At 48.7% G+C, this 284,647-nt stretch overlaps 6 protein-coding genes across 24 annotated transcripts in view; 3 read left to right on the plus strand and 3 right to left on the minus strand.

Moving 5' to 3' along the window:
• Positions 1 to 74,112: 74,112 nt before the first annotated feature.
• ISG20 (interferon stimulated exonuclease gene 20) lies at positions 74,113 to 90,446 on the minus strand. 4 transcript variants are annotated; one of them, XR_006218376.1, is made up of 5 exons: positions 90,188 to 90,446; positions 89,650 to 89,901; positions 81,212 to 81,412; positions 80,916 to 81,061; positions 79,437 to 79,503 (listed from the first exon to the last, which is right to left on the minus strand). XR_006218376.1 is itself a non-coding variant. In XM_042988092.1 (4 exons), exons 2-4 carry the CDS (start codon positions 89,875 to 89,877, stop codon positions 74,152 to 74,154), a joined length of 513 nt encoding a protein of 170 aa, XP_042844026.1. In that variant the 5' UTR covers positions 89,878 to 89,901; positions 90,188 to 90,446; the 3' UTR covers positions 74,113 to 74,151. The 4 variants fall into 4 exon arrangements, 3 of the variants coding, with proteins under 3 accessions (XP_042844026.1, XP_042844025.1, XP_042844027.1); XM_042988092.1 differs by lacking the exons at positions 79,437 to 79,503; positions 80,916 to 81,061 and adding an exon at positions 74,113 to 74,235; XM_042988091.1 differs by lacking the exon at positions 80,916 to 81,061 and having other exon boundaries at positions 79,212 to 79,503.
• A 5,099-nt stretch (positions 90,447 to 95,545) lies between these two features.
• On the minus strand, positions 95,546 to 104,073 carry AEN (apoptosis enhancing nuclease). 2 transcript variants are annotated; one of them, XM_042988094.1, is made up of 4 exons: positions 103,991 to 104,073; positions 98,776 to 99,379; positions 98,130 to 98,330; positions 95,546 to 97,578 (listed from the first exon to the last, which is right to left on the minus strand). In XM_042988094.1, the coding sequence occupies exons 2-4, from the start codon at positions 99,313 to 99,315 to the stop codon at positions 97,342 to 97,344; spliced, it is 978 nt and encodes a 325-aa protein (XP_042844028.1). In that variant the 5' UTR covers positions 99,316 to 99,379; positions 103,991 to 104,073; the 3' UTR covers positions 95,546 to 97,341. The 2 variants fall into 2 exon arrangements, with proteins under 2 accessions (XP_042844028.1, XP_042844029.1); XM_042988095.1 differs by lacking the exon at positions 103,991 to 104,073 and adding an exon at positions 103,244 to 103,415.
• Positions 104,074 to 119,993: 15,920 nt separating this feature from the next.
• Positions 119,994 to 213,663, plus strand: DET1 (DET1 partner of COP1 E3 ubiquitin ligase). 15 transcript variants are annotated; one of them, XR_006218381.1, is made up of 14 exons: positions 119,994 to 120,111; positions 120,863 to 120,991; positions 143,803 to 143,933; positions 144,778 to 144,836; positions 150,330 to 150,477; positions 155,264 to 155,303; positions 161,470 to 162,562; positions 165,612 to 165,799; positions 174,676 to 174,867; positions 196,157 to 196,295; positions 201,081 to 201,299; positions 206,915 to 207,056; positions 212,778 to 212,848; positions 213,203 to 213,663. XR_006218381.1 is itself a non-coding variant. In XM_042988102.1 (12 exons), the coding sequence occupies exons 5-12, from the start codon at positions 150,473 to 150,475 to the stop codon at positions 198,062 to 198,064; spliced, it is 1,632 nt and encodes a 543-aa protein (XP_042844036.1). In that variant the 5' UTR covers positions 119,994 to 120,111; positions 120,863 to 120,991; positions 143,803 to 143,933; positions 144,778 to 144,836; positions 150,330 to 150,472; the 3' UTR covers positions 198,065 to 198,782. The 15 variants fall into 15 exon arrangements, 8 of the variants coding, with proteins under 8 accessions (XP_042844036.1, XP_042844032.1, XP_042844034.1 ...); XR_006218382.1 differs by having other exon boundaries at positions 213,250 to 213,663; XR_006218377.1 differs by lacking the exons at positions 212,778 to 212,848; positions 213,203 to 213,663 and adding exons at positions 209,967 to 210,322; positions 210,730 to 211,131.
• On the minus strand, positions 212,214 to 223,187 carry MRPS11 (mitochondrial ribosomal protein S11). The gene is made up of 6 exons (XM_007078239.3): positions 222,873 to 223,187; positions 222,624 to 222,746; positions 217,245 to 217,343; positions 214,352 to 214,481; positions 213,290 to 213,355; positions 212,214 to 212,596 (listed from the first exon to the last, which is right to left on the minus strand). Exons 1-6 carry the CDS (start codon positions 222,935 to 222,937, stop codon positions 212,489 to 212,491), a joined length of 591 nt encoding a protein of 196 aa, XP_007078301.1. The 5' UTR covers positions 222,938 to 223,187; the 3' UTR covers positions 212,214 to 212,488.
• A 65-nt stretch (positions 223,188 to 223,252) lies between these two features.
• Positions 223,253 to 233,080, plus strand: MRPL46 (mitochondrial ribosomal protein L46). Its single transcript, XM_007099283.3, has 4 exons — positions 223,253 to 223,555; positions 224,850 to 225,039; positions 225,812 to 225,985; positions 232,702 to 233,080. Exons 1-4 carry the CDS (start codon positions 223,328 to 223,330, stop codon positions 232,953 to 232,955), a joined length of 846 nt encoding a protein of 281 aa, XP_007099345.2. The 5' UTR covers positions 223,253 to 223,327; the 3' UTR covers positions 232,956 to 233,080.
• A 30,545-nt stretch (positions 233,081 to 263,625) lies between these two features.
• NTRK3 (neurotrophic receptor tyrosine kinase 3) overlaps positions 263,626 to 284,647 on the plus strand; it is a 538,866-nt gene continuing 517,844 nt past the window's right edge. The window contains exon 1 of the mRNA XM_042988103.1: positions 263,626 to 263,761. The gene's annotated coding sequence lies outside the window, so the exon portion shown is untranslated. The remainder of the gene's footprint in view (positions 263,762 to 284,647) is intronic.

The following is a 284,647-nucleotide window of genomic DNA, read 5'->3' on the forward strand; positions in this document are numbered from 1 at the left end:
TCACACACCGTGAGATCATGACCTGAACCGAGATCGACTGGTTTTACTCTTCTCCCAGGCACAACGTAGGAGTGTCAAGCGTGCTGCAGGTGGTACCTTGGCCAAAGTAGAACAATTCAGGAGTGAAAGCCTGTGATAACGCCTGGTTATTCCAGACTTCCTTGTTTTTACCTTCTGCCTTGATGAAAACAATAGCAATTTGTACCTGTCTCAGAAAAAGAGAAATGAAGAAAACCATGAATTACGTTTGGCATCCGTTGATATTGATGGGGACTGGTAGGCTTCTGGGAATGATTCCAAACCACATCCACACTTGGGGGTTCAAACACACAGGAATGGGGTGGAGAAGCCAACAGACACCTAATGGCGAGGGAGATGAATGTTTGAAAACCTGGAAGAAAATCCGTGACGGAGAAAAGAGGACCAGCCATGGTGAGTCGGACTCGGCAACGGGCTGGAGTTTTGAAGGGGACCGGCATTTCATCAGTCACACTGTGTGGCTGTGAGATGAACCTGCCAGAGCCCAGCCCCGCTGAAGTGTACAAGCGGCTTGAGGAAGAAGGGGCTGTGCGTGTCTAACTCCCGGGGACCCAGACAGTTGGAATAGAGCATACCCCTGGGCGGGAGACAGGAGAGCTGTGGCACCTTGGAGGGGCAGTAGAGAGCACTGGGCTGTGGTCAGCAGCCCTTGGGACTGAAGATGAGTGGTGGGGAGTGGGGTATGAAGCACAGGATGGTAGGCATTGTGTTGAGCTCCCGGGGCAGGGAGCTAAGCTGTAAGCACTGACTTTTAATTTGCATCCCCCCAGCCCCAGAGCGGTAGAGCATCTTCTCAACCTTGGTAGTCGTTCCACCTTCCTTTTCTAAAAGTGGATCTTCATATCCTTTTACTATGGAGCGTGGTTTTTTGTGGATATTTAAGAATTCTTTTATAAATTCCGGAGACCAATCCATTGTCAGCTTGATCTGCTGTAAATATCTTCTCCCAGCCTGTGGCTTGTCTTTCTCTTTTGTCTATAATGTCTTGTCATGCAGGAAGCTTTAGTGTGAAGATTGTCAAATTTATCAGTCTTTCATATTTTATTTGTATGTCTTTCTATGTCTTATGTAAGACATTCTTCCCAGCCCTGAGGGCATAAATACATTAGCCTGTTTTCCTGAAATATTTTCAGAAACATGAATTCTTCTGTCACCAGTTATTGCTGACCATCGTGATTTTTTGCCTCTGTGGTGAGAAGTGTAGCTGTGTTTCATTCGTGTTGATCTATGGTATTATGTTGTAAGAATAGATCACCATTTTTAATTGATTTGATTTGATTTTTAATTTTTTTAACACTTATTCATTTTTGAGAGACAGAGACAGAGTGTGAGCAGGGGAGGGGCAGAGAGAGAGGGAGACACAGAATCCGAAGCAGGCTCCAAGCTCTGAGCTGTCAGCACAGAGCCCAACACAGGGCTTGAACTCACCAACTATAGGACCTTGACCTGAGCTGAAGTCAAACGCTTCACTGACTGAGCCACCCAGGCACCCCAGATCATGATTTAAAAAAAATTTTTTTTTACATTTATTTATTTTTGAGAGACAGAGACAGAGCACAAGTGGGGGAGGGGTAGAAAGAGAAGGAGACAGAGAATCCAAAGCAGGCTCCAGGCTCTGAGCTGTCAGCTCACAACAGCTCACAAGCCATGAAATCATGACCTGAGCCAAAGATGGGCGTTTCACCGATTGAGCCACCCAGGAGCCCCAAGATCACAATTTTAAAAATCCATTCTGTCGGCACTTCATTTGCTATTACGAACAACACCGCGAACAGCATTCTTGTACTGTCTTTTGGGGCATATGAAGAAGTTTCTAAGGGTCAGAGGTTATGTGCACCTAACGCTTTACTAAAGGAAAATTGCTTTTTAAATTGGTTGTATCGAGTTACATTCTGTCCATAAGTGTGGAAGCACTGACGTGACCCTATAACATTGCCAACGTTTATCTCTATTATTTCCTTCCTTCTGCTTTCTTTAGATTTACTCCGGTTTTCTTTCTCAAATGTCTTGGTAGTTTTGTTGATTGAGTTTCAATCTTCTTTTCTCATGTAAGTAGTTAGACTATAAAATGTCCCTTTACTGCTCTAGCTGCATGATGCAAGGTTTTTAAATAATTTTTTTTTTTTACATAGTCTCCAACTTACAGAAAAGGGTCAAGTAAAGTACCAAAAAATTCAGTCCTTTCAGGTAAAGTCCAAAAAAAAAAAATAGCATTTTTTCAAGTAACGTATGGAAAAGTGTCAGAGACCAAGCCAGGTAGGAAGGTCTGTCCCTTGGAAGGGGGTGGTGGTGGAGAGGGGAAGGCAGCAGTGGTGGAGACTATTTTCAAGGGAGATGGACAGAACGTGCCACTATATTAGGGAGGACGGGAGCCAGCCAGGTTTCTCACTGTTGGAGAAGGGAGTTGTACCTATGGAGAGGAGAAAACTGAATGAATCCTTGATGTTGGATTGGAACTGGAGGCATTAGTGTGAGGTCTGTGGGTGTCCTTCTCAAGCAGCTTGGACTCCGGCACCTCCCATCAGGCACCCCCCATAGGCTGGTGGATGCTGTCCTCACCAGGTTTGGGCTTTAGCACCTCACACCGGGCTGCTTCCGTACACAGATGCCCTCCTGTCCCCGCTCAGGCTCTGACTCCCCATGCCAAGCCTCCCCACTGCACGGACGTGCTCCTCACTCTTCTCGGGCTGCGACACCCGTTCCAGGTCACCTCTTGATGGGCATCTATCGGTTACCTTGCTCTGTCCACCTAAGTGGCTTAGGGCTGAAGGGGTCAGGAAGGGAAAGGAAGGAGAAGGGCATCCCAGAAGTTTTGATACATAATATTGTCAATGTCATTCAGTTCTAAATAACTTCTAACTTCCAAGTTTGGTTTTTCTGTAACGCGTGAGTTATCTAGAAGTGTGTTTTAAATTTTCCAAAAATGTACAGGATCATACCTGTTTTCTTTTGGTTCTTGATTTCTGTCTTAACTGCCCTGCATACAGAGCATGTGGTTTATATGGTACCGATTCTAGTTTTTATTATGATTTTCTCTGTGCCTAGTAAGTAATTAATTTTCACAAATATGTTCTGTGTTCTTGGAAAGTATTTTTAAGTGTTGGGTACACGTAGAAGTGAATGGTTCTATAGATGTTCGTAGATTAAATATTAATTGTATTATGCAAATACTCTGTCCTTCCAAAATTTTTGTCTGCTTGGTGTATCAGAGAAGCATAATAAAATCTCCCATTATAATTGAGGATTTACACATTTTCCTTTGTAGCTCTATCACTTTTTGTTTTATAGATTTGGATGCTAAATGTATTATGTTATTACAATTGTTATAGCCTCCTGGTGAATTACGCCTTTTATAATCATGCGGTTATTGAGATTCTCAACAATAGCTTTTCCCTTCAAGTTTAACATGGCCACAGCAGCTTTGTATGTGGGGCAGGAAGGGTTTGTTCCTTGGTATATTGTTTTCAGCCTTAGTTTAGCCTTTCTCTTTCATGTTTTGATTGTTTCTCTTGTAAATATTAGAGGATTGTGGATTTATAAATTTCTCCTTGTAATTCTATTACTTTTTGATTTGCGTGTATTTTTAACCGAGTCAGCAAACCTTTAAATGTTTAAACTTTTACCGTCTGTAATGATTAGTTATTTTTGCCATCTTACTGTATGTTTTCTATTTATCTTGCATTTCCTATGCATCTTTTACCCCTTTTCTGCTTTTCTAGTGTCTTCATCTAATTTTTTAAAATTTCCCTGTACCTCATAAACACTTAGTGAATGCTGGCTAGTCGTATTTTATTTGGTCGTCTAGAAATCCCTGCATAATATGTTGTTAGGCATGGGTGTGTATTTGGAAATCCTGGTTTCTTTTTATTTTAGTGTTCAGCTTCTGCACACGCAGAACATTGGCTTCCTCAGGACCTACCAGAGCTCTTACAACTGAAAACATATGGCTCTGTGGCTTACATTTTCCCCACCAAATGTATGCCATGACAGTTTTCTCATGTCCATGCCTTGCAATGTGTATATAATAGTTAATCGTTGGCCATAAATTTGTTTCCAGTTGCTTTGGTATTATGAGTAATGCCACAGTGAACATCTTTGTGCACATTTATAATTCCTCCCTTAGGATCACTTCCTTGAAACTGCTGATCACAAGGAAGAACCATTTTAAAGGCCTTGCCGGATGTTGCCAAGTTGCCTCCCAAAATGTCACACTCCTTTGTGTGGACATTTTCTAGCAGTGTAGGAAGTCCCAGAGAACATTCCAACAATTCCCTTCCCGAGGTCACATGGACCCCAGTCGGGTCGGGGAGAGAGCCGGGGGATCAGGTAGGCTGTGGCCACGGCTCTGGGAGCACCTGGTGGGTGTGGCTTGGGTGAGAGACCTCGCTCGGGCTCCCACCTGCTCCTCCTGGTCGGTCGTGGGCTCAGCACAGACTCCCCGGGCGGCAGGACCAGGCTCCACTCACTCAGGTGTCTCAGGTGTGCACGCCCCTCACTCCTGAGGACCATGGGAGGCCGGGCGCGGGGGGTCAGGAGGGAGGGCTCCCTAGCACCCCAAACCCCCGCGGGAGGGTAGTACGTTGGGGCCCGTCAGGTGGGCAAGAGGCGCCCCAGGTGGGCCCCGGGTTGGCCTTGGCGCCGGCTCGCGGAGCGCGGAGAGCAAGCCCGTGCGGAGGTCGCCCGCCGCAGTCTGTTGACTCGGTGGACGATGTGTCTCCGTCGGAGCTCCGGGCGCCTCTCTCGGCTCCGGAGCTGCTGTCCCGGAGAGAGGGGGAGCGCCAGGGCTCGGGGCCCAGCCCGCCGCCCGCCGCGCCGCGCCGCCAAGCCCCGGCGGCCGCAGGAATCCGCGGGCAGCGGCCGGGACGGGGCCGGGCGGGGCGCGGGGACTGGCCGTCCTGCCTCCCGCCCGCTGCACAAAGCCCGCCCTTGTTCGTCGGCCTCGGACGCGTGCCCTGCGCCCAGACCTCCCGGGGTCCTCTCCGTCCCGCGCGCGCGCAGCCCGGCGTCCCGACAGCGCCGGGAAGGGGACGTGCCGCCTGACGCGAACGCCTGCTGGGGGGCGCTCTGCCAGGGCTCCTGGGGGCCTGCCCGGGGCTCCCCGCGGCCCTGCAAGGCCGGGCCCGCAGACCCCGCCTGCTTGGCCCCCTGCCGGTGGGTCACGGGCACCCGCCGCCGGCGGAGGCCAGCGAGGGTGCCCTCCTCGTGATCACCCCCGCGGTGGGCGTGGATGCGGGTGCTGGCTGAGGGTGGGGCCGACGAGGACGTGGGCGCCGAGCTGTTTGGACATAGCATTTCTCCCTGCGCATTCCCTGGCCAGACTCCTCCGAAGAGGTGGCTCTGCCAACACGCCCCTGCCCACCTGCCCTCTCCTCCAGCACGGGCTCACGACCCACCCCCCACCGCACACCTCGAGGAGCGGCTGCCCTTTCCCAACGCCTGGCGAACGGCAGCAAGGCTCCTGTGAGCTGGATGTCCCCAGACCCTGCACAGTATTCCTTACACTTGCACAGCAAGTGGGCGGCATCCCTCACTCACTGCTCTGCTTAGTATCCATTTATTGAGCGCCTGCTGTGTGCCAGGCACTGTTCCAAGTGCCGGGAATACATCAGAGAACAAGGCAGACCCAGTGTCTGCCCTCAGGGGTCCTGTGGCCTGACTCCAAAGGCTGTTCCTTCGCTGTGATTACATTGGCTTTGGCAGATGGCTCCCCGCTGGCCCTAGCTCTCCCTACCTACAGATTCAACATGACGGGTACATGGGACAGACCGCCAGGCCTGGGCAGTTATTTGCTAAGGATCGCCTTATCGGAGGTTGGCAGAGAACTGCAGAGCCGGGGCGGGGGAAGAAATCCCAGGGAAGTGAGAAGAAACATGTGTGAAAATGAGGCGCTCACCCTGGATCAGCATGAAATAAACCAGGGCCGGGTTAGAGAGGCGTGCGGAGCTGCTCTTTCTCACTGAGTTCTGTTATTCGAGCAGGATTTCACGTTCACGTCCAGGGGCAGGAGAGAAGACAGCCAGGATCTTCAATAGCAAGGCTGCCTCTGTTTGCTGAGTTGGCTGAGGGTGGGGAGTGGGGTTGGCCTGATCTGAACACACAGGCATTGGTGACAAGGCCACAGGCTGAATCCTCCTCTGTCGGTAAACTCTCCGTTCTCACCGTGTTCCCTGGCCCCAGCCCTGCTCTCATCTCTCTCCTGCTCACAAACCTTCGATGGCTCCCCATGTCTACTGAATGAAGTATAAAATTCCTACCCGCCACAGCCGTAGCATGGCCTCCAATCTGTCTTTTGTGCCATTTCACATGACATTTCACACCTGCCCCCAGCTCCAGGCAATTATGACAACCTCTTGCTGGCTGTGCACCCTTCTGTTTTTGCATTTGATAATCATGGTAGCTCATGCATGCTCAGCACTCACGCTGTGTTAGGTTCTGTGCTTTCCATATCCCAGTTCTACAAGGTAGGAAGTATTAGCCTCTGTCTCTTGACAGATGAGGAAACTGACACTTAGAATAGTTCCTGACTTGCCCAAGGTCACCTGGTAAATGGGAATTTGAACTCGGGCCTCCGAATCCCCAGAACCTAAACCCTTGACTAGTACCTAGACCTGTGGTAGGATCATGGTGCTCCGTCCTGTATGGTCTCTAGTAAATGACCTTATGAAGATGCTAGAAGGTTGGGGAGAGATATCAAAAGCAAGAGATGACACCAGTTGACTTGGATCTCTCGGGACACCCCCGAGTGTCTCCTGTTAGAGCTCTCTTCCTTCTCCAAATACACACGCCCCACATCCTCCCACCTGGCTCCATTATGTCCCACCTTCTCCGCTAGCCACCCCCAGACCTACTCAAGGGGGCACAGGTTTCCAGGCCAGTGACCAGCAGTACCTGCCCTTCCCAAGCATGCCAGTCTGCAAGGGGAGGTATGCTGTAATTGCCTGGGCTGTCTGGAATCCTCATACTGGTTAGTCGGTACTTTTGTTTCAATTTAAGATACCTGAGCACCATGATTCCCTCCCACGGCGGAGGGAGACAGGGAAAGGGAGAACATGGAGGTTCTGTGGCCACAGGAAGGAGCCTCCTAACTTTTGGTGCAGAACAACGCCCACCCCAGTGGGAAGGAAGGGAATGTTGTGGTCTTCTGTGCTTTCCAAGGTCCCAGAAAGCCCAGAGAGTGCCGGATGGGAAGTCCAAAAGAGCAGAGTAAGTCGTGGACTGGTGGAAGGCCATTCGTTACAGGCCTTTCCTGGGCTTTGCCCACTGCCCGTTAGGCCCGAAGGTCAAGCGAGGCAGTTGAGAAGAAAATGCTCACTGTGAAGTGTCTGAGGCCCTTCTGAGATGAGAGAATGGCCCCCTTTCAGCAGCCCTGCTTGCAGCCAGGACAGTATTCCCAGAGGGAGCAGGCCAGTGAATGGTCATCTGTCTGCCCAGATGGACCAAGGCCTGGCCTGTAAGGGAGGAGGCTCTGATTCTGGTTTCTGTTTGCAAATTCGGGGGCTCTGGAGTACTTCAATAAATAAACACCTATTTATTGAGCTCCTACTGTGTGCACAGCGCTGCGAGGGACACAAAGAAGCACTGATTTGAAAAACCACAGATCAGAATTTACCCATGCAAATGAGTTCGCTCCCCTGGGAGGCTGGATTCTCACATGTCCAGTGAGGCTGCCACTGTTTGAGGAACGACTCCCAGCCCCTTCTCTAAACGATCTTGAATTTTCTCAGCGGAGATGGTTGATGTTTTAAAATTAAAAATAGCTAATGGCCATTTGGACCTCACTCGTCTGTGGTCTGCTATGAGCCCGGCATTGTTCTGGGTGCATGGGGAAAAGAATATCCTGAGGGTGCTCATCGTTTGCTAAGGGTGATTAGCAGGTTGGCGGTCATCATGCTAAGAACCCCCCTGGCCCACCGGGTCTGGGAATGACCCCAGCCCGCAGAGAACAGAACTTACTATGCCTGGTATAAGGTGGCAGCCAAGACAATACCCAAGGGTTAAATGACAATGACAGGCAGCCTGGGGTGCAGACGAGGGAGCCCTAAGCACACATGGAAGGGATGGGGAATCTTCCAGGGCTTTCCTGGGAAGGATAGTAATTACCAGTGTTTACCGAACACCCTTTATGCACTAGGTGTGGTGCTAAGCACTTTACAAGCATTGATTATCTTGCTTTGTCCTCACAGCCCTTCCAGGGAGACCCAGTAGGATTCCCTTGTCCGCGGTTTACATATGAGGACGCAGAGAGGTTAAGTAACTTGTCCAGGGTCAAACAGCAGGGAAGCAGATTCAAACCCACTGGTCTGATACCTGAGTCTGCCAGTTTAACTTCCACACTGTGCTGCTTCCAAGGAGAAGAGGAGAAAGCAAAAGGCTAACCAATAAAGAACAACCAAATTTCAATGAGCCTAGTTGTTTTAGCAATGAAGACAGTTCTTAAGGAAGGTGTGTGACCCATGACAGTGTCACTGGACACGGTGCTTGGCCTCCTGATGAGGAATGTGTAGACTCTTGGAGGAACTCAGGCTTTGGGAGGCAGATGGCCTTGGGTTTGGATGGCGGCTGTCCCGCTTTTCACCGAGCGACCTTAGACGTTAACCTCTGGGCGTTGTTTTCCTCATCTATAAAGTGGAGTTCCTGACACTGCTGTGGCAGTGGTCTTATGAGGACTAAAAAGGATCATTTATATAAAGCGTTCAGCAGGGTAGCCACTCCGTGAATGCCAACGCTCCTTTTGCTTCCTAAAAAGACATCGTTTAGAAGGACAACACTCACACGAGCAGGCTGGCGTCATCAAAGCTCTCATAGCCATCACGGGCCTGTTAGAAGATGCAGAAGACAAATGGCCAGGTCAGAAGTCAGAGAAACTGGCCTAGAGAAAGGACAGAAGGGGAGAGGGCCATTATTTTAATTTTTGCTACTGTTCTGGGGTGTGTCCCTGGCTTCCACAGAATCACTTTGGTGTCTTCACTCTGGCACAGTTGACAGGTGATACGACACATCCTTCGTGTCGACCCCTTTGCCGGGCAGGGCATGTTCATTGCCTCTGAGAAATCATGATCTCGCACCATTCGTTCTTTGCCGTGAGAGATGGTAGCCCCCCCTTTCCAGCAGGGAAACTGAGACCTGGAGGGAGTGCCGTGTAACTAATAAGTAGAGTCCAAACCGGAAGCCAAGTGTCCACGAGACAAGTCATTGGAAGCAGGTGGCTTATTTGATAGGTCATCCTAGCAAGGGAGTGGGCAAAGTGAGACAGGAAAGAGAGGAAAACCCATATAGACTATGTTTTTAAAATTTTTTTTAATGTTTATTTACCTTTGAGACAGAGACAGCGTGCAAGCAGGGGAGGGGCAGAGAGAGAGGGAGACACAGAATCCAAAGCAGCCTCCAGGCTCTGAGCTATCAGTACAGAACCCAATGTGGGGCTCGAACTCTCGAGCTGTGAGATCATGACCTGAGCTGAAGTCGGCCGCCCAACCGACTGAGCCACCCAGGTGCCCCCCATACAGACTATGTTAATGGGCTGGGGACAGATTGAGCAACTGAGGCTCCGTGTCACTTGAGACTGAGGTCTGAGAAATCATGTAGAACGTGGCTCAGACTTGTGTCCTCCTCGACTGCCCAGGGCAGGGGGTTGGAGCACAAACCCACGAGCTCCTGTCCCCACTGGCTGAGGCTTGCCCTTGGCAGTGAACGAGCCCTGGTCTGGGAAAAGTCTTGCAGACAGACAGGAAGAGAGAAGAGGCAGGTGCTGAGGGTGGGTCTTCCCTCTCTGGGCCTCGATTCTTCAGGTGAGACCCTTACCTTGTAGAGGTGTGCGAATCTAATGACACGATACATAGAAAATACCTAGGACATCCTGCTACGTTTCAGATCTGGCCTTACGGAACTGCCAGGACTCAAGCCGTCTGGGCCCACGGGGGTGGAAATTTCATCTCATTCAAACTGGACTGTGTGAGTGTTGAGAGATATTAACACTTAGTATTATCAGTTATAATTTTAGTCGTTGTATTTCGTGCACCCAGAGGGAGGCAGCTGGGAATGAGCACTGTGCCCCCAGTCCTAGAATCGGCATCGCTGGTGTTTTTCTGTCCTTCCAGGTGTGGGAAGGGCCCACAGCCTGGGTGAGTCAGCAAGGGTCCCACTCAGAAGGACTGACTCAGGGTCCTGCCCCTCCCCTCTCATGACTGGCCTCCTTCATGCCTCAGTCTGGGTGGGGTGTGGAATGCTTTGCTCACCAGAGTCCAAAAGCCACGTCCTGTCGAGCTCAGGAGGAATTTCACAGCCTCTGGACAGACCCAGCCCGTGGAGGGACTGACCCCGGCCTCTCCCTTAGGGCTGGTCCCCCACCGCCTGCTGGCCCCCCCTAAGCTCTTGGAGGGGAGGAGGTGTGGTGGTCATCACCATGCTCACGCTCGTCTCCATGGCTCGGTGTCTCACCAGCTCCTGCGTGTTTGCACATCTGATTCCAGGTAGTTTTCATGGCCTGGGAAGGGCAATAGTGGCCTGAGATCCTGAGGACACGGCTGAGGAAGTGCTGGTTGATTTTGCCTCTTGCTTTCCCCCTTCCCCTAAAAACAAAATCTCTCCAAAAGCACCATAAACCAAGTCAAAAGACAAAATGACACCCTTGGGGAGGTGGAGGCGGATATTTGCGGTCTGTATCACAGGTAAAGCATTGGCGTGTAAATCGCACCTTGAAACTGAGAAGAAAAGGAGCAAAAACGTAATAGGGGCGCCTGGGTGGCTCAGTCGGTTGAGCGTCCGACTTCAGCTCAGGTCATGATCTCGCGGTTTGTGAGTTTGAGCCCCGCGTCGGGCTGTGTGCTGACAGCTCAGAGCCTGGAGCCTCTTTGGATTCTGTGTCTCGCTCTCTCTCTGCTCCTCCCCTGCTCACGCTCTGTCTCTCTCTGTCTCAAAAATAAATAAAGCATTTAAAAAAATAAAAAAAAAACATAATAGAAAAATGGGTGTATGACGCCAGCAGACCATTCACAGAAAAAGGGAAGGTAAATATCTCAAACGTGTTCAGTCTCGCAAGCAATGAGAGAAATGCATGTTGAGACTTTATTAAACCATCATTTCTCCCTTATCAAGTCGGCAGAAATCCCAAAGCTTGGCAATTCTCTCTGAGGCCGCGCCGTGGGAGTGCAAAATGGCGGGGAGCTTGATGTCTAAGCCAGTGGCGTAGGCGGGTAGGCTTGGACCAACCATCTAATTCCAGGGATCTAACGCTGAAAATACAAGTCGGTAAACAAGTATGTGGTTACTCACTTCAGCATTGTGGGTAAAACAAAAGATAGGAAGCAGCCAAACACCTATCGGTAGGGGACTGGTTGAATATGCTGTGGTGGGTCCACCTCGTGAGCAGCAGGCAGGCCTAAAACAGGATGAGGAAAGCCCCTGTGAACACACGTAGGGCGATTTCTAGAATATATTGTTCAGTGGAAAAAAACAAGATGCCTAAAAGAGTACATAGTGTTACCTTCTGTGTAAGGAGAAAGTGAAAATAGTAACTAGGTATTGACATAGTTTGCGGAATGAGCTGAAGATAAAGATGATGGGTAGACATTTCTGAGTACATCCTTTTATATCATTTTAACTTTTGAACTGTGCAAACGCTTTACATATTTGAAAATAAAACGAAATAAAACCCTAAAACTGAATACAAGCAGAAGCGAATGAACCCAGCTCCCTGTTGAATTGATATTACTTTCAGGAGAGAATAATTATTTCAAACAACTTTAAAAAAAAAACCAAAAACTTGGCATCGGGGCGCCTGAGCGGCTGGCTAAGCATCCAACTTCGGCTCAGGTCATGATCTCGCAGTTATCGAGTTCGAGCCCCATGTCGGGCTCTGTGCTGACAGCTCAGAGTCTGGAGCCTGCTTCAGATTCTGTGTCTCCCTCTCACTCTGCCCCTCCCCCACTTGTGTTCTTGTTCTCTCTCTCTCTCTCTCTCTCTCTCTCTCTCAAAAGTAATTAAAAACATCAAAAAAATACATGGCATGGGCATATCATTCGATTGATTGATTGATTGATTGCAGGGGAGAGAGCCAGATGGAAAGAAAGAGAGAATCCTAAGCAGTCCATGACCCTGGGATCATGACCGGAGCTGAAGTCAGGAGTCAGACACTCAACTGACTGAGTCACCCAGGCACCCCGTGTGCAATGCCATTTTATTTTTTATTTTTTTATTAAAAAGAAATTTTTTAATGTTTATTTTTGAGAGAGAGAGAGGACAGAGCATGAGCAAGGGAGGGGCAGAGAAAGAGAGAGGCATAGAATCCGAAGCAGGCTCCAGGCTCTGAGCTGTCAGCACAGGGCCCGACGTGGGGCTCGAACTCACGAACTGCGAGATCATGACCTGAGCCGAAGTCGGACGCTTAACGGACTGAGCCACCCAGGCTTTACAAGTGGCCCTCAGTTTACACTCAGTTTACAAGTGGCCCAATGCCACTTGTAAACACAAACATAAAAGCATTTAGCTCATATGTGGAATCACCAAAATTACACATTTCATGTCTCATACTTTGTACATGCATATGTGTTTGGTTCTTACCAGAACCATGGAAATGTTGCACAAAACTAACACAGCTGCTTTTGTATCACTTCCTGATATACTCTGCCAACCCTCTCTACCATCCATGCATTTATAAATAAGGAGGTCTTGGAAGGAAAATATTGCTCTATCATTTCCTTCCCTTGAATGTCCTCACCCCTTTGTGGGGTAAGTTACAAGGAAGCCAGTCCCTGGGAAGTCAGGTGAGTAGGGATGGGTGTGACAGAGCTCCTTGGCCATGTGTGTTTCTTAGAACCCTCTTGCCTTCTTTCTGCATTTGAAGCTAGTTCTGGTTTGAATAGAAAGCCCCTGTTTTGAACAAAGGTGCCCTGTTTACTCTGTTGTAGGTGTAATATACATCCTGGGTCCTGTGGAACGGTGTGCTCACGGGGTACTGGGGACACTGTGCACAGACGGGTGGCTGGGAATGGCCACTCGTGCATACTGTGTACGTCTCCTCTGCTCATGCACATTATCCACGGTCTGTTCATCAGACTTCACTTAGAAGTTAAAGATCAAATTTCAGGGGGAAAAAAAATTTCAAGGAGAAACATCATACCAAGCACTGGGTCCTTCTGAGCACCCAGGGCCCTGTTCAAATGCACAGGTCACACATCCATGGTCACGGGGCAGAAAATGAGGACAAAGGGCTCTAAATCAGAGGTTAGCAACCTACAGCTCAAAAGGCAGATTTAGCTCATTGCTTTTTTGTTGTTGTTGTTCAGCTGTAAGCTAAGAAAGCCTTTCACATTTTAATTTTTTTAAATTTTCATTTATTTTTAAGAGAGAGAAAGGGAGAGGCAGAGAGAGGGAGAGAGAATTCCAAGCAGGCTCTGCACTGTTAGCACGGATGCAGGGCTCCACCTCATTAACCATGAGATCATGACCCGAGCTGAAATCAAAGAGTCGGATGCTTAACCGACCGAGCCACCCAGGTGCCCCGGCCTGAAATGGTTGTTAATCTGAGTACCGACCTTGATTTTGCTTCTTGGTTTGCAAAACATAAAATGTTTACTATCTGGCCCTTTGCAGAAAAATTCAGACCCTTGCTCTAAATGAAAAGAGACTAAAGAAGAAGAAACACAGAGTTAAGGAGGAAAAGAACTAAATGCACTGGGGAACTTTAATTGGATCCTTGTTTGGGAGAGAAAACAGAAAAAGCCATTCTCTAGACAATGGGCAAAAATTTGATTATGCATTTGGAAAGTGTATGCATGCTCATTGTGTGCTCCTTCAACTTCCGTGCACATTTTGAATTTTATTATAATAAGAAGCTGGGGAAAATATCCAGGCCTGCCTGATGAGTTTCCTTGCCTATCGGGGGTTCGAAATTACTGTAACACGAGTTCGGTTTGAAACATCACAAATGACATTAGAATGCAGGGATGTGCTGTGTGCCCAGGCCTGGCATGGGGAGTATCCTCGCTCTTGTTGGGGTTCCCGGAGAGCGGTCAGCGGGGTGGTGGTAAATGCTTAACAATCGGACGGATCTCCAGGAACAGAAAAGCCAACTTAGAGCATTTGCCAGTGTCTGTGGTATAAAATGCTCCCACAGCTGATATCAAGCTACCAACGCTTATGTCACCGAACTTGAATTTGAGAAGACATTTGCACAATCAGCTGTCACAGGCCCATTCGAGTTGGCTACAGCACGCTACCGCCATCCAGCCCGACAAAGGGTCAGATGTGACGAAATGCATCCTGATTCTCGGGTGTCACTGAATTAGAGTTAAGGTATGGGAGTGGTTCGAATCTGGACTTCAGGAAAGAAGGAGAAAATAAACTCAGACTTGGGGTTCAGCGAGCCTCCAGCCGGAGCCAGCCCCTTCCCTGGCAGGAACCTGGCGCTCGTTGCTGCAGTCCGGAGGGTTCGGCGTCTCTGAGCCCAAAGCCGCACCTCCCGGCAGCCGGCTCACCGTTTCCAGACCACCCACAGCACACCTTCTTCTCTAACAGCCCTGCCTTGCTCCAGGCTTCCAGGGCTCTCCTTTCACCACCCAGAATCTGAACGCCTCTGTCTGGCTTTACTCTCCTCGTTGCACTCCATTCCCCATGCCAGGCCAGCGTTCGGGTGCCCCGCTCCTGGACGCTGTCTTCCCTGCCCCCCAGATACAACCCACTTATTCTGTCCCCTCAGATTCGCACTAACATTTCCCTGGCTTGGGATGTCCTTCTCTGTCTTCTCTAGGTAAACTCTACGAGTGTGTAAATGCTGGCTCAAGACCCACACACTCCGGGAATCCCTGACGGTCTCCATTTATCCTCATCCCCGTCATCACCTCCAGTGCCTTCACGCCCCCATCGTTTCTGCCTTCACTAACACCACGGATTTGTCTTTATCTCCACTGGCTTCGTCTCCTACAACACCTCCACTCTGCCTTCTCCACCTTTCCTTCCAGGGCTCAATCTCATCCGTCAGCCTCACCATTATGACTGCTCCTGCTTATAGCGGTATTGCTGTCTCCATTTTTCTGTCCCCTATTCTCGGCATCTCCTCCTCCTTATGATTATCGGACTGTTTTCTTTACTGTCTCCGTGTCCCTACCCCTGACGCCGAACGGAGAAACCTCACATCTGGCCCTCATGGCACCCGTAAGTGATATCCATGTGAAAATAGGCCTTTTCCTGTTGCGATAAAGAGACCCCTACGAAGAAAGCAAGCTCAGATGCTGCTCAAAGCCCATGGACGGGGCGTCCATCCATAGCCCTTCTCAGGAACTGGAGGTTGGCACCATCTGTGTGCAACTAGGGAAGAGAATAGGGTGGGTTATGTAGGGTGAGTTCACAGGCTCGACCCCTCCCTCTCTGAGTCCTGCTTCCCCATCATTATCAGAACCAGGGTCAGCCGGGCTTGTGGTCAGTGATGCAGGAAGTAGTGGCCGTGCCAGCTGGGTTGGGTGAGTGGTCAGTCTGACCCAGCCCTTGGTCTGCCCCGTCTGCAAAGCTTGCTGGGAAAGCATGCTGGTGCTCCAAGACTCCAACCTCAAGCGGTTGGGCCTAAGTCCCAAACATCCCCAGCTTCCCTTAATAATCACTGTGCCCTCCCACCCCTGAAATCATCAAAACCCTCCTTGAACCGATTTCTGTTTGCCTCCCTACCATCCCTAGGGTGGATTAATTCCAGATGTTTGCAGCTTCCTGCGTAAAGTACTGCTCGCTGTCATTCCTCCCCAAACACCCCTTTCTAAGCTTCTTGGGGGTACCCCCCCACTGCCACCATTTGGAAGTGCCGAGCCTTCTCCGTGTGCCTCTTGACGTGAACACTTTGTCTCTTCTCGATTCTCTTGAGACCGAACGAGACAAATACTTACATCTATTTGCAGACTAGGTTCTCTGTGCCCTGATAGGTGTAATTGCTCTTTTCCGAACCTCCCTTCCTGTAGCAGTGCCTTTATCCCTGGGGGAGGGGAGTCGGACGCGGCCCCACAGCATGAGACCCATGCTGCCTGTTAACTCCTTATACCCCCGTGTGTGCCTTCGGGGTAAATTGAAAAGAGGGGTGAGGCATAAATGTCTCCTTCAGGCCTGGCCTTCTCTCCTCCCGTCCGGCTTCTCTCCCTCAGGCCTTCTGCCACCTGCTAAGCAGTCACAGCTCTGTGCTCTTGCACGTGGGGCTTCTGCCCCTGGAAGGTCCTTCCTTCTTTTCTTCTGGCTCAAGACCCAGCTCAAGCACTGGGTCACTGGAAGGCCTCCCTGCTACCCCCGGAGGGGCTGGGTGTCCTCCTCTGGGCTCCCAAAGTCCCCTGCACTCCCTCACTCAGAGCATTTAACCCACTCAGTGTAGCTTGTGTTATTGGTTTGAGATGTCTCATGTAAGAAGTTCCTTGAATCACACTTTTGACCCAGAAACCTTATCAAGACAGCCCATAAAAGAAAGGCTTATGGGGGCACCTGGGTGGCTCAGTTGGTTAAGCGTCCGACTTTGGCTCAGGTCATGATCTCGCGGTCTGTGAGTTTGAGTCCCATGTCGGTCTCTGTACCGACAGTGCACATGGAGCCTGCTTCAGATCCTCTGTCCGCCCCCCTTTCTCTGCTCCTCCACTCGCTCTCTCTCTCTCTCTCAAAAGTAAATAAACATTAAAAAAAGAAGAAGAAGAAAGGCTTATGGGAGAGAGAACTCGGTGCTTCTGTAAGAAGAAGTTCGAATGCACAGAGAAGGACAGTGCAGGGCCTTAAACAGATCAGGAAGCGGTACAGTTGTGACCAGGCAGGGGCAGGCTCAGCGCCCTGGCTGGGCAGACCAGTTGCCTCCCTGCGGGGACTTCTGCGTTCTAGTGTTTCCTTAGACTCACTTCCCATTTTTTAAAATGAAAAAAATTATAGAGCACAAACGGGGAGGGAGAGGCAGAGGGAGAGGGAGAGAATCTTAAGCAGGCTCCACACTCAGCACAGAGCCCGACGCAGGGCTCAATCTCACGACCCTGGGATCGTGACCTGAGCTGAAACCAAGAGTCAGACACTTAACCGACTGAGCCCCCCAGGCACCCCTCCCTTCCCATTTTTGAAATGACATGTTTCCTCTACTAATGACCTGGGCCATTTCACCAGCCCAGCAAAACAGGTTCATTTTTTAGCAGCTACTTCTTTGGAGCCCCAGCTCAAGTCTCTCCTGGACTTTCAATATGAGATTTTAAAATAGTCCTGTGGCTTCCTGTGGGCTATTTGCTTTGAAAGCAGGTGAAATTTCTATTTATTTCTATTTTTTCCTAACAATATTTTTCAAGAGTTCCTCTTACTAAAAATGACACATTTCTTTGGTTCTCCCCTATCACCAGGAGGTGAAGTTTAAGCAAGTGTGGGTGTTGAGGTGGGAGGTTTACCCAAATATTTCCTGTGTAAGATCCAGGTCCCTTAGGACCAAGCCCCACGTGTGTTCTTTGCCTGCGGGCTCTGAAGCCATGGTGTCTGCTCTAGGAAATGCTTATGTGTCTCCTTGTCAAATGTGCCTTCCGTTCTGTGTCTGGATGAGGTTATTTCTGTTCTCAGGAAAGATGTCATGTTGGGCACACAAGCCAACGTGGGTAGATACAGGGCCCCTGGTCCAGGGGTTTCCCGGATCCGCATTGGCACAGCCCTTCCCCGGCAGTGGCAGTGGCATTGGGAGGAGAAGAGCTGGTAGATATGCCTGGGCAAGCAGAGCGGCTGAAGGTCCGGCTCTCTGGAAGCAGGACCAGTTCCACCTGCGGCTTGGCTCAGGTGACCTGGGTCCCAGTGTTCACGGGTCTCACCGGACAGTGGGTGCCCACTCATGACGTGAAAAATGGAGAAGTTCCCCCTCAAAGACCTCACTCCCCCTGGCTTCTCGCTCCCCATCCCAAGCTCAAGGCTGGCTCCACGGGGCCCCCTTAGCTAGCTGAGATCACAGTCACCCCCATCTGCAGGTTCTTCATGATCTTCTAGGGACCACCTGTTTCCCTTCCCGCTTTGTTATCAGTCTCCTTCCTGAGCCGAGCCTCGAAGCTTTCCGCATAGTCCTTTCTGACCCTGTGTCCTCTCAAACCTAGGACCAAAGGCATCCTAGAAGTGACATTTCTATTTTATCTGGATTAAAGTACGCTGGGCATTATGGGGAAAGCTGCTGTCGTCATTCTTGTTCGTGAATACTCACGCTTCCTGTTGGTTATATACCTAGAAGTGGAGTTGCTGGGACACAGGGTGCTATTCACCTTTCGTAGGCCCTACCAAATGCTTTACCAAAGTGGCTGAACCAACTCACCCTCCCGCCTGCCGCTTACGGCGGTTCCAGGTCCTCCACATCCTCCCCAACACTTGGTGTCCTCAGTGTCTTTAACGTCAGTCTTTCTGACGTGTATGCAGTAGGGTCTCATTGTGGTTTTAAGTTACATGCTCTGGTGAATATTGATGTTGGGCATCTTTTCCTAGGCTTACCAGCCATCCTGCGTATCCTTCGAAGAGTTTCTGTTCAAATAGTTCACATATTTTTTAAAGAATTTTTAAAATTTTATTGTATTTATTTTGAGAGAGAGAGAGCAAGAGCATGCACAAACAGAGTAGGGATAGAGAGAGAGGGGGAGAGACGATCCCAAGCAGGCTCCACACTTTTAACACAGAGCCCAACACAGGGCTCAACCCATGAACTGTGAGCTCAAGACCTGGGCAGAAACCAAGAGTTGGACATTTAACCGACTGAGCCACCCAGGCACCGCTACATACTTTTTTAACTGAGTTATTTCTTTCCTTACTTATATTTGACTTGTGGCGTTTTAAAAGTAAACATTATGAATAGCACTGCTTTCTCAGATGTATATATATGTATACACACACACACACACACACACACACACACACACACACACACACACATATGTATATAGCAAACATCTCCGAGTCTTTGGTTTATCTATTCAGATACTTGATAAAATCATTTTTTTTAATATTTTTTTTAACGTTTATTTTTATTTTTGAGACAGAGAGAGACAGAGCATGAACGGGGGAGGGTCAGAGAGAGGGAGACACAGAATCTGAAACAGGCTCCAGGCTCTGAGCGGTCAGCACAGAGCCCGACGCGGGGCTCGAACTCACGGACCGTGAGATCATGACCTGAGCCGAAGTCAACCGCTTAACCAACTGAGCCACCCAGGCGCCCCCCCCTTTTTTTTTTAATATTTTTTTAACGTTTATTTTTATTTTTGAGGATGAAATCTTTTTTTTATAAATTTTTTAAAGTTTATTTTAAGAGAGACAGCACAAGTGGGAGAGGGGCAGAGAGAGAGGGAGAGAGAATCCCAAGCAGACTCCACGCTGTCAGCTTGGAGCCTGATGTGGAGCTCAGACTCATGAAACTGTGCGATCATGACCTGAGCTGAGACCAAGAGCCGGACGCTCAACTGACTGAGCCACTCAGGTGCCCCAAGTCTTTTTTTTTCCCCTCTTTTTGAGAGAGACAGAGACTGCAAGTGTGGGAGGGGCAGAGAGAGAGAGGGAGAGAGAGAAAGAATCTTAAGCAAGCTCTGCACTGTCATCTCGGAGCCCGATGCAGGGCTTGATCTCACAAATCATGAGATCATGACCTGAGCCAAAATCAAGAGTCAGATGTTTAACCGACTGAGCCACCCACGTGCCCCCTTAATGATGTCTTTTGATGAAAAGGTTATTAATTTTAATGAAGCCCACTTTCTTTTTATTTTTTCTTTAATGGGTAATGCCTTTTATGTCCTGTTTAAAACATGCTTGCTCTTCCCAAGGTCATGAAAATACTCTCCTATGTTTTCTCGTAGAAAAGTGTTTTAGCTCCCTACTTTAGCCCTGTGATCCACCTTGTGTCAATTTTTGTGTGATGTGTAAACTAGACGTAAAGGTTACTTTTCTCCCAAATACATATCCAGCTGCTCCAGTATCCTTCCTTTATTTCAAGACAGTTTTCTGCCACGGAACACCAATGGGGCTTTTGTTGTAAAGCGTAGCAGCTTTATTCGTAATAGCCCCTAACGGAAAACAACCCAAATGGCCATGAATGGATAAACAAATTGTGGTATATCCGCACGACGGACTACTTCTCAGCAATAAGAAGAATGAACTGTGGATAGGCACGACAACATAGATGAATCTCAGAAACACGTTGAGGAAAGGAAGACAGAGACAAAAGACTCTGTACCGTTTGGTTCCATTTACATGAGGCAAAATGAATGCGTGGTGATCATGTCAGAAAAGTGGGTCACCACATTCACAGAAGGGTGGGAGTGTGTTGACTGGGTGGGCTGGTTGCAAGGCACTGCTTTTATTCTTTGCACAGTTACCCTGGCTGCAAAGGCCAAGGGAGGACATAAGCCACCAGAGTAATGTTACCGGTTTGTGTCTCAGCTGGGCTTTTCCCATTCCTGTTCCGAGCAGGACCGTATCAGGGCAACGGCTATTTTCCGTGGAGTCCTAGAATGCGACAAGTCCCAGCGTCCTAAGACTTGGGCTCTTGCAGCAATCTTGGGACTCGTTTGGCCAAGCCATCTCATTTCGTAGATGACACAACCACAAGACAGGGGCTGCAGATGTGGAAGCTCGGAGTAACGTATGCCTTCGCTCCCAAGAGCTAAGAGAACTCCGGCATCACCCTTATCATCTGTGTCATTGTGGCTGCAGAGGTTTTGCGGATTTTCTACATGCCAAGCACTGGGCAAAACATCATCTAACTAATCCAACGGGCCTGGGGTGAGAGGTGCTGGTGTTAGCCCATGGTACGGATGAAGAGTTTGGAGCTTGGATAGGCCCAGGCCGGACAGCCGTGTCTGCCTGACTCGGGGCTGCCCGAGTCTTTATCCCCTGCCACTCTGCGCCCCATCCAGGGCTTCCATTTCTCAAACATTTGCTTGTTATAGACCTTAGCATTCACGCGGTCTTCGAATAGTAGGGCCTTCCTGTTCTGGGAGGGTCTGGACCACACAGCATCCCTGTGAGTTCTCCTTGCCTTCTCTGGCCACATTCATATGGGAGCCTACTTCTATGGGCGCAGGTGTGGAGGGCGCTCTCTCAGAGCTCGCTATGGTGCTCCTCTCCTCTCTTCTCTATCTTTTAGGGTTTCTGTGCTCTGTGTTGTACGGGGCCAGTCCCCTCGGGGCTCCCCTTATAGAGCCCGGCCTCGAAGGGTGGTGTGAGGCTACATTTTGTACGGACATATAGAAGGCTCGTGAGCAAGTGTGAAAGATGACTCACCTTCACACACGCCCACAGTTCCCGTCACCCTCCGAGGCCCAGGATTCATGTCCCAGATTTGCTCAATCTTTCCCCATTGGGCGGAGACTTTATAGATAGAACTGACACATTGAGAAGACATTCTACACCAACTTGAGATTTCTTTTCCGCCCTGTGGACCACGAGGCCGGGTTTGTACGTGTGTGTGCGCGTGTGTACGTACACATTCACGGGGTCCGGGCCGCGGGGCTTCTGGGCAAATCTGTGCTGTGGGATTCGAGGGCGGTGGGGCTGGGAATTTATTTTCTTCTCTACTCGCTTGGCCCAACTCCCTTTCCTGGGGAGTTGTTGCTTTGTGTTGGTGACAGACCTTCTGTTGGAGGGCTGGTCTTTCTCTGGATCTGAACCCAGCTGCCTGCAGCTTTGTGAAGACTCCAAGAGACACAGTCCCAGGGGGTCTCCAGCCTAGTGCAGGGGAATGTTATGCCCACTGGGACACCCATCATGGGCGAAGAAGAACTGGCCAACACAGCCCAGAGTCAGGGACTTCCTCTACCCTACTTCCAAAAACCCTAGACCAGAGGCAACCCTCAGCAGCCACCTGGCTACCAGCTTTCCCGGTGGAGAGAAAGGCAAGGAGAAACCGGGAGAGGAAAGAAAGGAATAAGGAGGAGGAAGAAAGACGGAAGAAGAGTTCCCTTTCATTGTCTAGGCTGTATGCCCTTCTGGACCCTTGCCTGAGGAAAATGTCCAGATGGGAGCCTGGGGGACACCTCATCCCTGAAGAAGCACTTGCAATTTTAGGGGCTGCGTCCAGAAAGGGTCTCGAGGTCTCTATCTTTAAGTATGATCATGGAGTTGTCTCGACATATTTTTTAAAGAGTATTGGGGCCAAAAGTTGGGTCCAATGGGCACAGTCATAAATATGGGATGTTGATTTATGTATTTATTTGTCATTGCAGCAAATTGATGGATCCCCTGCTGTGCTAGACCCTGACTTGCCAGGGAGCAGGACAATCGTGATCCCTGCCCTTGGGTCCCAGGCATTTTTAGGGTAGGATTTCCAGGGGAGCTAGGTGCAAATGGATGATAATCAGGGAGTGGAGAGTGAGGAGCCCGGGGGAAAGAGCTGTGGTAAGGAGTCAGGACTCTTCTAGACCTGGGGTCGGTGGACAGACTACCACCCACCACCTGATTGGATTAACAGCTCATTCACCTACATATCATCTGTGGCAGCTTTGGGGCTATCATGGCGGAGTTAGGTAGTTGTAGCAGAGACCATACAGCCTGCTTTTCGACCCTTTACACAAAAAGTACGCCAGCCCTTGACCTAGACTCCCGTCCATTTTCTGGAGCCCCAAAGTCCTTACCACCGTGCCTGGTATATGTACTTGATGCTCAATAAATATTTGCTCTGTGAACAAGTAAGGAAGTGTCTATGCAGGGGCAGAGTGGACAAAGGTGGGACATGGCAGAGAAGATCCAGAAGGATTTGGTGAAGGAAAGGAGGAAGGATGGGGAGAGCAAGAGGCAGGCAGTCAATCCTCGTCGATCACGTCTTTGTGATTTTGCCTACTTGCTAAGATTTATTTGCAATCCAAAACCCACTGACTGTGGCACAGTCATTTGTAGACGTGCACAGATCAGTGACAACTTTGAATTGCCCCCCTGGCTTGCGAGAGGCAACGTGCTGCCTGCTTCTTTCTGCTTCCACACCGTCAACAAGTGTCCTTTCCGTGGTCTATTTAGTGTCACTTTTTTTTTTTTTTTTACAAGTTTGTGCTTTTTGTGGATGATTTCACTGGGTTTTTTTTTTTTTAATGTTTATTTATTTTTGAGAGAGAGTGATTACACGCTGGGGAGGGGAAGAGAGAGAGGGAGACACAGAATCAAAAGCAGGCTCTGGGCTCTGAGCTGTCAGCACAGAGCCCCACACTGGGCTTGAGCCCACGAACCATGAGATCATGACCTGAGCCAGAGTCGGATGCTTAGTCCACTGAGCCACCCACGTACCCCTGATTTCACTGTTTGAAATGGCCCGCGAGCGAAGTCCTGAAGTGCTGGCTGGTGTGATGGGCCTCGTGGAAGAAATACAGGTCAGATAAGCTTGGTTCAGGTGGGAGTCGAGGTTCCGTGTTGATGAACCAATGGCATCTGTTAAATAAGACGTCCTTAAACGGACCCGCGTGTAAGACAAAGTTGCGTACTGATGGGTTGATGATGATGTTGTGACCAGAGAACCTGGCGGGAACTGACCCTGTTCTCTCCTAAGAATGACAGTTCTGTGTTTGCCAATTCACAGTTCAAGGCGACTTTATAGAACATTACTGAGAATGACGAGAATTGCCTACAGATCAAGTAAGCGGCAAGGAACAAAGTCCGTTAGAACTGACCGAGTGGAGAGGGGCACGGTGTGGGATGAAGGTGTGGGGTGCAGACTGGGCGGTGGCAAGGAGCCGGGATTCTTTGGGGTGTGCCAGGGCCGGCAGCCATGAGGCTGTGGGGACAACCACTGGGATGTCAACACTTTGAGCCAGAGGCCACAGCGAGGACCAGGGACCTGCACAGAGAAGGACCCGCAGAGATACAATTGGAGATAAGAGAGGGTGACCCCCTGGTCCCATGGGGATGTGGTGTGGGCAAACGCCTCCGGGAGAGGATTCTGGGACCAGGAGAGCACCCCAAGGTGTGTGGGGGGAGGGTGGGCCTCGAGGCTGAGAGGCTGTCTGTCCATCCTTCCGTGGCATGGGAGACAGAGCAGACAGGAACTTTCAGCCAGCACCAGGCTTCCCGAACCAGGCACGGGCACCCGTGAAGGTGCATGCGTGCAGCCCATGCCCCGAGTTGCCCTCGGAGCAGAGGAGCCCTGCACTGGGTGCCAAGCCTGCTCTGCAGGCCAGCTGGCCATGGGCAAGGTCAGGGGCAGGGGGGCCTTAGCAGAGCAGGGAGTCAGGGGCGGGGGTGGGGTGGGGGGAGACACTGGGCCAAGGCTGGGGGCTTCAAGGGGAAAGTCTGCCCCAGGAGGGGCCGTGGAGAGGGAACCATAAAGGCCCCTCTATTCAGAAATCACCCCCCTGAGGAGGACTGGCTGTGATTTAGAACGGATTTCATCCCTACCACCGGATCTGGACGTCACGGGGCAGAAAACTCCTCCCCTCCCCCACCTGAGGCCCGTCTTGTTATGTCAACGTTCTGTTTGCACACAAATAACCTTTTATTGGCATTAAAAAAAAAAAAACAACCCAACTATTAAGTCATAGGTTTTCAAACTGGAAAGTACCTCAAGAAGTCCAGTTCCTTACCTTAGAGCAAGTAAAATATTATCATTTCTACGTTACAGAATAGGAGCAGGGGGCAGGGGCCCCAAACTGACAGATAATAAGGGGCAGGTGGGGACTCCAATGCAGGTCCCCCTCTTCCTAGGGTCCCCCCCTAGACCGGCTCAGGCTCTCCCTTCTCCTTCTCTCCACCTGGTTTTGGGACTCTCTCCGTCCGATCCCTGATCTTCTCCAGCAAGTCTCTGTAAGGCTGCCTTGTGCCAGCTGTGGGTTGGTCTCTCTCCTCCCACCCCTGCTAACGCGGGCCTCCCCGTGCCCCCCTTCCCAGCGCTCTGATCCCAGGCCCTGCCTCTGCCACTCTGTCCAGGGCTGCTCTCCGCAGCCCTCGAGGGAACTGGCAGCTGGGGGCTCAGACACGGGTGGGCTGCTGCTCAGAGTGGGGTTCTGTGGCCCCTCGAAAACAAGCCTCGCTCTGTGCACCGTGAGGCCAGCTGCCGGGGCGGGGGTGGGGGGGGGGGCAGCAAAGGAAAGAAAATCTGTTGTAAAAAGCCCAGGTGAAGGCGGCCAAGACAAATATACCCAGTCAAGGGAACAGGAGGGCTGGAAGATTCCAGATGCAGAGGCCTCCCTCCGCTGCCAGGCTCCGTCCAAGGAGCTGGGTGAGGGATGGAGGGAAGGAAAGTGCCAGGGCCTGGTATTCTTAACCTGCTGCCTTCTGAGCCCAAGCAGGAACCGTTTCCCTGAGGATGGGCCCTTATGGTGGGGGTAGGGGGGTGAGGAGGACTCACCCCAACAACTCGGGCTTAGGTTGGAAGCCTTCCGCAGCCCCGCAGGGGGCAGCTGGGGAAGGGGCGTGTGGACAATGCCAGGCTTTGTCCCAGGTGATGGGCAGCCGCGGCCCCTGCCCTCCTGCTCCTGGTCCCCCTCCCGCTCTGTCCAGGCCCCTGCGTTACTCACTCCCGTGTCATGTGGTCCTTCTGTCAACACCGGCTGAGCGAGGGGGGCTGGGGGAAAGTGTGGGTCCTTCCTCTACTGCTGTTCTGGGAACCAAACCTGGGCCTCATGGAAATGTACGCCCTGAAAGGACAGCGCAGCACGGGACGTTTACCCAGGGCGGACCCCTGGTGAGTCAGGGGGCCACGCGTCCTGGGAGAGATTCACGCCTGCGGGTCGCAGGCACGAACAGTAGGGCATTTTGCTACCTCCTCGCTACTGTCTCTCCAGCTCCGTGAAAGAGAGGACAGAAGTCTCGACAGACAAAGTCGGCACAAGGGTGGAGGACCCCACAGGGCCGGAGCAAGTCTGTGGACCTGGTTGGGCAGAAGCCCTGAGGGCTGGTCACTAGGCAGAGGCTCTGGGGTCTGCACCCACTGTCTCCCCACCCTGCCACCCCTGCTGAGTGCTAGAATCAGGCACAGACTGGCCTGATGCCAGGGCAGTGGGACAAGAGCCTCAGTGGGCAGCCTCCCTGTGTGTCGGAGGCCTCCTGGCTGAGACTCGGGGGTCTCTTCCGAATTTCCAGAGGGCTGGCCTCTGAAAGAGAGAGGTGCCACTGCATATGCCCCCCAGAGGGAACTGGGGTGATAGGGACAGAGTTACACTCAAAAGAAGGAAGAACTTGCTGGTAATTGTGAAGTTTCTCTGAGGACAGATGATGTGCTTTGGAACACGAGGCATCATCTCCTTTTAAACGCACTCAAACAAAAGCTACGGCAATCGCTTTGGACAGATGTCTGGAGAGGAGTCACCAACTGGCTGGCTGGCTCACACAGATAGTCTTTAAGTCCCCGTCCTCGAAGCTTTTGAGTCCTAGTAGCTTTGACAGTGACGTGCACCTTGACAAGGGTCTTAATAGCACCGAGCCTCAGTTTCCCGATCCGAAAAACAACTTGTCTAGGCCGCATCGTGGTGGGGACTCAACGTGCTTTGACAGCCCCAAGGCTCTACTGACACAGAAGGTTCTCACGAACAGAGGGTCTCAGTGAATATGTGTGACTGTGGAATGACCAAGGTCAGTGGTTGATGATACCGACGGCAAGACCCCAACATCTACTGAAGGTTCGTGAGCCTCTAGTGTCAAGCGTTGCCTCATTGTCCCCTCTATCAACCCTCAGACTCAACACACACACACATACTTTGCAGGCTCACGCACGTAAGTGCACACACACATACCCCTCCTCCTGTCCCAGAAGTCTTTCAGTTTAGGTGGGGGAGCAAATCTTCCTCCATTTGGCTTTTACCTTTTTAAATTATTTATTTATTTTAAATGTTTATTCATTTATTTTGAGAGAGAGAGAGAGAGAGGGAGAGCAGGAGAGGGGCAGAGACAGGAGAGAGGGAATCCCAAGCAGGCTCTGTGCTGTCAGCAAAGAGCCTGACGCGGGGCTCAATCTCACCGACCATGAGATCGTGACCAGAGCTGAAATCAAGAGTCAGAGGCTTAACTGACTGAGCCACCCAGGCGCCCCTGTCTTTTACCTTTTTCTTGAAAGACTGACCTCAAAGATCTCTTCTAAGTTCTTTATAACCTACTGGCTCTCTTTGGGCTAGACTTAGGGGCCCCTTCTCACCTGGGCCGGTATTCCCTAAAGCTTTTCTGTAACGGTCTGTTTTCTCGCTTCCCTTGCCCACCAGGCTGAGCTCCTGGAGGGCAGGGTCTGTGCCTCCTGCATCGGCAAAGTGGGAGCGCTTGGCGGTGAAGGTCATGTGCCTCAGAATCGAGCACACCTGGGTCAGAGCCCCAGCCTGCCCTTGACCGACGGCAGGAACTTGGCCTCCCTGAGTGTGTTTGCTCATCTCTGCAATGGGGATAATAAAGTGAGGCTAATCCCACTCAGAGCTGTGGGGATTGAAGAAAGAACACACGTGGGGTGCTTAGCGCGTGGCTGGGTAGGCGGTACACGTCCCATAGATGGAGCCACCATGACTGTGACTATAGAAACAACGCCTCACACACCGTGAGTGACTGAACGGATGGGACAGGGCTGAACAAATAGACACCTCCCTGTCCCCTGCCTGGCAGGGCCGGACTCGTCACAGCCTTCTACAGGGACCCCATGTCCCCACAGCAGAAAGTGCACTGTGTTAGGGGTCAAGGAACAAGGTGAGCCTCTGAAGGGCAGGGCACTCAGGGACCAAGGGGGCCAGGCTTTTCCTTGGGTCCTCCTCCTGCCCCCCCTCCCCCCGTCCCCTGCAGCTGCTCTGGTACCCTTCAGAGGGCCCAGAGGGAAGTCCTTGCCAGGGAGCCTCGAAAGGTCCCTTGTGCCACGGCCACCTCTCCGTGCGCTCTTACGCAAGCCTCGCTCCCAGGCTGACCGTTGCTTCTTGAGTTTGTTTAAGGAAAGTGGGCAGAAGGAGCATGAGAATTGGAGCCACTCATTGTCTGGCTGTGGCTGCAGCAGACACAGGACAAAGCAGCCCATTGAAGGCCGGAACTACCCAGTCCCATAAACAGCCTGCCGAAGGGACACCTCGTCCCACATTGACAAAAATGCCCCCGGGGCTCTATTTAAAGACCCGCACACTGGAATAAGCACAGGTAGGTCTATTTCTGATTGTCCACGTGGCCCTCTGGGATCCTCTCTGAAGAGTGACTCCGCTTCCCTAGTGACCCAAAGTAACCCCCCACGCCCACCCATCCCCAGACATTTTAGTCTCTTCTGGGTCTTTTTGTTAAAACAAATAGCCTAGTCTATTAGGTCTTTTGTTGCTGTTTCTTTCTGAAACACGGTTTCTCTGAGAGGTCTGCGTTCCGACCAAATATGGATGTTTAAAATTTATTTTTTTTAATGTTTTTTTATTTGTTTTTGAGAGAGAGAGAGAGACAGACAGAGAGTGCAAGCTGGGGAGGAGCACAGAAAGGGAGACACAGAATCCGAAGCAGGCTCATAGGCTCTGAGCTGTCAGCCCCAGAGCCCAACACGGGGCTCGAACTCACGAACTGCGAGATCGTGACCTGAGCCGAAGTCGGACGCTTCACCGACTGAGCCACCCAGGCGCCCCTAAAATTTAATTGTTTTGATGACACCAAGTAGCAGAGACCAGGATTGTTTTTGGGGGAGTGGCATGCAGGGTGGGCACAGGGTGTGAAATACAGGCCACCTGCAGACTTGGAGCCCAAGATGATCACTCTCCACCTGGCGGAAAGAACTGAAAGTGCAAATGAGGGGCGCGTGGGTGGCTCAGTCGGTGAAGCATCCGACTTCGGCTCAGGTCATGATCTCATGGTTCGTGGGTTCGAGCCCCGCGACGGGCTCTGTGCTGACAGCTCAGAGCCTGCTTCCGATTCTGTGTCTCCCTCTCTCTCTGCTCTCCCCCGCTCGCATTCTGTCTCTCTCTCAAAAATAAATAAACATTAACAAAATTAAAAATTAAAAAATAAAGTGCAGATGACAACAAAATGGCCCAGGGCCCAAACTACCCACCTTCCCTCCGGCCACGCATGGGGACGGAACTGGTGATGGCAGGGACAGTGCCAGTTGAGACGCTGAGCCTGGCATGTGTCTTATGCACCCATCCTGGGTGGCATTAATAGCCAGGGATGGGTGTAAGCTCTGGGGTCAGGCAGATAGGTGTTTAAATCCTGGCTACACCAGACCAGGCAAGCTTCTTACCTGTCTGTGCCTCAGTTTTTTCACCCGTATGAGAGAATAACGAAAGAACCAACTCAGAAGGTCGTGACAAGGATGGAATGAGGTGATGTTTGCAGAGAAGTTAGAACAGTGCCTGGGGCTTGGCAAACAATCAATTATTACTCCCACCTTAGAGAAGAGGGACCAAGGCTTGCGGAGGTCCTGGGACCTGCCCAAGGTCCCACAGCCAGGCCACGGTAGAGACGCGATTCAATCCCAGACCAGCTTGGTCCAGAGCTGGTGGGCTTGTCCCACTCTGCACAGCCAAGAGGAAGGGGGTTCCAACTGGATCCTGAGCTGAAGTTGCTGAGGGCCACCTTGCCTACCCTTTCCCATGCCCACCACCTAAGGGGGCCCAGGGAAATAAGGCGAGTCCCAGGATTGTCGGTTGTAACACTGACATTTAGCTGGTGCTTCTGGTTGCTTCTGTCCGATGCTCATACAGCCTTCACAATGTGTTAGTACTGTGCCAAGCACTTGATGTGTATTACCTCAGTTTTTGTAATAATCCCCTGATGGTAGCTGCTATCGTTATCACCCCCATTTTGCAGATGAGGAAACCGAGGCACAGAGAGGTTAAGTGACTTACCCACTGTCTCACACCTAGCACATGCTAGGATTTAAACCCAAGTCTGGACTAGGCACCTGGGTGGCTCAGTCGTTTGAGCGTCCGACTTCGGCTCAGGTCATGATCTCACGGTTCGTGAATTCAAGTCCCGCGTCGGGCTCTGTGCTGACAGCTCGGAGCCTGGAACCTGCTTCGGGTTCTGTGTCTCCCTGTCTCTCTGCCCCTCCCCTGCTCATGCTCTGTCTCTCTCTGTCTCTCAAAAATGAATAAGTGGTAAAAAAAATTTAAACCCAACTCTGGCTCTAGAATCCGTTCTCTTAACCATCACGTCAGATGCTTTATATGCAAAAACATCTCATGCTCCGCCTTGCCCTCGTCCCTGCCCCCGCCCTCAGCACCCCATCCCCTTTATCCTTTGCCACTGTTTTTTATCTCTATGGTACTCGTCTTGCCCTAACTTAACCATATACTTTATTTATTGATTATGTCTGTTGTTTGTTGTCTCCGCTCTATCCTTAATGTGAGCACCACCAGGAGTTCGCACACAGTAAGCACTCAGTAGTACGAACCGAACGAATGAATGAACCACTAGATGAAGAAGTGAAGGGCTCATAGGAGTTGCACTGTATTAAGTCTATTAAGTACCGAGACTTGTTCAAGCACTCATTTGGTTGAGCGGTGAGCCAGGACTCAAACCCAGGTCTCACGGCAAAATGCTCTTTTTTTTTTTTTTAAACATTTATTTATTTTGAGAGAGAGCTCGAGAGTGAGTGAGGGAGGGGGAGAGAGAGAGAGGGAGGGAGAATACCAAGCAGGCTCCGTGCTGCCAGCGCAGTGCCCAACATGGGGCTCGATCTCACCAACTGTGAGATCAGATCGTGACCTGAGCCAGAATCGAGTCGGATGCTTAACCCACTGAGCCACCCAGGGGCCTCCCGCCCCCCAAAATCTTGTCTGTGTGCCTCTGCTGTGCTGATGTGCCAAGAGGCCGAGCCAGTACGGGGATGACAGAGCCTCTGCCCTCAGGGGACTCAGCACCCCGTGGACCGTGGGGCATGCTGTGTAGAAGCTTAACGATGAAGGTGCTTTGGGGACACAGTGCTTCGTGAGCTTCCACAAAGCTCTGGGAAGTCACCCAGAAGAGGGAGGGGACATTTCAGCCAGATCCTCCCATCATCCAGATCCCCCCGAGGTTTGAGGTTCCTCCACTTGGTTCTCCTCCATGGGGGTCCCGTAGGAGCACCTGGCCTGGGATGATGGGGTGATGCTGCCTGGTCTGACACAGTTCCTGTGGTCACAGAGCCCAGGAACCCCCTGGGAAACCGGAGCCCCCTCCAGGCAGCGTTTCCTGCACTCTCCCTCCCGCCTCCCCCCTTCCAGCAGCTGTCCTTCCATTAGGCATGCTTTACTCTGAACCCCTAGGGGCAGGGCTCTTTCCTCACCCACTCCTGTAGTGCCCTGCCTCGCCCCACTACTGGGGCCCCACATGCCGCCTGCAGACGGAAATGCCCCAGAGCTGTCCTTGTTCAGCTGCTCAAACATCGGTTAGTTTCCTGACAGCTAACATTGATCGAGCACTTGACGTGCTCCCGTGTTCACTTGGCTGCTTTATCTCAACCCTCACTTCCGCCACCCTCACCCCTTCATGGAGATGCTGCTGTTATTTCCATTTCACAGATGAAGTCACAGAGGCAGAGAGAGAAGGCAGCCGCTGCTTGCATCGCACAGATTAAAGGGGCGGTGCTGAGCCTGATGGCAGGTGGTTGACTCGGTCATCAGACTTTCTTTACTGCCTCCCACGGGTGCAGGGGAGTGGCCCGGGGGCCTGGGGGCGGACTCAGGAGGGACAGATGTGAGGACATTCTGGACATAGCTCCGCCTCCTGCACTTATGCTCACTCTGGAGCCAGAGTGTAGGCACATCCCCATGAGGTCCTTCTGCTCCCATCCTTGGGTGGGGGTCCAGGCAGACCCCTTACACCCATCTCGTGGTACCCGAGAGCTGACGTCCCCAGGTTTGCCCTCCTGTGAAGGTTCTGTGCTCCAGACCTTTCCTGACCCATCCTCCACCCCTGCCAGAGCTTCTCTGGCTTCCCAAGGTGCTCTCCGCACAGGGATGTATTAAAGACGTCTGTCTGTCCTTCTTCCCCATGTGGGGCATCGTGGACACATGGCATTAAGACTGAGATGAGAATTTTAATGATGACTTTTTTGGTGCAACTGGACTTTTAGTAGGGCCTTGTATCAACCACCCTAAAGCTGACTCAAGCCTTCTAACTAGAGCTCTTTCCTCCAGGGCTCTGGAAGCTTCTGAGCTTCTGCTGCCCATCCTCTCCCCACCTCTCCTCCTGGCAAAGTGCATGCCCAGGCGGCAGCCCAGCCCCAGCACGGGGGCTGAGCCCCTGTCCCTGCCAGGCCCCCTGGGGAGCTGCCGGTTTGAGCCGGTTCCACCTTGGGAGCAACTCCTACTCTGCCTCAGATGTGTCAGGCGTCCAGGGACCACGGGACAGAACTTAAGCTCTTCCTTCTTCAAAACTGGGAGATTTCTGGCAACCTCAGGGAAGGATTTGATATTTTGTCTCCTGCTTTTCTTTAATAGCAAACGGATGGAAAATGCAGAAAACCCTGTGCTCAGCAAAACCTCCCTCTATAGGAAATAGCTGGAAACCGCGGTCCAAGATGAACACCAGGCCAGCTTAGGTGTTTCTTGGAGCCTCTGGCTTGGTTACATAATGCCCGATGGCCCAGCCCAGGCGAGCTGGTAGCCCTGGAGCTTGGCAAGCCCCCTTTACTCTGGGAGCCCCCTGCCCGGGGCTGGTCAGGCCCCTGGGAAGACACAGGCTTTCTCTGTGATTAACAGTGGGTCTGTTCAATACTGACTCCTCCCCCTTGCCCCTTCTCCCCTACCCCCAGGCTCCTTTTTCATGGAAAAACAACAGTTTCCATGATGAGCTCAGTGTAGAGGCAGGAACTGAACCTGTCTGGGCCTTCATTTCCCCGTTGGAGGGGTGCGGATGAAGTGACCTGTGGTTTTTGCTTGTAGCCAACATTCCATGATTCTATGGTTTTTCTCATGGAGGAAAGCTTCTCCCTGGTCTTGAGTCTGCAGACCGTGACTGAGAGGGAAGGTTTCCAGGCAGAGCCATCGAGCCCCCTCCTGGTTGGGCTGTGACTAATCCTGTCCTCTTCCCCACCTAGCAACAATGCACACATACACACAGGGTATCAAACAAGCATGCCTCACGTGGGTTTCTTTCATTCATTCATCCATGCATCCGTCCACCCACCCGTTCACTCACTCATTCGTTTGTTCCGTGACTGCTCATTGAGCCCCCACTGGGTCCCATAGACACGAAGGAGATGGGATCCCCTCCCTGCCCTTGAACTCCTAGTCTGCGAGGAGAGGGGTGGCACGTAGGTCAGATAGGACAAGGCCGAGTGACAGGTCTCAGGTAGAGGTCTGGCAGGGAGTTGTGAAGACAAGAAGCGTCCACAGCATCCTGGACGTGTCTCCACCTTCAATCTGTGCTTGTTCACACTAGACCCAGAGTGTAGACAAGCCTGTGAGGTGCTCTCAACACTTTGGAGATGACGTCTCTAATCCTGTGCCCACGACCTAGGAATGTTATCAAGTTGCTGATTCTTTTCTTGAGCCCAGCACACAAAGTCAAGGCTCGGGACTCTAAGATGAGACAGGGGAAGACGAGCACCCGGGCCTCCTTGTAGAATTCCAGAGCCGATATTGTCATTTCCTTCAACCTCCTCTTGAAGGCAAGGAAACTGAGGCATGGATCGGTCAAGTCACCTGCTCCGTGTTCCCCAGCTGGGAAGAGGCTGAGCTGCAGGAGCGTGGCCAGGCCTGCTGACTCCGGGCTGCTCTCTGGCAGGCTCCAGTTCAGGCACACTGCTGTAACTGCTTATACCCCTCCACCCCTTCCTAGAACTTTCCCTGGGAGATCCTGAATCAGACTGCCTGGCCACAGCAAATGCTGCTGTGCTAGCAGACGGGGGTGAGCTCATCCCCCGAGGTGGTGTGGCAGGATCGCGGTGGCAGCCTGGGCTTCTGCTCCCGTCTGAAATCATGGATGAAAATAGCTTGCCTGCGGTCTATTGATACTCAATACTCTATCATCAGATTGAGGAAGTCAATTAAAAGTGTCCCGTTCCTCCCACCCCCACGCCAGGGGCCTGGGAACTGCACAGAAGCCAGAGACCAGTGACCAACAGGCCCTGAGTTCCCCTTCACAACTCCATCAAAGCCAGGGGCTGCAGGCCGGACCTAGGCATTCTCCAGACCACATGAGGCGGCTCCCGGGGACTGGCGACAGGAACCCAGCTCTCCAGTCTGGAGAATGGGCTCAGGCTCAGGTTGCAGGAACATCTGGTCCTCCTGGAAAATGCACCGGAAACAGCTCAGGATGGGAGGGCCCTGGGATTGCCCTGAGACTTCCTGTGGGCAATGGGGCAGAGGCCAGGAGACCAGGCTGGTAGGAGTTGGGAGTGACTGTGACCGGTTCCAAATAGGACCTCAGAGACACTGGTTAATGTTCAGACCAGGCCAGAGATACGAGTGTCCAGGGGAATGCAACTCCTTTCCTTCCACGTGTGAAATGTGAAGAAGTGGGCCCCCTTCTCTCCAACTCCATTGCTGACCCGGGCTAACGGACAGGGCTCTTCGAGCCCCACCCCCACTGAAATCTCACTGGGCCCCTTCTGTGACACAGCCCGGCCCTCTGGGGGCTTTGTCTTAATGCACCTCCACGTTAGGGTTCAGCCCTCTCCCCTCCACCTCTGCCTCCACAGCCCTTCCCCTTTCTAGGCCCGGGGGTTCCAGCTTCCCTCCTCTGGCTGGTGATGGCTGGGACAGCACAGGGATAAAATGCTAGCCCAGCACTTTTTTCCCACTTGAGCATCCCAACGTCAGCATCACCTGCAGGGATTGTTAAAACCGAGTGCTGGGCCCTACCTCCAGAGTTTCTGACTCAGTAGATCAGAACATGCATTTTGAACAAGTTCCCAAGTGACACTAATGCTGCTGGTCCAGGACCCCACTTTGAGGGCCACTGTGCCAGGCAGTGACTACATGAGAAGCGGAGCAGCTTTAGCTGATGGGACCAGGGAAGCCCCCCCCCTCGGCCCCCACCAGGAGGTGACATTGAGCTGGGGCATGAATGACAAGGAAGGGCCAGTCATGCCAAGCTCTAGGGGTTCCTAAACTCTCCTGTGCCACAGGCACCGGGGCAGTTTAGTGAAGCCTATGGAGCCCTTCCCAAAGTGACGTTTTTAAACGCATAGCATAATACACACAGGGTTACACAGGGAAATGATTAAATAGAAAGCCAGCTCAACCCATAGACCCCCTGATTAAGAGCCCCTAGGGAAGGAGTGCTTGGGGGAGAGGGAACAATCGATACAAAGGCCTTGGGGTGAATTTGACAGGTTGGAGGACAAGACAGGGTCCTGGGTTCAGTGGGTGGAGGGGGGGCAAATGCAGGGGCCGGTGGCCGAGTGGCTGGCTTTACAGGCTGTACTGGGGCTTTTAAACAGGGTGTATGGAGATCAGATCTCTGTTGTATTTTTTTAACGTTTATTTATTTATTTTGAGAGAATGAGAGCATGCTCAGGGGAGTGGCAGAGAGAGCGGGAGAGAGAGAATCCCAAGCGCGCTGTCAGCACAGAGCCTGACGTGGGGCTCGGCCCCACCAACTGAGAGATGATGACCCGAGCAAAATCAGAGTCTGTCGTTCAACCTAGTGAGCCACCCAGGCGCCCCTGACGGGATCTCTTATCTTAAAAGACAGCTTTGGCCGCTGGTTGGAGAATGAGATGTTAGAGCCAGACACAGGCAGAGGACCCTCGAGGGGCTGTGGCCAGCCTCCCGGTGATACACAGGAGCGAGTCCCCGACTCCAGCAGAAGGACTAGAGTCTGCAGAGTCAAGCGGGGTCTGGGAAGCACAGCTGAGTGAATTGTCTGCGCGCTGGACAGGGAGCAGAGACAAGGGAGGCCACGGATTTGGAGTTAGAGCCCAGAGCTGACTCTGTTCTTAATTCATCCTGTGACCTTGGGCCAACTGCTTCCCCGCCTTGGTCCCCAGGCTCCGGCGGGTGGAGGGAGGGGTGGACCGACTCTAATTGCGAGGCTGTAAAGTGTTTGGTGCGGGACTGGCGACCCCTCTGGCTGAGAAGTGCCGTTTGCCAGGGGAGGGTGATGCCCAAGGCGGCGGGCGCCCCTGGGGCTGCCCAGCCGGGACTGCGGACCGCTCCGAGGGCGGCGGCGGCGGCGGGGAAGGCGGGGAAGGCGGCCCCGGGGGCCGCCAGGTGGCGAGGCGGCGGGGCGGCGAGGCGCCTCCGCTCTGCTGCCGGCGGCGCCCGCCCGGGGCAGTGGGAACCCGGGGGAGGCGCCGGCGGGCGTGGGGGCGGGACTAGAGTCAGTCACCGCCTCCTCCTCCCCCTCCTCCCTCTCCTCCCCCCTCCTCCCTCTCCTCCCTCTCCTCCCTGTCCTCCTCCCAGCACCTCCTCCCCGCCTCCCTCCTCCTTACCCCCTCCCCATATCCTCCTCCTCCCCTCCTCCCCCTGCCCTCCCCACCCCCCAATCTCCCGTTCCCCCTCTACTCTTCCCTATCTCCCTTCCCTCAGAGCAGCTGGAAAACAGGGACAGCACAGAGGCAGGCCAGTGCTCAAGAGAAAGACCTGCTGCTTCTCACTGCCTGCCCCTCCCACTCACCCCTGCCCCCGCTCTCTGGGTCCAGGACTAGATGCCTGGAGGAGGGGCCTTCCCCTACCCACTGGACACCTGTTGGCCTCCTGCAGAGAAATGCTTCCCCCCCATCCCACTTCGTTGGCACAGCCCCTCATTCCCGCACTCAGATCCTAGGAGGCTCTGGCCTTTATTCAGTCAACAAACTTTACTGAAAAACTCCTTGCTGGCTCTGGGCCAGGCCCTAACACAAATTAAAATCCAGCCCTTGCCATGGAAGAGCACCCCTCTGGTGGTGGAGACAGAAATGCATAGTAGCATGAATTCAGCACCCGTTGTTTGCCAGGTCTGTTAAGATCAGGAGGAGACAGATACCATACAGGGTAGACAAAGAGAATAGATGAGTGAAATTTACATTTGCATTTATATAAAACCCTAACGAGGTAAATCTCTTAGAATACACAGATCGCTTACAAAACCTACCAGCACGGCTACAATTTCAAAAACTGAAAATCTCAAGTATTGGCAGAGACGAGCAACTGGAATTCTCATACGCTGCTGGTACAACACGCTGCAAACACTTTAGAAAAATGTTTGGCCCGTGCTCGTTAGAGCTAAGCCTGCAAAATCCCCATGATGCAACAGCTCCACTCCCAACTGCACTGAGGGCTTCCATCCACCGAAAGACATGTTCAGTCATGTTCATGGTCATAGAAGCTTTATCCATGTATCCTAGCCCCAAACTCAGACAACCCAAATGTTCATCAACGAAGAAATACATAAATGGGGGTGTAGGCACATAGTAGAGTATTGTGCATCAATGAAAAAGAATGCCCTAGTGTTGCAAACACAGCCTAGGTGGACCTCACAGATAATATGGAGTGAAAAAAGCCAGACACAAAAGGGAACATACTGTATGACCCCATCCATATGAAGTTTTAGGACAGGAAAGCTGATCTAAAGGGACAGAGATCAGAATAGTGGTTACGTTAAGAAGTTACTGACTGGGGCGCCTGGGTAGCTCAGTTGGTTGGGTGGCCACCTATGGCTCAGGTCATGATCTCGTGGTCTGTGAGTTCGAACCCCGAATCGGGCTCTGTGCTGACAGCTCAGAGCCTGGAGCCTACTTTGTATTTTGTGCCTCCCTCTCTCTCTGCCCCTTCCCTGCTTGGTCGGTCTCTCTCTCTCTCTCTCTCTCAAAAATAATAATCTTCGAAAAAAAATTTTTTTAATAATAAAAAAAGAAGTTACTGACTGTGGGAACACAGAGAGCCTTTGTGGGGGCTAGAAATGCTCTAAATCTTGATCTGAGCAGGGGTTACACTAGTGTAAGCATGTGTAAAACAGAGCAAACCCCACACTGAAGATCTCTCGCTTCAATTTATGTAAGTTATATCTCAATTCAAACAAAACAAAGAGCTCCTGCCAACCCACAAGGGAAAGTTAGGAAGTACAAATGTTTTATGGCCAAAGAGTGTAAATTGGTCATTCACAGAAAGAGAAGTCCTAAGCGCTAGCAAATATTTGAAAAGACGCCCAATCTCATTAGTAGTTAGAGAAATATATACCGAAACACCCTATCAGGCGACACCCATTAGAATGACAAAGATTAGCAAAGTGGACAGTACCAAGTGCCAGCCAGGATGTGGGGTGGCTGGGGGTTGGCGCGTGACTGGAGGGCGTGTAATTAGCTGGCTCAGGCAAAGGGGGAGCGGTCAAGTCGGCCGCCCTTGGTGATACCATGTAAGTTGCACACCTTGGGACTCAGAGAGCCACTCTTCGTGTTTGTGCAGGTTGGCAAGGGGGTCAGAGGGACAACATGGTCACTGGGGCGTTATTTATGGGAATGCTGCTCTGAACTCAACCTTGGTGTTCATCAAAGGGAGGGCTCTGTCAGGTGATGGGACACACAGCAGGTGTGGGATGCTGAACAGCAGTTAGAAGCAACGAACTTCTGACTGCAGAATGTGCATACGTAGATCTCAAAAAATAGAATCAACTGAAACAAGAAACAGAACTAGATTTCCAGCATAGTACTGTGCATGTAAGTTAACACCCCCCACACAAACACACACAATAACTCTGCATATTTTATGAGAATATGTGCATACTTAAGGGCATATGGCAAACATCCGAGTGGATGCTTAAAGGAGTGTGAGAGTAAAGATTGGGAATGAAGGAGAAAGATAAAACACGACCCAACCATCCTACTTCAAGAAATAAAAGCATATGTCTACACCAAGATTTCAATATGCATGTTCCTGGAGGTTTGTTTGTAATAGCTCCAAACTGGAAACAACCCAAATATCCATCAATAGATAAATGGATGAACAGATTATGCTCTAACCAGACAATGGAATACGACTCTACAATTAAAGAGGGAAAAAACACCGATATACACAACAATGCACTTGTATAAACTCCTAGAAAATGCAAACTAGTCTATAATGACAGAAAGCAGATGAGTGGTTGCATCCAGAAAGCAGAGGGTAGGGAGAGGGGAGAGGTGGTAGGCAGGGACTACCAAAGGGCTCAAGGAAATTTTGGGGAGGTGACAGACTTGTGCATTATCTTGATTAAGGGGATGGTTTCTCAGATGTGTACACCTGCGAAAGCTCATCAGATTGCACACTTTATGTGCAATTGTTTCATGTCGATAGATTGAGCACTTTGCATTAACTGATGATGATAATATACCTTCAACTAAAGGGTGTGATTAACCCAGCTTGTTGCCATTGAAATCAATAGCTAACAAAAAAACAGGGGCGCCTGGGTGGCTCAGTCGGTTGAGCATCCGACTCTTGATTTCAGCTCAGGCCTTGATCACAGGGTCGTGGATGGAGCCCTGAGTCAGGCTCGGTGCCGGGCATGGATCTTGCTTCAGATTCTCTCTCCCTCTCCCTCCACCCCTCCCCCTCTTGCTCACTCTCTCTCAAAAAAAATTAAATTAATATAATTAAAAAAATAAAAGCTAACGAAAGCCAAAAACAAAGCAAAAAATAAAGCTTAGATGGTTAAATGACATGCCCAGGCCTCACAGCTGGGATGCGGACTCCTAGATGGTCACGATGACACTGAGTCAGAACTTGCACCAGTTCAAGGTGTTCTGCAGGCACCTGTACTTGGTGGAAGCGTTCACCCAAGCCCTAGGGTCATCTCTAGGAAAGGCGCTGGGCACTCAGAGGTGGGGGGTGGGGCAAGGCCGTAACCTCTAGGCCCTCCCACCCAGATGGGGAGAGGCCCTTGGACAGATGGTCGCAAAGCTAGGTGAAGTCAGGGAAGGCTTCCTGTTAAGAGGTGATGCTTGAGTTCAGAGGTGTTTGGGCCAGAGTAAACACTTTCTGGGTATTATCTGTTTATTATCATGGCTTCCCATGATCTTAGAGAAAGGAAAGTAGAAAGAAAAGAGGGAGTTCCAGAAAGAGGGGCTTGGCGGGTGGGTGTGTCAGAGAGCGGAGGTAGGCGTGTTGATTTGGTTTGGCTGTGGCCAGGGAATAGGGCAGATTACAGGGGAAGTCTTCCCAGGGCTGATTGACATCCCCCTGAAAGTAAGCCTCCCTAAAGACATGGGGACACAGGACAGTTCTGGGCTTGGTGTGATAAAGGGCCCCCCTTCACCATGGTTGGAGCTTTGCATGGCCCACCGAGAGTCTCAAGAGTAACCCTAAGTAAGTGCCCACGTCTTCAGTCCTGAGGAACGTAATCTGCTGGTGCTTTAATCCATCAAGAAAGAGTGTCCTCGCTGCGTCTCTGTGACACACAGTAGGAAATCAGTAAATGTTAGGTTTCTCTCTTGCCTCCGTCCTTTCTGCAGACACTTATGGGCTCTGCTCGACACCTACCCACAGGGCCACTGTCCAAACCGGGCCGTGACCAGGGCAGGTGGCCCCTGAGTCTCGGGAAGGGTTGGGCAAGGGCTCAGGAGGACAGCCCTCAGCCATGTGGAGGGGAGGGGGCTGTTCTTGGTTCTCTGCCATGAAAAAGCCCCATTGTGGGGTCTTTGAGGGAGAATATATTTATTTTGTTTCCTGAGCTGTGTGAACGGTGCACTGTGCCACCAGGATTGAGAAGGCTCTGTGTGGCTGGGAAGGGATTACGTCCCCCTCCTGGGTGGTGTGACAGAAAAAAGGCCCCATTCAGTCAGGACTGACTGCCCACGGCAGCCCTCCACTCCTGCGTTGTCCCTGGGGGCTGCCCGCTTTCCCTCTCTCTGTCTGAGGTAGGGGCTCGGGGCTGGGTGTGTACGTGGGGGCTGGGAGGCACCCCTCTTCGCCTGGAGGTGGAACCCCCCCCCCCAGGGCTGTGCTTCTCAGAGGCGGAGCCGACCGAGGGGGCGGCGCTGGGACTCCAGAGAGCTGTTTGGTCCCTGTCCCACATTCTGGAAGGACTTCACGTTTCTACCTGAGATGTTACCTTGGAGGGAGGTTTCACACCCAGCCCCAGAGATTGGCTGAAGGAGACCTTCACCGTGCAGCTTCAAATGCATGTTCCGAATTTGCGTATAACTCACTTCTGTGATGATTTTGTGAATAGCACAGCCATGTTGCATTATATTTGGGGAGTGTGCGTGTGTGTAGAGTGTTAATTTGTTCACAGGAAATGTTTTGAACACACCTCGATTTTTGTAACCCTGTTCTGGCATTTCTCTGTTTTTTAGTACACTGGGAGCCTCAGTCCCTGAACACGGACCTAGATTTTCTGGACCTGAGGGCCCTTGGCAGAGGGAGCCCGCATCTTGAGCACGTCTGGACACGAGGGGTGAGGTGAGCGGGCAGGGTGCCTGTGTCTCCGGCAGTGGTGGGAACATTGGGCGGTAGGAGCTGCGTCCTGGCCAGGCATCCTGCCACTAGGCAGAGAGGCCAGGAAGGGGGTCCTTCCTCCAAATTGGCTGGCTCCCCAGATGATCGGGCCCTTGGTAGGGAACACGAAGTTCAAGTCCTTGCTGGGCTGTTCCTGGCCTCTCCCGTTGTGCCGGGCTCTCAGGTCAAGCATGGGCTGCCTGTCACTGGACACGCTCCCCACCTCTGCTCAGGGCCCCCACCCGGTTCTCTACTATTCTGTATTCACACTGTCTGCCTGGCTCCACTAGCCAAACCTGTGTGACCCCAAATTTGAGGGGCAGAAACTAGAGCCCCCAGCTACCATGGGTAGCTCATTGTCACCATCCCGCCCACTGGGCCGGCCCTCTGCCATCTAGTTCCAGTCCTGTCCCTGCCTCACTAAGTGACCTCGGGAATTCACCAAGCTGTGGTTTTCTCATCTGCACAGCAGAGGATTACATCGGTTGGTGTCCGAGGGCCCTCTCAGCTCCGATTTTCTGTAAGCCTTGGAATCTGGATGCACATGTAACTGGGATCAGATGGAAAATCTTTACGTGAGCGCGGGGAGGGTCACGAGCAGCTGGGAGCACATGACAGCTCCATGTGCCCCAACACGGCTTGAAAGGGGTTTTCCCCTGGCCATTTGCATCCATGCTCCTGGGGAGGTTAAGGATGTTTGGCTAATATACAGCCCTCCTCATCCCTTCTCCTCTTGGAAAAGAGCCATAGAGGAGGGCTCAATGCTGGCATTTGGAGCAGAGGTGGGTAGTGGAGAGAGGAAGCAGAGGAGGGAAGGCATTGGGGCTGGGCTGCATTGGAAGGGGCCCTGCTCAGCCCTGGGGAGCCTTTTGCTCCCAACTGCCTATCCTATAGTAAGGTCTGATTTCAGGTTATGGCCCAATCTCAGGAGAGAGAGGCCTCCCTCACAGAGGAGCAAGAGGGCCATTTGCTGTCGAGCAAATCACCTCTGTGGGTAGGGTGGCCTGGCACATGCTCTTGGGCTTGATCTTGTACTCAAGAGTGAAAGGAAGGTGAGGGCCTTTGAGAGGCCAGGATCACCCAGGTTGGGCCGAGCCTAGACGCCTGGTGGATGAGTATGCCAGCAGTCGTAGCGAGATGTGACATCACCCCGGGCTTGGGGAACAGGGCTCTGGCTTCCCCAGAACTTGACCTAGTCATCCCAGAGTAGGCTGGAGTGTTCTTGAAGGATGAAGGATGGATTCATGGATAGATGGATGGATAAAATTAAACAAGTGTAAGGAAGGAATCCCTAATGATGTTCTGTAGATGTCTAAGATCTACAATGAGAGGGGAAAGCAAAACTTTATCTCAATGTTTTGAGCCGCATGGACTTAGAGAATGGATTCTGGTTGGGGTTGTGGAAAGGACACACAGGTTTGGCGTGGAGGAGAGTAGGGTCTGGAAAGGGTGACATGATTTGAGACCTACTGAGTTTGGAGCAAGGGAAGCAGAGCCAAGTGGAATAAGGGGCCCTTGTCGATTTGGAAATTTCGGACATAGAGGTGACAGCAGAGGTTCTGTGAATGGGTGGGTCCTCAAGGGGAGACACTGAGGTGAGAAGACCATGAAAGAAGCTCGAATTCATACCCTCTGGTTTACAGATGGGCAAACTGAGCTGCGGAACTTGTCTTTCATCCACCTAGCCACCCATCCACTCATCCACTCAACTAGTTATTTTATTTATTTATTTATTTATTTATTTATTTATTTATTTATTTATTCATTCATTCATTCATTCATTCATTCTTTTTAAATGCTTATTTATTTATTTTTGAGAGAGAGAGAGAGAGAGAGTGCGCACGTGCACACACAAGCAGGGGAGGGGCAGAGAGTCAGAGAGGGAGACACAGAATCCAAAGCAGGCTCCAGGCTGTCAGTGCAGAGCCCGATACAGGGCCTGAACCCACGAACCGTGAGATCATGACCTGAGCTGAAGTCCTCAGCTGACCTGATCGAGACCTGAGCTTAACCACCTGAGCCCCCCAGACACGCCCAGCAAGTTATTTATTGAGCAGCCACAGTGTGTAAGGTGATATTCCTGAAGATGTTCATGGTTGAGGGACCAATAAGCAACAGTCGGCAAGGGGGTGGCGGAGAGAGATGCACCCCGGGAACCAAGGAAGGAGAACGTTTTAAGAAAATCAATAACATCCAATCTCGTGGAGCTCAAAGAGCAGGAAAGCAAGTTGGATTTTCTCTTTGGTGGCTCCTGGGAGAAAATTTTAGTAGACCTTTGGCAAGAGCTAAGGACGGATTGTCTGTGCTCCTGGAAGACAGACAGGAATGCCTCTGGCTTCTGCATCGTGCTTTGCAGAGGTGAAACATTATTTCTGTACAGCCGGCACATTCACCAGTTACAGAAATACTGCCTGCGATGTCCACATAGGATTCCATCAGGACAGAGTTCCCCCAAATAGAGCACGTGCTCTGTCATGTACCATCTAGTCATTAACGAGCCGTATCACGGTGCGTTGGGAAAAGCCCAGTGCCAGGTGTCAGAAGATCTGCTTTCTGATCCTGCCTCTGATCCAACCAAGTGGATTTTCTCAGATCTTTCAGCTGGAGCTCGTATCCCATGACCAGCGATGTCACTTACCACGTCTTATCTGCTATTGCCATTTGCACTGGACTCCCCGCAAACATGTTACCTTGCATATGGTGGCCGTTCAGTAAATACCTCTGTTGAGTGAATGGGTGGGTGGATGGCGAGGTGGATGAACAGGTTCTGAGGCTCAGTTTGTACATCTCCAAACAGAGGATATGAATCCAAGCTTCCTGAGGCTCCTTCCATGTCCAATCATCTATGACTATACATATATATTTTTTGTCACAAACAGTGTTCTTCCAAAAGTTGCTTAGAGCTGGCCCATCTGGGCCAATTAGGCTTTTGTAGATTATTTAATCTCCTTGAGGGTAGAGACTGTGCCATTTATTGTCACAGCTCCAAAGCCTCATTTCCATGACCAGTAATATAAGCTCTTAGCAGATAAACGCTAAGTATTCACTGAATGAAAAAGCCAGTCACTTCCAGCCATACTCTGATCCTCCAGAGACACATTCAAGGCTACGTGGCACGTAGTTCTCATGGTAGACAACGTGCCATCGTGTTGCCGGCCGATCGAGGATTATCCTGATGACAGGACAGGATGTGTCCCGTGGCCAGTTTCTGGTGTGATGTCTGCATGTGGCCTTGTAACTTCAAGCCTGGGCTTGTCCCTACATCCATCAGCCGTCAACACAGAATCAGGAAGCACCACGTCCAGGCCCCAGCCCCAGTGCAGAGGGGATGCTGACAACTTGGAAAGCATCCAGAGGCAAGTGGCCAGGATGGTGAAGTGTCTGGAAATGACCATGAAGTGAAGAGTCATTAAAAGAACTGGAGGAACAAGCCAGAAGGGAGGGAAACATCATAGCTGCTGAGAATACTTGAAGGGTTGTTACTAAGGGTATTGTCCAAGCCAACTTGGACGAGAGTTTGTAGTTTTTCCCCTGCAGGGGCCTCCTGAAAACAGACCTGCCCCTGGGATGCAAAGTTGGTTACAGGGAGGCCGTTTTCGGCTCCATGTAAGAACTTCAGAAGATTTTTCTCATCCGAAGTAGACGAACACAGAATTGACTGCCCAGTAAGGTGGAGAATGGATGCCATCAGCCCAGGATGAAGGAAAGCAGATTGCCTGCCATAGATCGGGTGGTTGTACTAGGTGGCTCGTGAGGTCTCTTTCAGTGTGGAGATCCCAGGATTCTAGAGAATTTAGCACCGGAGTACAGAGAAAGCTCCTTGCTTTGTCAGTTTAGAAACTGCCCTCTGGTCCTGGTTGTGGTTCATCTCATTCCTGGCTGGTGTCCTCGAAACACATTTCTGTATTCGGCGGTTTTGGCCTTCCAGCTGAAATGACTATAAACTGCTCTCCTCTCTGTCTTTACAAAAAAAAAAAAAAAAAAAAAAAGACTTTTTCTTTTCCAAATAAATAGCTTAGGAGGTCTCAGGAAGACTGTACCCAAATGGAAAAATTCCATGAAAAATCATTAAATAATTAAACAAACAAACAAATAAGCAATAAACCTCCAAGCCAAAATTATATGGCCAAATTCAATTTGCCCAGCTGTCCAGAAAACAGAGCTTTTGTCCGTCTGTCTTCAAGATCTCTTCAAGGATGATGGATTTGCCTGACCCAAGATTGGAGCCATTAAATTCAAGTCTGGGGATGGGTAGGTGGGAAACCCTCTGATGATCTGACTTCCCGAAGGTGGATGGAGGGGGAGAAACGTGGTCTGCCTGGCAACTCCATCGGGTAACCAAAACAGCCTCTTTTCACCCGGAGCCAAGTCTTCGAACAGCCCCTCAGCCTGAGGTTTGAACATCGGGGCCTCCTATCTGGTGGTTGGTGATGTCACTGGAGCCTCTGATGGAGTGAGTTTCTTGGAATTATGCAGAGTGTGGCCCATAAAAAAGAAATTAATCTATCAGCTGCAAGGCCTAAAATAAAAACTGATTCACAACCACTTTGTTTGTGACAATCCCACGCCGACCAGAAGTCGCCCCGGCTCCCCCGCCCAGGGCTCTGTTGGGTTTTCTTTTCATAGTAGGCATAAACTGTCAGAGTCAGAATGGCTCCCTGGGATCGTCCAACCCCCTCATTTTACAGATGAGGTTTCGTTTGAAGCTTAGTTCCAAGAGGGCTTGGCATCCAACAGGAAAGCGTTAACATTTTCCAGAAGCAGCCCTGGCCTCCCCACTGAAGGCTACTTTAACGTGTAAGCCCACGTCTTGTTTCAGTTAGCTCTGGTGCTCTGGGCACACTTACTGGAAAATGGGTGAGTGAGGGTTGAGGAAGTGATGTCACCGGAGACCCCAAGTACAATCCGGGCGGCGACGTGACGACGAGCCCTCGCTTGTCTGGTTGGCGACGGAGGGGCATGCAGGGTGCTTCTCCTGGAGCAGCTGGCTCTAAGTGGCAGCTACTCACTGGTCATCAGGGGCCACTATGGGAGAGGCATGTCAGTGGCAAGGCTCAGGTAGAGGTGGGAGCCTCTGTCTCCGCCAAACTGGGTACCAGACACAAGGGCGCCGCCTACTGGCTGCAGAGATCAAGGGGCTCCTGGTTTGGATCCACTGTGGGCAAAGCGACTGTGGCTAACCTTGCTGGGCCACTTCTCCAGGGGTTCGAGCTGTTTGAAGAGGAGCCTTTTCACCAGCCCTATCCCCAACACCACCCTTCACCAACTGTGACTCACGCACCTGCTGAGTCTTGCGGTGGGGGGGTGGGGAGGGGACTGGGTTCTCGTACACCGACTAGATGTCACAGAGGAAGGGCTCAGATTCCCTGGGATCGTGGGCTGTCTGTAAATCCACAGAGGACCCTGCCTGCATGGGTTTCTCGTGTGTGTGTGTGTGTGTGTGTGTGTGTGTGTGTGTGTGTGTGTGTGTATGTGGTGTTTTGGGAGAAGGGAGGGGAGAAGGAGGGAGGTTCAACTGTTGTGCTGACAATTGCAAGTCTGTTCTGAAGCCCAGAGGAAAAAATTAGTACAGACTAAAAGAAAGAAAATTTTAGGGTTTCCAAGAATACGTAAATAATTGCTGTTATTCCGGCCCTCAGATTGGAGGTTTGTTGGCTCAATGGCCTGGCATGAGTCCTTCACACCACACTTTGTCCTGGAGGCCAGGCTGGCTCTGTCATGCCCGCGAGGGATAGCCCAAGGGCATGGGGGTGTTCTGGGGGCCCTTCACAGTGAGGCAAAGGATTGAAACTTGGGGCTATCGGTGAGGTGGTGGGGGTGGCATCTCACTGTCAAAGGACGTGTCCATGGGCGTGTGGCACGTCAGACACGCCACGGCTTTCCAAGGGGACCTTCCCTCGGGTGTGAATTCTCTACCATGCACGTGCCGGACCTTATTACCCAGTAAGATGTCCATGCACCTCTAAGGAGGCTGCGAATGCCCTTGTCACTTGGGGACCACCTCATCTTGCATCACGTTGCCCTGGGTTGAGCTGGATGCCTGGTGCTTCCCGGATCCCCGAGGGTCTCCTCTGCCCATTGTACCCGCAGAGGGGTTGAGGGTGCTTTGTCTGTGCACCTGTGGTTGGGACGTGATGGCTTTTTTTAGTCCAGATTTGTGCAGGGACCCCTTCCCGACACGTGCCAGGACGTCAGCTCCCTGGGAGAGTGGAAAGTGGAAAGTCTTTTCCGGAGATCCTAGAGGTGCCAAAGCGGAAGGATCAGTGGGGCTGGATGCTGGAGGCCCTGGTTCCGGGTCCCAACTCTGCTATTAGATGGTTGTGTCCTCCTGAGTGGATTGTTGCATCCGTCCCAAAAGGACGGGGGCAGGACACAGCCCGTATCTTCGAACGCTGAAGGTTGTGACCCGTGAGCCGGGGTTCATGAAATCGATTTGGGCAGAATAAAGACAAGCAGCCCTTCTCTGGGTGGGGCTGACTGTGCGCTCTGGGAATTGACGCTTCCCTCTCGTGGGGACTCCTGCACCGGGGCTCCACAACCTTTCCTTTCTGAGTTTTTGAAACGCCGCCTTTCCAGGAAGTAGGGCTCTCGAGCCACTGCCAGCCCCCCGAGTAACCTGAGTGCTTCCGGGGGACCCAACATGCCTCCTGTATACACTGCATCACAGATGATCTCCCACGGGTGGCCGAGGTAACCCGAGGTAACTTCCCCTGTTGCTAGGACACACACACACACACACACACACAGGCTAAATCTCTCTCAGAACACCCTCATCTCCCCTACGTCACAGTCACTGTAAAGTTGAAATGGGTGACTCTCGTCTGTCACATTGTACTTACTGATAACAGATACGCGATGTGGCCGCCGTAGATGAGTGTTTAGTGTTTGAGCTCAGGATCCCCCTCTTGCTTTTTGGAACACCCCTCATTGGATATCTGCCAATGAGGGGATAAAATCCCCAAGGCTTCTCTGTCAGTGAGCGTTGCTGCCCTGATTACAACTCAACAGTGGCTCCTACCAAGTCCCAAATGCTTAATGTAGCCCACAGGCTGTGAATGGCCTGTCCTTGCCAGATTCTGCACCTTGATCTCTCCCTCTCTCTCTCTCTCTCTCTCTTGCTCAGTTCTCCCTGGCCCTTTCCTTCTCCTGGTGGCCCCAGCAGAGCCCTGGTTTAGAAAGTAACCCCCCCGTTTCCTCAGGATGCATACGGCAGACCACAGCCACCTCTCTGGGAAGTGTTTTAATCCAAATGTTGAAGAATAGAACTGCAATCCGCCTTCCCCAAAGGTTCCAGTAGTTACTTTCTGGAGGGTCGCACGATGGGGTTCCCAAAACCACCTGAGTCACGTAAAGAAGGCGGGACCATGATGATGGTTGTGAGGCGTCATCAATAGGACTCAGACTCCTTGCCCGTCCTCATGAGGACTCTCCTGCCTGCTTGGAGGCCTCTGGCACTGGGGTGGGCGGGGGGGGGGGTGCACCACAAGGGGGAGCCCTGAGTGTGAGCCCAGGACTCTGTTTACCCACACCGGAGGGGAAGGTAGTACAGGTAGTTCGCGGACCAGCTGACTTATTCCTCCAAGGCAAGCTTCCTAGGGCCCCTTGAAAGTCCTGGGGTGGATTATAGGAGGTCTATAAAGTCCCTGAGACTGAATGCAATATTTTTGGGGGGGGTGTGCATGCATATTTCTGAAATGAGCGTTCACAGTCATATTCTCAAAGAGATTTTGAGAACAACAAAAGGTGAGGAGCTTCCAAGGGACCCTCTCAGAACTCCCAAACGAGCAGAGTTTCCTAATGTTGCCGAACCAGACAGAGTAGGTCAAGGAGCATGGATTTAAGCTTCTGTCTGGGCTGGCCATCCCTTAGTGCCAGGAGAAGTGTTTGGGGAAATATTTGGTAGCCTCTCTGAGCATTTCTTCTCCCCAGATTGTCTCCTTCCTGGACTGCAGCCTCAGAGCATCCCTGGGCTGCGGGACCTCTCAAGCTTCAGTTCGTTTCTCTACCTTACACCCTACCGTGGGTCTCCCGTCACGTACTTCCCCGGGTGGGCTCTGTGCAACGTCAGTCCAAGTGGGGCTTGCAGATTCGTGCTGGTGGCAGACTGTTCCTGGTCCACAGTGAGATGAGGACAGAGAATGAGAGTAGACATTTAGAAACTTTTATAGCGACTGGACATTGTCACAAGGTCCAAGAGAATGACCAGAGTCAGCAAATGCGGCTTGGAGTTGTGTTTTGTGTGGGAGCGTGTTTGATGGAACAGCTGCCGGGATAGGAAAAGTAATTATCCCGATTAAGGAGACCGAGCCAGAATGTGAATCAATGCACTGCTTCCCTTCGTGGAGAACATCTTGCCAAAAAAAAAAAAAAAAAAAAAATGGCAACACTAGACAGGCTTAGTGAAGAGAGAGAAAAGTATGAATTACAGAAAGGCCAACACATGAAGCTGAAAATTCTTGTCTTTATTATGTGATAGGAAGGGGGGTAGGTATAGACAACTACTATCACATACAGAGCAAAACGGTTACTAGGCAGAAGGTCCTGCGGAAATATTCAAACGACTGAGATTTCTGCAAGATACGTTTTCCCCAACTTTTTAAATCTGTCAATTAGACAAGCAGATTTGCGTATTTCTCCAATATGTTCGGTATTTCGAGGACCTGAGGACTTCGTGTCAGAAAAGTATGTGTGTGCCATTGCTTTTTATTAAAATGTTTTTCATGTTAAATCATTTTTACTACATTAGGCATGCTGTGCACATATGTCACATGAATCTTCCTGAAACTTTATTTATTTTTTTTTTTAATATATGAAATTTACTGTCAAATTGGTTTCCATACAACACCCAGTGCTCATCCCAAAAGTTGCCCTCCTCAATACCCATCACCCACCCTGCCCTCCTTCCCACCCTGCCCTCCCTCCCACCCCCCATCAACCCTCAGTTTGTTCTCAGTTTTTAACAGTCTCTAATGCTTTGGCTCTCTCCCACTCTAACCTCTTTTTTTTTTTTTTTTCCTTCCCCTCCCCCATGGGTTTCTGTTATGTTTCTCAGGATCCACATAAGAGTGAAACCATATGGTATCTGTCTTTCTCTGTATGGCTTATTTCACTTAGCATCACACTCTCCAGTTCCATCCATGTTGCTACAAAAGGCCATATTTCATTTTTTCTCATTGCCACGTAGTATTCCATTGTGTATATAAACCACAATTTCTTTATCCATTCATCAGTTGATGGACATTTCGGCTCTTTCCATAATTTGGCTATTGTTGAGAGTGCCGCTATAAACATTGGGGTACAGGTGCCCCTATGCATCAGTACTCCTGTATCCCTTGGATAAATTCCTAGCAGTGCTATTGCTGGATCATAGGGTAGGTCTATTTTTAATTTTTTGAGGAACCTCCACACTGCTTTCCAGAGCGGCTGCACCAATTTGCATTCCCACCAACAGTGCAAGAGGGTTCCTGTTTCTCCACATCCTCTCCAGCATCTATAGTCTCCTGATTTCTTCATTTTGGCCACTCTGACTGGCGTGAGGTGGTATCTGAGTGTGGTTTTGATTTGTATTTCCCTGATAAGGAGCGACGTTGAACATCTTTTCATGTGCCTGTTGGCCATCCGGATGTCTTCTTTAGAGAAGTGTCTATTCATGTTTTCTGCCCATTTCTTCACTGGGTTATTTGTTTTTCGGGTGTGGAGTTTGATGAGCTCTTTATAGATTTTGGATACTAGCCCTTTGTCCGATGTGTCATTTGCAAATATCTTTTCCCATTCCGTTGGTTGCCTTTTAGTTTTGTTGGTTGTTTCCTTTGCTGTGCAGAAGCTTTTTATCTTCATAAGGTCCCAGTAATTCACTTTTGCTTTTAATTCCCTTGCCTTTGGGGATGTGCCGAGTAAGAGATTGCTACGGCTGAGGTCAGAGAGGTCTTTTCCTGCTTTCTCCTCCAAAGTTTTGATGGTTTCCTGTCTCACATTCAGGTCCTTTATCCATTTTGAGTTTATTTTTGTGAATGGTGTGAGAAAGTGGTCTAGTTTCAACCTTCTGCATGTTGCTGTCCAGTTCTCCCAGCACCATTTGTTAAAGAGACTGTCTTTTTTCCATTGGATGTTCTTTCCTGCTTTGTCAAAGATGAGTTGGCCATACGTTTGTGGGTCTAGTTCTGGGGTGAAACTTTATTTTTTAAACCATGTCATTAACCTTCTCAGAAATCTCAAACATTTGCTAAAAAGATAACATTCAAGTTTTTCCATGTGACAGTTAAGATCCCCTATAATTTGGGACTAACTCACTTTTCCAGGCTTAGTACTCACTGCTTTTTTAAAAAAGAAATAAAGGGGCACCTGGGTGGCTCAATCAGTTGTGCGTCCGACTTTGGCTCAGATCGTGATGTCACGGTCTGTGAGTTCGAGCCCTGAGTCAGGCTCTGTGCTGACGGCTCAGAGCCTGGAGCCTGCTTCGGATTCTCCCTCTCTCTCTGCCCTCCCCACTCATGCACTGTCTCTGTGGCTCTCTCAAAAATAAACATTAAAAAAATAATAAATAAAAATTGTATATATTTAAGGGGTACAACATGATCACCTGCCATATAAATATGTAGTGACATGATTACTATGATCAAGCTACTATATCATGTCCCAGTTACTTGTGTGTGTATGTGTGTGTGTGTGTGTGTGTGCATGTGTGTGGTGAGAGCACCTGAAATCTACTCTTAGCAAATTTCCAGGATTCAATTCAGTCTTAAGTTAGTCATCATGTTGTACATTAGATCTGTAGAACTATTCATTCTGCATAACTGCAGTGTTATACCCTTTGACCAACATCTCCCCACTACCCTCATCACCTGCCCCTGGTAACCACTGTGCTACCTTCTGCTTCTATGAATTTGATTTTTTTTTAAATTTTTTAAATGTTTATTTATTTTTGAGAGAGACAGAGCATGAGCGGGGTAGGGTCAGAGAGAGGGAGTCACAAAATCTGAAGCAGGCTCCACGCTCTGAGCTGTGAGCACAGAGCCCGATGCAGGGCTCAGTCATGAACCATGAGATCATGACCTGAGCCAAAGCTGGACACTTAACTGACTGAGCCACCCAGGTGCCCTGAATTTTATTTTTTTAATGTTTTTTTATTTATTTTTGAAAGAGAAAAGAGAGCAGGGGCAGGGCAGAGAGAAGGGGAAAATCCCAAGCAGGCACCACACTGTCAGCACAGAGCCCATCGCGGGGCTTGAACCCACAAACCATGAGATCTTGACCCGAGCCAAAGCGAAGAGTCAGACGCTCAACTGACTGAGCCACCCAGGCACCCCTATGAATTTGATTTTTTTAAGATTGCACATATTAGTGACATCATGCAGATTTTTTTTTCTGTGTCTGGCTTACTGCATTTCGCATACTGTCCTCCAAGTTCATCCATGTTGTTGCAAATGGCAGGGTCTCCTTTCTTTTGGGGAGCCGAGTCATATCCCCGTGTGTGTGTGTGGATGTATATGTATGTGTATAAATGTCTTTATCCATTCATCCATTAGTGGACACTAAGGTTGTTTCTATATCACCATGCTTTCTAATATCAAATAAGATCAAAAGACAAAAACAAAAAATTAGAAATTTGGAAAAAATAGAATTTCTGCAGATGGTTATAACGCGTTCCATAATTTGGGGCACCTGACCAGCTCAGTTGGTAGGACACACAACTCGTGATCTCAGGGCTGCAGTCTTCGAGCTCCACGTTGGGTGTAGAGATTAAAGGTAACATCTTTAAAAAAACATATGTTCCATAATTTAAAACAGTTACCAACAAGGTAGTATATGTCTATCTTAATGCTGCACATTTGTAAAAAGTTATCAGTTTACAGAAAGATGAAACACTTTGAATTTTGAATAAATTTGAATGGAATGGAATCTTGAATTTGAATGGAATTTATTTTCCATCCAAAAAAAAACTCCATGCACAAAAAAATCATGGGTCCAGAGTCCATTTTTTTTTCACTGAAAGATTATTTAACTAGAATTTGTCAGGATGGTTGTTGAAAATGGTGACGGGGGGCGCCTGGGTGGCTCAGTCGGTTAAGCGGCCGACTTCGGCTCAGGTCATGATCTCACGGTCCGTGAGTTCGAGCCCCGCGTCGGGCTCTGTGCTGACAGCTCGGAGCCTGGAGCCTGTTTCGGATTCTGTGTCTCCCTCTCTCTGACCCTCCCCTGTTCATGCTCTGTCTCTCCCTGTCTCAAAAATAAATAAAACATTAAAAAAAAAAAAAAAGAAAATGGTGACGGAATTAGCCCTGAAGATGATTTTTTTTTAACTTCATCATTTACCTCGCTTTGGATAAAAGTTAAAAAAATAAATATCCTGAGCTTGATGAAATTTTTACATTTCTTGGCCCATCCCTACCGTACTTCTTTGAGACTGGCTTCTGTACGATGGACTTTGTTAAAACAAAACACAGAAAGAGTTTAGAGATACACTGTCTCTTATTGTCATCAGTCCAACCCAGATACATAAGATTTTTGTTCAGAATGTGTGTATTGGGGGTTAATACGGGGAGTGAAATTTTTCTAACTCGAAAAAATTATACATGAACACCCATCCACCCACCACCCAGACTCTTCAGTTAACATGCGTATCGCCATCACGTGTCTTTTTTTATGTACTTGAAACATCAGTGCACTCCAGCCCTTAAAGCCTTCAGCATTCCAGAGCTCAGTGTTTGTTTCTGGTTCTTTTCTATTCTCTGAGGTAAATTTTAATTTTTTTTTAATTTTTAAGCTTTATTTATTTTTGAGAGAGAGCAAGCACGTGTGAGCGTGAGTGGGGGAGAGGCAGAGAGAGAGAGAGGGAGACACAGAATCCGAAGCAGGCTCCAGACTCCGAGCTGTCAGCATGGAGCCTGATGTGGGGCTTGAACCGACGAGCCATGAGATCATGACCTAAACCAAAGTCAGATGCTCAGCCCGCTGAGCCACCCAGGTGTCCCCAAATTTAATTTTTTTAAGTTTATTTATTTTGAAAGACAGAGAGAGTGCAGGTGCACACAAGTGGGGGAGGGGCAGAGAGAGAGAGAGAGAGAGGGGATCCCAAGCAGGCTCTGCAGTGTCAATGCAGAGCCCGATGCAAGGCTCGAACTCCCAAACCGTGAGATCGTGACCTGAGCTGAAGTCAAGAGTCAGACGCTTAACCAACTGAGCCACCCAGGTGTCCCTGAGGTAAAATTTATATACAGTGACAGGCACAAGTCTGGAGAGTACCCATCAGTGAGTTTTGGGAGATGTGAAACCTATGTGTTGCCAACCTCCGTGACAATTTGGAGGGATAGCATCGCCCCAGAAAGCTTCCTCATGCCTTTGCTGAGTCAGTCCATGCCCCCTCCCCAAGAGGGGACGCTGTTCTGATTTTCCCCCCAGATTAGCCTCGCCTGCTCTGGAATCCTACAGTGTATACTCTTGGGTGTTGGCTTGCACTCAGCGTAAGTTTTTGAGATGCATGCGGGTTGTGTGCGTGTGTGTGTGTGCACTCACTTGATTCTCTTGTATCGTTGAGTCATAGTCTATGTCCGAGCCTGCCACCATCTGGTTAGCTGGCTTCCTGTTGATGGCTGTATTGGCTGGCTTCAGCATTTGATCCTCATGAAAAATGGGGGTGCTGTAGCGGTGCCTGGATGGCTCGGTTGGTTACCCGGCCAACTCAGCTCATGATCTCCCTGGTGAGTGAGTTTGAGCCCTGCGTCAGGCTCTGCGCTGACAGCACGGACCCTGCTCGGGATTCCCTCTCTCTCTCCCTCTCTCTCTCTCTCTCTCAAAAATAAATAAACTTTAAAATAAATAAATGACTTAACTTTTTTTAAAAAAGCTGCTGTGAGGGGCACCTGGGTGGCTCAGTCGGTTAAGCGTCCGACTTCGGCTCAGGTCATGATCTTGCAGTCCGTGGGTTTGAGCCCCACATTAGGCTCTGTGCTGACAGCTCAGAGCCTGGAGCCTGTTTCAGATTCTGTGTCTCCCTCTTTCTCTGACCCTCCCCTGTTCATGCTCTCTGTCTCAAAAATAAATAAATGTTAAAAAAAAAATTTAAAAAGCTGCTGTGAACCTTCTTGCATAAGTCTTGTAGAGTATGCCCTCATATCTGTTGAGAGAAGACCTAGGAGTGGAATTGCTGGCTGGTAGGGTGGCTGGTAGGTAGGGTGGCTGCACGGTCACCGCCTTCGCTGGTGACCATCCAGCCACACACTGGCTCCCGTACTTCCTGTGACCTGCCATCTCAAGTGCTCGCTGTCCCCAGGACACTCTTACCCTCCCGGATCCTACGACCCTGAAGCACACAATCTCCTCATGACCACCTTGTCCCCCCCTCAAGGTCTTTTGTGCTTCTTCCCTCTGTCTGGGGCATGGCCATCTCTTGTCCCTCAGTTCTCAAGTGACATGTCACTTGAGTAGAAGGATCTTCTTAAAAGTAGTATCCGGCGCTCCATCCTGCGGCCCTGTTTTATCTTCTTCATTGTGTTCTTTGCTGCTCAAAGTTACCTCGTTAGAGTATTGAACGAGTTTATGGGCTTGCTGTCTGGCTCCCTGGCTTGAGGGGAGCTCCGTGAGAACAAGGGTCTTGCCTCTGCACTCACCACTGGGTTTCTGGGCCTCAAACAGTCCCTGACATGATGTGGACACCATAGATTTTGGTTGAATGAACAACTTAAAATCAGCAGTCATGGGGTTGGGGAGAGTTTTCTTGCCACGCACGTGCACACACACACACACACACACACACACACACACACACACACACGCAGTAATAATAGTTATAATAAGGGGGGTGGGAAGAAACTTTTGGAGGTGATATATATGTACATGGCCTTGATGGTGATGATGACTTCATGGCATATATTTGCCCCCAGTTTGAGTTGTATACATTAAATATTTACAGCTTTTTACATGTCAATGACACCTTGATAACAGGGTTTTAAAAACAAAGGGGCATCTGGGTGGCTCAGTGGGTTATTGGCTCAGGTCATGATCTTGTGGTTTGTGGGTTCAAGCCCTGCATCAGGCTCTATGCTGACAGCTCAGAGCCTAGAGCCTGCTTCAGATTCTGTGTCTCCTTCTCTCTCTCTCTCTGCCCCTCCCCCTCTCATGCTCTGTCTCTCAAAAATGAATAGACGTTTAAAAAAGAATTAAAAACAAAATAAAAAGGTAATTATTAACCCTACCATGGTAACATGGAAAAGTGAGTCTAAACATTTAAAAAGACAAAATCACATATTACAATTATAATAATGTAAAAATAAGTTCTTGTGTAGACCCAAATTACCAAGAAATACATGACTGGATTACTAAAAATCAATCAATCCATCAATCAACCTATCATCGTGGGGGTCTTGTCATCCAAGACAACATAGGCTCTCCTTGCACCACCATCATAAATGCACGGGTCACTGTGCAGTCAGACTCCCAGGGGCTTCGAGTCACTGACCTTCTAACACAAGCTGATTCATCAAGAGCTGCCTCTGGTCGCCTGGCCAGCTCGGTGCAGTCGGGGCCTGTGAAAGGGGCCCTTGTCACGTTTTACTGTGTGGTCATTCACTGGAATTGGCTTGCCTGGCTGAGAATTTTAATTTTTTTTAAAAAAATTCAAACCATCCTGAGACACACAAGCCAAGTGTCCAGGAGCAGGTAGGAAAAGGGTGAATACGTTTATTAGGGAGGTTCCTCAGAGAGACTGCAGAAGGCAGGAGCCCTGTCTGCGTCTCTGAGACCCTTTCAGACTTCCTACCCAAAGCACCCCCTGTATCAGTGCTGGGTGGGGGCGGGCAGGGTGGGAGCAACCAGGAGGGGGTCCGAGGTGGTTAAGGGAGTGGGAGAGAGAGGGGAGGCCATGGCTGCCCCTAGGAGCTCAGACGTCTGGCACTTTGGCCCCTCCATATCATCGGCACTTGTTGAATGTTTGCTCCCCAAATATTCATCCATCTGTCCCCACCCTCCACCCCTGAACAGCCTTTGCTCAAGGGCCGTCACCACTCACCTGGACTGTGGAATTGGAGGGCCTCCAAACCGGCCACCTGACTTCTTGGCCAGTCTGCATTCGATTCTATGCCTAGTGGCCAGAGCGACTGTTCTAGAGTGGGCATCAGATTGAGTGCCCCCCGCTAGAAAACGTCATCACTTACAGCTACAATCCAACTTCCTTCCTGGGGCTCGGTCATCCACACCTGCTGCTCCTGTACCACCTCCCTCGTCCCCACCCTCTCTCTCACCTTAACACCCACCTGTCATGTTCAGGAGACCCAGGAACCTGCAGTGGCCTGCCCATGCCACGTTGCTTCACAGTAAGGCAAAGGCTCAGAAGTGTCAATCTGGGAGCAATGGCAGATGGAACCGGTAGAATCCAGGAAGGCTTCCTGGAGGAGGTGATTTGGAGCGAAGTCTTAAAGGGAAAGTCAGAATTAACAAAGCAAAGAAGACGGGAAGGGTTTTTAGGATTAAATCCTTTGCTCAAGGATCTCGTGGATCTTAAGTGACGGAGTTGATGTTTCTGCTGCCTGGGTGGGGTTGGAGGGGGTTGTGGAGAAGTGGAAGGGAGAATAGAACATGGCACTCGGGAGGCCAGGCTTTAGTCCACTAGGGTCAGGAATTGAGGCTTTGGAATGGCACAAGGGAAGGAGTTGGAGCCAAGACACTGGTAGACAAGGAAAGACCACGCCCACCAGCAAGAGGAAAGCACAAGGCTGCATGCATGAGTTTTGGATTTAAATTTAAAAAGTCTCCGCAGGAGAAATGAAAATGTCAAGTCTGCTCTGCTTGTGGATTTAGGCCCAAAGATATGTGATCTCTGAGGGACAGCTGCTCCCCACCTAAGAAATCAGCGAAATTAGTGCCCAAAGTCGACTGGCCTGGAGGGCCCAGCAGCAGGGAGCAGGTACAGCTTTTCTGGATGAATGCTCCCAAAAACCCAGGCAGCAAGGAATCTTCACAGGAGTCCTGCCCAAACGGAGCTTAAAGAATGTTAAAAGGTGATAAAACACACAAGGAAACAGTTCACCATGAATGAAGGTCAAGGGACTGGGCCGCAAGAACTCCAATGGACAGACGCCAACCTGAAAGAGACAGCAAGCAAATACACTTAGATTACACACACCGGGAAAAGATACCATTAAAAAAAAAAAAAAAAAGATTTTAAAGAGAACCACTGTGAGTTGAAAAGTGTCCAGGCAAGGGCCGCCTGGGTGGCTCAGTTGGTTGAGCATCCAACTTCAGCTCAGGCCGTGATTTCGTGGTTTGTGGGCTCAAGCCCCACGTCAGGCTCTGTGCTGACAGCTGGGAGCTTGGAGCCTGCTTCGGATTCTGTGTCTTCCTCTTTCTCTGCCCTTCCCCTGCTCACATTCTGTCTCTGTCTCTCTCTCAAAAATAAATAAACATTAAAAAAATTAAAAAAAAAATAGAAGTGTACCCCCCAAATTCATGCCTATGCTGACTCTCACAAAATGACCTTATTTGGAAAGACGGCCTTTGCAGATGTAATTAGCTAAGGATCTCGATATGGAAACATCCTGGGTTGAGGGTGGGCCCTAAATCCAACAGCTGCAGAAAGGAGAAATTTGGACACACAGATGGAGGCGGAGATTGGGGTTAAGCAGCCACAAACCAAGGGCAAGGAAGGACCGCCCACCCCCACCCCCTACAGCCTGCAGAGAGAGCCCAGCCCTGCTGATTCTTCGATTCTGCAAGGGAATACATTCTGGTTGTCTTAAGCCACCAAGGTGATGGTGATTTATTGCTCTAAAAAGCCAAAATGAATACCCAGAAATGAAAAGTATGGTCTTTATCATATTTTGTAAAGTCTATAAAAAATTCGCAGACCCCTGCTCTCATGTACAGTGCTCACCTGGATCCAAGGGCCCCTTGTCACAACCCGTGGTCCCCAGTGTGTGTGACCGCAGGGTGGGAAGCACTGATCTAGAGAAGGGGCAGTCAGTGCAGAGGCCTCCAGGAGCCCCTGAGTCAGTGCAGAGGCCTCCAGGAGGCTTCCAGGAGCCCTCCAGGAACGAAAGTGGTAAAGGGGTCTGAGGGACCGAGGCCAACCTGGGGCGGGGGGTGGGGCGGGCAAGCTGCCTCTCTGGCCGACTGTCGACAAGATGCAGAAGTGCTTCCCTAACATAACCTCATATTTGTGAGACGGGGGGGGAAAATCTCCAGACAGCCCCTGCAAACGTGTGTACCTATGCACACGTATGTCAGGATACGACTTCAGAGCATGTGAAATAGGGTGAAGGCTGTGGAGGAGGCGGGTGGCATGGGTATCGCCTGGATGGAGGGGGGGCGGGCGGGAAGACGAGCCAGCCGGCAGGGAAACCGAGCACGTGCGACACGATCGTATTCCTGTTTTGTGTCAAACTGCGTACGGGAAAAGGAAAATAGAGAAAAATAAGCTCAGATGAAGGTTGCAAACAACATCGAGTAAAGGCGCACGGGAGCTGCTCGGCTCCCGCCAGCCACCACCGTCCTAAGGGAAGGCAGGCACAGCGTCCCCAAATCTCCAGATGCTTCCGAAGAAGCAGGAAACCTGGATGTGCATGTGAAATTGAAACACGGCGCAGCTACCGAACGCTTAAGGAAGAAACTACATCAGCTCTTCTGGAAAACGCTGTGAAGGGAAAGCAGACCCACCTGGGGCGGCTTCCAGCACCCACACAGGTTTGCAGCCCCTGAGCTGGTGCAGATCGAGGCCTGCACGTGCTTATGACCAGAGTAGGGCGAGGGGAGAGGGAGGGACAGGTGCCGAGCCTGCCATGTGCCAGGCCTTCTGAGAAATCCTTTATATGCTTTTGATTGAATCGACACGGAGTAGGTATTAAGCCTATTGCCTAGATGAGGAAACTGAGGCTCTGTGGAGTAGCTTGCCCCTGATCATCCAGCTAGCGTCTCCTCTATGCCCCTCGGCCCCCTTGTAACTCTGAGTGTTCCTCCTCACCTTCTCCCTCTCTGCCCTCCTTCCTTTCCCTGCCCCCGCCCTTCCGTCCCCGCTCACGTCCTCCGGGTCCAACGTGCACAGCACCTGGGAGGCAGGGCTTGGCCAAATCTAGGACGTGCTTTGATGGGGGCACCATTTACCTACTCCTAGATGAGCGTGGACAGGAGCCCCTCTAGAAACTCAGGCTGGGAGAATTAAAGCCCAGAGGGGGCGCGTGCCTTGCCCAGGGTCACACAGCTGGAAATCCCATGCCTCTCCTTCCCCAAGCCCTCCCTCTGGGGCATTAAATGGCTCCAGAGTCTGTAAGTCTCAGCTGGAAGTCACAGGGTGGGTTCAAGGAGGTTGGCAGGGAAGGGGGGGGGTGTTGGACAGACAGTGTGACACCCCCCCCCCACAGCCTCCCTGACGGCGCCCCTGCCCCCCACCCCTGGCACAGCCCACCAGAAGGCCAGGCGGCCCCAGCGGCTCCGCTGGTAATTGGGGGCTGTGAAGGAACTCTGTGAATCCCGGGCAGATTCTCAGGCTTTGCTCTGTGTTTCTCTTTCCAGCCGCAGCTTCTCCCCAGGGTTTATTATTAGCAAAAATGACAAAGCCTCTAATGGCTGGAGGCTGGCTGCTGGCTCGCAGTACGGGCCCTTAAGCCCTGCAGGCGCCTCTCAGCAAATAGTTCCTTGGACCAGGGCAGCTCTTCCTGCGGAGGGAGCAGGGCTGGGGGAGGTACCGGTGTCCCCCACCCCTCGGAGGAGGCCACTGTGTGAGGCACGACTGCACCCCAGGCTGGTGGACTCTCCCAGGCAAGTGGCCTTGGGTGATGCCATGGCCTCCAAAGGAATGGTCCCTGCCGCTCTTGCCATGGTGTCCCCTGTCATGACTTGGAAACCCCCGTCAGGCCCTCGGTGCCGTCTCCCTCGGTTACATTCCAGGCCCCCTCCCAGCATCGGGAAAGTTGGCTACGTTCCTGCAGCAGAAGGATGCACCGTCCCTCCCGGATTAGAAGACATCTGCTGGGCTGCCTCAGGGCCACTCAGACCCCAGAATCCCACTCGGTCGCCTCCACCCCACCGCCTCCTCCCAGCCCAGTCCTGGCTGCGTCCTCAGGGCTGTCACCTCCCGGAGGTCCAGGCCCAGGTGTCCTTCTCTTACAGGCCCTGCCCTTAAAGGGGCGGGGGGCCTATGGTCCCTCCGTGCCCTCCTCCCCCGGGATGCCACGAACGGCCTCCCACATCAGCGTCCGGGTACCACTGCGTTGTTCATTTCCAACTCCCTCCTTCTCCCTGGATTGAAAGCTACTAATCGGTCTCCTGGGCCGGAAAAGTCCTCACCTGGTGGTAAGAGGTGCTTAAGTACCACTCTTAGACCTTTCCAGACCAGCACCTGGATGACAGCTTTGAAACGTAAAATCAAGCCTTGTGTCCTGTTCTGTGGTTCCTCCATGACCTCCGCCTTAGGGTAATGCTGGGTCTGTGTCTCCCTTCCCAGAGGGCAAAAGGTCCTATGTTAAGGCAAAACTGGGGGGGTGGGGGGAGATGATTCCAAACAGTCACTCTATCACATAGCGTGTTCTTACCACTGCGACGCTCGTACCGCATGGCGCATGCCTGCTCACCTCCGAGGCTGCCCTCTTCCAGGTGGGGCTGTACCGCCTCAGATGGCGGTTTTTTCTGGTGTTGGCGGCGGGGAGGAAAGGGCGAGGCGCATGTCTCATCAGAGTCCTGTGGAAGGAGGCCGTGGGCTGGCGGCAGTGGGCTCTGTGGCATGTCCTGGGTTCCCATAGCCCCCAGCTTTGGTCCCGGGCTCCCACCTACCAGGCCTGCTGGAACGCTGAGCTAAAGAGCGAAGGGTTTAGAGCCATGGCTTTGGCGTTTTTATCTGGTGTTCCCACTTCCTAGCCGTGCAATCTCGGGGAAGGCATTTAAATTCCCTGAGCCTTCGTTTTCTCATCTGTAAAATGGGATTTGCAGCATATAACCTGCAATCCCTTTTCTGAAACCCTTGGGGTCAGATATGTTTCCGAAATCAGAATTTCTCAGCTTCACACAGGTAACATGGCATATGTCTTCTGTATTATGTTAACACCCCAAGGGGGTCCAAAAGCACGTTTGTCATCAAATACATTGGTATTTCTGCAGCTAAACTTTTGAACATAAGTGAAATCGATGAAGACTGTAATTGCCCCATGTCTGTTCAGGTCAAATTTTGGTACCAAATGAATGTTTCGAAAATGCTTTTTCAGTTTTCAGAGCCTTGGAGGTTTGGGGTTGTAGATGAGGACAATACCACCCTGTTGTTCCGTGGGTAGTGGCACACGGCTGAAAGAGATAAAACGTGTTCATGGCTCTGAGGCCAGACCAAACCCAGCTGCGAGGCTTGGGATAAAACAAGTCTCTTGACAAGGCCAAGGGTGGTGAGTGGGGAGAATGATTCTGGAAAGGCTGTGCCATTAGCATTCAAGAATCAATGGCTCCTGATGGAAATTTGCCTCGAGCGCAGAAACTGTCAAGCAGGTGTCTAGGCATTTCTGTCCTCACCCACACCAGCATCTCAGTGAGCCCCTCCCTCCACCCCACCTGCCCCGCCAGCCGCACCCTACACGCAACACCCCACCCTCCGACTCCAAAAGGGACCCCGTCAGCACCCTCGTGCCTCTCTTTAAAGGCGTGTGCCTGCATGCATGTACAGTGTGTGTGTGTGTGTGTGTGTGTGTGTGTGTGTGTGTGTACATGCAGTGAGACCAAAGGCCCTTTTCCTGGTAGCCAGGAAAGAACCACAAGCCTCTTCCTCTCTAACTCCCAGCCACAAAGCCTCAGAGCACAGCGTCCAGGGTCACCAGGGCCAGAAGGCACGGCACACAGAGCCGTGGGCTAGGGACAGGGGATGCACCCACCCGGCTGCCACTCATCTCCATGTGGGCGTGAGGTATGCGTTCTTCACGGAGGGGCAGGCTGGGTGGATAGAGAGGGTTTAAAGGTAGTGCCCCCATGGTGGGCAAACCTTAAGCGAGATTTTTCTGGCTTTTTACCACACATTTCACTCCACAAGTCTGGGTGCAAGGAATCTGACGTTCATTACGTCTTCCTAAATCAAACTGAGGGTGCCTGAGTGGCTCAGTCGGTGAGGCATCTGACTCTTGATTTCAGCTCAGGTCTTGATGTCAGGGTTGTGCGCTCAAGCCCCACTTGGGGCTCCATGCTGGGCGTGGAGTCTACTTAAAAAACAACAACAACAACAACAAACTAAACTAAATGAAATTGAATGCAACCCTGGGTCTTGCTTCCCAGGATGATGAGGGATTCCATCTCGGGCCATCCTGAGGTTTAGCAAGAGAAGCATGGAGGGATGGCCTCACGTGAGTCGCTCATGTCCAAGCACTCATGCTTCCTGCCGGCGGCTCCCCCCCGCCCCCCCCCCCCCCCCGCATCCCCGGCTGATGGGGATTAAGGGCCATTTGTCACAACTTCAAGATGGGGTTCAGCCCCCCCCCACTTTGGAGCTCAAAAGAAAGTTTGAAAGCCGCCCCCATTCAGTCTAACCCTCTGGTCTTAAAGGAGGTACAACTGGACCCCCGGGAGGGGGCGTGGCTTGTCTAGAGTCACTCAGCGTGTGGTAGGGTCTAAGATAGGACCCAGGTGTCCCGGCTCCCAGGCTGGCTCTGTTTCTGCCGCTGCACCCTGCTTACTACAAGTGTGGCAGCAATGTCCTCGGGGCTCGCATTGTGCCCACAAACCTGCCACATGACCCAGAGGAGGTCACCTTACTGCTGGGTGAGTCTACTTCCTTGTCTCCAGGATGAGGGGAGGTGGTGCCACAGACCCCCAATCCCCCCCTAAACCCTGCCTCTTCCCTGTGTCTCCGAGATTTGGCCTTTCGGAGGTGAACTGGCCTCCCTCTGCTTCCGTCCACCCTCTCTGCTTGTTTTCCTGTTGGCTTGCTGGGATCCCGTTGGGTGGTTAAGTCCTTCCTGATTCGACAGACCCTCCCTCCCCTCAACTTTTGCTTGGCGGTAAATATATTTCTCTTTCATAAAATGTACTCCCTCCATCACTTACCAGTAGTAACACTCTCCAGTGATTCTTTTCAAAAACAAACTGCTTACACCTGCCTCGGAAGGCCGGGGGCGGGGGGCTCCCAGACTTCCTTGCTCCTGCACGTCACTGACCCTCCACTACTTAAGGGACTGGCTCAGCAGCCTGACTTCCCTCGTCCTGCTTGGGTGGCTCATCGTTAGTGCACCCAAAGACCCCCTCTGCTGGGAGTGTGAAGGAGCTGACCCCAAGCGGTGGGAGGGAAAATGGAAGCCGAGAGTAAGAGAGACGAGGCCTGGCGTCCACGGCTGGGTTCACGGTGACGTCTGCCTCCCACTCTGGTTATGTGGCCCCAGAGCCCTGGTCGGATACCCCTGGGGAATGACACATGGCTGGTGTGGAGGGCAGAGCCCAAGAGACCTGGCTTCTAATTCCAGTCCTGCCACCGGAGAACTTGTGACCGTGGGTCAGTCTTGTCCTTGTTCTGCATCTGTTTCCCATTTATAAAATAAGCAGATTGGGGTTCTTAAGTGATGTTCCCTGGAGTGCTGAGGTTCTTCTAAGGCCTGGCGGGGGGCTGCCGGGAGGGTGTTAGCCTCACCCACCACGCCTCTAACCAGAGCAGCCTGGCATGAATCAAGCTGCCGCCCAAGATCTCACTTGAAAATAAGGTTGGAAAGACTGGGAATAACCCCTGTGCTCGTGTTTAAGATGCTGGCTAATAAACTATAGCATAGCCACGAGATGGGGGCACCGACCATGGAGCCTGCTCAAGATTCCCTCTCTCCTTCTGTCCCTCTCCCCTGCTTTCTCTCTCTCTCTCTCTTTCTCTCTCTCAAATAATAAGAATAGGCATGAGATGGAATACTATACAACTGGAAAAATGAGGATATTGTCAAAAATAACGAAATGTCTCCAGGATATATTAAGTAAAAACAGTAAGATACGGAATGATGTATAATCTGTTTTAATACAACGAAAGGGGAAGGAAACAAATTATCTGCACGTGCTGGCTTTGCATAAGGAAGCTCCAGAAAGGCACACCCGGACCTAATGGAGTAGTTACCCGGTATTGAGGAAGAAGGGGAGGGGGAGGGGGAGGGGGAGTGGCTGCAGCCACAGGTAGCGACGATATACTTAAAGTGCGATCCTCTCCCCTGCTGCTGGGCAGACGGAGTCATGGCAGCTCCCCGCCAGCCATGCATCCACGAGGGTGAACCACTGAGACGTGGCCAGCCATTCTGTGCCCATACAGGCGTTCTGCATTTCACTCTCAGGACACTGTTCGATAAAGTGCACGAGATAGTCCACACTTTCTTACAAAATAGCCTTCGTGTTAGACGAGCTGGCCCAGCGGTAGGCTCATGTAAGTGTCCTGAGCACGTGCAAGGGAGGCGAGGCTCAGCTATGAGGTTTAGTAGGTGGGGTGTATTAAGTGCATTTTCATTAGATGGTACTTTTCATTTACGATGGGTTTATCAGGACGTAACTCCAGTGGAAGTCGGGGCAGATCTGTATGGCTTTATATAGCACCTTGACTTTGAACCGTGCCAAGATATTCTATTTTCAAGAAAGTGAAGTTAAAGTTAAAAAACATACCAAGTGTGAAAAGAGAGGAAGACGCAGTTGGCCAGATGACCTCTATCTTCCTTTGCAGCCTTGATGAGGAGGCTGATTAGAAGAGCTAAGAGACGCTCGCAGATCCCTGTCTCGAGAGGCAGAGGCGGAAGGGAGGTGCCTTGGGTCTAGAGGTCTGGGGAGTTGGAGCCAGGGCCCGAGGTCCACCTGCTGGGATGCCGTGGCCTCCACAGCCCTTTTGCACAAACACTCAATGGCGAAGGCCCCCGGTGCCCAAGCCTCCCGCCCTATCCTTGCTCCCCGGGCCTGGGCTCCCCGTCTCCTGGGGTGGAGGCCAGCGGCTGCCCTCATCAGCTGGCCAGCCAGACCGGCCCCACCCGCCAGCCAGCAAGCCAGAACCTCCTCCACGCAGGGCTGTCTCCAGCTGACGCCAGCCCCAGACTGTGGCCTGAGCGGCATCCAGAACAGAGCTCAGGGCACAGATGTTCCCATTCTCTGGCTCTGGACAAGCTTCTTGGAAAAATCACGGAGCCAGCCTTCTTCAATCCGCCTTTGAGTGCAGAGAAGAGGGGCCCTTCTCTCCTGCGGCTGCGGGCACCTGGCTTCCCGCCCCGGGGGCCAGCCGCCGGCTGCTGATCCATGCGGCCCTTGTCTGTGAGGCTGGCTCCTTGTCCGAAGGTCCCTGTAAGGGAGGCGGGTGGGCTGACAGGGTGCTGCGGAGGCTCCAGGCAGCCCCTGTCTAAGGTCTGCGTTCATTCTGGCTTTTTCTGGCTGGCTCACCAACAGGAAGTGGTCTGGCTGAGATGGGGACGCTGTGCAGGACCTCTGGGTGGGACTCTGCAGCCAGACTAGGACAGACATGAGTCCAGGACAGACTCCTGGACTCAGAGAAGAGGGGAGGGACTCTGCATTTATTGAGGTGCTATTATGTGCTGAGCTTTGTGATGAGACAGACTTGTATTGAAATCCATAACTTGTCATGGAATCACTACGTGACCTTGTGCAAGTTCCGTGATGTACTCTCTGAGCCTCAGCCTCATCATCTGGAAAACGGGCCTGATGACGATAACGTCCCTGACAATGAAATGAAGGGGGTAGTACATCACTAGTCAGACAGTTGGTGCTGAAAAAATATTGGCTGCCCTCTCTGTCTTGAGTATGAAGTACAAGGCCAATGCCAGGCAGGGTTTAAGATCCTGAACTCAACTGCCTGGCTTCGAATCCCAACTCTGCCCGCTTACTAGCTCTGTGATCTCGGCCCAGTTACTTAACCTCTCTGTGCCTGTGGAAGTGGACACGGGGAGGAGCCGTGAATTCAGAGCGGTGCCTGGCATGCAGTGAGCACTATACGTGTTGACCTCTCGTAACTGTTCGCACACAACTCTCACAACTGCCTCGCTGCAGCAAGTCCTTGGGACCCTTGTTTAGCTGACGAAACATGTGAGCTCTCATCTGAGGGTCTCTTCCGGAGCCAGGCTGGTCTGGGGACGGCTCACCCCAGTTGGTCTTTCCTGGGTCTGCTCCTGACCACGGTGGGAGGGGAGGGAAGCTCAACCCCATCCCCTCACCCTACTCCGACCAGCATCCGTTTTTCATAAATCTCTCTGGCGGTTTGCCTGGGAAGGACGGTGAGTTTCCTTAGGCAACAAAGCCCTCCCAAACCACCCAGCTGGGCGACCAGGCTGCTCGTGGGGTGGGCGGGTCCCTCTGGGCCTCCTTCCCACCCTACATCTGGCCCTGACCAAACTTAGGGCCACGGCCACCCTCGGCACTATTGCCCAGGGAGGTCACTTCCCTTGTCTTGGCCGTAGCCTGCCCGCCCCTTGGGCTCCGGGCTGCCCACAGCTGCAACAGCACACCATCCCCCGGGCCGCCTGCTGACCACAGGGGTCCAAGTCCGTGCTGATCTAGCTGCCCATCAGCCCCGAACCACTGCCCCACAAGAGCACTGTCGGGGCCAGCCTGGGACTGCTCGTTACGTGAACCCCTTAGAAGAAAGAGTGTGTAGTTCTTTCTGGTGCCTTAGGCAGACAGAGAAGGAGGGTGGGTCCCAGATCGTTCCTGGACCCTGGCAGAGGCTGGCAAGGCCCCAGATCCCTCTGCCCCACTCCCACAGGGCCTGGGCTCCCCAGCTTTCCTTCCTTCCTCCCTCAAACTTGGTTGAAGCTTTGTTCTTAATGTCAACCGGAACTTGCTCAAATTCGGGCACATAAAAAAGGCCCAGTTTTCTGTATCTTCCAGCAAATAGCAGCCAGCCACCAGCCCCTTAGTAGGGAGCCGTTACTTTGGTATTGGAACGGGCACTGGATGTTACGAGTATGCTGCTATGGTCCTACTAGAAAACAGAGTGCAAGAGTCTGTACCCATGTTTAAGTAAGACATGAGGCTTCAAAGATAAACACTAGAATATAGACCCGGCAAGTAGGGGCTTTGTCTCTTCTGTTCGCTGAAGTATTTCAGGGCTGAGGAGAAGGCCTGGCCCACAGCAGGGGTTTGATGAATGCACATAACATAAGCGTATAGCCCGAGGCTCCAGGCTGGGCCTCCTGACTGGGACACCTTCTATCGCTTCTGGCTTTAGGCGACGATGCCTTTGAGGACCGCTGGGTCATGGCATCATCTCATTCAATCCTCCTAACGACCCCACATCATTCTGTGATGGACGTCTTCACTGAGGGAACCACTGAGCACCTGAACTGCCCCCCATGTTTCAGGATGTCCCCATTGTGTGAGTCTTGGTAAGAGCCTGGGCTTCACTCTCCATAAGATGCTTAAGGGGCCAGGGGCACCTGGGGGCTCAGTCAGTGAAGCGTCCGACTCTTGGTTTCAGCTCCGGTCATGATCTCACAGTTCATGAGTTCCAGCCCTGCACTGGGCTCCACGCTGATGGCTCAGAGTCTGCTTGGGATTCTCTCTCTCCCCCCCTCTCTCTCTGCAAGCCCCCGCCCCCGCTCACGCTCTCTGTCTCTCTCAAAATAAAAAAATAATTTTTAAAATATTAAAAATAAATGATTAAAAAAATTGTTTAAGCTTAAAAGGCCAGGTAAATATTTGACCCGCCCCCACACGGAGGACTGGGCACACATCTAAGGAGCAGGTGACACACAGATACAAGATCGGGTCAGAATTCACTCTGCTGGGACCTCCAGTACTATCCAGCATGCACTGCCAATGGCCACGGTGACTGGACCGCGCCCTGGCTGCCCCTCCTACCTGGTCGGAGCTCAAGCTGAGCCTGGTCCCTCACCGGCAATTCTCCCGGCTACCCAGCATCCTTCTAGTAGAGATATTCTCTGCTTAAGTTGCCAGAGATATTTTCTGCAGGTTGTAATCAAGAACCTTGATGCCATTATCCGCATTTTCTGCTGAGGAGCCAGGCTTAGAGTAGGGGAGTTGACTGAGCACAGTACTACTGTGTGCCAGGCTGTGCTCGGTCCCAGTTCAGGGGGCTAGACACATAAGGGGGCAGTTTCAGTAAAACGTGGTGGGGGTATACAGAGGGCCACCGAAGGTAGAGCCCCTGGGGGTGGCGGGGAGGCTTCACAGAGTGGAGACTCAAAGGCGGAAGAAGGGGAAGAATTTTCTAGGTGTGGTGTGCACGGGGTAGGGTGCGTTATTCTGCAGCCTGGAGTGAATGGTTCAGGGGGACCGTGACAGAGGTGATGCGGGGGAAGGTGGAGGCCACTCAATGCCTTATTAATGAGTCTGGATTTTGGATCAGTCTTCCCAGTTACAAGCAACAGAAATAGATTTGGGCTAATTTTATCAGAAGAGGGACTTCTTTGAAGAATATCCGGTAACTCATAGACCTGAAAGAAAAAAAAAGAAAGAAAAAAGAAAACGGTTCACGAATTAGGTCTGGAAAAGAACAGGAACTGGGAGGTGCCAAGAGTCTAGGTAAGTGAGAGCTTCTGGTTTGTCAGGCTGCTGCTGCTGGCATCAGTGAGCAATACTCCGGCAGCCTCGAATCAATCCACACAAGATTCAAAGCTCTTGGATACAGAGACCGATTGGTCTAGCTTGGGCAGGCCAGGAACTCTTGATCTGTGATCCCATCAGGCCCGCACACTGTAGAGAAAAGTAGATCTCAAAGAAATATCGAAGGGTCATTTCCAAAAGAAGGAGAAATGAATACTGCGCAATGAATACCCACCAGACTTGACTGGAAGGTATTTTGAACAGGAGAATGGCACCTGTTTGGCTTTTAGGACGACAGTGTGAAATCAGGGGTGAAGCTGAGCACGACTGTAAATACGGGTCCAGTGGAAGAAAATTTAACTGGCCCAGGAAAGTGATGGTGTGGTCATGAGCTAAGGCAATGAAGATGCCAGGGAATGCAGGAGAAATTGGAAAATGGAATCCTTAGGGTTTGGAGAGTGTTTGGATATAGAAGTGGAAGAGAGAAGGAGGGGCCGAGAAAAGTCTTGGTTTCTGGCTTAAGTGGATGGATGGATGGATGGATGGATGATGGAATCATGAGAGCAAGATTGAAATACATGAGGAAGATACAAGGGAATGATGACACTAGGCAGAATTTGGGGGCGTGCTGTTTGATGTGCCCGTGGAGAGTCCAGTTGGACAAGCTTCGAATTTAAGAAAGAGGCTAGTGAGTCATCACCTAAAAGGGACAATTGAAGTTATGCACAAAAGTAAAATTGCCCAGGGAGACCAGGCAATGGCTGAGGGGGGAAGAGCTTGAAGGAAACACTGCTGTTGAAGGGGTGGGCAGAAAAAAGAACCTGCAGAGAAATAGGTAGCAGGCTGGAAAGGATCAGGAGAGGCTCACATTCTAAAAAAAAAAAAAGGAGTTCCAGGAGGGTGTGGCCAACACTGTTAAATGCTGCAGAGAAGGGGCTGAGGATCAGCACTGAAAAGTGTCCATCGGATTTGGCCATTGGAAGCTTCTTGAGAGAGTTGGTTAGAGCTCCTCCAGCCAAGTCGTTAGGACATGAGCCAGCCAGTCCATTGAGAGGGACAAGGAGAGGACAGTAAAGTCTTGCTTCTCCTGGGGCAAATACTGGCTGGGAGGAGAAGGAGAGAGATGGCAGTAGCTGGAAAGGAGCCCAGGGTCACGAGAATGTAGATGATGGGTGTGCAGAGGGCCCTTTATTGCTTCTTGCCTTCAATACAGTGGATCATCCAAATATCGACCCTGAGTTCCACAGGGGGAAATGTTTTTGAATGCCCAAAATGTGGCAAAACATGAATCATGATGACAGTGGATGAAATCAGTTATGTACATAGTGGAGTATGTCTATTTGTTATCAAACAGTGTAAACAGTCCAACTTTTTTGGGGTCAAAACAGAAATAAAGACAAAAATGGTAAAGGTTTTTATGACCATCTGTCCTTCCCTGTTGCTCTATCAGCCCAGTTCTGACGGGAGTCCATGAATATTTCCAACTATTATCACTGCTTGGTTGACTTCTCCTCCTAATTCTTTCAGTGTTTTTTTTTTTAAATCTGCATTGTCCACTATAGTAGTCAGTGGCCAGTAAGCACATGTGGCTGTTTGATTTTTAACAAATTAAAACGAAATCGAATTTAGAGACTCGATCCCAGGGCGCCTGGGTGGCTCAGTTGGTTGAGCATCTGACTCTTGATTTCAGCTCAGGTCGTGGCTCTAGGGTCATGGGATCAAGCCATGCATAGGGCTCCACACAGAGCACACAGCCTGCTTGAGATTCTCCCTCTCTCTCTCTCTCTCTCTCTCCCCTGTCCCTCTCCCCTGCTCGTGCACATGTTCTCTCTCTCTGAAATAAAAAAAAGTAAAAAAAAAAAAAAACAACAAAACCACGTAATCCCTCAGTCACACTAGCCACATTTCAAGTGCTCCATAGCCACATGTGAGTGGCTACGACACTGGACAGTGCAGGTACAGAACATTTTTGTCCCTGCAGGAATGAACCATGGGTACATGCAATAACGTCAATGAATCTCAAAAATATTATGCTGAGCAAAAGGGTATATACTATACGATTCCACTTATGTGACCTTCTAGAACAGGCAAAACTAATCATGGAGGTAGACATTAGAATAGTGGGTACTGGGGGCGCCTGGGCGGCTCAGTTGGTTGACTGTCCGACTTCGGCTCAGGCCATGATCTCACGGTTCGTGAGTTCGAGCCCCACGTCGGGCTCTGTGCTGACAGCTCGGAGCCTAGAGCCTGTTTCAGATTCTGTGTCTCCCTCTCTCTCTGCCCCTCTCCACTCATGCTCTCTCTCTCTCTCTCTCTCAAAAGTGAATAAACATTAAAAAAGAATAGTGGATACTGGAGAGGGAGAATGAGGGAATTTTCTGGGACAATGAAAATGTTTACATGTACAGAAGTGTAGGTTATCTGGATATATACGGTTATATGGGCATTTGTCAAAACTTGTTGAACCATATACTTCAGATTAGAGCATGTCTGGGAACAAGTCACAAAGAAGAAAGATACTGTATGATCTCCCTTACAGGTGAGATCTAAAAAAGCCAAATTCACAGAAACAGAGACTACAATGGTGGTTACCAGGGGCTGGGGGAGTGGGAGAGAGGGAGAGAGTAGACATTGGCCCAAGGGCACAAACTTCCAGTGATAAGTAAGTTCTGCAGATCCGCAGTATGGCATGGTGACTGGTGGTAATGACAATGAGGGAGGAAACTCACTCCAGGAAAGTTGAAATATGTGGAGAGATCTAACAAGACGAGAACCTAAAGATATCTTGAAGTTGCCAATATGGAGCTCGCTGGTAATCTGGTGAGAACAGTTTCCGTGGAGAGGCAGGAAGAGAAGGCCGAGTTGGGGTTTAGAGCAAACGAGAGGTGAGAATAAGGAGAGACGGGGTGTAGATGATGTTTGAGATGCTTGGGGGAGAAAGGGTGCTGGGACAATAGGTGGGAAAGTATAGGATCGAGGGTTTTCTTTGCTTTGGTTTTAAACTGGGAGACGCTATGGTGTGCCTTGTAAACAGTAGGTGCCAATAACATCGGTTAAATTCCATTTTCCAGTGCCTGCTGCCGAAGGCCAGGAACCCTGAGTCCTGACCCAATCTCCCCTTGTCCTGGGACACTTTCCTCTCCATACCAGGGAGGGCCTTGTGCTGCTATAGAAGGAGGAAAGATCGGGTTTTTCATTCCCCTCCACGGGTGACGAATCCCAAGCATCTTTCCCCCTAAGATGAATTCAAGTCCCAAACCTACCACTTCATCCCTGCGCGACGCTGGCCAAGTTACTTAACCTCCCTGGGCCTTGGCTGGCTTCCCCTTTCCCTCATCCCCAGTGCCAGGGTGTTTGGAGGTGGGGCCTGTAGGAGGGAGTCAGGTCATGAGGGTGGGGCCTCCCTTATGGGATTTGTGTCCTTAGAAGAGACACAAGAGGGGTCCCGGGCGGCTCAGTGAGTTAAGCGTCTGACTTCAGCTCCGGTCATGATCTCACGGTCCCTGAGTTTTAGCCCCGCATCGGGCTCTGTGCTGACAGCTCAGAGCCTGGAGCCTGTTTCGGATTCTGTGTCTCCTTCTCTCTCTGCCCCTCCCCTGCTCACACTCTGTGTGTGTGTGTGTGTGTGTCTCTCAAAAGTAAACATTAAAAAAATATTTTTTTTTTTAAAAAAGAAGAGAAGAGACGCAAGAGAGGTGCCCTCTGTCTCCACCGCAAGAAGATGGCTGTCTGCAAACCAGGAGGAGCCTTCACCAGATGTCAGACCTACTGGCACCTTGAGCTTGGACTTCCGGGCCTCGAGAACTGTGAAAATCAAAGTCTGTGATACTCCGTAATAGGGGCCCAGACCATTAACACACCGGCAGTACACCAGGAGGCGCAATTTATTGACGTGAATAAATTGAATAAGGGGCGGGCCCGAGAGGGCGGGACAAAAGGCACCCGGTTCCTGGAGGACCCAGAAACAGTCGGCCACAGCAGGCGTTTCCAGGCCCGGTGCCCATCCCCCACCCTGGCCAGCAGCCAGGCCCCTGCTCAGAGCCGGGATGCATCTTGGTTCAAGGCCGTGTTTCTCTGAGCGTCCGTCTGTTCCCATCACTTCACGTCGTTGTCTCTGACCCTTGCACCGGGCGGTTATCACTATCCCCAGTCTGCAGGTCAGGAACAGAAGCTCAGAGGGGCTGCTGCTCAGGAGTGCCCAGCCCGGAAGCAATTGGTTGGGGGGGGAGTGACTGGCCTTCAGCCTGCTGCCGGCCAGGTCCTGCCCTTCCTGTGGCTGCACTGCGGTCCAGGCTCCTGGGGTTTCCTCATTACAGAGGAGCGCCAGCCTCGATCTCTTGCTTCCAGCCTTTTCCTGTCCCTTAGAGGAAAGATGCTAGCTCACAGAGAAAGAATTTTTATTTTACAGCTGCCTCTCCTTTCTTTAGACTCCAGCCAGTCCTGGGTGCAGTGAGATCTGAACAGCCAGGTCCTACCGGCTCCCCACGGCTCGAGCTCCTCCTTCAGACTGAGGGTCTTGGGTGGGGGGTCTGCTGGGATGGCTGAGCCCCGAACGCTGGAGGACAGAACAGGAAAATGAAGACGTGACGACACCCGCTAGCTCAGTGTCCTAAGTCGGAGGTCCCGAACAGTATTCCCGGGGCCTCCCCGCCACCCCACCCCACCCCCCCACCCCCCCGCACCTGGGATCGGATGCCAACGTGTTCTGCCACCGACCACGCAGCACATGGCTTGAAAGCAGGGTGCTGGGGCCAGGCCAACGTTTGCCTTTTCCTACACGTCTCGGCAAAGCTGCTCAAAACCCTCTCTTCCCCCAGCAGGAAAAGCATATGTTCTTTCCATATAGAGGAGAAATTGTTCCACGAGTGAGTAAGTCTCTTGGCCGCGGAGCCCGGCCCAGCCCGCAGCACGCCGGGCAGGAAGCGGGCAGCGTTCTTACCACCCTTGGAACCAGACCGGGCTGGATCCTCACCCTGGAAGACAGCGGGCCTTTGGACGGGGCCGGGGGTGGTGGGGAGCGGGGGCTGGGCGAGTGCCCGAAGACAGCTAGCCGGCCAGGGCAGGGCAGAGGATCCTTTCCCTGAATAGAAGCGCTTTTCTCCATTCAGGCCGGGTGGGCGAAGGAGGGAGGGAAGGCCGAGGGGTGTGAGAGGCGAAAGAGACCTTTCCAATCCCCTCACCCCCAGCAGCAAACGGGCCTGAGTCAGAGGTGACTCAGGTACGTGCAGTGAGACAGGGCCATTTTTAGACCGTCATTTCCAGCCACCCCCAAATTCTCCTCGATGCCTCGGGGTTAGGTGGCAAAAAGGGACCCCATCCTCAGTGCCTCAGTTCATTCTGCCGGATCCGTGTGAACATACAGGTCTTCCCCAAGCCAGCCCCGGGCCGGAGGATGCTGCTTGCACCCTTGTCTCGGGGAGTCCTGGTTCCCTTCCCACCCTCTCCCCACTTGCTAAGAATCGCTGACTAGGGGGTTGCAGGGAGTGGGCAGGGAAGGGACAGACAGGCCGGGCGATGGGCAGGTGGTGGGACAGAGGGGAAGTGGGAGGGGCCCCACAGAGAGGGGAAAACGCTGATGACGTTGGGGCATCTAACCTGGAAAGTCAAAGACTCGGGCTAGGGGCGCCTGGCTGGCTCCGTGGGTTGAGTGTCCAGCTCTTGGTTTCAGCTCAGATCATGATCTCACAGTTTTTGAGTTCGAGCCCCACTTCAGGTTCTGCACTGACGGCGTGGATCCTGCTTGGGATTCTCTCTCTCTGCCCCTCCCCTGCCTTCACTCACATTCTCTCTCTCTCTCTCTCTCTCTCTCTCTCTCTCCAATAACTAAGCTTAAAAGACTCAGGGTAGTAGAAGTGAGAGACGTGAAAATGATGTAAAGGTAGGAGACAGGTCACCCCGTAGAAGTGGGATTGGATTTATCCTGGGTGGGAACTTCGATGGGGCAAGCCCTGAGCATATAAATCAGGGCCCCAACCCACTGAGGAGTGCTTTCAAGGCAGCGCATTTTCGGGGCACCTGGGTGGCTCAGTCGCTTACGCATCCGACTTTCGCTCAGGTTGTGATTTCACAGTTTGTGAGTTCGAGCCCTGCACCAATCTCTCTGCTGTCAGCACGGAGCCCTCTTTGGATCCTCTGTTCCCCCCTCCCCAACCCCCACTCTCTGCATCTCCCCTGCTCACTCTCTTTCTCTCAAAAATAAATAAATGAACACTGGTGTTCATTTAGGTCCCACACTGGTGGCCCGGGGGCCAGACACAGCCCTGAAGATGTTTCCACCGGCCAGCATTTCTGCACGGCCACCATCAGCTGAGTCCACACAATCTACGCACGGCCCGTGCTGCAGGGCGCGTCAGGCCTGAGTCCCTCCTTTGCTTCCTGGCTTCCTGGACTGGTCCCTTAGGCGTTTACGCCTGGGAGCTTTGGAGCACCTGCCCACAGTCTCCCTTCTTCTCCTCTAGCTCACCCTGTAGGCCCACCTGGGGCGGGAGGAGACGGGCTCAGGTGAGACCACATGTCCTGAGCCGCCCTGGCCCGGACGCCAGGTAGAGCGCTCACCTGGCGAGAGACCAGCACCCCTGCAAACTCCCCCTCCCTCTCCTGGAGCTGTCATTACGCTGGGCTCTATCATGGTCTCTGGGGACTGGACAGTAGCTTCACTCACCTGGCCATCCTGCCCTGGAGCAGAGACAGTTCCCCAGGGTGTTTAGGGTCTGGGAAGGGCACCCAGGGGCAGATGCGCCGTGAGCTGAGATAGAAGGGACAAAGTAAGAACGGACACGCCCGACCCCCGGTCCAGGAGGGCAGCGCTAGGGGAGGATGCCAGCGGCTGTGGGTCTGAAGGAAGCTGGGGCAGGGTTGGGGAGTGGAAACTAGCCGGGGGAGTAAAGTGGGGCGGCTAAAGGGCTCAGGAAGGAGGGAGCAGAAGGCGAGGCCCAGCTCCACCTTCTGCCTGTGTGTCTGGGGTGGACCCTGACTTGTACCTGCCAGAACCGAGGGCAGAAGGGCAGGCGGCAGTGGCCTCGCTGGGCGACGAGATTCCACCCGAAGCCTGTATAGGCGGCGGCAGATTGCAGGGCGGTTTCACTTCCCCGGCCCTATCTGCTCCCGTGGACAGCTACGGGCGTTGGGACTAACATACCCATTTTACAGATGAGGAGACTGAGTGTTGTGCAAGGAAGACTCTAGCCCCCGGGTAAGAGCAGGGCTCCTGCTTTCACCAGCTCTGCTTTCTGAGTTGCTTGTCCAGGCCACTGGGAGCGGACGACACAACTCCTCGCAAAGCAGCCACGCAGCAAGCACTGGCTCCTCCTCCTCCACGTTTCACAGCCTCATCGAATGACACTGACATTTGCAGGCAAGAACCCAGCTGTGCTGGGACCCAGGTAGGTCGGGAGTTCAGAGGCGGGCCTTTATTTTACTGACCATCGGTAGTTCCCAGGTCCTCACCCCGCTCCGGCCTGGTGCTGGGCACCCTGCGAATGAGGTCGCAGCCCCCTTCTTGGCCCACCTGGTGGGACGGCTGCTCTCTCAGGGGGGAGACCCGCAAGCCAAGTCAGCCTGACTCTGAAGCTGGTGCTCTCTGGAGGACCACCTCGGAGTCTCCCGTGTGACTGTGTCGCTCCCCCCGGGGAACTGGCTGTACGGAAGATGGGGGCTCCTGAGCGGGGCCAGAGCCCACGGCACACGCCCCCTCTGGGGTCCTGACCCTCCCCTCGGCGTCCGCCTGGGAGGTGGGGTGGGCACCTCCCCACGGGGGGCATCCTAGCACCACAGCCGGAAGCGGGAAGCTGGGTACGGATTTCCCTGGGGAGTGCCGCTGCTCTGCGAGTCCTGGTTCTCCCCTCCTTCCAAGGAGGCCTGAAGGCGTGGAAAGGACCTTGACCTGGGAGTCCGAGAGCCCAGGCTCACCTTCTAGGCCAGGCTGCTTCACCGTCCCAGCCCCTCTCTGAGCCTCAGCTCAGGGGCTAAGCGAGGGCGGCCTGGAGGGTCACGGTTGCTGCCCCCTAACCATTTTTAAAGACAGCCCCTCACACTTCTTGCCCAAGTGTTCCTCCAGCCGGTTCTGCCTTCAAGGCCTCCGGCCCAGCGGACGGCCCAAGGGCACCACCTGCTGGCCAGTCTCAGCCAGGCAAGGCGGCCGCACCCGGCTGCTTTGAAGGCTCCCCCAGATCATCCCAGCAGAGGGCCAGGTCACAGCCCTGGGAGTCAGGTGGGCGCCAGGGCAGGAGAGAGCAAGCTGCACCTCCCCGCATTCCCAGACGGGGGAGGGAGTCCTCCAGGTCCCCAGAAGTCAGTGTGCGAGTGGGGGGCGCTGCCATTATGAGGCAGTCGGGCCTGGATTTGAGTCCCTTGTGTCCTTAACCTTACCTGAAGTCCCTCATCTGTGGGGTGGGGCCATTTGGGACACATGTCTCAGGGCTGTGGGCCTCTCTCTGCATGAGCTGGCGGCCAGAGGGGATGGCAGGGGTCCAGCCTGGTGGCACCCGGACCATAGGCCAGTGGCTCTCAGCTGCGGCCACATGTTCAATCACCTGATGCTTAGCGGTGGCTTTCACAGCGTGGTCCTGGGTCACCAGCATCAGTGAGGAACTTGTTAGGAATGCAGATTCTGGGGCCCCACCCCAGTCTGGCTGAGTCGGATAGTCTGGGGGTGGGGTCCGGCACCCTCCAGGTGATGCCGATGCTTGGTCAAGTGTGAGAACACGGTGCTTAGGGACTGGGGTCGCTTAAAAAGCATCTCAGGTGCCTGAAGTGTCCTCGGCGCCAGAATCGCCTGCCCCCCTCCCCCCAGGGTAATTCTGGTTTGGAGGGACCCCGCCATGGATTAAAAGTACCAACTCTGCATCTGCTGCTTCCGATGAGCAGTGACTGCTCTGGTGTGCACCCTCCTCCCCACACGCCATGCACGCCCTTCCGTCAGAGGTCAGGGACCCACAGCAGAGTGCAGTTGCTCTCCCTGGGGTCTCCCAAGACAATAACCACCAGTTACTGACATTTGCTGGGTGCTTAAGCTATGACAGGCGTGGTGCTAGGGGCTTTGTATGCAACGTTTCAGGAGAACCCTAGGAATTGTTAGAATCCCCCATTTTACAGATGGAGAAACTGAGGCACAGAGCCATTAAGTCACTCGCTCTGGGTCACACGGCTCCTAAATGCCAGAGCCCGGAGTCCAGCCTCGTTCTCTCTGACTTCAGAGTCCCCTGCCTTTGCTTCCTCGTTTTACAAGAGGAGGGGCAACTTGCTGAAGGTCACTTCGGGTAGCACCCCCCACAGTCTCTGTACCTCGGCTTCCGGGCTCACCAGGGCCTTGGCACCCATTCCAAGATGACACGAACGGACCTCTGAGCCTGGTGCCACCCCCCTGGGCATAAGCGCAACAGGGAAAGGGAGGCAGAGGCAAGGGCATTACTTAGCTGCATACCACCTAGATTCTTCAAGGATTCCAGATTATTAAAGAGACTGACATACATTTGCTCCCCAGCCCCCCATTCCAGCCCCGTCTTCCTTGTTGTCTAAGCCTCGCGTGGACCACGGCCCGTCACCGTGACCCGGCTCCGAAAAAGGCAACGGGAGTAGCCACTGGGGCAGCAGAAAAAAATATAGAGCCATTTTACTACTAAAGACGTGTTTTCCAAAAGCAGGGGAGTTGCTGTCCCGAAGAGAAGAAGACCCTGGGGGAGTCCCTGCGGAAGGGGCCGGCTGGAGCTGCGGTCACCCACCACCGGGCCGGCAGCCCTCAGCGGGCCCGAATTTGCAGGGAGATTCGGTAGAGCTCCATCGCCGCCCTGGCATCTTCCACCGAGCTGTGTCCAAACTGGCTGTTCTGTAGACACGTGGACAGAGCGGGGGGGGGGGGGGGGACTTGGGGTAAGGCTGAATGCAGAGACCCCCTGTGACCTGGGCCTTCCCCGCCTGCACCCCGGTTTCCCGGGCCCTGAGGGGGGTCGGTGGGTGAGCAGCCCCAGCCTTCTGACACCCTGGAGGCCGCAGGTGGCCGGAGCAGGCCCGGCTTCTCCTGTCTGACCCAGAGCTGGGGCACTAGGCCCAGGCATGGCCAGGCACAGCTTCCAGCATCCGGAGAACCAGGCTGTGTCCTCGAGGTGCTTATAATCTGGTGAGGGGAGGAGGGGCTTCAGACACACAGACACAGAGGGAGCTCCAGGGGACCAGGCGAATATAAAAAAAATACTCGAGGGCACCTGGATGGCTCAGTTGGTTAAGCCCCGACTTCGGCTCAGGTCATGATCTCACAGTTCAGGGGGTTCGAGCCCCGTGTCCGGCTCCGTGCTGACAGCTTGGAGCCTGGAGCCTGCTTCTGATTCCGTGTCTCCCTCTGCCCCTCATGCTCTGCCTCTCTCTATCTCAAAAATAAATATATGTTAAAAAATTTTGTTTTTAAATGCCAAAACGATGTTTCTAAATGCTACTTGCTCAGCACTTGGGTGAATCCACGTGCTGTGTATTCTGTCCTCCGTCCTGCGTGCCACAAGCCTTACGGAGGGGTCCAAAATCAGGCTCGTCCCCTGCTCCCTCCCCAGTTCCTGGTGCCCTCCCCTCCCCGCCCTCCTCCACTAAGACTCGCCCTTCAGATTCCTGCAGACCTGCTTTCCTTCATCCCTTCGGGCTAACGGGCCACCCTCCCTCAACCCAGGAGTTCCTCAAGCCAGCCCTGCTCAGCCCTGGGTCTCCAGCATCCTGACCAGCCCGGCACAGAGTAGGTGCTAATAAATACCTCCCCCACGTGGACCCGTGGCTGCTGGTGTCCAGCCCACCTCCCTCGGCCCTGCCACCTCCGTGAGCCCCCAAGGACCGCCTCTTCTGGGCCTCGCCGGAGACTCTGAGTGCCGAGAAATGGGGGCTCCGGGAGCAGCAGCAGCCCTGCCTGCTCGGAGCTGTGTGTAAATACCGCCGCTCCCTGGAAAAGATCTGAGGGCTGCGTTTTACCCTATTCCAGAGGCCGGCAGTGGGATTAAACGTCAGTTATTGGGGCGCCTGGGTGGCTCAGTTGGTTAAGCGTGGGCTCAGGTCAGGACCTCAAGGTTAGTGAGTTCGAGCCCCGCATTGGGCTCTCTGCTGTCAGCACGGAGCCCGCTTGGGATCCTCTGTCCCTTACCCCCCTCTCCCTCTGCCCCTTCTCTGCTCACACTGGCTCTCTCTCAAACATAAATAAACATTAAAGAAAAAAACTTCAGTTATCCACAGAGTAACTGGCTGGAGTTTAAAAACAAACAAGACCTATACTGGGCGCTGGGCTCCACCAGCACGTCCCGGGGTCACCTCTGGAATGAACCTCCTGCGCTCGGGTCCTCGTCCAGGGCCGGCTGCTGCGGAACCCCGAGGCCAGCGCCCCTCCTCGCTGGCAATCACACGGCCTCTCAAGGCTGTGGGGGAGACGCAGAGCGCCTTCGGGGTCCAATGCTGGTTCTGGAGCCCCTGGGGTGGTGGGCGGGCCCTGGGGGGAGGGGCCACCGGGAGGGGCCACCCCCCCCCCCCCCCCCCCCCCCCCCCCGCCAAAGCAGGCAGGTGCTCACCTGGATGCGCCGGCCGAGGAGGCGCTCGCTGAGCACTCGGAGGGAGACGCGCTCGCAGCCCTGCAGGCCGGCCTCCCGCCACAGCAGCCTGTCCACCGACGTGTCATAAACGGAGTAGTCGTTCATGTTCTCCTTCAGCGCCTGGAAGTCGTGCTTCAGGTCGTGGCCCACCACCAGCTTGCCCTTCAGGAGCCGCAGGATCTGTGGCCAGGGAGACGCGCGCCCGGCACATCACACGGGGTCCTCCGGGCGGGTCTGGGCCGACTGGGAGTCCTCGCGGTACCGGAGGGAAGCAGTCCCTCCTCGACTTGCTGTGTGGCTCTGAGCAAGTTGTCCTCCCTCTCTGGGCTTCAACCCTCTCTATCATCTGTATAATGAGGAGGCTGGACCGGGCCTCTCCTCATGCACGAGTAACGACAGCGGCACCTACTGAGCACGCCCGTGTGCCAGGCACTTATCTAAGTACGTCACCTGTGTCATTTAACCCTGTCAACAAGCCTGCTGTGACAAGCAGATGAATGACTTCCCGAAGCTGCCCGCGCCCTAACCCCAGAATCCGCGAGCACCTTACACGCGGAGAGAAGTTAAAGCTGCAGGTGGGCTTTGGGGTGCAAGGTGAGAGGTGATCTGGGCTACCCGCATGGGCCCAACGGAATCGCAAGGGCCCTTCCAGGTGGAAGGCCCTAAGAACCTTTGCCCTGAGAACCTGACCTGCTCCTGCTGGCCTTGAAGGAGGAGGAGGGGACCCCGGGCCAAGGAACACGGGCGGGCGGCCTTCGGAAGCCGGAAAAGGCGAGGAACGGCACTCCCCCGCAGAGCTTCCAGAACGGAACGCAGCCCTCCCCACACTTCAGTTTCAGCCTTTGAGATCCGGGTCAGACCATAGAGCCGTGGAATCGAGGGATAACCCGTTCGTGTGGCTTTAAACCACTAAGCCTGTGGTTTTGTAGAAAGCAGCCGTAAAAAGCTAACGCAGCCCATGTTTTGCGGATGAAAACAAAAAAGTGGAAGCACTAAGAGAGTGAAATAATTTGCCCCAGCTTACTCTTCATGATCTTAAAGCAAGTTTGCGGATTCCTTGACTCTGGCTCGCGCAAAAGATGGAGTCCAATTGAATTGAATATGGGCCGGCCCGTGTGACTTCTGACTTCTCTGAGGGCCGGTGTCCCAGCAGCCCGGAGCTGCCCCGAAGCCACCGTGCTGGAGGGAGCACTGGAGGCAGAGAGCCGAGTCTGAGGGGCCCCAGCGCCAGCCACGGGATGGGTAGGCAAGCCAACCTCCCGAGGTTCCAGCTCCGGGCCTGCCGGGTGCCTCTGCCTCAGCCCAACCGCTGTCCCCATCCGCCCCTGACCAGACTGCAGGTGCAGGAGCAAAGTAAATATTGACATTGTTTGAACCACTATGTTTGGAGGCGATTTGCTGAGCACCATTAGATAACTGGGAGGGCCACACAGCTGGTTAGTGGCAGGGCCAGCCTTCAGAGCCAGCGGACTGCCCGTCACGAGCACACTTAGGAAGAGCAGGCCTGCTCCTGGCGTCTGCCAGCCCAGGGGCCGAGCTTCGGGGAGTGACCGCTGAAGTACCCAAGCCTCCCATCTGGACTCCGTCTCCACTCCCCTCCCGTGGTGGCCCTGGGGACAGCCTCCTACCTACGGCCACACAGGCTCCCCTTTCTTCACCTGGGCTGCCACCGGAGAAGGATGGACGGGGGCTCTGGGGCGGAGCTGTGTCGGGCCCCAGCTGGAGGGGCATCTTGGGGCTCAGGCCCCCGTCTGGACAGCTCTCCCATAGCTTCTGGCCTGTCTTCTGTGCCTGGGGAAGGAGACTGCCACCTGGCTGACACCCTCCCGTGCCCTGCTTCTGTTTCTGGTGGCCTTCTGAGACATCATGGGGGACATTGGTATGCTCTCCCTTGGCGACCACAGGATCATTGTGGCCACTCTGCAGAAGAGGAAGCCAAGGCTCAGAGGGATGAGGCGACTTGTCCTTGGCCACAGTGGTGGAAGCAGGGCTCCGTCCATCTACCGTCAACAGGCAACGTCACCCCACCCTGTTCACACGGCTTTGTCAGGGCCTCCTCTGGACGGAGCCCAGGCCTAGGGCCTGGGGAAGCTCTCCTGAGGAATGGATCGTGCTGGTTCCAGTGGACGTTTGGGGTGGGAGTCACCTGGTGAACCCAGAACTCTGGATTTCACTTTTTTTTTCAGTGTTTATTTATTTATCTTTGAGAGAGAGAGTGAGCAAGAGAGTGGGGGAGGGACAGAGAGAGAGGAAGACAGAGAATCCCAAGCAGGCTCCACACTCAACTCAGAGCTGGCCGTGGGGCTCAGCCCCACGAACCGTGAGATCATGACCTGAGCCGAAATCAACAGTTGGACGCTTAAGCCCCTGAGCTGCCCGGGCGCCCCTGGATCTCACGTCTCTAACAGGTGGGGCTGGTGTTGCTGATCTAGAGGTCACCTGAGCGGTGAGGACACCGGCCCTCACCAGCAGCTCGAGTCCTACTGTGGAGGAAAGGGCCCCGCCAGCCCGTGGCAGAGGGGTGGCGCTCACAGGCCCCGCAGGGCAGCTGTGGGTCACACACCTTTTCTTGCTCACATTCTTTGTGTTCCCGAACAATGTGGCCTGTTTCCCCCAACGAGGAGCTGGCTCAGGCCCAGTTCACACAAAGCCCTGAGGGACTGTCTGCCATCCCAGAAACCGCTGCACTGTTCCCAGGCGGAAGAGGACAAGAGTCATCGTGAGGTAGATTCCTGGGAAATTAATCACTTCCTGAGCCCCAGGGTCCTGGCAGGGGGGTGGCTACAGTCAGCATCGCTGGGCTCATGAGGAGACAAATAAAATGGGGGGGGGGGGGTAGACAAGCAGAAGGAATCAGGAAAAAATGAGATGAGTCTATTTAGCAGAGAGATGTCAGCAAGGTTTCAGGCCAAAAACATGCTGGGCACTGGGCACTGGGCAGAGAGGGACTGCTGGGACTTGCTGTGTGCTCTCAGGGAGGTCACAGGCCATCTCTGGGCTTCGGTTTCCCCATTTGTAAGGCAAAGGCCTGGAGAGGTGAGGCCCATTAGCAGCCAGGGCTCCCCCGACTTTCTGAGACAGGGCCGGGGAGGGAAGAGGGAGGCCTGCCGGAGCCAGGGATGGGGAGAAGGTGCCAGCTGGCAGGACCGCAGGGCTTTGTGACCTGCTGGCCGCGGGACCTGCCCTCAGTCAGTGTCAGGAGTGCCAAACACAGGGGGCGGAGACTCGAATTCCTGGAAAGAACTGAGTGGGGAGGAGGGACAATCACCCATCTGCTGCTCTCACAGCGCCAGGCCAGACCTCTCAACCCGGGTATTCTGATTTCCATGTCCCAGAGGAGGGGCCTGGGGACCAGAGAGGTTAAGAGGCTTGCCCAGGTGACAGGGCTGGTGACTTGAGAGCTGCAGTGAGGTGTCCAGACCTGTCTGACCCCATCACTGTTATTATAGTTGTTATTACCACCTGCTGAGAACCTGCTCCAGCGTCATTAATGGCGGAGCGGAGAGCCATGCTGGGCCCGGGGCAGCGCTCAGATCTCCTGGATCGGGGACGTGGCCCCTACAAGGCCGGGATGATCACACCATCTTACCAACAGGGAAAGGGGGCTACAGAGCAGCGCGTACCCGTGTCACACGGCAGGGTAGCACCAGGACCAGTGGCCTGTGTCTGCCTGGAGGGTCCTTCTACTGCAGTGCCACTCTTGTTCCAAGTATTCCCCGGATGTTCCTGGTCGGAAAAATCACCTGGGGCCCTTATGAAAAATCTAGAGGGCCAGGCCTTACTGTTATCTTCAAGAGTGGCCTCAGTCTCCCCTTTCCTCCTGTCCCCTGCCCAGTTCTGCAGGTGGCCCTGCCCCAGCCTGTTCCCCGCACCCCCTAAGACTGCTTATGCCAGGGGAAACCTGGACGGTGAAGTCACCCTCCTCCATCTGGCCAAGCCCCAAAGACACCTGCCCCAGAGACACCTGAGCGGGGGCGGGGCCCCAGCAGGCGGCACTTGGCCCAGTAACTCCTTGTTCACAGGCTACTGTGGCCTCTCTTCTGTCTGCGTTTCCCTCCTAAACCGGGATGCTTCATGGGATTCGGCTGTTTTGTTTGCCAACTAAAACTGTAATTATCCCTCCCGAAGCCTGGTCAGAGGGTAGATGCGACTCAGTGTACCGGGTTAACATGAAAGGAGCATTAATTTACAAAAGTAAGTTACACGCCATCAAAAATTACAATTAAGAAAACAAAACAAACAGCATTAATTAACTCACCAGGCGAGAGCCCTGAATCTGAACACTGAGTTGTATCACGGCTTGCTGTGTGTCCTTAAGCAAGTCACTGCCCCTCTCTGGACCTCAGTCTCCTCCTGGGTTCTCTTCTGAGCTGGCAGCCTGATTCATGGGGCTCTATAGACCAGTTTCTCAACTTCCACACTTTCTCTGGTGTGTGTGTGGCTGGGGGAGGCGCCGTCCCGTGCATTAGAGGATGTTTGGCACTGTCCTTGGCCTCTACCCCCTGGATGTCTGTAGCAGGCCCCCTGCCCCACTTGTGGCAACCAGAAATGTCTCAGATAGTGAGACATTTGTCCCTTGGGGGGCAAAACCCACTCCACACTGAGAACCGCTGCTCTAGATGATGTCAGACCTAGAGATTTCGGAAGGTAACAAGCGATTACTTTCCACTACAAAAGTAATGTAACTGGACACCTGGGTGGCTCAGTCAGTTGAGCGTCCACCTTTGGCTCAGGTCAAGATCTCACGGATCGTGAGTTCGAGCCCTGTGTCGGGCTTTGTGCTGACAGCTCAGAGCCTGGAGCCTGCTTCAGATTCTGAGTTCAAGCCCCACTTTGGGCTCTGTGCTATCAGCGAAGAGCCTGCTTCTGATCCCCTGTCCCCCCTCTCTCTCTGCCCCTCCTCTGCTTGCACTGTCTCAAAAATAAACATTAAAAAAAAAAGGTAATGTAACCACTTTACCAAAAATAAGAATAAAAAACAGAGGAGGGGGGATCCCCTGCACAATCTCAGTGCCCTATGGTAGCAACCCTCCAGGGTGGACTGTGGGGGGGCTTAGTGGATCCCCAGAACCCCGCTGGCTGCCACGGGCCGGTCTACGGCTCACCACTGGCGGGACCCAGTCACCACTCCTAGGGGAGGAAGAGACAGGTTGGTGAGCAGCCTCTGAAAGTTGCCTGCGTGAAACCAAAGCCTGGCGAGCCCTAATCTCACCTGAGAGGCGTCACCCGGCGCGGGAGGCAATGATAGGCTTCTTCCCTTTGGGAGCTCTTCACATCTTGGGGCCCGTGAGCCCGGTCTCTGTCTCTGGGATTAGAACGCTATGGGCGATGAAGTGGGATCAAGCAGCCTTTGTGTCCTGGTTCATGCAAACAAATGACAGCCGTTGCCTTCTCCCGCCTTGGCTCAAAAATGGGGTGCCTAGCACTGTCCCACGCATATACTGGACGCTCAGCATTCACGGAGCGTGTATACACGTGGATCGTGGGATCGGAACATCCCAGAGCAAGCTCTGGAGCCAGAATTTGAGTTTCTGCTCTACTCCTTCCTTGGACAGTTGGCTCAGCCTTGTGCCTCAGTTTGCTCATCTGTCAAATGGAGTAATGACACTGGTTAACTACTTCCCAGGGTTGTTGTGGAGAGTAAAGGCAGCGGCATGTGGAAAATACTTAGCACGGCTCCAGGACACGGTGCTGGATACACCCATGCTGCTTCGTCACCCCTGTGCTGTAGATGTGCCTCCTGAAGGCACAGAGAGGTTTAGCAACGAGCCAGAGGACACAGAGCCACGTCCAGACAAGTTCTAAAGACAGTGCACTTGCTCTCCACCTCCCAGGCTGTGTGCGTATCACTGCATCTTAACAGCAAAGGCCAGCAGGAGGCCAGAGGCGATTTCGTTCCATGCCGCTGCCAGAACTCTGTATTTTGTGAAAATCGGTTCAACTGTAGTCCCACAAACATTCTCAGGGTACCTTCTGCGTGCAAAGCACACCATCCAATCTGGGGGCAGATAGAGTGCACAGCAGGAACGTGGAACGAGGCAGACCATGTGTGTGGACAGACAAGCTCTAAAGTACAGGGGCCGGGGCGCCTGGGTGGGGGCCGGGCGCCTGGGTGGCTCAGTCACTTAAGCGTCCACTCAGGTCATGATCTCACGATTCGTGAGCTCAAGCTCCGTGTCAGGCCCTGCACTGTCAGCAAGGAGCCTGCTTTGGATTCTCTCCCTCTCTCTCTCTCTCTCTCTCTCTCTGCCCCTTCCCCGCTTGCTCTCTCTCTCTCTCTCTCTCTCTCTCAAAAATAATAAACAAAAATAAATAAATAAAGCACAGGGGCCACAGCCAGGAGAACTGGAGCCCCCCGCTACAGAGTCCAGTGTGGGGAGGTAGGGGTGGTGGACAGGGTGGGGAAGGGCATCAGGAAGGACTCCTCTGGCCTGGACCAGGGGCAGGGATGGGAGAGGGCAGGGGGAGGGGCTTGGCAGAGCACTGGCTGGATGATGGCTGAGCTGTAAGGGCAGGCAGGAATGGCAGGTGGGTAGGGTTTGGATGGCCATGAGTGTGTGCTGGGGGGACCTCAGGCAATAGGGAGCCATGGGAGGTATTTGAACACTGGTGGTGTTCAGCCACGTGTGGCTGGCAGCCCCCTGTTGGACACACAGCCCTAGACTTTTGAGCCTGAGTTCTGAGTCCTGACCACATCTAGTTACCTAAAACTTTGTGAGTCACTTAGTCTTGTGGGTTGAATTGTGTCCCCCCGCCCCCGCCCCCGCCCCTGCCAACAATTCCTCTGTTGAAATCCTACCCCTAATAGCTCAAAATGTGACTTATTTGGAAACAGCGTCATTGCAGATGTAAGTACTGGTCATCAGGTCATTAGGGTGGGCCCTAATCCGATATGGCTGGTGTCTCCAGAAACGGGAAGTGGGGGACACAAAACACGCACACAAGGCAATCGCCATTCGAACAAGAAGGCAGATATTAGGGTGATGCTTCTACAAGCCGAGAAACACCGAAGACTGCCAGCAGACCCCCAGGAGCTGGGAGAAAGATGTAGAACGGACTCTCCCTCACAGCCTCAGAAGAGACAAATCTCTGCTACCGCCTTGAGCTCAGACCTCCTGCCTCCAGGACTTTGGGACAGTACATTTCTGTTGTTTGAGCCCCGCAGTCCGTGCTACTCCACCATGGTGGCCCGAGCAAACCAATACACTTAGTTCAAGCAGGCCTCGGTTTCCCCATCTGCAACATGGGGATAACAGACGCTCGTAATAGCTAACATTTTTGGAGTCCTTACATAATACAGGTGCTCCTTCTAGGCGCTGTCTCAAGCCTCACAATAATCCTATGAGGTTGCTGCTGTTATCGTACCCAGTTTCTTTTCCAGGTGGGAGAAACTGGGTGCAGAGAGGCCGCCCAGGTAACTCGCCCAAGGAGCTGCTAAGTCACCGGCCGAGATTCAAAACCGGCCCCTCCCAACTGTGAGTTGCCGGCTCCTGAGAGGCCTCGCGGCAGGCCATTCGGGAGGCGTGAGTGAGCTCCGGGCGGCCAGTGCCCAGGATTGCACCCGGCGAGTAGCCTGCGCTCAGTAAACAGTAGCTACCGCCGTGGGTTTCTCTGCAGCGCCTGGAGCCTGGCACGCACGCGGTGTGCACAGTTGGGACGGACCGCGGTCCCCTCTGTTCTTCGGGGACTTCCCCGAGCCCCGGCAGCCTAGATACTGATGAGTTCACTCGCCCCTCCAAACCTTCCCAGAAGGGACTAAAGCAGGTGCTAGACTTTGCTTCCCGTCTGGTGATTCAGAGAAACAGAAACAGAAACAGAAAGCGGAGACTGGAAAAGTCATCACAACAAAAGGTGAGGCAGGAGGGTGGGAGGTCCTGGGGCCGCACGCTGACCTCTAGCCGACGGCAGGGCCCTACTGTGCGGTCTGGGAACAAGCTCCCGGAGCCTGGGGGGGGTGGGGGGGTGGGGGGGCTCTGGCCTGTTCTTCAAGACCTGAGGCCTGCTACCAGGGCCCAGCCGGCGAGGGCCTCACTTTCCTCATTTCCTCACGGGGTTCGCCAGTGGCAGCTCAGGGCAGAGCAAAGAATCACGCTGTGGGGGGCATCAGGGGCGCTCAGTTCCCCCCATCACAAGACCAGCAAGGTGGACCCGATGCCCTGAAGGCTGCTCCCAGACGTGAGTCTAAGGTTGTCTGATGGAGGAAGGCTTCTCAGGGACGTGAAGAAGACACCAACAGGTTTCTCCGTGCCCTAGTCATGCAGAGGCGGAGGGGGGAATCTTCCACGGCTGGGGTCACAGGTCCCAGATGTGGCACCTGGACAAGGCGCCGGGAAGTGTGTGTGCGGATGGCGGGCGGCTGTCCGCAGGTTCCCCTCCCCCCTCCCCCCGGCCTGGCTGGCACGCCGCCCTCCACTCACCTCCAGCCTGGCCACGGCAAATGGCGTGGCCTCCTGCATGTGCCAAGGTGTGATCCCACTGATCAGGGTCCTGTAATCGGTGATCTCCCCTTCCGGCCGGATGAACTTGTCGTAGAGCACGGTGCCGTGGAGGTCCACGAGGCTGCAACGAGCCAAGCCGCTCTCCCCCTGGGGCCCCAGCCCCACCATCTCGCAGTCCATGGCCACCACCTCGGTGCCACTCTCCATGTGTCACCAGGACCCGCAGACGCGCTGGACAGGGGAGGCGGGAGGGGCATCACTCGAGGGCCGACCGAGGCCTCGGGGGTCCTCGGCCACCACCCAGCCAGCCTGTCCCCTCTGCCCTGTCTGTCATGAACGCCATCTGGCAACAGGGGAAGCTGGCCCCTTGCCACCCTGCCCGGCTTCCTCAGCCCGGGGGTCCCAGGGGCTCTGGTCTGGCCCAGCAGCCTTGGGACCGCCAGGACCCCTCCCACCCGCTCCCCTGGCCACGGCCCTGCGGAAGCGCCTTGGCCTCGCCATCCCAGCCCCCACTCACCTGCCCGCCTCTGGTGCCTTCGGCTCACGTCTGCCTCTCTGGTGCCACTTCTCAGCTACTGCACTCGCTCTTAGCTGTGACTCATCTCTGACTTCAAGCCGGGAATCCTGACTCTGTTTCAGTTTCTGGTTTGTTATCAGGCGAAGTCAGGGGTGGGAGGCCGGGGCAGGGCAGGGCAGGGCTGCTCCTTATCCTCAGGCTGCTGGCAGGTGGCGGGCCCAAGGGCCTGAGTCACCACGGACAAAGCTGGCAGGTTCCATGTCCCCATGTCTCGCCTTCCCCCCCCACCCCACACCACACACTTAAGTGCTCAGAAGAGCCCTCCCCTCCTCAGATGGTGCCGCTGACGTGGATGCAGCAGATTGCCACATTTTTCTTTCCTTTCTCACCCTCCGCCTGCCTGTAGAATAAACATCCCCAGGATGGGAGCCCAAGGAATGTCCCACAGCTTCCGGGGCCATTACCAATCTGACACTCTGTGAGGTCTCCCATGGGGGCAGGGGGAGCTGGCTTGTGGGACATTGAGGCTATTCATAGGAAGGGCATGGAAGGTTGCGGTGTGAGTAGGGCTAGCCTCACCCTCCGACCCAGGGAAGCCAAGCAGGCAAGGAGGGAGCCCCTAGAGGTTCCAGTGTTTTGGGGATGCCTCAGAAATGACCATCTGCCTGCCCTCAACGGGCTCTGCCTCCAGCTGGGTTGACACTATTTGAGGACAAGGAAAAGAAAGCCTGGAAGGAGCCCCCAGCAGCCCAGCCATACTTCCTAGGGCTAGACCCACTCCCAGGCTCCTGACCTCTTACAACAGTGCCTGCCACGTAGAGCATTCAGTATTTATTGACTAGACGAATGAGTTACAGCTGGGACAAAAACAGAAGCCAGTTTCAGTGAGGAAGTCGTCACCATATTCTGTGGTGAGATTCTTGCCCCTTGGAGCTCTGCCTCCAAGTTATCTATCCCTTTGTTCCTTCTCCCTTGGCCTCCCACTGAGGCCTTTTCTGGCTTCTATTTAAAAACTGTACCTTGAGGCACCTGGGTGGCTCAGTTGGTTAAGCATCCAACTTCGGCTCAGGTCATGGATCTCAAGGATCATGGGTTCGAGCCCCGTGTCTGGCTATGTGCTGACAGCTCAGAACCTGGAGACTGCTTCACATTCTGTGTCTCCCTCTCTGCCCCTTCCCAACTTGCGCTGTCTCGCTCTCTCTCTCAAAAATAAATAAACGTTAAAAATGTTTTTAAAAAAACGGGGGACGCCTGGGTGGCTCAGTTGGTTAAGTGGCCGACTTCAGCTCAGGTCATGATGTCACGGTTCGTGAGTTTGAGCCCCGCATCGGGCTCTGTGCTGACCGCTTGGAGCCTGGAGCCTGCTTCAGATTCTGTGTGTCTCTCTCTCTCTCTCTCTCTGTCTTCCCCCCCCCCACCAACCCCCGCTCACACACTCTCTCTCTCAAAAATAAAGATTTAAAAAAATTTAAAAACTGCACTTCAAAAAATTAAAAATAGAACTACCCTACCACCCAGCAATGACACCACTAGGAATTCATCCACAAGATACAGGAGTGCTGATGCACAGGGGCAGAGGTACCCCAATGTTTATAGCAGCATTTTCAACAATAGCCAAATTACAGTAAGAGCCCAAATGTCCATCAACTGATGAATGGATAAAGATGCGGTTTATAGGAGCGCCTGGGTGGCTCAGTCGGTTAAGCGTCCGACTTCAGCTCAGGTCATGATCTCACAGTCCGTGAGTTCGAGCCCCGCGTCAGGCTATGTGCTGACAGCTCAGAGCCTGGAGCCTGCTTCAGATTCTGTGTCTCCCTTTCTCTCTGCCCCTCCTCTGCTCATGCTCTGTCTCTTTCTATCTCAAAAATAAATAAAACATTAAGAAAAAAAAAGATGTGGTTTATATCTACAATGGAATACTACTTGCCAATGAAAAAGAATGAAATCCCGCCATTTGCAACAATGTGGACAGAACTTGAAGGTATTCTGCTAAGTGAAATAAGTCAGTCAGAGAAAGACAGATACCGTATGTTTTTAGTCATATGTGGATCTTGAGAAACTCAACAGAAGACCATGGGGGAGGGGAAGGGGAAAAATAGTTTCAAACAGAGAGGGAGGGAGGCAAACCATAAGAGACTATTTAATACAGAGAACAAACTGAGGGTTGATGGGGCGTGGGAGAGGGGAAAACGGGTGGTGGGCACTGAGGAGAGCGCTTGTTGGGACGAGCACTGGGTGTTGCATGTAAGCGACGAACCACGGGAATCTACCCCAAAATCCAAAAGCACACTGTATACACTGCATGTTAGCCAATTTGACCATAAATTATGTTTTAAAAAAACCACAACTGTACCTCCAATCCCTTCTGGGTTTCCTCTGTAGGAATAGTTAGCATCATCTGAAATCCCATGTACTTCACTTGATCCTCTCCTCCTCCCCCTCCGCTTGTTTTGCTGCAGGGCCCCCAGCACCTGCACCGAGAGAACCCACCGGATCTGTGTTGCATTTTTTCCCAAGGCCTTGGGCACGCTGAGGTCAGACAGGGGCCCTCTGACAGCCTAGGGGAGAAACCCCTGGCCCCAGCCAGGGGGATGGGCGGGGGGAAGAGCTTGGAAGGGAGGCTTCCCGGGTTTAACCGGTGTCACCCGTCGGCCAGACCAAGGCTGCAGCCCTCAGGTCAAGTGACAGCAGGAAAGTCCCTCAAGGCGAACCTCTCAACCTTACAAGTCACACATCCTGCCTCAGTCGACCCACCTGTGACCGTACAGGGTGGAGAGGCTGCCACTGGGTGGCACCAAGCGCGGGCTGCAGGCTGAGAGTGGATGATTCCTAACGGCGGGTAGGACACCGCTCCCTACAGGCACCCTGACCTTCTGTCTCAGCGGGCGTGTGCTCAAAAATGTGCCTGTGTGGATTTCTAAGGTGTATGTGGCAGGTAGGACCAGCTCAGCCAAATGGCAGCAACTTGGTGTGGTTCAATTTAATACATGTAAAACTGCGAATGGAACACGGTTTTCAAAAGAAACATAGGGCGCCTCGGCGGCTCAGTCGGTTAAGCGTCCAACTCTTGATTTCGGCTCAGGTCATGATCCCGGGGTCATGGGATGGAGCCCCGAGTCGGGCTCCGTGCTGAGCATAGAGTCTGCTTGAGATTCTTTCTCTCTCTCTGCCCCTGCCCTGCTCGCACACGCGTGCTCTAAAATAAAATAGTAAGATAATATAAAATAAAATAAAATAAATAAAATAAATACAATACAATACAATACAATACAATACAATACAATACAATAATAGGAGCACCTGGGTGGCTCAGTCTGTTGAGCACCTGACTTTGGCTCAGGTCATGATCTCACGGTTTGCAAGCTCGAGCCTTGCATCAGGCTCGCTATCAGCACAGAGCCTGTTCTGGATCCTCTGTCCTCTCTCTGCCCCTCTTCCACTCATGCTCTCTCTCTCAAACACAAACATTTTAAAATAAACAAATAAATCACTCTCCCTCTGCCCTTCTCCCCCACTAGCGCTCTCTCTCTAAAACAAAACAATAAAAAAAAATATTTTACAAGACACAAAAAGTGAGGGGAGACTGGGTGGCTCAGTCGGTCAAGCATCCAACTTCGGCTCAGGTCATGATCTCATGGTTTGAGTTCAAGCCCCTCGTCGGGTTCTGTGCTGACAGCTCAGAGCCTGGAACTTGCTTCCAAATCTGCGACTCCCTCTCTCTCTGCCCCTCTACTGCTCACACTCTGTCTCTGTCTCTTAAAAAAAGATAAATGTTAAAAAAAAATTTTTTTAAAGACACAAAAAGTGAAAAAAACTCCTATATGTCAACAGATACGCAAAAAGATGTTCAAGATCTCTAGTTATTAGGGAAACGCAAGTTGAAACCAGAATGAGATTATCACTCCACACCCGCTAGGATACCTACCAAAAAAGATAAATGAGTAAAACCAAAAAACAAAAACAAAACCCAAAAAACCAGAAAATAACAAGTGTTGGTGAGGATGTGAAGAAATTAGAAAGCTTGTGCATTGGTGGTGGGAACGTAAAATGATACAGCCGCCGTGGAAAATAGTATGGCCGTTCCTCAAAATATCAGATACAGAACTATGATACGACCCAGCAATCTTACTTCTAGGTATACACCCCAAAGCACTGAAAGCAGATTCCAAAGAGACATTGCACACCTGTGTTCACAGCAACGTTACTCACAGCTAAGCAGGGGAAGAAAGCCAAGTATTCACTGAGGGGTGACTGGATAACCAAAATGTGGTATATGCACCCAAATGATTATTCAGCCTTAAAGAAAGGAAGGAGATCCTCCTGCATACTAAACATGAATGAACCTGGAGGACCTTACACTAAGTGAAATAAGCTAATCACAAAGACAAATACTGGACGATTCACTTAGATGAGGCATCTAGTAAACATCATAGCAACAGGGGTGCCTGGGTCGCCCAGTCGGTTGAGTGTCGACTTCGGCTCAGGACATGATCTTGTGGCTCGCGGGTTCGAGCCCCGCGTTGGGCTCTGTGCTGACAGTTCAGAGCCTGGAGCCTGCTTCAGATTCTCTCTCTCTCTCTCTCTCTCTCTCTCAAAAATAAACATTAAAATAAATTTTTTTTAGTAAAAAAAAAAATTCATAGAAACAGAAGGCAGAATGGCAATTTCCAGGGGCAGGGGGGAGGAGGGAATGGGGAGTTAAGTGTGAAATGAGCAGTTTCAGTTTTGCAAGATGAAAAAGCTCTGGAGATTGTACAACGATGTAAATATACGTAACACCACTGAACTGTGCACCTAGAAACGGTGAAGATGGTAAATTTTATGTTATGTGTATTTAATCACAATCAAAACCAAAAATTGTCTTAAAAAAGTGAGTACACAGCTTCAGCAGAAGCAAATTAAATAAACTTTATGCTCTACAATAGGGCAGTGATAAAATTTTAAAAAATAGGGGCGCCTGGGGGCTCAGTCGGTAAAGCATCCGACTCTTGGTTTTGGCTCAGATCATCACCTCACAGTTCATGAGATCAAGCCCCAGGTCAGGATCTGCACTGACAGCGCGGAACCTGCTTGGCTGCTTGAATTCTCCCTCTCTCCCTCTCTGTCCCTCCCCAGCTCATGCTCTCTCTCTCTCTCTCTCTCTCTCTCAAAATAAATAAGCTCAACAAAGTATTTGAAAGACATAAATTCTGTAGCTTTAGAATGTTCTTGCCACATCCCAAAGCATCATCTGGAAAGCCCCCACCTCAAATGCCAAAGCACCCAGCAAGACTCAGTGCTCCCACACCTCCCGGTCTCTCCACCAAGCCACCCTCCCACCCCAGTCGGAGAATTCAGAAAGGGCCACTTCATCCACGTTTCTCGTTGAGTTTTATTCCAGAACAATTGGTTTTACAACAAAGCTGATTTTAAAGCCAGTACATTTCCCTGCTGGTAACAGCTCCATCTTTCTTCAACCCCTAGCCCCAAGAATCGAAGCTACGCCCCAGCTGGGAGTCTGGCGCCAGCTACAGACTTTTAAGGACTCCAGAACAAAGCCCTGGAGCCAGGCCAGCTGAGGTCAGCGCCTCAGCCAGCTCCCCACTCTGCAGACAGCGAGGGAGCTGGTGACAGACAAGTTCAAAGTAGTGTGGTTTCAGCAGCGTCTCTCAGCTCCTGGCCCTGCTGCTTGGCCCAGACGGACACAGAAACCATCGTCAGCTTCCTGCACACAGAGGGACGCGGAGTATACACAGGTCACACGGCCACAGGGAGAACCCAGCACCTCTGGGTTGTGTCCACGGCTGGCCCGGTGCCCCACCTGCTGGAACAGCTAAGCAAGGAAGGACAGTCCCCGTCTGGGCCGAAGCCACTCAAGCCAAGGGGCGTGTTCAGGTGTGACCCAGAAGAGGCTGACAGTGACCCCTGAAGAAAAAATAGCTGCTCCCACCGACCTCGGTTTGCAAAGTGCCAGGCACTGCGCTAAGCACTTAGCGTCCCCCCGTGACAGTCCTGTGAGGTAGGTTATATCATTATCCCCATTTTACAGACAAGGAAACGGGCTCAAGAGTGAGGTCACAGACTTGAGGTCTCAAAGCTATTAAGTGGCAAGCCAAGATGGGGCTCAACGGTCTGTGTGGACCTGAGCTCTTGGTTGAACCTCAATACCCCCAAACTGCCCCTTAGGAAACAAGGAAAGAAGGGTGGGAGATGAAATCCTGACAGAGAGCAGTTCTAGAAATTTGGAGAAAACCCAATAACCACAATGACTGTGGATCAAAGTGCCTGAGGGGACCCCAGTCCGGGTGCGGGTGCACTGCACGGCCGCCACTGCCCGGCCCTATCCCCGGGGGACACCCACTCTGCTCCCCTGCACACCGCTGGCCTTGCTCTCGATAAATAAGGTCCCTTGGGTGCGGTTCTGCACAGGGGTCCTGGGATTCAAGCTGCTATCTTGTTCCTCAGGCTTGTGCTTAAGGGAGCCTCGTGCTGGATGGGCAGGAGAAATGCCTGATTTGGGTCAAAATTAGTATGCCACACTCCCCACCCAAAGCCTATTGGCTTTCATCCTCCCACCAGTGCCTGGTGACTTCTGGTGCCAACACCCCATGAGCCCTGCATGCCATCGTAGCCTCGCGCTGGGTTCCCACTACGGCTACAGCCAGAGTTCCAGTTCCGAGAGAAAGCGAAGGAGGGCCCCGTAGAGTGGCCTTCACTCTACGGATTCAGGGCATACTCCTTCTGAACCTGATGTGCCTGTGGAGGACGGGGCAGAGGACAACAAGGGGGCTTTACCAAGTCACGGAGCTGAACTAACACCCCAAGGAGGAGACAGCGCAGCCTGGGGGTGGGGAAGGCCAGTGACAGCCAGGACCGTCTGTGGCACACTCCCTCCTCGGGCTGGGTCCTCACAGCTTGCCCACCTGACGTTTTCACGGTGTCTATGAAGCACCATTAGCGACCACGGGAGTGGGGACAAAGTGCCCGCAGTAGCCCTGGGGAGGGGAGGGCCACGCCGTGGGCAGAGGGAGCCAGGAGGACCGGTGGTCCCAACCCCCGGATGCCGGCAGCGGGCTAGCGGCACCCTGTCCTGCCCAGGACGTGCTGCCCGGGGCTCGCCTGGCCCCCACGCCCCACTCGCCGCCCTCCGAGGCCGCCGGGGAGCCTCCCTGGCCTCACTCGCCTCTGTCCTGTGCGTCCCCCGCTCCCCCGCTGGGGCCCTGGGCCGGGTCCTCCGGCCAGTACCGGTCCTCCATGTACTGCTCCGTGTCTGTGCCGCTGTCAGGCTCCCGGTCCTCCGGGCAGGCGGGGAGGCTGCCGGCCTCCTGCTGCTCCCACTGCACCTCGACCAGCCGGTAGAGCTCCATGGCCGTCACGGCGTCTTCCACCGACGAGTGGCCGTGCCGGCCAGCCTGCGGACGACAGTCCCCGTCACTGCCCGCGGGCCCCGAACGCGTACTCTCTGAGCGGCTGTGCGCAGCTCGGGACTGGGCGGAGGGCAAGGGTGCCGCTCAGACAGAAGAGCTCAGCCATCGCACGGGCCACACGCCATTCCGCTCCGCTGAGCCCAGGTCCTCAGATCTACACCCGCTAAAGACCTCCGACTCCAAAGGCCTGGAGGGCAGGCGGGGAAACGCGGAGGGCAGTGGGAGCGAGGGTCACTGGCTGCCCCCGAGGAAGGGCATCCCATCCCAGCTGCGCGATGGGAGCTCTACATGCGACATGCATGGGGACAGAGTGGAGGTGGGCAGGGGGCGGATCTGGAAGACAGCAGCCCGCAAGAGCGTGGACACGGGGGAAGGACGGGGAGAGGGCACCCCGGGGCTGCCTGCAGACGCGACAGCCCGCGCTTTACCCGTGTGCCCTGGATGGGGGAGGAAGCGGGACCGGAGCCTGGAGGCACAGCCCCGGCTGGGGCCCCCGCTCACTGCGGCCACCGGCCACCTGCTCCCGTGCCACGTACCTGGATCTTCTTGTGCAGCAGCTGCAGGGCCAAGTCCTTCAGAGAGACCCGGGTGCGCGTATGGAGGCCAGGCCGCTGGAGCAGGTTGGGCACGTAGGTGGTGTCCCGGGTCTGGCTGCGAGGGTGGACGTACTTGAGGGCCTGGAAGTCGTTGTGTAGCGCGTGCCCCACCACCACCTTGCCCTTCAGGAGCTTGAGGATCTGGGAGCGGAGAAGGGAGGTGGGAAGTCCCCACGGTCACGCTGCCGGCCTCACCGCTGGTGCCCGGATCCCGCCGAGGGGTGGCAGCATGGGGGGCAGGGGAGCCACGAGCTCCAGTCAGCCAAGCTGCCTCCAGTTTGAACCCAGGCCCTCCCAGTTACTACGACCCAGGGCCTACTTCAGCTCTGTCCCCGGTACAGGTGCTCTCCCCACGGGTGGTTTGGAGCATGAAGGGAAGGCACGCGTGGGGTACGTCTTCTAGCTCCTCAGTACGAGCAACCCCTTCCTGCTGGCACAGGATTCTTTGCAGAAGGAAGCCACAGTGTAGGCAAGTTAAGTAACTTCCCCGAAGTCTTTTGTTTCCACCGGCTAAGTGGTGGCTCAAACCCAGGGCTGCCCTTCGCTGGCCATCAGCCATCACACAAGCCCCCACCTCTGCCCTCACCTCTTTCTGGGCCACCTGGAAGGGGATGGCTGTGCGCATGTGCTGTCGAGTGATGCCACTCCAGCGAGTACGGTAGTCCACGATGGGCATCTCCGGCCGGATGTACTTATCGTAGAGGACGTCGCCGTGGTAACTCACCACAGAGCAGCGGGCCAGCTCACTCACCCGCCCGCGGGGCCCCGTGCCCACCATCTCGCAGTCGATAGCCACGCACTTGCTGGGCCAGGGTGCTGTGGATTCCCTGGGCGTGGGCTTTCGGCTGCACGAGGCACCTCCAGATTCATTCCTTGGACGCTGCATCCTGCTGCTGGTGGCTTCGGAGCCCGGCAGTGCCTCCGGCCGTGCGGGCAGTGGGGAGGATCCCGGCCCTGCGGGCGTGCTCAGCAGCCCCTGCACCTGCAGCAAGGCCTTGCGGGCCATGAATCGCTGGTGCTGTCGGCTCCTCGTCTTGTGCTTTCTCCGAAGCACATCCTTGGCATTCAGGCCAGCCAGGGAAGGGCACAGGCGCTGGGCAGACTCAGGGCCTTCCCGGGGTACCATCCCAATAAGCTCACCGCCGGGGTCCAGCGAGGCCCGGGAGGCCACGTGCCAGCGAGGCAGCGCTCTGCAGAAAGAACACAAGGGGCAGAGGGGCTGGGTGAGAACTGTGCCCCTCTGCCGGGCTGCCCTACAGCCCTGTGCTGTCTCAGGCTCCCAGGCCGAGTCGAAGACCTTTACGAATAAGCAATGCACTCAGGTCAATCCCACATGCAAATCACGGTTCTGAGTACTTTACAGGGAATCACTAAATATTCCCAACCCGAACAAGTATTATTATCCTTGTAATCACAGGCAAGAGAACTGAAGCAGAGAGACTAAGTAACCTGCTCAATTAATAAGAGACAAGAACTGATATGGACCCAGAGTCCAAGGTCTCAACTTCCAAGCCATAGCTTACCTCCAGTAAGCATTGGCATCAAAAATTTGTAGAAAGCTAGGAGTGCCCTGGTGGCTCAGTTGGTTCAGCATCTGACTTCAGCTCAGGTCATGATCTCAAGGTTTGCGAGCCGAGCCCTGCATCGGGCTCTGCACCGACAGCTCAGAGCCTGGAGCCTGCCCCCGATTCTGTCTCTCCCTCTCTCTCTTTACCCCTCCTCCACCATTCATGCTCTGTCTTCAAAACAAACTTAAAATTTGTTAAGAAAGGTATACTTTTGAGAAAAATAACGGTTCCAAAAATAGTGTGTATGTATGTGTGTGTGTGTGTGTGTGTGTGTGTGTGTGTGTATGCATGTGTGTATATATAATCCCAGTTGTTTGTTTTGGTTTTTTTTTTACTGTTTATTTATTTATTTTGAGAGAAAGAGAGCATGAGCAGGAGAGGGACAGAGAGAAAGGGAGACAGATAATCCCAAGCAGGTTCTGTGCTGTCAGCACAAAGCCGTTCAACACAGGGCTCGAACCCACAAACTATGAGATCATGATCTGACCCGAAATCAAAAGTTGGATGCTTAACCGACTGAGCCCCCCAAGTGCCCCCAAAATATGGTAATTTATTAAATGACTTTCTACTTCACAAATCACAAGAGCACGCGCAAACATTTTTCAACAGCTGGGCACGTTGTGAGGTCACCATAGGCTGTGGGCAGCAGCGTGATGGTAAACCTGCTCAGCTTACAGAGGGGAAACGGAAAAGGCCCTGAGCAGCAGTGTCTGCAGGTCTCCGGGGCCCCAAGCTGTCCATCACTGAACACCAGAAAGGCCTGCAGTTCACAGGGGGCTGCAAATCCCATGCAACAAGGCCAGCAGCCGCCCAAGAGCAGGGGACCTAGGGGGGACCTAGCTCGGAGAGCTTCACCTCACCCGCTAAGTCAGCTGGTACATTGTTAACAGACCAGAAAACCAGGACTTTCAAGCAGGCAGAGCAGGATTTAACTCAGGTCCGGATGGAGCTCTGCTAAGCTTCAGGCGGCTTGCATGCACAATGGCCCTACCACCTTTCCTGTTGAAGACACGACACACGTGTGCTGTGATCTGCATACACCGTATACAGTAGGGGCTCAATAACTGCCTGCTTCCTTTCCCCCAGAGAGGTTTTTCTTGTACGTTTATTTATTTATTTAGAGAGCGTGTGCGCACACGAGAGGGAGAGGGGCAGAGAGACAGGGAGAGAGAATCCCAAGCAGGCCCCGCACTGTCAGCACAGAGCCCGACGCTTGAACTCAAGAAACGTGAGATCATGACCTGAGCCAAATCGAGCGTCAGATGCTTAACCAACTGAGCTACCCAGGTACCTCTCCCCCAGAGAGGTTAAGACTCTTCTCCTGGTTGGTAACGAACTCTTCCAAGGTCAAAGCTGCCTCAGCCTGGACTCACTGCCCATCCCCAGCCACAGGCCTTCCTCTTGCCTCCCGTCCCCCTCACATACGTCCCCTGTCCTGTCTACATCTTTCAGGAAGTCCTGCTGGAGCAGCCCTTCATTCCACTGGGCTGCCTGAGGCTCCCTGGGGTCCCAACTGGGCTCCGAGAAGTTTCATCTCACTGCAGAGACAGGGACAAAGCACAGGGTGTGTGCAGGGCTGGGTCAGAAGTGCCAGGGAAGCAGAACACGCTGAGGATGATTCTGGAAGACTTGCCGGAAGAGATTAAATCTAAGTGAAGGAAAAACAGTAACCCTCGAGGTGACAGGGAGACAAATTAGTGACCATGTTTGGTGCAAAGGCCTGAAAGGGAAGGAGCCCAGGGTTGGGGAAGGAAGAGGGGCCCGTGAGCAGACGATGCCGCTGGTGGGTAAATCACAGCTGGGGGAACTGTCCCTCCCCCCTTTCTACTACTCAACCTTCCGTCCCCACTCTGAGAAGGCTATCGTACACTTCGGTGGCCCTGCCCTAAACTGGTGTCCCCAGGCTGATCTCTGCTGATCGACTGAGGGAGTCCCAGAGCACCCAGCGAAGTCACTGAAATGCTGCACAGTAGCCCTAAGCCCAGACATTTATAGTCTAGCTGGGGAGCAAAGAAAGTCATCCCTCTACTCCTAACAGCACAACCAGAGAAGGGTCCGCTACACTTTCAGGCAGTAGTTACGTACGGTCCAGCTTAAAGTGCTTGCAAGGCAGGCACAGAGCCTTGTGTGTCTCCGCCCCTTCCCCATCAGCCAGCCCAGGCCCCAGCATGTAGCGGGTCCTCTTCAGAAGTGTGCGAAGGGAGCTAGAGCCGGGCCTGCTGTCTGCCAGACCGTGGGGATGCCGGAGCTGGAGGTGACTGGGAACTCAGGGAGCTCCCGGTGTGGCAAGGAGACAGGCAGCCAGACACCCACCAGGGTGGGCTCAGGGATGGGAGAGGTGAACTAAGGACAGGCTGGCCTGGCCAAGGTGACTCACCGGGCCAAGTACTGGACAGACAGAAGCGCTGGGTTAGTGCAGCCTGGCAGTGGAAGCACATTTTGAAGAGTTTCAGGAAAGTCTGCCAGGAGTACAGAAAGGGGAGGGCATCCAGAGAAAATGCGGACACTAAGTCCAGGAGGCAGAGTACATCCACTGTGAGAGGGCAAGGAGGCGGTGCAGCAAGTGAAAAGGAGGTAGGGGGTGAGGAGACGGTGGAGGGCGAGAGAGAACTGTGTCTGGAAGGTGTTGAAAGCATGGGCTCCGTCCAGGGATTGACGCGGGAACAGGAGCACGACTGCCTTATAGGAGGAGCTCTGGAGAAGAGTCTGAACAGGAGCAGAGATTTAAGAGGCGTGGGGAGGAGTGCTACTCCGCGACGCCGGGCCAGGGCGAGGCACGGTGCCCCATCCTGACTCATCGTCCCTCTGGCTTGCTCATCTACTCCCCAAGAAGCCTTCTCCCTTTTAGACGTGCACTTAGCCATAATCTGCTTCTTCATCTCGACAAGTCACATAGGAGAGCCGACAAACACAGAACCTCAATTTGCCTCAGCCCGGCAATGGGGAGAACGGGGCCTAGGAGGACAAACTCTGATGCTGCTAGAAACTGACCTCTGTCGGGGGGAGGAGGGCCCTTTCCCTTCTGAAAGGGCTCAGGGCCCTGCAGGTCAGGAGTGGCTTCCCTGACCCTTCTGGCAAGATGGTTTCAAAGAAACCAGAAATTTAAGTTGCCTGAGAAAAAGTGGCCTCGTGCTTCAAGAAGTGGAGGCAGCCCTCTTCCATATGCCGGGACCTTGCTGACCTGTCGGAGACAACGATTAATTATCTAGGACTTGCCTCCCCTATCCTGGGCCCCCGATGGGAGCTCAGCCAGGATGGAGACAAGTTTTGCTCAAATAACACAACTGTTTCAGTAAAGACAAGGTCCAATCCCCCTCCAGTCTGGAACCGGCTCTTCGGGGCTCAGCAGCCACAGGGCCTTCTTGTTGCAGGGGTTAGGGAGCCTTGTGGCCTTAAGGGAAGGACCCCAGCACCCCAGCAGCAGAGGCCTTAGAGCCAAGGCCTCGAAGGAACCACGAAGTCCCAATCGCCGAGGGGGCTACCAACCTGCTGGCAGATCAGGAAGACAGGGCGGGTGCGGGCCCACTTAGCGCTCGGGCATTAAAAGCTAGGCGACCTGGACCGAGTCACCATCCCCTCGCCACAAAAGGAGAGTTTATTAAAACCGAGGGTTGAACTAGGCTTGGGGCTTCCCCAAAAGCAGTTAGAACGTCTGTTTAAAACGCCTATTCCCAGGCCTACCTGCCCCCCCCCCCACCATTCTAACTGCCATTTTGGGGAAGGCGCCTGAGAATCTGTATTTCACCGAGCGCGCGACCCCACCCCCAAGCCCTGCTACGAATAATCGCCCGAATTTGAGCAAGTGTGGCTCGCTGAGACCCCCGTGGACTCCCAAGTTCTCTGCGGGGAAACGAGAGCCCGAGGGCCCCGTACGGTCGGCCCCGGCCGCCCGCGATCCCTGAGGATTCCCCCCGCGGGGGAGGCCCGACTTCTGCCAGGGAAGGATTCGGAAGGCGGTCACTCGCTGGCCGCGGCGGCCGGGCCGAGCCTGCCAGGCCGAGTCCCAGCGCCCAGCGCCGCCCCCCACAGGCCCCGGACCCCCGAGCAGGGCGGGGACCGGGCACAGGCTGCGCCCGGGGCCAGGCCTCCACGCCCGCCGGGCCGCGAGAGCCGGTCGGCCGGGCGCCCCTTGCCGCAGGCCGGGGGCGAACACAGCGCGCGGGGCCCTGCGGTCGGGAACACGCCGCACCAGCCCGCCCCAGCCCGCCGTCCCCAACAGGGTCCCGAGATCACCTGAAGTACGGCGTCTGTCCTCCCGCCCGCACGTGGTGCTCAGACAGCCTGCAGCTCCCACATGCCCGGGCAAGCCCCGCTCCGGCTCCCCACCCATTGGCTCGCCGGACGGCCGCGCCCGCCTAACCCTTCTTCTGATTGGCCGGAATCCTGGCTCGCGGCGGATAGGCGCAGAGCGGCAGAGGGGGCGGGGATTCCTAAAGGGGTGTGGTTTGGGTCCGGAGCCGGCCAGACTGGCGACAAATTTTAAACGAACCGGAGGAGACCGTGACCTCTTCTTTCCGGGGTCGCATTCCTCGGATCTGTGTCCCCCCAGCCCCGATCCACCCCGCTCCCTGGGTCGGGATGTGGCCTCCTACGAGCTCTGTACCCCCGAAGGCCGAATGACTTACAGAAGACACACCCACATTTGCAGAATGGGAGTAATAGCCCCTACCCCTTGGGGGTCGTAGGGATTCAGTGAAATAATATACGTGAGGGGTACTAAAGAGAGATTTTTAAAGTCAGGTTTGCTCCTTCGGGGCGCTAGTCTTTCATTTATCTCTTCGCAATACTTTATTCATAAGTACGAAGTTCCTGCTATGGCCTCAGCAATGGGATACACAGAATAAGCACAATCCCTAAAACTCCAGTTGCTCGAGGTCTGGCTGGAAAACAGAACGGTGAACAGAGAATTCAGTGCGACCAGAATAATAGCAAGAACAATAACCCTACGACCCAGCAATTGCACTACTTGGCATTTATCCAAGGGATACAGGTGTGCTGTTTCGAAGGGACACATGCACCCCCTTGTTTATAGGAGCATTATCAACAATAGCCAAAGTATGGAAAGAGCCCAAATGTCCATCGATGGACGAATGGATAAAGAAGATGTGGTATATATATACAATGCAGTATTACTCGGCAATCAAAAAGAATGAAATCTTGCCATTTGCAACCATGTGGATGGAACTGGAGGGTATTATGCTAAGTGCAATTAGTCAGTCAGAGGAAGGCAAAAATCATATGACTTCACTCATATGAGGACTTGAAGAGACAAAACAGATGAACATAAGGGAAGGGAAACAAAAATAATATAAAAACAGGGAGGGGAACAAAACAGAAGAGACTCAAATATGGAGAACAAACTGAGGGTTCCTGGAGGGGTTGTGGGAGGGGGGATGGGCTAAATGGTTAAGGGGCACTAAGGAATCTACTCCTGGAATCATTGTTGCACTATATGCTAACTAATTTGGACGTAAATTTAAAAAAATAAAAAGTAAAACAAGCTAAAAAAAGGTGATGGGGATTAAGGAGGGCACTTGTGTTGAGCAGTGGATATTGTTTGTAAGTGCTGAATCACTCAGTTGCACACCTGAAACTAATATTATGCTGTATATTAACTAACTGGAATTTAAATAAAAGGTTAAAAAAATAAAAAGGATATATACAAAAAATAGCAAGAATAATAAACAGTTCACATTTATTATGCAAGCACTACTGTATGCCAGGCAATACATATATAATATGTAGAAGAATCCCATGAAATATGTGCTATTATTATTTCTGTTTTACAGTTAAGGAAAGGGACACTTAAATTATTTTAATGGTTATTTATTTTTGAGAGAGACAGAGTGCGAGTGGGGGAGGGGCAGAGAGCGAGGGAGACACAGAATCTAACGCAGGCTCCAGGCTTTGATCTGTCAGCACAGAGCCCAATGCAGGGGCTCAAACCCACCTACTGTGAGATCATGACCTGAGTCATGAGATCATGACCTGAGTCGATGTCAGAGGCTTAACCGACTGAGTCACCCTGGCGCCCCAAGGAAATGGACACTTTAAAGAAATTAAGAGGAAACAGCTAGGGTCCAAACAAAGACCCTTACCAAAACAGTCCTGACTCCGCCTAGCTCCGTCTTGTAAGCAGAAGTGACGTTGCAAAATACCCAGAAGGCCAGGGGTACATGTGCTCAGAAATCTGCTACTTCTGACCAGAGTAGATTTGAGGGAAGCAGGACAAAAGACAAGACCACTAGAGAGGTAAGTCCTTCTACTCAGTCTCCTGAGGGCTTCGGGGAGCCGGGAGTTTAATCCAGAGCTGGTTCATTTGCATTTGGGGAAGCTCTCTCTCTGGCTGCAGTGTGGAGAGGAATGGATTAGGTCTGGAGAAAGAGGAGTTGGGGGTGATTGTGGACATTCAGGTAAGATAAGATCCTGGGGGCCAGAGTGGGAGAGAGGATAAAGAGCTTGGGACAGATTCCAGAGCTTCTTAGGCAACAGTGATAGGACAGAGAGTGGAAGGGAAGGGGGTGGAGAGGGGATGTAAGGTCTCCAGACAAGGAGACTTTGTGAGAGCTAACTCTGGAGGCAAGGAGGGTTTTCAGGGACTCAGTATCAGGATATTCAACTCCCATGGGGCTGGACCTGAGCACATGCCTACAGTCCTTGTGGTTCAGCCTTGTGGTTCTCCCCTTGTGTAACCAGCTGTCTCCAGCTTTACGAAGGAAAGTTTCCCCGCACACATTCATTCTGAATCTTGCTCTGTTGCATTACCCTGGGAAATAAAAGTAGCCTCCAGGAGGAATAAACAGTAAGTCAGTTCTACCACAGATGGGTTATTACCGAGGAAGGGGCAAGAAACCCTTCTACAAGTCAGGTGGTTTCTGATTTGCTTCCACTGTGATCTAAGGAAGATTTAATTAATTATGTTGTCAGCTAATAGGTCATTTAAAATATTTTGTTTTGCTAGATAATTATCAGGAATTAAAAGAACCGAGAGACACTGACAGAACAAACCTCCTTGTACTTCTCTCTACCTCTTATGTGAACAGTGTTCATCAGTGCTTACAAAAGGTCCAAACTCTGTCTCGTTCTTGGAAAAATTAATATTCATCCCTGGACCTATAAACTTACTGGAAAAGTAACTGGCTCAATCTACCTCCTTAAGAGACAGATTTTCAACAGCACTTCTAATAAAAATGTACTTTTTTATGTGTAAAGAGGATCTCTCTGGGACGCCTGGGTGGCTCAGTCGGTTGAGTGTCCAACTCTTGACTTCAGCTCAGGTCATGATCCCAGGGTCAGAGGATCAAGCCGCCTGTCTGGCTCTGTGTTGAGCATGCAGCCTGCTTAAGATTCTCTCTCCCTTTGCCCCTCTCCTTCGCTTGCTCTCTCTCTCTCTCTCTCTCTCTCTCTCAAAAAAAGATGCTCTCTCACGTATAATGGGATGCTATATATTTGTTATTTGATCACATATACTGCAAACACTTGCAACAATACCTCAATTTAGAAGGAAAAAAATAACACCCAGAACTTTATGGGTCACAGAACACTTTTTTAGAGTGAACAAGATCAAATTTATATACATAATTTTTTGAAAAATGTATGATTGGCTGATCCAGAAAATATTGCCAAGCCTGAAAATATATTATGCAGTGATTAACTCTGTACCAGCTGCATGGAAATAGAAGCTCAAGAAGGAAAAAGAATGTTGCACATAATGTGCAATTTATTAAGGAGAGACATTATTTGGAAGGATTATTAGGGGCAGGGAGAGGTGCGCAGAGAGCTATTGCCATAGGGGAGTGCTCTGACCGCAAGATCCGCTAGGTTGGGCAAAAAAAAAAGGTTTTCTTTTATAGGGAAGAATAAACAAGGCTAGAGAGAATGGGGATGGGGAGGAGGACTGCAGTATGGGCTGACATCCAAATGGTAGGTGGGGTAGTAAACTGGCTCTGGCTGGCCGTGGGCCATGGTTGAGGGACCTAGAGGAAGAAGAGAAGCTTAGCCAATGTTCAGTTAATAAGCATTTTGTTGCAGTTGGTCAGTGCCCCGCAGTGCAGCTAACCGCTGATGAGTCCGCGAATGGGAATTTGGAATGTCTGTCACCTCATCACAGGTGAACAAAGGGGGACTCCATGAGTCTTTTTTTTTTTTTTTTTTTTGAGAAGACATAGAAAGTAGAGCAGAAGAGGGGCAGAGAAAGAGGGACAATCTCAAGCAGCCGCATGCAAGGCTCGAACTCACAAAACTCAAACTGTGAGATCATGACCTGAGCCAAAATCAATAGTCTGACGCTTAACCGATTAAGCCACCCAGTGCCCCTTCATTTCCTTTTAAAATAGATGATGGTGGAATCAGAGTGCAATGATATTTAGACTTCACTGCATTCATGTAAGGACACATTTTTTTTAATGTTTATTTATTTCTGAGACAGAGAGAAACAGAGCATGAGTGGGGAAGGGGCAGAGAGAGAGGGAGACACAGAATCTGAAGCAGGCTCCAGGCTCTGAGCCATCAGCACAGAGCCGGACGCGGGGCTTGAACCCACAAACCGCGAGATCGTGACCTGAGCCGAAGCTGGACGCTCAACCGACTGAGCCACCCAGGCGCCCCCACATTTTTTTTTAAGATGTCAATATTTACGACACATCCTTTATAACTACTTACGCTTATGATTAAAAATATTATCAAACAGGGGGCGCCTGACTGGCTCGGTCATTAGAGCATGCGACTCTTGTTGATCTCAGCGTGGTGAGTTCAAGCCAAAAACAAACAAAGCAAAACAACAACAAAAAATAATATCAAGCAAAAAAGTTGAAGGTCCCCAAGTATATAATACAGATGGGCCAATACTGGCTTCTTGACTGGGATGGCAGTATCCACAACCCCACCTTTAGGGACCTTGCCCTCTCAATCCTGGAGTGAAAATATCTCCTCCTTCCATGGAGACTGGGGCTTCTATATAGCAGCACCCCTCTGAGATGGGCTTGGTAGGAAAAAGCCCATAACCCATGCCCTGTCACTATGGACCCCACCCTTTCCTCTTCCTTCCACCTTATGAATCCTGTAGCATTTAAGACATAGGACTTGATCTGCGTTGCACTGACAAATCATTGCCACAGTCAAAGCACTGTTCTGCCTGCTTCGTGTACCTGTTCTGAGGACTATGTGGGATTATGTGGGATGCTATGAGATTCTCATGGTGCTGGACCAGGTGCAGACTTGAAAGGGGGTACCAATCTGGTCATTTTTTAGAGCAGTGGTTGTCTAAGTGTGGTCCTAGACCAGCAGCCCAGGCATCACCTGGAAATTGGTTGGACCTACTGAGGCAGAATTCCATAGAATTGGAGCCCAGAAATCTGCTTTAATGAGCTGATTAACAGCTTTTGGGTTCATGTTCAAGTTTAAGAGTCCTTATTTGGAGGGTATGAAGCTGACAAAACCCTGGGAACCAGATGCAAATAATGTACTCATTTTGTTCAAGCAGATTCCCTCTGTATAGCACTCTTGATCCAATAGTGACTTTGGACCTACCTGGACATAGCCTGTCACCATGACACTTAGCGTACCCTTATACCTTCCCTCACCTTCTGAGAACTTCCAGGATTCTTTTTTAAAAGTTTTTTTTTTAATGTTTATTTATGTTTGACAGAGAGAGAGAGAGAGAGAGAGAGAGACAGAGCATGAGCATGAGCAGGGGAGGGGCAGAGAGAGAGGGAGACACAGAATCCCAAGCAGGCCCCAAGCTCTGAGCTGTCAGCACAGAGCCCGACACGGGGCTGGAACTCACAGACCGTGAGATCATGACCTGAGCTGAAGAGACGCTCAACTGACTGAGCCACCCAGGTGCCCCCAAGAACTTCCAGGATTCTTAAACGCAAGTCAAGTCTCACATGACTGATTTTTTTTTTTGTATAGAAAATGGAGGGGGATACGGTCCAGGGGAATTGTATTCTCCACCATTATTGTTTCTAGTCTAGACTAGTAATTTCCTTCACAAGTGAAATTAAAACCCTTACATCTGTGGCCCTCAGTCTCAGCTAAATATTGGAATCACCTGCAGAGCTTTAAGAACTCCTGATGCTTGGTCACACTGCAAGATGCTGATTTAAGTAGTCCAGAGAGAGGCCTGAACATGCAGACATTTTTTAATGTTCATTTCCTTATTTTGAGAGAGAGCGCGCAGACACGAGCAGGGGTGTTTGGGCAGAGAGAGAGGAGAGAGAAGCCAAAGCAGGCTCCCGCGACGGGGGACCCCGATGCAGGGCCTGACCCCAGGACTGCGAGATCATGACCTGAGCCAAAATCAAGAGTCGGTCCCCAAATGGCTGAGCCACCCAGACGCCCCTGAACACGCAGATTTTTAAAGCTCCTCAGGGGATTCCAGAGAATCACCGCTAAAGCGCAGCTACCTAGAGACCCCAGCAGAGGGCGCTGTGTCCCTGCTCATCCAGGGAACCTGATGTGCGTGCTGGAAAGCTGGCTGCTGGTTGCACAAACAGGGTACATGCGGTTAAGGAGAAGGGACCAGACACCCTGACCCTTGGATCACCAACCCTTTTGTGTTCTGAAATACCTATAAAGCTACATTAAGAAGTAGTAAGCTATCTGTTTTTCTGAATGACCCGGAGATAAGTCACACACCCTCTCTAAGCCTTGGTTTCTACATTTTCATTTTTTTAAAAAAATTTTTAACGTTTATTTATTTTTGAGACAGAGAGAGACAGAGCATGAACGGGGGAGGGTCAGAGAGAGAGGGAGACACAGAATCTGAAACAGGCTCCAGGCTCTGAGCTGTCAGCACAGAGTCCCACGCGGGGCTCGAACCCACGGACAGTGAGATCGTGACCTGAGCCGAAGTCGGCCGCTTAACCGACTGAGCCACCCAGGTGCCCCGGTTTCTACATTTTTAAAACAGGGTGGGGGCAGGGAGGAAGGGGGGATCTATGGCTTATATTCATTCTTTCATTATATATTGAGCCTCCTGAAATGGACAAGGTAGTGATCTGGGGAGGGAAGAGATAAACATCCGAATGGGATAAAACTTCTACCTGATGGGGGCGGCTGTATTCCAGAGATGGCTGTTCTCATTTGTTCCTACTTCGGGGAAGGGGGACTGTCGGTCTGTCCGGTAGGTACCCCAGGTCAGGGAAGAGGCAAACCATGAAAGAGGAGGCAAAGAGACTACTGCTGAGTATTTACATATGCCATTATGTACTATGACACTTCTCTCACTTAATTTAAATAAACAACCTGGCATGGTAGCTGTGATAAGTTCCATTTTACAAGTGAGGAAGCTGAGGCTCAGAGATGTTAAGTGACTGGATCAAAGTCACACAGCCAGTAAGTGGCAGAGCCAGGATTAGAACAGGGTGCCACACGTCAAAGCCCCAATTCCCTTCCCGCCCCCACGTCTTCGGAGTGAATGCCTAGTTGCCTCTGTTTTTCATTCTGGGCTCTCCCATCCATCTCTCACCTCCGGAGTGCGCCCCACTTCCCTCCCGCCCCCCCCCCCCATGTTTTGTTTCACTGACGCAGGATCCCTCCCCCTCCCGTGTCTACTCCAGGCCTGGAGGCTGAGGACTGTCAGGGAGAGATGTGACTTCCTTCCTCTCTAGTTCCCCGGCTCAGCCCCCAACGAAGGGCAGACACCTGCTGAGTGACACCAATTTGCAGCCCTTCTCAAGTGTGAATGAGATTTCTAATAGGGTCGGTGGCCCACTGGCTTCAGGCTGGGTTAGGAATTAGAGAGAAATTTAAGAGGCAGGAAATGGGGGAGAAGTGAGCTGGTTTGGAGGGGCTGAAGGAGCAGCTGAAGCAGTGACGGCAGCAGCCTCTGCTGAGAGTGAAACACTGATTTCTTCTGAGAGGTTAAGTTCTTTGCCAGAGGTCACACAGGTGGCAGAAGCAGGGCGAGCTCCACGAAGGGCTGCCTTTTTAGCGTTTCCTAAAGGACGACAACTCCCAACCCAGCTTAAGTGGGTAAGGTGCTCTCTTTCGTGTTAAGATTTTTCCAGCCTTTTCTGCCTCCCCGAGCTGCTGGGGAGCTAATCCTTCCCTTCTTCGGCAGGAGGACCCCAGGGTGTCTCGTGCCTGCTGTGTGGGTGAAGAAGAAGGTGGGACTATGCCTGGAAAGGACCAGAGAAGGCATTTCGCATTGTCGCTTGAAAACTGTGTCTCCCCTGAGGGTCTCATCACAGGGACTTGACAACCACCTTGGAGGAGGTTGCCCCATACGCAGAGGCATGAAGAGGGGCTGGGAAATGTTTTGCTGCTCCCCAAGCACAGCTACCTGCCCCCCCAAGTTTTGCCCTGGTGACGCCTCTGGACCCAGCAGCACCGAGGCAGATTCTGGGGGCCAATAGTTGCAAACACAGGAGTCCATTCTTTCAGGCCTGGGGGAGGCAGCAGACAAGCTGGAGATGAGCCAGGGGGCGGCGTGTTCTCCGTACTGCTAAGCCAGCGCACTCAGCGTGGTAGGCGCCTCTGTCCTGGGCACCTGCCCCTCTGTGCCCGCGCACATGGCGGCCCTCTCCTGACAAACACGACCCGGCCGTGGGTGCCCAGCGATAAACGGTCGTGGGGTGAACCCGTGATAACAGAGGGGGATGCTCTCTCCTGCTCTTTAGGGGTGCGGAAACAGCCCAGCGCTCCCGAGGACAGACACCCCCATCCCCGCACCCCACCCCATGCTTCTCAGCTCACACTAACATCTGTCCTTGTTTCTGGAAGAGTCGGCCTGAGGGTGTGCTGCCCTGGGAGTGCTCGGGGCGGTTCCCGAAGGTGTTTTCCAGGACATAGAGAAAGCACAAAAAGAACATTGGAAGGAGAGCCAGAAATGGGGGCGCGGCCCTGCCCACCCCCCCGCTGCGGTGGCCAGCACCATGAGGCAGACTGGGACTTGTTGTTGGGTGCAGCGAAACAACAACAAAATCACTAGTCTTCCAGATGGGGCGAGCCGCTCCAAGCCCTCACCCAGGCCTGTTCCTCAGGTGACTTCCGGCGCTCCTGCAGGGGGGTGGGGGGACCGCTCTCCGCCAGGCTCCCACCGCCAAGCGCGCCCCCTCCCACCACCCCTCCCCCACCTCCGAAGTCTCCGGAGCCTCTGCTCAGAGTGAGGAGGGACGGGAACGTCCTGTATTCTCTTTCTTGCCTCCAGAGTGTTTTATTTTCTAGAATGAACTGAAATCCCTGCTTTAATAATAAAGAGATCTTATTTAGTAAAGGGAGGCAGGCGGGCAGCTCATTTCTCTACCTTTCTTCGTTAATCACAAAGCGTTGTGTTATCATGGTGATTGGAGATGAGGAAAAAGGAAGGACTCCAGGTAATGGTGACCCCTCTCTATCAGGTTCCCCCCCTCCCCAAGCCCTGCAGGTCTACAGTCAAGGCCCATGGTGAAAACCCTCCCAGGGCTTGCTGAGCCACAGCTCAGAATGAAGTGGGGCTAAGGCTTTGGGCAAGCAGTATAGACAAGAGAGGAAAAGGGGAACCGGTTGTGGGCAGGGGGGGAGGATGGCTTCTCAGCCCAGGGTCCCCTTCCTCCTAGGTCGAGTGCTGGGCTCCCCAGAGAATTGCCCCAGCCCACCTCCGGGCACTGATGGAGGGAAGGCTAGCCACCCCCCCACCCCATGCCTAGCCCAGCACACTCCCCCCCCCCCCCCCCCCCCCCCCCCCCCCCCCCCCCCCCCCCGCCCTTCCTAGCCCAGACTCTAATTGCACTGGCAGGGCGTATCTGCTTTTTAATTGGCAAAAGCCACAATATTCTGGTGGCTCAGAGAGCACCGCCCTGATTTTATTTCTGCAGCAGCTGGGGGATAATGACCCTTCCCTATCGGTGCTGCTTTCAATTCTTTCTCTTTCTAATTGAGACGTCTTCCTCTGTAGACCAGCTCTCCAACCTTCAGTTTGTTCTCTCCAGTCTCTCCATCCGGAACAGGGCAGGACCTGCTTGGAGACACAGAGGGGGGACATGGAGAAGACTGGCAGTGCCCAGCTCCGAGGCCCAAGGCCTTCCAACTGTTAGCCCTAGACAGGTGAGCCTGAGAAAACCCCAAGCTCTTCTGTGGAGGGTACAGGGGAGAGATAGCCCTCCCCAGGAGGCTGTTGAGACCCCCTTTTCTCCACTCCCCAGTGGGGTGCTTGCTCTGGGACTCTAAGCTACAAGGGGCTGAGGAACCCCACCCCCAGCATCTAACCCATCAAGGAAGAGAAAGGGATTTGTTGTCATTAATCTCTTAATAATGGCCTCATGTCTCTTTGGCACTGTTGAAAGAGGTTTGGTACATCATCCTTAGCATAGTTTCAGAGATAAAGATCTGAGTGCTAATATTAGAGAACAAGGCTAAGTAACATACAAGATGTTAACTGAAGGGGTACTCCTAGGAAAAACAGGCCTTTCTCAGGGAGTTCCCAGGTAAACTTCTGGTGGTAATAGATAAAGCTAAAAAATGTTACAGAGAGAGCTTGGAGAGAATCCTAGCAGATCCCTGGACATTGACATTCAGGACTGTCCAGTCTAGCCCTGTGAGCAACCCTGACCTAAAGCCACCAAGTGGCTGTCCTGTGATCAGCTCAACATGAGAACAGGGGCTTTTGCTCATTATTATATTCCAGTGCCTACCACACAGTCTGGCTCATGCAACTGGTTAGCAAAGAGGCAAAATTCAGAGACAGTTGATCATGAGTGTGAATAGACTCATTTTCATTGGCCTTTTCCTTGCAGAACCAATGAAAATGGACTTGAAGCCCTGTTTTCCTAAATTCTTTAACTCTGGGCTCTTTCTGGATTGGGTGAAGATGTAAATAGAGGGGTGGCTGGCTGGCTCAATCGTGGAGCATGCAACTCTTGATCTCGGGGTCACGAGTTCAGGCCCCACACTGGGCATAGAGATTACTTTAAAAAAATAAAATGAAAAATACTTTATTTAAAAAAAGATGCAAATAGCAAAGGAGGCTGTTACAGTCTAAGAGAAATGTACCTTGAAACCATGACCTGCCCTTGAGCCCCCCATCTCCCTCTCCCCACTTCTAGTTTCTTTCCTCTGAATTTAGAGTCATTGCCTTGGCAACGCTTGTTTCCATGGTTTCCTCCGTGACAATGATCCCCAAACCCCTCCTCTCTCTTTCCTCCTGACAGCAATGGGTGATAGGGATCCTCCGTGTGGCCACTCCATGTAACCATGGTAACGATGAGCTGAGCCTTCGTGTATCTTTTGTGAAGAGAGCTAGGGAATAGAAGCTTTTGGAAAGGACAGTTGGGGGAGGGTCCAGGGCTAGAACTGCCCTTGTCATAAAGAGGAAGTTAAGGGACTTGTCTTGATACTAGCCTGTAGGATTCAGTTCAAACATTGTTGAGACTCTATTTTAAGCATGACAAAGTTCCAGGGAAACAAAGGTATACAAAACATAGCCCCTAATATTGAAGGGCTTATAGTCTAGTGCTGGGGCTCATGATGCTACTGAAACTCTGGCACTAGTGGCCCACAGATGGGGCCACTAAAGGAGGTGGCCCTTGAGAGCACTATCACGGTCAAGCATTTGTCCATTCCAAACATTCCCTCCAGCTAAGAACCAAGAAAAGACTGACCAGGGGGATCGGTACTCACATTAAACCTTCTTCCAAACTGCCATCAGAGTTTCTGTCTTGGAAAGGGTGGAATTTTAATGCCCCCTTCTTTTGCAGAAGTGTAGGCTAATGGCAGAATCCTTAAATAGGACTATTTGGTGCAGGGAGAAAGAAAAACACAGACCTGCCCAACTCCAGTGCCACAAGGGGCTGGAATGATCTCCATTTCCAGGGATCACCATCACCTACCTGCCACAGGCCTTCCTGGGAAGTGATGTGTCTGCTCTTACACTGAATTGGAGGGTCATCATCTCCATCCATCCAGATTTTTTACTTGTCACTGAAAATGCAAGACAAAGGACCAGCTCTGAAAAATTAAAGTAGAAAATCAAACAAAACTACCAGGGGCACCAAAGTTGGACAGAATGAATCCAAAAGCTAGGATGTATGTTGATCATGTAGGTAACAGCTCTTCCCTCCTCTAGCTTCCCATCCTCGCCCCTGACAGTTTCCCTAAATCCCTAAAGGTGGGAACCAATTCTGAACTTCTAGGAGAAATCACAAAAATTCCCTGGACCCTTGGTATGCTGATACCAGTCACATGCACTGATGTGGAAAGATGATCAAGGTACATTTTTAAATAAAAAGAAAAGTGCATAGAACAACGTACTTTGTGTTCAAGTAAGCTACAAATAACTAGGTAGCAAAATTTGCTCTTGCAAGTGAAATGCATTCTGGATTAGCCAAAGTTCTTGGGTCCTAGAACTCTGAATTCCATCCTTTGCTACTGGAAGAAACTAAGGCAGATTCAAATATTCTAGGTACCCTGTTCACTCAGCTAGTCAGAAAAGGATAAATGGCATCCTCTGATTGGTTGACAAAGCAATGCAAACTAACCAATGAAATAATGCTTCTCCTTTCCTGACCAATAAGATCTCAGTTCTCTTCTTGAAAGGAAAGCAGACCCTTTGTCCATAAAGAAAATGAGCAGAAAAGGAATAATAATTAAAAAACAAAACAAAACAAAACAAAACACTGTTGCCATGGGGCTATGGGACATTATTGATGTGATCAATGATAGCTGCCCCAGAGAATTCACAAAGGAGGTACTTCTTTGGGAAGAAAAGTACAAAAAGCAGACCAGCTGTCTGGTCTGTATTAAAAAGAAGTTTCTATAGTAACATGTGAGGGGAAAGAATTTTAATGTAAATCTTCTCCAAACTAGCCAGTCAACGGAGAGTAATTTTGACCTTCAATTTAGATTGAAGTTATAATGACTGATTTTTTTTTTATATTAGCAATGCGTAAAGGAAAAGGCAAGGAAGAGAAAATGAAGTGTGTGTTTACTGATGCAGGGCATCACAGATATTGATAGGATAGTTCCTGTCTGAAACAGAGATCTCCCTGTTGTCAAATCATAGCTCAGTTTAAAACCAGGTTTTATTTTGGAAAGGGAAAGTTCAAGGTTCTGAAGGAAAAGTATTCTAGGTGAAATAGTCCACAGAACACAAGTTGTCCTATTAACTTACTAGTGATGTCCCTTTAAATCATTCTGAGACTGTTACAACTGCCTTTGGGAAAGGATGGGTAAAATGATTTCCCACAGATATTGCAAATGAACACAGGTGGGCAAAGCCGACAGATGAAACACGGAATCAGTGTTTGTCAATCAAGGGAAGGGAAAAAGATCAGAGGATTGGAAATATTAAGTGCTGATTTGCTCACTATGAAGGCAGGCTGGAGAGGGAATAAAGGGAAGAGAATCTTGAAGAATCAAATGCAGGTGGAACACTAGTGGAAATTTGCTAAGAGGGCTGCCTTTCTACCAACCTGTGCTGTGTGGTCTGTGGGGAGAAGTGAGAAGACAGGGTGATCTAGAATTCAGTTTCCCTCTCATGGAGGAGTTGTCTAGGGAGGAAGGAACCACCGCCAAGCCAAGGAGAAACCCTCTCTTTGTACCGGAAACACCTTTGGATAATTTCTCTGAGTTCCTTGAATTCATCCATAAAGAACAAATATGTTTTACTCATTTAAAGGGAAAAAAAGAGGTGGGAGGAAGATTGGCCCCTCCGTCTAAGGGACTAAATGAAAGAGAGAGAAAGAAATCCCTAATTGCAAATCCCAGAGAAATGGCAGGGTAGGATATGATTACCTCAGTGAAGGGGGTGGGGGAGAGAGTGGAAAGTGTTGCCTTGGAGAAAGGTAGCTGCTTCACTGTGAACCTTGACTTAAAAAGAAAAATTCACCTTCCAGGATTTCCTCTTAAACCCCTGAGATCTTACAGGACCGGTTGTGTCTCCCATCCAGCACGGGGAAGGCAGGGGCTCTCCAGCAGATAATTTAAAGAATCCAGGTGCTCAAGGATAATCAGTGACCCAAACCCCTCCACTCACTGTAACCAAGGCAACAGGAGGCTGGGGCTGGTTGCCTGGCAACTACACTAGGGCCTCGGTCCTGTCCCCTCCTCCCCCATCTCCGTTAGCCCTTTTGTGATAATGTCTTCCCCTCCGTGGCTTTTTTCCCCCTTGGCAAAAGAGTCATCCTGCTCCTCGTGCAAAGGGCACTCTGGGCTCCTTTGGTTAAAATTGAGGACCTTGATGTTCATTTTGCACAGGTTTCACCTACCCAGATATTCAGATTCAGATTAAATAGGCTTTCTTACCTCGGCCTCAATATCTCAAATCTCCCCCCACCGCATCCCTTCATTCACCCGTGTTAGGGCATTCGGAGATTGTGGAGTGAGAGAGAAGGAAGAAGTGGGGGTGGGCGGGGGCGAGAGAGAGAAGACGGCTTGGATGTAGCGATATGTCACAACACAACAGTGCCGGGGGTTTCCGGTAGATCCACTTTCTAGCTTGCCCCTGAACTCACCATTTCCAGGCGCGCCTCTTTTCGCTTAGGCACCCTCCCGGCAACTTTGCACCAAGTTGTATTCCAACTGCTCTTCGCGAAGGGGGGATAGAATGCCCTCCCAGAATCTGACACCTAACCTCCTGGAGAAATGGGAAAGGTGATTCCCCCCCACCCCTCGGCGAACCCTGCCTCATCTCCTGGCCTCCACCGTGTGGGGTCTGAGGAATTTAGCTCAAGCTGAGTCGGGCTGGGAAGCCGAGTGGCGCGCGGGAACCCACTCCAGGGGCTCTCCGGACCGGGCGCTGTCCAGCCTCTGGTGCTGAAGCTGGAGGCTCGGATGCACCGTTCAGGGGCTCTGGAGACCCTCCAGCTGCCGGATTCTGACCCCTGAGGCCGGAACCCGAAGGGTAGGCACCCTTTGGGGGGGGAGGGGGGGAAGGCGAGACTAGGACGTGTCTGCAACAGAAATGCTTTTTCGGCAGACCGGGCTGCCTCTGAGGCGGAATCCCCTGCGCCTCTCCCTTCCCTTCCCCGAATTAGTGTAATTCGCCGCAATCGCGGCGTGTAGAAAGAGCCCCTTGCCCTGGGGTAATTATCCAGTGGCCTCCCGGCAATCCCCACGTTTTCCCCTTGGGCACTGGGTTGCCTGAGCGTCGGCGGGCAGAATCCCGGGACTCCTGGCGCTCAGATCTGGTGGCGGGCAAGGCTGCGAAGGGAAGTCTGGAACACCGAACCCCGCCGCTTTTCTGCATGTAACAGGTCTGATGCACCTGCACTCTGAAGGGCGATCAGAGTCGAGACCAGGTCACTGTAGGGTGGGCTTGGGGAGACCGGCTTCGGAGAGAGAGCACTCCCAAGGCTGATGCTGCCCTTCGCCGAGCGGACGCCTGACTCAGCCTGACAAGCCAACGTCGCCGTCGCCGGGCTGGTGGGTGCGAGAACGAAACGCCCCCGCAACTCTAGGGGCCGCAGCACTCCGCAGGAGCGCTCAGCTGCCGGGGTGCGGAGCCGCCTCCACCTTCCCAGGCGCCCTGGCCGCGTTCCTGCCTCCTGCTGAATTTGTCAGCAGGCACGGCACCTGTGGCAGATGCTGAGCCCACCGGCCCCCCTCCTCCGGCCCTAGGAAGCAGCCCCGGGCTCAGCCTCGCGCATCTCACCTCCGGTCGGGGGCTCCTCCAGTCCCGAGTCCTGGCCCTGAGGGGGAGGATTGGACCGCGGACACTGATCGGGGTTTTTACCTGACTTGGGTCGCCACCGCCAGGAAGGAAGACAGAGTGCGCTCCACTTCTTTCTCGAAGAAAGCCCCCTCCCCACCCCGCCTTCGGCTCGTCGCTTCTTCCCCAAGAACTGCGGAGCAGGGTCGGGCTGGGTGGGGGGAGGTTGGGGTTTGAGGAAGGTATTTTGTGAAGCACCCCTACTTGCCTCCCTCGGACAATCTGTTCTGTCCCAAGCGATGGTCGCGCCGCCAGGGCGGGAGGCAGGTCAGCAGTCGCTCCGGGTGCTCCGGGTGCAGACACAGTCGCCAGGGCTGCGGGGGCCAGGGGAGAACAGCTGCTTTAAAGCCGAGACCAACCCACAGGTGGCCTGTCAGGGCCACGGACGTCCATGACGTCATCCAGAGGACGAGTGGAGAAGGGAAGTTGGTGGTGCTGGGGGTGGTCACCGCGCTTCACATCAAAAGTCCCCTGTGGCCATGGCAACAGCTCGCGGAGGCCCGAGCACCGGCAGCCCGCCCGCCCCCTTTTCTGTCTCTTGCCTCGCCGTTGGGTCCGGAATCCCGGGATCCCGCGCTCCGCTGCGGTAGAAAGTGGGGGGGGGGGGGGGCGGTGTCCGGCTTTAGTGCAGAAGCCAACCTTTCCCGCCCCGGACGAGGCCCTAGAGCTAGTCCCGGGTCCAGCTCTCTGTCCTCACCCCTGTTCCGCGGTCCTGGCTGCTGAGCAGGTGAGCAGAGGGGCCGCCTGGCTTCAGGGAGACTCCCAGAGGGAGATCACGCAGAAACTTTCATTTCCACAGGGACATTCCGCATCCGTCCCCTTCCCTCCCACCGCCCCACCTTGGCAGGTCGACCCCCGGCCACCTGACCACAGACAGATTGTCCTTCCTGAATTCAAGAATGTGATCGCTCACCCTTGTCACTCACTCTTTCACCGACACTCGTGCCTGAGTGAGCACACCCAGGGAGCGCCCACACAGATCCACCTGCCCGCATCCTCATCGGTGCACGGATAAACCAAGGCTCCATTGCTGCAGAGAGCAGCCGAACGGATGAGAAAGCAAATCCACCACGGAGCCAGCGTGCATCTAGGGTTTCATGCTTGTGTCCAGGGAGCCCAATGAGGCACGGAAATGTTAACTGGGGTCTCACAGATTAAAAAAAAATTTTTTTTGGAAATACTTGTCAACAAGATTGAAAATGTTCACATAGGAATCTAGGCATCCCATGTCTCCTGCATGCAGTGGCATAGCACTGACCCCTGTAGAAAGAGCTGGGGTCCAGTCCAACCTAAACCTTCCTCTCCTATTTGTCAGTGTCACCGAGGCCATTAATCATCAGCCATTTCCTTTTTTTTTTTTTTTTTAATAGTAAAGAGGAAAGTGAAATATTTTTGTCCCCTTCTCACCTGCTCACTTCCTTAATGTCACCTGTCAGGACATGTAATCATGTGAGTTCTCTTCCCCCTGTGTCCAGCAGGAGCTGGTAAGGGCTTCACTCAGGCTGAAATTCTTGCTTCACTACTTGACGGCTGGTGCCCTGCAGGTCCAACCTTTGACTGACAACAGACATCTGTGCTTCCTACATTCAGACAACACGGGGCGTAAGGTATGTCCTGCTAATAAGGTTGGTTTTTCTTTTTCCTCTTACATTTTCACATTTCAAAATATTCAGGTGTCGGAAACACTTAAAATTTATATTGTTCATTGATCACCATCCAGTCACAAGAAGACAACTACTGTATGATTCTGCTCACATGAAGTACCCAGAGTAGTCAGATTCATAGAAACAGAAAGTAGAATGGTTGGTTGCCAGGGCAGGGGGAGGGGGATGAGGAATTATTGTTTAATGGGTGCAGAGTTTCAGTTTTGCAAGACGAAAGAGGACTGTGAATGGACAATGGTATAGTAGCACAACAGTGTGATATATTTCATCTCGCTGAACTGTACATGGTGAATTTCATATTACATGCATTTTACCACAATTTAAAAACTATTTGAAAGAAGGTGGTTAGTTATATTGTCTAGCAAACTTTGAGTTGTTCTGTTCGGAGGCAAAAAAAAAAAAAAAAAAAAAAAAAAGACTCAGGAGGACAAATGCTAATCGTCGCTGCATTTGTTTTCAATGATTTGTTCAACAAATATTTAGGGGTGCCTGGCTCGCTCAGTCAGTAGAGTATCTCACTCCTGTTCAACAAATATTTGTGGAGTACATGGTATATACTGGACAGTACACTGGAGCCAGAAACACAAAGGTAGTGGGATAATCAGTAAAGTCTAAGAATAAATATACTTAACTTTTGGTAAGTTCTTCAAAAGAAGGAATAAGAACCATGATGAAAGAATAGGTGATCATTTTTTAAAAAGGTGGATTAAGGGCACCTGGGTGGCTCAGTCAATTAAGCGTCTGACTTCACCTAAGGTCATGATCTCGCGGTTCATGGGTTCGAGCCTTGCATCGAGATCTGTGCTGACAGCTCAGAGACTGGAGCCTGATTCAGATTCTGTGTCTCCCTGTCTCTCTGCCCCTCCCCAACTCATGCTGTCTCTCTCTCTCTCTCTCTCTCTCTCTCTCAAAAGTAACATTAAAAAAATTTATACAAAAAAACGTAGATTAGAGAGAGAGAATTTTTTAAATGAGATTTAATGGATAGATTCAACAACAGATTACCTCAGCAGAAGACAGAATTAGTAAACTCTTTGATAGTGCCAAAAAACCCTCTTGAATTTAGCAAGTAGATAAATTTATAGAAAATAAAAAAGAGATATTAAGAGGCAAGAATGAGTAAATGAGAAGGCCTAAGGTATTTCTATTAGCTATTCTAGAAGGAGAAAATAGAAGAGGGAGAGAGGCAGTATTAGAAGGGAAAATGCCTAAGAAAGTTCTGGAATTGATTAACAAACAAAAGTAAAATACTCTTTCAGTTAAATCCACTAGTTCTGAGGGGAATAAATAAAAATAAATTTATACCTAGAAACCTAATAGTGAACTTACAGAAAATCAAACATAAAAAGAATTGTTTTTATTTTTACCTAGCTACAGTTAAGGTCAAAATTTTCAAAGTGCTACAGGGAAATAAGTGTCAACTCAGAATTCTAGACTCAATTAAACAATTCAAGAGTAAATTTGGCTTTTCAAAATTTTTTAAAGATTTTTTTATTTTTAAATAATCTTCACATCTAATGTGGGACTGGAACCCGTAACCCCAAGATCAAGAGTCACACGCTCCACCCACCAAGCCAGCCAGATGCCCTGAGTGTAAATTTGAAAGAAAGACTACTTTAAAGAACCTAAAACTGGGTGGGAGGGAGGAGAGGGTGGGTGATGGGCATTGAGGAGGGCACCTGTTGGGATGAGCACTGGGTGTTGTATGGAAACCAATTTGAAAATAAATTTCATATTAAAAAAAAAAAAAAGAACCTAAAACTATAGAGCATTTTACAGTTTTTTTTTCTTTTTCCTCTTTTTTTAAACAATTTTTTTTAATGTTTATTTCTCAGAGAGAGAGCAAGAAAGAGACTGAACATGAGTGGAGGAGGGGCAGAGAGAGAGGGAGACACAGAATCTGAAGCAGGTTCCAGGCTCTGAGCTGTCACCACAGAGCCTGATGTGGGGCTCGAACTCATGAACCAGGAGATCATGACCTGAGCCCAAGTCGGACACTTAACCGACTGAGCCACCCAGGGGTCCCTAACAGTTTTTTTCATTGCGAGAGCCACAAAAGAATGGGCTTGGATAATAAAAGTATCGAAGCCAAAAGGAAGGAATGAGATGAAAGAAGCCATGATGACAACTGGAGATTAGACAATATGTTGACAAAGCCAAAGAGCACTGACTACAAAATACAGCAATAATAATTTCTAATTTGGAAGGTGGAACCAAAATCTGAAAATAAATCTCAAGATACTGTGAAGAATGAATAGGACCGCATGGAAAATGGAAGGGTAGCTACAGATTCTAAGAGTTTGACATTTCTTGTCTTATTCCAGTACGTTTTATTATTAGCTTGATATCATGCTAAATCAAATGTGTGTTAATGTATTAAGAAAGCAGCTAAAATGATAGAAATTATAGGTTTAACTTCCCGACCAGCAGAGGAAAGAGGATAAGACGGTAGAAACTCTTAATATTACTAATCACAGTAAATTTAAGAGTACTGCATCTTCCAGCTAAAAGACAGACATTTTGAGACGGCTTTAAAAATTCAGCTGTTGCAAGAGACATACATAGTCACACAAATATAGAACCATTGAAAGTCAAGAGTTGAGGAAAAAGTCTATGTAGCCAATATCAACTAAAACAAACCTGGTGTAAAGACTAATGTAGAATTTAAAGCAAAAAGCATTACATGAGGCATGACTTAATGATTTTAATGATAGGAAGTAATTGGTCAGGAAAATATAATTGAATTGGTGAATCTTTTTTTTTTTTTTAACGTTTATTTATTTTTGAGACAGAGAGAGACACACAGCATGAACAGGGGAGGGGCAGAGAGAGAGGGAAACACAGAATCGGAAGCAGGCTCCAGTCTCTGAGCCATCAGCCCAGATCCCGACGCGGGGCTCGAACTGGCGGACCGCGAGATCGTGACCTGAGCCGAAGTCGGACGCTTAACCGACTGAGCCACCCAGGAGCCCCTGAATTGGTGAATCTTTAACAAAATCTACCATGCTCTGCCCTAAAATGCATAGGACATCAAGTTCAGATGGTTATGCTTGCAAATTTTGCCATAACTTTGAGAAACAAAATTTCTCTATATTACAGAACAAACTTGACCATGAAAAAAGAAAGAAGAAGAGAAAAGAAAAGGAACAACATCACAAGAAATATGGGAAATAAATGTATAGAGCAATCTAATTTATAAACATAGGTGTAGAAAATCAATTTTTAGTAAGCCAAATTTATATAATAAGAAGGTAAAGTTTATTCTACGTGTTAAGGATTTTTAACATTTGGAAAATCTATTTATGTAACTTCATTCAACTTTCATAGATGAAAAGGAAAACATCTTATGAGCAATGAATAAATCTAGAAGCACTTGATAAAATTCAGTATTGATTTAAGAGAAAACTTTTTAGCCAGCCTTGAATGAAAAGATATTACTACTCCTTAATAAAGCGTATCTACTCACAGCTAGCATCACATGTAACACTGAAGTATGAGAAGCATTCTCTTTGAAGACAGGAATATGACTGTAATCAACATAGTACTGGACTGCACCGCGAAAATGACCAAACTGTCCCCATTTCAGAGAATAGGATCATTTGGGTAGAAAATGGAAGAGCATCTACAGACATGCTATGAACTAATAAGTTTGTTTGCTATAGTATTATTGTCAAAAACCAACAGCACTCGGGGCGCCTGGGTGGCGCAGTCGGTTGAGCGTCCGACTTCAGCCAGGTCACGATCTCGCGGTCTGTGAGTTCGAGCCCCGCGTCAGGCTCTGGGCTGACGGCTCGGAGCCTGGAGCCTGTTTCCGATTCTGTGTCTCCCTCTCTCTCTGCCCCTCCCCCGTTCATGCTCTGTCTCTCTCTGTCCCAAAAATAAATAAAAAAAAAAAAAAAAAAAAAAAAATCAACAGCACAATTGAGAAAAATCAATGAAACTGAAAGTTGATTCCTTGAAAAGATCATTAAAATTAACAGTTCTCTACCTAGGCTGACTACGAAAAAGAGAGAAGACTCGAATTACTAAAATCAGGAGTGAAACATTATTATTTTTATTAACATTATTATTAACCTTACAGGAATTTTAAAAAACATTATAATAGTATGAACAACTGTATGTCAACAAATTAGATAACCCAAATGAGACTGGAGAATTCCTAGAAGCACACAAATTACCAAAACTAACTCAAGAAGAAATAGAAAATCTGAACAGACCATAACAAGAGACCAAATCAGTAATCAAAAAACTTCTCACACAGGAAAGCCCAGAACCAGATGGCTTCACTGTTGAATTCTACCAAACGTTTCAAGAATTAATACCAGTCTTTTGCAAAGTCTTCCAAATAAAAAATAGAGGAGGATGGAGTGTTTCCAAACTCATTCTCTGAGGCTATTATTACTCTGACATCAAAACCAGACAAAGATATCATAAGAAAACTATAGACCAAAAGCCCTTATGAATATAGATGCAAAAATCCTCCACAAAATACTAGAAAACCATATCCAGCAATATATTAAGAGGATTATACACCATGGTCAAGAGGGATTTATTCCAGGAATGCAAGAAATCAAAATAATATCCCATATTGATCAAATAAAGGATGAAACCCATAAGATCAACTCGATAGACATGAAAAATCTTTGGGCACAATTCCACACCATCTCATGATAAAAACTCCCAACAATCTAAGAATAGAAAGGAACTTCCTCAACCTGATAAAAGGCAACTACAGAAGATCCACAGCTAACGTCACATTTAATGGTGAGAGACTGAAAGCTTTCTTCCTTAGATCAGGAGCAAGATGAGGAAGTACACTCTCACCATTTATATTCAATGTTGTGTTGGAGTTTCTATTCAGGGCTATTCAGCAAGACAAAGAAATCAAAGGATTAGAAAGGAAGAAGTAAAACTTCTTTATCTGCAGATGACATGGTCTTTTGTATGGAAAAGTCTAAGGAATCTACATGCACACACCAACATTAGCATAATGAACAGATTCAGCAAGTTCACAAAATATCAATATACAAAAATCACTTCTATTTCTAGCAGTGAACAATCCAAAACTGATATTAAAGGGAACAATTCCACCTGCGATAGCATCGAAAAGAATAAAATACTTAGGAATAAATTTAATGAGACATGTGTGGAACTTGTACAACTGAAAACTGCAAAGCGTTGCTGAAAGGAATTTAAAAGTCTAGGTAAGTAGAAAAATATCCAATGTTCATGTATTGGAATAATTAATATTGTTAAAATGGCAGTACTGTCCGACTTGGTCTATAGATGCAACATACTCCTTATCAAAATTCCAGCTGTGTTTTGTGTTGTTGTTTTTGCAGAAAGTGATATGCTGATCCTCATAATCATATGGAAATACAAGGGACCTGCAATAGCCAAAACACTCTTGAAAAGGAAGAACAAAGTTGGAAGGACTCATACTTTGCAGTTTCAAAACTTATGGCAAAACTCCCATGATCAAGACATTATAAAGATAAATATAAATCAAGGGAATAAAATTGAGCGTCCAGAAGTAATTCCATACATTTATCATCTGTGATTTTCAACAAAGGTCTCAAGATAATTCAATGGAAGAAAGAAAGTTTCTTTAATAAATGGATTTGGGGAGCACCTGGATGGCTCAGTTAGCTGGTGTCCAACTCTTGGTTTTGGCTCTGGTTATGATTCCAGGGTTATGGGATCGAGCCCTGTGTCAGGCTCCGTGCTGAGCATGCTGAGTTTGGAGCCTGCTTCAGATTCTCTCTCTCTCCCTCTGGCCCTCTCCCCTGCTCATTCAGAATAACAAGGAATAAATCTCATAATGATAGAGCACTCATTGAGCAGATCCTAAAATTTTATTGAAGGATATAAAAGAAGATGTAAGTAAATGGAGAGACATGATGTGTTTGTGGATATGGCAATGACATTACAATGTTAATTTTCCTAAATTAATTTATAAATTTATTGCAATTCTAATAAAAAGCCAGGAGATTTTCTTGTGTGAACTTAACAAACTGATCTTAAATTTTATATGAAGATGGCCAAGAATATGAGGATTAAGGAGGGAGACTTCTCTATCAAATATCAAGGTTTATAATGAAGCTATAGTAATGAGTACTGTGTGGAACAGGCAGAGAAATGTTAAAATCAGCTAACTGAATAGAATAGAGAGCTCAGAAACAGACCTACGGGTATATGGAAAACTGGTCTACGGGCATTTGGCAGTTGGAACATTTATATGAAAACATGTATAAGGAAAATAAAATAAAAGTAGTTTCTAACCTCATACCATACCCTAAAATAATTTACATTTGGAAGTAAAAGTAAAAATGTGGTAAAGTTTTGGAAAAAATAGGAAAATATATAGAAACATATCTTTATGATTTCATGACAGTGAATGATTTCTTTTTCTTTTTTTAAGAAAAATTTTAATGTTTATTTTTGAGAGAGAGGGAGACAGAGCATGAGCAGGGGAGGGGCAGAGAGAGAGGGAGATAGACTCTGAAGCAGGCTCCAGGCTACAAGCTGTCCCCACAGAGCCGATGCAGAACTCGAATTCACGAGGTGTGAGATCGTGACCTGAGCCGAAGTCGGACGCTTAACCGACTGAGCCACCCAGGCACACAGACAATGAATGATTTCTTAAACAAGACCCAAAAAGCACAAATAAAAAAGAAAAAAATTCAATAACATTTACCTTTGAAATTTTAGTAGAGGCAAAATATATCAACTAAGTTAAAATCAATTTAAAAATTGGGAGAACATATTTGCAAAGTGTATCATCAGTAAGGAATTAATATCTAGAATCCCTCAAGAACTTGTATAAATAAGTAAGAAAAAGATAAAAAAAATATTGAAAACTGAGCAAAGAACATAACCAGGCAATTCATAGAAAAGGGCACTCCACAAGCCCCTGGGTGGCTCAGTTGGTTAAGCATCCAACTCTTGATTTCAGTTCAGGTCAAGATCTCACAGTTGTGAGATCAAGCCCCACGTTGGAGCATGGAGCCTGCTTGGGATTCTCTTTCTCCCTCGCTCCCTGCTCCTCTCCCTCATTTTCTCTCTCTCAAAATCAATCAATCAATCAATCAATCAATAAACTTTTTTTTTTTTAAGGAAAAGGGCACTCCAATGGCCAATAAACTTATGAAAGATGCCCAAACTGACTAGTCATGAGGGTAATGCAATGAAAACAATTAAAACAACCAATCACACCCATCAAATTGGAAAATTAACCAGAGTAATAATTCCAGGTGTTGGTGAAGATATGGGGAGACAGGAATTTTTAGACACTTGTTGGAGGTATAAATTGCTATAGTCACTTTGGAGAGTAATTTAGCAACATCTAATAAATTTGAAGGTGTGTCTATCCTTCAACCCAACAACTCTCCTTCTAGGTACATACTCTAGAGAAATTCTCATACTTGGTCACAAGGAAGCATGAGAAAAATGGTCACTGCAGCACCGTTTGAAGAGTAAGACATAGGGGTGTCTGGCTGGCTCAGTTGGGAGACCATGGAACCCTTGATCTTGGAAGCAACTTAAAAATCCATCAGTAGGAGAATGGATAAGTAAGCTGGGGCCTATTTGTGTAATGAAATACTAGCTCAGTAAAAAAAAAAAAAAATACATAGATCAATTAATTTATAACTCCATATTTATCATCTTGGATGTCTAGAAAACTTGTTCAGGGAGAAAAGCAAGTTACAAAAAGATTCAGAAGCTATAAAGTGAATATCAGAAGTAAAGCATACGTAATGCCATAGATTATCATGACCAAATATAGATGCGGTAAATGCTTAATAACAGACAGAAGGATGGGTTTATTATTTATTTGAAATTTATTGTGAAATTGGTTTCCATACAACACCCAGTGCTCATCCCAACAGGTGCCCTCCTCAGTACCCATCACCCACCCTCCCCGCCCTCCCACCCCCCAGGATGGGTTTAATAACACAACTTTAGGATGGCAATCACCTCTAGCAAGGAAGAGAGGAAGTGTATCTGTATCATTTTTTAAAAGATTTTATTTTTTTTAAGTGATCTCTACACCCAATGTGGGGCTTCAACTCATAACCCTGAGGTTAAGAGTGGCATGGTCCACTGCTTGGGCCAGCCAGACGCCCCTGTATCATTTTCTTTCTGATTTAAAAGCATCTGAGGCAAGCAGGTTAAAAGTTGTTAAAACCAGGAAATAGATAAGTGGCTATCTTCTGTATTTTCTGTATTATACATATCTTTGAACTATTTAACAATTTGCTTTTAAAGTAGACACAATCCCTGCACAAGGTTGTTTGATGGTAGAAATTGATGTTTGATTTTTGGGGAACCGTTCAATTCCTGGGTCAGAAATTCTCTTTCCTCAGATGAGAATGGTGACCCTTCTTTTGCTACCTGATAGGGTTTGGGTGAGCATCAGATACACCCACACTCGAGAGAGCACTTGGAAAACTATAAATTCTGCTTAATGCTGATACTATTGTTATCACATAAAATGAAATGGCAAAAACATAATTAGCTAAGAACGGCTCAGTCTGAGATTTACAGTTAGAGCACACACTAATTTTGAATTAGGTTATAGATAAAGAGAAGGTACTCCATTTCCCCTTCATGTTTCCCCAGGGTGTTCTAAGCAGTGCAGATAACGGCTGCTTTCCCAGGGAGGCAGGTGAGAAGGTCCTGCGCTTAACTGTAAGCATAAATCACTCCTTTGGCAATCTACCAGACCATCTATCAGAGGGGCCTTTTAGTGGAAAATGCCAGAGGCAGCAATCGAAGCCAGCTCTTAGAAGTGATTAGTTAGTCACAGAGGGGAGTCATTGGAGAGAGGATACAGGTGCATTCTTGGCATTCTTGGGACAGGAAGGCCAGCAACACTTGCCAGTGAGCAGCTCAATCTCTCCCACCTTTGGGCAAGAAACCAACTGCTTCTGATTCGCATTATTATTACTAAAATGATCTCAGCCTTTTAGGTAGATTGGGAGAAACCAGTTTCCTGGACAAATCTCAGTAAAATCGTTGTTTTCCCATCATCAGGTGGAAATCTTGTTAAGCGCTCCAAGGAGCTTGGTTTTACGGGTTTGTGTTCCACAGCCCCTGGCACCTTAGCTGGGGTTTCATTCTAAAATAACATTTCCTCTACAAAGTCTTCTAGCTCCACGCACTTGGGCTCAATGACCTTCATGAGCTTTTGACTCAAGGAGACCCAGGGGTGAACTGCAGGACGTTTACATATAATCTCTTAGTTGACCTACAAGATGAAGTGGGGACTCCTTCTGTAACTACCAAGAGCCCCATCCAACCATTCAGAATTTGTATTAAATGTAAAAGTTTTTGAAAATAGATTTTACATTTGAGGGCACTTTTAGGTTCATAGCAAACTTGAGCAGAAGGTACACGGTGTTCACTGATCTCCCCTGCGTCCACATGCACAGCCTCCTCTCTAGCCACATTCCCCACCAGAGGGGCCATTTGTTACAACTGATGAGCCTACACTGACACGTTACTAACACCCAAAGTTCATAGTTTACGTTAGGGTTTATTCTTGGTGTTGTATACTCTGTGTTGTACGTTTTGACAAATGCATAATGACCTGCATTATAGTATCCCAAAGAATAGTTTCACTGCCCTAAAAATCCTCTGTGCTCTGCCTGTTCATTCCTCCCTCCCCGCCGACCGCTAGTCTTTCTACTGTCTCCACAATTCTGCCTTTTCCAGAATGTCAGGAATATGTAGAGCTTTCAGGTTGGCTTCTTTATATATGCAATATGCATTTCCGTTTCCTCTGTGTCTTTTTTTAAATGTTTATTTATCTCTTTTGAAAGAGAGAGAAAGAGAGAGAGAGCCAGGGAGGGGAAGGGGGGAGAGAGAATCCCAAGCAGGCTCCAAGCTGTCAGCACAGAGCCCGATGTGGGGCTGGAACTCATGAACCATGAGATCATGACCTGAGCTGAAATCAAGAGTCTGTTGCTTAACCGACTGAGCCACCCAGGTACCCCTCCTCCATGTCTTTTTATGGCTCGATAGCTTGTTTCTTTCTAGGGCTGAATTATACTATTCCACTGTCTGGATGTGCCACAGTTTATCCATTCACTACTGAAGGACATCCTGATTGCTTCCAAGTTTTGGCAACTAGAATAAAACTGCTTTAAATGCCTGTATGCAGGTTTGTGGGGATATAAATTTTCAACTCATTTGGGTACATATCAAAGAGCATGATTGCTAGATCTTAAGGTGAGTGTATGTTTCATTTTGTAAAAAACCACCAAACTATTTTCAACCAGTGGCTCCGTCATTTTGCATTCCCACCAGCCACGAATGAGAGTTCCCGTTGCTCCCATATCCTCACCAGCCTTTAGTGTTGTCAGCGTTCCAGATTTTAGCCATTCAAAGAGATGTGTATTAGTATCTTATTTTTGTTTAAAAAAATTTTTTTAACGTTTATTTATTTTTGAGACAGAGAGAGACAGAGCATGAATGGGGGAGGGTCAGAGAGAGAGGGAGACACAGAATCTGAAACAGGCGCCAGGCTCTGAGCTGTCAGCACAGAGCCTGACACGGGGCTCGAACTCATGGACCGTGAGATCATGACCTGAGCCGAAGTCGGCCGCTCAACCGATTGAGCCACCCAGGCGTCCTTATTTTTGTTTTAATTTGCATTTCCCTAATGGCATACGATGGGGATATATTTCCATATGCTTATTGGTCATCTGTGTATCTTCTTTGATAAGGTGTCTGGTCAGGTTTTCCCTTTTCTTATTAAAAAAAATTTTTTTTTGAAAGAGAGAGTGCAAGCAGGAGAGGGGCAGAGGGAGAGAGAGGGAAAGAATCTTAAGCAGCCTCCATGCTCAGCACGGAGCCTGACGCAGGGCTCAATCTCACCACCGTGCGATCATGACCTGAGCCAAAATCAAGAGTCAGACGCTCCGCCGACTGAGTCACTCAGGCGCCTCTCCTTTTCTTATTTTTGAGTCCCAATAGTTCACTTATATTTTGAATATACAGATATTTATCAGACATTTAGAAAATATTTGTCAGATGTTTCTTTTACAAATATTTTCTTTCAGTCTGTGATTTGTCTTCCCATTCTCTTGACAGTATTTTTGGCACAGGAGAACATTTTAATTTTAATGAAGTCCAGCTGATCAATTATTTCTCATAGGGATCATGCCTTTGGTGTTGTGAGAAAGTTTTCACCCTGCCCAAGGCCATCTAGGTTTCCCCTGTGTGATCTTCCAGCAGCTTTATAGCTTTGTGTTTTACACTTAGGTCTAGCATTAATTTTTGTGAAGCTTATAAGGTCTGTCTCTAGATTCACTCATGTGAACGTCCAGTTGATACAGCACCATTTGCTGGGAAAACAAAACAAAACAACAACAACAAAAACCCTACTTCTATCTTTACAATCAAATAAAACTCCCAGTAGGCTGAGTCATTTTCTGAAATTGTAACATTGCTCACCAAACAGAGATACCAAAGGAGCATTTTTAGCTCTTTTCCTTTTCTGTTTATTACGTTTTATCAACCTCCCTTCTGCTCCTTCCTTCCTTCCTTCCTTCCTTCCTTCCTTCCTTCTTTCCTTCCTTCCTTCCTTCCTATTTTTAAATAATTTTAGACTTACAGAAAAGTTGCAAAAATAAAAGGGAGAATTAATGTATATCTCTTAGTCAGCTTCCCCTGATGTCAACTACTTATATAACCACAAGGCAGTTACCAAGGCCAGAAAATTAACATCTTTACAATACTACTAATAAAACTACAGACTTTATTTGAATTTTGCAAGTTTTCCTACAAATGCCCCTTTTTCTTATTCTAGAATCTCACATTGTGTTTGGTTGCCCTATCTCCCCAGTCTTCTTGGATCTGTGGTGATTCCTCATTCTTTCCTTGACTCTCACATCCTTGACACTTTGGAAGAGCATTGGTCAATAACTTTGTGGAATATCTCTCCATTTGACTTTGTGTGGACTTTGTGTGGAATATCTCTCCATTTGACTTTGTTTTCTCATTGACTGGACTGAGGCCATGCATTCCTGGGAAGAATCCTACAGAAGAGGTCGTGTGTCCTTCTCAGTGGATTCTATCTGAAGGTACATGACGTTTTCTTATTACTGATGATGTTAACAAAGCAGTGTCTGCCAGATTTCTCCACTATAAAGTTATTTTTCCCTTTGTAATTGATAAATATCTTGGGAGAGCTACTTTGAAATGATGCTAATATCTCTTTCTTCTCAAACTTTTGTCCCCTGATTTTAGCCTCTATCTTGTCTGCAACAAGTATTATTACAGACACATTATTTCTTAAAACATTTTTTAAATTATTTATTTATTTTGAGAGAGAAAGAGCAGGGGAGGGGCAGAGAGAGAGAGAGAGAGAGAGAGAGAATCCCTAGCAGTCTCTGTGCTGTCAGCACAAAGCCTGACACAGGACTTGAACCCACGAACTGTGAGTTCATGACCTGAGCCCAAGTCAGATGCTCAACCAACTGAGCCCCCCAGGTGCCCCCTAGTGAGTCTTCTTTCTATAATTCAGTGTAGTCTTGTTTTGCAATTAAATTTGTTTTATGTGCAATGGAATATCGCATCATATGTTTTAACAGCCATTTCTTAAATTCCTTTTCCTGTGAATTCATGGTTCATATCCCTTGGACATTTTTCTCTTGGGCTAGTAGTCTTTATTCTTTTTGGTTTATGAAAGATGTTTATATATTAGGAAATTAGCCCTTGGTGATATAAGTTGCAAATATCCTTTCCTAGTTCATGATTTGATTTTGCTGATTGTAGTTTTTGTCATATAGACAAATTTTTTTTTTTATTTTTTTTAACTTTTAGTAGTTGAATGTATTAGTCTTTGGGGTTTCTGAAGGTTGTGTTATATTTAGAAGGCCCTTTCCTATGCCAAGATTATATTTTTATTACTCATAATTTGTCTAGTGTTTGTTTACATTTAAATCTTTAAACCAGTTGGTTGTCTTTCATTTCTAAATACATCGTAATTTGATTTTTTCCTTTTTTTTCTTTGAGTATTTAGGAGAATATTTTAATTATGTTTTTAAAACTTTTTAATGTTTATTTATTTTTGAGAGAGAGAGAGAGAGACAGAGACAGAGACAGAGACAGAATCTGAAGCAGGCTCCAGGCTCTGAGCCATCAGCACAGAGCCTGAGGTGGGGCTTGAACCCACGAACCGTGAGATCATGACCTGAGCCGAAGTTGGACGGTTAACTGACTGAGCCACCCAGGTGCCCCTGTATTTTAATTATTTTTCTAGGCAGATAATGTTTTAGTTGTCCTTTTAATATTATTAATCTTGAATATTATTATACTGTGTTAACAGACTGTGACCTCTTTACGATTTTTCTATTTTTAGAGTTTGTTGAGTTTTCCTTTGTAGCTTAAATCAGGGTCCATTTTTTGAGACTGTTCCCTGCATGGTGTGTGTGTGTGTGCATACTTTCATTGGATTTTGTGTGTATTTGTGTTTATGGGTATGTATTCACATATGTAATAGAAATTTATATATGATCAATTTTAATTACGTTATCAAATATTTTACTTTTATCTAATATCTGAGAGATGTGGCCAAAACCTTCCACCATGTAGATTTATTAATTTCACCTTGATTTTCTTTATTTTACATGTTTACTTATTTATTTTGAGAGAGAGAGAGAGTGTGAGTGGGATGGGTAGGGAGCAGAGAAAGGAGAGAGAATCCCAAGCAGGCTCCACTCTGTGAGTACAGAGCCCAAAGTGGGGCTCGATCTCACTACTGCGAGATCATGACCTGAGCCAAAGTCAAGAGTCAGATGCTTAACCAGCTGAGCCACCCACGAGCCCCAATTTCACCTTGTTTTTCTATCCATTGTTGCTCTCTATATTCCAAAGCCATGTTCTTAAGAGCATAAAGGATCATGATTTTTATTTACTTTAATTTTACCACCAGTTGATACATAAATATGTCTCATGGGTAAAAAGCAAACAAACAGAAGCAGAAGTGGAAAATCACTACTCAGCTTTATAACATTAAAGCAGCAACAAAATGCCATTTTCCCAATAACAGATCAACATTTTTGAAAGTTTGGTAACATTTCATGATAGCAAGCATGTATGAAAGGTCCTAGAATGTTCATTGCCTGGCAGCTGTGTTAGAGAGGTACAACAAATGTTACTTCTTGTTACAAGTGAAATTACTGGGTGTGACATTTATTTATTATATTTTTAAAGTTTTTATTTTTTTTATTTTTATTTTTTTCAATATATAGAATGTATTGTCAAATTGGTTTCCATACAACACCTAGTGCTCATCCCAAAAGGTGCCCTCCTCAATAGCCATCACCCACCCTCCCCTCCCTCCCACCCCCCATCAACCCTCAGTTTGTTCTCAGTTTTTAAGAGTCTCTTATGCTTTGGCTCTCTCCCACTCTAACCTCCTTCCCCTCCCCCATGGGTTTCTGTTAAATTTCTCAGGATCCACATAAGAGTGAAAACATATGGTATCTGTCTTTCTCTGTATGGCTTATTTCATTTAGTGAAATAAGTTTTTAAAGGTTATTTATTTTTGAGAGAGACAGAGAGAGCGTGAGTGGGGGAGGAGCAGAGAGAGAGGGAGACAGAGGATCCCAAGCATGCTCTGTGCAGAGCCCCATTCGAGGCTGGAACTCATGGAACCATGAGATCATGACCTGAGCCAAAACCGAGTTGGACGCCTAACCGACTGAGCCACCCAGGTGCCCCACTGGGTGTGACATTTAAAACTTTGGTAGATATTACCACGTTGGTCAGCTAAAACCTTTTTTGTTTTCAAGTTTATTTATTTAAGGAATCACTACACCTGATGTAGTGACCCAGGGATCCCTCATGACCCAGGGATTAAGAGTCGCATGTTCTCCTGACTCTTTAATAGCCCAGACACCCAATTTTCTGAAAAAGCTTTAATGGCTCTCTATCCAACCCACTGGGCTCTGAGTCCCCATGTGTCCTCAGAGACAGGGAAAGGCAGTCTGAGCCATTGTTTCCTCTCCCTCCATCAGGGTCGTGCAAAGGTTCTGGGCTGTCAGAGATGCTAAGGCATTGGCTTCTGGCTCCCGTGGGTTTGCCTGGAACCGTGTGCTGTGCCACGCCCCCCCCCTCCCCACCGCACCTGTGTACTTCCTTCCTGCAGGGAGCCCTGTGCCAGGCATAGGTTAAGGAGCCCTTTGACGAGGTTGGGAGTGCAGGTGCTCAGACCCACTGAAATCTTACCATCACCCTAGGTCAGGTCCTTAGGGTCATAGACCTCTGTCTCCTTCCCCGACCCCTGGAAACCCCCCTTCCCCAGCACCACACGTCTTCCCTAACCTCCTCCAAGACTCCTCATCTTATCCCTTGTTCTGTGGTTTAATACTTTATAAAAGGGGAAAGGCCTTTGCCTACAGTCTGTGTCTGCTTTCTGTCCTACTCTGAGGTAAGGAATTCCAAGTCCTGCTTGTCTCCCAGAGTTGAGGAGACAGAAAGGAAAATTTAAGGGTAAACAGATAAAGGGTGATATCTCATAAATTATTTTGCCATGGCATCTGTCATTATGATTCCACCTTAAAGACTAAGGCTACTTTATTCTTTCCCAGCTCACTTTGTGTGTGCACCCCCAACACACACACACACACACACACACACACACACACACACACACACTCTTGTGCATTCCATTTAAAAAGACAGCTGAACTAATGGGTGCCAGGCCTTTCTTGTGCCTCTCCGTGGAGTAGAGAGCCCGGTGCTGAATAGCTGCTAACTAGACCCTCTGGCTCAGTGTCTCCCGAGTTTGTCTTTCCTGTAGGACCATCAAGGTTGCCTGGCAACCACCAGCGGGTCGGCCTCTCTCTCGGTTTCCTTGAAGAAAATGGCAACGCTCTCTTTCTCTTACAGCGCAAGCAAGGCCTAATTAGTGTGAACCAGGGAATCAATCATGGAGGGGTTGGGAGCGGTGGTGCAGGATGGTAAAAGGGTGTGAAGAGCACAGGGGAGGGCCCAGTGTGAAAATAGCCATCATTTCTTCATTTTATCTCTTCCTGCCTCCATGACGAACCGAGGGCAGGGCTTATAACAAGCGGGAACTTCTTAGGCTTGAGTCTGAGCTACGGTTGAAGGAATAGGGCACCTCGAATCTGGAGAAGACTCCTTTGAAGGACTGGAGATTGGGAGGCACCTGGGTGGCTCAGTCGGTTGAGTGTCCGACTTTGGCTCAGGGCATGATCTTGTGGTTCGTGATTTCGAGCCCCGCGTCGGGCTCTGTGCTGACAGCTCGGAGCCTGGAGCCTGTTTTGGATTCTGTGTCTCTCTCCACCTGTACCACTGCCCCTCCCTGCTCATGCTCTGTCTGTCTCTCTCTCTCAAAAAATAAATAAACATTAAAAAAATTTTTAAAGGAATGCACACATCCAGAAAATGATACCAAATTTATATCACATGAAGCAAAATTAACAAGAATGTAAAATAACAGGGCATCTGGGTGGCTCAGTCAGTTGAGCATCTGACTTCAGCTCAGGGCATGATCTTGTGGTTCGTGAGTTCGAGCCCCGCATCCTCTGTCTCCCTCTCCCTGCCCCTCTCCGACTTGTGCTCTCCCAAAAATACATAAATATTAAAAAAAAGAAGGATTGGAGATATGGAAGTCTTTACATATTTGGAAGCCAAGAGTGCAGAAAAGGGATTAGTCTGGTTCTAGTTGGCATGAGAGGGAAGCACACGTGCGCCCATGAGGATGGAGTGGTTTTGTAAAGCTGTAAGTCATTGATAGAGGAAAGGGTTTGTCTTGGGGAGGCAGTGAGTTCCCTGCAGCACAGGGATGCACACTGAGGAGAGGCGGTGCACAGGTGAGCACTGAAGCCTCTGATGTGTCGGTCTCCAGCTATGACACCCCATTTTCAGTGGGTCTGTGCTCCCGAGTGGACACAGGTGGTTCAGTGTGGGCACCGAGTCTGCCCCACCTGTACCCCGAGTTCCGAGAACCGGCCGTCCTCCGGTCTCCGTTGCCAGGTGTTGGGTATGCTGTTGACATCCTCCTCATACACCATGGGAATTTCAGCCCAAGATCTCCTGAATCCACAGCTCTGGTTGGGGCCACAGCTTCTGCGGCCGAGGCTGCTGCTGGGGGCACTGAACACAGAGTGAGTTGGGTCAGTCTCGTGGGACGGACGGTGGAAAGGCTTGGCCCACTCTTGCTGAAGCGGGCAGCAGCTGTGTGAGCGGGGGACGGGGCAGGGGTTACGAGTGGGACTTCCACAGTGGGAGTAAGGCTGGGAAAATCACGGAGCTCATGACGGGGCAGGGAAGAGGGAGAAGTTGATGCCAAGTGACGTGGAAGCTCATTTCAGATACCGAGCGTGAAGCTGAGACAGGGACAAGGAAGCAGGAAAAGGCTCTTGAGGGACCAGCTGTTACCCGGGGACCAGCACTGCCATTTGGTGTGTGCCTGTGATGTGCCACAGGCTTTCCACTTAATTAGTTATCTTTACTCATCAACAATTGCTAAGGCAGGAAATACTATCCCCACTTTACAGGGGAGGAAACTGAGGCACAGAGTGGCCAAGTGACTTGCCCTCAGTGACTTAGGAAATGGCAGAGATTCAAATACAGCTGTGTCTCCTTCGAATTCTACCTCTTTCCACTTTGCTGCCATCTCCCACCCCCCACCCCTGCCCCACAGTGGGTGGGGATCAGGCACTAAAGCTACAGTTGTGCACACACAGCCTGGGTCCCTTGGTCGTAGGGGTGTTAAACCTGAGAGTTTAACATCACTCAGTTGTGCATTCCATGAAAAAAATAGATTTTTCTTTTATTTTTTTAAGTTTATTTTAAAAATTTATTTTGAGAGAGAGATAGAGAGCAAATGGGGGGAGGGCAGAGAGAGAGGGAGGCAGAATTCCAAGAAGGTTCCGTACCATCAGCACAGAGCCCCACTCAGGGGTCAAACCCACAAACCGTGAGATCATGACCTGAGCCCAAATCAAGCGTTGGATGCCCAACCGACTCTGCCACCCAGGCGCCCCATAGATCTTTTTCTTTTAAATGTATAAGCAGATGAGGTGCCTGGGTGGCTCAGTCGGTTAAGTGTCTGACTCTTGATTTTGGCTCAGGTCATGATCCCAGGGTCATGGGGTCGAGCCCCGTGTCAGGCTCCACGATGAGTGTGGAGCCTGCTTAAGATTCTCTCTCTCTCTCTCTCTCTCTCTCTCTCTCTCTCTCTCTCTCCTTCTGCCCCTCTCCTCTGCTCACACACTCTCTCTCTAAAAATCAAATAGAAATACAGTAAATGTGTAAGTAGAGGGATAATAGAGAGAGAGCATGTGCATCAAGGGCACTTAGGCAAATAGCTGGATGACGTTTGACAAATGCATACACCTGTCCGGTCATTGCCCAGGCCAGGATACAGAACACTTCCATCAGCCCCTGTGTGTTTTTCTTAACACAACTCAGAACTCTATCGGAACAGCTAAATATATACATTAGTGGGTCATGTGCCACTAGATAGACCCTAACAAGATTTGCTAACATAGGTGCTGTGTTTTCTCTGCAAACGCTATGGTTTCCAGAGCTCAGAAGAGGAGGGGATGAGACAATTGTACAGCAGATAAGATCCTGAAGCCCAGCATTTGAGATGATTAATGGTCCCTGGGCTGCACTCTTTTTTAGTCTGATATGGAAAGAGGGCAGCCTTGTTTAAATTCTCCCTGTTCCAGCCACTCCCCCGCCCCCCACCAACCAGGCTACTCTGTTATCTCAGCGAAGTCAGAATTAACTCGTGTTTAAACTACCAGGAACCTTAGAGAAGGTGAGTGATTGATAGAAACCCATCTCTTAACAAAGTCAAACGAGAATTTCCGAAGTGTTACCTGGGAACTGAGAACACTGCCTTATAGCCCTTGAAGCTTGGGGGGGTGGGGTTCATTCTCCCTGGCAGGTGTGTGGGGCCCCTGCCGCCCCCTGGCTTTGAAGAGGTGAGCAAGGAGGCTTGGGTGGCCATGTCTGGAGAAGGAAAGTGCCAGATGGCTGGGCAGGTGCTCCAGCTGACTTAACAACCTTATCAGATGCCCCGAGGGGCCCAGCCCTCAGCAGACAGTGATGTTTTGTGAAGGCAGCAAGAGAAAGTGTCCCCACTCCTCCCTTCCCTCTTCCCATCTCTTGAACCTGTCCCACATTGGTCGCAAGGCCATCTATTGGTTCTTAGCTGCTGACTGTCAGTCTGTCCCCAGAGGCTGCTGGCCAGGTCCCCACAAGGACCTTGGCTGTCTCCCAAACTCACCAGTTATGGACTGGCACGTGTGACAAATCACTCCGTGGCTGGCTGTGAGGTAGGATTCCTGTTTGAGTGGAAGGGGATGTATCTTACCACGGCCTGACTGCTCTGCCCTCCTGCACTGAGCCCCGAGCCTCCAGGCTTCAGTTTTTATCAGTGGGATGGAGGGGAGAAGAGAGTAACCCTGGGTGGCCTCACCCGTGGAAGAAGTGGCCAAGCTTCACATCCCAACTACTCTGATTATTGGTTACATATCACGAGTGTCAATCTCCAGTTGCAAATGCCCACCCCAGCCATCTTGGGACAGAGCCCAGTTCTTTCTGAATATACCTAAAATTATGTCCTTTGCCTATATTCAGCCTTTGGAGACTAGGGAGGCTAGATGTCCCCAGGATTACAATCCTTCCTGGCACCCCTGCTCCCATAAAAGATAGAAAGGAGCCTCCAGGTCAGGGTGGCCCCCTGCACACATGTGTTTCCCTCCTGCTCACTCCAAATCCCAGGGATATAGAGAAGAACCCATGTACAAAGGGTACCCATGATGACGAGGGAAACAGGAAGAGGGTCAACCGTGCATCAAGTGACTAACAGTTTCCAGAAGGAAGAAACTCATGGGTAATACTGAGCAGTAGCTGAACACTCCCAGTGCTGCCAGAGGACAGGAAAAGCTCCAAATGCAGAGTCCGAGGAAAGGAGTGGCCAGCTGCTTGACCTCTATTCTAGGAGGAGCTGGAAGAGCTCCTCTGGGGACAGACCCCTGGGGCTCCTGTTGTGTCTGATGGTGCTCTGCATCAGCGACCCTCAAATTCCGCGACACTCTAGAATCCCCAGAAATACCCCATGCCCAGGCTGTACCCCTGGGCGATGAAATCAGAATACTTGGGGAGGGGACCTGGGACCCAGCTGTCGTAAAGCTCCCTAACTGCATTCAGTGGGGGGTCATGGTTGAGAACCGCTGATCAAGGGGACACACTCTGTTCCGACATTGGGGAAGGGGTGATCAGCCCATTCACTGCTTGTTCCCACAGAGAGAAGGCTGCTGGTCAATAAGGGGGCTCTTTGTTTTTTTTTTCCCCTATTTATTTATTTATTTATTTATTTTAATACATGAAATTTATTGTCAAATTGGATTCCATACAACACCCAGTGCTCATCCCAAAAGATGCCCTTTTTAATACCCATCACCTACCCTCCCCTCCCTCCCACCCCCCATCAACCCTCAGTTTGTTCCCAGTTTTTTTTTTTAACGTTTATTTATTTTTGAGACAGAGAGAGACAGAGCATGAACAGGGGAGGGGCAGAGAGAGAGGGAGACACAGAATCTGAAACAGGCTCCAGACTCTGAGCTGTCAGCACAGAGCCCGACGCGGGGCTCGAACTCACGGACCGTGAGATCGTGACCTGAGCCGAAGTCGGACGCTTAACCGACTGAGCCACCCAGGCGCCCCTGTTCTCAGTTTTTAAGAGTCTCTTATGCTTTGGCTCTCTCCCACTCTAACCTCTCTCTCTTTTTTTTTCCTTCCCCTCAATAAGGGGGCTCTTTGGATACACCCCCTGGCCTGGGCCTTCATCACCTGGAAAGGTGGGCCAGTGTCTCCCTCCCTCATGGCCCTGTCTCCACCCTCCCTGCCTGTCCTCCACAGCCCTGAGCTGATCTTCCTAGGGATTGCCTCCAACCCTGTCACTCCAATCCCTGCCCTCCACGGCAGACCAAGAGCAGCTGTGGAGACTCTCCAACAGATCCCCATGCTTTTCTGTCTAGACGAATTTCCTCTCCTGGCCCTAATACTCTGATCAAACTGAGGGTAGGAGTTCATCTTATTCTTCCTGCACCCCCTCTCCACCCCCAGTGCCTGGCCAGGGGACCCGTGCATAGATGCTCACATAAAGGGCTCCTTTTGCTGAACTGAGCGGTGTCTCTGGGCTGTAGAATGAAGGAAACATGATTTGTCCTTGCTGAGCTGTTCTGGCCACAGATGGCCTATTCTGAGGGGAAAAGGCGGATTATAAGTAGCTTGAAAGCTCAAGCATTTTTCTCAACCTACCATTTTTGGCCGTTATTTGTGTTTTATTTTGAATACGTTCAGCGTAAATATCTGTACTGATTTTGCTGATCATTAAAATAAAACATGTTCATTAATAAGTCTTAAAAACCAGAAATATAGGGGCGCCTGGGTAGCTCAGTCAGTTAGGCGTCTGACATCAGCTCAGGTCATATTCTCATGGTTCGTGCGTTCGAGCCCCGCGTCAGGCTCTGTGCTGTCAGCTCAGAGCCCAGAACCTGCTTCGGATTCTGTGTCTCCCTCTCTCTCTGTCCCTCCCTTGCTTGCGCTCTGTGTCTCTCAAAAATGAATAAACATTAAACAAATTTTTTTAATAAAGTAAAAAAAAACCAAACAAATCCAGAGATACATATGAAGTAGAAAGTAAATCTCTCTCTGTTACCCTGCCCAGGAATAACCATTGTCAACAGATCCATGTCTAAACTTGCTGAATTTTTGTTATCTGTGTAAACTCTTTTCTCCCTCAAATGGGTCCACACTCTGCATACCGCTTGTCATCAATGAACCATAGTCATGAATGTGCTTTCCAGTTGACACAAAACTCATCTCATGTAACCACTGTCTGATATTCCACCTCCCTTTGTTAAACCAGAGTCCCCTCTTGGTCGACTGTTACATTGTTCCCAACTCTAGCTGTTAAGTATCACTTTTAGTTTGTGAAAAAGTACATTCTAGAAATAATTCATGGAAAAAAAAAATGGGAACAAAAAGCAACAGCACTCACTCACTGTGTCTCACCCAACTATTTGGCCATAGTTACTTCTGGGCATCTCTCTTCCCGTATGTTTTTGCTAAAACATTTTAGACTCAGGGTGTAGGCAATTTGGATCCTCCTTTGACACTCATTTCACCATGAACTTATACCATATTAGGAGTCAGTTGTCCTGACTGTTGGCTTTGGAAGCTGCTTTAGATTCCTTGAGGGGGCTGTACAGAGTTTTCTCAGTCCTTGCCCTGCTGCAGGGCATCTTGGTTGTGATGAACAGTCTGCGAGGATGCTTCCATTCTCCTAAGAACTGTAATTATAATTCCTGGTCAGGGGCGCCTGGGTGGCTCAGTCGGTTAAGCATCCAACTTCCGCTCGGGTCACGATCTCACAGTTCATGAGTTTGAGCCCCGCGGTGGGCTCTGTGCTGACAGCTCAGAGCCTGGAGCCTGCTTGGGATTCTGTGTCTCCCTCTCTCTCTGCGCCTCTCACACTCTGTCTCTCTCCCTGTCAAAAATAAATAAGCATTAAAAAAAATAATAATTCCTGGTCAGAGTGATGGTGCTCTCCTCCAAGATGCTTACCACCGGTTCTATGTTTCAGTAATTTCCTTCAATACCTGCCTCCCAAAGGGAAATACGTGTTCTAGAAGGTGTCTCTCTCCGTGTGCTTTCTCACCTACTCTCCCTTCTGTTGCTTCCTCCCCCGGCAGCTGCTCACCAGACCCAGTTAGAGGTTACTTCTTGAAGACCTTCCCCGACAAAGGAGCGCCTGGGCTTGCTGTCATCTGCTGTGTGTAGCCACATGGCCCCGTGCTTCCACACCCATTCTCTGTTTGACAGTGTGAGTTACTCACCAATGGATGCTCAGTGGATGAAAGGGAGGGCAATGTGGGGGGTGGGAGGAGGTTGGGGGCGAGGGCAAAAAGGAATGCCCGGTCCACCTCCCACAGATTGCCCTCTGGCTCCCTCCAGGCCCTCTGGTGCCTGGTGGAGGTAGACAGGAGGTCCATTCTAGCTCGCCCACCCCATCACACCTGCCCTCAGAACAGGCCCTCCCCCCACTCCACGGTGCTTGGGCTGCCAGACCCCAGGAGTTAGGTGGTGGATGGGGAGGAGGCTTGTGCTTGTGGGTGGCCAGGCCACCCCCCTCTTCCAGCCATCCCAGCTGCCCCCATATACAGGGGCCAGGAAGGACTGTTTGTTCAGTCTTCATAACAGAGGGGTGATTACCGGCGCTGGAGGGGAAGACCAGCCAGCCTTGGTCCCCTCACCTGATAGCCTCCCTAGGTTTTATCGAATCTCTGTGTCTCACAATTACCTGTAATTTCATTGCCTTCGTGGGAAGAAGAGTGCTTTTCCCTGCAGCTAAGATTTTTCACCTTCCCTGGACTTGGCCTCCTCAGCCCCCAGCTTCTTCTCCTCATTTCCAACAAGCATCATGAACAATCCTTCCCCCCACCCCAGCTCTGCCCGCACCCCTACCCTGGCCACTCACTCCTCAGCCATTCTCCCACAGTTGTCCTGCCCCGAGAGAGAGAGGAGGGTGGGACAGGAAGGCCCTCAGGCCCTTCCGGGACCCCCAGCTTGAGGGACACACTCCATGGGGCTCTGTTCTGTGGCTGAAACCGATACTGAAACAGGAGAGAAGGTGCTGATGGTTTCTTACCTCTCTTTCCTCCCCAAAGACCTTCTTCTGACCCTGGATCTCAAGCACATCTAGAAGGAGGAGAGCAGTGGAGCTCAGGTTTGGCTTTACTCATTCATTCATTCATTCATTCACTCACCATTTTAACAAATACTCGTTAGGACTCTAATATGTAGTAGGCAGTTGGCAATCAAGGACTACTTACTTAACACAGGCTTATTCAGCACAGTTCCCAGGTGAGGCGTGGCCATAGACATAATTTTAGGACATGGTAGCTGCCTTTGAGAAATTTCAAATCTGCCAGGACATAGAGACGGTTGTAGATTGAATAGCTGATCGGATCCAGCACTGTTGGAGGTAATACTGTTATCCTTGTTTCAGAGAGGAGACAAGTGAACCTCAGAGCCTGTAGCCCTCCCTCCTCTCACTGCCTGCTTTACCCTTTGTGATTCAGTACTGCCGAACCGCAGACACCAGGTTCTTTTGCATTTCAGACCTTGGCCCCTGTGGTCCCCACGGCCTGGAACACCATCCCTGCCTCTCCTTCGCCATCTTCTGTAGCATTCGTTTTCAGAGTGCTGAGCTGAGTGCCCATCTAGCCACCTTGCACAGACCTCTACCTGAGTGCTCACCGCATCATACAGAAATTAGCTGTGAGCGTGAGTGTCTTTCCAACTAGACGGTAGGCTTCTCCACGGCAGGACTTGTGACTCATTCGCCCCAGTCCTGCCACGTGCCACCCAGAGCCTGGTACAGAGCCAGAATTCTAGAAAGATCGGCTGAAAATAACAGATGGGTGAAGTCACTTGTCTAAAGTTGCACTGCTAGCATGGGGTCAAAATGAGATTGGAACCACAGTTGTTACTGTTAGGCGCCTTTATGTGAGTTAGGACAAAGCTCCCTCTCTGAGTGGATGGACTGCAAAAAGAGGCAAGCCTCTGCATGGACCAGTGAGAAAAAGACACTCCATCCCTGGCTGCTGCAGCTCTGTGCCAGGGTCCCAGCTTGGCTGAGCCAGAGCAAGGACAAGATTTCAGCCCCCTTCTTGCTGCCCAGGAGTCCCAGCTCAGACACAGCAAGGGATGGCCTGTTTAAACCCAGGGCAGTCCTCCTCCTTCTTTTTTTTTTTTTTTTAATTTTTTTTAACGTTTATTTATTTTTGAGACAGAGAGAGACAGAGCATGAATGGGGGAGGGTCAGAGAGAGAGGGAGACACAGAATCTGAAACAGGCTCCAGGCTCTGAGCTGTCAGCACAGAGCCCGATGCGGGGCTCGAACTCACGGACCGCGAGATCGTGACCTGAGCCGAAGTTGGACGCTTAACCGACTGAGCCACCCAGGTGCCCCAGGGCAGTCCTCCTTCTGAAGCCCATACTCTTCTTCTCTGCCAGTGAACAGGAGCAATTCTCCCTAAACATTTCTAAGTCAAAAGAAAACTCTAGTGTGTGTGTGTGTGTGTGTGTGTGTGAGAGAGAGAGAGAGAGAGAGAGAGAGAGAGAGAGAGAGAGAGATTTTTGGCCAGAGCAACCCTCATCCTGTTGCCTGAGCATAGGTACCCAAGACAGTGGGAAGATTGTCCAAGAAAGACAGGGCTGCAGGGTCACCGAAGATGAAGAAAAACCACTGCGGGGACAGGAAGCATTTTGCCGAGAGCATGGAGGGAAGGTACATCTTCCAACAGTTGATAAGAATTTGGATTTGGAATCTGAAGGCTGAGGAACTATAAGCAGAAACTGAGCATTTCCTGGAATTAGCAATAAAGGACTTAACTATAAAGATGTGAGCCTTGTAGGGCGAGAATAGAGTGGCAGATCTCAACGAGGGGCAAGTGAAACTAAGCCTCAGTTTCTGCATCTGTAAAGTGGGGATAACAATCTCTAAGTCCCAGTGGATCAATGACATAATGTAGGTGAAATGATTGGCATAGTAAGTATGTGCTAAATGGCAACGGTGAGATGATCTTCATGAAAAGATTGATGATGATAATGATGGTGATAATAACATGGCGGCAGTGGTATAATACTTAGGGTAAGAAATGTGTGCCACTGAATATAGAGGTGAAAAGAGCGCAGCCAGCCTCTTCTAGAATAGGAGAAAGAACAAGAGCCTCTCATCCTGCTTTTGTTCCCATCTCCTCCTCTCGTGGCTAATGCACATACCGAGCAGATTTGCTAAAAGCCCTGGCAGAAGAGCCACAGGAGGACTGAAGTGACCGGAGAGGAAGCTCTCAGGTCCTCCAGGCCCCCCTCCCTAGCACTCCATCATCCCACTCACTTGGGGACCCTGTGTGCACTAGGACTCCCAAGAGGGACAAAGGAGTACGGGCTGCCGTGGGGGCTCAGGACTCAATGTTCTTCCTCGGCTGGGAGCACAGCGGGAGGGAGCGGTGGGCAATTAGAAGTTGGAACATCTGGGAGAGGCAGGCAGAAGGCTGCGGAAATATCACATGTGTCATCTGAGGCACTGCCCTGCCTGTACAGAAGGCTGGTATCAGCACTGGGCAAATCTTTATTGCATGCCCATATGCCTGCCACTGTGTTAGGCCTCTGGGATCAGTAGGTGCAAAACAGAAATGGTTCCTGTTTTCACGGTGATGACTTCAAATGTAGCCGAATCCAAATACTCTGTTAGTTTCTTTTTTTTTTTTTAATTTTTTAATGTTTTTATTTATTTTTAAGACAGAGAGAGACAGAGCACGAGTGGGAGAGGGGCAGAGAGAGGGGGAGACACAGAATCCAAAACAGGCTCCAGGCTCTGAGCTGTCAGCACAGAGCCCGACGTGGGGCTCGAACTCACAGACCGTGAGATCATGACCTGAACTGAAGTCGGACGCTCAACCGACTGAGCCACCCAGGCGCCCCATCTTTTTTTTTTTTTTTTTTTTTTAATTTTTAAACACTTACTTATTTTTGAGACACAGAGAGACAGAACGTGAGCGGGGGAGGGGCAGAGAGAGAAGAAGACACAGAATTGGAAGCAGGCTCCAGGCTCTGAAGTGACAGCAGAGAGCCTGACGCGGGGCTCAAACCCACGAACTGTGAGGTCATGACCGGAGCCAAAGTTGGACCCTCAACCGACTGAGCCACCCAGGCGCCCCTCTATTACCTTCTGAGTGAAAGCATTCACAGCTACTTAGGCCAAATACTTTGGAATATACTTGCCTCTTTTCTGTCTCTCTCTCTCACTGCTTATCGAAGCCATTGGCAATGTATCTTCAATATATAGTTCACATTTGACCACTTCATACCTCCTTTCTCACTCAAATCCAGGCGACCATCATCTCTTGCTTGGTCTATTGCAGTAGCCTCCTGGCTGGTCTCTCAATAGTCTCCTCTCCCTGTGACAGCCAGAGTGAATAATCTTCTTCTTCTTTTTCTTCTTCTTCTTCTTCTTCTTCTTCTTCTTCTTCTTCTTCTTCTTCTTCTCTTTTAATGTTTTATTTATTTTTAAGACAGAGAGAGACCGAGCATGAGTGGGGATGGGGCAGAGAGAGAGGGAGACATGGAATCTGAAGCAGGCTCCAGGCTCCGAACCATCAGCACAGAGTCCAACGCAGGGCTCGAACTCACAAACCGTGAGATCATGACCTGAGCCGAAGTCGGACGCTCAACCGACTGAGCCACCCAGGCGCCCTCAGAGTGAATCTTCTGAGACACAAATCTGCTTAAGCTGTTCCTCTGCTCAGAGCCCTCCTGTTGCTCTTTATTTCATTCTGCACTGAAGGCAAGTCCTTGCAAAGACTCAGAAGGCAGTCCTAGTCTTGCCTCTGGTTGCCTCTTTAACATCAGACTCTGAGAGCAACAAAACGAAATCCACTTCCTGGAAGAGATAGGGAGGAAACACAACCCTGGGCCTCCTTTACCCCTGGCAGATTTTCCTGGAAGCACAGTGTGATAGCCTCCCCACGTGGGACTCTGCATTAACTTGACAAACAGCAAGAATCAGTCATGGGAAGGCAGAGCCTTTTAAAGACATCCCTATAAATAGATATTAAATACAAGTTAAAAATTAAGGACCAGCCTCACACAGGGAGAAGGTGTTTGCAGTCTTACTAAAGGATCCATCTCCAGAATATATAAATAGTTCCTATAAATCAATAAGGAAAAGTATCCCAGGAGAAAAATGAGCCAAGGGTATGCAAAGGCAGGTCAGTGTAAAAGCATGAACGGCCAATAAACATCTGAAAAAACAAATTAGTCAACCTCACCAGTAATCAAGAAAATCTAAATTAAAACAATAAAATGTCATCTGCTGCTAACGTCATGGGCAAAACTAAGAAAGATTGATGACACATAGTACAGGCGAGGGTGCAGAGTAATGAGAATACAAACCGATACAACCTTTTTGTAATTAGCACTCTGACTTTTGAAATGCTAACTTTTCAGGGAGCCTGGGTGGCTCAGTCAGTTGAGCATCTGACTTCGGCCCTTGTCACGATCTCACCGTTCTTGAGTTCCAGCCCCGCATGGGGCTCTGTACTGACAGCTCAGAGCCTGGAGCCTGCTTCGGATTCTGTGTCTCCCTCTCTCTCTCTGCCCCTCCCTGGCTCATGCTCTGTCTCTCTGTTTTTCTCAAAAAAAAAAAAAAAGATATGCTAACTTTTGACCTAGTAATTCTACTGTTTAATATATGTCTTGTATGTTTATGCTTGTGCCCTAAGGTATAGATAAAAGATTATTCATTGAGGCAGCTTATATAGGTGAAAATTGAAAGAACCCTAAATGCCCATAAATAAGAATATAGTTAAATGAAGGGCGTTCATAGTGTGGAAAGAGTTAGATCTCTAGGTGCTGACCTAGAACAATCTCAAAAATATTACTGACAAATGCAAAAGGCAAGTTGCAAAACGATACGCAAGGCAATATCCATTCGTGTTTAAAGAAAAAAGTGAAGCGAAATCCTATTTATAGATCTCTGATTGTTCATACATTTGTACCAATAATGCATAGAAAGGCCTAGAAGGATAGATGTGTAATTACGAGGTGGAAGGGGTGGGACTGAGGATGTGAAGGCGAGTTCCAGTTTTTACTCTCTTCTGACATCATTTGCCAGACTTTTACCAGAGAATTGTGTTTGTGTATTATTTTTGTAATTACAAGTTGTGCACAAATGCATTTGTATATTATTGGTTGAATTTATAAATTCATGTAAACATTAAGTCTCTTTTACAAACACAATGGCTTTCCCACATCCAAACCCCCCAGTATACCCATTTCACGGATGGGAAAGCAGGCAGAGAGAAATGACTTGCCAAAGCCACACAACAAGCCAGTGGCGGGATTGCAGGATGAAGCCGATACTCACAGAGAAATTAGAGCGGTCAGCCTGGGGTAGGCACATGGAAGTAGGAAACAATCTTTATCTTCAAGGGCCTTACAGCCTCACTGATGATGAAAATTTGCAAGGTTCCAAGACAAGGTGGCCCAGCATGGTGAGAGCCAAATTACCACGTTAACACTGATGGAGACTAAATGCAGATGGTCCCGACTTACTATGGTTGGGCTCAAGATTTTTCAGCTTTACGACAGCGGGAAGGCAATATGCATTCGGTAGAAAGCACACGTCCGATTCTAACTTCTTGTTTTTTCCCAGGTCAGCGCCATGCCATACGATGCTCTCTGGTGGTGCTTAGCCATGGGACCATGAGGGTGAACAACCGATATTCTGACAACCATTCTGTGCCCAAATGACCATTATTCTGTTTTTGACTTTTAGCACAGTGTTCAACAAATGACATGAGGTAGTCAACACTTTATTATAAAGTAGGCTTTGTGTTAGATGATCTTACCCAGCTGTAGGCTAATGTAAGTGTTCTGAGCACGTGTAAAGTAGGCAAGGCTAAGCTATGCTGTCCAGTGCATTTTTGACTTATCATATTATCTTTTTTTAAATTTATTTTGAGAGAGAGAGAGAGAGAGAGAGAGAAAGAGAGAGATTGGGAGACAGAGAGTCCCAAGCAGGCTCCATACTCCCAGCACAGAGCCTGATGTGGGGCTCGATCTCACGAACCATGAGATCACGACCCAAGCCAAAATCAAGAGTCAGATGCTTAACTGACCAAGACACCCAGGTTACCCTCAACTTATATTTTCAACTCATGATGGGTTTATCTGGATGTAACACCACTAAAAGTCATGGAAGATGTGCCAGGCAGAGTGTTGAGAGCTTTAAATGCAATACTTAATTTTATTTCCTGCTGACCTTATAATATAGGTACTACAATTACTATCCCCATTTTACAGATGGGAAAACTGAGGTGCAGATAGGTTAAGTGAGTAAGTAGGAAGTACTGGAGGTCAAATGAAACCAGTTTCACTGCAACCTAACACCCCCTTTTTCTCTTGGGGAAAACTTATATGCCAGAGGTCAGCAGAGAAAAGAAGGCAAGGCCCTATTGTCCTGTTGTCCCTATGCAGTGTTATGTTAGGGACAGGGCACTAGGAGTCCACATTCCAGGGGAAGGGAATTCCTTCTATTGCTCTGTCTTCATGTAGGCAAAGCCTGAGAGTAAGCTTATCAGTGAAGAGAGACACAGGCTGCCTGGATGCCAGACAGGGTGGAGGGGACTTTTACTCTCTGCTGTTGCTGTTGTTATGGGAAATTTCCAACATATACAAAAGTGGAGGGAAAACTGTGATGAACTCAATGTCCAAGAATGCTTTTGGTCTAAACTCTGTCCCACAGGGAAGGCTTTCCTGGAAGAAATAAGAGGAGCTCCAGAAAGTCCTGCCTTCTCCATGGTGGGCGGGAATGGATAGGGAGGGCTGTGGAGGGGCGGTGGGGGGGGGGAGGTTGGGCTGACCCCTGAAGAGGGGCTGAATAGAGAAGGGGAAGGCCTGCAGCCCACTCACAGCTGTCTCTACAGACCACCCCAGGCACGGAGCTGGGGACGACCTGAAGGTTAGAGCTCCTCCCACTTGTTTTTCAACTTGAGATATAATGTGCATGCCATAGAATTCACCATTTAAAAATGTACAGTTCAAGGGCGACTGGGTGGCTCAGTCGGTTAAATGTCTGACTTCAGCCCCAGGTGATGATCTCACGGTTTGTGGGTTTGAGCCCTGCGTTCAGCTCTGTGCTGACAGCTCAGACCCCGGAGCCTGTTTTGGATTCTGTGTCTGCCTCTCTCTCTCTGCCCCTCCCCTACTCATGCTCTGTCTCTCCCTCTCTCAAATATAAATAAACATAAAAAAATAAGAATGTAGGGGCGCCTGGGTGGCTCAGTCGGTTAAGCGTCCGACTTTGGCTCAGGTCATGATCTCGCAGTCCGTGAGTTCAAGCCCCGCATCGGGCTCTGTGCTGACTGCTCAGAGCCTGGAGCCTGTTTCAGAATCTGTGTCTCCCTCTCTCTCTGGCCCTCCCCCATTCATGCTCTGTCTCTCTCTGTCTCAAAAATAAATAAACGTTAAAAAAAAAATAAGAATGTACAATTCAGTGGTTTTGAGTATACTCACAGAGATGTGCAACCAACACCCCCATCTAATTCCAGTACATTTTCATCACCCTGTAAATAAACCCAGTATTTATCAGCAAAATTCCCATATTCCCCTCTTTCTTCAGCCCCCAGCAACCACTAATTTACTTTCTATTTTCAGGGATTCTGGATTTTTCATATACGTGGAGTCAGGCAATATGTGGCCTTTTATGTCTGGCTTCTTTCACTTAGTATAATATTTTCAAGGTCCATTGATGTCATAGCACATATCAGCACTCCAATCCTTTCATGACTAATCTTCCATCATATAGATATACCGCCTTTGGTTTATCCACCCATCCATTCATGGACCTTTGAGATGTTTCCACTTTGTAGCTATCATGAATAACATTGCTATGAACATTTGTATACAAGTTTTTATAAGGACATGTTTTTATCTCTCTTGATCATATATCTAAAGGAAGTATTTCTAGGTCATACAGGAACTCCGTGTTTAAGTTCTTAAGAAACTGCTGAACTATTTTCCACAATGGCTGTAACATTTATTTCCGCCAGCAGTATAAGAGAATTCCCATTTTCTGCATCTTCATTAATATTTATTTTCCTTTTTGAAAATTATAGCTGTCCTAATGGCTGAGGAATGGTATCTCACTATGGTTTTGATTTGTATTTCCCTGATGACTAATGACGTTGAGCAGCTTTTCATGTGTTTGTTGGCCATTTGTATATTTTCTTTGAAGAAATATCTGTTTGGATCCTTTGCCTGCTTTTCAACTGGTTTGTCTTTTTGTTGTTGAGTGGCAAGTGTTTTTTTAAGAAATATTTTTGATGCCGTACCCTGATCAGACATATGATTTGCAAATATTTTCTCCCATTCAGCGGATTGTCTTTTCACTTTCTCGTGTCTTTTGAAGCACAAACATTTTAAAATTTTAATGAAGCTCAATTTATCTATGTTTTTCCTTTGGTTGCTTGTGCTTTTGGTGTTATACCTAAGAAACTGTTGCCTAAGCCAAGGTCATAAAGAATTATGCATATGTTTCCTTCTAAGAGTTTCATAGATTGGCCTTTATATTTAAGTCTTGGTCTATTTGGAATTGGTTTTTGTAGATGGTGTGAGGTGTGAAGCTTCTTTTGAGTTATTCTTCAACACCTGCTGCCAGGGAAGCTCCTAATTTTAATTACCAGGCTCAGCACAGAGGCAGCAGGCCCCAAACATTTCCATCTGGGTAGCACTGGATAGTTTAAACTACATTCTCTTATGTGATCTCTCTAATAATCAAGTCAGATAATTACCCGATTTTATTTTGTTTTGTTTTTTTAATGTTTATTTTATTTTTGAGAGAGAGGGAGAGCGAGAGCAAGTAGGGGAGGGACAGAGGCAGAGAATCCCAAGCAGGCTCTGTGCTGTCAGCACAGAGCCTGATGCAGGGCTCGAACCCACAAACCGTGAGATCATGACTGGAGCCAAAGTTGGATGCTTAACCGAGTGGGCCGCCCAGGTGCCCCTCCCCAATTTTAGGTGTAAGAATACAGACTTGGAGAAGGTGAGTGAGTTGCTTAAAATCATGTAGGAACCCGAAAGGCAGAGTCAGAATTTGGTACTAGAGGAGATAACCCTGGAAGAGGGGAGAGGGGCGATGGAAATCCTGGGTCACGGTCTCAGTTCTTCCGCTTGTGTTTGTATGAACTTGTACAAGTCAGGTACCTGTTGGGGTCTCAACTGCATCATGGGTGGGCAAGGGAGTTGATCTTGGGTAATTACAATAATACTTTAATGAGCACCTACCACATTCCAGGCTCTGTGCAGGCCGCTTTAAGTATACCACCTCTAATCTTTCCAATAACCTTAGTAGGCAGGCAACTCTTCCTTTCCCAGAAGAGAAAATGAAAACTGTGCAGTCAGTACCTGAGAACACAGTCTGGAAATGTCAAGGCTGGACAGAGAACCCAGCCTGTTTCCTCTCTGCTACCTACCCTTCCTGAGTCTGTGTGCTTATCTGTAAAGGTTAATTAACGTTCCTTCCTCCTACGATTGCTGTGAACAATGTGGGCAGAGCCCTTCATTCGTGGGCTGAATCCTTACTGGGCACTTACAAGACGCTAAACCCAGCTGTAGGTGAGGATAGAACAGAAAACAAGACAAAATCCCTGCTCTCATGGAGCTGACATTCTAGAAGGGGGAAGGGAAACAGAACAAGGAAAGAAATTTACACACACACATCAGGTAATATCAGACAGTGATGAGTGCTAACAGAAAACAGCGGGTGGCAGTGGAGTGAAAGCAGCCAGGAAGCCATCAGGTGACTCATGCACAGAGGACTGAATGATCCAAAGGAGGCAGAGAGGGAAATCTGGGGGCAGACTGTCCAAGTAGAGGTTATGGGACTAGGTTAGTGCAAGAAGCTTCTCTGTACTTCCACTCTGTGCCAGCAACTGCTTTGGGCAGAGTGTTCAGAAATGAATACAGTCCAGTGGTCCAAGTGCTCGCTGTGAGGGAGGAGACAACACACAGCAGATCATTTCTTGGCCGATGAATGGGTGCATCTAATTACGAGGCGAAACATTAATTAAAAATTTTTTTTTAAAGTTTTATTTATTTTTTTGGAATTTTTAAATGTTTATTTATTTTTGAGAGAGAGAGAGAGAGAGAGAGAGAGCAAGCAAGTGGGGGAGGGGCAGCAAGAGAGGGAGACAGAGAATCCGAGGCAGGCTCCAGGCTCTGAGCTGTCAACATAGAGCCCTTTGCGGGGCTCCAACCAAGAGATCATGACCTGAGCCGAAGTTGGACGCTTAAACGACTGAGCCACCCAGGTGCCCCTTAAGTTTTATTTATTTATTGAGAGAGAGAGAGAGAGAGAGAGAGAGAGAGAGAGAGAGAGAGAGAGAATAAGCAGGGAAGGGGCAGAGAGAGGGAGAGGGAGAGAGAGAGAATCCCAAGCAGGCTCCAAGCCCGATGCAGGGCTCGAACTCATGAACCCTGGGATCGTGACCCAAGCCGAAATCAAGAGTAGGACGTCTAACCGACTGAGTCACCCAGGTGCCTCTGAAACATTAATTTTACCCATGTTTTTGCAAACGTGTCCTGCAGGCGCGGAGACCTCACCGTAAGAGCTCACCAACGTGACCAGGTTAGTGCTCCCTGTTAATTTTTTCCTTCACAGCCACTGGGCCCCTGTGGTTTCGATCCCCCCTCCAGGCACCAGGGTGCGCTGTATCTTCTCTTGGTGCCGGCTGACGACGACGCCGCGCTCTCCCCACTTCTTGCTGAGCCGCACTTCCGGCGGCAAGCGGAAGCGGGGACTCTCAGCCGCCGGAGCCGGAGGCATGGCGGGGGCGGGGCTGGGGGAGGCGCGTGCCGAGCAGGCCGGGGGGTCCGTCTCCCCGGCCCTTTGAACCCGGAGCGTACAGGTGAGGACCTCTCCTTTCTTGGCCCAGCCCCCAAGCCCGTCAGGCCCTTCCCGAGGCCTCCCCGGCTTCCCGCCGCGGGGTGGCCCCCTCCCTGCCAGACGCCGAGGCTCCGCGGCCCCCGCCCTCCCTGAGCCGTCTCTTCCCATTGAGGCCCCGCCCCGGGCTTCTCTTTCCGGGGGCGCCCCCTTGGGTGTGTGTGCCCGCCCCTCGGTATCCCCTTACCGTTTTGGGGAGCTGTCACGAGGAATTGGGGGGGGTGCACCGGCCCCCGTGGGGAAGCCGAGACGCAGCAGAGGAAAAGGACAGGTCTAGTGCCACTCGACGAGCTAGTGGCCCGATCCAGCCAGGCTTTCTTCTCGTTCCATAAAAAACGTGCCGAACGCACACGAGGGGCCAGCCCCATCGCTAGGCTCTGAGAAAACTTCGGTGACCGGTGTGGACGTGGTTGCTTCCTGTCCGGGGGGTCCCGTTTAGTGGGGGGACTAAATTATTAAACGCACAACCCTGCAAGTACAAGTGCGTATTCAAGTCGTGGCCGTTACTGTGGAGAAGACAAAAAATAAACGGGGAGCCCTGTGTTGGAGAGAATGGTCAGGGAAGACTTCCTGGAGGAGATGGCAGTTAGGCTGCAACTTGAGAAGTTATGGCAAGGGCCTGGGGAAAGACGTTCTAGGCAGAGGGTACAGCACCTGTGGATACCTGAGTTGGCAAAGAGCTTGGAGTGAGGCCGGTCCAACGTGCAGGAGATGAAGCTTGAGAGGTGTCACGTAGTGTGATGGGCGTGCAGAACACCCACCACTTAGTGCCACGGATAGGAGTAAAATGCAGGGACAGAGTTGCAAGCGTGGTTAGTGCCGTGAAGGAGAGGTGTGGCCAGTAAGTTAGTATTTTAGCTAATGGGGAGTCGAAGGAAGACTCCTCGGAGGAAGTGATGATGAGGCTGATGGCTGAATTGGGAGTTAACTCAGCAAAGGGAGGAGGAGAGCTTTTTTAGATTTGGTTAACAGCAGGTGCCAAGCTTCCGAGACAGGAGGTAGGGTCCCTCTTGAAGAAAATAAATGGTTAGAGTTAACGGGAAAAGATGAGGCCGGAGAGGCAGAGCTGAGACCTTTGAGCATCTGGTTGGCATGTTGAGGGCTTGATTCTTCTCTTTAAGGGCAGTGGGGAGATACTGACCTGTATTAGTCCACAGGGGAAAGGACGCGGTCACCAAAGCATTTTGGAAAGGTCACTCTGGCTGTTGAAAGGAGTGGATTTAGGTAGGAAGCTGGTGCAGTAACGCAGACGTGAAAGTGTAAAAGTTCGGAGAAGGTGCCGGCAGCTTGTGATTGGAGTAAGTGGAAGATTAGAGAGGACTCTTTAGAGGGTAGAATCTCCAGAGTTTGGTGACTGATCAGGGGGCTGAGGGAAAGAGGGATCAAGGAAGACTGTCAGGTTTCTGGTTCCTGCTAGCTGGAGAGTTGCTAGGCCATTCACTGGCCTGAGGGAGCTGGGAGAGGGCCAGATTTTAGGACACTCGTAAGTTCCTCTCTTTTTTCCTAAGTCTCACCCTGACTTGAGGGGACTTTCATTACATACTTTTTCTATAGTGTTTGAATTTTTATGAGCGTGTACTTTTATAATCAGAACAGTGAGAGAACAAATTGAAAAAGCCTTGAAAGACTCCATGTCTCTCAAAATCACAATTGTGTGATATAAAATTGTGTGTGTGTGTGTGTGTGTGTGTGTGTACGTACAGAGAGGGAGAGAGAGAGAGCACGCACGCTGAGGGAAGGAAATTCAGTGACGATTTCCTGTACGATTTGGAGCTGAAGCCAACAGGTCGTCAGCTCCACTCACCCCACCCCTTCACACCCATCACCCCAGTTACTGGTGTCTTTCTCTTAAAAAGACAAATCAGAGAGGGGCGCCTGGGTCGCTCAGTCAAGCATCTGACTTGGGCTGAGGTCATGATCTCGTGGTTTATGAGTTCAAGCCCCACATCGGGCTGTCTGCTGTCAGCATGGAGCCTGCTTTGGATCCTCTGTCCCCCTCTCTCTCTGCTTGTACCCCACTCGTTCTGTCTCTCAAAAAAAAAAAATACGTATATATATATAAAAGACAAATCGGAGAATTTCAGATGGGACTATGCAAAGTGTATCCCAATTTTCTTAGAATTAAGCATCTGTTTTGCTTAATATGATCAGTGGCTCTTTCTTAGCAACTCTAGTATGCACTTTATCCGACTCAGCAGTTCGTCTGTTAGATGGTGTCTGGTCCCTATTCCACCTGTTCCTGGGCCTCGTCTGCCTTTCTCATCCCGGTCTGGTCTCCCTCTGACTCCAACCCAGTCTTAGGTTGGCAGATTTGCCCTCGGCAGGGATTGAGTGAGGCAGTTTTGTATGCTGTTTGGTATTTTAAAATGCTTCAACCTTAATACTGTGTTTTTAAGGCTGAATCAGAATAGCCACATCAATAACGTCACTGTTACAAGGAGTAGCTGTGTGTGACTTAATACCGTATCGTTGTCAGCTGTGGAGGATTTTGCTCACTTGATCATGCCAAGGGTCTTTGAGAAAACTTATGAGATTGCTTTTAAACTCCCACCGCTTCTTCCAAGCATCTGTTATTAAGTTTGTATCTTATTGGCCGTGCACATTCTGTAACTGATTGTGTTTTCCTTTTTGCTCTGGCTGCTGAGAAAATCAGGGCCAAATGAGACGGTTGGCAGTGCTGCAGGTCCGTGTGGTGTGCCTTTCTGCGTACGTCTGGCTTCGTCTTATTGTCCTACCTTAGTTTTCTCTTCACAATTATTTTCTGATTAAAAATTCTGAGTACAGGTAATACTTTGAATATATGTAATCTTTAAAGAATGACAGTACAGTGAGTGCTGATTTAGGAAAAAAATGTAACCTTGGAGATGCCAGTGTGTCCCAACCCATATCCAGTTTCTTACTTTTCTCAGGTAACCACTGTTCTAATTTTATAATACCTTTGCTTTTGATATTTGTGTTCCATATCTATTGATGGCTTTTATTTATTTATTTATTAAAAAAATTTTTTTTATATCAGACAAAATAGATTTTATTTTTATTTTTTTTTCAATATATGAAGTTTATTGTCAAATTGGTTTCCATACAACACCCAGTGCTCATCCCAAAAGGTGCCCTCCTCAATACCCATCTTTAAATTTTTTTTTTAATGTTTATTTTATTTTTGAGACAGAGAGAGAGCACGAATGGGGGAGGGCAGAGAGAGAGGGAGACACAGAATCGGAAGCAGGCTCCAGACTCTGAGCCATCAGCCCAGAGCCCGACGCGGGGCTCGAACCCACGGACCGCGAGATCGTGACCTGAGCTGAAGTCGGACGCTTAACCAACTGAGCCACCCAGGCGCCCCTATTGATGGCTTTTAAACTAGAAATTGTTTGAAGCTTATGTGGAGAGAAACACACAAAATGCTCTGCTGCTTGCTGTTTTCATTCATCATTGTGTTCTGAGATTCCTTTAGGTTGTTATGTGTAGCTAACATTAATTAGCTAAGCATTAATTTATTGCTTCATGAGATTCCACTGCATGAATATGCCTGGAAGAATTTATCTAGTCTTCTGTTGCTGGGCATTTGGAGTGTCGTCAGTTTGTGCTATTTCTAACGGTCCTGCCGCAGACATTCTTGTTATTTACGTGCAGATATTTCTGAAGATCAGGGTTTCTCATCCTTAGCACTATTGACCTCTTGGTCCAAGTGTGGGGGGCCGGCCTGTTTACTTGGCAGCATCCCTGGCTTCTGTTTGGTGGACACTCATAACACCCCTCCTTCCCAAGTTATTGTCTCCAGATGCTCCGGTTGCTCCAGTGAGGAACCGGTGCCCAAGATCAGTGGTTGGCAGACTTTTTCTGCAAGGGGTCAGATAGTAAGTATTTCAGTCTTGTGGGCCCAGTGGTCTTTGGTCTCAACTAATCATCTATGCCTCTGTAGGACAAAAGCAGCCATAGGTAACCTGTAAATAAATGGGTATGGCTGTGTCCCAATAAAATTTTACTTAAAGACAGGCAGGCAGACTAGATTTGGCCTGAGGGCATTATGCGCTCTCTTGCTGTAATCTAGATCAGTAGGGAATATATTTTATATCCTCACCCAGTGCGTGTAACTCATATGTATAATTGAAACAAAAGTTTCATGAAATCGTACTTACCCTTACTGTATGTGGTACAGTTCGGTGTTTTCTGTTTTTGTTCCACTTTTTAAAATGTCTGGTATATCCACTAAATTTATTTCAAAGCCTCATCAATGAGTTGTGACTAACAGTTTGAGAAATTTAGTTTGCTCAGTCATAGAGATACGCACATCTTTCACTGGACCAGATAGTATCTATGCTTATGTACAGCATTTCAGATCCCTTTTAGAAGGAGGCAGGGTATAAATAAATACCACACTGTGTATATGTTTTTATTTCTAAAATATAGATTAGGTCAGTCACTCCTGGTTAAAACCCACAATAGCTGGTGTGGCATTGGTGTGGCCTGGCGTGACGTGTGAAGTGTTTTCTAGTCTGCCTCCAGTCTGCTTTTCTAAGCTTCTCTTTTATTACTCACTCTGTGCTTCCTGGGCTCTAATCACTTGGAATCTCTCTTCCCAAATGTATCACGCCTCTCTCCTTCCAAGTGTATTTCATCCAAGTGAACGCTCCTCTTTTACTTTGCCTTGTGAATTCTTTACCCTGCAGGGCCCATTTTGAATGTTGTTCCATGCATTCATTTAACCTACTTGTGAGCACTTGCTGTGCCTCGGGTTCTGCCCCAGGTGGTGGTGGGGATTCAGCAAGGAATTGGGCAGGGTACCTGGGGTCTTGTGTGTGGTGACAGATACTAAAAAGGTAAACAAGATAATTTAAAAAGTGAGAAGGGCTGAAGAAAACAAAATAGGGTGAAATGACAGTTGGTGTGGATGGGAAGGTAGGGAGAATCCGAGAAGTTGCTCTTTTAGCTGAGATTTGAATGGTGACACAGAGGCAGCTCAGCGCTTCAGAAACTTTCTGCTTCCTTCCGGCTTCCACAGTTTCCCAAGGAATCCACAGATGATTGCCTTGTTCCCCTCCGGACAATATATCATTTATCTGGTTGCTTGCAAGATTTCTACTTTGTGTTTCCGTTTTTAAGTTTGACTGTGATGGGTCTGGGCATAGATTTCTTTGTGTTTATCACGCTTGGGAACTTCTGAATCTTGAGTTTACATCTGTGAGGGTTTGCTTTCGGATTCTCTATTGTATTCCATTGGTGTATTTGTCTGTCTTTATGCTGGTACCACACTTAAAAAAAAAATTACTTTGGCCTTGTAATATGTTTTGAAATCAGGAAGTCTGAGTCTTCCAACTTTGTTCTTTCACAAAATTGTTTTGGCTGCTTGGGGTGCCTTGAGATCACTTGTGCATTTTAGGATGAATTTTTCTATTTTTGCAAAAAACGCCATTGGGATTTTGATAGGGATGCATTGTGTTTATACATTGCTTTGGGTAGTATGGACATCTTAACAGCCCAGTAAATAGATTTCTTTAATGAATGTGCACTGAATGTGGCTGTTAACACTGAACAACTCTGATGTAGTTCTAGGTTTATTCTCTTGAATATTCCCAACATCTAAGCGTGCTTTGCAGGTGTTCCTAGTGAATCAGGTCCTTCCCTCAAACCTGTTTTTAGACTCAGAAATGTTGGGACCACTTTCTGACCCTAATCTGAGAAGGAGAAGTGCTGATCACTGTCATCTTGGGAGTTCCTGGGTCCAGGGCATAAGGAGGAAAAGCTTTGACTTCCTATACTTCTGTACTTTCTATACCTTTCTATACCTTTCTATATTTGTATTTCGGCCAATTTTGTTTTGTTTTCGTGACTTCTTCACTTTTCCGTGCAGAGATGTGATGATGGATCATCATGTTTCCACCATCAAACCTCGAAGGATCCAGAACCAAAATGTCATTCACCGCCTGGAACGCCGACGGATCAGCTCGGGCAAGGCAGGCACCCACTGGCATCAGGTCCGAGTATTCCACCAGAATGTCTTCCCCAACTTCACGGTCGTCAATGTTGAAAAGCCTCCTTGTTTCTTGCGTAAATTCTCACCTGATGGACGCTACTTTATTGCTTTCTCTTCAGACCAGACGTCCCTCGAGATCTATGAGTACCAGGGCTGCCAGGCAGCCGAGGACCTACTGCAGGGCTATGAGGGGGAGATCCTGTCCAACGGCAATGACCAGCGGTCGGTCAGCATCCGCGGCCGGCTCTTTGAACGCTTCTTCGTCCTGCTGCACATCACCAACGTGGCCGCCAACGGTGAGCACCTGAACCGGGAGTGCAGCCTCTTCACTGACGACTGTCGCTGTGTCATCGTGGGCTCAGCTGCCTACCTCCCGGATGAGCCGCATCCTCCTTTTTACGAGGTGTACCGCAACAGTGAGTCCGTGACCCCCAACCCCCGGTCCCCTCTGGAGGACTATTCCCTCCACATCATTGACCTTCACACCGGCCGCCTGTGTGATACGCGCACCTTCAAGTGTGATAAAGTGGTCCTGTCGCACAACCAAGGGCTGTACCTGTACAAAAACATCCTGGCCATCTTGTCAGTGCAGCAGCAGACCATCCACGTCTTCCAGGTGACCCCTGAAGGCACTTTCATCGACGTGAGGACCATCGGCCGCTTCTGCTATGAGGATGACCTCCTCACCGTGTCAGCTGTCTTCCCTGAGGTGCAGCGGGACAGCCAGACGGGCATGGCCAGTCCTTTCCGAGATCCCTTCATCAACTCCCTCAAACACCGGCTGCTGGTGTACTTGTGGCGCCGGGCGGAGCAGGACGGGAGTGCGATGGCCAAGAGGCGCTTCTTCCAGTACTTTGACCAGCTGCGCCAGCTGCGCATGTGGAAGATGCAGCTTCTGGACGAAAACCACCTGTTTATCAAGTACACTAGTGAGGACGTGGTCACCCTGCGGGTCACGGATCCATCACAGGTATGCGGTGCTCTCCTGCTCTTTGCTTCTCCCATCCCCTTGGGAAGATGGGAACATTTCTGTCTTTGCCTATAGCCAGCCTCTCCGACATTGGCATTTCATGTAGTCTTGAGTTTTGGTTTTCCTAGGCCTCAAACTCAAAACAACTCCACTTTTCTCTGGCCACGTGTATTCATTTGGACAAACGGAAGCTAAATCTCAAGCCATTGGCATGTGGATAGTCAACTCTGTCATTATTACCTTGATTCTTCTGCAGAGCATTTTCAGTACCCCTGAGATAGAAGCCCAGATGCTACAGGGTTGAAGTTTGGACTGCCTGTGGATAATCCTGCCTTGATTTTGTGAGGCTGTGATTAGTGGTCTGACTGCTTTAGTTCTAGGAATGAGAATGAGCCCACCATACCAGAAACATTTTCTAAAAATTTAGCCTCTCTTTCTTGCCCAGATGGTTAATGTCAATATACTTCTTCATAAAGCCTTTAGAAGGTAACTAATAGGTAAGCTCATCTGGCAGTTAGTTTTATGACTTTACTCTGACCTTGCCCATGCATAGATTGTAGGGCAGTGAAAAGATTAAAAGGAAGCCAGAGTGTCTTATCCCCCAAGTGAATCATCAGGACTTCAAGTATTAGGGTTTTTCACTTTGGATAAAAGATCTCTTTAGGGGAGATAGCTATTTCTCAGATGGGAATAAAATGGTGTTAAGGGCACAGAAACCTGTCAGACTCTTGGGTTGAAACACCATGTTGAAATTCAGGGTATTTTGGGCATTTCTCTTTGAGAGGCTCTCCACTTTAGTGTTGATCAAGTAAGATACCTACCTTTCTATACCTTTGCCCCTCTGTTCTATTTCCAGAATCTCTCCTTAGATAGGAGTTTGGGAATTGAGAATAGAGAGCAAACCAGTAAACCACAAAGGGGGCTGAGTCTGGTATCTCCCACTGACTTGCAGTTGCTTCTGTCATAGGAGAGACTGTATAGGGCATTGTTTCCTGAGACCTTACCAGGCATCCGTGGTAAAATGTTTTCCAGTATTTTTCTTCTGAATCATAGCCTGTGTATTCTTCAAGGTGGCGGGGAGGGGGAGCGGTGAGTAATAACGGTTGGATGTTACTTTTTCTGGATTCTTCTTCTTCCCTATTAATGATGAAGTCACCCATTGAGCCATCACGAAGGAGCATCTAGTGTATCTTATGTGTCATCGGGGGTTGGTAGTGAAGCCCTTGACTTCTGTACCCTTCTGTCTTGTATTTCCCAGTCTGCCCTGGAGGCAAGCCTAGTAAAGGTTTGTGTAATTTTTTTTTTTTTAATTTTTAAAAAATTTTTTTTTTTTCAACGTTTTTTATTTATTTTTGGGACAGAGCGAGACAGAGCATGAACGGGGGAGGGGCAGAGAGAGAGGGAGACACAGAATCGGAAACAGGCTCCAGGCTCCGAGCCATCAGCCCAGAGCCTGACGCGGGGCTCGAACTCACAGACCGCGAGATCGTGACCTGGCTGAAGTCGGATGCTTAACCGACTGCGCCACCCAGGCGCCCCTGTAATTTTATATTCATATAATTGTGATGGATCCTGGTGAAGTCCTGAAATGATCCAAATGTTGTCCACGTATATAGAAAGGACATGACTCAATCTTTTATTTAGGTTTGAGCTATAATTACCTTTTTCTTTTGGAAGGACTAAGTCATCTGTGGTAGCTGCATTTGAGATTATCCTTCTTCCCTTTGCTAAAAAACATGACCTACTTATTTCCGGTAGCTGTAAGAAATTGTAGCTAGAATCAGTACTGGAGCTCGGTGTTTTGCTGACAGAGGTTGTAACTTTAAACCCAATTTGCCCTAGTTGTCCTCCCACCTCCTTCCCCAGTTTAATTTGATAGGTTTCAATAAAGTTAATGAGTAAAAGGCACATGTACACACAAAGCCTTGCTAATATTATGGGTATTATTCTCAGGTTACTCTCCAACCTCTTTAATTTACAGCCGTATTTAATTTCCAGGTGACCGAAAAAGTCATGTAATGAAAGCTCTGGAAGGACTAATGACTAGTAAAACAGGTGGGCCACGTGGCTCCAGGAATTGGTGATGGAGACTTCAAGTCAGTCATAGGAGGGGGAGTACTAATCCTAATGTTCTGAAAACTTCTAGAGTCCTGTTGGAAGCCTGCAGATTGATTCACACTGCCACATTCATTGTGACAAAACCCAGGGATTCCTGGAGCTTCCTTGTTAGGCAGAGCAGAGAGCACTGGTTGTTTAAAGGAAGAGGGCCTGTCCTCCAGAGGCCCATTCAGAGAAAGCAGTAACCCTGCCACCTGTGGCATTTGAATGCTTTTCAGATGTCCCCTCTGATCTTAATTGCTACAGATCTCAAATGTGTCTTACAAATGCTCTTGGCTGAAAGAACATTTGTGAAGGAAGAAACGGAAAACGCGACTCTGATTTTCCATTTGTTCAGTGGCAGTTCCCTGCTTGGTGACAACTTGCCTGGGCAGTTTTAGGACACAGTGTACTTAAGGTGTCTCTCTGCATGTTAGAAATCTTAAGAGGGAAAATAAATGCCCCTGAATTGAACTTTCAACTGTACGTATACAAGAGAAAATAATTTGCCAACAGGCAGCTACAGGCTACCAATTACTTTCTCAGCAGGAGGGAGAATTAAATCTGGCATTTTAAAAAAGTGCTTTTTATTTCAGGGTGGGTTGGAGAGCAAGTCAGGAATAATTACTAGGAAGGAAAAATGTTGAATTTGCAGTCTTAAATGAAAGATTGAAAACCTTTCTACACACATACGCGGGCCAGCTCAGTAATTCTAGCAGTAGATCCAGTGGTAAATCCCACGACACTGGCCATGACTGATGGCCCTGGACTGATCAAGTCCACCGAGGCCTCCTCCTTTCCCAGAACCACATGCAACCACGTTGTTGTGCTAGTGCAGGAGTGGAAGGGTTCGCTTGTTTTCCTTGGGTAGTTTGAATTTTCAGCCAAGTGAGAAGTTTCCAAGGCATGGCCTCATACCTGCTGTCTCAAAGCTCTCTCTGTTCTTCTGCAGGCATCTTTCTTTGTGGTGTACAATATGGTGACAACAGAGGTGATTGCTGTGTTTGAGAATACATCCGATGAGCTTTTAGAGCTCTTTGAGAACTTCTGTGACCTCTTCCGTAACGCCACCCTGCACAGTGAAGTCCAATTTCCCTGCTCAGCTTCTAGCAACAATTTTGCAAGGCAGATCCAGCGCCGGTAAGCTCTTTCAGGCTTAACAGGCTTAATCTCTCTAGACAATTCACTGGTGTTAGGCCAGTAGTTGCTTCCTCCAAAAAACTCTTCCTGTATTCTCTCCGCCCACCTTGGTTTGGTTAGGTCTGCCTGTGGTAAACCCTTGGGTCACCCTGACCTTTTCCTTTCTGTCTCCCAGCACCTGTGGAATTACTAGTACACTGTCCGTGATTCCTCCCAGACTGTATGTGAGCTACGGAAAGATAGAGACTGTGTCTTTACTATTTATTGCTGTGTTCTCATGAATACGTTTATTATATGTATTGCATTTAAGTATTTGTGGAGTGATACGACTTAAGGAAATAATTTTAAAACTTCTGGTTAAACAGGATACGATGTGTTGAACACATGCATTTATCTCTGCTTCATCCCCAAATCCTATTAAAGTGACAAAAAGAAGTAAAAGGTGTAACTTTAACAAAAACAAAGAGAATGGGAAAGGAGAGACATTAGAGGCAGGAGATGATTGGCGATGGGATAGGAATCAGTGTTGGGAGCTGAGAAGCTAACTGATGAGTGGTAACTGACTTGACACACTTCAGAGAACAGAAACAAGACTGCAGAGCTTAGCCATCAAGAAACAAGTTGCCTTGCACCAGAGAACTCTGGAAAGGGTCAGAGAATTGGAGGCCCTGGGTACCTCTGAAGATATCTGTAATGTGGGCTTAAACTCAGAGGATTGGGTGAAGTTCTTGCAAGGAGCAATCAGAGGGCTCCTGGTGGCTCAGTCGGGTAAGCGTCCTACTCTTGGTTTAGGCTCAGGTCATGATCTCACGGTGCATGAGATTGAGCCCCACGTTGGGCTCTGTGCTGACAGTGTGGAGCCTGCTTGGGATTCTCTTTCCTTGTTTCTCTGCCCCTCACCTGCTTGTGTGTGCTCTCTCTCCCTCAAAATAAATAAGTAAACTTAAAAAAAAAAAAAAAAAAAAAAAAAAAAGGAGCAATCAGGCCCTTTAGCCCCTTTCTCTAAGCCTACTTAGCCAACTGACTGTGTCTTCTCCACCTCCGCAGAAGGCTGGAGGTTCAGTCTCCTGAGAAACTGAACCATGTAGGCCCTGGTTTCATGTTCATGAGGCATAGCTGAGAGTAGGGATGAGATTGTCATGCTAAAAACAAGAATTGAATGAAAGCCAACAAACTGAAAGGTAAGATATGACAGACAGGCTTATACTCCTCATGCAGGAGATTAGAGATTTTTCACTAGGGAAACTGACCAACCCAAAGAAGAGACCTTCAGATACTGACATTTACAAACACCTAGGTCACCCTAAATTAATACCCCCCCCCCCCCATCATCAGACAGGGTTTTCTCTGAACCAGAGCTTCCGGTATAATTATCTGAGTACAACATTATTGTGAAATGAATGGTTACTCTGGGCCAAGGGCCCAAGCTGAATCCTACTCTAGTCAGTGCCTCATTGGATGTCACTTTAAATTGCTCCCCCAACCTTAGCCAGTTAGGGAAAAGATCTGCTTTAGGTTTCAAGATAGATCACACTGGAGTGAACAGAAGAATCAGAATAAGCATTACTGCCACTAGGAAAAAGGAGCAGAGTAGGTACATTAATGCAGTGGCATCATCTTTATATAAAAGGATAGTAATCAACTAGAAATGGGTATTGGTTTTCAGACAGCTAACTTGCCTTTTCCTTTTTCTCTGGTTCACACAAATTTTCTGCCTTCTAAGCATTTCTGTTCAGTTATGGAAGGATATTTGGAGACAGAATGTGGCTCAGATTGTGCTTTTTTCTTTTTGGAACAAATTTCCTTCTTTTAAAATTAACTTTAAAATTAGGCAGATCATTATCAACTAATTACAAAGCTGGGTACAGCTGGCTGAGTGAAAACATCAAAAGAAGTCACTAGAAAGAAGGTAAACTCCCATGAGGGCAGGGATTTTTGTCTGTTTCATTCACTGCCATATCCATAGCACCTAGGCCAGTGTCTTTCATGTGGGAGAAGCTCATTAGGTATTTGTTGAGTGAATGAAGTCACCCACTAATTAGAGGAAGCTATGTTTTGTTTGTTTTTTTTTTTAATTATTTCAGAATGCATCTGGAATTAAGTGAAATTTTAAGAAGTCCCGGGAGAAATAAAGTTTGAAGAGAAAGGTGGTGTTCTAGCTTTGTGATTCTCAAAATGTTGGATCATACCACCAAAAGATTTTGAACAACTGTAGATGTCCTTACATATTAATTTTTAAGTTGATCTTAACATTTTTTTGCTATTAAATTTGAATAATTGCAGAAGATGCAATTTTCAGTGTATATTAAATATTCGTTTTTAAAAATATTATAAGCTTTTTTCCCCCATCTTCGTTGAGATACAATTAGCATATAACATCGTATACGTTTATGGTGTATAACGTAACACTTTTGAACATAGCCAGGGAAACCTAGTTGCAATAGTAATTTGGTGTTAGGATTTGATATAAAAAGTAGAGAGCAAGTTATTCCCATACTGTTTGAAATTTCACATTGTTTCTTCTTGTCTTCAAATTCGTATTTGTATCCTAATATAACACTTTATATGAATTGTATCCTAATAGATCCTAATATATATTCCTAATAGATCCTAATATATTTTGTTAGCCATCTTATCATGCTTTGCTGCATTGAAAGTACAATGTGTATATAAATTGGAATTATTTTTCATTTTTGTGAACACATGACTCTAAATGCTCAATTTTACAGTCTCCAGTAATCTTTTGGTAAAAAATAAGTGAAAGTGGATCCATTATAGGTTAGAGCAAATGTTCAAGAAAAACAGGAGGTGGGGCGCCTGGGTGGCTTAGTAGGTTAAGCACTGGACTTCGGCTCAGGTCATGATCTCACAGTTCGTGAGTTTGAGCCCCATGTTGGGCTCTGTGCTGACAGCTCAGAGCCTGGAGTCTGCTTTGGATTCTGCGTCTCCTTCTCTTGCTGTGCCCCTCTCTCATTTATGTTCTGTCTCTCTTTCTCTCAATAAATAAAAAAACATTAAAAAAAAAAAAAAAGAAAAAAAGGAGGGGAACACTGAGGATCATGAGTCACTTAAGGAAAATCTTTAGACCAAAATAAAACAGTAAAGAATAAAGGAGCAGTATTGCAATCACTGAAATCATTGAAGCTATAAAAAAGGAAACATTCCTAAAACAGAAATTTAAACTTTGTTAGGTATAGTTGAGAGAGGAGAATAAACAGATAAAAGTAGGAAAATGGGAGAGAAACGATGAAAAGGAATTACAGAATTTGCCCAGGAGGCCCAACATCTGGTTATTTGCAGAGGGTGGGTGGAGAAAATGAAGAGAGGAAATAGTGTAAGACAGTTTCCCAGTAGTGAAGACAGTTTCCCAACTCCCAGGTTGGCAGGACCTTTCAGTGATGTGCTGGGGCTGGCTTGTACTGGCTCACGAGGGCCAGTTGTTAAACACGGCAGGAATTTTTTGCAAGCTATTGCTAAACGTGGTGATTATTAAAAATTAGTTATTTCCTCACTATTTTACTATTATTTATGGTCTTGAGTGTATTTGTGTCTATCTCCTCTGTGTGGTGAAAATACTGTATATTCTCTCTCTCTCTCTCTCTCTCTCTCTCTCTCTCTCTATATATATATATATATATATACACTCTGTACTGAAAATCTGCTGCTGCTCATCTTTCGACAATGCCACATTCAGCGATGTCACGTTGGTACCTTGAAACTGACCACAGCAGTAGGATTTACAGCACAGAAATTGGCAAGCGCTGCAAATCATGGCTTCTTTCCCCAGATAAATACTTCTTAAGTCTTTATTAGTGTATCACCAGCTCCACCAAGTACCCAATGGAAAAAAGACCTGTATGGAGGCATACCATCATGAAAATTTGGAACATTGAGGCCAAAGAGAAAATTGTAAAAACTTTCAGAAAGAACATACATTTCACATGTTAAAAAATAAGTTAGAATGGTATTGCGTTTATCAATAATAACACCGAAAGCTTGAAGCCATTAAAATCATGCCTTCAGAAGTCTGTGGAAAAAAATGATACCGAGTCTAGAATTTTCTATCCAGTAGGGTGGAACAAAGATTTTTTTTCAGACATGTAAGTTCTTGAAAAATTACTTCTCATGTACCTTTTCTAAGGAAGCTTTTGGAAGATGTGTTTTCCACATAAAACAAAAAAGTATGGTACAGGAAATAGTCTGAAACCAGAGAGAAGCAAAGAGCACTCTGAAGATGATGGTAAAAGGGAAGTTCTGGGGGTGGCAGAACACCAGGTGGGCCAGCTGGAGGCAGGAGGGTGGAGGGTTCCAAGAGGCAAGTGTCCAGGGCAAGATTGTAATTGTTAGGAGGTCTGGTGGGTTTGAGTGGATCAAGAAGAGATTGTTAGCTCTGTTCCAGTAGACTTGTCATTGTGGGCCTCACGAGGGTGATAGCTGAGCAGAGTTTTTGAAGGAGGTCAGGGAGCAGGCCATGTGGATACTGGGGGGCACATTATCCCCAAAAAAGGTAGTATAGTTCTGAAGGTCCTGAGGTGGGTCTCATGCATTTGAGGAACACCGGGAAGGCCAGAGTGGCTGGGCTGGGGTGAGAAGAAGCCCAGTAGTTGGAGACGTGGTCAGAGGTGGGGCCAGACACCTGAGGCTGTTCTGAGGCTTTGGCTGTAACTGTAGATGAGATTGTGTAGCATTTGAGCAGAGGAGTGACACATTCTCACTTGTTATTTTACCAGGGTCACTCTGGCTGCTGTGTTGGCAATGGACTGTAGGAGGGTGGGGTAGAAGCAAGGACACCAGTTAGGAGACTGGTGCAAGGATTCGCTAAATATGTTTCCTGCCACAGGGAATATATATTTATATATTTACGCACCTAGAAGCATGCCTGGCGTATACTAGGCTGTTGGTAATTATCTGTTGATTGAATAACATTGGCTTGGATCAGGGTGGGAACAGTTAACCCTTGAACAACATGGGTTTGAACTGCATGCGTCCACTTACATGTGGACTGTTTACAGTAAATACAGAACTGTAAATGTATTTTCCTCATGATTTATTTTCTTAATAACATTTTCTTTTCTCTAGCTTATTTTATTGTAAGAATACAGTTTATAACACGTGTAACATACAAAATATGTGTTAATCTCCTGTTTGTTTTCTGCTGGTAAGGCTTCCAGTCTGCGGTAGGCTATTAAGTTTTTGAGGAGTCAAAAGTTGCATGCAGAGTTCTGACTGTGGGAGAGGTTGGTACTCCTGACCCTGTGATGTTCATGGGTCAGCTGTAATTGTGTGCTCAACGTATTTTGAAAATAGAACCCTGAAGATTAGTGGAGGATGGGGTTTGGGCTGTGGAAAGAGCAAAGTCAAAGACGATTGTTAACGTTTTTGTCTTGCAAAAGAGAGTTACTCTCAAACTGTGATGGTGAAGCTGTGGGTGAGGTTCAGGGGAGAAGGTTGGAGGTTCTGTAAGTGGAGAGGTCTGGTAGTTTCTCAGGAAGAAGTGTCAGATGCTTCTGCCAGGGCAGGTCTGTCTCTCCTGAGAGATAAATCAGCTACTGGAGTTAGCAGCATGGAGGTCATCGGTGAGCTCCATGAGAGTGGCTTCAGTGGGATGGTGGGGAAAGCCTCTCTGGGGTGGGTTTAAGGAAGAGTGGGAAGAGAAGGCTTGGAGACAGTACCGTAAGAAGTGTTCTGAGAGTTTTGTTGTCAGGGAGGGCTGGAAGATGGTGCCTGCACTGGAGAGGGTGAGTGGTGGTGCTTTTATTATTTTGTGACTGAGAGGGGGGGAAATGGCGTGTTTGTGTGCAGATGAGGCTGTGTAGCTGGGGGGGAGCTCACGGTTTAGGAAAAGGTGGGGAAGAATTGATGTCGCATATGAGAGGCGATGGGACCTAGTGCCCAAGCGGGGAGATTGGTCTCACACCGCAGCACAGACAGTAGTATAGTGCAGATCGCCGATGGGGGCCTCACACCGTTCTCTTCTCCTTGCTTCTATTTGTCGGAACAAAGCAGGAGATGCCATTCGGTGAGGGTGGGCCTGGTGGAGGTACGAAATAGGCATCAGAGGGAGTGGGAGGGCTGGCTGGACCGGGGACTGCAGCCTGAGTGCCTGCAGCAGGAGGGCCCCACGACGTTCATGGTTATACATTTAAGCGAGCGTTGTATGTTTCCCTCCAGCTGTGGAGAACACCGAGCAGATACAGGCATGGAACGGGCAGAGTTGAGCTTAACTAGGGCTGTAGGTTTTCCAGGGAAGTGCCACCAAGCAAGAGAAGGCAGAGTTGTGGAGGATGAGTGCAGTGGATTAAGTGTGGAACTGAAGCATGGCCTGAGGAAAGAGAGAGGACACAGGATATGATCAAGGTGTAGGGTGACAAAAACTGGTAGAATCAGGGGCGCCTGGGTGGCTCAGTCGGTTAAGCGGCCGACTTCGGCTCAGGTCACGATCTCGCGGTCTGTGAGTTCGAGCCCCGTGTCGGGCTCTGTGCTGACAGCTCAGAGCCTGGAGCCTGTTTCAGATTCTGTGTCTCCCTCTCTCTGACCCTACCCCGTTCATGCTCTGTCTTTCTCTGTCTCAAAAATAAATAAACATAAAAAAAACACAAAACTGGTAGAATCAGTGGACTGTAGATCCAGGGAGTAGAGGGAATGGGCTGGAAAGATAGGAGAGGAGGAGGCTGGAGAGAGTGGTACCTCACCCTGATGTTACAGAGAGGTCGCAGTCATGGGTAATGGTGAGACTGAGGATATAGTACCTCGGAATGAGGGCTGAGGCAGAGAGGAGGTTCAGGAATCAGGGGGCCATGGTGCTGGAAGGATCATCTCTACGAATTTGGAAATCCCCACGAACTGAGAGAGGCATAACTGGACAGAGTGACGGTGAGCCAGGATTTAAACGCTGCAAGTTGTCACAGGGATGACGGCTTCATCTTTCTGTCCGTGGGGAGTGTGGCGAGTGGAGGTGGTGGTGCCGCTGGAAAAGCACTGCTTTCACCGTCACTGGGAGCCAGTGAGCCAGGCAAGGCCATGGTGCGGGTTGTGAGAGGTCATGCTGGATCTTGGCTGACAAGGAGCTGAAAACGATGATTCCTGCTCCTTCAAAAGGAAAGAAATAAGTTCTCTTTGGCCAAGACTTAATTTTATGACTTACACTGAGGTGGTGAAAATTACTGACGGGAAGAGTAACGGAAAAGCAGTATTGATAGCTAGGCTCATAAACGAGGTGTTAATGTGCATCTAGAATCACAGGTTAATGGTGAAGACAAAATACAGAACCCATCTCATCAATCTTTCTGGTCTCCTCAAAGTCAGGAACGTTTAAGTTTTTAAATTTGTTTTATTTGGTTTTCATGCCATTAATTTCAGGGATGAGATGTCATATTTTGTCCCTGGACTAAATTATTTTCCCTTTGTATTTTAAACCATATGATATACTTTGATGTAGAGATTAAAGAAATACATACTGATGGTTGACATTCTTTCTAAGAAACTGTAGGAAAGTGAAAAAGAATAAAAACAAAATGTGATTACACAGGCACAATTATTTTGACATACTTCTACCAGTCTGATTTTTATTTTAATGTTTATTTTCGATAGAGAGACAGAAGGTGGGTGGGAGAAGGGCAGACAGAGAGGGAGACACAAAATCCGAAGCAGGCTCCAGGCTCTGAGCTGTCAGCACAGAGCCCGACACGGGGCTCGACCCATGAGATCATGACCTGAGCCGAAGTCGGATACTTAACCGACTGAGCCACCCAGGCACCCCCACCACCAGTCTGATTTTTAGGACTAATTTTTTTCTCTGTTTTTTTTTTTTTTTTTTTTTTTTTTTTTAATCATACTGTGTAGACAGAGCGTAGCCTGTTTCTTTTACTTACCATTATGATAAATGTTTCCACTGTTACTATGCAGTCTTTGAAAATTACGGTTTTCCATTAGGTTCTTAATTTTCTGTCAGTTTATTGCTGTCATCAGCAATGCTTTATTAAAGGGGCAGAGAGATTTTTCTAAGTATGGGATTGCTTCCTTAGGGTAAATCTCCACAAGAAGAGAAATGCTTGGTCAAAGGGTATTAAATTTGGTATTCATTACAAGTGTGAGAAATTGCCCCATGGTTGTTGTTATTTAAAAAAAGTGAGATGTGCGACTGTGTCCGCGTTACAGTTCTTCAGACGCTGGTGTTTCTGCAGGAGCACAGGTAGCTAGCTTGTAAACTTTGAACACAGAACGAGTAGTTCGTCCAAGGTTTTTTTTGTTTTGCTTTAATGTTTATTATTTTTGAGAGAGAGAGACAGAGAGCAAGCAGGGCAGGGGCAGAGAGAGAGGGAGACACGGAATGGGAAGCAGGCTCCAGGCTCTGAGCTGTCAGCACAGAGCTCGACATGGGGCTCGAACTCACAGACCGAGAGATCATGACCTGAGCTGAAGTCGGCTGCTTAACTGACTGAGCCACCTGGCCCCCCCCAGAGTTTTGATGGAAGGTTGGCTTATAACTGATCCCACGGAGAGTCACAGAGAGGCCGCTCTGTTCTACAGGGTTCTTTGCTCTCTAGAACTCTTGATGCAAACCTAGGCTATTATTTGGGGGAAGTAGAATTGAATGGAAGTGCTGTCACAGAGTAGTCACACTCCTTTTAAACTTGTTTGGAAAGTCTTTGTTAACTCTTCTAATGTAATTTAATGTTCCTATTGCGAATTTTTTTCTGTTTCTGAGAATATTTGTAGCCCGGCCGACTGGGGATGTGTAAGAGCTCTGACTTCCTGCATTACCTAGATTTCTGTGTACAGAATGAGTTGTTTTTAGACATGTTTTATCAGCTTAAAATCCAAGGCAGCTTGGTGTGTCCACTAACACAGCCTTCCTCACTGGTGCTTTATTTTAGGTTTAAAGACACTATCGTAAACGCCAAGTACGGAGGGCACACGGAGGCAGTACGCCGGCTGCTGGGGCAGCTCCCCATCAGTGCCCAGTCTTACAGCGGTAGCCCCTACCTTGATTTGTCTCTCTTCAGCTACGACGACAAGTGGGTGTCCGTCATGGAGCGACCCAAGACTTGTGGAGATCACCCTATCAGGTACACCATCACTGTAGCCTCAGGGCTACGGGTGGCCCGCCCTCTCTCTCTTCTTCTTGGACATCATTTCACTGTGACTATGTCCGCTTGTACTCATGGCTTCAGTTGGAGGGACAGGCTGTTTCTGTAATGTGGTGAGTGCTTTTGATCATGTACGTACTAGTCTCAGTAGTTCTGCCCTTTGCTTCTCCTGAAAACATCCAATTCAGATGAGTTTTTGTTCCCTTTTGAAGGTATCCAGGGTATAAAACCACATGCCATTTCATAATAGCAGTAGGTTGAGACTTTCTAAATTTATTTCACTCAAATCATTTTATCTCCCATGTTATCTAGTAGAAAAGCCAGCAGAGACAGTTTGGGGAACAGGCAGGTTTTGGAGAAACTCCGACTTCCTCACTTGAAGAAATTCTGGAATGTTGATACTGTATTGTTGCTAGAAACTTGAGACTGACCTCTTACAGGCAGTCCCTCCCTCACAAATGTCCTCTTCACAGAACCCCCCCCCCCCCCCCTTCTCTCCGTTGGGAGCTTGTGTTGTTCTGTGTGATGTATTGGGTACTAGGGAGAGGATTGGGCACCACCGCCACCCGTGAGGTTATTTCGGGGGAGGTATGTTCTGGAACCCTGGGCTGGAGAGTGGAAGCTCTTTTTCACGTAGAAACATAGAAACAGTGGTAGCTGGTATTTCACAGTCCGGCTTCATTGTGTATTAAAGAGGCCTGTGTAACATATGCTGTACGATTAATCACCATTCATGGCGTTTCCTTTGGGAAATTTCAGTCAGTTTCCAAAAAACAGTTAACCTTTTTTTTTTAATTGCAGAACGTTTTAAACATAAAAGCGGAAGAGTGTAATGAACCTGCATGCACCCACCACCCAGTCTTTTTGTTTTTTTTTTTTTTTGCCCACCACCCAGTCTTAACAGTTGCCATCCCATCCCATGGTCAGTGTTGCTTTGTCTTTCCACCACCACCACTCCCCCTCGCCCCAAATGCCACTCTTGATATGATGAAGCAAATCCCAGATTTCATAGCATTTTGCTCATATATATTTTAGTAATGTCTAAAAGAGAAAGACTTACAAAAATACAACCTCAGTACCATTATTCTGTCTTGAGAAAATTATCAAAAATTTATTAAGACCACCCAATACCTAGTTTTCACATTTCCCTGTTGTCTTGTAAATATTCTTTTATGGTTCCACGTGTTCCCATCAGGATCTGAACAGGGTTCATACATTGTATTTGGTCGCTTCTCCCTTAAGTCCGTTTTATTCTATATGTTCCGCTTCCTTCCTCTTTTCCTTGCAGTGAAATTGTTGAAGAAACCATGTTGCTTGTCCTGTAGTGTTTCCCACATTCTGAAGTTTGCTCACCGCATCCCTGGAGTAGTATTTACTATTTTTCTCAGTCTCTCATATTTCCTGTAAACTGGTAATTAGATTTAGAAGCTCAGACAACTGGCTTTGCTTACAGGCCCTTTGTGTGTTGGGGACTATGTGGGTGAGGTGAATGTGGTTTTCACGCATAAAAGCATATCGTGGGCCTCACTTGATATTGTCAACTAGTGTGAGATACACTCCCCTCCTTTCTGACCTGCCTCTGATTTGAAAAGATTAACCTAAGTGACAAATTTGGAAATGGCTATTGCCCCTGACTACAGGGGTTTTTCACTTATTTTTAATTTAAAATGAGAAATGTAAGGATATTAGAGGCACTGGAAGAGGAAATGCTGTGACTTGAACACCTGTATTGTGTATTCCAGTCTCGTCTTTGTCGTTCTGCAGGTTTGCACGTGCCAAGTTGTCATCCTGGTTAGCGTAATACTTTGTAGTCGGCTTGTATTTTATAAATGTTTTTCTGTGTTGTTACATAGTCCTCCGAATAGCAGTCCTGATGACAGCATATTGTTCCCTCAGTTAGATGCACCACAGTTGATTTAACTCTTCCCCTGTTGCTGAGCCTTTATTCTCGGTCTGCATTTTTACATTAGAGCTTTGATAGAGTAGCCGTCTTTATTCACATCACTATTAACTTCATTTGGATTAAATTCTGAGGATAGAAATTCTTGGAAATGGGATTATGAGTATCTTTATGGGTACATATGTTTGTTTTCCAAAAGGGAAATTACAGAGCTCTCTATTTCAGAGTTCTCATTTTTCTGGAACTTACCCTAATTCAGCCCCAACCCCCCTGAACATCTCTAGTTCCTGATTCCAGAGGACACTTACTTTGCATATGGGAAAATGTATTTAAGTATGGGGATGAATGGAATTATTCGATGAAAAATGTCAGACTAGTTAGTATTTTGTTTTTGGGTGTGAAAAAGAAGAACCTTTCAAAAGAGTTTGTTCTTAACTCAAATATGGGTCTAGATCTACACTGTCCTATATCGGAGCCACTAGCTGCATGTGGCTGTTAAGCATTTAAGATGTGACTAGTCCAAGTCGACATGTGCTCAAGTGTCACACATCAGATTTCAAAGACTTAATACAAAAAAAAAGAATGAAATAGCTCATTAATATTTTTTTACATGAATTATAGGTTGAAATGATAGTATTTTGGATGCCAATATTGGGTTAAACAGAATATTTTATTAAAATTAATTTCACCTTTCTCTTTTTACCTTTTTTAAATGTGACTACTTGGAAATTTAAAAGTGTACACGTGGCTTGCATTTCATTTCTAGCTCTGGTCTAGATACTCTTGGGGCAGCGTGTCTGGAAAAGAGGAGGCTGGAGTTAAGGCTGTAACTAAGGGTTATCTTGGGAAAGAGAAAGGAGCCAGTGACTCAGGACAGCACAGTAAAATTCACAGTGACCCCGTGCATATAACGAGCAGCTCAGACAAAGGTGGTTTCGCAATTCTGATACCCTGAGGCTGATGTAAGAGGAGATCCCGTGAGTAAGATTGAGTTAGAGTTGCCGCGTTCCCGTGCTGAGCGGATTGCAAAGTGGTGGTGAATATCTCTGTACCATCCTCTCTTTCTCTCCTTGTTCTGTTTAGGTTCTATGCCCGGGACTCTGGTCTGCTCAAGTTTGAGATCCAGGCAGGCTTACTGGGCCGCCCCATCAACCACACAGTGCGGCGCCTTGTTGCATTCACCTTTCACCCTTTTGAGCCTTTTGCTATTTCCGTGCAGAGGACTAATGCCGAGTACGTTGTCAACTTCCACATGCGACACTGCTGCACGTAGGTGCCTCACCAGAGCCCCGTTACCTGGTCTTCCGAAACGTTGCCCCCTTCTTGTCTCAGTGGACTCTGAAGCAAAAGCTCCTGCCTACCGGCTTTGTTGGTTCCAGATGGTTATACCTCAGTTGGGGAGAGCCGGAGAGAGGAGCGAGGGTGGCCCAGCCAAATGGAACTTTTATCGTATCCAACTACTGATTGATTGCAAGTCCTCTGGTCCTTTCCCTGTGGGAATGCCCAGCATTAATTAAGTCCGGTTAGTTTTTGTTCTTTTTTGCATTTTATTGGATATGAAGATGACAGCATTACACCTTTCCCCCCTTCATGTCCATTCTTTGGCGTTATGGTATGCGGTCTGAAGTGGGTACATCTTTGCTCACGGGAACTGTGTCCATCTTTCCATGTAGCCGACAGCAGGGCTATCTTTATATAAAGAAAACACAAATAAAGCCTTGGTATTTTCTTACTTAAATATATCCTGTTTGCTGACTGCCTTCTGTCCCGGTCTCACCGAATACTTTTTACATTTGTGGTTCCAGGAGGGACTGTGAAAGGGACTGGAGGCCATGGCTCCAGCAGCTGCCCTGGGGAGAGCGGAGTGGTATGTGCCAGCACGGAAGACCGTTATCTGTCAGGATTGTCGTCTTCCCTGGGGTTTTGTCCTGGTAGTCGTTACAGCTGGAGGGGCCGGGCATAAATGCACATTGTCATGTGGAAGCACGCTCCCATCTGCACGGTCTGTGTCATGCAGGTGGGAGAGTGATCCGTTCTCTGGGGCTGTAGCGGATACAGACACTGTGTGGCACGCACGGCAGTTGGGTCGTGAGAGCTGGCAGGCTCCACGTGTCCCTAAAGAGATCAGACTGACTGCTCCTGGATGGCCCGGCTGTCACAGCTCCTCCGAACACCTGCTGGCCCCCAGCCAGCCTCCTCCTGTGCGGTCTCAGCCGGTGTCCTCCGGCGGGCTCGTGAGGCTGCTTCTGTCTCATCCGCACAGCGTATCCCCCGCTTATGAAGTCAGCTTGTTTGGTAGCACCTGACTTTGACAGCAGCTTGAAATGTTGGATTTCAGAGCAGGTTGTGGAGTCACGGATGCGAACAGATGGATTCCGTATCCCTCCGCCATCCAGATCGACCTCCCTTGGGAACATAACCAATGTGATAGGAGATACAGAGTCCCACCACAAACAGTTCAGCTAATTTCCTCATCCTCAGTATCGAACGGCTGCATTCATTCTCATTCAGCGTGCAGCACAGGATTTGAGCGCCAGCTATGGGTCGGGTAGATGCCGTGCTGAGATCTGGCGGATGAGACAGATAGACCAATAAAGGGAATTATAATGCAGAATGGCAGAAGCCCCAGTAGCGGTTCTCTGGGAACAGTGGAGAAGGATGAAGGAGAGGTGGAGGAGGAGAGCCATACTGGGGAAGGGACACTGGAGCCGGACAAACGGGAGTCTGTTGTGTGGACCAGGGCCGGGGACGTTTCGAGGAGAGAGCCAGCACGCACAAAGGCGCGGAAGCGTGAACAGGGTTGTCAGGGCCGTGGAATGGTAACGAATACGGCTGCGGCACAGGCTGAGGGGAGGCCAGGGGAGTGTGACCGAATCATGAAGAGAAGTCTTGTGTGTGGTGTTAGGGTTTGTGCGGTGGAAGACGTGATCCAGATTTCACAAAGACTGTCTTTAGCAGTCTGGAAGATGATTTGGAGGCGGGCCGACAAGCCAGTGGTGGTAATCCAGAGGAGAAGAGGAGGGTTTGAATGACCTCACTGGGCTTCTGGAAGGATGAAATACTGAGGCATTCTCCTAGATTCTTCGTAGGTCATGACAAAATCAGGATCCCAAAGCAGTCACACGTTTGTGGGGACTCAACCAACCTTCCGTGGTTGAAGCCCTTCACCTGCAGCTTTCTTCTGTGCCAGGTTGCTTGGACTGTACCTGAGGGACTGGGGAGCGTGGAGTCACTCGGGCCGCAGTGGGAATCCCCGCCCTTCTGCCCATTAGGTCTGTGACCCTGGGCGGTGTCCTAGCCTTTCTGAAGCTTAATGTGTACTTCCTGTCGCCTTACTCCTCCATTCTCCTGGTCATATCTTCTATCTTCCATGTCGTCTAACTCCCCAAGCAATTCTCATACGCTTTCCTGCTCTGTTTACTCTCCCACTCGCTGAAATTGCCGTTTGACACCATTCCTCTTCCAAAGCCCACCTTCCTTTTCTCCCTGATCACCTTGCCACCCGCTTCCAGACGGAAGCGGAAACAATCACGTGGGGGAATTGCCTTATCTTTCTTTCACCATGTCAACCCCATGACTTGTGTCTATGTTCCTTGCCTGCTTTTCCTCCGGAGCCCAGAACCCTTGCTTCCCTAAAAGGCCAACTCCTCCCCGTGCTCACTGAATCCTGTCTCTTCTAGACTTCTCAACTTCTTCACTCCTGCAATTATTCTTTACTGTATCTTCCTCTTGATAGGTCATTTCTACTAGCACATTAGATACACTTTAGGAAGTTCTTTTTTTCTTTTATCTTTTTTTAAAGATTTTATTTTTAAGTAATCTTTCCACCCGACAAGGGGCTTGAACACACAGCACTGAGATCAAGAGTTGCATGATCTACTGACTGAGCCAGCCAGGCACCCTTACGATCTTCTTTATCTTTTTTTTTTTTTTTTTAATGTATATTTATTTTTGAGAGAGAGAGAGAGAGAGACAGAGTGCAAGAAAGGGAGGGGCATAGGGAGAGAGAGGGAGAGAGAGGGAGACACAGGATCTGAAGCAGGTTTCAGGCTCTGAGCTGTCAGCACAGAGTCCAATGTGGGACTCGAACTCACGGACCGTGAGATCATGACCTGAGCCGAAGTCAGACTATCAACCTACTGAGCCACCCAGGGGCCGCAGATCTTTTTTCTTTAAAACCTCCTGCTTTGGCCTCTTCTCCCCCTTCAGTTACTGCCCACCTCTCTGTTACCCTTCACAGAAAAACTTCTCAAAAGAGTTGTTTAAATTAAATGTTTTCACCCCACCACGTCCTATTTTTCCTCAGCCCACTCCAGATGGGTTTTAGTCCCCCCTCCACTGACACGGTACTTGTCCCAGCCACCAGGGACTCCATGTTGCCCGTTCACACACCTCTCATCCCTTTTGTGCTCAGCAGCCCGACATCGGGCATAATTCATTTCTTTCTCTGTCAGGAAGCACTTGCTTTTCTTGGTTTCCGGGACAGTACGAGTTTCTGGTTTTCTTCCTGCCTTGCTGATGGTTGCTCGTTGGTCCCCTTTGCTGGCTTCTCGGCTCTACCTTTAGATGCTAGAGTGCCCCAGCCCTTGGCCTTGGATTCTCTCCTCATTTCCTCTGTATACCATTTCTTTAATTGATTTTGTCCATTTCCCTGGTTTTATATTCTAGCTATATGCTGATGATTCGCAAAATTATAACCCCAGCCCTGATGCCTTCCTGGACCTCCAAATTCATATATCCCATGGCTTACCTGGCATCTTCATTTGAATATCTAATAGGCATTTCAAAACCAGCATCTCCAAAACTGGGCTCTTGAGTCTCACTCCCCACCTCTAACCCATTGTTTTCCTCCCAGAGTTTCCAGATGGCTTCAGCGTTTACCCATTTACTGCAGGCAATAACTTAGGAACTATTTCCAGTTTTCCTTTTTTCCAGCCCCCACCTCTCCCCATAGCGCCCACATATCTGACTTTGCCTTACCAACCGTGGTGATCCCTTACTCCATGTTAGTGACTAGAACTAGGTCAAGACCAGCGGGCAGAAGGGGTTAGTTTACGAATGTCGTGTGACTTCTGTCAGGTCAATGATACTGTAAGGTAGAGGTTTCTGGAACTGTGGGGGAAACATTTCTCTTTTGAAAATGTCTGTGAGGAACCATGTGGCCCACAGTTCCACAACCCACCACCCAATGATCCTATTCAAAAAGAATCAGCCAGGGGTGCCTGGGACGTTCAGTCGGTGAAGTGTCCCACTTCGGCTGAGGTCATGATCTTGTGGCCTGTGAGTTCAAGCCCCACACGGGGCTCTGTGCTGACAGCTCGGAGCCTGGAGCCTGCTTTGGATTCTGTATCTCCCTTTGTCTCTGCCCCTCCCCTGCTCATGCTCGCTCTCTCTCTCTCTCTCTCTCTCAAAAATAAACAAATGGTAAAAACAAATTAAAAAAAAACAAAATTCCTTGAGGAGGGAGCTGAACTGGATGGCAGAGTAGAGAGGAAAGAACCCGGATCGTAGATAACGTAGTTGGTTGGCTGGATCACTCAACCGTATAACCCATCCTACATCTGGGTTTCCGGTTCTGGGAGACAATAAGCTTCCATACTGTTTAAGCCACTTTGAATTGATTTGTTGTTGTTGTTGTTGTTGTTTCTTATAATTGAAAGCAAATTAATAGATGCAAAGAGAAAGGCAGGTCCTCCGTGGAAAGAGTCAGGAAATTCCTGCTGGCTGGGTATCTTATTAGGTTGGGTTTGAAAAGGCCCAGTTATGACTCCTGTTCTCTGATTTCAGTAAGATTCCTGGCTCTCTGATAGCCCCCTTCAGCCATACCTGTACTGGCCTGGGTGTTTCTTATAGCTAAAAGGATGTAACTAAAATGAGCGATAAAGCACTGAGCTCATTGAGCACTTGAGCCATATGAAGTTCACAACCCCTGTGTGTTTATATTAACTTTGTTTCTAAAGGATTTTAGGCTCCTCTCAGTAAATTCTAGTGCCTTCTTTCTACAGATATCCAGTGAACTTCAAGAATCTTTGGAGAATCAAGCTCTTTGGAACCAAAAATGTTTAAGAAAAGCAGAGACTTCAGGGGATTTATCTTTCAGATCTAAATTCTTGCCTGGAACTCTCTTCTCATCCCTATTCTGCAGGGGCTGATGTGTCAATGATCAGGGCCAAGCCGTTCTGGGCCTTTGAGAGAAAGGCTCCATTTAAATTTAGTCTCTTTCATTCAGAGTCCTTGTAGAGAAGCACAGTATTAAATCAGTGAAAAGCCTAAATTAGATAATTTTTAAAAGAACGGTAGCTTCATTATTTTTCAAGTACACAGAGTAACTGCATCTCAGCCATGAAGTGTTCCTTTGTAGAAACCCTTGGAGACTTTTCTTAATGAATGGATTATAATTATTGGTAATCAGCATAACGGTTCTCTGCAATACGTGCTTCGAAAGGAATTGAGCATATTAAATGATTTTGATGTTCCAGAGGGCAATTTTGTTTACAACATCAATCTGCTCAGTGTATACCCTTTATAGCTATAACCCTCTGTTGTTTAAAAAAAGAAAAAAAAGAAAGCAAAGAAAGGAAAAATTCTGAAGACTCTCTCCATCATACAACATTTGATTACCAGAGGCAGAAATAACATGGGAGGATAGAGAGATGCATAGTAGGACTCATTCTTTACCCACGTTGTCCTGACAGAACTATGGGAACAGGTCAGGCTTATGAGTAGGGCCTGTCCCTGTCACCTGCTAGCTCTGTATCCTTGGGCTTGCTTGATAATAAGAATTTTACCGAGTTTCAGTTTCTCTGTAAAATGGGGTAACGTCTGCTCGGCAGGGCTGATGTGAGCAGTAAATGAGTATTAGTTGAAGCTCTTCATACAGGAAGTAGCCAATAAATCCTAGCTTCCATTCTCTCCCTAGATTTCCTGGCCTGTGGGGGAGGCTCCCCCCGCCTCAATGTCACAGAGACCGCACCCAGCCCTGGTGGTGCCTCTTTGTTCCTTGCTGATCCAGAAACACAAGCTTGCCCCTTCTCTAGGCCCAGCCCCTACACAGGACACCGGTGGCTTTTGAGGGGGTGCCATTCTGCCACCACAGTCTCTGTTCTGAGAAGACCAGAACATCCCTAACCCTCTTTGTGGCCAAATACATTGGATTCAAAGGAGCCTTGTTTGCTGACAGTTTGTTGTCGTTGATCATGAACGTTTACTAAGTGCTCACTCTGGGGTCAGGAGCTAGGTAAGCACCTTATATTGGAAGGTATTCCTTCATTTCATCGATTCTGAGATGCATTTTTCAAAATTGGAGTGTATCCAATATGGGGATCTCGTCAGTGTCCGTCGGCAACCACAACGTCACCGCTGTCGTCGCCTGTGCGGGTTCACACTGAGCATGCTCTTCACGTTGTCCTCATTGCTGTTGAGTAATGTGCATTGGGGATACCACATGTGTTAAATGTCCATGCTCTTTGAAGTGTCTTCAAAAAGAGTATCCTAGGATTTGGTGTTGAAAGGTTATTTTATATACAGAAAGGTGCGGAAGCGAGCAGCGTGGTTAATTTTGGTATCAGCGAAGCAAAGCTTTGCCACTGAAGGAATGAACGTGAGGCCACGTTTTTTTGCAGAGCAGCCACCGAGTGCTTTTTGGAACTAAGATAACCACTGGCAAATGAAGTTTTACTGGCATACTGAGTTTCGTGGAAAAGGACCGCCTGTCACACAACCAACAAGGCAAGTGAAGGAAGAGGAGACTGTCACAGGCCTCGGAATAAATGGAAGAAGTTGTAATGCAACGAGAGGCCTTGTGTGACCAATTCATGCAAAGCGCAGGACTAATCATTAAGGTGTGAACTGGTCACAAACTTCCTGCTGACTCTGAACAGAAGCCGATTCACTTCCAGGGGCACGTGATTCAAAATAGGAAGAAAATGAAAACTAGAGCCTAAGTTGAATGAGAAATACTAATGACACTGGATGTTCTTCAGTGTCCCCCTAATACCTCTAAATCAAAAAAAAAAAAAAAAAAAGGCCTAAAATGCTCTTTGAATATGCATATGTTTTAAGGGTACTAGTAGGGTTTGTTTTAACTCGATACGGTAAGACACACAGAGATGGAAATGACTGTCATGAAGGAAGAAGTCTGTTTTACCTACACGTCTCTAGAAACGGGGCAGGGCATATCAGGCCCCATGGGGAGGCAGCTGGGTCAATCGGGAGGTCGAGGAGCCAGGGGAAAATGTGGGTGAGAGCCTTTATTGTGGTTTCTACAACAGGCAAGGCAGGCTGAGAAGGCTTGGGATTGGCTAATCTGAATAATTTCGGTGAGCTCTGCGACATAGGGGCTGCCCCTAGTTGTCTGATACCTGGCTCTGAGGTGATTAGGGCAGCTGGATAGTGGCCCAGAGTGTGAGAGCACCATATAGGAGGTGGTTGGGGCATTGGCTCCGCATTGGTTGGTGTGCGTGTAAAGGCACACTCCCAGGGAGTTGTTTGCTGTCTCTAGGAGTTAGCTGACCCTGGGAGGGGCAGTCCCTGTAAGGTCAGTGAGGTCCTAATAGGTCAAAGCATCAGAAAATAAAAGGTACGGTTAATACAGTACAAAATGTCCTAAGTACTAAGCGTCGTCATGGTACGATTATCTAGGTTCCTTTGTTAGTGCCGCATGGTTGGTAGCCCGCTTCCAGGATGTCCTGCAGTGATCCCGCCTCCTCGATTCATGCTTTTGGGTAGTTCCCTCCCACATTGTATCTGGGTTGGTCTGTGTGACCAAAACGACACAAGCAGAAGTGTGAGTGTGTCACTTTCAAGCCTCGGTTTATAAACGGCATCTTGGGGCCAGGCTTCTACATCCACTCTACCCCCCCCCCCCCGCGCCCCGCTTCAACCACTCACTCTGGGGGAGACCAGCTGTCCTGTCGTGAGGACATTCGGACAGCCTTCTGGAGGGACCCACTTGGCTTCTTGCTAATAGCCATGTGAGAGAGATATCTTGGAAACGGGTCCTCCGGCCTCAGTCAAACCTGCGGATGACTGCAGCCTCATGAGAAACCCTGAGCAAGAACCACCCAGCCAAGCCACTTCCAGATTTTTGACTCTCAGAAAGCCTGTGAGATAAATGTGGTTTTAAGCTGCTGAGTTTGGGGGGCAATTTGTTATGTAACAATATCTGATGAACACACATAAATAATGGCGTGTTTTGCAATATGACACCTTATATTTGAAAAAGGCCATATTACCCTCGTTTTATAAATAAGGAAACTAATCTCTGAGACGCTAAGTGATTTGCCCATCATTACTAGTTAATAGCAGGTAAAACTAATCCAGCCTGTGTCAGAATTCACTTAAATCCTGGATTTATAGAGATCTAAACTGGGGTTTCACTGATTACCAATAACATTCACAGGGAATTCTTACGATTCAGCGCCTCTGTATCCACTCCCTCCCTTAGAGGGGGATGACCAATAAGGATATTTTTTATTAAGGTTGAAAATCCACATATTTCTCCCTCTTCACACTAGTATGTTGGTTGGCTTATTTGTTCATTTATGTATTAAAAATGTTTTGAGGACCTACTAAGTGCCAGGAACTAGGAATATAAGAATTCGTGTCATAGCCCCAACCGTTTCTGGTCTGAAAATGTTTCTGAATACAGCCGTACCTCAGAGATAGTGCCAGTTTGGTTCCCCAGCACTGCCGTAAAATGGATATCACAATAAAGCAAGTCAAATGAATGTTTTTGTTTCCCTGTGTGTATAAAAGCTCTCTTTACACCATGCAATAGTCTGTTAAGTGTGCAGCAGCATTATGTCTAAAAAAAACAATGCACATACCTTAATTTTAAAAATGTCGCTAAAAAATGCTGCCACCTGAGCTTTCAGTGAACTGTAATCTTTTTGCTGGTGGAGGGTCTTGCCTCAATGTCGACGGTGCTGACTGGTGGCCGCTGAAGGTTGGGGTGGCTGTGGCAATTTCTCAAAATAAGACAACGGAGAAGTTTGCTACATCAATGGACTCTTCTATCACAACCGATTTCTCTGTAGCTGGTGATGCCATTTGATGACTTTTTCCCACAGCAGAGCTTCTTTCAAAATTGGAGTCTTCTCAAAACCCGCTGCTGCGCTGTCAGCTGAGTGTAGGTAATATTCCAAATCCTTTGTTGTCATTTCAACAATCTCCTCCGCCAGTAGGAGGCACTGTCTCGGGGAACCGCTTTCTGTGCTCTTCCCAAGAAGCAACTCTTCATCTGTTACAGTTTGATCATGAGATTTCATCAATTCAATCCCATTTTCAGGCTCCGCTTCCTGTTCTCTTGCTGTTTCCACCACATCTGCAGTGACTTCCTCTCCTGAAGTCTTGAACCCCTCAAAGTCATCCAGGAGGGTTGGGATCAATTTCTTCCAAACTCCTGTTCATGTTGGTATTCTGACCTCTTCTCATGAATCATGAATGTTCTTATTGGCGTCCAGAATGGTGAAGCCTTTCCAGAAGGTTTTCAATTTACTTGCCCAGATCCGTCGGAGGAATCCCTATCTGTGGCAGCTATAGCCTTACAAAATGTATTTCTTAAATAATAAGACCTGAAAGTTGAAATTATGTCTAGATGCATGGGCTGCAGAATGGATGCTGTGTCAGTAGGTGTGTAAACAACATCAGTCTCGTACATCTCCATCAGAATTCTTGGGTGACCAGATGCATTGTCAACGAGCAGCAATATTTTGAAAGGAATCATTTTTTTTTTCTGAGCAGTAGGTCTCAACAGTGTTTGGGTTTGCAGTATTTCGTGTACCATGTTGTAAACACAAGTACTGTCCGGACTTTGTTACATCACTGACAGAGCACAGGCAGAGTAGGTTGAGCATAATTCTTAAAGGCCCTAGGATTTTCAGAGTGGCACATGAGCACAGGCTTCCACTTGAAGCCAGCAGCTGCATTAGCCCCTACCAACAGAGTCAACCTGTCCTTTGAAGCCAGACATTGACTTCTCTCCAGCTAAGAAAGTCCTAGATGGCATCTTCTTCTGATATAAGGCCGTTGCATCCACACTGAAAATCTGTTGTTTGGTGGAGCCACCTTCATTAACGATCGCAGCTGGAGCTTCTGGAGAACTTGCTGGAGCTTCTACGTCAGCACTCGCTGCTTCGCCTTGTAGTTTCGTGTCATGGAGAAGGTGTCTTGTCTTCCCTTAAGCCTCACGAACCAACCTCTGCTAGCTTCCAACCTGTCTTCTGTGGCTTCCCTACCTCTCTCAGCCTTCACGGAAGTGAAGAGAGTGAGGGCCTTGCTCTGGATTAGACTTTGCCCCCAGGGAAGGTTGTGGCCGGTTGGATCTTCTCTGCCGGCCACGAAGACTTTCTCCTTGTCAGCAGTGAGGCTGTTTCTCTTATGTGTGTGTTCACTGGAGTAGCACTTTTAATGTCCTTCAAGAATTTTTCCTTTACATTCACAACTTGCCTAACCGTTCGGGGCAAGAGGCCTAGCTTTTGGCTTCTCTCAGCTTTCAATATGCCTTCCTCACTGAGGTTAATCATTTCCAGCTTCTGATTTCAAGTGAGAGATGTGTGACTCTTCCTTTCACACAGGCACTTAGAGGCCACTGTAGGGTTACTAATTGGCCTCATTTCAATATTGTTGTGTTTCAGGGATCAGGGAGAGTGAGAAAGAGGGGGACAACTGGTTGATGGAGCAGTCAGAACACACGACAAAACAATTATGTAACATCAAAGATCACTCATCGCAGATTGCCGCAACAAATATAACAACAATGGAAAAGTTTGAAATATTGCAAGAATTACCAAAACGTGACACGGAGACTCAAAGTGAGCAAAATGTTACTGGAACAATGGAGCCGACAAGCTTGTAGACATGAGGTTGCCGTGTAAAATCTGCGGTGTGCGGGAGATCCCGTAAAATGAGGGGTGTCATCGTGCCATCGGGGAAGCTTCCAGATAACCAGTGTCTGAATGCGGAGGTGGGAGGAAGGAGCCGAGGGGTGGGTTGTGCGGTGGGAGCCCGGGCTTCTCTGTGTCCTGCTTTATTAACTCTGATGATGGAGTTCCGTCCCCCCCCCAGGGAGCACTTACAGTTCCGTCCCCCCCCAGGGAGCACTTACAGATCCACAGGACAGCTGCCTGAAACTGCCGCCTGGCCCTGCCAGCAGAAGCCGAGTTCCCAGGCCCCATGCTGTACGTCCCATTCATCGTCCTGAGACCAGAGAGAGATCTCCTGGTCTTCAACTACTGTGTGTCTTCCAAACTTAGTATTAATTTCCCAGGATTAGGAGAGGAGATTGTCACTTCGCTTTAATTAATTGTTGAAAGAACAGAGAGGGGTCTATATTTCTGCTAAAAGGAAAATTTAAAAAACGGAGGGAATGGAAATATTCTGAATGGGGGAACCCAGAAGTAAAATAAAGGTGGTTTTCAAACTCAGTTTCTTCTCCCTCATCTTTAAAGGGTTTTTTGGGGGACGGGGGGACATGTGTTATGAGGTTTGAAGTCTGTCCTTAAGGAGGGATATGTTATTGAGAATAAATTGCCTTTAGATTGTTTTTCACAGTCAGTTTATTTTGTTTTATTTTATTTTTATTTTAGAGAAGAGAGCGTGAATAGGGGAGACGGGCAGAGGGAGAGAGAGAATCTTAAGCAGGTTCCACGCTTAGTGTGGAGCCCAATGTGGAACCTGGTCTCACAAACCATGAGATTGTGACCTGAGCCAAAATCAAGAGTCAGACACCCAACCGACTGACTACCCAGGCACCCCTTCCACAGTCAATTATTTTTAAAGAAATGTTTTAATGTCATTTTGGTTAAAATTTTTAAGAATATAGCTTATCTAAAAAGTGATTATCAACTCAGGGTAGGTTACAGATAAAATTGAGGTCGTGGGCATGTTAGAATCTTGACAGAAATTTTGAAAAAATTAGTTGAGATTTTTATTGGGAGAATGAAAAAGTGTGTAAGTTTTCACATTACAAATTGCAGAAAGTTAAAAAAAATCTTATCTGATGAGGTTATGCGGAAGATGGATTCATAACTGAGACACATCTCCCCCAAATCTTGGAGGGACATGAGATTTTCCTGCTTATCAGATAGGGGGATTAGCTTTGGAAGGCTGAAAAGCATTGCATTAGATAAATACTGGTTTTCAGGGCTCCTGGGTGACTCAGTTAAGCATCCAACTCTTGATTTCAGCTCAGGTCATGATCTCACAGTTGGTGAGATCGAGCCCCACACTGGGCTCCACACTGAGCATGGAGCCTGCTTGGGATACTCTCTCTCCATCTCGGTCTCTGCCCCTCCCCTGCTCATGCTCGCTCTCTCTCTTTCTCAAAAATAACATTAAAACAAATTGAACATATACAAGTGGACACTTTTGCATAACAATTATCAAAACAAAATCACATGACAAATGACAACACACTTACCAAAGGATTGATTTTCTTAGTGTAAAACATTTTTAAAATATAAAAAGATGAACAATCCCCAGTTAAAAATGGGCAAAGAATCTTATTAGCAGAGTGTTCACAGAAAAAATACATACACGTGGTCAACAGCTATATGAAAATGTGACATTTATGGCACAAAAACAGACACTCAGATCAACAGAACAGAATAGAGAACCCAGAAATGGACCCACAAACGTATGGCCAACTAATCTTTGACAAAGCAGGAAAGAATATCCAGTGGGATAAAGACAGTCTCTTCAGCAAGTGGTGCTGGGAAAACTGGACAACGGCATGCAGAAAAATGAACCTGGGCCACTTTGTTACACCATACACGAAAATAAACGCAAAATGGATGAAAGACCTCAATGTAAGACAGGAAGCCATCAAAATCCTCAAGGAGAAAGCAGGCAAAACCTCTTTGATCTTGGCCGTAGCAACTTCTTACTCAACATGTCTCTGGAGGCAAGGGAAACAAAAGCAAAAATGAACTACTGGGACCTCATCGAAATAAAAAGCTTCTGCACAGCGAAGGAAACAATCAGCAAAACTAAAAGGCAACTGACAGAATGGGAGAAGATATTTGCAAATGACATATCAGATAAAGGGTTAGTATCCAAAATGTATAAAGAACTTATCAAACTCAACACACAATAAATAATCCAGTGAAGACATGGGCAAAAGACATGAATAGACACTTCTCCAAAGAAGACATCCAGATGGCCAACCGACACATGAAAAGATGCTCCACATCACTCATCATCAGGGAAATACAAATCAAAACCACAATGAGATACCACCTTATACCTGTAAGAATGGCTAACATTAACAACTCAGGCAACAACAGATGTTGGCGAGGATGTGGAGAAAGAGGATCTCTTTTGCATTGTTGGTGGGAATGCAAGCTGGTGCAGCCACTCTGGAAAACAGTATGGAGGTTTATCAAAGAACTAAAAATAGAACTACCCCTACAACCCAGCAATTGCACTACTAGGCATTTATCCAAGGGATACGGGTGTGCTGTTTTGAAGGGGTACAGGCACCCCCCCCCCAATGTTTATAGCAGCAGTATCAACAATAGCCAAAGTATGGAAAGAGCCCAAATGTCCATCGAGGGATGAATGGATAAAGAAGATGTGGTATTTATATGTATACAATGAAGTATTACTCGGCAACCAAAAAGAATGAAATTGCCATTTGCAACTATGTGGATGGACCTAGAGGGCATTATGCTAAGCAAAATTAGTCCATGAGAGAAAGACAAATATCATAGGGCTTCACTCATATGAGGACTTTAAGACACAGAACAGGTGAACATAAGGGAAGGGAAGCAAAAATAATATAAAAACAGGGAGGAGGACAAAACATAAGAGACTTAAATATGGAGAACAAACAGAGGGTTACTGGAGAGGTTGGGGGGGGTGGGCTAAATGGGTAAGGGGCATTAAGGAATCTACTCCTGAAATCATTGCACTATATGCTAACTAATTTGGGTGTAAATTTAAAAAATAAAAAATTTAAAGCAGAAAAAAAAGAATTAAAAACAAGAAAAGAAACAAAATAACCTATAAAGAGAATATATGATAGTGGCATCCTATCAATAAACCATTATGACTTACATAAAAAAAATGTGACATTTATTTTTCACCCATCAGATTAGCGAAGGTTAAGTGTTTGATGATGCCATGTTGTCAAGAGCGTAGGGTGCTCTCCCCTACTGTTGGGGGAGTAAATTGATTGAAACTTCTTGAAGGACAAAAGAGCAGTGTCTTCGTAAATATTCATATTTTGAAAACCCAGTTAAATTCTGTGCATTAGGACAAAATATTTGCATATGTGAGCAAGACATATGCACAAGGCCATTTCATTGTAACTTTTCCACTGTGAAAAAGTGGAAACTACTAGATGTGCATTGATAGAGGACAGACAAAATGAATTACAAGCTCTGTCCATAAAATCGGAGCTGATACAGCTGTGAAAAATAATGAGGCAAGTCCATACATATTGATTTGGAAAGCTCTTTGAGCTGTAGTAATTGAACAACTGTATTTAATGTGAAAACACATTTTTTTAAAAAACTAAAAAAAAATCTGTGCTGAAATTGAGGTCACTGTAGATATTAAATATATACATAGTCATGGAGTCGTAGAACACTTTTGAAAACACACTGAAGATGCTATTAACAATAATTACTTCTGGAGAGCAGACGTGGGGGCAAGGGAATGTGGACATTTACTCTCTAGCTTATTTCTTTTATCTCTGTAATCCTTTAACTGTGAACACGTATTACTTAACATTTTTAATGAGTTTTGTTCAATTTTTAGTTGGGCTATAAAGCACAAACCATCAAATTTACCAGCGTACTTATTTACGTGCAGTTCAGTATTGCTAAATATATTCACATTGTTGTGCCATCAATCTCTGCAGTTGGTTCATCTTGCAAAACTGAAACTCTGTCCCCATTATGCAATAATTCCCATTTCTCCCTCGCCCAGCCCCTGGCAACCACCGTTGTGCTTTCTTTCTATGAGTATGACTAGTTACGTCCTGTAAGTGGAATCATACGATATTTGCCCTTTCCTGGTGTCTTTTTGTGACTGGTGAATGTCACTTAGCAAAATGTCCTCAAGGTTTGTCCATGTTGTAGCCTATGTCAGAATTTCCTTCATTTTCGGGGCTTCCGGGTGGCTCAGTTGGTTAAGTGTATGACTCTTGATTTTGGCTCAGGTCACGATCTCACAGTTTGTGGGATTGAGCCTTGCGTCAGGCTCTGCACTGGCAGTAGGGGAGCTTGCTTGGGATTCTCTTGTCTGCCTCTCTCTCTGCCCCTCCCCTGCTCATGCTCTCTCTCTCAAAATAAATAAATAAACATTAAAAAGAATTTCCTTCATTTTCAAGGCTGAATAATATTCCATTACATGTACGTGTATACCACCCTTTGTTTACCCATTCACCCCTGTGTGGACACGTACGTGTTGCTCTCGGCTATCGTGAATAGTGCTTCTGTGACCATGAGTATACAAATATATCTTTGAGATCCTGCTTTCCATTCTTTTGGATATATACTCAGAAGTGGGATTTAAAGAGTTAAAAAAAAAAAAAGTGTTTAGCCAGTGAATTCACCTGTAGCAGCCGGGATGGTATTAGGTAGGCCCTCTGTGGGCTAGTTGAGCCTCATAGTCTGAGGCCAGGATTTTCTTTACTAGCCCCCGGGGGCTCGGCAATTTCATTGCAGCCCCCTGAGCCTTTTCCCTGTACAGCCAGGAGGGGCCTTAGCAGGATGGTGAACCCGCTGCTCCCTGCCTGCTCCTGCCTGCATTAATTCAGCACATTTCTATAGCTCCCCGAAGAAAGAGGCTGCAGCAGCATTTAATTAGCAGCCAGGAACATGCTTTCCCAAGGACACGACTTATTTCGCAGCCAGCTGTTGCCAGTGGCTCCCTAGCAACATGCAGTGCTCACATCAGATTGCTTCTCTCCAGACAAGTGGGGGGTGGTGTTTGGCCAGTCCACCTGCTGTCACAGCCTGGGGTGGGGGCATGGGGCAAAGGGTCCCTGGGTCCAGGGCTAATTCTCTAAAAGAAGCAAATGGTCTGAACCTGTTATTCCTGCAAAGCCAGATGTGGTGCTAAAACCTCATGACCCTTGAACTGCCCACCCCACCCATCCTTCGAATGCATGATCAGAGCAAACAGCAAGAATATCACCAGCTGTAACACAGGTAGGGCAACATGGTCTAGAAAGGTCCATTGGGATTATGAAGTGCAGCTGAGAGACTTTGGGGGAAGAGAGATGATCTCACCCCATAGTAAGCAGAGCCTGCCTTTCAGAATGGACTTGGGGGTGCCCTGGGAGCACCCCATCTTGGACAAGGGCAAAAGGAAAGCTTCACTCCAACTGGCCCACTAACTGCTCTGGTTTTCCTGGGGCTTTGGGAAGAGGGCATGGGGAGATAGAGGTCAGTGGCAGCCACCACCCTGAACCTGAACTTGCCATTCCTTAAGGGGTCTGAGAGGTGGCTGCTCAGCAGCCTGACTTGAGTCCTGGTTCCTCCCAGATGCTTCTTCCGCAGAGGCCACAGACTGGACGTTTTTGAGATGAGGTGCTGCTCAGTGACACGCTTTATGTAGCATACGTGGTGTTTTTATAGTTTTGAGGATTTGTAAAATAGCCATGTTGCCATCAGGAGGCCCACAGGCTGGCTTGTGTAACCCCACTTTGTCCATCCATCGGCCCGTTGTGTGTGTGAGCCCCACGCCTTTCTGCACCCACAGTGGTGAGGGAGGCTGCACCTGCAGGGCCCCCCTTGTATTTACTCATTGTTCCACAGACGTTTCTTGAGCTGCTTCTGAGTGTCAGAGCTGAGCTGGGCGCTGGGCTGAACAGACCCAGGGAGACAGGCTGCGGGATTCCTTGAAAGCAGCTGAGAGACAGATGGGTGCTCCAGGGGCCTGGGAGCAGACACCCTGGGTGCCTGACCCACACGGGGCCAGCTTCTGGCAGAGATGCTGCCTGAGCCCAATTCCGAAGGAAGACGGGGGTTAGCCTGGTGAGGAAAGGGGAGAGGAGGGGAGAGGGAAGAGGAGGGGACGCTGCCAGAGGCTGGAGTCACAGAGCTTGGCCTGCCTGGGGACTGGCACAGCAGACCTTCAATTCCCCAAGGCCAAGAGCACCTGAGGGGGTGGTTCTGCTGAGGGCTTGCACTTGGCCCTGAGGAGTGTCATCGTGAAACCATGTGTCAGATTTGTGTTTCCTGACCACTCCGGCTGCAGAGTGGATTTGACCTGGTGAGGGCAGTCAGGAGGTAGGGAGGTAGGGCTGGGGAACAGGCTGTTGAGGTGACAGAGGAAGTGAAATATCTGTGTAAGGGCTCTTTGGGGTCCTCCCTGTCACACCCCAGGTGGGGAACAGAGCTGCCTTCATAGGTGCAGAAACCCTGCAGGGTGGGCCTCCCGTCCTCTGCGTCCAGCCTGCTTCTCACGGCTTCTCCTGCCCACCCGGTTCCTGCCTTCTCCCACCTGACTAGCTCCGTACATCTGGCGGCTGACCCTGGAACGTCAGGTGGAGGCTCGGCGCCGTGTGGCCCAGAGTCAGCGCTCAGGCCGTGACAGCTCCTGTTGGATGGCAAAGCCGGTTGAAAACTTGGCTTCTCTCCGAGTTGCTGCCTCTCAGATGAGGGCCATCTCTGTGCTTGATCCGGCCCCGGTCCTGGGCCCACCCGGCACACTTGACCAGGCCTCTGTGCCCTGTGGCCTGTGGGGGGTGGTCAGGAGCACTGGAGGTCTGGCAGTGACCCAGGGGTGGGGAGGGGGTGAGCAGTTGTACGTGGGGGCTGGGGGAAGAACAGGTAAGGATGAGTTAGGCAGGTGGGACGGGGCGGTGCCCGACCAAGACCAGGGACCCAGGAAGAGGCGGTTGTGGAAGGGAAAGTACCAGACACAGTTGGCAGGCTGTGGGACGCCCAGTGAGGCATCCACAGGAGGGTGCGTAATGAGCCTGGAGAACCAGAGCTCTAGCCTGCAGGTCAGGATTGAAGGGCCAGGATCACCCAGGGGAGTGTTCTTGTTGAGAAGAAAATACAACAACAATAGCTAGACTCAACTGATGGGTCACTGTGTGCCCAGCATGGTATTTAAACTACATGTTCATTAACTCCTTAAATCCTCACGACAACCTCATGAAGCAGAAACTGTTGTGGTTGGCACTTGGACGACCAGGAAGGAGAGATTAGGAGGCATTTCCGGATCACTCGGCCCCTGGCCCTTGCTCACTGGGTGGGAGAGTGGAGATGGGAGCCCGAGTGGCCTGGTTCCAAAGCTCGTGTTGAGAACTGACCGTCCTGGGCTCCACCCGTGACTGCCCTGCTGTGCAATCCCACCTCTCTAAACAGCAGCGCCGTGTGGGAAGTAACATTACTCCTGTTTTCACAGGAGCCCATCGAGGCCCGGAGACTTAACTTGCTCCAAATATCACACGCGGTGCGTGGGAAAGTCAGGGTGTGAGTCCAGTTCTCTCGAAGTCCGATGCCTGAGCTTCTCTCCTGCACGGCCGGGCCAGACAGCGAAGGAGGTGAGGACCCCATGAGAGACCGAGGTGGGAGTGGGTGTTCAGATGGCCTGAGTGTAGGGGAGAGTGAGGGAGGGACAGAGCTGGAGGGCAGACTCACCCGGCACTCCCGAGGGAGGGAGTCTAGTGAGGGCTGAGAGTGTGGCGTCTAGGATTCTGACTCCACCCCTTCTCAGCCTCAGTTTCTCCACCTATAAATATGCACAAGAATACTGATGTAAGGGTCAGGAGGATGAAGGAGGAGACCGCACGCCCGACACGGTGCCCAGCACACGTGGCAGAAGGCACCCTCTCGGAGTGGTGGGTGCGAGGGAGGGTTGGAAGGGTTGACCGGGCATTTTCACGTCCTTCTGCCCACGAGAGGGAAGGCTTCGCTTTTCCCATTTCTAGAGAGACCATGGGGGACGATGACCCTTGGTTCTGGCTTCCCTTCCAGCTGCTTCTTATTGATGAAGTGAGAATAGGAAGCCATCACCTCAGGGTCCCCCCACTGTGGAGGCAAAGGCCGGCTTGTCCCAGCCCGCAGGCACCTTCTAGGTGCATGCTTGCTGTTGTGTGAGCCACAGAACAACAGGAAGCCTGGCTCGGGGGTGGCCGTGCAGAGGGAGGCTGTGGAAGATGGAGTCTTTCTTCTCCAGGAAAAACAAAGCTGTGGCTGGACTCGGTGTCACAGAACTGAGGGCAATCTCGCACAGCACCGGATTCAGAGCCTCCTTCCGTTCACTCTTGAGTGAGGTCGTGGGCTCACCCCCACGGCTCTGCTTTTCATGCCATCGAGTGACGTTGTCATTTCTTTGGCTCCCGCGGCATTTGGACCTCTTCTTGGGTTTGCGGGATCCTGCACTGCACGAGTCCCAATCGGGAGCCAAGACCAGCCCCCTGGCAGGGGTGTCACGGCTGAGGCTCTGCCCGCCCCCTGGCCCCGCCACACTTGTGGGCAGCGACTCAAGTTTTACTATCAAAACTGCTTGTTCCAAATACAGTGCACACCGTGAGTAGCATACGATTATGGAGAATCTGGATAATTACTGCTGGAGTAACGAGGATTAGGCAAAATAATTCCCATTTTATAGAATGGGAAAGTAACTAAGAATAACATGGGGGTGGGGTGCCTGGGTGGCTCAGTCGATTGAGCATCCAACTCTTCATTTCGGCTCAGGTCATGATCTCATGATTTCGTGGGTTTGGGACCTGCATTGGGCTCCAGGCTGGCAGTGCAGAGCCTGTTTGGGATTCTCTCTCTCCCTCTCTCTCTACCCCTCCCTGCTCACGCTGTCTCTGTCTCTCTCAAAGTAAATAGATACACTTAAAAAAAAAAAAAAGAATAACATGGGGGTCTCTGTGCAGACCTTTCATGTTATAGTCTTTCTCTAGATTCTTAAGTTCCCTCCGTGGGTGTCAGGACACTTTCTGAAGAGGGTTATAAAGCCGTTGCTTTGGCCATCATTATTAGCACGCACACGAACAGAGCTGATAGCCCTGCTTGAGTTAAAGGGGATATCTGCTGCCCAGGGGGCCTTCTGGAAGGTCAGAGGGAATGCAGGTGAGCTAAAAACAGCTGCCATTTTCTTGGGCGCTTCAGCCAGATGAAATTCTTTCTGTGTGTTAACTTAGTGAGTCCTCTCGGCTAATCCTCTGAGCTTCCCGAAGTGCCTACTGTTGTTGTCTCCATCTTATAGATGAGGGACTCAGACACAGAGAGACTGAGCAAGTTGCCGAAGGTCACAAAGCTGGAGCTGGAATTCAAATTGGACTTCAGAGTCTGCAGCTAAGTCTCTCCCTAGTCCCTGCGTGTGGTGAGGGGCCCTGGGGAAGGATGTGGGGTAGAGGAGGGCACGTGGCGTGTCTGAGACTCCCACTGCCAGCAGGCGACTCTGAGGGAAGGATGGAAAATCCCCAACAGGGCCATAGATGCAAGCCAGGGGGACAAGGAGAGATGCTCCAAGGGATAAGGGCCTTTAAAGAGAGCCATGAATCTCTGGCCAGGGAGGGCGGGTGGCAGATGGGCAGCCATGGGGCCCAGCCCTGACCAGCTGTTGTTTGCAGAGTAGGGAGAGTGGGTGGTGACAGCTGGATTAGGTGTACCCAGCAACCTCAGGGACAGTCAGGTGGAGAGGCACAGAGCGCGTGCGGCACGCGGAGTGGGCCCTTCTGGCTGGCTCTTCTAGTGCCTCCCAGCCCTCGGAGCTTAGTGCTTGCTAATCTCTGTCCTCACGGCAGCAGGAGGTGACAGGGCCATCGCTCAGGCCGTGGCATCTCCCGCCTCTTGACGGCCAGGGAACCTTGGATCAGAGAATCTTCTCCGTTCTAGAAAGTAAGATGTAAATCTCCAGTGATGGACCCAGAGTCCGTAACTGGAGTGAACCGTCTCTCCTGGCCTGCTGTCAGCTCTCCTCTCTTCCCCGGCCTCTGTGCCGCCTCCAACTTGGTCTGCTGATTTCATTTGTTTTGTCTGCCCTTGTGTTTCCTGCCTCATTTCACAGAGGGGTTGAAGCAGCTGTCAAAAACGCTTTCAATGGGGCGCCTGGGTGGCTCAGTCGGTTAAGCGTCCGACTTCAGCTCAGGTCACGATCTCGCGGTCTGTGAGTTCGAGCCCCGCGTCGGGCTCTGTGCTGACAGCTCAGAGCCTGGAGCCTGCTTCGGATTCTGTGTCTCCCCCTCTCTCTGGCCCTCCCCCGTTCATGCTCTGCCTCTCTCTGTCTCAAAAATAAACATTAAAAAAATTTAAAAAAAAAAAAAAAAAAAACGCTTTCAAAACAATAGGACAATAAATATTTGCATAACTCAGGGCCAGAAGAATTCGAGGGGAAGCCACCAGAGGTGTGTGTGGAATGCTAGGACCCCTTAGGGACCCCTTTCCAGATCACTGCTTCTTACACTGTAAAGCTTAGAATGAATGACATGCTGGGCATAAGTTTTAGTATTACATTAGCAGTCAATTCGTTCAGTAAATATTTGTTAAGGACCTACTTAAAAAACCACCCCCCACCTCCTAAATTCTTTTGTCACATTTTGGAAACATTGCTGTGGTGCCCTTTCCGAACCAGACACTGGCGAGTGTTTTGAATCCCAGGTAACACTGTGGAATCCACTCCTGAGTATTATTGTTCATCTAGTTGGTAATCCAGAGTCTTTCTACTTCTTGTTTGGAAATGTTTCTCCGGAAACATTCTAGAAAACCACTTAAAAAAAAAAAAAAACCCACTTTACGTGATGCTCTCCAACGATTCTCATGGCATCTTTCTGGAAAACAGCTCAGTCAGCATCCGGGTAGTACTGCTCAGCAGTGTGGAGCCGGTCGGGGCAGCCCCCGGGGAACTGAGGTAGAGGCCAGCCCCCCACCCAGATGCTGGCTTAGTGGCCTTTGTTCAGTGAGTGGTTGTTGAGTACTCCTTACGTGCGCGCTCTCTCTTCCACCCTGGGTCCCCCAAATCCACAAACCCTTACGTTCACGGAGTTACATTCCCGTCCATGAAGCAGAATCTAAACAGGGAAACTAAAACCAGAGACATCATCTGGTTTAAGGTTTAAAAAGATGACTCTGGCTGCTGGTGGGCACATGGGTTATGCTTGAGGGAAGGGGTGATGGGGAACAGGGAGGCCCATCAGGAGGCCAAGACAGCGGGCCGGGCAAGAGCAGGGTGGTAGCAGACATGGGGAGAAGCGGTCAGAATGGGGTCTGTTTCGGAGGTAAGGCCACCGGGACCAGCTGATGGATTTGGTGTGGGCGTGAGGAAAAGGAAGCAAGGCTGCGTCCAAAGATTTTTGGCCTGAAGTGGGCCCGCGGTGTATCAGGTACCTTAGGTAAGACAAGGAGAGGGAAAGAGTTTTATTTTGGCCATGTGAGGTCAAGATGTCATTTCAGTGAAAAGAAAAAAAACAGATCTATAATTTTCTAGTGATCGGTCACCACTTCACTGAGTGTGGTCTGGACATGCAGGAACAGAGGGGATGGTCCCAAAGGGATAGGCTGTCCCACACGGTGCTGCCTCGATCAGGGCAACCCGGACTCTTCTGGAACACCCCCCGCCCACGGCAGCTCGCTCTTGTACATTCATTCATTCACTTGGCACATGCAACACATGTTTATTGAGTGCTGTGCTGTTTTCCATTTGCCCCTCAAAGGCACATGTTTATGACAATCTAAACGGACAACATGTCCACTTCTGTTCCATTTAGTATTTTAACTTTGTTTTTTTAATGTTTGTTTATTCTTGAGAGAGAGAAACAGAGCGCTGGCGGGGGCGGGGCGGGGGGCAGAGAGAGAGGGAGACACAGAATCCGAGCAGGTCGATGCTCCCAGCTGTCAGCACAGACCCCGACATGAAACTCGAACTCACGAACCGCGAGATCATGACCTGAGCCGAAGTCGGATGCTTAACTGACTGAGCCACCCAGGCGCCCCTTAGTATTCTAACTTTTGAAGAAACATGAAAGCCAGATGAATGAATGGGTCTGTTTATAAAATATAATTAATAAGACCCACGAAGCCAGGCCCCTGTGACCCGGGCTGGTGGGAGGCCACTCAGGCTGCCACCTTCCTCTGCTCCGGGATGTTGTCATGCCTCTGACAGAGCCCTGCTCAGAACCACCAGGTGCACCCCAAACTCCTCTGCATGGCTTTCCTTTGGGTGGCCTCATCTCCCTTTCAGTCCTTCCTGTCAGCATTCCCAGCTTACCCCTGCCCCAGCACCCCACCCTGTGCCATCCTCTCTCAGGGGCACCTGGCTGGCCAGCGCCCTTTCCCTGTTTCTCATCAGTTATTCTGCTGTTCCTTGTCCCCCCCAGTGATGCTCTCCACCGTCACAGCTGCAGAGGTCCAGCTCAGAGCCACCTCTGAGCCTTCCTTCCCCGGTCACTGCCTGCTCCTCCTCCCAGCCCCAGCCGGCAGGCCTGCTTTCTCCCCTGTGCTTCTGCAGTGCTGGTCCTTTGACGACCGGAAACCCCGGTCCCACCAGGAAGCACCACTGACCTGTGCCTGGGAAGCTAGACTTCTTCCGTCACAAGGTATGGAGGAGGCAGGCGGCTGTGTCCCCATCACTCACCAGGCTCTGTGCACAGTAGAGACTGCTGGCTGTGATCCTCAAGGTTCCTGAGTGTGTCTGACTCACCTTTGTGGCCCCCACTCACCTGGCCTGGTCCCGCTTGTGCGGGACAGTAAGGGGGCTACTTCCTGCTGCCTTGGAATTGTGATAAAGGCCCGCAGCTGAGGACAGTAGATGCCAGGTTCCCTCACAGTCTGCAGCTGTGCCCTTCAGCAGGCCAGGGGTCCGGTTACTGCAAAGGCATTGTTACCAGGAACTTGCTCGAAAGGCAGACTCTTGGGCCTTATCCAAGACCGACAGAATCAGAACCTACATTTTAACAAGGGTCTCCTGGAGAGTCACGCACACGGTCCTGGAGGAGGACCAGTCACATCCACGTGGGATGTAATAAAAGATAGCAGAACCAACCCAATAACTGTCCCCCCCATCCGGGCAAAGGAAGAGATTAGAAATTCAAAAAAGTATACAGTCACGGGAAACAGAAACTACTCTGGCTGCTCTAAGTTGAAAAGGATTTGTTACTGGAAATTAGGTGTTTACAGTGCCTTTGGAAGGGCCCAGGCGTGGGTGACCTCAGACCACTGTCTCTCCTTGACCTAAGGATGGGGACCCCGCCCCTGCCACACCACCCCTCAACACCTGCAGAACTGGAAAATGTCTAGTATCTCCCTAACCAAAGCAGCGGGGAGGGGATGGCCTCATCTTCCTTCCGTATCTTCTACTTGGTGACACCTTATCTAGGACCTGGACTGGGCTTTGAAGTCAAGTGATGGGGGGAGCTCCAGAGTTCAGGGTGCCTATCGGAATAGGAGGGTGCGGTCTCGTGCCTTGGCGGGAAGTGTGCCCAGCTGCAGGAACCCTGTGAACCTGCTCCACGCCACCTCTAAGGCAGGGTCTTACAAGAAGGTTCTTGGGAGCAACCTACTGATGTGTCTCCAGGAGCTCAGGTGGAACATATATGTGGACGTAGAGAACAGTGTCCAGTCTTGCTTCCTGCTGGAGAAGCCAGGCGGTGGGAGGCTGGCGGAGCAGGGCAGGGGCAGGGGGTGGTGGCTGGGTAAGCCACGCTGCTGGCATCTGGTAGGGCTGGGCTAAATGGGGCATCCCCAAGGTTCCTGCAGCTCAGTGGGCACTGGGGAGAGAGCTGGGCCTGAGCCACCGTTGCTGGTACCCCATTCATCCGCCAGGGCCCAGGGGGTCCCTGCCATAGGAGGCTGGGTGCTGAGATGGTGGGAGAGGTCAGTCACGGAGTGCACATGCTTGTCGCTGAAGCAGTCGTGTTGGGGTTCTCTGAGGAGCAGACTCTGTGACAGCCCTGGGTACAAACTGTTCATTAGGGAGTGGCCCAGCATCGAGGCCTGTGGAAGGGAGGGGAGGAGCAGGGTCGAGCAGAGGTGGTGCAGGCCCCACAGCCTGGAGCTGAGGGGGCCAGGTGCACACTCGATCACTCGTGTCAGATAGGTCGTTGTGGGTGGGTGTGCCTTTGGAAGGGTGTGACTGGTTCAAGGCAGCTCTCTGCAGGCGACCCTGAGGCTGATGGAGCTCCTGGCAGCTGGGCAACCCCCTTCCTTGAGGGGGTCTGGACAGCACAACTCCATGCCCACCACGGGCCCAGGGATGAGGTCCCTGCATCGGTGGCTGGGTGGATGGGACTGGTCTCCATGGACCTGTACAAGCACCAGCCTATCCTATGGAGGTGTGAATGCTAGCGTCGGCCAAGAGAACTCCAGACAGGAGGACAAGGCACTCTCTAAGCCCCTCGCCCCCACGTTGCATTCCCCTCAACCCTGTGCTCGGGGGAGTGGAGACAGGCTGCAGACACAGGGTGGAGAGTGGGGGAGAAGCTCTGGGCTGCCATGAGGTTGAAGTTTTGTTATGGGTTGGGCTGGACTTTGAGTCTCTGAAAGGGAGTGGTAACTATCCAAATGGAACTTACTCTTTTTTTGTTTTTCAGTTTTATTTTTATTTATTTTTTAGAGACAGCGAGCAACCAGGGAGGGGCAGAGAGCGAGAGACAGAGAAAATCCCAAGCCGGCTCAGCACTGTCAGCACAGAGCCCAATGTGGGGATTGAACCCTTGACCGTGAGATGATGACCCAAACCCAAGTCAAGAGTTGGATGCCTGACTGAGCCACCCAGGTGCCCCCAAATGGGACTTATTCTTACAATTAAATAGGGGATGGGGACTAAGGAGGGCACTTGTCGTGATGAGCACCGGCTGATGTGTGGAAGTGCCGAATCTCCATATTGTACACCTGAACTAATATTACTGTGTGCCAGCTAAAAAAAAAAAAAAGTAACCAGGAAGCCATGGAATCTTCCTGTGATGGGGTTCAGGGCTATAGAAAAGGACGTCTGACATAGTCGATTTGAGGCAGTGATGGGAGAAAAAGGAAACCGGACCCTGTTAGACTCCATCCAAGTCCAGCCCGTTCCTGAACCTGTCCCTCACCCAGGGCCTGCACAGAGCTGGGCATGTCCTTGGGGGTCTGGAGGGTGGGTGGGCCTGCACTCTGTGGGTGTTGCATCCTGGGAGGTCCTGGAGCCCACGTGGTGACCCAGTTTCCTGCCTCTGCCAGAGCGACCGAGCTCTGATTATGGGGGTGTGAGGGCTCTAAATGACCGCAAAGTACTTTTCAATCAGACAGGAAATAGGCGAGAAATGCATTTCTGTTAGTGCCCCAATTATCCCAATCCCAGCAGGACGAAAACATGTGCCTGCTCCCAGGGACAGTTGTCAGGATCCCCTGTCCTTCCTCCCCCAAAAGCAGCTTTGTCTTCAGCTCGCGCCACTGAGGGGCTAGAGATGGGTCATCCCAATGGCTGAGGCTCATTTTCAGAGGGCCCGGGAAGTAGAGCCCGAGAAGGGAGCCCCTTCTGCCCCCCGGTGCAGGGCCCTCTTGGGGCCCATCTGTTCCTGGGTGCCTGTGAGGAGCTGGGGCCACTGCCGCCCTCCAGGTCCCTTCCGTGAGACATTACCTGTGACAGCTTGGTGCTTCTCGGCCCTCTTTCACCTGGAAATAGCAGTTTTGCCTCCTGGACCTCTGTTGGATGAGCCCTGCCCGACAGTCTCAACTGCTGTTGTTTTCTACCAGATTCTCATCTCATTTCTAGGGTGAGAGTCCGCGCCTTGCCTCTACCAGCTTCTGGTGACCCCAGGTGGTCCTTGGCTGTGGCCGCATCCCTGCCAATCTCTGCCTTTGTGGCCACCCGGCCTCCCCTCTTCTGTCTGTGCAATCAGACGCTGCCTCCATTTTATTTGTTTAATGTTTATTTATTTTTGAGAGAGAGAGAGTCAGAGTGGGAGAGAGAGAGGAATATTGCTTTTATTTCAGAACAATCGTATGGAATATGGGGGCTGTAGTGGTGGTGAGAGACAGAACTCAATCAGGGGAGGGGCAGAGAGAGAGGGAGACACAGAATCCGAAACAAGCTCCAGGCTCTGAGCTGTCAGCACAGAGCCCAACGCGGGGCTCGAACTCACGGACCGTGAAATCGTGACCTGAGCTAAAGTTGGTCTCTTAACTGACTGAGCTGCCCAGGCGCCCCAACGCTGCCTCCATTTTATAAGGATACATGTGATCTCATTAGGGTCCATCCAGATAGGGTCATCTTCCCATGTTAAGATCCTTTGGCACATCTGTAAAGACCCTATTTGCATATAGGGTGACAAGTGCGGGTTCCAGGGTTGAGATCTGATACCTCTGGGGACCATGATGCAGCCCCCTGCAGCCTCCCTCTCTCACATTATGCTCTGAACAGTGTGCAGTTTATTGCAGGCTGTCATCTCCGCACTCTGCCCTTGGTTCATGCCATCCTCTGCTCGACACGTCCCCCTCACCCTCAACATTTGCCTTCTCTTACTCTTCTTTTTTTTAACGTTTTTATTTTTGAGACAGGGAGAGACAGAGCATGAACAGGGGAGGGTCAGAGAGAGGGAGACACAGAGTCTGAAACAGGTTCCAGGCTCTGAGCTGTCAGCACAGAGCCCGACTCGGGGCTCAAACTTACGGACCGTGAGATCATGACCTGAGCCGAAGTCAGACGCTTAACTGAGCCACCCAGGCGCCCCATGCCTTCTCTTACTCTTATCTTCAGCTCAGATGTCACCTCCTCTAGGAAGTGTTCCTTGATACCTACTGTCACACATATGCTCCCGCATGCACGTGCTTGTACACACACACACACACACACACACACAGGTGCCCCTGTTCTGTGGTAGCACCAGTGGTATTACAATGGTCTTTTCCTCAAAGCTGCTTAGGGCAGGTACCAGGTTTTAGGCATATTGTGTCTGAGTGTTGATAGATTTTCAAGGAAGGAAGGAGGGAAGAAAAACCCTTGAGGGATAGACTCTTGAGTCATTTGGCTTTTTAATTTAATTTTTGGCTGCAAATTTTTAACAATCTGGCTTAATCTACAGTTGAGTGGATTTAAGGGAGCAGGAGGACAGGTGATTGGCTCCTACAGAACATTTTCTGATTAAAAAATCACAGGAAAAAAAAAAGCTTTTAAAAAGTAATAATGATGATGGCAGCAAGCTGGACCCACACCTGTGTTCACCACCGTGTTCCCAGCCGGTGCCCACACTGCCCAGAGCTCACAGGAGGTGTCAGAGGGACGCAGGCACCCTGGATGAGCACCTGCTGTATACAGCAGACACGGTGGTCTTAGCGAATGCCCCTAACAGCCCTGGGAGGTGGAGAGGCTGAGGTTCAGACTGAGGCAGAGCTGGTCTCCAACGACCGAGCCCTTCCCACCTCAGCAGGCTGGAAGGGATGGGCAGCTGGAGGCGCCTGAAGGCCCCTGGGAGACGGGATTAGGGGGAGAAGGGCTAACTGCATTTCTGGGACACACAGTCAGGCCTCTGTCACACCCCAGAGGCTCTCCCTCAGTGTGGCCACTAGTGTGTCAGGACCTGGGCCTTCCATGAATGAGCTGTGGGCTCCTGGGATGCCGTCGCTGCGTCCCACTCACCCCCTCTTTGACCTGAGGGGGACCCTGAGGTCTGGAGGGGGTGGGGTGGGGAGTGTGGCCTGACAGCCTGTGTGCCGAGTCTGTGCTCATCTGGGTCTAGATGACATTTGTTCTGCCGGCCAGGGCCCCCTGGACACTAGGCTGCCCCTTCGTTGACATTTCGTTTCCGTTCAAGGGGATTACGCAAATCCATGGTGGTTAAGCCGCCACGGGGCACTATGGAAACAGAGCACTTCGCTCTGTCTGCCCCCTCCTTCCAGCCCAGCAATAATGACACAGAGGCTGGCTTCTCTGGCAAGACTTGTTATGCTAAATCGCAGAGCGTGTGCACAATTTAATTTGAACCCAGGCAGGCAGAGGGGAGAAGCCAGATTAATTACCACAACACATTTCTGAGCCAAGTCAGATGTCTTCCCTCAAATACCGGACCACCTGCAGGATGGGGGTGGGGTGCGTTACAGGGTCCGAGTGGGTCAAAATATCCATTAATGATGTTGTGTGCATACTTTAGCAGATAATTTATATATAATGTCTAACTTCTCAGCTTTTATACATTTTTTTTTTTTTACAAACCAGTCTTTTATTTCTATTTTATTGTAGTTGGTTCATTAAATAATCTGAACAAGCACAAGTGTTTACAAGGCACCCTATCCTAAGGGTGAAAAAGATAAAGAGTGAAGACTCCTCTCCGCCTGTTTCCCAGTTACCGTTTCTCTCCCTACAGAGACACTGCCATTTTGGGGTATGTCTTCTCAGGTTCTTAATGCATATACATTTACGTACACCTAGCCTGCCCTTTAAAAAAATTTTTTTTACTGTTTATTCATTTTTGAGAGACAGAGACAGACAGGCACAAGCAGGGGAGGGGCAGAGAGAAAGGGAGACACAGAATCCAAAACAGGCTCCAAGCTGTCAGCACAGAGCCCGACACAGGGCTCGAACCCATGAACTGTGAGATCGTGACGTGAGCCGAAGTCAGATGCTCAACCGACTGAGCCACGCAGGAGCCCCATATCCTGCCCTTTTGTACGAAAATTAGTGACTGTCCTATGCACGCTGTCCCCTGGACCCTTTTATCTTTCACTCAGCGATACATGTTGGCTTGTTTCAGGGTTAACGCTCCATTATGACGGATGCACCGTGATGTCTTTTACTGGCCCGCTATTGATGCACATTTTGGTTGCAGTTTTTGGCCTTTACTCACGGTGCTTCAGGAAATCTGTATCTTTGCATATACTTGCCACACCCATGAACAGGATCTAAACTGCACTGTCCAAGGTAGTAGGTACCACCAGCACGTTTCTATTCACGTGTCCGTTAATCCGAACTGAATAAAACCCCAAATTCAGCTCCTTGGTCATGCTACCCACATCTCAGATTCTCAAGAGCCACATGGGGCCAGTGGCCAACAAGCCAGCGGGGGGGGTGGAGCATTTGTATTGCACAGGGACAATGTGCTCTGCGACAGCGCCGCTCGCTCCCCAGGATGTATTCCTCGAAGGGAATTCTGAAGCCAAAGGTCTGTGCATCTTAAGTGTTGACAGATACTCCCAAACTTCCTTCTGAAGAGGCTCTAGCCATTTCTAGTCCCCCCAGTAAGGGCTCAGAGAGGAATAGTGCTTTTATGTCACTTCAGAACAATTGTATGGCGTGTGCGGGCAGTGGTGGGGGGGGGGGGGAGAAACGTTCCCTGTGTGCTGATTGCAAGGACGTTCTGTTTCAGTTGCTGGTGACCATTCAAGCATTGCTGTCCCCAACTTACAGTGGGCACGCCTGTCACAGGGAGCCCCACGCGGGCTGCCTCTCCCCTGAGGCCTGGCTTCCTGCCACCTTGCTGAGGGCTGCCTCTCCCCAGCTCCGAGCCACTTCCCTCTCCTCCCCGAGGTCCGGGGCGCCTCCACACCCCGACTCCTGGCCCGCCACTTCTCAGGGGAGAGTGCGGGTGTTCTGGCACACTCCCTGTGGCCACGACACAGACGTTACCAGGATCCTCTGCCTCTCTCCTCACCTCCCACGCTCCCCCAGCCACTCTCCCTTTGGTGGACGGTGACCTCCGCGTTGCCAGATCCAGGTGGCTGTTGCCCAGTCCTCACCTGGCTAGAGCTCTGAGCCACAGCCTGCACTTTGTGCCTTGGCTCCCGAGACACCACACCTGCTGCCTCTCTGACACCCTCCCCCCCCCCCCCCCCCCCCCCCCCCCCCCCCCCCGCTTTGCAGCCTTGTCCTCCTGGAGCATTTACAACTCTTACAACTCAGCCTCCTGCTTTCCTCATTCTCTACTTTTTTCCTGGGCAGTCTCTGCCCCACCATGGCTTTGATTAGCATCATTTGGGGAAGGAAGGTCATGTATTTTAACTCCCATTTCCTGCTTGCTAGTAAGACTGAGCCATCTCTTCATGCTTTCTGACCTTTTATATTCCATATAAAAGCAGGTTAGAAGCAGAGCAGACCTTGGACCCAGATTCTGTCCGTGCAGACCGGGGCTATGGTGGGTCCCTGTCCCTGCCTCCTCCAGGCATGACAGGCCCCTTCCATTTGCACCCCTCCCCCCCACCCGCACCCCAATCCCAGCGCACAGCCTGCTTTCTGCTTCGGGACTCCCGCCACCCCTCCCTTTCCTCCCTGGCCCCCAGAGCTCCGCTCCCCCAACCCTGCACCTCACACACACAGCGGTGGCCACGGGAGGGGGTTGCTCTTCCTCTTCTCTGGGCCACTGGGCTTCGTTTAGGGACCTTTGCTCTCACAGCCTTCTTCTCTGTCCCCTTCTGACTTCCCTTTGTGGCTTCAGCATTAAGACGGACAACTCTGTCTGCAGCTCATAGTTTCCTGCCTTAAACCTCTGGGATTCTTATTTCCAGTTGATCTTAGACGATGCCTACCTACCCAATTTCATCGCCGGTAAACAGCGAGCGTTGAAGTTCCTAATGTTGGAGTTCCTTCCTGTCTCCTGCCTTCTCCACACCCACCTCCCCTTCTCCGCATCTGCTGAACCTACCCTTTATTCTTGGTGTAGCCACAAGGTGTTTGACTCCTTCCATAAGCTTCTTCCTCCGTTTGTCCTCCTATCCGGTCTGAACCCCAGGACCACCCCCTCCATGCCAACCAAGCTACACCCAGTAACCCGATGATCTCTGACCCCTCCACCTGGGCTGTGTTGCCTTGCCAGCATTCCATCCTAAGGACACAGTCCGGTCCGGTGGCTTCTCTTGCTTGCCATCTCCCCCATAAAGCCCTCCCTTCCGTCCCTGAAACTGAGGGGGCCATTCTTACACTCAAACACCGAGGCCATTCATGCCTCTTTTCTGGAACTTCTTTCTGATTTGGCCCCGTGTCTGTCTAGCTTCCCCAGACTGTGAGCTTCATGCAGGACGGTCATGGCATTTCTGTTCCCCCGGTGCCCAACCTGTTTGTGCAAAAAAAAAAAATAACCTATGTTTGCTTAATTCGGTTGAATGGGTAATTTCTGCTTGGGGCTGATACTACTCAGATTTAAAAAGCAGTGTCTATCCACTAGAGGAAAAACGAATAGAGAAAAATAATAAGGGAGCCCAGGGGGAAGGCATATACGCGTTTTGTGGGTTTTTTTGAATGGACGTGTCAGGGCAAGGTTGCAGGCAGAGGTAATTGGAGAATGGTTTTCCTTAACGTGCAGGGATGTTCTGCCAGCGTCCAGGTGCTCTAGCGTGAAGCAGGCTTATTTCGGCGGTGACGGTACATGTCAGTGTCAGGTGATGACCTTGGCTGGAAAAAGGGAAAACACTGGGTCTCTGCGGAAAGAAGTCGTATTTGCCCTTCTGCCTGCGTGGGAGCAGAGAGGCTTCCGTGACGGAGCCAGTCCTGTGCCACCGGCTCGGAGCCGGTTGGAGCAAAACTGCAGGTGCCTCATAGAGAGCCCGGGGCCCTACTGCCCGGAAGCGAGGAAGTCGTCACACAAGCTGATGCCGACACTCTGCTGGTGCAGAGTGGGGACTCCCCGCCCAGCTCTGCCTGTTCTCTGCCCCCGGGAAGGTGCGAGCACACGGCCCACCTGTGTTCTCAGGACCGTGGGGCCCGATGCTCGGAAGGGTTTGCAGCCGCAGGGGACGGGGCGGCCAGCAGTTCAGGTCAATGGTTAACTGCCTTACTAAGTCAGACTTGGGTGCACGTGCTTTAGTCTTCTCGGGGGTGGGGGGAGGGAGGGGTGGGGAGCAGGTCTTTGAGAGGTCAAGACCATACTACAGTTTAAGAGAGCACCGGAGCCTGGCCTGGCCTCACAGAGCCTGCACGCCACGGCGTGCACGGAGCGCTCACACCAACGCGGCGTGCACCCTCCAGCATACCCTGACCGTGGGCTCTGGAGGCAGTGCCCAGGCATCTGTTTCTGGACCCAAAACCATCGATCCTTTAGGGCCCCGGTGTCCTGTCTGTGCTTGCAGGCGCTCCTGGACGTGATCTTCCTGTTCAAAGCCCTGCTGTGATTAAGAGAACGTTTTCTAAAACTAGCGTACAGAGGACTGCTCTTCAGGAAGGATGGGGACCACCACTGTGGCCTGTGAGGCTGAGCCTCCGGGACCGAGGCTGCGTTCCCCGCGGCCAGGTTCTGGGAACCATGCTTCCCCCTGCCCCTGGCAGCTGCGGGTGGGAGGGCTTCCGGCTCTTGCCAGAACGGGAACGCGGCCGCGTTCGTTCCCTCAACCCCGCCCACACCTCTGTAGAGAACCTTCGTTAAACTTCTCTCTTAAACCTTTGGAACCATTTGTTTCTTGCTTGGGCCCTGCCTGATAAACTGTCCGACGGTCCTCTGCCCACCTGAATAAAGGCTAAACCCCAACAAATCACAGAGCCGTTCTCAAGGGCTGTGTGAGCGCTCGTTTTTTTCATGAATCCTGTTTACGTGCTTTTGCTGAGACAACAGCAACTTTCCAGCAATGGCCTTAACCCGACAAGCCTCCGGTTGGGTTTCTTCAGTCAAGGGTCACAAGTCAGCCTCAGGTCCTTCCGAGGACAGAAGAAAAGGCAGTAGGGAGACAGTTTTTCCTTCTAAACTCACACCCAGCCTGTGGTCTTTCTCCCCTCTAACCCTGCATATCACAGGTGCTTTCCTGTTTTGAGACAGCGCCTGTGGATGAAGTCCCAGGAGTTCAGGCAGATGACATTGCTTGGCCGGCTGGGCCCAGATGTGGGACTGCACGGCGCCCACCTCTCTGTGCTCGGCAGGCCCTTCCTGCAGCCTTGTTCACATGGGAGAAATGGCGTGTGTGGACGCTCTGGATGCTGGCCGGCTGTCCAGGGAGGCCGGGTCCCTCCTGCCGGGTCTCCAGACCCCTCACCCTCAGCTCCCGCGTGGTATCCGGGGAGCCCAGAGCCCATCAGCGAGCAGCCAGTCCTGTCTGGGGTTCCTAGGCTGAGCCCACTGGTGTCCACACCTTCTGGGCTCCCCACCAATTCCTGCTCCTGCCCACCCCTCCACCCACCCGATTTTCTAGAGAATCCCATCTTACACCCCTCTATCTCTTCCCTTTAGGGTCCCCCAATCTTGGGTGCTGGGGATGCTGAAGGGCTTGGGTGGGCGTCAGGTGACTTCGCTGTGGGGAAGCTGTGACTGTCCACACTTACGGAACCTGAGCTCAGGCAGGGTCCTCCTCCACCAAGGGCGCGAACTTTAGACGTGTCTGCTAACAGTGGGATCTTCTACTCCCACGATACTCCAGAGGTAGGAGGCAAAAAGCCCTCGGTTTGGGGCCCGAAAGGAAATACCTGAAACCAATGAGGAGGCTATCTGATAAACAACAGCTCAGACTTCCCTTTTCAGCCTCTGTCTAGGCTCTCACCTCGATCCACGATCACTTTCTCACTGTCAGAAGGCAGCGGGGAACGCTGTTTGCAACTCTGGAAGAGAGCACGCACGAACCACTGCAAGTGTGGAGACATTTTTATTTTTGCAGAGCAGAGGCGGCATTTCCTGGTTGGAGTCTGGGCATCAGCCACCCTGGGGCTCCTCTTGAGTCACTACTGGGTACCGGTCTCCAGTCGAAGGAACAAGTGAGAAGACCACATAAGGGGGCAAAGCTCTGTCTTACTCCCTGAGGGTCTCCGGCAAGCCCTCCTCTGGAGAGAGCTCTGACAGTGTGCTTTCTATGAGGTCCAGCTGGAGGCAGGACTTGAGGTCACGTTCAGGGGCAGGCTTCCTTTCCGTCACAGCCTCCGAGCCTTCCTGGGGCGGCAGCCATTGTGCGGGATGGGAGTATTGTCTGTGATTGAGATCACTTCCAGGCCCCCCATGGTCAGTCCCTTGATGGCAGACTAGAAGGGGCAGAAGGAACAGTAGAATGGCATGGTCCCAGAGACGGTGACCCAGCATGTCCAGACGGGCCTTGGAGAGGGCGGGGTGGGGCTTTCATACCTACAATCCTGACTCTGATCTCTCCCAAAGGACTCCCGACCAAACCCCTTAACCACGTCCTCGATGCTTCCATTTCTCTAGGTGCACCGACCACTTCCCACTGTGTGCTTTGGAATCTGACAACTAAGAGTATCTGTAAACCCCAACACCCTGTAAGCATTACGCTTTTGTTGTTTCCTCTGCCTGGAATGTCCTCTCTCTCCCCCCACACCTGGCTAATACCTTGCTATTCTTGAAAAGTCAGTAAAGATGTCATCTCTGGGGGAATACCCCGTGGGCGCCCAACACGCTGGGCACAAGCTTTACCACTGCACCTGCTGTCTGTGCCGAGGGGTCCGTCTGTGACAGCCCCTGGGGAGCACCTTTCTCTTCCCAGTGCCTGGCACACAGCAGGCACTCAATAAGTGTCTGATGAGTTAAACTAAGTGATCTGGGCATGCTTTTGAGAAGCTTAGTAGGTTCGAAGACCAGAAAGAAACTGAAGCCCTCATGGAAATCCACCACAGGGTTTTCCCAGTCTCCTGACTCTGCGCTCAAGCCCCGTTTCTCTCAGGAAGGAAGCGCACACCCTGCGGAGACCCTGGCTCACTTACCAAGCGCCCTGGCCCCAGGCCTTTCACCACCACTCGGATGTGGGTCACGCCCTTCCCGGCAGCTTTCTGGAGAGGAGGAAAGAGTGTCAGTGCTCCAGGGAGAGAAGTGCTCCATCAGATCTGTTGCTACTGCTATGGACCAAGAGGGTTATGGGCTCCAGGGAAGAGGCAGAACACAGGGAAGGCAGCAAAGGCCACAGTGCAGGGCAGACACCGGCAGAGAGCATGGAACTTGTCAAACCCTAGGTCAGCACTGCCACCTGATGGAGATTTCTAGATATCGCTTCCGTGTTCTCAGGGGAGCGAATGCAGATTTTTAAGGTTGAGCCTAAATACTAAGTAACCCACTTAAAAAGTGTTATTTTAAATTTTAAGGGTTATCATTGAAAAGTTTCTTTCCTGATTATAAAGGCTGTTCATTATAGAAAGTCTGGAAAACACAAAGAAGTCCACTCAACCTGCCACGCAGAGGTCACTGTTAACGCTGGCATATTTTAGTGTATACAGTCTGTCCAGTGGTGGACACTTAACACATTCTGATGGTCATTTATACATAGCAAATACTATTTTGGGGCATCCAGCTTTGTTTGCAGGCTCAAGTTTTCCTTCAGGAAATACTTCCAATTTGGCAGAGTGTGAACCTTTGTAAGGCCTGTGCTACGGCAGCCCGGGCACAGGCCGTGGTTCTAGACCAGTTACTCTGAGCGAGGCCCACACTCTGGATCTTAACTGGCTCTTAAAAACGTGGGTAATACTGAGCATCTTCTGAGGAAGGATCATGAAAGCAGAGTGCCCGCTGTACAGCAGATGGTCAATAAATATACAAATAGGCGCACACTGCCAATTTGCTTCTAGAAAGGTCTGCAGCAGTTCACAATCAGATTGGTACTTCGTGAGAGAAAAGAGGTCCCTTCAAACTGCCCCCGATGTTAGGGTATCGAACAGCAGTTGGCAAACACCACTGCTCCTCGGGGACTAGTTCAAGGAGAAGCTCCCTCCCAGGGATCAGGCCTGCACAAACCAGCACACACCGCAGGGGGCGCCAGAGAGACACACGCTTACCGCGGCCGCAGCTATGCCTGCTGTTTGTGCGGCGATGCCGGTGCCCTTCTTGGCATTCCGGAATCCCTCGGTGCCACAGGACGCGCGGGCGAGGGGCTGGTGGGCGGCAGAGACCACCTGGATCTGCGTGCTGGGAAAGCAGGGAGGCACACAGGACACAGCACTGGTCAGGGAAATAACACTAAGCCAGGCCCTTGCACGCCTGGCTGAGAAAGAGAAAGGCACTCGACTGCTTGCCCTCTGAACTTGTCAGATGAATGTTCTGAACTCCTACAGGAGGCGTCAGGAAGGGTCCCAATCACCCCCTGAAGCCCATCAAAATCTGACACGTCACAGAATCTAAGGACAGCTCAGGTATGGACTGCATGTGTGTGTCCTCCCCAAACTCATGTTCAAATCCTAATCCCAAATGTGAGGGTATTTGGAGGAGGGGACTTTGAGAGGTGAGTAGGTCACGAGCGTACAGCCCCCGCGAGCAGGGTCAGTGCTCTGTTTTATAACAGGGACCCCGAGAGCTCCCTCACCCCTTCCATCGTGTGAGGATACAACGCGAAGCCGGCCACCTGTGACTCAGAGGAACTCTCACCGGAACCCCACCGCGCTGGCTCCCTGATGCCCGACTCCAGCCTCTGGAACTGTGAGGCATCCACGTCTGCCGTCTAAGCCCCTGTTTGTGGTGGTTTTAGTAGGCCGAGCTAACACAGGCTGTACAGTCTGGAGTGGGCAAGTGTCATCCAGAAGGGCGGAACGTTTCCCTCCTAGTGTCTTCCCTGTGGCCAGTGTCTAGACTTGATATCCCTGTTTGGCTTTTTTCCCTAAGAAGTTAGATGTTTTAGATCAGGTAACTTAAAAAAAAAACAAACAACAAAAAAGGGTTTTGTTAGGGGAAGTTTTAAATATACACAAAAACAATAGAAAAGTATATGAACACCCATGGGCCCAACACCCAGCTTCAGGAATTATTAACTCATATCCAATTTAGTCTCATCTATAAATCCTGCTTCCACTCCGGTCTTCCCCCACGATGGGTTATTTTGAAACAAATCCAAGACCCAACATCTCATTGGTAAATATTTCAGTATTTAGTTCTAAAAGATAATGACTTTGAAAAAAATACCACAAAACCATGATCATACCTTAAAAAGTGAGCAATACTACCATATTGGATAATTTTTTTTAAGTAGGCTTCATGCCCAGTGCTGAGCCCAATGTGGGTCTTGAACCCATGACCCTGAGATCAAGACCTGAGCTGAGATCAAGAGTCGGACGTTTAACCAACTGAGCCACCCAGGCGACCCTCCTGTTGGACAATTTTAATGCTAATGACACTCTGTTCCATGACCAAAAAACTTTTTTTTAGAGAAGTGAAACTTTTTTTATAGTCATCTCTAACTGACTTCAAGAAATAGCCATGGGTGCCTGGGTGGCTCAGGTGGTTAAGTGTCCGACTTTGGCTCAGGTCATGATCTCGTGGTTCATGAGTTCGAGCCCTGTGTCAGGCTCTCTGCTGTGAGTGCAGAGCCGACCTCCCTCTCTCTCTGCCCCTCCCCTGCACACGCGTGTGCTTTCTCTCTCTCAAAAATAAACATAAAAAAAAAAAGAAATACTTAGACATACTTATTTCCCCTCGGTCAACACTGCTCTGCTTTCTGGCCTGAAGGGGCTCAGGGGACCCTAGGCAGCCCCGGGTTCGGGCAGTCTGCTTGCTGGCCTGGCTATGACCCTGTTGGCCTGGCTACGAACTGCCATTTCCCCTGGCAGGGCTTCCTGGGTTTTCTGTACTGAACAGAGCGCAAGAGAGCTGCCTGCCCCCGACACAACTTCAGCAGACGGACAGGGTGGGCCACAGAGGCTCGAACAAGCACAGCTAACCCACGTCCTTATTAGCCTGAGAGGGGGAGCCAGAAATCCGGCTGCTCTCATTTTGAGCTTATCAGACGAATGCTGGGTGAATCCTGCAGCGTCTCACGTGTGCCCCACGCCCCATCCCTGACCACCAACAGTCTCCCGTGTGGTTCTCTGAATCGCGTCGTGGGCAGGCTGAGACCAAACAGTGACCCCACCTCCATGTGGGGGCCTGGCCTGCAAAGCTGTCCTCAACGTCAGCAAGGCTTCTGTTGCCATTACACAGCCGGGAAGTCCCTGGGCACCCACCCGTCAGCCACTCAGAATACTAGTCTTGTCACATTAAATCACTATTCTTGTTTAGCCCTACAAGGTGAGAGGTCAACGCACAGTGGCCCAAGGCGGGTACTTCAAAGGGACAATGCTTATTTGGAGATGGACATTTTGGTTAGTTTGTAAATAAATTGCATACTCTTCAATCGCCTCTCTCATTTATGTATCACCCATTCGCTGTTCCCCATTGCACAGTAACACTAAACAAACACCTCAATAAACACTCTCTCCAGCTCTGGAGCAGAACCAGGAAATACTACTCCCAAGAAAGGCAAAGAAAGCTTATCAACGTAGTATGCCCGACCTAGTTCACACTCTCGTGAAATCTGAATAAACTTTTTTTGAGAGCGAGAGGGTGCAAGTGAGTGAGGGGCAGAGAGAGGGAGGGAGAGAGAGAGAATCCCAAGAGGGGCACAGAGAGAGAAAGAGAGAGACGCTCAATCTCACCCGATATGGGACTCGAACCATGAGACCGTGAGATCATGACCTGAGCAGAAGTCAGAACTTAATGACTGAGCCACCCAGGCACCCTGAATAAACTTTATAAAGACAGAGGTGGATTCCCCCCAAAAAAGGAGGGAGGGGTGCCGGGCGGGGGGGGTGTGCATCAACACTGCCCTGTGGAACTCAGCCCTCCCTCCCCGCCGGGGTTGCCCTCCCCCACGAAGGGGACAGAAGCCCCCACGAGACCTGCCCAGGCGCTCCCACCACTTACTTGTTGTAGGATGCTTTAATGTGTGCGATCGGGATCTCCTCGAATTTCTTTCCTGCCCACCTCAGAGGGCTCTCCTGTCCTGGAACTGGAGGGTAAATGCTGCAATTAAAGAAACACTTTAGGTGAATCCTGATTTTTTTGTTTTAAGACCACAAAGAACAGCAGTCTGCCACCCGGACCTGCTCCTGTGGCAGCTGCCCCCAATCCGTCCGGTGCCACTGCTGTTATGGGTGAACACCATGCTTCAGTGGTCTTTTCTTGTGTGCTGACTCTGGACACTCCTAGTGAGTTTCTGCTAGGGAAAGAGAATTTCATCCACGCTCTTGACCCTCCCCCGTCCCTTCTTGTACGATCAGATCTCTATTTTCAATTCTCTATGGGCCACTCTCTGCAATTAAAAAAAAATAAGGTAAAATCTCTATTTCTGGTTTTAGGTGGCATCTTGACTCTCTATTTAATAAAAAAAAGACAATATAATATCATTACTATTAAAAAAAAAAAAATAAAGCCAGTATCCCCTATGAGAGACATCAGCATGCCTTTTCTGTAAAGGGCCAGATAATAGACAATTTAGGGTTTGCTGGCCATGAAGTTTCTGTTGCAACTACTCGGCTTTGCCGCTGGGAGTACAAAAGCAGCCACAGACCACGGTAAATTGATGGGTGGGACAATGTTCCAGTAAAATGTTATTTATGAAAAACCAGGAAACTGGCCAGATTTGAGCAGGGGCCCAGTTTTCCAAGCTGGTTGAACAGCAGAATCACGTGGTTGTGATGCCTAGGCCCCACGCCTGACTTCTGGAAGGGGCCGAGAATCTATTTCTAAAATATCCCTGGTGAAGCAGATACGAACTCAGGCTGAGAGCAGTGACCTAGACGTTGTGTGGGGCTCAAGTTCTTTCTCTAGCTCAGTCAAATCTGTCCTCTGGCCATCTCTAGGTCAGTACTCTTATTTGCAGGTGGAGACACGGAGGTACAAACAGGGGAGCAGGGTGAGCAAGGGAAGCCAGGCTTTGGGCTTAGGAGACCTGCCTCAGTTCAAAGCTCTGTTCACCATGCTGTGCTTTCTTTGTTCAAACACACACAGCTGTGACTCAACATTCCAGACCTGAGTAAACCTACTGCTGTATCCCGCCTACACGCAGGAATCAGACGGTGTTTGTACCTCCCACAGCCTCCTGAAATTCAGTGGATGCTGGGTTAGAAAACACTCTACTAGAGGATCACGGTCCTGCCCCGGAGCCCCACCTGCTTTCCTAGATAGTTTCAAAAAACAAAACAGAAAATAACACAACGGTATTCAAGAGTTACAAGTGTGCTCCCTCCTGCTAGGGCAGATTGTGGAGGTGATTCAGCCCCTCAGCAGGTCACTGGCTTTTCAACCTACAAGCCAAGACGGATGTAGGATGTGGATGAGGCTCTGCGATGACATCAATGTTTAAAACATCATCATTTCCCCTACTGACTTGGGGTCCAAAAACTTAAGGCTACCCAAGATTGAACGTACCAGTGCACTGCCTTTTATACACAGCAAGGGTTCTCAGCTAGGGAGGGTTTGGAATGTGAACCATTTTAATCGAAGGCACGGACAAGATCGGGCCTCTAAGCCAACCAGGTCCACTGTACAGATGAATGAGTGGTTCACCGCAGGGAAGCCCAGACAAAGGAAAGACAAAGCCTTCGGGTGCTGGTCTGCAGCCTCTTCACGCCCATCCTCATACCAGGGAGAGGGAGAGAGGCCTGCACACACGGCGTCTCTTTGGAAGGGTGAGGACTGAAAACAGCCGCTGCTCTCTCTGCTGAAGGGCTGGAAAGTGGGGGCGGGGGGGGGGGGAGGTCTGACTTCCACTGCAAGCACCTGAGGCATGGGTGTGTGCTGGGCCCTGCATGCCACCAACCCAAACTGACCCTGACAGCCTGGCAGGTGCTGCAACCTGGGCAGGGGAGACTGCAGTTCTGCTCCCGGATAAAGAAGGCCTGGCCTCCCACTCTTCAGCCCACTTTCTCATTGCGGCTGGAGAGGATTTTTTTTTAAATGTAAATAAATGTAGAAAAACGCAGAGGTCATAGCTCCTGGCTCACCACTCCTATCATAATTGTATATATGGTATATACGGCTTCTGTTTCTTGACCTCCTTTTCTCCAGTGACGCTGTATCCTCTATCCTAGCCTGGCTACTTACTCCTGTGGTCATACCTGGCCTTTGTCATTACCACGTCTGCAGCCTCATCACCTCGGTTTCAAGCACCACTCAGGCCACCGGCTGCAGGCGCACCCGCAGAACCTCACGCCGGGAACCCTTCAAGCCCACTGATTCTCCCCACTCGTACGCTTCCCCCCACCAAGGCCTTCACTTCTCTCCTGGCCTCCAGTAAATTCCACCACCGGCCAATCATTACAATCACTCCCTCGCGTACCCCTTCAATCCTCTGCCTCCTCTCCATCGTACCCTCCTGGCAAACCCTAACCCCGGCCGACCCATCTCTGCAGCCATTCTGAGCCTGGGCGTGCATTTGCACAGCTGACTAGAGAAAAATACACACCAGTGTCGACTGGCCTCTCCACGTATCATGGTTTCTCAACTTTAGCACTAGTGACATTTTGGGCAGGACAATTCTTTGTTGGGAGGGGCTGGCCTGCACGCTGTGGCGTGTACAGCAGCGTCCTCAGCCTCTACCCGCTGTCCCTCCAGTGTCCTGAGTTGTGACAATCAACAATGTCTTCAGATACTGCTAAAAGTCCTTTTGGAGGCCCAATCGCCCCAGTTGAGAGCCGCCGCTTTATTTTAATGACTTCTGACATCAAGTGGGCCCTCAGCACTGCCTGGCGACCGGCTCTGTATGCATGTCCCCAGTTCAATTATCCTTCTTCCACTCTCCTGGATGATGCTTTATACCTTCCTTTGTCTCCTTCAACCTCCGCCTGCTTTCTGTTTCCTCACAGCCAGCTGATGACCTTGACAGGGAAATACAGGCAATCAGAATTTCTGCCAGCTTCCTCTACCAAACATCTGTGCCCACAATCTTTGCCTTCTCTCCTCTTTGGATGCTCCACTTGTGTTAGCCTCTCAAGGACACCACTCCAGCAACGTTTCCACCCCGTATCCTTCCCGTCGGTAAAGCATGCTGTCATTTCCCCAACCTAAAAACAGACAAGAACCTCTTGATCCCAAAGCCTCCCGGAGCTACTGCCCATGTCTTGATTCCCTCTTAAAAGAACTGACTGTACTTGCCGTTTTTTTCCATCTCCTGCTCTCCTTGAACCCACTCCAATCAGACTTTAGCCCTATGACTCCACCAAAAATGCTCTAGGCAAGGTCACTAACCAACTCACGATGTTAAATCCCATAAGCAGATCTGCCATCAACACAGTGACTTACCCTATCGACAACATCTGACACAGCTGATCTCTCTGCCCCTGAACTACATTAAAAAAAAAAAAAATCCCTCTAGGTTTCCTCACTACTCTGTGGAATGTCCTTCTTTGTCTCTTTTGCTGGTTCTTCATCATCTCCTAAATTTCTAAACATAAGAAGACTCCAGGTTTCAGTCCTTGGACCTCTTCTCTTTACCTACACTTATACTCTTGATGACCTTGTACAGTCTTGTGGTTTTAAACACCATCTATACGATGAATCTCCTAAATGTGTGTCTCTAGCTCCAGCAGTCCCCTGAACTCCATTTCTAAAAGCCTACACTGTATCTCCACTGGATGTTAATTAAGCACCTCAAACATAACCACCCAAAACCAAACTCTTACAATCTTCCTGTCTTAGGTACAATTCCACCTTTCCTGCCGTTTAGGCCAAAAATTTTACAGCATTCCTTCATTCCTCTCCTTTTCTCACACCTTACACGGACACATCCTGTTGGCGTCACTTTCTGTGTGTTCCACCCAGACAGCTGTCATCCTGGTCCAAGCCACCATCATTTCCTGCCTGGATTATTTCAATAATCTTCTAATCGCTTACAGGACTCCTCCCAGTTTCCATCCTTGCTTCCCTATAGTTCAATATCAACACAGCAGCCAAAGGGACTCTTTGAAATGAAGAAACATCATGTCAACCCTGTACTCAAAGTTCTCCAGCGGCTTCCCAACTCATTCAGTGTCAAGACTGAAGTCCTCAGGAAGTCCTACAAGGCCATACAGATGCAGCCCTGCATGCCTGCTGCACCACTCACCCCCTTCCCCCAACTCTTACATTACTCCTCACTCCACACTGACCTTCCTACTCTTCCTCCTGGACAACAGACACACTCTCGCCATGTCATGTCCTCGTGTTGTACGTATTTCTTATTTATTGGTCCCCTATCCATTAGAACTTAAGTTCTATGGGGGCAGGGTTTTGGGGTGTTTGGTCACTGATGTGTTCCAACACCTCAAACAACGCCTGATGTTGCTGAAAGACTCCAGCAGGATCCTGGCTTAAATTCTTTCAGCAGCTCAGGGTGAAAGCCCCACTGTTACAGAGAAGACCTCAGCATTCTTACTCCTTCTTTTGCTGCCCTCCTCTGCCATCATTCTCCCCCGCCCCCGAAAATACCACGTCCTTTCATACCGATGCCTTTACACAGAATATTAGCTTTGCCTAAAATGATCCTTTTCACATTGTCCAGTTGAACTCCCGTTCAATTCAGTTCTTAGCCTCATATTATCTTCCTGGCAGAACTTGCCTGATTTCCTCAGGAGTGGGGCATCTCTTCCTTCACACTTCCAAGCAACCATTTCTTACCTCCAGTACACTACTGACCACGTTACGCTGAAAATTCTTGCACATCTGTCTTCCCTAGTACTCTGGGAACTGCTTGTGCGTTAGAATGATCTTTTGTATCTGTGTTCTCAGCACCTAGCACAGTGACTGGCACCAAACAGGTTTTCAGTAAACGCGTGTTAAATGCATGTGATGGCACACAGGGGTGGTGGCACTGATGGAAAGCAAGGTGCCAATCCCTAGGGCTCAGCACAAAAGCCACCCTGCACCAACGCAACAATCTACACCACAGCCTAGAGCCTCCTGTCCCCCCAACCCCCCGGCCCGCTCCCCCGCTTTCTATTTTGTATCCGAGCCCAGGGAAAATTGTTAGTCTGCCGGGATACCCCTCAGAGGGAAACAAGGTGACATCTACTTTACACCTCCGACATTCACTCATTCATTCATCAGACTGTTAACAGAGCATCCACTTTGTGCCCAGGCGCATCTCATGTGATCCTCACAGCGTCTCTCGGTATCCTTTCCATTCGTAGGCGAGAAAGCTGAGTCTGAGAGATTAATTTGCATAAGGTCCCAAAGATGGCAAGTGGCAGAGTTGGGGATTGACTGGTTCTCTGACTTTGGTCGGTGGAATGGGTCTTCCGTGGGCTAGACTTAAATGGCTCTCACCTGAAGCTGCTGCGGCTCGGAGCCGGAGCGGCCGCCTTCTCCTCAACTTCCTGCTTGGCCGCCGCATCTTGTAGCTGCCGGGCGCCGTTGCGGATGGTGGAGGCTGGCGCCCCAGCCACGACCCTGCGGGGAAGGAAATCTCGGTGAGGTCCAGGCCTAACGGCTACTGCAGTCCGGGCGGCTCAGGGACACGGGCAGCAGCGCAGTCGCGGGGGTAGAGGTGGGTTCGGAGGGGGTGATCATTCTTACCCGGGTGTCGGTGACCGAGCCCAAGACCACAAGAGCCAAGACCCCGTCTTTCGAACCACCTGCATGACTTGAATTGACCCCTGTCAGCTCCCGTCCGCGCGACCCCGGAAACTGGCGTAGCTGGAGCGGCGCCAGCACCACGAGCGCTTGTGGGGGGGGCTTAGAAGGAAAGTCATCTCATTCCTCTTCGAAGGGTTCATTAAAGATTTTTTTGTTCCAATTTAAATACTCCGCAATAACTTCAGTTTATAGTACCAACTGGGAGTGTCTTCCCTTTTCCCTAATCGTCTAACATGATATCTTCGCTCACCTCCCCCCCATATTGGAATGGTTCGTTCTAGTAGGTCCCGGGACGGAGCTCTTTCCGTCTTGCCGCTGCCGCGCTGCCTTGTGGGAGCATGGGATTGGCCTAGGATGCCGCGGGGAGCCGCGGTACCTTGTGGGAGAGCAGAAGAATGGCGGCGCCCGTAAGGCGGACTCTGTTAGAGGCGGCGAAGGGCTGGCGGCGGTTCGAGGGGCACTGGGCCGGTAGCCTTGGCTCTCGCAGCCTGGCCCTTGCGGCCGCACCCTTGAGCAGCGGGTCTCCATGGCGCTTGGTGGGCGCGTTGTGCCTGCAGCGGCCACCGTTGGTCTCGAAGCCGCTGACCCCATTGCAGGAAGAGATGGCGGCTCTGCTACAGCAGGTAGGATTGAGGCGCAGCTCACGGCTTCTAGGAGGTTCTTGGGGGAACCAATAGAGACACGTGGGCCTGGGTTCCATCACGACTCCGGCACCAGTTACTCCGAGTGTCCTTGGCAAGTCTCATCTCCTCTCAGAACTTCAGGGTATTTACCTGCGCACTGGTATCTACCTTCCTTGGTTGTTTTGGTGCATAGAAGGCGTTCATTAAAAGATAGTTTGTTTTCCTTGTTCTTTATTGTCACGTTAGGCAGCTCTTGGAGAATGGTTTCCCTTTTCATTGCACACGCTAGGTATGCGGTGGTGAAGAAGACGGACGTCTCTCTCCTAGATCGTCAATAATTTAGAGAGGAGAAAGTCTGATGTGATGTTTTAGGAGAAGGCAGTGGGCACATCGATAAAATGGTGCGATCAAGGCTGTCTGAGGGCCAAGTGAGAAAACAAGGGCAAGTATTCAGTGTAGTGGCTGTGAGAGGCTTAAATACCCTCAGATACTGACTGAAGGTGGTTGTTTTCCCAGAGTCTGAGATGTTTTGCGTCTTGGCTACTGAGAGTTCGAAACTTTAGTTTGTGCTTTTTACTTGGTTTATTAGTTTATTCTGCAAACACTTTATTAATCATTTTATAGATAACCCATTACCACGTGCTTTGTACAGACACTGTGCTAAGTGGTAGGCACGCAGTAGTGAGTAAGACAGACATGCCTTTGGTTTTCAGACTATTCAGTCTAGCGGAGGTGGACCAAGTCAGTAACCAAATAATCACATGACTGTATAACTGCAGATCTTGTTAAGTGTCATAAAGGAAGATACAGGATACTGTAAAAGGTTTAACAGGGGTATCTAATTTGATTTTATGGGCGGTGTCAAGGAATATCTCCCCAAGAAAGTGATATTTAAATTGAAATCTGAAGGATAAGCAGGAATTTCTTAGAAAAACATGAGGGACAACATTCTAGGAAGAGGGGACAGTGCCTGTACAAATTCTGTGAGGCAGGAAAACCCATGATGAGATTTTGATAGAAGACTGACAGGACCGGAGCATAGTAAGTGGGCAGGAAATGCCTGTCCCAGTTTTCTGTTCTTTGAAGCAGCTTGACCTTCAGTCACCTTCTAACATTGTAGCAAATGTAGCCCAAGCCCAAAGTGCAGGTGACCTTTCTTCTTTGGTTCTTTTTCCATGGTGTTTTGATTGTATGTCTGGTTATGATGAGTGGTAAAGTTCTTTGTCAAGCGTGCTATAGCTCTGTTTTCGACTCTGCCTGTGGTTTTCTTTGTTTGTCTTTTTAATTTTCCCAGATTGAGGTAGAGAGAAGTATGTATTCAGACCATGAGCTTCGTGCTTTGGATGAAGCCCAGCGACTGGCAAAGAGGAAAGCTGACTTGTATGATGAAGAAGCAGATGAACAGAATGTACTGTTGGTGCAGGATTTGGAAGATGTATGGGAGCAGAAATTCCTACAGTTCAAACCTGGAGCTCGCATAACAGGTTTGTGGTCTTTTCAGGCCAGCAAGAGACAAGGGAGGGGGTGGTTAGGTATTTTGGTTCCCAGACAGAGAACATTTGCTTAGCCGTTACTTTGTGTTGTAAGTAACAAGTAATTGCAAAACTTCTTTCAGGTTGGCGAAGAATAAATTATTTTCCCTGTTCCTCATATCTGCGCTAATATCATTTTTAAAGGCCTTTGTTATTTTTGAGCGGGAGGTAAGGGTGCTGGTGGGATAGCCTCTTCTGTCTCAGTTGAACTTCATGAATGTTACCTGAGTTTAACTCCAGTTTGGGAGTGAGAACGGGAGGGAGATTAAACCTTTCCCATTAGTTTCCTGTGTTTTATCTGAAATCCTTCCTAAAGCAGAGGATTGAGCTCTCTTATCTTAGTTCATACGTGAAGACTGAAGAACAGAGAAAGTCGGGCCTAGTGAAGTCAGTAATAGTGTCAAACCCAGCGAAGTTGTGGTGTTTGAAGTAGTGTGGGTGTAGCTTCTTTTCCAAAGGCTCAAAGAACTTTGTGTTGTGCTCCTCAAAGGAGAAGTTCAGCTTTTGGTCTTCTCTTCTTACATTGTAGTTTTCTCAAGATTGTGAGACCCTGCCCTGAAAGAGGTATGAATTAGATGCGTCAGGGTTGTAATTTGATTGTAAGAGGACAGATGTTGTGGCTTCGAGGTACAGTCTGCCTCAAAGGAAGATTGTAAAATTCTGTTCTCCTTGGTTCTGGCAGATCACAGACTTCTTGTCTTTTTTGACCCCCTTTTCTTCACAGAAGCTGATGAAAAGAACGACAGAACCTCGCTGCACCGGAAGCTAGACAGGAACCTTGTTCTATTGGTCAAAGAGAAGCTTGGAGACAAGGATGTGTGGCTACTTCCCCAGGCCGAGTGGCAGCCTGGGGAGACCCTCCGAGGAACAGCTGAGCGAACCCTGGCCACACTGTCAGGTGAGTTCTCTGCCCTCCTCTGAACCTCACAAGACTCCCTTCCGACTCAGTCCCAGGCTGACTTACGAGGATGGCTTTAAGGGTTGGAGGTGGGTCATTGATGGAAACTTTGATGTCTCTAAACATTTCAGCTAGAAAGAATTCTTATGTCTTCTTTTCTTTCTTTATATTATAGCACATCGGTCTTATTGATGGCAGAAGAAACAATTCTTTCTTTCACTTGTAAAATGTATTCGCTTTATTGAACTCTATATATTTTTTTCTACGCTTTGTGTGGGTTGAATTTTTTCCCCCCTAAAATCTACATTTTCATTCTCTAACTACTAACATCCACATGGCAGTTGCTTCTTTTTTTTTTTTTTTAATTTTTTTTTTCATCGTTTTTTATTTATTTTTGGGACAGAGAGAGACAGAGCATGAACGGGGGAGGGGCAGAGAGAGAGGGAGACACAGAATCGGAAACAGGCTCCAGGCTCCGAGCCATCAGCCCAGAGCCCGACGCGGGGCTCGAACTCACGGACCGCGAGATCGTGACCTGGCTGAAGTCGGACGCTTAACCGACTGCGCCACCCAGGCGCCCCGGCAGTTGCTTCTGAAGGGAAAGGAAGAGGTCCATCTACAGGTTTGGATCTTGAAGTTTCAGTCAGTGGCCCTTTTCTTTATAAAGACTCTGAGGGTCTTAGTGCCAAACCAGGAAGGTTGGAGAAACTGCTGGCTTGGCCGAGTGGATCTTGTTGTTTGGCCTTCACCTCGTCTGCGGAACTCAGGAGTGTGGTTGTATGTCCTTCCTCCCCGCATGCCTCTGTTTCCGCGGACCGTTGTTGCAAAGTGGTGATTCTTCGTGGTTGCCCTTCATCAGTAAATTTAACAACTGCTTTCATAGCTGAAGAGCGGAGAGCTTCAGCTTCTCAGTAAGACTCATTGTCTTCCCAACAGAGTATAAAACATTCATCTTCAGGTTTCCACGCTTTTACGTATTCCACAGGGATGGATTGTTCTAGTACTTTTCCTGGTTTCGTTGGCCCAGATCTTCTCTTGAGCCCACTGTTGTGAAATACTTTATCGTAGTGGGTAGCTACGACGGATCCTGCCGTCTTGGTGGGTCCTACTCGTTGCCTTCGGTGGGATTTCTGTCTCCGTTTGGAACACCAGTGAAACTAACAGTGCAGACAGTATTTGCAGGATCAATATCTACAGTAAAATGGTTTTCAGTTTTTACACCACTGAAAGCTTCATTATTTATTGTTCATAAAACAGATCAGGAGTTGCTGTTTGGCTTTCTCTTTTCCCACGTTTTTGATTATTTTAATCTGGATTTCTTGAGGAAGTGGATTTTCTTTAATCTCTGCATAGGATGGATGTTTTCCTGATCTGCTTTGTGTAGAGTTATCTTTTCCTCTTTTTTTTTTTTTTTTTTTTTTTTTAAGCTACAGCATTGTGCTGAGAGGCTAAATGACATGAAGTGTCTTTAGCTCTTTCATATTTAGAATATGGTCTGTCACAGATTCACTCTTTAGCCCATACTTCAGATCTTGAAGAAGTACTCAGCCTTCTAGAACCTCTGTTTCTAAGTCACTGTGTTCTAAAATTAGCTTTGAAGTTTGAGTGTCTCTTTGAAAATGAGGACATTTTTCATTTCCTTGGCTGTCTGCTGTCATTTTGAGGAAGATATTTTGGTGGCTCAGTATTTGACAGACTGTATTATCCTTGATGAAGCTGTTTCCCCTCAGATTTAGGTTCTGCCTCAGGGCCCAGCACAGAGGCAGCCAATTGAAAAGTACCCAGACTTTCTATGAAAGAGGCTTATTTGCTTATCTTCAAATAGTTGGCTTGAGGGGCAAGCATTCAATTCAACACAAATCTAGGGGGCTGCTCAAATACCCCCTGGGGACGCTGGCAGGCGCCATTCCTATTCCTTCTCTGCTCCCCCCCCCCCCATTTAAAATTTTAGTGTGTACTTTCAAAAGTGAGAATCCTGCCACGCTCAGCTTGCACCTCTTCTTATCCTGGCAGCCTTGCTTACTGGCCCGACACTTAACTCAGTTACCCAGCTAGAAACCTCAGAGTTCTCTTTGGCTTCGGTCTGACCTCCAGAGCTTCTTGAGTCCTGTCTGGTCTGAATATTCCTCTCTTTATTCTCACAGCTTTAGCTGTCACCCCTTTTGCTTCTCACCAGATCAGGGGTTCTCAGCCTTGGCACTGTTGACATTGGGGCTGGGTAATTCTTTGTGGGGGCTGTTCTGAGCGTTGTAGGATTCGGTAGCATCCCTGACCTCTACCTGCTAGATGCCAGTAGCACTCGCCCGTCCTCCACTCCCCGTAGTGTGACAGCCATGACAACCAAAAATGTCCCTAGATGTTGCCACGTATTGCCTGGGGAGTCAAGTCACGGTCGTTGAGAACCACTGCACTGGACCTTTGAAATAGTTGCCCAAAAAGTTCCCCCTTGCTTTCATGTCATGCTCTTCAGTGTTGCCAGAATGAGCGTTCAGACACAGGTCCCTTGTCCCTTCTCTGCCTGGGTTTCCCATAAAGGTTCAGACTTTGGAGCATGGCCCACAAATCCGTTTGCTCTGGTCCTGAGGTTGCCGGTCTTCCATCTGGCCGCACATCGCCGTATATTCTGAATTCCAACCCAGCAGGCCTTCTGTGTTCCTCGAATAACGTGGTCATGTGTGCGTCTCTGTTTTGTGGCATGCTGGTCTCTGACCGGAGCGGCTTACTCCTCCCTGGTCTGACTGCTCAATTTTGAAGACTCAGCTTGTACATTGTACCTTCCGTGGTAGAACCTTCTCCAAGCCCCTTGGTAGACAGAGCTACTCCTCCTTCTAGGCTTCCATAGAATTTGTGTGTGCCTTTATTCATTTTATGCAACAAACATTTACTCTGAGCCTGCCGTTTGCCGGATGCTCTTCAGACAGTGGGGTCACAGCGACGAACAGGACACTACCCCAGCTCTGTGCGAGCTTGTGTTCTAGTGGAGAATACACCCTTTCACTTCCTCCATCGCCTGGCAATTGTTTATCGACACATTTCTCTCCCCAGCTAGAATTCTGACTCCCTTGGAGGGACGGACAGTATCTGTTCTTCCCCATCATCCCAGCTCCCATCAGGTACCTGGCTCACTGCTCGCGTGTTTACCGAGGATGTAGATTTGGCAGGATCGGTTCCCAGTCACCTTACTTGCCCTGCCACCGGCACAAGCACGTGCTAACGAAGCAGCAGCCCCGTCGGGCCTTCCCCAATCTGCAAGAGAGGGGGTGAGACAGAATGGAGTGGGTGGGGACCTTAGCTGTGCTCCCATGTCCTCAGCTGTCACCTAGGAGGTGGCATCTGGGTTTCTCGCCAGGATCACTGTGTTCAGATCCTCTGCTTCTCTCACACAGTCATGACTGATGCTGGCTCAGCTCTGCCTCCTGTGAGCCACGTGGACAGGCTTCCATCTCGGCACCCACTTTCCTCCTTTTAATATTCCTGTTGCAATAATTAAATGTGAGGGGAAATGTGTAAAAGAGGTACTGACATTAAATGGGTGCATAACAAACAAAATGTGTTGATTGCGAAGTTATTAAAATGGTAAATAATACAAAATGATTAAAGTGGCGAAGAAAAGCTCACGAAATATAAAAGTATATGTACGTGTAAAAGTCGGAGTCCATTTATTTCCTGCTTGTTGGCACCTCCCTTCCCAAGTCCTTCTGCAAGATGGAATTCCTAGAGGTGGGCTAAATGCTCAAGGATGGCCACTTAACGATTTGATAAGTACGACCCAGTTGTCCTGCAGAGTGTCCGTAACATTTGACCTTTTCAGGAGTGGTGTAGTAGAGCGTCTGTTTGTCTAGACCCCACCAACATATGTAATCATCTCTTTTTAATTTTTGCCTATCTTTGTAAAACATCTCTTCCGGATTAGGGTTTTCCTGATTGCTAGTGAGATTGACCATGTTTTCAAGTGTTTATTGGCATTTCAAGTGTTTATTATTTGTGAGTGCCTATTTAAACTTTTTTAATGTTTATTTTTTAATTTTTTTTTTTTTTAATTTTTAAAATGTTTCTTTGTTATTTTTGAGAGAGAGCGAGAGAGAGACAGAGCACGAGCAGGGCACGGCAGAGAGAGAGGGAGACAGAATCTGAAGCAGGCTCCAGGCTCGGCTCTGTCAGCACAGAGCCCAGTGCAGGGCTCAGATGTCATGAACTACTAAATCATGACTTGAGCTGAAGTTGGATGTCCAACCGACTGAGCCACCCAAGCGCCCCTGTTTATTTATTTTTGGAAGAAGGAGCGAGACAGCTTGAGTTGGGGAGAGGCAGAGAGAGAGGGAGACACAAAAGCCAAAGCAGGCTCCAGGCTCTGAGCTGTCAGCACAGAGCCTGATGTGGGGATTGAACTCACTAACCAACTGCAAGATTGTGACCTGAGCCGAAGTCGTATGCTTAACCTACTGAGCACCACGGCTCCACTGTGAGTGCGTATTTAGATTCTTTGCTCATTTTATAATGAACCATTTCTTTTTTCATATTGTTTGGCTTATATTTTTAATCTGTTTTTCCAGATTATAGAAAAATAATACATATTCATTGAAATAAGTGAAAAATTCAGGAAAGTATAAAGAAACTTTCTAATAACTCCATCACCGGTAGATACCCATTGCTGACATTTGTGTGTGTGTGTGTGTGTGTGTGTGTGTGTGTGTGTTGCAGGTGAGCTCACCTCATACATAAATTCCTCATGTGATGCTAATAGTGTTTTTTGTTTGTTTTGGTTTTAGTATTGAGAGAAGCAATTCATTATATCTGGTGCCTAGTAAATGTAATATAGGATAAGAAATAATTTTCTGTCTCAGAGCAGTTACACCATTAACACTTTTTGGTGTATCCTGTTAGAAATCACAAGCACAGGGGTGCCTGGGTGGCTCAGTCGGTTGAGCGTCCAACTTTGGCTCCGGTCATGATCCCTCAGTTTGTGGGTTCGAGCCCCACGTCAGGCTCTGTGCTGAAAGCTCGGAGTCTGGAGCCCTCTTCAGATTCTGTGCCTCCCTCTCTCTGTCCCTCCCCTGCTCACACTCTGTCTCTCTCTCAAAAATAAATAAACATTAAAAAAAAATGAGAAAACAAAAAAGAAATCACAAGCACATACATATCCTCTCCGGTTTTTGTTCTCCACGTAGTAGGAACACGGTTCCATGCCTCCATTTTCTCAGCTTGTAAGCATCTCTCTGTATCAGCGCGGGAAGCCATAGCTTACGCTTTCTGACACCAGCCAGCGGTTTCATAATAGGCTTGTACCGCAGTTCTCCTTACCAGTCTGTTGCTTTTTACAAATAAGCTGGAGTGAGCATCCACTAATACTCGCCTTTGCTCATGTGCGCAGAGAAGCCATCTGGGGGGATCAAGTTCTAGAAGCAGAGTCTCTGGATGAAAGGGTACGCCTACTTGAAATTGATAACTCTCATCAAAGGTGACGGTTAATACTAGTTTCTACCCTGGCAACATACACGAGAGTGCTGGTTTTTCTCTTATCCTTGACAGGCAGCGTATAGCTCAAAGTTTTGGGACTTGGGTAATAATGAAACGTTGTTGTTTGAATTTACGTTTCTTTAATTGAATAAGACTGAGCATCTTTCAAAGAGTTTATAGGTCAGTGATATTTATTTTTGTGTGGAAGGTCCTGTTTATATGCTTAGTTCATTTTTCTTCTAGATTTGTTGGCTTCTTCCTCATTGATCTCTAAGTACTTCTTACACCTGAAGATATTCTATTGTGGAGCGTGTCAAAAATATTTTTCTCAGTGTGTCATTTTTATCTTTCACTTTTATGCTTTGTTTTTCCTGGTAGAAATTTTATGTAAATACATAGTTTTCTGTTCTACGGATTTTTTGAATTTTGTGTCTTGGTTAGGGTTTTCCCTCTCGAAAATGATACGGAAAGTATCCCACAGTTTTTTCTAGTACCCTTTTGGCTTCTTTTTTCATTAATGAAAAATTTGAAGAGACAGAATAATTCAGGAAGTATTAAACATCCGTGATCCAGAATGAACAATGCTTTTATGAAAGTTAAATGTCTGTTGTTAAATCTTGGATCTGTATGGTGTCAATTTTGGTATGAGGACTGAGATTGGTGGAATCCAGCTTTATTTTTCCTCTTCAGCCAGTTCTCCAGATGCCATTTAGTAATTAATGCTTGGTTGGGGTTAACCCTTCGTTATAGATTGCAGATAATATCTATCCATCTGTCTTTGTCTTTTAACTTTGGTAATGTTTTCACCCTACGGAAGTCAAATTGGGTCTTTTTCATGCTTTTCAAGTAACCCTCCCTTTAAGAGGCTAATGAGCTTTGCTTTACAGATACCAAGTGTCTCGGTCCTTCATCAGCAGACAGTGGCCGGGCTGAGTCTAGAAGCTTGGTGCTGTGATTCCAGGTAGTGGCATTTGAACTGCATTGCTGACTTCAGTTTGAAGGCAGTATCCTGGCAAGTGTGATGGACCCAGCGCATCTGGAGCCGGAGCCCGAGGCCACGGGCCAGGAGCATTTGGATGGAGACGGGAAGAGGCTCTTCAGGAATGACCCTCATCCTTACTCCTCACTCCCAGGGATTGCTTTTACCTCTCATGGGAAATGGCTCTCACAGAGACCCCCTGTGACTTGGGGAGCCAGAGTGAACAGGTGGGTGTGTCCTTATCTTCCAATTCTGTTTCTTCCCCATCCCCCCCCTTCAGAAAAAAAAGTGGAAGCCAAGTTCCTGGGAAACGCCCCCTGTGGCCACTACAAGTTCAAGTTCCCTCAGACAATGAGGACCGAGAGTAGCCTCGGGGCCACAGTATTCTTCTTCAAAGCGCTGCTCCTAACCAGAGGAGACTTCTCCCAGGCCTGGAAGAAGGGCCAGCATGTCTGGGTCTGTAAGGAAGAGCTGGGCGACTATTTGAAACCGAAGTACCTGGCCCAGGTTAGGAGATTTCTCTTGGACCTCTGACGAACAGTGCTGCTGTGGACAGTGCTCGAACAGGCCTGCGACCGGGGCCTCAAGGACACTGTGCTGGCTCCGTCTTTGCAGGGAACATCGTGCAACCAACTCAGAAATAAACGAGTTTATTCTTGTGTGGGTCTTGGCTGATTTCTCCTTTGAGAATGACTGGCTTTTCCCTGTGAAGAGAGGGCCGTCTCTTAGGGCGCCTTTCGCTTGTGTCCAAGCTGATAATTGAGTGTTGCGTTACTTCATAGTGAATCAGCTGGCTCCCTGGGCCCAGAAAGAGAACCCAGGGAAGGAAACTGAACTTCTAAAAGCCTTGAGGTCTGTGAAAGCTTCTAGGCTCAGGCAAAAAAAGAAAAAACGAGTTCTGTGCAGTGTCTTAGCCTCTATCCATTTTGTGTTTTTCTCCCTTTGTACTTGATATGAAAGTCTAGCCTAGGAAATAATTTCTTCCTTTGTTTTTTTCTTTTGGTTTTTATTTTCTTTTTTCATTTTTTTTAAACATTTTATATTTAAGCAGAATTTAATCATATCTGTTCTGAGACAGTCATGTGAATAAGCAGGTTGGACTTATCTCCCTTTTATCAATGGTGGAATCTTGGCCGCACAGGACTTGGCCCCAAGTCTTAACGGCACTGAGGGTGCAGGAGGAGAATGCTGATCTCTTGCCTCTGCGTTGGGGCTCTTGATCCCTCCCTGTGTTGCTTGAGTCATCACTGGTCGCTGGCACATGGAGGGCACCCAGGGAACATTTGCTAAACGAGTGGAAGAGAGGGAGCGTCTCAGGCCTGCCTGTGTCTGCACAGGATAGTGGTTCCACTAGCAAGGCTTCCTGGCTCCCAGTCCTGGCTCCCAGCTCCCTGGTTTCCTCTCACACAGCCTTCTGGGTTGAACAGATGGGCCCGTGTGATGTAAGCTAGCGGACTGGGATTTCTGTTTCTGCTTCAGACGTAGCCTTGTGTTCTTCCCCGGGGTCAGGGAGATTGCTTTCCGAGGTCAAAGTTGAGGTGTCTCCTCCTGACAATGCCCTCCTTCCCATGTACCTCCTGCACGTGCTCTTTCCCCTCATTGCAGATGGAGATGTCCCCTAGCTGAGGCTTGCTGATTTCATGGGCAGTAGTGCCACCCTGGGAGTGAAACCTGGCCACCAGGAGAGGGTAAGTCCAGACAGGACCAGGAGTGCATTTCTCTTTCTGGGATTTGGAGTGAGTTGTAGAGGTGAACATATTTGCCACCTCAGGGAACTCCAGCCTAGAAGGGAAGGGATCCCCAGGGTGAGGTGGAGACTGTTTTTAAGACTGTGATGTCATGATTTATATGTGTGTGTGTGCGCGTGTGTATAAGAATGTATATTTTTGTTCTCTGTATCTATTCCTTGCACAGAACTCCTATGCAATTAGTGGTTTTGAGAGCAATCAAGTTGTCTTTTGTTATGTTAACGAGGAGAAGTTTAGAAAGCCCCTTGGTAACCTAAGGATGGGAGCTGATTGCTGGGGAAGCCAACCTTGTGACCGAGAGTTGGAACTTTTAGTCCAACCCCGTGACCTAGGAGGGAGAAGGGCAGGAGTTGGAGTTCAATCACCAGTGGCCAATGATGTAGTCAGTCTTGCCTATGAAATGAACCCTTCATAAAAATCCGAAAGGATAGTGGATGGTCTTCTGACAGCTTCTGGGGTTGGTGAGCACATGGGAATTTGGGGAGGGTGGCGCACTCCAAGACAGCATGGTGTTTCTGTACCCTTTCCCGTAGCTTGCCCAGCGCATCTCTTCTATCTGGCCGCTCCTGAGTTAGGTCCTTTGATAATAAACCAGTATTCTAATAAGTAACGTATTTCTTGGAGTTCTGTGAGCCAATCTAGCAAATTAAGGGAACCCAAGATGGGAGGTCCTTGGAACATCTGATTGAACCAGTTGTCTGGAAGCACAAGTACCTGGACAGGAGATTGGCATCTCAGGGATTGGAGGGGGTGGGGTGGGGTGGGGGAATCTGGTAGGATGGAGCCCTTAACCTGTGAGATCTGATGTTCCCTCCAGGTAGATGGTATCAGAATTGAGCTGAATTGTAGGACGTGCAGCTGGTGTCTGAGGAAGTGCTTTGTGTTGGGGAAAAACTCACACGTTGGAATTGGTACCAGAATCTTAATGACTGTTCTTAAGATGCTCCGTTTTGTTATAAAGTTGCTTCTTTAATGGGAAGTAACATATATACAATTGGTAAATAGAGAAATGGTGTCAGGATAACCCAAAATTAGGTTAGCTCCTATAACATTTTCCCCAGAGCATTAATATTTTGAAGTGTTCAGGGACAGGATTGAATTACCTTAAGAAAAAAGCTACGAATTATATAGAAGTGCCTTCTTTTATTACGAATAGTGGCTGGTTTAGTAGCTTCAAAAAGCACTATTATCGTTTCCACCGTGTTAGGCTGTCTGGGGAAATGGCGCGGAAAGAAAGATGCTGGGAAGGCATCCCCTTTGTTTTACAAAACTGATGAGAAAGCCTTTTCCTGGATCATGTTTTTTATTTTGATGGAAGTAGTCTCTGCACGTCAGGAAGAAGCATGAGGCCGGGGAGTAAAGGTGCGAGGAACCAGTGCACACGCCAGTGGGAGTTTAACTGCAGCGGTATCACTCGGTTTGGTTCTGTTTTATTTGTGCTCTGGCTACAAAATCCCATAGCTTCTGCGTGGTCTGCCCTAACCCCCTTTCCCCAGAAGCCTTGTTATTTTTGGAGTGTGATTTTACAAAATGCAAGCTTTTTTGGCATTAGAGTTGAAATGACTGTGTATGCTGAATGCCAGCCTGAATCTTCCATTGGCTGCCAGACATGACCAGAAAATTGTTCCTAGTGTATCCTTAGGGACAAGATCTCCAGGGAGCCAAGAGGTGGTGTTCTCTGTGTTTTAGGGGATGAGCACCTTCCAGGAAAATGGTAGGAGGAAGTTTAAGCTGTGGGTTTTGGGGGTTAGGAGTTGCAGTTTGAGGTATGTTTGTGCACCCTTAGAAGAAAATGCCACTTAGAAGTGAGAACGCCCTTAGAAGCCTCTCTGGAAGTTGAGCCCCGACCTGGTCATTGCTCCCCAAGTGATTTCCAGTCACTTCATTTTTGTTTACCTTTGCTGGTTCTATGGAGGAAATATTACCACTCTTATAAACTTGTTTTCCTGGTAATTTATCGTCACGAGTAAGTTCCTCCTGTGCCTTTCCTGCTTCTGTACTTAGCACTTTATAGGACAAGGAGTTGTATGTCTGGCTCCAAGACCTAACTGAACTTCCAAATCCCAGGACAGAGACTGCCTTATGGCCACACTTAAAAAAATATATTTTAAGTGAATCAGCCTCCTTCCCCTTAAGTGTTGAACTTCCTCCTGGGGGTCAGGAAACCTGGGTTTGGATTTGTCTTATGACCTGAGGCAAGTGTCAGCCAAGAAGGAATTCATTGAAAATTTAAGCAAACAGGCATTTTATTTGGGCGATTAGTTCTGCAACTTGGGATACACAGTCTCAGGTCAAAAACCTGACTGTCCTGAGGAAGACAGAGGGGCGGAGTGAAAAAGGGGAAAGGTCACAAGTACAGCTCTCCTTCAGGGTCCTTTATGCAAAACAGGGATTAATGCTAGGTTAGCTGGGATTACTTGGGTTAATATGCAAATGAGGGATTGAATTGGTTCCTTTCAAAGTGAAGAATGGGGTGATGAGTAAGTGAAGTCCCCGCTGAGGGCTTGTAGCTGGCAGAAAGTTCCCAGTTTCTCCCATGAGGACGGGAGAGAGCAGGAGAGGGACAGAGAGAGAGGGAGAGAATCCCAATCAGGCTCCGTATCACAACCGTGAGATCACAGCTCAGCCTGAGCCAATATCAGGAGTCGGACACCCAACCGACTGAGCCACCCAGGCACCCCCCGACCCTATTTGAAAGGACGTTCTCTCAGCTAGGCTGGTTTGCTCCATCCTGAAGTCTACACAAGTCTCTGTTGACAGAGTGGAGAAACTGAACTAGTGTCTGTACCCACAGCATCCGTTTCTGTCTAAACCAGTAGGGCAGGCGTTATTATCCCTGCTTTATAGATGAGGAAGGAGACTCCAAGGGGCTGGTTAATGTGTGTAGCGTGACTCACTAGTGCATCGTGGGATCAGAGTCTGAACTCCGATCTGTGCACCAAGCTAGTTCTTAAGTTCTCTCTCTTGACCTTACCTTTCTCATCTGTCAGAGGAAGACGGTATTATTTCTCAGGTAGTGTGATACTTCATGTGAAAATACTTAGCACTGCGCACGGCTCGTAAACACTAAGTAAGAATGTTTCCCCTTTCCAGTGTATTTAGGCTCCTGAATTCTCTGGAGCCCCCTGTGTCCTCTTTAGCTTTTGTAGCTCCCATTTCCTACCTTGTCCAGGTGCTACCTTGTGGCAACCAAGCGTTTCTGACCGGTTTGGAAAGGGACATGGGAAATTGGAGATTAATGGATTCCAGTAGCCCTTTTCAAATTGGGTGGGTCGCACATGTGACTGGTTGGGCATGCCAGCACTGTCCCACCCGGGCCAGGAAATCCGGAGCTATTGCTAGGCGCTGGCCTGTGGGGCACCAACAACAGAGTGGACTTGGGGGCCCATCCTCTTACCCCAGCAGGGGGAAAACACAGCTTAAAAGGTCAGCAACCCAGTTATTAAGAGCTCACGGGTCACTAAGCTGCAAGTACACACAGCAAGATAGAGGCCGTTTGCCTAAAATCTTGGGGTGGCCTTGTACCTCCCTTCGCTGCGTTTCCTGGAAACCTGGGGGATAACCCGTCACTGCAGGCTGTCAGTCACCACCCCCACCCCCCACCCCACCTTGGAATGTCAGTGCTTCAGACCACAGGAAGTGAAGGGGGGGAATTGCTCTCGTTTCCAGGAGAGGTGTCCCGTATACACAGGCTCAGGGATAGGTCCAGACAGCTGAATCACTGCCACAGCCCAGGGCCTGAAGCTGGAGGTGCCCTGTGAGTCTGGCTGGGGACGGCCAGGGAGGCACTAGTCCAGAGCAGGGGATAGGTGTGCGCGCGCACACACACACACACACACACACACACACACACACACACCAGCTACCTTGTCTCAAGTCACCCTCAGATGGGCTGAAGGAGACAGCAGCAGGTTTTGTTTGGGGGATCCGGCAGTACAGACACACTACTGGTTGCTGAGGAATCAGATACCCAGGCCCCAAGTAGCTGCTGAGCCGTTGAAGAAGGGGCGGAGGGGAGGGGAGGGGGGAGAGACCTCCGGGTTCTCCTTTGGCCCAGAAGGGGGAAAATGGCCCTAGTACAGTCAGATGAGGACCACTGAGGACAACAGGACTGGTGGACGAAATTGGGAACATCCTGGAAGTACAGGGTTTGGGAGGACACCTCCAGGTCAGGAAGTCTTGGGGTAGACGGGGCTGAGGAGAGGTGGAGTGGGTGGAGGGGAAGAGGAGTAAGGCAGGGCTTTGGGATTCAGCTGGGGTTGGATCTTCTGCATGAGCACCACAAGGTGGCAGAATTTGCTTGACAACCACTTTGTCCCTCAATCTCCCTGCGCCTGGCCTTAGGCTACTACCTGGGAGAGGCTCCTTGCCCAGGCTCTGCAGAACCCCCAGTGCCATGTCCCCTGGGATCAGGGGGGTAGCCTCAAGCTGACATGCAACCGGCCAGCACAGATGTGGGGCATGTTCTCCCACTCTGCCTCACCGGATTCTCCTGTCACCCACCCCTACGTGGCAACTTGTATTCTCACCACGTTTTGATCAGCAGAAAAGCTTGGGGAGGTGAAGGGACTCTGTGAAGGTCTCGTAGCCAATGTGTGGTGGAGCCATGATTGAACCCACAGCCATGCTGCCTAGACAGTTACCTTTGCGTCATCTAGTTCCCGCATCTGTGGCCCAGGGGCAGTCTGCTGCAGACGCGTGGAGCCCTGGAAAGGCCTGAACTGGTGTAGTTTGGGAGAATATGGAAAGGATTTGGAGTTGAGAACAATGAGACTGCAGAGGTTGAAGCCACTGAACTCGGAGAATGACAAGAGTCACGGTCCTCAAGTTTGCATGCTACTTCTACAAGGGAAGGTGATCAGTCTCCTTTGGATTGGAGGTGGTGAGCTTGAAATGCAGGAGGAGGAATTTTAGGGAGACTACAACATGAGAAGAGTTCCTTGACATTTAGCCTTATTAAACATCAAAGTGAATTCCAGAAACATTCCAGTGACCGTTCAACAAATATTTCTGGAGGAGGTGGTTTGACTGCCAAGCACCGGGAATAAAATGTTGATCAAAATACTCTTGGCCAACGTTTTCTCGATGGTTTAGTGCTGCGGGTGGGGTTCAGGAAGCAGACTCATCCACCAGCGAAGGGAAACTGCCATGGGAACACAAGTGGTTGTTACCCAGCCTGATCTGGGGCAGGGAGGGCATCCGGGCCACACGCGATGAAGCTGAGGCCTGAAGAATAAAGGCATGTGAGCTGGGGTGGGGGAGGGAGTAGCGAGCAGGTGCCCACAGAGGCCCTAAAGTTCTGTGGGGCTGGAGGGCAGTACATGTGGGTGTTATCTTACAGTGTCTTAAAGACAGCTTAAGAGTTGCATTGTTGGAAGGATGTTCATTACTTCCATCCTGCCAGACAGGAGAATGGGTTCCATGATCTCTTATTACAGTGAAGCCACATCCATCCTGGGGGCTGGAACTGTAAAGTCAGTGCACAAATCATGGACAAAGTTCCTGTTGAACTATCCTTTAGAAAGAGGTCACATTACGGGACTCCAACACGGCTAGTGTTTCTTCCAGTGATGGAATCAATTATGGTTGATTTGGTTGAGCTTAAGATTGCCCAATGGCTTGTGTTTAGGGGCTAGGTCAAATAAAATACTAGGACTCCTGTACCTGTTGCCAACAGGAAATTGAGTCAAGTGTATGTCTCCTGAGGAGAGGCCCAAATTGGGGCAATTTGGAAGAACACAAAAGGGATTTAGACTCACATTCAGTCATCAGGAGGTGCTCCCACAAAGCTAGGCATTCAGGATCCAAGGTGGTGTTTCCTCACCCATCTCAGGCTCACTCCAGAGCTGTCAGCACAGAGCCTGACGTGGGGCTCGAACCCACGAGCTGTGAGATTATGACTTGAGCTGAAGTTGGACACTCAACTGACTGAGCCCCAGTAATTTTAATTTTTAAAAGTCAGGTGCATATGGTGCGGTTCCATCGTATTTATTTGGTTCCCAATTGTTTCCGTAGCTCCCTGAGCAATCTCCTGGGCAGTGACTCATTATTAAACAACAAAACTTGTGTTTTAACTCATACCCCAAAGAGGCTTGGCCTTAAAGGTGACAAATTAGCACTTTCTTTTTTCCTTTTCCTTTTCTTTTCTTCTCTTTTCGTTTCTTTTTTAAGAAGAGAAATTTGCGTTTTGGAAAAGTTCTTAAGCCAGCAATGGGAGTGCTTAAGTGATTAAGGTAATTCTGGCCTCAGCCTCTAAGACTATGGGGCGACTGTAGCGATGATTGTAGATTTTATGTGTGGCACACAAACTGGCGGGAAGCAGGTCCCAAAGCTTCACTGAGCTGTGTGGTTCCATCAATAAATTAAGAATTATTTTTTGCTAAAAAAAATTACGTGTCCTCTAGTCCCACCTCATATACATCCTTCTCCGAACACTGTCCTCCTAGCCTTTTTGTGTGCATACAAGACAGTGAAAATTTTTGCATGCATATCCATCCCCGACAAAGACACACGGCCACCTTTCCTCCCATGTCCATTGAGAACATTTCTGTACACTTCCTTCCTCCTTCCTGTCCCCACTTCTCACCAGTCTCTCACACAGCCACACACACCACACCCTTGAACATCATGCCACACAGCTTTCAGGATTCACATCACACATACACACAGCTTTGAGTGTTCACAGCACACACACACACACACACACACACACACACACACACACACCCAAGAGCTTTAAATATTCTTATCACACATACACATACTCTTGAATGTTCACATCACACACAAACCCTTGGATGCTTGCTTCTATCACACATTATACAAAACCTTGAAATCCATCTGATGCACACACACCCTCGAACAGTCACACTAGCACACACACACACACACTCTACACACATGCACACACGCACCTTTGAAACTGATAATGACATGCACATTTTTGAGCATTCACATCACACACAGACTTGAGTACTCACCTCACATGCTTGTTCGGGTCATTTGCCTGTTGCTCTCAGATCTGCTCCTCACCCTTTCCCTGCTGTGCTCTACAGTGTGTGTGTGTGTGTGTGTGTGTGTGTGTGTGTGTGTGTGTGTGTGTGTTTGCATGCGTGCAAGCGCCTGCACACACGCATGCGCTCATGTGCATCGAGGTAGGTGCTGCCCCCTGAAAATTGCATCTTCCAAGCCTTCTTGCCTCTGGGTTCCAGTTGGGTTTGTCCGGTAGGCGGTACTGGTGAGAGATGGGAGGGTAAAAGGGAGGGCCACGTATTTCTCCATATTCTTTGCCTTGGTGGTATTCCCAGCATCACTTCTGTGGACTCCCTCCCACTAGCAGCCTCCTTGTTGATCCCAGTTCCCGCAGGATGGCCAAGACTCCAGACAGCACCCCCTCCTTCCCGTGTCCCTCCACTCATCTCTGGGTGGCTTCACCCTCCCCTGTTTTTGTTCAGTCTTTCCAAACACTTGTGTCAGTAGTCACCTGTATTACAGTCCCTCTTCTGAACTACCTGGCACGGGTGACTTTTCCCTACCTGGACCCGACGGCTACTCGGCTGGTGTCCACATGTTAGGATTTTCTCTGCTGTGGCCAACAGATTTTCTTCTAACTGTGCTCAGATCTTTGTTGGATCAAATCCTGGCACGGAGTAGGTGTTCAGTATTTGTTGAATGAATGAGCATGGCGGTCTCTCCTCCCTGTTCCAGGGTTTTTGGGACAGAGCATGTTGTATCCCTGAACTAAGCGGCTCAGGGGCATCTTCAGCCCTCTCTGGGCGATCACAAATGACAGCAGTGAGCCCGGTCTCATGGGATCCAGGATATCTCAGCCAGGGCCCATTTGGAGAGTGGAGTCATGGAAACTTTCAAGGAGCCTAATGTGTAACCAGATTTTGCATCAGCAGGCTAGACATGGTTTCAGAAACAAGGGGACTCTCAGTGCCTGTGATAAATAGAGAGGATGGAGGTGTCTCTCTTTCTCTAATTGTTTGGGTGCACCGACCCCCAAATCTAAATTCCTCGTTCTGAAACTGGGGCAAGGTGTTCTTTGTTTTAGCTTCCTTGCTTATGGAATCATGAGGAACTGTCACCCATCACTTAACTCCTGTCTACAACTTGTCAAAAGAACTGCCTGACCTTGAACAAGTAATATGCCTCCGTGCAAACCTCGGCTTTCCCATCTGCAACATAAGGAGGTTGGATTCACGATGCTGCTCGGGTTGCCACGGGCTGGTGGTTAGGTGTTGGTGATTGGGGTGGGTCGCAGGCAGTACATGCGTTGTCCACAGGGAGGCTCTACACGCAAATGCATACACAGCCCCGGCCTCTGGGGGCCAAGAGCCCGTGGTGTCCTTCCGCCGAGCCTCCCTGCGTGTGAGTGCCTCTGAGTAGCCATCTGCCTGTTGCAAATTGACTTAAAGCACTGAAGGCCAAGGCAAACATGCAATGATATGGTGAGGCAGAAGTCACCAACTAAGGCATTAACACATTCGAGTGAGCTCATGAGGATTAGGCAGAATTATGAAGAGTTTGTGGGAACCCAGGGGAGGGAAGATTTGAAAGGGAAGACAGAGCCAAGGAAAAAAGTAATAATGTCAGCATCCAAACACTTTCACAGGTATTTGATTCAATTTAACATATTTTTGCTTTGAGCCAACTGTTACTCTACATCCTCTGTTGCCCAGTGGCCTACAATTATGTGGGCTTTACAACATGCCTGAGGAAGGCAGGGCCGTGTCAATATTCCTAATTGACAGACGAGGGGAGCCGAGAGCTGGGGACACGAAGTGGCACGACCCTTGTCGCACACCTGGGAAGTGGCAGAGCTGGGGCTCCAATCCAAGTCCTTAGGAGCTGCGAGGGCCACCCCTGGGAACTGGGCACAGTTAATCGGGTGGTCGCGTGCCTCAGGGCAGCCTCGAGTGGCTCTAGCTGGCGAGCAGCTCCTGACACGTGACAGGAGGTGGCGCTGGCTGGACTCTCACATGGAGCTCTTTGGCGCTTAGAGTCGTGAGGCCCAGAGGAGGAGTCTTTTGTCTTGAGCCTCACACGAGGCCAGAGGCAAAGGCCAGAGACCCCCGGGGCTTTTGTTTAGACACCATGTGGAGTCTGCCAGGCCTCAGCATGAGATCCAGGACCTTCTGGCAGCCTCTGAGAACCTAGGGTCCTCTCCTCTTGTCCTCAAATTCCAGGCTCTGAGGAGCCAGCATGACCATGGTGATGGGCTTTCCTCAGCCCCCTGTCAGGGCTCTTTGGTCTTCACGACCCCCTCCCAGGAGAGCAGGGATTACCCAGCACACCACGGCCTGTGGAGGTAGAGAGGAGCCAGACTCATGGCTCTGCACAGCTTTCCCTGGGATTACAAGATAAGGCATATGAAGGAACATTAGCTCATCCAAGTTTATGGATTTTGTGGAAATCAAATTGTAGTAATCTCCCTGGCCATCTGGTCTTGGCGCCATTAGCCAGAATTCCCAGAAACCTTTTCAGGTCCCCACGCAGGGCTGGGGCCAGGGCTGGACAAGATCGTTGTGCCCAAGGCCAGGCCAGGATTTTCCAAGGGGCCTGGATGGGCCTCTGCACCCAGTACCTGAGTTGGTGAGGGGGAAGGCAGGAACGGGGCAGCTGGAGCTCAGGCAGGGATGTGGATACCCATTCATTGCCTGTAATACTGCGTGTGGATGGTCCACCTGTGTGTGCAGTGGAAACTCATTTTAGAAGGGATCATTGGGCACATTTCTGGGGTTGGGGAGGCCGGAGGGGGATTTTTCTCAATTGGATGCAAATATCTCCCAGCCTCCTTAAGGGGTGCAGCTTGAGGAATGGAGTGTGCTTCCGGAGGCCTGGGCTTTCCCCGCCTGTGAGGAATGGGAAGTCAGATTTTCTAGAGCTAGTAATTTGGGCTCTGCTTCCATGGCTGACCGAAAGCCCAGAGCCCACTTAAGCTTTTGAGGGAAGAAGAAGTGAAGGAGGGCGTGTCACGTACAGGTGAGGCCTATAGACTCTGGCTCCATACGGTCAGGTTTGAATTCATCTGTGTTTCAGTCAGTAGCTGAGGGGCCTTGGGGAAGTCGTTTGACTTCTCTGCACCTCCGTTCTTCATCTGCAAAATGGGAATCTAAATAGGACATACCCGTGGGGTTGCTGTAAGGTAAGTGAAAGTATGTATTTAAAGCACTTGGAAGATTGCCTGGCACCAGGGTCCGTGAGTCCAGAGACTGTCCCGAGTGTGGGGTTGTAGCTGATACTTAGTCCCAGCAATGTGCTGGCCAACAGGTGTTTGGAGGTGTGGGCAGTCGGTGGGGAGTGCTGTTTTGTACTACTCGCCGATTTCCGTGGTGTAAACACTCCCACTGTGGCCGGTGTTGAGCCGCCACTGTGGTGTCACTGAATGGGGAATTGGGAAGAGGTGCCCACATCTGGCTCCCCGGAGGTGACGGGAGCTAGTCACAGCACAGCCCCGGCCCGGCACCACTGGTGTGATAAGCTTGGTTAATAAATACTAGAAAATTTTCATACCGGCTGGTAAATAGACCCTGCCTTAAGAGACCTCCTGATCTGTTAGCTCTGGCCTCTCCCTCAGGCTCCTCCCAGACCTCCCACAGGCCCATTAACTAAAAGAGTTCCCATCACTTGGTCAAAATCTGTTCTGATAGGTCAAGCCTGGGCCAGACCAGTCGGCGAATTAATCGAATATCACAAGTCTGCAACCAAGAGGTGCCCGGCCAATGAGCTGAGTGACTCTGGCTTATGGACTTGATGCCCGGGCCCACCACTGTCTTCCTCGTCCGACTTCCTGCCCGTAGTGTTCCCCAGCACACCCACTAGACAAAGACGGATCTCTGCGTCTGGAGGTTGAACTGGGCTACAGGGAGTGCGCATTTCTCTTAAAACAGTTTGTGCATGATTTGCTGAAATGACTGAAAAATGCAGTCCATACGAACTGCTTCACGAGGTTGGAATGAAAATACTGTCACATTTCTTTAATTTCTCCAGTTAATTGCTTGAGCAGTCTTTATTATTCAGAAGTTCAGTTTCTCCCTTTAGAGGCTTCCTGCCCCCATTGAATTGTTGGCTCCGTATGAAGGAAGGAGACCTACTTCCAAATACCAGGCAGAACAACAACTAGAGTCTGAGTAGCCTGCTCGCCGGCAGTCTGGGTGGGTGGTGGCTGTGGTGTCCTCATCCAGGCTCCCCTCCTGAACTTGTGTGCTAAGGTGCCTGGATCTGGGCCCAGTGGGTAGTGGAAGTGAGTGTGATGTGTTGGGGGTGTGCAATAGAGAGTGGTGGGGTCTGTGGTGAAGCGGCATGTGCACTCCCTCAACCAACTGTGGCCAAGTGTGGGCTCCGTGTTGCCAGAGTTTCACATGCTTTCAAAAGAAACAAGATGTATGCTGGGTTTTGCTTTTGAGACATAGTTTATATACAATAAAGTGAACAATATTTATGATTAATTTTGTACTTTTTAATTTTAATTTTTTCGTCATGATAAGCATGCTCTTTTATCCCCATCATCTATTTCAGCTATCCCCCTGCCCACCTCCCCTCTGGTGACTATCCGTTTGTTCCCTGATAAGATGCATTTCTTGGTCTGTCTCTTATTTTTTTCTTTGCTCATTTCATTTGTTTCTTAAATTCCACATATGACCTGTTTTGCTTAGCATAATACTCTGTAGCCCCATTCATGTTGCTGCAAATGGCAAGATTTCATTCTTATTTATGGCTGTGTAGTATTCCTTTGTATATAGAAACCACATCTTCTTTATCCATTTATCAGGGGACACTTGGGCAGCTTCCTTAGTTTGGCTCTTGTAAATAATGCTGCAATAAACATTGGGGTGCATGTAACCCTCTGAATGAGTGTCTTTGTATTTTTTGTGTAAAAAATCATACCCAGTAGTGTGATTACTGGATCATAGGGTAGTTCTATTTTTAATGTTTTGAGGAACCTCCATACTGCTCTCCTGAGTGGCTGCACCAGTTTGCATTCCCACCAACAGTGCACAAGTGTTCCTTTCTCTCCGCATCCTCGCCAACACCTGTTGTTTCTTGTGTTGTAGATTTTAGCCATTATGATAGGTGTGAGGTGATATCTCGTGGTTTTGATTTGCATTTCCCTGATGATGAGTCATGCTGAGTATATTTTCAGGTGTCTATTGACTATCTGGATGTCTTCTTTGGAGAAATGTCTGTTCATGTCTTCTGCCAATTTTTAAATTGGATTATTTAGATTTTTTTGGTGCTGAGTTTCAGGTCTCACCTTAGGTCTTTAATCCATTTCGGATTTATTTTTGTGTATGGTGAAAGAAAGTGGTCTCGTTTCATTCTTTTGCATGTGGCTGTCCAGTGTTCCCAATGCCGTTTGTTGAAGAGACTGTTTTTTTCCCGAAAATGCACAAATTTTAATGAATTCTTACATATGTATACATTTTACATTTGTAACCACCATCCATATAAAGATAGGGAACATTTCCATCTCTCAGAAAGTTCTCTTATGCTCCTTTCCAAGTCAATAGTTTCCTATTTCCCACCAAAGGTAACCACTGACTTCTATATCCATAAGTTAGTTTTGTCTTATATTGAACTTCCTATGAATAAAATCTTAACAGTATGTGGCTTCCCAATATAATACTTTTGAGATTGTCCATCTTGCATGTTATCAGTAGTTTATTCCTTTTATTGCTGGGAAGTACCAAATGTCATATTTTATTTATTCATGCTCTTATTGAGGGATATTTGGATTGTTTTTACTTCTTGCCTGTTGTGAATACAACTGCTTATGAACCTTCGTGTATAAGTCTTTTTTCTGGACATATGTACTTTGTATGTGGACATTTGTACATATGTATGTATGTACATATATTAATATATATATTAATATGTATCTACATAGAGGAATTGCTAGGACATTAAATAGGTCTATGAAACTTTGTTAGAAATGGACAGTTTTCCATAAAAGTTATATCAACTTACATCATCATTAGCAGTGTATGAAAGTTCTAGTGGCTCGACATCCTCACCAGCACTTTTGGCTGTTCCAGTGGGTGTAGAGTGGTACCTCATTATGGTTTTAATTTGCATTTCCATGATGAATAACGATATTGAGCACCTTTACATGTATCTATTGGCCACTCAGTGTTTTCTTTTATGAAGTTCCTTTTCAATTCCCTTTTCTCTTTTTTAAATTGGGATGAGTTATTATTATGTTATATATGTATTTATGTATTATATATATTTATTCTCTATTCTTCATATATTTTGAGTACAAGCCTTTCGTCAGATATGTGTGCTGCGAATATTTTCTCCCAGTCTGTTGCTTACCTTTTCACATTCTTCATAGTGTTATTATTTCGTTCCTTAAATGTTTGGTAGAATCTATCAGTGAAGGGGCGCCTGGGTGGCTCAATTGGTTGAGTGACCGACTCTTGATTTCAGCTCAGGTCATGTTCCCAGGGTCATATTATAGAGCCCTGCGTCGAGCCCTCCATTGAGCCTAGTGTCAGGCTTCATGCTGAGTGTGGAGCCTACTTGAGATTCTCTGTCTCTGTCTCTGTCTCTCCTTCTGCCCCCCCTCTCAACTTACACTCTTTCTCTCCCCCCACTCCCCAAAAAAAGGAAGAAAAAAAAGAATCCCTCAGTGAAGCCATCTGGGCCTGAAGTTTAATTTGTATAAGGTTTTTAACTACAACTAACAAATATGGGATTTTCTGTTTCTTTTTGGATGAGTTTCATAACGTAGTGTTTTCAAAGGATATTTTTTATTTCTTCTAAGTTGTCAAATTTATTAAGATAAAGTTCTTAATTGTATCCTCCTATTATCTTTTCAACATCTTAAGGATCTATCATAATACTCTCCTTTTTATACCTAATATTGGTATTGTGTTTTTATCTCCTTCTTGGTAGACATTAACCAATTTTATTAATTTCAAATAACATACATTTTTGCTTTGTTGGACTTCTCTGTTATTTTCCTCTTTTCTATTTCATTGAATTTTTGCTCATTTATTTTCTTCCTTCTATTTGGGTTAATTTTTTTTTTAAAGCTTTTTGAGGTAGAATCATTGACCATTGATCTATACATCTTCATTCTTTCCTAATAGATGCCTTTAAAGCTATACATTTTCCTCTAAATGTTGCTTTACCTGCATCCCACAGATTTTAGTATGCTGTATTTTCAGTTCAAAATATTTTCTCATTTCCTTGAAATTTATTTTTTGATTCTTGGAGTTGTTATTATTGTGGTTTTAAAGAGTGCTACTTAATTCCTACATATTTATATATTTTAGGTTTTGTTTTGTTGATGATTTCTATTTTAATCCACTGTGGTCATAGAACATACTCTGTATGATTTTAACCCTTTGAGGCTTATCAAAACTTGATTTATGTCCCAGCATATAGTTATTTTGGTGACTGTTCCATATGGATTTAACAAAAGTTATATTCTGTAGTGTTGAATATTGTTTTCTGTGATATTCATTAGGTCAAGTAGTTGATAATATTTTCAAATCTTTATACTTTTTTTTTAATTTTGTAAGCTTCTTTTTTTTTTTTTTTAGAATTTTTTAATGTTTATTTTTTTTGAGAGAGGGGCGGGGAGGGGCAGAGCGAGGGAGACACAGAATCTGAAGCAGGCTCCAGGCTCTGAGCTGTCTGCACAGAGCCCAAGATGGGGCTTCAACCCATGAACTGTGAGATCATGACCTGAGCTGAAGTCAGATGCTTAACCGACTGAGCCCCAGGTGCCCCAAATCTTTATACTTCTTGACTTTTTGACTAGTTATTCTATGAAAATATTCATCTATGATTGTGGATTGTTTATTTCTCCTTTTATATATGTGAGGTTTTGCTTCATATAATTTGAAGGTCTCTTATTAGGTGCACATGCATTTATGATAAGTCTAACTGATAAGTGGACACTTTTATCATTATAACATGTTCCTATTACTCCTAGTGATACTCCATGTTTTGAAATCTATTGGTCTGATATGAATACAACTATACCAGCTTTCTTCTGATTAACCTCTATATGGCATGTCTTTTTTCATCCTTTTACATTCAAACTATGTCCTTATATTTAAAGTTTGTCTCTTGTAAATGGAATAATTTGAGCTTGATTCTTTATCTAGACATTCTTTTTTTTTAAAATTGAAGGGTTTCATGTATTTACATTTTGTATAATTAAGGCTATACCTAGCTTTAAGTTTGCCCTTTTAATATGTGTGCCATTTCTTTCTTATATATTTGTTCCTCATTTCCAGCCGCCTTTTGAATTAACCAAGCATTTTTAACTATTCCATTTTATTCTTTTTTTTAATTTTAAACTGTACTTTCTCATATTCATTTTATTTTATTATTTTTTAAATTTAACTTTATTTTTTATTTTTTTAAATTTACATCCAAATTAGTTAGTGTATAGTGAAGCAATGATTTCAGGAGTAGATTCCTTAATGCCCCTTACCCATTTAGCCCGTCCCCCCTCCCACAACACCTCCAGGAACCCTCAGTTTGTTCTCCATATTTATGAGTCTCTTCTGTTTTGTCCTCCTCCCTGTTTTTATATTATTTTTGTTTCCCTTCCCTTATGTTCATCTGTTTTGTCTCTTCAAGTCCTCATATGAGTGAAGTCATATGATTTTTGTCTTTCTCTGACTGACTAATTTCACTTAGCATAATACCCTCCAGTTCCATCCATGTAGTTGCAAATGGCAAGATTTCATTCTTTTTGATTGCCGAGTAATACTCCATTGTATGTATATACCACATCTTCTTTATCCATTCGTCCATCGATGGACATTTGGGCTCTTTCCATACTTTGGCTATTGTTGATAGTGCTGCTATCAACATGGGGGTGCATGTGTCCCTTCGAAACAGCACACCTGTATCCCTTGGATAAATGCCTAGTAGTGCAATTGCTGGGTTGTAGGGTAGTTCTATTTTTAGTTTTTTGAGAAACCTCCATACTGTTTTCCAGAGTGGCTGCACCAGTTTGCATTCCCACCAACAGTGCAAAAGGAATCCTCTTTCTCTGCATCCTCGCCAACATCTGTTGTTGCCTGTCTCATATTCATTTTAAATGTCTGTTGTAGAAATTATAATAATCATCTTTAATTTTTCATATTTAATACATAATATATATAATCAGTATTATTACATTTAATAATGCAAGAATCTTAGAAAGTATGATTCTTTTTACTTTACCTCCCACCATTTGTGGTATTTTTTCTTTTTTTTTTTTAATGTTTATTTTATTTTTGAGAAAGAAACAGACAGTATGAGCAGGGAATGGGCAGAGAGAGAGAGGGAGTCACAGAATCAGAAGCAGGCTCCAGGCTCTGAGCTGTCAGCACAGAGCCTGATGTGGGCCTTGAACTCAGGAACCATGAGATCACAACCTGAGCCAAAATCAGATGCTTAACCCCCTGAGCCACCCAGGTGCCCCTGTGCTATTTTTCATGTATTTCACATCTGGACATGATATAAACCCCACAGTTCAGTGCTATTATTTCTTTGCTTTCAATAGGCATATATGTAGTATATGACTGCCAATATTTACCCTTTTTTTGTACTCTTTATTCCTTCCTGAAGATCTGGGCCTCCATCTGTTTCTCAGCCTGAAGAGCATCCTTTAGTATTTTTTTTTAGTGCAATCTGCTGGTGATGAATATTCTCTTTTGTTTTTCTGAAAATGGCTTTATTTTGCTTTCATTTTTGAATAATGTTTTCACAGCATATAGAATTATAGATTGACCATTTTTTCTTGTGGTGTCTAAACAATGTCATCCTATTATTTTTGCATTCCATTGTTTGCTGTAAACAGTATTTACATTGTTGAGACATTTGCTGTAAATCTTATGGTTATTCCTTTAAACTTAATGTCCCTTTTTTCTATGGCTACTTTAAAATTTTCTCTCATCTTTATTTTTCACTGGTTTTACTATAACTTGCTTAATGGTACTATTTGTATTTACTCTCTTTGGGATTCACTGAGCTTCCTGGATTTGTAGGTTGGTATATATCACAAAATTTGGAAAATTCTGGCCATTATTTCTTCAAATACTTCTTTTGCTCCAATTCTCTCTTTCTACTTCTTTTTGTATAATTGTATTTATATACACTGTCTTTTTCTTTTTTCCCTGTAGAACTTTGATGCTATATTCTGTTTTTAAAATTCTTTTTCTTTGTGCTTCAGTTTTGTAATTTTTCTCATTGACCTATTTTTGAGTTTACTGATCCTTTCCTCTACTTTATTCGGTCCATTATGAAGTGATTTCATTTCAGATATATATATATCTTTTTTAGGTCTGAAATTTCCACTTGATTCTTATTTAGAGTTTCTGTTTCTCTCATGAAATTCTTCATCTTATTACCCATGATGTTTATACTTTACACTTATTTCTTAAAATGTTTATAAAAATTCTTATCTGTTAATTTCATTATCTAGGTCATCTATAGGTCTGCTTCTATTGACCATTTTTCTGTTGCTGAGAGTTGTCATTCTTTTGTGTTCACTGTAATTTTGGATCACAAACTAGATATTGTGTGTAAAAAGACAGTAGAAACTGAGGTGAGTAAGGTTTATCCCCAGAAACACGATGTCCTTTCTTCCTTCAGCAGTAAAATAATGGTTTAATCACCATTGGTTTCAAATGCCTTGAGAATGGGATGATGCTTCTCCTTGGGATCTAAATAGTAAATGATCATAAGCTCTCTCTCTGATTTCCTTTCCTGCCTTCACATTTTCATTCTGTGGGAGATTCTTGCTCTGCTCTCCAGCCCAGATCACATGCTGCTGTGCACGTGACAAACATCCTGTGGGGGAGAATTGGTGGGCAGCAAGTGCCATCTCTACGTGAGGGCTCAGTCAGAATCCAATCCATCATGCCAGGCTTTATGGTCATTATGAGCTAATCCGATTTCCTCTTAATTCAGCAAAGTACCCCTATCTATTGCAGATTTGCTTCTCTGCCTGCCCATGTCCCCAAGAATAAAAGCAGCCACTAGTCTCTGTTCACTTATTAAAGGCTTATCTCTCTTTAGAATTTAGTTCATGTAGATTTCTTTGCATCCTTAGCTCTTTGTTGGGTTTACAAGATACGATTTTATGGTTTACCTGAGGTTTTCTCGTTGTTATGGTAAGAGTGATGGTATTTCCTGACCTTCTCCATCTTAACTGGAAGCCCAGATGATTGTTCCTTTAGTGTGAAATCATCTCATTTTCAAGGTAGAAAAAAAATTGCAATATTTAAAAAAATGTTATGAAGGCTAATGGAAATACTTTTGTGAGCTAGACCCCTTCTAGCCTGCATTTATAGCTCTGATCTAAAATTATATATTGATTAAAAAATCATTGATGGAATAATTATAAATTACTATAATATCCTACTTATTTCCCTGAAAAAATAGTTTGAGGGTTTTGTTAAACTCTATCATGCTTAAGTTCTTCACATCGTTCACAAGTGTTATGATGGTGAAAATGGTAAGAATTGGCTTGATAAATCTGCTTGTGCTGTTGGTGCTTGAGGTTGATAGTGCTTCAATCACTTAAATCCTTGGATCACAGCAAGCATTACCTTGAATACAAACAGGATGGGATCTCCTGGAGTGAAAAGGAGAAGGAACTGAGGTTGCTAGGGGTGTGTGTGTGTGTGTGTGTGTGTGTGTGTGTGTGTGTGTGTTGTGTTGGTGGGGAGCACTTGGAGAAACTAAATTAGCTGGGTAGGGCTATCCAAATCACCAAGTCCAATGTGTTGTGTAATCCCACAGACCCGGACAGAATGCAAGGCCATCCTTTCTACAAGTCTAGTGAAGTCAGGAAGTCTGTCAGAAGGACCCAAAGGGTAGAGAATGGCTCTAGGGGCAGGGACTGATGGGAAGTGAGCCATACCCAGTATAACAAACATACTTCATTCTAGCAGATCTCACCTGCTATTAATAAAACCATGTTATTTTTATCTTCCTCATTGTGAAAGGTTAATCTTATTCTTCTCAAATATAACTTTTTTTTTTTTTAAATAGACTCCACACCCAACATGGGGCTTGAACTCATGACCCTGAGATCAAGAATCACATGTTCTACCAAGTGAGCCAGCCAGGCATCCCTCAAATATAACTCTTAATGAGCTCAATGACCGAGGTCTTGAAAGAGCATATTATTCTCCATGATTTGAAATTCTACGAAAAGTTTTTTTCTTTTGGGTTTGTGATCATTGAGAAAAACCCAGGAACCTGTCCTTTTGAATATGGAGGGCAACACGGGGAGTCAGAGGTGAATAGTGTCTGAGTTCACTGTGACACTCATTATTTGTTACACACTTCCTATCTTGGGCCCAACCATGCTTATTATATCTCAGGCCGCTATAACAAAATAGCATAGACTGGGAGCTTAAACAATACACGTTGATTTCTCACAGTTCTTGAAGCTGGGAAGTACAAGTTCAATGTGCTGGCAGATTTGGTTCTTGGTGAGGGGCCCTCTTTCTCACTTGCAGATGGCGGCCTTCTCGCTGTGTCCTCATAGGGTGGAGAGAAGATGCTCTGGTGTGTGTTTGTCCTCTGATCAGGGCACCAATGCCATCATGGTGGCTCCATCCTCACGGCCCCATCTACACCTGATTACCTCCCAAAGGTCTCACCTCCTCATACCATCACACTGGGGGTGCCACTTCAACACATGAATTTGGAGAGGACATAAATGCTTTTTGTTTGGCCCGTAACACTTACTGATACTTATCAATGGAACGTCTCGTTGTCTAGCAGTTCTGCAGCGTCTTCTCTTCTGTTTCTCGTTTTCTCCCCTCCACCCCCAGGCCTCAGCTCACCTTCACTTCCCCCGCCTCGCCTCGTGTCAGCGTTAGCATTTATTTCGCTGCTCCAAGGTTGTAGAAGCAGTTACTCTGTGGTTGCTCAGAGTTGTTACATTTGGCTAGCCATCTTTACCCTCCTTGAGAATTAAAAACCTTCAATTAGTCAAATGAATGCGCCAACACACAAATTTTGATTAAGCAGATAAATGCTCAAAAACAATGCAATTCTTGTGCATATTTTTATGTACTACATTAAGAGGAAAAAAAGTGACTTGCTTAGCGAGGCACTTTGCAGAAATTCAAAGGTTAATTTAGGAGATTAAGTAAATACTCGGAAATGCGTACAGTTCTTATCAACACTTTTATATACAGTTCAAAATAGGTGGCGCATATTTAATATCAATGCTGTAAAAATTCTAAATTTAATTTGTAAGTATTAAGTCAACAAATGCTCAGAAGCATATCAGTCCTTTCAAAGGCAGTCACCAAATGGAGAGACATGTTTTCCAGTGGCTGGAGTCATTATTTTAAAAATGTGTGCTCAGCGGAATCTTGAGGAAACAAACCTTTGGATTTTATATGTCACTAAATGGGCTTTATAACTCAACCTTGCCCTGGCCCCAGCCTCAGTAGAGGCCTGAAGGGTGGCAGGAGATGGGGGCACTAAGAGAGGATCCATTAGGTCACTTGGCATCACAGAGTTCAGCTGAGTATTTATTGCTGTCCCCAGGCCACATGACATGGCAGCAGGACCATCCCTAGGGAAGGAGGCCCTGTTGGCCAGCTTGGTGGGGAAAAGTGGTTTATCGTGTCTGAATCTGTCTGGGCTGGGGCGGCAGGGACCCAGACTCTGGCCCTTGTGTCCTGTCTTTGGTCCTCTGGCTGACCACACTGTGGAGGGTAAAGAGCCCATACTTTGGGCTGAGAAATCCTGGGGTGAGATCCTGCTCCAATACTCACTAGCTGGGCAAGTCACTTAGAGCTGACAAGTTTCTTAGCTTCACTGATCTTCAGTTTTCTCATCTATAAAACAAGGCCAGTAATGCCTATTTTTACTGGGTTTTTAGATAACGGATACAAGAGAGCTTGGGAAATTATTTAAAGGTTGCAGACAGTGCTAATGGTGACTACGTCCACCGCAGATACTCAGTTCAATTCAAGAAGCAGGTGGTAAGCACTACTGTTTACCAGGCGGATCCTGTATTATGCACTTCAGGTGTTAGAATGATGAGTAAGAAGCAGCTCTTGGGAGGAGGCTACGACGTGTCAAAAGTAGCGGTGATGGAACGCTTTTCCACGTGGATTTATGTCTGCAGTGGAAATGCACTGTTAGCAGTGTGTCCAGTTTGGGTTGCTTGCTCTGGTGGCCACAAGTCACTTGCTGCTCAAGCATCCATTCCCCATTTTTCTTGTAATGGCATTTTCCCATTTTCCTCTGAGGGTTTACTTCTCTCTCTCTTTCCACTTTGAGTAGACTCCATCCCCAGCCCCAGGGGTGGAGCATAAAGCTGTGGCTTGAATCATGGGTACATTTCATTCCCCTGCTGACAGTAATTGCTTCAGGAACTGGCACATAACTGAAGGCAGGCTAGTCAGATTGAACTCTAGGATTTTTATTGGTTTCAGTACTGGGGAAGTAGACTCACACTTTCTTGTAGGCCTTGAACCTAGAAGTATGTGGTGCTGGAGGCACTGTAGTCATCTTGTGGTAACTGTCAGGAGAGCCCTTCTGAGAATGGATCTTATCCAGAGAAAGCAGAGATGGAAGGCCAAATTTTGGTGATACTCTGAGCGCCTGTATCCAGCCATGCCTGAAGCTAGCACTAGCCCTGAATTTTTGAACTTTCAGTTACATGTATTGCTAAATTCTCTCTGGGGCTTAAGACAATTTGGGTGGGGTTTCTGTGCCTTGTGACAGAAATGACCCTAACTCACACTAGAATACCATGAAGACTTGCCAGTAGGCTCCCTGGAGACCCTACCGAGAAGACCACACAAACCAAATATTTCACTTCATGTGTGCTTTCTACTACTCTAGCTCCTCTCTATACATACCCATACCTGCGACCCGAGGTAGCATCAGGACCTTTTGTTCTAGCTTTATTGAGATATAACTGATGTAAAACACTGTGTAAGTTTAAGGTATACAATGTGATGATTGGATCACCACAATAAGGTTAGTTAACCCATCCTTCACCTCACATACTTCCCTTTTTTGTTGTGGTGGTGGTGAGAGCACTTAAGATCACTTACTCTCGCTCACTTACTCTTTCAACTTTCAAGCATACGATACAGTATCGTCAACTATAGTCACCAGGCTGTACGTTAGACCCCAGAACTTACTCATCTTATAATAGGCAATATGTACCCTCTGACCAACATCTCCCATTTCCCCCACTCTGTAGCCTCTGGCAACGGCCATTCTACTCTGTTTCTATGGGCTTGGCTTTTTTTAGATTCCACATATAAGTGAGATTATGCAGTATTTGTCTTTCTCTGTCTGACCTATTTCACCTATCAGGACACCCCCCAAGATCCAACCATGTTGTCATAAATGGTAGGATTTCCTTCTTTTTCACGACTGGCCATATCTTAAAAAAATTTTTTTTTAATGTTTATTTATTTTTGACAGAGACAGAGAGAGAGAGAGAGAGAGAGAGAGAGAGAGAGAGAGAGAGACAGAGCATGAGAGGGGAGGGGCAGAGAGAGGGAGACACAGAATCTGAAGCAGGCTCCAGGCTCTGAGCCATCATCACAGAGCCTGACGTGGGGCTCGAACTCACAGACCGTGAGATCATAACCTGAGCCAAAGTCGGACACTCAACCGACTGAGCCACCCAGGCGCCCCCAACAACTGACCATATCTTTCAACAGCAGGATACCAGGCCGCTATTCAGCCACATGTACATGACAGCGATGCAGCTCCTTGCTCCCAGATGGCACCAGGCCTGAAAACTCTGTCCAGTTTACTGCCCTCTTCCCTCTCTCTTGTAACCAATTCTTGGACCCGACCTCATGCAGGGACGCTTTTCTAAGCAGGGGAAAGCATGAACCATCTTCCTTTTTACACACCACCCCTCTAACCCTGTCCAAGATGACCCTCCACCAAAGAAGCTGCAAGGGCAGGCCATAGAGGTCATCTAGGTACAAAGTGAAGAAGGACCTTGTCCACCTTCACTTGGTGAGCTAGTTTCAGGGTCAGGACAAGCAACCAGGTCTCTGCATTTCTAGTTCAGCCCTCCTGCCACCACTGTTAATAGCTTTTCTTCCTTTACATTCTGTATTTTTACATCGTGATATCTTAGATGCTTTTAGATCCGTGTGGTGTGTACTGACATTTATGCCCCTAGGGAGCGGGCATGGTATTGTTTGGTTGGGTCAGAAGGCCACCTCTAATTTGGCATTCTGCTCACATAAGAGTACAGCAGGGGTTTCTGACGATGGACTGAGGATGGGGAGGGGATTATTTTTGGGCTACAGGTCCGGGTGGACCAAACGTCAGGCTGTCACTGGGGGACAAAGATTAGTTCTGTGTGAAGTGTGGGTAGATGGCTCCAATAAGGAGCCAGTAAGGGTCCAGCTGAATTCCTCACCTGCCGTAGGGACTTCCTGCTTTGGACTCATTGCTCCTCTCTGGGAAATGGGACTGATGCCTCGCTCTCATTTCCTTGATGGAGAATCTACTTGAGCTCAAGCTCTCCCGGGAGATGGTGAGGATTTTGAGAGCTGGAGCCAGTCTGTAGTGGACATGTGAGTGGGTTTGTGTCTCTGCCTCTGTAATCTACTTATTCATCTCATGGGGCTCCTAGTCGCTGGAAGGGGCACCTCATTTGTTCCATGCAGTCTCTCTCCCTTGACCTTAACTGATTAGACCAAGGGTGGACACGTGACCTAAGGTGATCACATCTGCTCTCAAGAATTTGAAATGAGGACTCTGAGGGGCTGAGTTGAGGAGCTCTGGGGCGTTGAGCCGGGGAGTCCTGCAGAGTCCAAGCTTGAGTGGGGCCGGCACACGGATGCCCATGGAAAACCTGTGTTGGGGGTGAGTCTGAGCCATGGTGGCTAGACGAAGCTGTAATACAGCGAGAACTGGACACACGGTCATGACGCTAGAAACAGGAGAGAGGGAGGCAGTGAGAAGCTCTGAATGGGAGGAACGATTTTCCAGCTCCTGTGAAAAAGACTTTCACTTCCTGCTCGGTACTTCCTTGAGTTTTCTTGATCGTCCTTCAATAAAACCCTCTAGTAGTTGAGCTTAGTCGAGGCACTTCTGTTTCTTGCGGCCAAATGCTCCTCAATTAGGACAGCATCTCACACCTCCTGCACCCACAGCTCCTTGCAGCAGACCCTGCCTGTTTGCCAAAGGCAAATGTGCGCCTCTGAGTGCTGTGTGGCTGCAACGGAGGAGCCTCGGTAGTCCGGTGGGCCCAAGGCGGAGACTCAGGGTGAAGACACAAATGCTTCTTAACTGGACAGGGGAGGCCAGGGAGGGCTGAGCTGTGGATGCTTCCAGGATTTCCTATGGAAGGCTTGGTTTCAGTGACAGAAAGCAAACAGCTCTAGCATCCTCTCCAGAACCACATGGGACTGGAATGTTGCTGGTCTACACTGTTCGTACTTATGCTTTTAGAGCCCCTACGGCCCCATTTTCCTGTGACTGGAGTTCTTCATGTTGCTCCCCAGCCCCCCTTAGCTCCTGATTGGTCTTGTCTCTATTCTTTGAGTCTCAATCAATTGCACTGCTACTCTTTCCTCCTCTTCTTCCTCCTCCTTCTCCTTTTCTTTTGATGTTGAGATCTGTACACCTAGCAATCAAAGAGTCTATAATACAAGGTGGCAGATACTCTCTGCTTCAGCCCTGTGTCCTCGGGGCACATCCTACCTCCTGATCTCCAGGAGCTGATAGCCAGCCCTCTCATAGGACTGTGACATTGGTCTCATGTCTTGTTCTGTGCCCAGCATGGGATAGGTATTTAGGCAGCATTTGTGAAGCTGAATTTGGGGGAATATACTTGATATAATTGGATGCTCTTCTAGGGAGACTTAGACAGTCTGAGGGGAGCTGAGGAGCTTCAAGGCCTTGGGGGAATAGGGAGGAGGGGGCAGAGGTTTGAGAAGCCAGGATGTGGTAGGAGGTGGAAGCAACATATTTTGTCAGGATAGTCCAGCTGCTGTAGTAGAGAAGCTCAAGGCTGCAATGTCTTAACACAATAGAGGTTTAGTTTTTGCTTAGATCGCAGTATTGATGTGTGTCTGACAGGTGGCCTCCCATGTGGTAATTCAAGCATGCAAACACCTTCCGTTTTGCAGCCCCACCGTCCCCTAGGGCCTCAAAGTACTCTCTGCTGGGTTGGGATGCTCTATATCCAGCTAATAGACAGGGGAAGGGAATGAGAGGGAGGCAGGGAGGGAGAGACAGAGAGAGGGAGAGAGACTTATAAGGGGGGCTCTGGTGGATCAGCCCTGGAAGTGTGTTATCTTATACTGCTGATCACATCTCATCGGTGAGGCCAAGAGATAAGGGGTAAAGGAGCAGGCTGCCATTGAAAAGAGTTTGTTGCCCATAGTTGTCAAGTTTGTTATGCCGCACCTTGGGGACCACACAGGGAAGCAGCAGGGTCAGTGAGGAGGCAGAGGGAGAGTGAAAAGCCTTAACTGTATTTTTCATGGGGAGGGGGATGGGTGAGGCAGGGTAAGCTGCTTTAGAATTGGCTACTTTGAATAGTTTTAGGGGTTCAAGGTATAGGGGCTGACCCTAGTTGTCTAATACATGGCCCTGGTGTGATTTGGGCAGAGAAATAATGTCCTGCAGTGTTAGAGCAGAGAAAGTAGGGGCTTGGGTTGGGCTGGTTAATTTTCAGGTGACAGACATACTCTTGGAAGAGTTGCCTGTCTCTAGAAATCTGGTAAGTCTGGGAGGGCAGTTTCCCCAGCATCTTAAAACTCCAGATGTGGAAACATCAGACTAAGGAGACATGTTTAATTCAATGACACAGTTAATCGTAAGAAAGGCAGGGAAATGTAATCTAGCTGTTTGCCCAGGGAAAAGAGATCAATTTTGGGGAGCACACTGAGTGTTTATACCACAGCAACTTAATGAAGTGGAGAGAGCTTCTGGTTTGGAATCCAAGACTTGGACTGAACTCCTAACCCCAGGACACGATGCTGTGTGAGCCTGGACCAGTTACTTTCTCTGGAAGAACAGCGGTTTCACCAGCTTTCTTTCGAAAGGGGGAAATAATCAGAGCTGCATTTCACTGCAGTTGTGAGAATCAAGTAAGATGTCATATAAGATGCTTTTGGCAAACTCCGGGGCACTGTTCAGATGTTAACTGTTATTTCGTGGTCTTTCCAAATTTGGGGGACCCACGGTGGCTCTTGGACCTGGAACTCTGTTGTCTTTCATGCACAAGGCCCGCCCCCGGCCTGCTTGGGGTGGGCCAGAAAAGCAGCTGGGGTGACCTGTTTCCCCAAAGCCACATGCAGAGGCTCAGAGGGTCTTTACAAGGATGGCTCAGGATTAACAGATGTGGCTGGGGATTTCGTGCCATATCCAGCTGGGAACACATGCAGCTCAACAGGAAAGATGGTGATTAGTGACTCTGCCAATGCTTTTTAAAAACGATTCTTTCCCCCATTTTAAATCAGTACATGCTCATTAAAGAAACAGGGTTAAATATAGAAAAATACAAAGAGTAAGTAAAAGGCATTCCCGGTACCACCACACAATCATTGGTAACATCTTGTTTCTGCTTTTTCCCTGCCTTTTGGTATTTTTCTACTGTGAAATGGCTTTTAATTCATTTATTCTTAATCAAAAATTCATTTTGATACATTGTATATACAAAATTCAAAAGTTACAGAGGGTAGGCAGGGAAACGGAAGTCCCCCGCCCAGTTCCCTTCCTGGAAGGCAACCTCAGTTACCAGCCCTTGTGTTTCCTTCCAGAGTTAATCAGTGTATATGTAAGTATATGCACGCCTCGCATTTTATTTTTAAAACACGTTCTTGCACGGTCTACACCCTCTTCAATAGCTTGCTTTCCACGTAATAGTAATATGTCTTAGAGAGGGCTCCACATCCGTTCAGGGGAGCGGCCCGCCTCATTCATCTGAAAGGCTATATACTATTCATTATATGGATTGTTTCATGATTTATTTAACTAGTCTGATATGAAGGGTACTTAGTTTGTTTTTAGTCTTTTACATTTTTAACGATGCTGCAGCGAATACATATGTCATTTCACACGTGTGTAAGAATATCCGTAGGATAATTTTCTGCAATTGCAATTGCTGGGTTAGTGACTCCGCACATTTTAAATATTATGGTTTACTGCCTCTGGAAAGGTCACAGGCAGAGAATGAGCGTGTTAGTTTCTTCACACCTTTGCTAATAGTCTGTTATCAAGCTTTGTCAGCTTGGCCAACCTGATAGGTAAAAATGGTATCTCATTTAAAATTTCACATCTTGTTATGTTTAAAATCCATTCCACTTCGGTTATTGGTAGCTTTTGTCTTGTCCACATTTTCCTGTTGGAGTGTTGATCTTATTGATTTGTAGAAGCTCTTTGTATATTGAGGGATTGGCCTTTTGTCTGTGATACACGTTGCAAATGTTTCCCTCAGTTTTTACTCTTCTAATGACTCTTTTTCTCATAAAGAAAATATTTATTTTTGTGAAGTTAGTGTAGTAGTCTTTCCTATCATAGTTTCTGGGTTTGTATCATACTTTGAAAAAGGCCTTTCTCCCTCCAAGAATGTAAAAGTTTTTCTTTGTGATTTTGTTTTATGTATATGAATTTTTCTTCCATTAGGGATTTATTTTGGTGTAAGGAATAGGTTGAGATCAAACTTCTCTTTTCCAGGCAGAGACACAGTTTATCCCAACATCAATTGTTAAATACTATATCCTTTGTTCTACTGATTCAAAATGTTATGTTGACCTTGTACTATATTTTTACCTGTATTTGGGTATGTTTCTGGAATCTGAAATCTGTTTCACTGATGGATTCTCTAAAATAATAGACTGAGGGAGGAGTGATCAGGGAAGATCTATGCAAGAGTATGACATTTCAGGAAAGGCCGGCAGGGCTGTTCTGGTGGAGGAAGCAGCATGTGCAAGGGCCCTGAGGCAGGAAAAGAGTGCACTGGAAGAACCAAAAGAGAGAAGCCTGGTGTGGCTGGTCCTCAAGAGAAGAAGCACATGGAACAGGACAAGGCTGGAGAGATGGGGAGGGGCCTGATTAGTCCTCATGGGCCATGTGAAAGCTTTTGTACCTATCTTATGCAATTGGGAGGCTTTGAAGGGTCTTAAGCAAAGGGGTGACATGATTTGGTTTATGCAGGAACTTAAAATCTCTTTTTAAAAAAGGCTTGGGGCCCCTGGGTGGCTCAATCAGTTAAGCATCTGACTTTGTTTGACTCAGGTCACTCTCATGGTTCTTGAGTTCAAGGCCTGCATCGGGCTCTGTGCTGACAGCACAGAGGATCTGTGCTTTAGATCCTCTGATCCCTCTCTCTTTCTGCCTTCCCCTGCTAGTTCTGTCTCTCTCTCTCTCTCTCTCCTTCAAAATAAACAAATAAACTTTTTTAAAAAAAAAGGCTTAAGACATTTGTTGAATGAATAAAGACAAGTGGTGTAGGTTTGTTTTGCAAGACCTCTGAGGCATGGGGGAGGAGTGCCCATCTTTCTTTACTCTTGGCATTTCTCACATCGCCCCCAGGCCCTCTTCCTCCTCTGCTTCATTGTGCTGAACACAGTGAGACCAGCATATTAGCCAGTAATTAGCTTTTAATTAGAAAAGCATGTCTTTGCCTCTACGAAGGGACAAATACCTTTAAAAATGGAATCACTTTAATTGAATAAATCTTTTACCAGATAGTTTTGAAAATTCTAGTCCTTTCATTAGAAGCCCCATCGAGCAAAGCCATTTGAAAATGCTCGCTTAATGTAGCAGTCACTGGAGCATCATTTTGAATATATTGTTTTATCACAAAGGGGAATCCAACTCTTGGCCAGAACAATGCTCTTGCCCTGATGCTCAGGGCCTCCCTTGCAGGTTCCCTGGAGTAATGCTGCTCCAATATAGTCCCGGACCAGCAGCAGCACCACCGGGGAGCTCGCTGGAAATGCAGAATCCCAGGCCTCACTGCAGACATCTCGAATCAGAATCTCTGGGATTGGGTCCAGGAAATTGGTGTTTGAAAAAACTGCCCCGGAAATTCCTAGGTATGCTCAAGTCTACATACGGAGCTCCAGCCTATTGGATAGATGGCCACAGGCAAAGGCATTCTCACTGAGCACTGGTGATCATGTGTGCACTCCACAAACAAGTGTGGAGGAAGCCCGGAATGCCAGGCACTTCCTAGGGACTGGGAATACAAGAAAGTCTCTGTCCTCTAGGAATTCAGTCCAAGAGAGAGGGCTTTTTTGCTTATTTGTTTTTTGTTTTTAAGAGTGTGAATTGAGTCACTTACGAGGCAAGTCCAGGATTCTGTGGAAGCGTAGAGAGGTGTGGCTGAGGTGGGTATCTGTTGTTTTCTCACTCGACATCAGACCTCACTTTTGGGGGATAGCTTCTTATGTTTTGGGAGAACCACCTCCTTCTCATCCTCAATGTTTATGTTTCAGAAAAAGCTGAGCCCATGCTGGGCCCCCAGGATGGTCAAAGCTCACAGCCAGGTCACAGGATTGCTGTAGTGATGGACAAGTCTCCCCTCCAGAGCCCGCGAGAGGAAGCGAGCCTTCGGCGGACTTCCTGGAAGGAGGCTTCTCTCCGCTGGATGTGAAGGTGAGTGGGTCGGACGTCTAGAGCTGCTACAGCCCCCTAGTGACTCCGAAGAGGAGACTGTCTAAGTATTAAGACAACCATGGAGGAGAACAGAGAGAGCCAGGTGAAAGGAAGGAGTCACCCAAGCTCTGGTGACATTGCTCAGGCCCTTGCAACCCAGCTGGGCCTGGAGCCATCAGACTGGGGAAGCCAGTTTGGGCTGGGTTCTTACTGCCTCCAATTAAAAGAATGCTAATTTTCAATATCGGGACAAAATGATAGTACTGTGGCTTAGTATTTATTTCACGGGATGCTGAAATGCTAGTGTGAATACTGGTACTTTAAAATCAAGTATTTAAAATTCATTTTTAAATAATCAGTGACACTAAAACCTTAATACCTTTCAAATATAAACTATGTATAAACAGATTACAAAACGTCAACCAAAAGTATTAATTAAAGTATGAACACAGAGAATACATTATTATTCTGCTATCATTCTGATATGCGCAATTGCCCCCCACGAGCCCCCGCTGCTTCCTCTCTGCCCTCCTGTCCTGGTCCTGCTCACCACTCCCCACTGGTCTCCTGTCGCCCCTGTGTGTGGTTCAGGCTGCCCTCGGCCGCTGGTCCCATGTGTGGGCTCTGTCTCTCTTTGTTCTCTCTGAACCCTGTCTATGCCTCTGTAAACAGTTCCTTTATTGAACTCTTCTCAATTAGCTAGTTTGAGTGTGCCATTTCCCGATACATGTCTCAACCCCGAAGCCAAAGCAGTCACTGAAGAACGCTACCTGATGGGCATCTAACTACCTGGAGGGGGGGTTGGTCGGGGAGGGCTTCCTGGGGGAGGAGCTATGTGCGCTGCTTTGGGGGAACGAATGGGAATTAGGCAGGTAAATGGTGATGCAGCTCATCCCTCCAGACTGATCCCTGGACTCACTGCCTCCGGGAAGCCTTCCCTGATCTGGAGGAGCTGGGGAATGACAGGGAGGACATTCCAAACAGAGAGAGCAATACATGAAGCCTAGGGAGACTGTACAGGGCTGAGGGCAGAGGGTTTCAGCAAGCTCTGAACGTAGATCATGAGAATGAGTGGAGGTGAATAGAAGGTGGAAGAGGTAGGCAGAGTCCAGGATCCCACTTTGCCCAGGATATGATGCTTCTCTAATATCTGGCCAGATCAAGGATGATAATGAGCCACCCACGGGATATGGACCACATCTTCTGTTTGGGTGTTTGAATTGGTGCTCATACAAGATGGGAGTGGATCAGGTTGTGGTTGGCCCATGGATTTCCCCAAAGCTCAGGAAGATCCTGGGGGGACACTTAGTCCAGAAGATTTTTCTCACCAGGAGGAGAGGACAGGGAGTCCTTTTGGTTCTGACCCGAGGGCTTGGCCAATGAGCTCAGGAGATGTTTCTTGATGGCATAATGTGCCACTGAATATACACATGGGGGGAATCAGCTAAGTCTGGGGGATACTCTTATCAGCAAACCATGCCAGAAAAAAACAGAGTCATCCTGAACAACAGTGGTTAATCAATGGCCTTGAAAGGTGGCTTCTGGCTGTGTGCTCAGACACAGCGCTGACCTTGGTTGCTGACGGCTTCCCAGGACAACCAGTGACTCCCTGCCCTCAGCTGTGCAAAGAGGTGGAGGCCCAGTTGACCTGAGAATTGGAGGGGCCCTGACCCCTCCAGGACACCCACTCCCATGACACCCTAAACCCAAAGACAAACAGTGTGAATGCTCAGGTGTGCTCACCTGAGAGACTCAGGGACACCCCAGGAGACTTCTCTTTGACGTGTGCGAGGCAGCCAGCCGCATTAAAACTTGTGATGGGGCCAATGGGGCCAGAAGAGGAGAGGGAAAGAAGATCACCATTTATTGAGTCCTTACTATGTGACAGACATAAGCTAGGTTCTCATAAACACCTCACAGAAACATTGAGAGGTAGGCATTATTCATGCCTGTTTTACCGATGAGAGTAGAGAACAAAGAGATTAAGACGATCTTCTATGGTCACCCATCTAGTAAAGGTGAAGCTGGGGTTTGAACCCAAGTCCCCCTGGCTTCAAAGGGCATACATATCTGTTCTACGGAAGGTATTGAAAATTGATATTAAGTGGCCCCTCTATGATTTAAGAGCTGGACAGTGTGTGCAGAGCCTGAGGCTGGTCCTGGTCTCACCGGCTGGGGATGCCGGGCAAGGCCTTGACACGTCCCGTTCTTCAGTCCAGCCACTACAGCCAGTGATGGATCCTTGTGGGCACCTTCTCGCTGGACCAGCAGCAGAAAAGCATCCATTTGGAGGTTCTAGTGCAAAAGCCTCCAGAACAGATTTTAAGGAATGGCAAGCTTTTCTGTGTCTTCTGTGCTTGTTTCCTCATTCCCTGGGTGCGGACAGAGTTGCTCCTGGGCGAAGTGCAGTATCGATTCTCCCTTGCGAATGTCTTAGGAAAGGCTGAGAAGTGGACCGGCTTGTAGACCATTGTCATTCCCTCGTCTCTGCCTTCCCCTTCCAGCCTCGCTCTGCACGCATCGGCCCTAGTGATTTCCAGGGCCATGGCCAAGGGTTTGCCGACCTCTCTGTGGTTTGGGGCTTGCCCTGTGCCGTAAACTGGCACCGCCTAAAACTGGCCTGGAGCCGTTTTCTCTTGCCACTTTCCGTGCCGCGTGCCAGCTCGCTCCAGATCGTCCTCGCTCCTGAGGTTCCACTTCTGACTTTGCAAACTCAACCTTCCTTCCTTCCTCAACTCCATTTGGAGCGTTGCTTGACCGGTTCTTCCCCTGGCTGCCCGTGCCACCCTGCTCCCGGGACCCTCCAGCTCAGTGCAGTCCGAGTGCCCCTCACTCCCACCAGGCTCACCGTGGCTCAGCAGGCAGGGCTGGAAAGGATACGGTGGAAAGGGTACAGTGCCCCCTACCGGGACAGAGGCGTGGTTGTGCTCAGGGGCTGGAAGTGGGGACAGGATCAGATACGCCTGCTCTCAGGTCTAGTTTACCAACTTCACCGGGCCAGTCTGGGAAAGTCGGTGTGCACTTTGGGTAAGAGAGTTAGTTGCCTCTGAGAAGAGTTCTAGAACACTGACTCTGAAGAGGGCCTGAGGGATTTACTCCAATGTACCCCTTTCCTAGATAGGAAAACTGAGGTTGAGTGTGTTTGATGCCCTGGCGATTGCACACAACTCGTTTCTGGAAGAACTGGAGCCAGCATTCAGGCATTAGATTTCCATTTTGATGCTCTTTGCCCTATATTACAGGGAGAAGCAAATTTTTCTTCGAATTTAAAACATTTTTGCTCTGAGAGGGATCGTCATTTCTTAATGTCAGTCCCGAGCAGAGGAACAAATCGAAAAGAGCATCCTATATAGCAAAGAAATGACATGCCAGGGAGTTTGCTACGTGCTTTTGGAAACATCTCGGGAGATCCCACCAATGACCTTTGAGGCAGGTTTTTCCTGTGTCCGCTCTAAAGATACAGAGAAGCGAGGTGTAGAGAGGACAAGTGACTCTGAAAGTGACCACTCGTGAGGAAGAGAGCTGTAAGTAGTGGCTTGTTTGCTTCAGGGTCTTCCCCTAATGCCACGCTATCTTTTTTTTTTTTTTTTTCCACGCTATCTTTTAAAGTGTGTGCATGCAGGTATGTGTGTGAGCACATATACGTGTGTGCACACTTGCCCGGATGCAGGCAGGTGGAACAGAAGCCCTAGATGGAGTGGATGGTGAATGTCTGTCCCGGGCCGCCTGATGGAAGAGGTTGAGGATGCTGATGTTTGGAAGTTCTAGGATGACCTTCCCATTAGATGCCAGTCTAGGCTGGCGCATCAGGAATGATCTGAAAGCAGCGTGGCCAGCCACCCGGGGGGGGGGGGGGCGACCAGGGAAGCCTCTGTCCTGAGAGGGGCCGGAGCAGATGGCACAAGGGGCCCCTCCCGGCCCTGAGACATTGCCATGACTGTCACAAGGTAACGGAGATCACTGGCGAGCGACAGGACTCTGGATTTTCTCTCGGCCGGCGTGGGTGGGCACGGGGGGCGTTAGTGAGCGCGGGCACGTGGCCTCCCGGTGTGAGTGTGTGTTCAGGAGTTGACAGGAGCCATTTGGCTGTGGGCCTCACACTCTCAGAGGGCTTCAGATATGGGCTCTTGATATTATCCCCAAATGAGGTTACACTCGCGGTCCGAGATACGCTGACAAGATGGAGAGGAGAAGACATTCATCACACGGCTCTGAGCACATTGCATTACCAAAGTGCGCTGCCTGTAGTGGCCTGAGAATTAATAGTTCATAAATCCTATGGTTATTTTGTGGATAACACAATTATATTGCATTTAAAACACATGATGATAATTTGTTAAATGTTAACATTTAGAACAGCTACAAATATGGGGACTCGGTTGCAGCAATTTCTCATTCTGTAATATTCTGGAAGCCTCAAAGCTGCACATGGCCTGGGTCTCTCATGACCTCTGAGGACCCCCGAGTGTGGATGTTCATGTTGTTATGATTATTTGTGTGAGTACCGGTGAAAGTGTGTGTTTGTGAGCCGGTGAGGGGTGTGTGTGTGTGTGTGTGTGTGTGTGTGTGTGTGTGTGTGTGTGAGTATGTGGGAGGCCGTGTCGTGAGAGAGTGTATTTCTGGGTTGCCGGGGGACCAGGGAGGGCCCCCAGCCTATGGGGACAGGGGGAGGGGAACCGTCAGCCCACTGCCAACCGAAGACGTCAGGGACATAACTCGATTTGATGATTTGGCCTGAGTAACCCTCTCAAAATAGAAAAATCAAGGACCCAGCGTGGAGGCAGCCTGTCTGGGCTTGGGCTGGTAATGAGGACTAACAAGGGTTGATGGAGCCTGGGAGCGATGGGCCGAGATGGCCCCGAGCAGCCTGGCACCCTGGGCCCTGCAGCCATCCAGGGCTCCCCGCCTGGCCTAATGCTATCACCCACAAAGATCCTCACTGATAAGGGCCATGAGAAAGGGAGAGCAGCTTTGCAGCCACAGCAGGACGGCCTACAGACACCTGACAGGAAGCTGCCCTTGTGGGTTGGCAAAGCTGAGATGCCTAGATGGAACTTTCTGGAGGGTGCTTGGTCAAATACCCACCGGGACAGGGGGCCTTCCCTATCCTTTAAGGGGATATCCTTGAAGGGGCTCCTGAGTGGCTCAGCTGGTTAAGCGTCTGACTTAGGCTCAGGTCATGGTCTCGCGGTTCACGAGTTCGAGCCCTGCGTTGGGCTGGCTGCTGTCAGCAAAGAACCCCCTTCAGATTGTCTGTCTCCCTCTCTCTGCCCCTCCCCTGCTCATGCTCCCTCTCAAAAATAAATAAACATTAAAAAATATATCACATAAGTAACATGTTCGTTTTAGGAAACTTGGTGATATAGATTATCATAAATTGAAAAAAACACCCAGCCTTACCCAGACATCCCTACTGTCCACACGTTGTTGCATAGGATCTGGCATTGGGGGCTGGAGGGGGGCAGTCCACCAGGAGGAAAATTACCCTGGACATTTCCTTAAGGAATGTGTTGCATTAGCAGTGGACATACGACCTCTCAATCCATACAACCCAACCACTTTCTTCTGGGATGGAACCAGATCACTGTTTTGTTGGTTGAGCCCCAGAAAAAGTAGCTGGCTTGCATTTAGGGGACAGATAGCATGGAAAATACACGTCGTGAAACATTCTAGTCACACTCAGCATGGGGGGATGCTCACATTCTGGAAGGCAGATGGGAACTGAGAGGGACTGAAATTTCAGCAGCCTCGTGTCCCCATCTTAGCAAGGAGGGTGGCAGATCACAGGTACACTATTGAAGTTGTTCTATCTCTTTCTCCCCTGCCCCTCCCCGACCGTGTGGCATAGGCACAGCATTGAATTCAGAGAAATTGAATGCATGTATGATGTGACTCCACTATATATCTTTTGAATCTTTGTCTATGCATATGAATACATCTGTGATTGTTTGATAAAAACAGGATCATAGTGTATGTGCTCTTTTCAGCTGTTATATCCTGGATATCCTTCTATATAATATCCATATTTTACTTGACCTCCTGGTATGCCACTGAAGAGATAATACCATCATTTGTGTAACTATATAATCAATCCTTCACCGCAGGGCATTTACTTTCAAACTTTTTGTGTTCCTAATAATTACCGCAATAGATCTCCTTCTGTAGGAATCTTTGCTTTTCTACCCAATTATTTTCCTAGAAGAAATGTTTGCATTGAGGAATTCTGTGTCAAACCTATTTACTGTGTAAGCCTTGGGTGGGAGCCCACCTGCTATTTTCACTCTTATCCCGGAAAGGGGAAGAGCTCAGAAAAATGTGATCACAGCCTAGCAAGAGGTGGATCGGCCCCGTCTGTGGGTGAGGGGCGTGGGGACAGTGGTTCCGATCTAAGCTCCTCTGTTTGTCTTACCTCTTCCATCTGCCTCAATTTCCCCATTATTAGCAAATGGGATGAGCTAGGCTCGGGTCATCCTTGGTTTCCTTGGAGCAGTAAAGACGATCCATTACATAGGTAGAGTGCTTTACAGATTTCGAGTCAGTTTTAGAAGTTGTATCCTGTTGAATCTTCAAAAGGCAGGCTTTGTTAGGTCTTCACTTGGCAAAGAAGGGGATGGTGGCCCGGAGAAGTTAAGGGAGATTCCCAAGTTCACAGACAACAGAATTGGCAATGAGGGCCTCTGAATTTTAGTCCAGCAAACGGAAAGTGCTGCTGGGATCACATGGTGAGAAGCGTCAGGGTCTTTGCTTGCAGGCTTGCCAGTCGCTATCCCGTTCGTAGCCAAAGGGAGCAGCCAGCGCTTCCTGTCTGGTGGACAGCTGCCATTTCTGCTGCCCACCATCCATTATCTTTGCTCTTAGTTACATCCTGAGTGGAGTTTGAGGGCTACCTTTAGGTTAGTCATTGCGAACCCAAAGCATATGGCACATTTTGTGGGGCCATCCCTCAGCCTCACTGCTGATGACATAACTTCCATAGGCTGTTGCTTCATTCTATGGCCAGTTGCTTTTGGGTGATAAAATATAAGGGAGGAGATATATGTATGGGAGAAATCTCTTCTTCCCTTCGGACTTCATCCTGTTCTCAGCATTCAGGGTATGCACATTACCCAGGTCTGGCATATTCTGTCCCCTTGGCTGTTGCCGTTGGTTCGGTGATGTGACCCAAATTGGATCAATGAGATCCAATCCGTGGACTTTTTTTTTTTTTGGAAATAGAAACTCTTTCTCCTGGATTGGAGCTGCCAGAAGCTGCTATGGGGGGAGAACCCACATGAAAAACTCAGTCCAAGGAAGTCCGGTGCAGAGGAAAGCAATGTCTGCAGGTAGAGATGGATATAGCAAGATCTCGATTATTTTCTCATCTGGAAATCCTGCAGATGCTGTGACCTTCTGCTCGGCTCCTACAAAAGTACAGATTGGCCCTCCACTGCACCTCCTTCTGATATAGCTTCTGCAGATCTGCCTAAGACCTCGTAATAACTGTAACCTCACTATTGTTCCCTCTGCTTTCTAGGTCTCACGCGAAGGCGTCTGTTTGCAGGAAGCTAGTCTCATGTCTGTACCTTACTTAAAAGGGAGGCTGGAAAGCACCGTTTTTTGATTATATCTTAGAAAGGCAGGATTTGTAGTGTGGAAGTGTTCAAAAGTTACAGATGTCACTATAATCCACTCCTTCACCCCTAGTGTCAATATGGGCCCTGTTTTCATACTTACATTTCCAACCACAGCAGTAATGGTAACCTGTGCTTGCCCAACATCATACAACTATCCCTTATGCAGTGATAATCCACTTCCCCAAAGGAAGGACCCAAAGTTTCATTAGTTGCTGATTCCAGAAACAAGTGGGTGTTAGGCGTTTCTCCTGTAGTTCTGCCATATTAGCACATTGATATTCTGTAGCCTGTGGGCTAAATTGTAAACAGTAGAGAAAAGGGAAGAGGAAGAAAAAAGAAAATTTGTTGAATATACATAGATATGTACGTGATAAAGCAGACAGAGAAGCAATTATGGATAATTACTGCAGAACTTATGTATGAAACTGGCCACAAGGTTGCAGCTGGTCTTTATAAATGTCCTTTCTCTGCTACCGATTCATGTTCTCTTTGTCCTCAGCAAAAGAGTCCATTGGCTATGATTCTTTATCCGGAGGGGTGACCCAATCTTCATTCTTGGGGAATCTGAATACTTCCTAGCTCTGCCTGTATGGGGTTAGAAGTTACCTTCTGTTAACTTTTATCACCGGACATGGCAATTTTAGAGGTGCCCCAGGGAATCCCTTATGGTTTACAGAAATAGTCCTTTCTGCCTACATGTATGGCAGCAGTCTACTTTGATAATCTGGATCAGTCATTTTGTCCAACAGGGCATGATAAGTCTCCAATGTCCAGGTGGAAGTCTCTGGTTCCAATTCAATGGATCCATTATTTTGTCTCCTGGTAAAAGTATCCCTCCCATTGGTTCAAAGACCTTTAAACTTGCAAAGCCCAAAGTCACAGAAAGCAAAAATTTAGCAAGTGGTTGATCAGGTAACATAATGAAGGGAGCTACCCCTACTTTTACCATTGTTTCTTGGGGTGAGACAGTCATCATTAACTTAAAGAATAGACTGAATTTTGTAGGACAACACCTCAACCTCACCAGATGTCTGTCTGCTGATGCCATCACGTCAACAGCGCATTCCTCTGTCCTATAAGGCCAGTTACTTTGGGACAATGGAATACATGGAAAGACCAGTGAATATTATACACATGAGCCTATCACTGCAATTAACTCGCTGTACATGAATTCCCTGGTGATGAGCAGTGTTTAAAAGATGTCCAGATTTTGAATAAGGCATTCAGTAAGTCCATGAATTATGTGATTTTCAGAAGCATGGTAGGCAAGGAAGATGTATTAGTCTGCTGGAACCACCATAAAAACATACCCCAGACTGGTGGCTTAAACAATGGAAATTTATTTTCTCACAGTTCTGGAAGCTGGATGTCCAAGACCAAAGTGTCAACCAGTTTACTTTTTTCTGAGGCCTCTCTCCCTGGCTTGCAGATGGCCATCTTCTCCACGTGTCCTCACATGGCCTTTCCTCTGTGTTCACCTATCTCTGGTGTCTTTTTGTGTGTCCAAATTTCCTCTTCTTATAAGACATCAGTCACATTGGATTAGGCCCACCCTAACAGTCTTATTTTATTTTTGTCACCTTTTAAAAGGCCCTGTCTCCAAACAGAGTCACAATCTGAGGTACCGAGTGTTAACAGCTTCAACATAGGAATTTTGGAGATACACAATTGAGCCCAAACTGGAATAAGTATCTGTTCCAGTAAGAACAAATTAGTGCCCCCTCCATGGAGAAGAGACTGCAATGCAATCAGTCTGCCCAAAGGTAGTTGGCTGTCTGTTAAGGTATGTGACTTGTCCAGGGATCCCAGGTGGTTATTACCACTGGCAAGTTGTGTGCTTACCAGTGTCATTTTCTCAATCAGGGAAAGTCCTTGTTGAGCCCATGCATAATATCCATCTCTGTCACCACGGTCATGTTTTTTATGAGCCGTCGAGCAATTAAGGGTGGCTGAAGGAAGAGGCCTTGATATCCACAGAACAGCTTATTTTATCCATCCTTATATTATGAGCTTCCTCTTCAGTAGGAACCACAGAGTATTCTCATCCTGTGCCCATTCTGAGAGGTCCATCCACATGCCTCTTCTCTAGTACTTGTCATCAATCCTTCAATATTGTTAGCTCCAAGTCTGCTCAAACCATTAGCCACTGCCCATGAGACCTAGACGATCCCTATTCCAGGGCATCTCTCTTTCCATACACAGCAGAGGCTGAGATGTGCCCTTAAAAGTCTGCCTAGTGGGGGAGATTTCTTTTCCTTACTGTTCTATACTGTTCTTTTCCTTACTGTACTGTTCTGTTCTTTTCCTTACTGTATCTCTATGTGGAGTGATAGTCCATTTTCATCTGATGCCCCCAGAGTGTGCAGAGCTACCTAAAAATCAGGTACTCGTTTTTACCTTTATAGTCAATTGGTCATTTGGAACACCTCTTTTTTTATGTTTATTTATTTATTTTGAGAGAGAGCGAGCGCACAAGCAGGGGAGGGACAGAGAGAAGGAGAGAGAATCCCAAGCTAACAGTGCAGAGCCTGATGTAGGGCTTAGTCTCATGAACCATGAGATCATGACCTGAGCTGAAATCAAGAGTTGGGTGCTTAACCGACTGAGCCACCCAGGTGCCCCATCATTTGGAGCACCTCTTAAGGCTGTGGCATGGGTTGAAGAAAGGATGGAAATGTGGAGAAGGTAGATACCCTGGGAGATCATGCAAATTTCTTGTGTCTTTTGGATCAGCTAAGTTTATACATTGCATACCACTTCCATCTGGTCATGAAGTGTTTTTGGATCCACCCTAACACTGGTTGGCAATCTCTAGTTCACGATGGGCAGCTTAGTTGCAAGGCCTCCAGTTTTCTCATGGTTGGACATTCTGCCTCTGCCAATAGCAAGCCATGAACGGTTGAGGTGACATCAACAAGATGGCGTCACAGATCCTGACTTTGCTCTCCCTCACAAGAACAATTAACAACTATTCATGGGCAAGACACCCCTGAGAGAATCTTAGAACACGGGGTGAGGCTGAGGCACCCCTGCACACAGAGACCAAGCCAGACTGCAGGAAGGGAAGAGGAACGGCAGCAGGGAATGGTTCAGCACCTAATAGAGAGGTCTCCTAGAGCCCACAGTCCTTCCAGTGGGAAAAGAGCACCCCTGGAGGACATCCAGCTCCCCTAACGTTGTGGGTTGCTTCTTGGGGTCTCCACTCCAGGTGTGCCCCATAGGGATGGCAGGGGATCCTCAGGGCTCCCCCTGGGAATCTGACTGTGCTGGAGAAGCAGAGGGTTGGAACAACCCACACCGGGACCTAAGCAGACTCGGTTCCTCCCTGCAGAGCTCAAGTAGTGTCCTGACCAGCACTTTGCTCATCTGCAGAACGAAGTCAGTGGTGATGTCTGACCAGGCACCTGTAGCCCGCCCATCTGAATAGAAAGGCTGACAAGAACACATGGAAGCCACGAAGTGTAATCTGCCCACTGAAAGGGCATGGCTTTGTTTCAAGACTCCAGCTGCCTCAGCTGTGGTCCCCTTACTGGGGTTGGCTACCGGCTCCACACAGCTCTCAGTCAGCCACAAATCTGCCAAGACATGCAGGCCTAGTGGCATAGTTTTGCACTTCATCCAGAGCCTTCCACACAGCCTTCTCTTGCTTTGTATTCCACACAAAGCAGGCAGCCTTGCGGGTAAGTCTTACCTGTTTCAACTACACTGTCATGAACTGGTGGAATAGCTGAGGTGGGACTCACACCCAACTCCGGTCACCCTTACTTCCACAAGCCTCTACCTTGGCAGTGGACCAGAGCAGTATTCTGTGTTGCTAGAGATTAGTATTAGCTCAGAGCCAGGATCAAATAATCCCCCAAAGTCCTAAGAGTTTTTTTTTCTCTAGTGTACAGTTATGCTGAAATGTATTTTATGTCCCTTTGGTAACGTTTGATGGTATGTGCTTTGATGTTACCACATAATTCTTTTTTAAGGATACCCAATCTCCTTTTCAATCAGAAAGCTCTGGCTCCTTGAACTGATTTAGGTCTGGGAGTCTCTATAGTAGTGATGTAGTGAGTCTCTAGAGTGGTGGCTCAAATCAATCTTTTCTGCTTACTAAGCCTAGGGTTTTTTGTTTTGTTTTGTTTTTTGGTTTTTTGGTTGGTTTTTGTTGTTGTTGTTGTTTTTTGGTCATGCACATTAAGTAAAACTTCGGTAGCCCATTTAATTCAGTCATAGAGATCTAATTATCTCCAAACATCCCTATAGGTAAAACCAATCCGTTTGTTATTTTGGCTCTGCTGTGTATTTTGGGAACTACTCTACATTTGCTTGGGTAGTTGAGTACACCTGCTAGATCTTTGTTATTCTAAGTTTCCATCATGTCACCTAAATTAAGGAGATCATTATAATGGCAGCTTTTCCTACCTTTATACTTTATCTACAGTGGATAGCTACTAACGTGCTTCTAAAGGATGTTGCTGCTCTTTGTTGACAACATATTTTTCAATACTATGGTGAAAAGATTGTCTTCTGAGCCCTCGTGTGGGTTATTTTCAGGGTAGGAATTGTGAACATATGAGAAATCTGCTCTTATAGTCTCATCTCCGCAGCTTTTAGGGTTCTTTCCTCTATATTATATCAAGTTCTTTCTGGCATTTCAAATTCACATAGGCTACTGTTGACTCTAGTTTTAGTCCATCAACCAAGCAAATAAATGGAATCCTTCCCAGTTGCTTGAGTCAATATTTTGCATCCAGAGTCTCTAGTAGGTGTTCACACATTGAAAATTTAACCTAATCTAAAATTAAGTTCCTCTCTCCCTGTTCCAGGTCCACGAGGCTCCATTCCCACACATGTTCCTCATAAATATTTTTTTAATTTAAAAATTAACATACAGCAAAATGAACTTTCTTGGCGTATAATTCTATGAGTTTTAATACACATATAGATTCATGTAGATACCACCACAATCAAGTTACAGAATAATTCCATCACCCCCAAATCTTTGTACTACCCCTGTGCAGTCTTAACGCTTCCCCCACGCCTAACTCTTGGAAACCATGGATCTGCTCTCCATCATTGTAGTTTTGTCTTCTGATGATGTCATATAAGTGGAATCACATAGTATGTAGTTTTTGCAGACTGGGTTCTTTAGCTTAACACACTTGAGATTCATCCACATTGTTGGTGTGTATCAGTACTCTGCTCCTTTTTATTGATGAATTTTCCATTGTGTGGATGTGCCAGTTTGTTCACCCACTCAGCTCTGAAGGACATTCTGGTTGCTTATAGATTTTGGCAATTATGACTAGAGCTCCTCTAAACATTCATGTGAGGGTTTCTGTGTGAACATAAATTTTCATTTCTTTAGGGTAAATACCTGAGGAGTGGGATTGCTGGGTCATATGGTAGGTGTATGTTTAACTTTATTAAAAAACTGTTCAAGTGTTTTCTGGAGTGAATACATTATTTTGCATTTCTGCTCACAACGTATGAAAATTTTACTTCCTCCCCACTCTTCCCAACTTGCTTGATACTGTCAGGTTTTTATTTTATGCCTGCCTCTCTAATAGGTGTGTTCTAATTTGTGTTTCCTTAATGGTCAATGATATACATCTTTTTTGTGTGCCTATTAGTCATCCATACATTTCCTTTGTCCAAATGTTTTGCCCATTTTGTTTTATTATTTTTTTTTAAATAGGCTTCATGCCCAGCATGGAGCTCAATGCAGAGCTTGAACTCATGACCCTGAGATCAAGACCTGAGCTGAGATCAAGAGTTGGACCCTTAACCAACTGAGCCACCCAGGCGCCCTGTGTTTTGCCCATTTTAAAATTGAGTTGTCTGGTTTCTTACTGTTGAGCTTTTAAAGATATCTGTATTCTGGAAAGAAGTCCTTTGTCAGATACATGATTTCACATATTTTCTTCTAGTCTGTAGCTTGTATTTTCACTCTCCCAACAATGCCTTTCAAAGAGCACAAGTTTGTGATTTAGATGAAGTAAATTGTTCTTTACGGATCATGCTTTTGGTGTCAGATATAAGAAATCTTGGTCAAACCCAGGTTTTCTCTTATGTTTTCCTCTAAAGTTTTATAGTATTAAGTTTTAAATTGAGATCTCTATTCCACTGAAAAAAATTTTTTTTGGTATGTTGTGAGGTTTAGAATGAGGTTAAAAATTTTTTTTGAGCACGAATTTCCAGTTGTTCTAACAAAATTTGTTGACTGAGATACTTTCTTTGTTGAATTGGTTTTACATCCTTATTAAAAATCAGTTGTCCCAGGGTGCCTGGGTGGCTCAGTCGGTTGAGTGTCCGACTTTGGCTCAGGTCATGATCTCACTGTTCATGGGTTCGAGCCCCACATCAGGCTCTGTGCTGACCGCTTGCTCAGAGCCTGGAGCCTGCTTCAGATTCTGTGTCTCCTTCTCTCTCTGCCTCTCCCCTGCTCACTCTCTGTCTCACTCTGTTTCTCAAAAATAAATAAATGTAAAAAATTTTTTTTAAATGTTTAAAAAAAAATCAATTGTCCCTATATGTGTGTTGATTTCTCATCTCCCTGTTCTGTTCCACTGACCTATTTGCCTATCCTTTTACCATTATTCCACTGCCTTGATTACCAAAGCTTTACAGTAGGTCTCCAAGTTGGGTAGTGTGATTCCTACAACTTTATTCTTCTTTTCCAAAATTGTTTTGGCTATTCTAATTCCTTTGCCTTCCATATAAACCTTAGAATTAACTTGATTATATCTATGAAAATTTCTGCTAGGATTTTAAATGGACCTGTAGATCAACTTGATGAGAATTAATACCTTTATATTATTATCTTCCAATTCTGCTGTGGGTCATCCATTGAGTTTTAAAACATTTCATTTAAACCAAACCAGGGGCACCTGGGTGGTTCAATTGGTTAAGTGCCCAACTCTTGATTTTGGCTCAGGTCATGATCTCACAATTCGTGAGTTCAAGCCCCACATCAGGCTCTGTGCTGACAGTGTGGAGCCTGCTTGGGATTCTCTGCCTCCCCTTCTTTCTGCCCCTCCCCCATGTGCTCACTCTCTCTCTCTCTCTCTCTCTCTCAAAATAAATAAAGTTTATTTTAAAAAAAGACTATTAAAAAAACCAAACCAAAACCAAAACAGTTCACTCAATTCCCCAATCCCTTGAAAGATATGAGAAGAAATAACAGATGCCCTCCTGTCAGCCTTGAGGAAGCAAACTGCCATATTGTAGAGATGGCCATGTGGCAAGGACCCAAAAGCAGTCTCTGGGAGCTGGTCATGGTCCCAGCTGACAGTTAAGAAAATAGAGACCATATCACATGGCCGTAGGGAAATTAATTCTGCCAATAACCTGAGAGAGTGAAAGTTGATCTTTCCCTAGTCAAGCCTCCTGAAGAGGATATAGCTGGCCAGCACCTTGATTTCTATGAAGTCCTGAGCAGAGGGCCTAGGTAAAATATGGTGGACTCTTGATATACGGAAATTATGAAATAATTAATGTTTTAATGTTAGTGGCTGTATTAAGCCACTAAGTTTGCGACAGTGTATTACATAGCAATGGAAAACCAATGCAGTATACTAGCACGCTTACAGAATTTTAGAAGGTCCAAGATCCAAGCTTGAAAGCTACAAAGCCAGAATCGACACAACCGGGAGGTATGTCCAACCATACGATGAAACCGTTATAGCTGCAATCCTGCTGCTGCTTTCATCTGATGCACAGCATTTATGAAACCAAGGATCAAACACTGTGAATAAAAGCTGTCTGTTCTGGCAGGGCTCAGATAACATGTTATTATGATGTTGTTTTCTCATCTGTGAAGTAGGAATAGTAATGGTAACTACCTCAATAGTTATAGGATTAAGTGAAAGGAAAGCTTTTAGAGTATTTGAATAACACATAGCTCTCAATATTCTGTATATGTTAACTATTATTATTATTATTATTATTATTATTATTCATAATTGACTTGCCCAAGGCCACAAAATTAGTAAGAAGCTGAGTGGAGACTTAACTTTAGGCCTGGTACTACCAAAATTTGTTCTCCTCTTCTTCATCCATTCTTGACTTTAGCAGGAAGAGTGATCCAGGAACCCAGTTTTTAAAAGACTTTGCCCATTCCCATTCTTGGTCTCTCTCAGGAGAGAAAGATTCACTTCAGAGATACAAAGGAAACCCTGCATAATGGAGCATGAATATTTTATAAATTGGTCTTCACTGAGTAAATTGAAGGGTCATTAACATACTCATTAACAAGTGCAGCACTTTGTTTGGAATTCTGAAAATGATTGGACAGTGCACAACCAAATGAGCTCATGAGGACTTCTTGAAATTCCCTAGATCAGCTTTCTTGCACTCACAGTATTCTTTCTCACTCCTGACTTCTGCCTTTGATGTCATACACCATGTTCCAAATATACATCTCTTTTTCTCTTTTACTAATTGTCTGGAAGTCTTCTCTGCCTGTCACTGGGAGGAGAGGGTGTGAAAATTTGGAACATCTGCCTTTACATACGCATCTGACATATGTGTCTGTGTGTGGGCACGTGCATGCGTATGCATGAGTGGAGAGCAACGCAGATGGTTAAATGAGGGTGTTATAGGCCCTTAGAACCCATGTAAAGGAGGGGAATTCTGACCAATAAGGTACAGGTTGAAGGGGCTAGTGAAGCACTATGCACACCTGGGGGTAAAATGATTTCATAGTATCAGGGAGAAATAAATTTAGTCATATGCAGGAATATAATTATTATAAAATAAAATATTTTAAGTCGAACTGTTAATTAAGAAAATGAAAAACTGAAAAAATTAAAGGCAGCAGTGATCTGGGATAATATCTTCAAAGGGTCATGGATGGCCAGTGGTTGTGGAGAGGTCTTTGAAGCCACATATGTAGGCAAGATTTGAGCAACATCCAGTCAATATAAACCTGAGGTATTAGTCCCAGCCCTTGATTGTAAATAATAGAATTTACTCTGGCTAATTCAAACCAAAATGGATTTATCTGCAAGGATATTGACATGCTGCCCAAATAAATGACAGATAATCTAAAGGCTGGGTTTCAAGTAGTAAGATATATGGACAACTGACTAGAATGTTTCTCAGTTTGTATAATAAAAATATTTCAAGAGATTTCTGGCTTCAAATGGAAGAGGACCTTAGATCAACTTTCTCAGTGACAATAACTTAAAATTCTTGGCAAATGCAAAAAATAATTGTTTGAAGGCACCATAGAGTGACCAAAAGCAGGTAGAAACTGGAGGGGCTACAACCCATGGAAAAAGGGAAACATCCTAGGTGAGATGTGTTTTTTTTGTTTTTGTTTTTGTTTTTACTTGAGAGCATTCCCCAGTCTGCTTAATGTATAAGAGCTCATATAGAATTCCAAATGGACTGAGGAGACAGAGGTTGGAGGTCAGGGCTGCTAGAATGGCTGAAAATTGAAGGGTGATATTGAGGAAAAGAGAGAGTTATGTGAGAGCAAACCCCTAAATCTGCATACAGTCTGCTCTCAAATTCTTGGTTGACCCCTGAACTGTGAAGACACAGGGCAAGACTCTAAGGAACCCTATAAGAAAACTCTAGGGAACTTCCTATAAGAGATATTACAGCAATTCCCCAGTTCTGTGGATACACAGTTTAGAGTTCAAGTTCTGCCAAGTTAAAAGAGTTTGACAAATGCCTCAGCTTTTCTATTAAAATGTCAAAGGGTAAAACTCTAGGCATAAGGGCCATGTACAAGGACTATGGGCTGCTCCTTGGGAAAAATGAAAAACTGAAAAGACCTATCCTAACAAAGCTTAAAATAAAGCCTCCAAAAGACCAAGGTTATCTGCCAGTAGTTTAAATGCTTGCTAAACAAAAATTAGACATGAGAAGAAATAGGAGAATGGGACACATAGTGAAGAGAAAAAAGTCAATAGAAACAGATCAAGAGTTGCTCTAAATGTCAGCTTTAGTAAATAATACTTCAAAATAATTGTAATTAGTATGTTAGAATCTATAGTAAAAGATGATATAATGGTGATGAGAAAGAGAATTAAAAAAATTTTTTTTAATGTTTATTCATTCTTGAGAGACAGAGAGACAGAACATGAGGGTCAGAGAGAGAGAGGGAGACACAGAATCCGAAGCAGGCTCCAGGCTCCGTGCTGTCAGCACAGAGCCCGAGGTGGGGCTCGAACCACATACTGTGAGATCATGACCTGAGCCAAAGTCGAATGCTCAACCTACTGAGCCACCCAGGCTCCCTAAGAAGGAGAATTTCAAAACATATTTGAAAACTATAAAACAAAACCAAATAGAAATGCTAACACTACAAAAATAAAATATTAAAATCTATTGGATGAGATTAAAAGCAGATTGGACAGAATAGAAAAGAAGATGAGTGAACTTCAAGACAGGCCAATAGAAATGATCTGAACTGAAACAAAGAGGGAAAAAAATGAAAATAAAATAGTAAGGTCTCAATAACCTTTGAAAGGAATATTAAGGAGTTTAGAAAACATGTACTTGGAGTCCTGAGGTGGCAGGGTGGGGATGGGGGTGGGGGTGGGGGAGGCAACAAAACCAAGAGCCCAAAAGCATAGGGCAGGAAAAATATTTGAACAGATATTGACCCAAAATTCCCAGTTTGATCAAAGACAGCAATTTACAGATCTAAAAAGGAGAGCCAACCCCAAAGGAGGTAAATATAAAGAAAATCACACATGATCAAAATGATGAAAGCAATAGATAAGTAAAAAGTCTTAAAGGCAACCAGGTAAAAAGTCTAGAGAGGCAGCATACAGGGGAATGATGATAAGAATAACAGCTGACTTCTCATAAAAGTCATTCAAGAAGAGAATGTAATGACATATTAAAATCTATCAACTTAGGATTCCATGTCTAGTATAAAAATCTTTTGAAAATGAAGACAAAATAAATGAGAAAAATGAAGGCAAAAAATAAAGGTATTATCAGATAAATGATATCAGGTAGAAATCTGAATCTATGGGAGAGAATAAAGAATGCTGAAATGATAAATATATGGGAAAAGATTGTTTTCTTAAATTACTTTAAAAGTGAGTTCTTTTTTAATGTTTTTATTTTTGAGAGAGCACAAGTGGGGGAGGGCAGAGAGAGGGGGACAGAAGATCTGAAGTGGGTTCTGCACTGACAACAGCGAGCCTGATGTGGGGCTTGAACTCATGAACCGTGAGATCGCAACCTGAGCAAAGTTGGATGCTTGACTGACTGAGCCAGCCAGGCTCCCCAAAAGATAATTCTTTAGCATAAAAATAACAACCATGTACTATGTAGAAGGGAAATATATGACAACAAAGGGGGGAAAGTAAATGGAACTTTACTGTTATAAATTCTTATATGTAAAGTAGCATAACATTAATTCAAGGTACACTGTGATAAATTAAGTATGCATATTGTAATTCTATGAGAACCAAAAAGTAATGCAAAGAGGTATGGCTTAAAAGTAATGCAAAGAGGTGAAAGAGACAGAATGGAATACTAAAAAATTTGATTAACTCAAAAGGCAGTAGGAAAGGGAAAAACAGAAACGAAAAACACAGGGACAATTGCAAAAAATAGTAAGATGATAGAACTAAATCGACCGTATCAATACATTTGTCAAATGTACATGGACTAATCCTAAACACTCCAACTAAAAGAGATCATCAGAGTGATAAAAAAAGTAAGACCCAACTATATGCTGTTTATGAGAAAACCACATTCAATCTAAAGACAGACAGATTGAAAGTAAAAGATGGAACAGTATATAAATTGTAGACACTCAGCATTAGAAGATGCTCTGTTAGTATATCAAGATCAGACAAGCTAAAGAATATTACAGATAGAAGAGGATCATTTAATAATAATAAAAGGTCTCGTTCATCAAGAAGATCTAATAATCTTAAATGTGTACCCACCTAATAAGAAGCTGGAAAAACACATGAAGCAAATATTGATGGAAATAAAGGGGGGAAAAAGAGATCAATATTTGTAGTTGGATATTTAATATCACCGCACTGTAATTCGAGAACCATAACTAAAACATAAGTAAGTGTATAGAAAATTTAAACACTATGAACTAACTTGATCTAACTGATAATTGTAGAACAGCGCATCCAACATCTGTAGAATGTACAATCATTCTTTTCCAGTGCATATGGAATGTGCACTATACAGAACATATACTGGGCCATTAAACTAGTCTTAATGAATTTCAAAAAGCAGCAGCACTATCAACAATAGCCAAATTATGGGAAAAGCCCAAATGTTCATCGACTGACAAATAGATAAAGAATATGTGATATGTATACACACACACACACACACACACACACACACACACACACAATGGAGTATTACTTGGCAATCAAAAAGAATGAAATCTTGCCATTTACAACAATATGGATGTAACTAGAATGTTTTATGCTAAGCGAAATAAGTCAGTCAGAGAAAGACAAATATCATCTGATTTTACTCATGTGGAATTTAAGAAACAAAACAGATGAACATAGGGGAAGGGAAGGGAAAAATAAAAACAGAGAAGAAGGCAAACCGCAAACCATAAGAGACTCTTAAATACAGAGAAAAAACTGAGGGTTGCTGGAGGGGCATTGGGCGGGGGGATGGGCTAAATGGGTGATGGGCACTAAGGAGGGCATTTGTTGGGATGAGCACTGGGTGTTACATGTAAGTGATGAATCACTAAATTCTACTCCTGAAACCATTATTACGCTATATGTTAACTAACTTGGATTTAAATAAAAAAACAATGAAATAATACAGAATGTGTTCTCTGATCACAGTGAAATTAAATTAGAAATCAGTAAGAACTGGGGCACCTGGGTGACTCAGTCCGTTCAGCCTCTGACTCTTGGTTTTGGCTCAGGTTTGGCTCACAGTTTTGTGAGTTCAAGCCCCATGTCAGGCTCTGCCCTGGCAGCACCAAGCCTGCTTGGGATTCTCTCTCTCCGTCTCTCTCTGCCCCCACTTGTGCTGTCTCTGCCTCTCTCAAAATAAATGAATAACTTAAAAAAAAGAAATCAGTAACAATAAAATATTTGGAAAATCCCCAAATATTTGGAAATTAAACTGTATTTTTAAGAAAGCCATAGGTCATGGAAGTCATCACAAGGGAAATTTTAAAGTACTTTGTATTGAATGATAATGAAAACAGAACATGTAAAAATTTGTGGGATAAAAATAAAGCATGATAGCTTGAAAGGCTTATATTAAGAAAAGGCTTAAAATCAATTATCTGGCTTCCACCTTAAGAAATTAG

The sequence above is a fragment of the Panthera tigris genome, chromosome B3 (assembly GCF_018350195.1).
Source record: "Panthera tigris isolate Pti1 chromosome B3, P.tigris_Pti1_mat1.1, whole genome shotgun sequence".
Classification (NCBI taxonomy): Eukaryota; Metazoa; Chordata; class Mammalia; order Carnivora; family Felidae; genus Panthera; species Panthera tigris.

Bases quoted from the DNA above. Each gene is read 5' to 3' on its own strand.
- AEN (XM_042988094.1), bottom strand. From the start codon at position 99,315: ATGGTACCCCGGGAAGGCCCTGAGTCTGCCCAGCGCCTGTGCCCTTCC. The intron at 98,331-98,775 runs GTGAGGGCAGAG...CTCCGCTCCCAG, and splicing joins TCCAGGTGGCCCAGAAAGAG to ATCCTCAAGCTCCTGAAGGG. The intron at 97,579-98,129 runs GTACGTGGCACG...TGTCGTCCGCAG, and splicing joins TGCTGCACAAGAAGATCCAG to GCTGGCCGGCACGGCCACTC.
- ISG20 (XM_042988091.1), bottom strand. From the start codon at position 89,877: ATGGAGAGTGGCACCGAGGTGGTGGCCATGGACTGCGAGATGGTGGGG. The intron at 81,413-89,649 runs GTGAGTGGAGGG...CCCTGGCCACAG, and splicing joins TTGCCGTGGCCAGGCTGGAG to ATCCTGCGGCTCCTGAAGGG. The intron at 79,504-81,211 runs GTGAGCACCTGC...ACGTGTCTACAG, and splicing joins TCCTCGGCCGGCGCATCCAG to AACAGCCAGTTTGGACACAG.
- MRPL46 (XM_007099283.3), top strand. From the start codon at position 223,328: ATGGCGGCGCCCGTAAGGCGGACTCTGTTAGAGGCGGCGAAGGGCTGG. The intron at 223,556-224,849 runs GTAGGATTGAGG...TAATTTTCCCAG, and splicing joins TGGCGGCTCTGCTACAGCAG to ATTGAGGTAGAGAGAAGTAT. The intron at 225,986-232,701 runs GTGAGTTCTCTG...CCCCCCCTTCAG, and splicing joins AACCCTGGCCACACTGTCAG to AAAAAAAAGTGGAAGCCAAG.
- DET1 (XM_042988098.1), top strand. From the start codon at position 161,477: ATGATGGATCATCATGTTTCCACCATCAAACCTCGAAGGATCCAGAAC. The intron at 162,563-165,611 runs GTATGCGGTGCT...GTTCTTCTGCAG, and splicing joins GGGTCACGGATCCATCACAG to GCATCTTTCTTTGTGGTGTA. The intron at 196,296-197,971 runs GTGAGGACCCCA...TCCATCTTATAG, and splicing joins CGGGCCAGACAGCGAAGGAG to ATGAGGGACTCAGACACAGA.
- MRPS11 (XM_007078239.3), bottom strand. From the start codon at position 222,937: ATGCAGGTGGTTCGAAAGACGGGGTCTTGGCTCTTGTGGTCTTGGGCT. The intron at 214,482-217,244 runs GTAAGTGGTGGG...CTGCTTTCCCAG, and splicing joins ATTAAAGCATCCTACAACAA to CACGCAGATCCAGGTGGTCT. The intron at 212,597-213,289 runs GTAAGTGAGCCA...TGCCCCTTCTAG, and splicing joins GCCTGGGGCCAGGGCGCTTG to TCTGCCATCAAGGGACTGAC.